We start from the raw sequence: 288,358 nt of genomic DNA, 5'->3' as shown, positions 1-288,358 counted from the left end.
ATCTGATTTCAAATAGGTACCCCACTCATACAATTATAGTCGGTGGTGACTTCAATCTACCACCGATATTCTGGAAAAATTATGCGTTTAAAAGTGTGGACAGGTTTACATCGGTACCACAAAGACAAGTGTGAACACCCGTCTTGTTGAACATAAGAGGAATTGCCGCCTGGGTCACACGGATAAATCGGCCGTAGCGGAATATGTTTACCAGGAAGGTGATCATGAAATAAAATTCAGCGAGACGAGCGTCATATCAAAAACCTCACATTATTATGCACGCTTGTATAGAGAGGCTATCGAGATTGATAAACATCGTAATAATTTTAACAGGAAAGACGAAGGTGTTAAACTGGATAAAATTTGGATGTCAGCTTTGCACCGCAAGCGTGACGATCGATTACTTTCAATCGAGAATGTTGGCATTACCAGAGACAATCTCATAGCCGACGCCACGTGATCGACTGTGGCGCCCTCTGTACTGCCTATATAATCAGCGCTTCGTCGAGTTCTCTTTGCAGTTCGCCGCTTTACCTCCGAGGATGTCTCCCGCAGTCGGAGACGAAACGTCAGGAGAGAGTTTTATACTTCGACCACGGCCTATCAGCCCAGAAGTTTTAAGTGCAGCTTAAATTACTTAACAAAGGCAAGACATCGGGTCCAGATTGTATACCAGTCAGGTTCCTTTCAGAGTATGCTGATAGAATAGCTTCACATTTAGCAATTATATACAACAGCTCGCTCACAGAAAGTTCCGTAATTAAATACTGGAAAATTGCTCAAGTTACACCATTACACAAAAAGGGACGTAGGAGTAATCCTCTGAACTACAGTCCCATATCACTAAATTCTATTGGTAGCAGCGTTTTAGAACATAAATGGTGTTCACACATTATGAAGTACCTTGAAGGAAACGATTTATTGACACATAGTCAGCACGGATTCAGAAAATATCGTTCTTGTGAAGCACAACTACCTCTTTATACTCATGAAGTAATGAGTGCTATCGACAGGGGATGTCAAATTGATTCCATATTTTTAGATTTCCAGAAGGCTGTCGACACCGTTCCTCACAAGCATCTTGTAAGCAAACTGCGTGCCTATGGAATATTGTCTCAGTTGTGTGACTGGATTCGTGATTTCCTGTCAGAAAGGTCACAGTTCGTAGTAATAGACGGAAAGTCATCGAGTGAAACAGAAGTAATATCCGGCGTTCCCCAAGAAAGTGTTATTAGGCCCTCTATTGTTCCTGATCTATACTAACGACATGGGAGACTATCTGAGTAGCCGTCTTATATTGTTTGTAGCTGAGATTGTCATTTACTGTCTTGTAAAGTCATCAGATGACCAAAACGAAGATATCTGCATGGCCCGAAAAGTGGCAATTGACCTTGAATAAAGAAAAGTGTGAAGTTATTAAAATTAGTACTAAAAGAAATCCGTTATATTTCGATTATGTGATAAGTCACACAAATCTGAAGGCTGTATATTCAACTAAATGCTCGGGGATTACAATTACAAATACCCTAAATTGGAACAATCACATAGATGATGTTGTGGGTACAGCCAACCAAAGACTGTGATTCATTGGCAGAACACTTAAAAGGTGCAACAGGTCTGCTGAGGACATTGCTTGCACCACACTTGTCCGCCCTATTCTGGAGTACTGCTGTGCGGTTTGGGATCCGCATCAGATGGGACTGAGATCGAAAAAGTACAAAGAAGGGCAGCTCGCTTTGTTTTATCACGAAGTAGGGGAGATAGTGTCACAGGCGTGATATGTGAATTGGAGTGTCAATCATTAAAACAAAGGCTTTTTCGTTGCGACGGGATCTTCTCATGCGTTTTCAATCACCAGTTTTATCCTCCGATTGCGAAAGCATTCAGTTGGCACCCACCTACGTAGGGAGAAATGATCATCACGATAAAATAAGGGAAATCAGGGCTCACACAGAAAAATTTAAGTGCTCGTTTTTCTCTCGCGCCCTTCGAGGGTGGAACGGTAGAGAGACAGCTCGAAAGTGGTTCATTGAAGGCACTTCTTTATGTATAGCAGAGTAATCACGTAGTCTGTGCAAACCAGAGGACCGCGACCAACCCTGGGTACGATGCTACAAATAGACAGCTTAGCCTGCACCCCATGTGCGTTCCTATTTGCCTTCACCAAATCAGCCAGCCGCCGAAAGGAGCCGTGAATGGCCTCAGAACCCAAGCGGCAGGCGTCATTTGTTCCGACACGTGCCACTACATGCAGCCTGTTGCACCCAGTCCGCTCGATAGCCGCCGTCAGGGCCTTCTTCACATCACGGATGAGACCTCCCGACAAACATATCGAATACAAACTGGAATTCTTTCTTGCCCTGCCTGCTATCTCCCTGAGGGGCTCCATCACCTGCCTAACATTGGAGCTCCCAAGCATGACAAGCATACCCACCCTCTGTACTTTACGGGCTGGGCAGGAAAATCGACGGCTGGCCCAACAGGAGAGACATGCCGTGCTGGCCGAGAATTATCGTCAACACTGATTAGCACATCGTACCCGTGCTAAGACGTAGGGAGCCAGCAGAACGGTCTGCTCCCTCTTTCGCCTTCTGCCCCATGACATGCGAACGCACCACTGTCTGCCACCCACTCTGGAGTGAGGACGGACCAATAAGATGTTGTGTATCCAAAGCCGCAGCCACGTCTGGGTTACCAGGGGATTCCAGTGGCACTAAAGGTGTCACAGGTCACGTCGCTGGCGCCCCGAAGTCACTGCAACTTTGAGCATTAGCTAGAAGCTTGTAGACGGTAGCCAACGCAGCTTCCAGCTGTTTACGGGCAGCAGCCAAATCTCCTTGTGCCCGCTCATACCAAGCACAGTCCCTAGCCTCATCGTACTGTATATAAAATAGTTATAAGGTCTCAAATGGCGCTATTGATTTGAAATGTAAACAAAATATACCAAAGCATAATAAAGTAACACTAAAAGTAGCTGTGAAGATTTCTCACTGTACTCTGAGATCGCAAGCTATTAAACAGAAATAAATTTATCTACTGAAGTTGATATAATTACAGATACCTGTTATTAGAAATCCTGTTTACCGAAAAGATATTGCACAAGATAAATATTTTAAATTGTATGCTGTCTATTAGCACAAAATAAAAACTTGGTGGCGTGACGGAGTTTCTGGCGACAGGAAAATTTACGCTAGGAAGCTGACCTACACAAGGATACTCACAAGACTTACGCGAAAACAAAAACTATGATTAATTTTCTGAGCACTAGCCTACACTGTTAAATACACATGTGTAGTTCACTGCTTTGCAGAAGCACGTGAGAAAAACAAAGACTAAATTAATTTACTGTTTATCAGACAAGTGCTGCTACTGCTGCGCGTCCTCTCAGGTCGGGGGCTTCCACTACACAGTTTTCACTATTTAAAAACATGTTTCACAGTGAGAACTGAGAAACTGTCTCATCGAACGACATAAAACTTACATCATCATTAGTTATATTACCAGTGTCATCATTTATTGATAGTGGGACACCAACCTCGTTGTTTTGGTTGCCAATGTCCGGTTCACTGTTGGCGTGTTTCCTTCAACTGTTGGCTAGCTCAGACTTCCGACATCTTGGCATACTGCATTTTAAAATGAATTTTCAACAATGGCCATTTCCTTTGACCCCATTGTGAATAGTTTTTAACAAAATTATAAAAAAAAATTTCAAAAACGAAAATTTTACTGTATTGGTACTTTTCAATTAAAATAGCTTTAGCTAGATATTCACTAATGAACTTTGTTATTACCTGACACAGGTATGCAAAAGACTTACTTTGCACTTTAATGTTGACTTTGTACAAATTTTCGTCTTTTCTGTGGTAATGCACTTTCCATAAAGGATATTAAGTGGAAGGAAAAGAGTTTGTCTACAGCCAGAGAGATGGCGCCAAGCAAGGCCATGTAAACGTAAAGCATAGCAGCTTCCTACTTTCACCACCGAAATCAGCATTCATGACTCTTCTCATTTGTAGGCAGAATTTAATTTTAATTTGCTTCTTCAATGGTTCTATCATTCCCAATCTCGTGGACATGTAGCAAACACAATGGAAGTTTCATTAGTTCCTTGTAACATTAATATGAATCATTTATCTCAAAAATTTTTATCTCAGATATTGAAAAGTCTGTTCATACTTCGTTCCGCCCCGTCCTCTAAACGGTCACCATTGAATATGGATGTGGGATTGATTAATAATTGCTTGAATAATTGGAAAAAATGATTGGAAAGAATAGTTGAGAAAATTTTGAGGGCAATTTATGAATCTGTGCACAATCTTGGGTGAACTTCAACTGATACCAGTATCAACAGACCTTGAATATCATTACATTCAAAGTCAATAAACATAATTTGCATCGCAAACTGCTGCTTCCACTAGTGTGTGGTACCAAATAATCACTACAACCATTGAAACTATCGATCTGTCTATGAGTTCTTAAACACACGAAGCACAATATTCTAGTATAAGTTCAATGCCTATCAAGTCTGAGTCATTACCTTCACATTAATTCCAATGTGTTTAGTTTTGAGTGTAACAACGTCGATGCAGAAATGCTCCTCCAGATACGGCGTTAATTATTCTTGTCTGCACTGAACATCTTGATGTGGGATATCAGTGGTGAGTGCAATGATGAACAGATAGGAGCTAGAAGTTGAACTTATCACTGTGCAAATAAATATTTCTTTTCTAATAACTTTTTATAATACTATGAATGAACGGTTAAAAATGGATCCAAGTATATGTTCATACACTACCACTTTCCGAAACAAAAGGGTGAATATACATGAATTAATAAACTGAAGAGTGTATTTCTTACTTTGTTTCATACAGATATTTAATTATGTATCAAAACATTATCCTTGCCACAAAACAAATCGTTAATTTACTTTTGGCGGTGTCTTTGGTTTACAACTCATTCAGTTTACATATAGCTTATATAAAAGAAAAGAAAGGAAAATAATATGATTCAATAGACAGTTCAGCATTTTTTAAATTACTCATCAATGCATAACAGGTGCTAATCATGTGTTCTTTGATCTGAACAATCTTTTCAAATCTCGTCTGATACCTCAGAAGACCAAAGTCCATCTCTATGTGACATTGGTGAGGCCAGTACTTTTATATGGCTGTGAAACTTGTGCGACATCAGCAAGTACAGAAGATTCAATATGCGCATTTGAAAAATCGAAAAAAAAGTGCTTGGGAAGATCTATGGAAGGTAAATGGGAAAGAAGAGAGAAAAAGACCTGTACCAGAGGTTTGGAAAGCCACACATTGGATGATTATTGGGACAGAGGGGACTACAATGGTTTAACTACAACTTAAGAGCAGACAGATCCCTTCCTAAGAGAGTCCTCCACTCTCAGCCCATTGGAAAACGCCCGAGAGGATGCTCAAGATCGCGATGGAAGGATAAAGTCACGAGAATCCTTCAAGAAGTAGAACCGGCGGCTGTGGAGGAAGATGCGAGAGACCGAAAAAGATGGAGTGCCATCTGCAGCAATACCTTCTCACTTGTGATTGACAGACATTCGTTTTATTGTGGTTTTTGTGTTTGTAATGTTTGTTTTCCTATTGTTCTTCTGCTGTAGGCCTCAAAAGCCTGTTAATGCAATAAATGATGATGATTATTCAACTGCATTTGGATTATAAAGGTTCCCTGTCTATGAGCCAACACGTTTACACCTCTTTTCAGCAACAGCGAATTCTGTATAAAACACCAAATATTATGTATTCATAGTGATGTGGTTTGTGGTACCACTGCTTCTTTTTTTTTTTTTTTTTTCTTGACACCCGTCTCACTATGATACTGAACGGGCGCTGAAGACCTTGTTGTCGTGCGCCCACAAAACCCCTCTACTACTACTACTACTGTCCAATTTGTTGCCTCGGATTTTAGGGAGAGGATTTTAATGTGGTGCTGGGTGACTGGTTCACCCAGGCTTAAGGTAAGAGGTCCGCCAGTCACGATTACCTACTTGTTTCACTTCGATTTCTGTTCTCTTTTCCTTGTGTTTCCTTTCCTTTTTTAGTGTGTTTCTTCTCCTCTTGTTTTGCCTCTGTATGTGAGGATTTGTAACTGCCTCAGGCCTGTACCTTTTAACCGTTCTCCTTGTTCGCTGTCCGTCTTCGTCCCGTCACCGCATGTGTTCCTGTTTCTATGCGTTTGGGCGCTGATGACCACGCTGTTTAGCGCCCGAAAACCTCAAACCACACACACACACACCTGCTGCAGTACCAGCTATCGACTTTAACACAGTTACTGACTGAGGCCCCAAAAAAAATGACAAAAAAGCAGCATTACTTTCAGATTGGTTGATGTGAATGTTATTACCTTTCTTTTTCATTCGACACTCTGCTGCTTACATTTATGACATTTCGCTGAACTTTCATCATAAGACCACTGCTTGCAAGAAATGTAGCTGATTGAATTGTAGGTTGATCACACTGTTCGGTGCACAATTTTTCAATCACAATGTCCACATTTTGATTTTCGGGCGGAATCGTGTCCTGCAAGTCTTTAAAATTGTCTTATACTTTGCCTATCATGTATAAAATTCTACCATTTAAAATTCTTTCAGATCAAACATTTTCCTTGTGCTTCCGCAATTCATTGTTCAATCCACGAAAAGTTTCTACAACTTCACAACATGACTGCTAATGACCTCTTTATTGTCCCACTGAAGACAAAAACAGTGCTTCGATCAGCATGTTCAGTCATTGCATACTGCTATGTTCTAATAGCGCAAGCAATTTGTCTCAAATTTCACTTGCATAGGTGGGTGTCTTCCACCAATTCAGGACACTTGTATGTATCATTCACAAACTCTTGATATGCATATGCTCGCAACGACATCAACACACGCCATTTCCATTTTGCCCAGTCTCTAAGTGCTTTGAGTTTTTCCCTTGTATTCTGCAGTCACCAACACTGGCTGCCACTTTCGTTGAGCATAATAAAAACTGGCAAATTCACGTTATTTCAGTAAACTTTATTCACAAACGAAAACAAAAAGCAAAAGAACTAGGGATTAATGGATATTATCAACTAAAAACAGAAAATCTATCACAATGATTAATAATGATTTTGATAATTTGTGTTTTCAGGAATTATATGAATTATATTTTACAACAACAGAAATAAAGCTCATGATTATATTAAAAATAGAAATGAATATGATACTGAATGGACATTTATAACAGGACTTTATGCGTTAAATGAAAAGTTATAAGAGAATATCAAGATAGATTAGACTGGAATCTTTTAATAATATACGACGAAATTTATCTGAAGATTTTACAAGAAAAATTCAAGATAAATGTGATTGGGATCTTTTATGAATTACACGAATATTGTCTGAAACTTTTATAAACAGATTTCAAGAAAAAGTAAACTAGAATACAATATCATATCCTAACATAACTAGTAATTTCACATGAGAATTTCAAGACAATTTAAATTGGGATATTGTATCAAAGAAGGAAAAATTATTTGTAATTAATACGAACATTTCAAGATAAATTAAACTGGAAAAACTTAACAGCAAAATCTACAATTATCAAAAGCTTCCGTAAGAGAATTTCCAGATAAATTAAATTGGTCACTTATATCAATTTGTGGAAAGAAACTAATCATGTTTTTCTGAAAAAGTGTATTGATGAACGGTTAAAAGAAAAAATGAATTTTCCATTGCGTAGAAAAGTTATCAAAAACATTGTTAGGTGTAATTAATTTTGGTAAAGAGTAGTTATATCACCAAACAATTGTTCTTTAGTGCAAGCATTTAAAATATTGAAATAACTGTGACAACAAATAACCATTAAAGTTTCTTTCATATGTTGACATAAATTTATTGAATTAAGATTGGAATTAAGTCTTAACATTTCTTCAAATTAGGATGTGTAGCTTCTATTCTATATAACTGTTTCTGTAAACTTCTTTTTTGTGTTCAAATTATGTAATAAGTATATCTAGAGTTATCATCAAATAATTTTAAAACAATAAAAGTTTGTCGTAAATTTCCATTACTTGTCTGAGGATAAACTATGTGTTTCTTCATTTCTTTCGTTTATTGTTTCTGAAGCAATATCAACTGTTTTGCTCATATTTTCTATTCATTCCCCCTCTAATTTGATGATTTCCTCTTTTTTGATATTTTTATTCCTGGTTGTTTTATATGATAATTTTTATCCTTTATTTGATCTTAATAAAAATTTGTTATTTCTTTTCTAATTTTAAGTTCTCTATGTTTTCTAATTTCTGGTAAAACTCCTTAATAAATCCAATGTTGGAAATTTTCAACAAAAGGCATTTTGGATCTCATATATAAGAATATAGACCAGCTTCAATGATAAATTTTGTTGAATTTTGTATGTATGTAGAGAGTCTCAAAATACGAATTACAAGATTTTCAAATGACTTTCAATATTATTGTTCAACAAAGTTTTGTATTGCTTTTCTAGTTCGAACACATCCATGAAGATCAGCAACTTAATATTCATAAAACCAAGGATTATTCTTTTCATCAATAATCATAAACACATCATTATAATCACATCTAAGTATGTTGTTGAAAACATCTATAACATCTATAACTAGTTCCATTAAAGAGACGAAGCTTTTGTTAGGTTTTTATTAATAAAAATTATATATATATATATATATATATATATATATACACAAAGATGCAGATTTTTTTAATAAATACCATTGATACTTTGGTTTAGATTAGTCTTACAATATAATGAAGTTACTTCTGCTATTGTTGTTTGTCAAAATAGTAATTAGTAATGATAAAAATTATACCATATATTATTTACATGATTTTGGTTATTTGAATAGTCACCAGAATGACATTTTCACTCTGCAGCGGAGTGTGCGCTGATATGAAACTTCCTGGCAGATCAAAACTGTGTGCCCGACCGAGCCTCGAAATCGGGACCTTTGCCTTTCGCGGGCAAGTGCTCTACCATCTGAGCTACCGAAGCACGACTCACACCTGGTCTCACAGCTTTACTTCTGCCAGTATCTCGTCTCCTACCTTCCAAGCTTTACAGAAGCACTCCTGCGAACTATTTATGAATTAATAATGTATTCATACAATAATGGTTCACATCTAGAATTATGACAAGAGAGCTTCTGTAAAGCTTGGAAGGTAGGAGACGAGGTACTGGCAGAAGTAAAGCTGTGAGACCGGGCGTGAGTCGTGCTTCGGTAGCTCAGATGGTAGAGCACTTGCCCGCGAAAGGCGAAGGTCCCGAGTTTGAGTCTCGGTCGGGCACACAGTTTTGATCTGCCAGGAAGTTTCATTTGAATAGTCCATTAACATTTGAAATAACTCAAGTGAGTGCTCATTTAATAAGAGAATCATGAAAGTTATTTCAATTAACAAACATTCGTGAGATAGCTGGTGAAGTAAGTAAAGAAACTTTTAATTTTACGAACAGACCTAGACCTGATGTACAAGATTAATTCGGTAGTTACGGAACTAGTATGTATAAATGGAATACTGAAATTTCAATTACAAGTAAAAGACAAGTATATACACATGAAATATATGATGATCTACGTTCAAAGGAAGTGGATGGAAAAGGAAATGTGTTAGGTTAAGCTTTTCTCCCAAACACAAATAATGTTCCTATAGAAATACATATGGATAAAGACAGGATATGGTACATGGAAATTGATAAAAACATGCCAAATTATAAAAATAAATTTATTTGAAGTTTCAGTTCATGAAATTGCTCACTCATTGGCTTTATAGCATTCAGATATTTGTTGTTGTGGTCTTCATTCCTGAGACTGGTTTGATGCAGCTCTCCATGCTACTCTATCCTGTGCAAGCTTTTTCATCTCCCAGTACCTACTGCAACCTACATCCTTCTGAATCTGCTTAGTGTATTCATCTCTTGGTCTCCCTCTACGATTTTTACCCTCCACGCTGCCCTCCAATACTAAATTGGTGATCCCTTGATGCCTCAGAACATGTCCTACCAACCGATCCCTTCTTCTGGTCAAGTTGTGCCACAAACTTCTCTTCTCCCCAATCCTATTCAATACCTCCTCATTAGTAACGTGATCTACCCACCTTATCTTCAGCATTCTTCTGTAGCACCACATTTCGAAAGCTTCTATTCTCTTCTTGTCCAAACTATTTATCGTCCATGTTTCACTTCCATACATGGCTACACTCCATACGAATACTTTCAGAAATGACTTCCTGACACTAAAATCAATACTGGATGTTAACAAATTTCTCTTCTTCAGAAACGCTTTCCTTGCCATTGCCAGCCTACATTTTATATCCTCTCTACTTCGACCATCATCAGTTATTTTGCTCCCCAAATAGCAAAACTCCTTTACTACTTTAAGTGCCTCATTTCCTAATCTAATTCCCTCAGCATCACCCGACTTAATTAGACTACATTCCATTATCCTTGTTTTGCTTTTGTTGATGTTCATCTTATATCCTCCTTTCCAGACACTGTCCATTCCATTCAACTGCTCTTCAAAGTCCTTTGCTGTCTCTGACAGAATTACAATGTCATCGGCGAACCTCAAAGTTTTTATTTCTTCTCCATGAATTTTAATACCTACTCCGAATTTTTCTTTTGTTTCCTTTACTGCTTGCTCAATATACAGATTGAACAACATCGGGGAGAGGCTACAACCCTGTCTTACTCCCTTCCCAACCACTGCTTCCCTTTCATGTCCCTCGACTCTTATAACTGCCATCTGGTTTCTGTATAAATTGTAAATAGCCTTTCGCTCCCTGTATTTTACCCCTGCCACCTTTAGAATTTGAAAGAGAGTATTCCAGTCAACATTGTCAAAAGCCTTCTCTAAGTCCACAAATGCCAGAAACGTAGGCTTGCCTTTCCTCAATCTTTCTTCTAAGATAAGTCGTAAGGTCAGTATTGCCTCACGTGTTCCAGTGTTTCTACGGAATCCAAACTGATCTTCCCCGAGGTTGGCTTCTACTAGTTTTTCCATTCGTCTGTAAAGAATTCGTGTTAGTATTTTGCAGCTGTGACTTATTAAACTGATAGTTCGGTAATTTTCACATCTGTCAACACCTGCTTTCTTTGGGGTTGGAATTATTATATTCTTCTTGAAGTCTGAGGGTATTTCGCCTGTTTCATACATCTTGCTCACCAGATGGTAGACTTTTGTCTGGACTGGCTCTCCCACGGCCGTCAGTAGTTCCAATGGAATATTGTCTACTCCGGGGGCCTTGTTTCGACTCAGGTCTTTCAGTGCTCTGTCAAACTCTTCACGCAGTATCGCATCTCCCATTTCATCTTCATCTACATCCTCTTCCATTTCCATAATATTGTCCTCAAGTACATCGCCCTTGTATAGACCCTCTATATACTCCTTCCACCTTTCTGATTTCCCTTCTTTGCTTAGAACTGGGTTTCCATCTGAGCTCTTGATATTCATACAAGTCGTTCTCTTATCTCCAAAGGTCTCTTTAATTTTCCTGTAGGCGGTATCTATCTTACCCCTAGTGAGATAGGCCTCTACATCCTTACATTTGTCCTCTAGCCATCCCTGCTTAGCCATTTTGCACTTCCTGTCGATCTCATTTTTGAGACGTTTGTATTCCTTTTTGCCTGTTTCACTTACTGCATTTTTATATTTTCTCCTTTCATCAATTAAATTCAATATTTCTTCTGTTACCCAAGGATTTCTACTAGCCCTCGTCTTTTTACCTACTTGATCCTCTGCTGCCTTCACTACTTCATCCCTCAAAGCTACCCATTCTTCTTCTACTGTATTTATTTCCCCAATTCCTGTCAATTGCTCCCTTATGCTCTCCCTGAATCTCTGTACAACCTCTGGTTCTTTTAGTTTATCCAGGTCCCATCTCCTTAAATTCCCACCATTTTGCAGTTTCTTCAGTTTTAATCTACAGGTCATAACCAATGGATTGTGGTCAGAGTCCACATCTGCCCCTGGAAATGTCTTACAATTTAAAACCTGGTTCCTAAATCTCTGTCTTACCATTATATAAACAATCTGATACCTTTTAGTATCTCCAGGGTTCTTCCATGTATACAACCTTCTTTCATGATTCTTAAACCAAGTGTTAGTTATGATTATGTTGTGCTCTGTGCAAAATTCTACCAGGCGGCTTCCTCTTTCATTTCTGTCCCCCAATCCATATTCACCTACTATGTTTCCTTCTCTCCCTTTTCCTACACTCGAATTCCAGTCACCCATGACTATTAAATTTTCGTCTCCCTTCACAATCTGAATAATTTCTTTTATTTCATCACACATTTCTTCAATTTCTTCGTCATCTGCAGAGCTAGTTGGCGTATAAACTTGTACTACTGTAGTAGGTGTGGGCTTCGTATCAATCTTGGCCACAATAATGCGTTCACTATGCTGTTTGTAGTAGCTTACCCGCATTCCTATTTTCCTATTCATTATTAAACCTACTCCTGCATTACCCCTATTTGATTTTGTGTTTATAACCCTGTAGCCACCTGACCAAAAGTCTTGTTCCTCCTGCCACCGAACTTCACTAATTGCCACTATATCTAACTTCAACCTATCCATTTCCCTTTTTAAATTTTCTAACCTACCTGCCCGATTAAGGGATCTGACATTCCACGCTCCGATCCGTAGAACGCCAGTTTTCTTTCTCCTGATAACGACATCCTCTTGAGTAGTCCCCGCCCGGAGATCCGAATGGGGGACTATTTTACCTCCGGAATATTTTATCCAAGAGGACGCCATCATCATGTAATCATACAGTAAAGCTGCATGCCCTCGGGGAAAAATTGCGGCTGTAGTTTCCCCTTGCTTTCAGCCGTTCGCAGTACCAGCACAGCAAGGCCGTTTTGGTTATTGTTACAAGGCCAGATCAGTCAATCATCCAGACTGTTGCCCTTGCAACTACTGAAAAGGCTGCTGCCCCTCTTCAGGAACCACACGTTTGTCTGGCCTTTCAACAGATACCCCTCCATTGTGGTTGCACCTACGGTACGGCTATCTGTATCGCTGAGGCACGCAAGCCTCCCCACCAACGGCAAGGTCCATGGTTCATGGGGGGAGGTTCAGATATTTATGAATTAATAATGTATTCATACAATAATGGTTCACATCTAGAATTATGACTAGATGATATTGATGCTATTCAAAGTTCATATGCTAAAAAATTCTCAACACTAGCGACTACACCAGTTGTAGCAACAGTTCATTTAAATAATCCGTCACAACACTGTGTGAAATTAATAATTTTAGTCACTTATTAATTATGAGTGGAATTTTATCTTTTTTATCATAGGTGGGTATGGATAGATGATGGTATGAATTCACAATTAATAACTCATTGGTTACAATTTTTACTGCAATATTTACAAGAAATAGATGGAGTATATCAAAGACCAGAGATGAACTTAAATTATCTGTTGACAGTATGTATACATGAGAAATTTACAAACATTTCAATTAATTTCGTTATATCCAGTCAACAACAGATACAGGATTATGTAATAATTTTATTAAATATTGTAGTCAACACTTATTCAGGTAGAACATTTTAATTCTTTAATGAACTTTTGTATGCAGATGGAGATGAATGTAATTTTTCATGTAAATCACGAGAATTTTTAACTAGTGAATTTATAGGATTAAATACCAGAATGAATTTTGCATTTATGATACATTAATGGAATGTGGTATTTGTTCAAAGATGATACTTTTTATGATTATAATGAATTCACAAAAAATGTTGTCAGACCTGCACCAGTGATTTATCTTTATTTCGTGTTAAATGTACATTTGTGGTTGATACAATAGACAAATTAGAAAATTTTACTTTTTCAATATCTAATATGTTTTTGTATATAATTGGAGCAGCTTCAACAACAGTCAGAGTAGCCTTCTGTCAAATACTAATTTCGTAAAGTTTGTAACACTCAGAAGTCAACCGATAATTTTGATCACTGAAATATACAAGAATGGATAAACAATGATGTATAGACAATGTGTAATTGAATATCATGTAATATCATGTAAATTACAGCAATACACAAATTCCTTATGCATGCAGAAAAATTCTAAATATTGTTAAAAAAATAATTTACAACGAATTCAAAGTGGCTAACATTCGAAAATATACTCAATCAATATTGATGAAAAACAAAAAATTCACCCAAATTCAAAAAATATAAAGAATATCAATAGATATTAAAAACTGAGATTGTTTCTATGTTAACCCATCATCTAAAGATAAATATAATAATAAATGTAAAATATCTACTTTAAAAAATGTGAAAACCAAGAAATAAGAATCATGTCATACTTAATATTTAAATATCTATTAAATAAGGATTTTTACTGCCAGAATTTTGAAAGTTATTTCTGTTATAAATCTAATAAATTTTATTTCCTTTAAATAGGAACTTTGTAGTTATTTTAAAGGAAATAATTTATAAGGTTATATTAAATTAAATAAAGCTGATCTTACTAGATTTATTAATAGAGATTATGTAATGCGATATGGATGTGTTTGGCACTGACTACTTTGTTGTACGATTGGAAGCATTGATGAAGTTTTTAAAAATAATGAAAATAATCGTTGAAACAAATATTTCCAGTTTCTACCTAAGTGTTTCCAAAAGAAAAAGACTAGAACTAATGATGAAATACTATTTCCTTTTTATACTGATATATTTGAGAAACCAAGAGAGGGAAGAACACTTCTTGAATACCTAGTTTATAATGCATTTCCAAACAGAGAACAAACAACAAATTTTGAAAATAATATATACTCATTTGAACATAATCATTTCTTGACTTCAGTAAAACCTAATTTATGGAAATTCTGAAAGCTGATTTAAAATTACATCATGTATTGAAAGTAACTTTTAAACTTTTTGTGGGTGGAAAATGCACACAAACAGAAACATTAAAAAATTTTATTTCCAAACAGAAAACTATAGGCATGCAAATGAAAGAGAATTTATTAACAATATTATGAGATGGAAAGTTTTTACTAACTATATAGCTGAGATGCCGAGTCACAGACATACAGAACAAAAAGGCTTTAGGGAACTAATTAAAATATTTAAGAAAGGTAAATGAGATATTTTATCAGCCATGTCTAACTATCAAGCATGAGGATCAGGATGCTCATTAAATACAATTATTGGTATACAAAATGGAATTAATAGATATGTTCCATTAAGGCCATCATCTAACATTGAATTATTGGATGAAATAAAACATAAAAAAGCATTTATAAATGTAAAAAATAAGGATCAAATTTGTTTTCTGTGGATTATAAAATTTTCATTATATCTTGTAGACAAAAGTTCAGATATAGTTACAATATATAAAACTGCTGGTCTTGATCTTGTACAGAAACTAGTTGATAATTTTTCCAAAAATGATGGTTGAATTAATGTAGCTAGTAATGTTTATTTATTTGATGAAAAATATTCATTGTATCCATTAAAAATTACGAAATAGAAGAAAGAGAAGCAGGTAAATATCCTTTATTTCAGAATGGAAGAATTCACATTATTGTTAAATAAAAATTTACCTAAGCTTGTTTCGAATCAAATTACTGAAGACAATAAAACAAAATTTATCTGTGAATTATAGAACTTCATTTCACTAGTAAAGAAAATTCAGATAATGATAAATCAAGTTGTTTAGTTAGTATTCCATTAAAAGTAGAAATGCTAACTGAAGGTTCATGTGTTCATTTTAATAATTGTCAACATACCAAAAACTTTCATTTGTTATGTTTTGTAGTTTACTATTGAAGATGGACGACTATCAACCGAATCTAGAAAATTTATATATAATGAAGGATCAAAAACATGACCAAGTGGATTCTGATATTGTATTAAATATATAAATGGACTAGATAAAGATCATGTTGTTTATAGAGGACCAAATTGTCATATGAAATATACTGAACGTATGAAATGGAGGTTGAAGATATTGGAATAATTTATTCTGAAATTGAAGAAATGAAACCATAAATTTTGATCTAAAATCAAGACATAATAAATATAGATTGTCCAATATGTAAATGCCATTACTCACAGAAAAAAAAAGATCGACATCATGCTCATTTAACTGGAACAAATATCAATTCCTTATGTAGTAAATGTGATTTACAGTTAAAACATCCATGTTTTGAACTAATTTAGTTACATAATTTATCAGGATATGGTACACAATTGTTTGTGAAAGAACTTGGTTATGATCAAAAAAACATAGACTCAATACTAAAAAATGAAGATAAATAGATATTAGCCTTGGTAAGAGCAGAAAGTCTGCAAACGAGATATTGTTCTTGACTAGAGCAGAAAGTTTAAAAACGAGATTTATTGACACATTTAAATTTATGGCTTTGTCACTTGACAAACTTTCATCAAATTTGAAGAGGGATCAAATGAAAAACATTACAAAATTTTTCCTGAAGAGTTATTTAATCTAGTGATCAGAAAAGTGTATACCAATATAATTAGAAGGATTCTTGAAAGAAATTTGAAGAGACACAATTACCAGCAAAAGAAGACTTTTATAATCAACTGAATGGTTGTGACATGAGTGATGAAGATTATAAAGATGCAAATTTAGTATAGAAGAAAATTAATATTAAAAATCTAGGTGAGTATCATGATCTATATCTTATTGTCTGAATGTTTGAAAAGTTTATAAGCACTTGTATAAAACTGTATTATTTAGTTCCACCTTGGTATTTCCCTACCCAAGGTTTATCTTAAGGCGTAATGTCGAAAATAACCAAACAACCACTTGTTTTATTACATGATTATGATATGATTTTAATGAAAAGGACATAAGGGGAGGAATATAACAGTGTTGTAAAAGATATGTTAAAGCAAATAATAAATATGTGAAGGATATCTGTAGTGAAAAGACACCAAATTATCTAACTTATTTAGAGGTCAATAATTTACACGGTTTTGCTATTAGTCAATATCTAGCATATGTTGGATTTCAATGGGAGGAACCAAATAATTTTGATTGTACAAAAACAAGTGAAATATCAGATACTGCAAAAATCGGTATATATTTGAGTTAAATTTAGAATATGCAAAAGAATTACATGATTTGCTCAAAGATTTACATTAGATCCAGAAAATAAAAATGTGCCTTGAACTAAAGGAAGTAAGTATTGACTACTCTGATTAATGAAAACAGTTACATCGTTTACTGTGCGAATTAAAACAGTATCTATAATGAATAATGAATTTAACAAAAATACATATGGTTTTAAAATTTAAACAATCCGATTGTTTGAAGAAGGATTTAAGTACAGAAATGAGAATTAAAGCCAAAAATGATTTTGAGAAAGTGATTACATTGCTGAATAATTCAGAATTTGGTGAGACAATGAGAAATATTAGAAATAGAGGGATAAAAAATTAGTGTCAGATGGAGATCTGTGTGCTAAACTTACAGCTAAACCAAATTTTAAAGGAAGAACTATATTTAATGAAAATCTTTTTGTTAGTCATATGAATAAAACAAAAATTATGTTCAATGAACGCTCCTATGTTGGCATGAGTACACTTGATTTATCTAAAGAACTGATGTATGACTTTTCACATTCAGAATAATGATACCAAATTATGGAGAAAATATTTAATTGTGTTATCAAGATATGGACAGTGACATTTAAAACATAAAAACTGAAGATTTTCGTAAATATACGAAATCGTCAATTGATTATTTCGATACAAATTATTGTCCAATAGATAATATTTATGTTATTGCACAAGTAAAGAATAATTTTTTACGAAAAATGAAAGACGAATGTAATGGAAAAGTAATGGAAGAATTTTGTTGTTTAAGGGCAAAAACGTGTGCTTATAAAGTTGCTGGTAAAATAGAAAAAAAAGAAACAAGGTAAAAATGTATTGTTAAAAATAGAATAAGCTTAGAAGATCACAAAGAATATTTGTTTAACAGTAGAGAATAGCATAGACATTTTAATATGATCTGAAGTGAAAAACACGATTAATACAGAATTGAAATAAACAAGAAAGCATTGAGTCCTCATGATGATTATTATTTTTCTCGTGTCAGAAACATACAGGTACATGTACATACATTTTACACAGTTATGATTAAACTACTTTTCACCAAAACTTGGCCATTTCCAGTGCATTTTCCGTTGCTTGCTGAATATCATCTTATCCGTAGGAGACTGGGCACAATCGACATCAAAGCATGTGAAAAACTGTCTGTTCTTCTCCACATTCACACTGAATATCATTAGGAACAGTGTATCCCTAGCTTGCCAAGTTAACTTTTGGTCTTCCAACTCCGGATGTCAGTCTATTCGGGTACTTCCGAGTTGTTCATTCCCCACCATGGTCTGAAGGTACAACTTCAACAACTCTTTTCCAACCAGAGGGAAGGTAGTTCTTAGCCCTCCATAGTTGTAACCTAGCTTTCTCAGCAGTAGTTCCTTTGATGTCCTAAGGAAATTCTTCCTTGACTTCTGTTGTTGCAGATGTGGCTCATGCCCATACAGAGGACAGGTAATTTCCTGTTCCACTACCTTTCTTTCCTTGTTTGCAGCTAGCTCTCCAGACAGGTGCTGATGCTGTTCCTGTGAGATGTAAAGCCATTCGACTGGAGTGGATTTCAAGCAACATGTTGTAATTCTGCAGGCTTCGTTGATAGCTACATCCACCTGTTTGGCATGACTTGAATTATACAAACAGGACAGGAATACTCTGCCGCAAAATAGCATAGTACCATTGCAGATGTTCGGATTGTTTTGGGTTAACTACCGCACTGTGATCCTGCCAGTTTCTGTAGGATATTGTTCCTGGTGGAAACTTTCTACTTGCATTTCATGCAGTGCTTTTTGAAAGTGAGAGATGTGTCGAGTATCACTCCTAGGTAATTTGGAGTATCATAGTGTCCCAGTTCCACCCCCGACCATATTATTTTCAACTTGCAAGTGGCTTCCTTGTTTCTCAAATGAAAAGCACACACCTGGATCTTTGGTTTAAGCTGATTTGTGTTGTAGTATCTGGTTAGATATTCATGGGCATTCGTGAGGTTGTTCTCCACTGATTCAAAATCTGTGCTCTGGGTGGCTGGAGTGTGGTTCTCAGCATATAAGAAGCTCCTGGTGTTTGGGGCTGCAGGTTGGTTGTGCATATATATATACACTCCTGGAAATGGAAAAAAGAACACATTGACACCGGTGTGTCAGACCCACCATACTTGCTCCAGACACTGCGAGAGGGCTGTACAAGCAATGACCACACGCACGGCACAGCGGACACACCAGGAACCGCGGTGTTGGCCGTCGAATGGCGCTAGCTGCGCAGCATTTGTGCACCGCCGCCGTCAGTGTCAGCCAGTTTGCCGTGGCATACGGAGCTCCATCGCAGTCTTTAACACTGGTAGCATGCCGCGACAGCGTGGACGTGAACCGTATGTGCAGTTGACGGACTTTGAGCGAGGGCGTATAGTGGGCATGCGGGAGGCCGGGTGGACGTACCGCCGAATTGCTCAACACGTGGGGCGTGAGGTCTCCACAGTACATCGATGTTGTCGCCAGTGGTCGGCGGAAGGTGCACGTGCCTGTCGACCTGGGACCGGACCGCAGCGACGCACGGATGCACGCCAAGACCGTAGGATCCTACGCAGTGCCGTAGGGGACCGCACCGCCACTTCCCAGCAAATTAGGGACACTGTTGCTCCTGGGGTATCGGCGAGGACCATTCGCAACTGTCTCCATGAAGCTGGGCTACGGTCCCGCACACCGTTAGGCCGTCTTCCGCTCACGCCCCAACATCGTGCAGCCCGCCTCCAGTGGTGTCGCGACAGGCGAGAATGGAGGGACGAATGGAGACGTGTCGTCTTCAGCGATGAGAGTCGCTTCTGCCTTGGTGCCAACGATGGTCGTATGCGTGTTTGGCGCCGTGCAGGTGAGCGCCACAATCAGGACTGCATACGACCGAGGCACACAGGGCCAACACCCGGCATCATGGTGTGGGGAGCAATCTCCTACACTGGCCGTACACCACTGGTGATCGTCGAGGGGACACTGAATAGTGCACGGTACATCCAAACCGTCATCGAACCCATCGTTCTACCATTCCTAGACCAGCAAGGGAACTTGCTGTTCCAACAGGACAATGCACGTCCGCATGTATCCCGTGCCACCCAACGTGCTCTAGAAGGTGTAAGTCAACTACCCTGGCCAGCAAGATCTCCGGATCTGTCCCCCATTGAGCATGTTTGGGACTGGATGAAGCGTCGTCTCACGCGGTCTGCACGTCCAGCACGAACGCTGGTCCAACTGAGGCGCCAGGTGGAAATGGCATGGCAAGCCGTTCCACAGGACTACATCCAGCATCTCTACGATCGTCTCCATGGGAGAATAGCAGCCTGCATTGCTGCGAAAGGTGGATATACACTGTACTAGTGCCGACATTGTGCATGCTCTGTTGCCTGTGTCTATGTGCCTGTGGTTCTGTCAGTGTGATCATGTGATGTATCTGACCCCAGGAATGTGTCAATAAAGTTTCCCCTTCCTGGGACAATGAATTCACGGTGTTCTTATTTCAATTTCCAGGAGTGTATATTAAACAGAATTGGACCAAAACACTTCCTTGCCCGAGGACATTCTTATGTAGTCTCCATCGTCTAAGCTGTCCTTGAAAGTTGATGAAGAACTTGCAATTCTGCAGCAGTGAGGAGATGAGTCTGGTTAGACCTAAATCTCTGGTCAGATTGTAGGCCTTAACTAGTAGTAGCTGGTGATTGACTGTATCGTACGCTACTGATAAGTCAGCTAATACCAATCCTGTCAGCTTCTAAACTTCAAACCCACCTTCTATAAACTGTTTGAGATGTAGCAACTGTCCAGTACGGCTGTTACCTGGACGAAATCCTGAAGTCAGGGGTCAATTGCAGGTGATAGACGATTCAAAATCAGTTTTTAACCATTTTGTAAATATGACGAAATAGTGCAACTGGTCTAAAATTCTTTGGACCATTTCCTTCTTTGCCAGGTATCAGCGAAGGAGACAAATTCTAACTGCCCAGTTAAATAATAAAAATGCGCTGAACTGGAGAGCCAGTAAAATTTTAATATGAATTGTTCTTTGTGAGAATTAATTAATTTTTTTGTATGTACACCTTTTGTAAAAAATATTAAATTTATATTCTTATGTTTACCTGTTGTATGAAAAAAATGATTATTTATTATACACTGATCATCCCCAGAAGAGTCTAGTAATACATCTCTAGCTTTTTAGTGCTAGCATAGGGGATGTATGGGAATGTGTATGTAGTGGGGATGACGAAATAAAATGCAATCTCTCTCATCAATTCGTCGAAAATGAAAGTTCTAAATTGTTCACAAATTTTGTATCAGTTTGGAGCCCCCATGTACTACTGCCCGAAAAGATTTACCCACATATTATGTGACATAAACTTTTCAGTGGGACCCCATAAATGTGATCTGACTTGAAAGTTTAGCTACATTTCATCTTTGCATCTTTGGGGCGCCTGCTCACATTCATCGCAATTTTTAACTGTCCGAAATCCACTTTTCAGTTTCTCATTTAAATATGTGAATAATTTCAGTAAATCTACTATCACATTCTGGTACGGTTCTACGAGATGTATCTATAGAAACCTTGTTTGCTGCAATCAGATAATGCATGCCGAGACATTCAGTTTTATAATTCAGGTCTTATTTATAATGCTTAACATAGAATTGCTTATAAACTAATGTGGATATCAAAACGCATCTTCACACTCGTAATCGTCCATCTTTTCTTCATCAAGTGAGTGTACTGGCTCTTCAATGACGCTTATGGATTAATATTTATTAACTTTAGGCTAAGCTTTAATTTCGCACTGGACGCGAAAAGCGGCCATGAGAAATGAGCAGCCATTGTGCTCCCCAACAGAAGGGTTTTCCCTGTCACACGGTTACCTTAGCGGCCGGTGGAAGTCCAGAGATAATCCCATCTGTGGAGCATATTGTGTAATTGGTCCTCCACATGCTCCTGTCAAGCTGATTTCAGATGCCAGTACGAAAATGATCCGATCTGTGCGCCCACTGTCGCGTGTTTGTGACAGAATAAAGTGCCTCTTCCCATTACAATAAGCTGTAGTGTTACACTGTGCATACCTCCAGCTTTGTGCATGATAGCTGAAATTTCTGATCCATGTACAAGATAATGTTCTGTCTAAATAAACCCATTCTCTTAGGTTGAGAGCAAGCCATGCGCGCGAATTTGTTGTCAGTGCAGCGCATACTGATGTTCTCACCTCCCTTACTAGGATACATATACAGAACCTCTTGAAACTTTCGCCTGTACCTACTGTCATTCAGTTTTCTTGTTTTATCAATAACGAGAAACCGTAATGTGAATGATTCCAGTAATCAGTATATATCTTCATAAAAGCATTGAACGACATGTTAGTTTCTACAAGTGCTTGGTAAATATATTTTAAATATAGATTTTCTTGTTTGAAGTCTAGAATACGGTATGCATCATCCCTAACCAACCGTTTTGGGGCTGTGGAGTATGTTTTGCATAGATAAAATAAATCAGCTTCCATATGACGACTGAAGCTGAAATATTTTAGAGTTTGGTTTTTGTTTTGGACAGCAACATTGTCAAATATGAAGACAGTGTTTGGCTGCATTTTTTCAGGTGAGTTGATATCACTGCTTTCACTGAATGTCGTGTATGTAACGCCTTTTACTCGAAGCGATATCTCCTGGAATAACTGATACTTGGATTGAAACGGTGTTTTTGAAAATACACAAACATGTTCAACTCAGACTCCGTGCAAGTATGTTAACAGCACCATGAGAATATTAGGGCTTGCCACAATTGGACAGACCTACAATAATTGCTTGTATATTATCAGGAAAGAGTATTCCACTCTTCTTCCTCTTCTTCTTCTACTTCTTCTTCAAGTCTTCTTTTACATCTTCACATGACCAGTCACGTGCAACAAAGTCCTTGTGATGAGGATGTTTCACCTACCCTGCCATGATACCGACTATATCACAAGCTGACAGCTAATGGGCATATACAGAAAGACACATACACACACTTGTAATGATAGTAATAATATGTGTAGCCACTGTAGCTCTGTCACGTAACCAATGGCTGCACAGAGGATTCAACTACACTATGCCCAAAATTAAAGCAACAAAGTGCTATTTCCCCTTGTTGTTTTTACTTCACAGTATAATGATTCAAAAGGTCAGCAGAAGTCCGTACAATCGTGTTCTTTACAGAAGATGGCATTCAGGTCAATGGGCAACTACCTTAACGATGGCCTCAGGGCTCCTATCAAACAGTGTAGTGTTTGCAGGGTAGTCCCACATCCACAATCGCTATGTATACAGTCACAGATGGCGCAATATGGCAGAAAGAAGACATGTACCAGACTCTCCACAGTGGAGGGCCATAAGAAGAATGTGACCCGAGGCTTAATGTGAATCGTTCTGTTGTTTCTCGGATGTGGCGACAATTTATAGAGACCAAGCAAGTATCCTGAAGACCAGCGCAAGGGCGACTACTTCTGATATCAAAGGAGACGACCATTATTTGGATGTAAGTGCATGACAGTACCGGCTTAGTACTGAATGGCAACTGGCGTCTGACCTCGCAGTATCCAATGGACGTGTTCTATCGAGACAAAAGGTGTGCAGAAGGCTTCAGCAGAGTAGCCTTTGTCAGAGACCTTCTGTATATGTATCTCTGAACCGCCTTCACACAAGGGACTGTCTAGAATGGAGTCATCAATACGCCAACTGAACTGTCGAACAGTGGGCCAATGTTCTTTTCGCAGATGAGTCCTGATTTTATCTGGAGAATGATTCTCAACGCATTCGCATCTGGAGGGAATGTGAAACTCGATTTTGGGATCCAAATGTTGTGGAAAGAGACCGATATTGAGGAGAATCCTCACTGGTTTGGGCAGGGATTATGTTGATCACTCGAACACTTCTTCATCAAATTGTATAGGTGGATCGGCAAGGTTTAACTGTTTCAGGTATCGCGACGATATCTTGGGACCTCATGTGCGGTTGTTGCGAGGTGTTGTGGGAACAGACTCCATACTGATGGACGATAATGGTCACAGAGCATTGGAGACAGAAGATACTGCGTGCAGTCTGAACCCCATAGCGCAAGTCTGGGCTGAGCTAGGGAGACAGGTTGTATGACGTCAGCATCCACCAACCATTCTCCAAGACTTGTGAGCAGCTCTGCAAGAAGGACAGGCAATATTGTCTCATCATGAGACTGATGTCACCACTCACAGTATGCCCTGTCGTTGTCAGCTCTGTATTGCAGCATGGTAACACCCCATGCTGAGCAAATTGACCACTTGTTGGAATGTGTGTGCAAATCTGTAAGGTGGAAAAAAGACAAACATTTTTGTCTACCATTATGCGTGTTACAGTTGTTTATGTTCTGTATTCTTTACATTGTTTTACCTTACTATCACCTGATTATACTGTTTTGTGGCACACACCATGTATATATATATATATATATGTATATATATATATATATATATATATATATATATATATATATATATATATATATAACTTCATCATTTAGTTTGACAGTGACTAGTGAAGAGGTGTTTGAGGCAATTGTCTGCTGCTGCATGATTACACAGGCAGCATTGAAAATAATGATATTAATAATTGTGATACATGGACTTCAGTGAGAGGGGTATGAAATGAAACACAAACATGGTTTGAGATTATATATACACATTATTTATTTAAATATATACATTGGCTGCAATATTTTAAAAAAAATCATCAGACTCTTTCTTCAACTTCATTGTACCTGTACAATATTTCACTAACAAAGCTTTTTTATATTCAATGGATTAAGTGCATACCTACTTCAAACCGTTGGGCACCTCACACTACTCTGGTTTTTCACATGTATATTTAACCTTTTTCTCTTTTGGCTTTACATTGATGCAGAAACAAAGGTAATGTTCCAAATCATCATCATGTACACTATGCCCATGTAGAAAGTTTGCAGCATCATTGTATGTGAATACCATGCTTGACAACTACCAACTTAGTCTCTCCAGTGCAAGGTGTAGGGCAGTAGCCACATTGTATTAGTTCATAATTGTGTTGTGACTTAGGTAAACAAACTTGCACCCTATTTCACACGTTGTGCAGGGACAACATGCACTGTGTAATAGATAGTGTCACACCAATAAGGTACATGTCCTGTGGGGTATGTGATGGATTATTCTCTGTGGTCAGCTGGTGATTGATGTAGTGATCTGTACAGCATATTTCATCCCAGTCGAACTTAGAAATAGGCACTTTAACACCATTTGACACATTTTCAATTTCTATCCTCTCATGCGAGTCCAGTCATAATGTGCTGCTATACCTACATTTACACATTTCGTTCCACTAGGAGTTAAATTGTATGTAGAACTGAAAAGCATGAACACAATTGGTAACTTCTTGTCCACAGCATCTGCACTCTGTCCCTGCATTACCACAGGAATGTGACAGGTTGTATATCAGTGGCCAGTACTGTCCTCTGTCTTGTTATTTGGGACCCCCAGCAGCACTTGAGGCTTTGGGAAGACATCGGGCGTCCATATCATACAAATCGATGAGTGGGACAGACAATAACAGCTCCTTATCCTGCTCCAGCAAGTGGGCTATGTGTGGAACCTTCTTATCCACAGCATCTGCACTCTACCACTGCTCTACCACAGGGATGTTCTGGTGGCACTGGTCGTATGTAAGTAAGCAGTACTGAACTTCATCTTGCTGTTTAGAACCACCAGCAGCATACGAGATGTCAGGAACATGACTGGCATCCTCATCATTGATGAGCGGGACAGACAATAACAGCTTCTTTCCCTGCTGCAGCATGTGGCCAATGTGCGTTACAGGATCCCATGTGATCGCAACCGGTTCACAAACGCTGGATGTTGCTGCTGTTGCAGGTCCATAGGTCTCAACAAGATGGTGGCTGAGGTTGCTGTTGGACTGGATTCGTTGGAGGTCGACATGTTGCTCATCACCCTGCAGGGCTCGACAGGTGAAAGGCTACTGCTGAACAAAGAGGAGGAAGTATCACATACAGACGAAGGAACAAAACACCAATAATAATGCTAACTACAGACAAAGATGTAATATGCAATACTACTTTACCACTTCTTCCTGCTCTGCAGGGCTGTGCTGGGTCTCAACTGCTGCTGCTGATGCTTCATTGTTCTTCCTCTGCTGCTACTGGGCGACTGAGTGAGACTGAGGCAGAAGATCTGTTGCACCTGCCTTATCTCTGCTACAGTGACATCACCAGATACTGTGATCCTACTGGCTGAAGCCTACCTTGTGACCAGATTCAGCATTCCTATTGGTTCCCGCCCTTTTATCTGGACCATCATCTTGGATTATTTCATGGGGGGTTGGGGAGGGAAAGGGAGAGGGGAGTGGTGCAGGGCCAACAGCGCTCTCCGGTGTGGTGGTCTCTGGTCTCTGAACCCCATGGTGAACGCACACAGAAATTGATATTCTCACCAATAAATTTGAATCTCCCACCAAAATATCGATTTCCTGCCAATTCCAGGGGTGGAGGGGGATTGGGAGTTCACTGAGGGCGCTCATGTGCCAGTTGGGGTAATTCCATGATGTGATCTGTGAGTGGGGGTGAGGGTAATTAATTTGCATAATTAATTTAATATCAGTTTGACATCAAAAGTGGGCCACAATCTGCATTTTCCTACTACTTACTCCATCCTATTCAAGTTTCTTTATCTCCGAATAACACCTACATCCTTCTGAATATGCCTACTGTATTCACCTCTTGGTCCCCCTCTACGATTTTTACCCTCCACACTTGATCTGTTGATGTCTCAGAATGTCCATCAACCAATCTTTTTCTTGTTGGACCCATTTCATTCAATACCTCCTCATTAGTCAAGTGACAGACCCATCTAATCTCCAACATTCTTCTGTAGCAGCACATTTCAAAAGATTCTATGCTCTTTTGGTCTAAACTGTTTATTGTCCATGCTTCACTTCCATACATGACTACACTCCTGAAAGATACCTTCAGAAAAGACTTCCTGACACTTAAAATCTATATTCGATGTTAACACATTTCTTCAGAAATGCTTTTTTTGCCATTCACAGTTTATATTTTATATCCTCTCTATTTCGCCCATCATCATTTATGTTGCTGCCCAAGTAGCAAAATTATCTACTACTTCAACTGTCTCATTTACTAATTTAATTCCCTTGGCATCAGCTGATTCCATTCGACTACATTGCATTATTCCTGTTTCGATTTTGTTGATGTTCATCTTATATCCTCCTTTCAAGACAATGTCCATTCCATTCAACTGTTTACGAAGTCCTTTGCTGTCTCTGAGATAATTACAATGTTATCAGCAAACCTCAAAGATTTTATTTCTTCTCCTTGAACTTAAATTCCTACACCATTTTTTTTTTTTTTTTACTTTACTGCTTATTCAATGTATAGATTGAACAACATCAGGGGGACGCTACAACCATGACTCACTCCCTTCTCAGCCTCTGTGTCCCTTTCATATACCTCAACACATATAACTGCCGTCTGGTTTCTGCTCAAGTTGTAAATAGCCTTTCGCTCCCTGTACTTTACCCCTGCTACCTTCAGAATTTCAGAGAGAGTATTTCACTCAACATTGTCAAAAGCTTGCACTAAATCTACAAATGGTGCAATTGTATGTTTATCTTTCTTTAACCTATCTTCGAAGATAAGTCGTAAGGCCAGTATTGCTTGCATGTTCCTACATTTCTCCAGAATCCAAATGATCTTCCCCAAGGACAGCTTCTACCAGTTTCTCGATTCTTCTGTAAAGAATTCGCGTTAATATTTTTCAGCCATGATGTATTAAACTGATAGTTCGGTAATATTTCTGTCTGTCAGCACCTCGCTTTTTTGGAATTTGTAACTATTACATTCTTTTTGCAGTCTGAGAGTGTTTCACCTGTCTCATACATCTTGCTCAGCAGATAGAAGAGTTTTGTCATGGCTGATTCTCCCAAGACTGTCAGTAGTTCTGACAGAATATTGTCTACCCCCAGGACATGGTTTAGACTTAGATCTTTCAAATCTTTACCAAATTCTTCTTATAGTATCATGTGTCCCCTCTCATCTTCATCAACGTTCACATCCCTTTCTACAATATTGCATTCACGTTCATCTCCCTTGTATAGATCCTCTATTATTTATTCTGCATTTTAGCCTTCTCTTCTTTGCTTGGGACTGGTTCCCCATCTGAGCATTTGATATTCACACAGCTGCTTCTCTTAGCCCCAAAGGCCTCTTTACTTTTCCTGTTAGCAACATCTATCTTTCCCCTGGTGAAATATGCTTCTAAATCTTTAGAGCTGTCCTCTAGCCATTCCTGATTACCAATTTCACACTTCCTTTCAATCTCATTTCTTAGATGTTTATATTCTCTTTCGTTTGCTGCATTTTTAAATTTTCTCCATTGCACAATTAAATTCAATATCTCTTGCGTTCCCCAAGAATTTCTAGTAGGCCTTGTCTCTTTACTTATTTGACCCTCTGCTGCTTTCACTGTTTCATCTCTTAAAGATACCCATTCATCTTCTACTGTATTCCTTTCCCCCATTCTAGCCAGCTGTTGCGTAATGCTCCCTCTCTGAAACTCTCGACAGCCTCTGGTTCTTTCAACGTATCCAGGTCCCATCTCTATAATTTCCTACCTTTGTGCAATTGCTTCCATTTTAATCTACAGTTCATAAGCAATAAATTATGGTTAGAGTCAACATCTGCTTATAGAAATGTCGTACAACTTAACATCTGGTTCCTAAATCTCTGTCTTACCATTATATGATCAGTCTGAAGCCTTCCCATGTCTCAAGGTTTCTTGCACATATGCAGTCTTCTTTTATGGTTCTTAAACCAAGAGTCAGCTATTATTAAATTATGTTCTGTGCAAAATTCTACCAGATGACGTCCTCTTTCATTCCTTTCCACCAGTCCATATTCACCTGCTATTCTTCCTTCTCTTCGTTTTCCTCCTATCGAATTCGAGTCCCCCATAACTATTCAATTTTGTCTTCCTTAAATAACTCAATAATTTGTTTTATCTTATTGTACATTTCTTCAATATGTTCATCAACTGCGGAGCTAGTTGGCATATAGACTTGTACTAGAGAAGCAGGCATGCGCTTGGTGTCTATCTTGACTATGATAATGTGTTCACTACGCTGTCCATGGTGGCTTACCTGCATCCTATTTTCTTATTCATTATTAAACTCACTCATGCATTATGTCTATATGACTTCGTTTTTATAACCCTCTATTCACCTGACCAGAAGTCCTGTTCCTCCGGCCACTGAACTTGACTGATTTTCTTCATATCTAACTTCAACCTATACATTTCCATTTTTAAATTTTCTAACCTAACTGCCTGGTTAAGGGATCTAGCATGCCATGCTCCTATCCATAGATTGTTAGTTTTGTTTCTCCTGATGATGATATCCTCATCAGTAGTCCCTGTCCATAGACCCAAATGGGGAACTATTTTACCTCCAGAATATTTTACCAAAGAGGACGCCATCCTCGTTTAACCATACAGGAGAGCTACATGCCCTCAGGAAAAATTATGGCTGTAGTTTCCCCTTGCTTTCCGCCATATGCAGTACCAGCACAGAAAGGCTGTTTTGGTTGATATTACAAGGGCAGATCACTTAATCATCCAGATTGTTGTACCTGCAACTACTGAAAAGGCTGCTGTTCCTCTGCAGGAATCAGGAATTTGTTTGGCCTCTCAACAGATACACGTCCATTGTGGTTGCACCTACAGTAAACCTATGTGTATCACTGAGGCATGCAAGCCACCCCACCGATGTCAAGGTCCATGCTCCATGGTTTCACTATGAAGCACAAGATGTAACGAAGTGACATGCACATAATGCACAAGTGCACATGTGGGCTGAAATGGACACTTGCAGGCCACCTACCCTCTAGCGCCTGCTCGCTGAGTGAGCCAGGGAGCTCCTGCACAGACCCATGTCCCATGGGACTGACTTGGAACAGCCTGGTGTAGACATCACGAAACCGCTAGGGATGATTAATTCAACTGATGGACTAGACTCTAAATGCAACAATTAATGAATTATTTAACAATGAAATTGTGGGATTAGTAGATCGTGGATAGCATACTGCACGTTGTTGTATTAACATGTGGTATATGCAAGTTTATTGTCCGTTAATGGCATACTACAAGGACACTAGTTTGTACTAACACCCTCTCCCATAACACCACTAATTAATAATTTTACAGAACTGATGAATATTTTAAGAAGCAATGTAAATTTCTTTCTTTGTGGTCAGTTTTGTTATGCTAGGATATATATTTACCTTACATATTCTGTGGTTTAAGACATACCCATATCATAAATATTTCTGTCACAGTAACTTTTGTTTTCTAAATTAAGAGGGCAACACATCTTGTAAAGTATATTTTGTCCATCATGTACATATAACTTTATCATTAGCATTTTATTATATGATGAGAATCTCTCTTTATTTGGTAAATATTACAATAATAAGTGCATATTTTCTCCATCCTTTTAACCACTGTAATTTGCGTCTGATGACATATTTGGAGGCACTGCTGAGAATGGAGACAGTGGAACAAATAATATTTCCTATTGTAACCATGTTACATACTAAGTCAGCATGGCATGGGAGATGAATGTCTGGCCTGAATTTCTGTCCAAACAGACATTAGGGATGTGGCATTGACATGGAGAACACAATGTCCATCTGAACTTCGGTGTTCAGTTGATGGTTTTAAGAAGGGCGTCAGCTGTCCTACTCTCCACCAGCATCCACAACACATTCTAATGTGATAACACACTGCCGGTAGTCTGGCTCACCTTAAGCCAAACCAAACCCTGTAGCGATGCATCCATGCTACTACAGAGCCACTGCCAAGTGACAGGCTCCTTTGGGGCCAACGCAACGAAAATTGTTCAGAGGAACTAACTGATTCCATCCTTTATCGTATCATGACAAAAGCAAGAGCTGCCACTTAATGGGGGATGATAGCAGTGGGCCATAACCAGTTTTTTAGATCCCTCCTACTTGACAAGTACCACAAGGGTGATAGCAATAGTTAGCGATTGTGCTTGTCACAGATCTGTTCTGAGTTAAAAAGGATATTAGCTTACATAACTTGTCTGTGAATGAACAGCCATATTATGGGACTGTACCGACACAATGCCACCACATGGAAGTGGTGACGGATATAATCCATTTCTTTGTTCAGTGGATACTGTAATATCTGAAATTTCCTAATCTTTAAATGGATACTTGCACACATTGAACAATTACTCACTTTGAGCGTTGTTATGTCGAATCTGATGAATAAGTTGCAAGATGAACATTTGATTCAACTGCCAACATTGGATGCATAAGAATGGATCCTCTCATAAGAACAGTTGAGTTGATGTTAAATAGACTGCATTGATAACCAATTTGATTTACTCTCTGGTACATGGACATGGGTTTACTTAATGCAGTCAGCATTTAGGACAAGGCAATATACTTACGATTCTTGAGTGAACAGGGCTGGACCTATAATACAGCGTGTATTTAAAGTCCAGGAACACTTTCAATTATTTATTGCACAAGGACGAAACATTGCACAGATCTCATACATAAGTCATTTTGAAGAGAAACCCTGAAAGCTTTTTTTCATGCATATCACCACAGTGTAATTTGCTAATTTGCCGATAGTCAGCGCTAGTCACAAACATGGCGAGTTCGGTGTGGAGCTACAGAAAAGGACACCTGTTTCACGAAATGGTCTCCCTGATCACTAGATCTCACTCCGTGTGACTTTTTTTCTGTGGGGACACATTAAAGAGCTGGTGTATGTGCCGCCTCTACCACATGATGTAGCAGAGCTCTGGGAGAGAATACGGGAAGCTACTGCAAGAGTTGACAATGCCATGCTGGGATGGGTAGGCAAGAATTCGATTACTGTATTGACGTATGCCGGGTCATTCATGGTTCGCATATTGAATGTTTGTAAAAAAAAAATGTTTCAGAGTTTCTGTTCAAAATGCAATATGTCTGACATCTGTACAATATTTAGTTCTCATGCAATAAATAATTGAAAGTGTTCTCAAACTTTATGTACATCCTGTATATCCTGTTGCAATGGACAATAATGTGACTTCAGTGCTATCACAGTTAGTTATAGCCACTTGGAAGAATGGTACAGAATCTATACTCACAGTACATTTTTGAACCCTTAAGTATTGATTGACAGTTGAAATTTTGAACGTTTTATTGTTAAAAAGTCACCATATGAATGACTACCTACCCTAGGACTGCCCACCAAGACATGCAATTATTAACACAGTGCCATCGTTATGAGTGTGTGCCACATCAGCAGTGTTTAATCCCGTGCAGTATGAGTGGATAATGTGGTGCTACAATAAAAGTGTAATTCTATACAGCTCTGGGCTGTAGTGTTTTTGTCATGTGGAAGCTAATCCAGATGAAAGTGGTTCTTTTGCTTTGAGTATATACATTTGATTTTCCTACGAGTCCCTTTTGATACTGAGATGATTATTCTATATGTGACTGTGTGGTTTTGTTTTCATTGACAATCGTTTTGTATATTTTTCAACCATATTGTCTTTAACGATTTGTCTGTAATAGTGTCTGTCTCTCAATCTGTGTTCCTCATCATTCTCTATGTGTGCCTGTCTCTTTTTCTGTCTTTTCCCTCATGTCTTATGAGTTAGTTTCAAGTAACTCTGTGTGTACTGTTTTACCTCACTTGTCCTTTTGTGATTAATCCTGGTTGTTAATAATAGGTATTTTAATACAAGACCTGATAGGCTATATCACTGTATAGTATCTTTGTTGTATCAGTCTATATATACATTCGTTTTAATCTTATCTTTGTACATTCCGCACAATCAGTTATTCTTCCTTATTTCAAAATAAGTTGACTTAATACATAGTGTTACACAATCTTTGTTATTGTAAGTTACTGTTTTGTTTATGATAATTTGTGTGTGCTAATTTCGCCTTTGTTCTACACATCACGATTTATCTACATTTGTTTCAACACAACTTAACTACACGTACTGTGGTATAAATCCTTGTTCAGATCTTTATACAGTTGTTATGACCACCTGCACTTGTTGAGTTCACTTTTTGTCAGACTCTTTGTTATTAATGTTACTTTCAACTTAATCTTTGCTAATTATATGTGATGGTCATGTTAACAGAGATAAAGACCTCATTTTAGATATATTTTCATCCTATGTGACGGTACTAGTGAGAAAACTCTCTGAAATTGTTTCTTATGATGAATATCGATGCTTGACTGAGTATCACATCTTTGATTTTAGCAATACTCTCTTATTATACCTTTTGTTTTCTTCATTGGTCATCCCTTTGGATGATATTTCAAGCTTCTTAACAGCCAGAGCATTGTTGCATCATTGTCACCGAAATTTTGTTATCCATGTTCCTGAGCAGCCATGTGATAATATTAAGAACTTATGCTCACAACTATTGTACAAACTCGTAGTAGGTTACTGCCTGCATCACTTGAAGCTTATTTGGTTTGGAGCTAGTGTCCCCTCCTTTGCCATTACTTACGTGATGTCCCCTGAGCCTAAATTTTCTGGTCCCACATCCTTTTATGAAAAAGATGAGTCCCTATGAAATTTGCTCTGTGCAATAGAGTTATACCCTGATTTTTGTACCTTTATCATTAACCCTAGAAGTCGTTAACGTCACTAGGTAACACATTGTTTTCCGTCTGTTTCTAATTCAACTGAGTATTTCTTATGCACTGCTCTTTATTTTACGAGGAACATTTTATAAATAATGCACACAATTATTTTTTTTAGTTACACATTTATGTTTTGTTTTCTATATATCTTTTCACTCCTTCAGTATAGTCTCCCTGATTCTCATGACTGAACCTCAACGTCTCTGAAGCTCTATTATTCTATCCATGACACCACTTCTGTTCAGCTGTCGAATGGCTCAGGTAACGATGGTAGTAGTAAGCTCTTCCAGAGGAAGATAACGACGTCCATATACAGGTTTTTTCAACTTCGGGAACAAGTCAAAGTTTGCTAGACTCATGTCAGGACTGCAGGGAGGATGTAGCAACATTTCCCATCTGTTTTTTGGCTACGGTATTGATGACGTGTGGGCGAGCATTGTCGTGGAGAATGAGTGGCCCAGCTTCAAACAATAGAGGTCGGGTTTTGAGCATTTTTCTGCGCAGGTTTTGCATGAAGTTACAATAACACACTGCTGTGACACTTGTTCCACATGGGACTCTATCTCTCATGATGGGTCTTTGGTGATACTAGGCAGAAATCGTCATTTGATTGAGCTTTGACTGAGATTTTCGATTTTTTTTTTTTTTTATGTGCGGAATCTGAAGCTCTCTGCTCACTGGAGAATATTCGACACAAGAATCCTTGATCTTCATGGTCGAATGGTTGTATGAGCAAGTTTGGAATGTCCAGGCCTTTCTGCTTCTTTTCGGCTGTCAAACAGTGTGGGGCCTATCTCACAGAAATTTTTCTCTTTTTCAAATCATTTGTCAGAATACGGAATACCGAGAATGGAGGAATTCCCGTGGCCTTAGAGAATTCCTCACAAGTCGCACTGCGAGGTTCAAGAGTATCTGCCACAAGTTTCACACTTCGTTCATCTGTTGACGTTTTCGCCTTTCCAGGTCTTGGATTATCGTCTATGCTCATACGACCAAAACAATTAACCCCACGTTAAATTGTATCACGGTCCACTGTAAGTTCACCGCAAGCTTCATTTAATGCACTGTGGATATCTGTCGGGTTTTTGTCGACTGAAGTTTCGATCTCAGCGGTCCATTTCTACCTCTCGGCTATTTTATGTTAGAGTATACAGCGGCAAAACAAAATACATACATGCTTATTCCCTATGCTCGCAATTACATCTTACGTAATTTTCGTTGTTATTTTATAAAAGAATCCACAGTAATACCAATTTGTGCATTATTTATGAAATGTTCCTCATATTTTTAAGCGCATTTTATGGTCAGCAGTCTCTACTCAGTGCTTGCTCACTGCCTTGCATGCTGTAAGTGAAGCTGGGAGTTGGGATGAACGTCTATCCTGTCTTGCTGGAGGAGACCAGGGAGAGTCCATTAGCTTCCGTGTCATAAAAGCAGTATGGATACACTAAAGAAACGGTCGGAGCACACATCGGCACATTCCTTAATAGCCTATGTGACTCGTGAGTCCCACACGGGTGGAGAAACGAGCCCTCCCGCCGTATTTTTAGGTGAGACGTTTCATTGGCTCCTCAGATCTATTAAGAGAAGCTTCCAGATAAATCTGGTAGTTATTTCTTTTCGCAATTGCATCAAAGAGATGTGTATTCCTACACGATTTCCTCGAGCCTGATTGGGTTAGTGCACCAGACAGAGCAACGTGACAGTGGATCGGTCAAAGTGGACTGCGATAAATGCTGGCGAAAAGTAGAGTCTTTCCCTGGACAACAGATTCATTAGGGTGATCCAACGTCCCATGATTCACGGAATCGTCCCGTTGTCCCTGTAAAATACATATGGGACCAGTATTGTCACTTTGCAGTTCCTTTCTTTACTTCTATGTAACGCTGTTACATGGCTAACATTTTGTCACTTCCGCTTTCTTTGTGCATTGCCTATTGCTTCAGGTCACCTCCTTTGGAGGTCTGGTCTCGTAAAGTTAGAGACACAGGTTACGCTACAGACAGAAATGTCAAAAAGAAAATTTGTATTTACTGATGAAATTAAACTGGAGATTCAAGTTCTGAAATTAGGAGATCAGAGCTAAAATTTTTTTTCGGACCATGGCGGTCAATCTGGTTTGTGCGACACATTAATGTGAAGAGGCACAAGCCAGCTGTTTCAAGCGAGTAAGGTGTTTCAAGCAACACTTCCTCACAAAGTATGATTTCTTTTGTAACGAACCGTGCAAATAGTGACATGGTAAACAATGAAGAAAAACGTCTTGCTACTGAGGAAGGTTTCCAAGCTTTCCGTGTAATGAAACATAAACATTTCTTCCGATCAGCGGACTGCACTGCTGCAACCATAAGGAAGCTGCCTGAGAAGAAATTTACCTGTCCCAGAACTTTTTGGGGAAGCGAATGATGTCAAAAATCAATGTGATGAGAAAAATTATAAATTAAGAACTGTTAAGTTTGTTGGTGAAAAACTGTCTATCATTTGCAATTTCCTTGCATCCCAAGACATCTGTTGAAAAAATTTGCAGCTTATTACCGCGTTTATGCTAGCTCTACCTGGCACAAATGCTGCTGCAGAAAGTGTGTTCTCCATCAAAAAAGCTTTATGTACCGATGAACAGATCAGGTTCAGTGTGGAAATTGTTAAGGAAATAACTATAACAAGACACATTTTCACGATACTTCATGTGCTGATGTTTATAAAATTCTTTTTGAAAATATCAAACTCCTAAGTGCATACATCGTTCTACAAAACATAAAAAAATGAATTTTTGAAACGACCCACAGCAAAATTTCCAGGGCGATTGTGAGTGAGAAAGAAGTAACCGATGTAAATAATAATCATTGTCTATTGTAGTTAAAGATGTCATTATATTAAAATGATATATTGTATTTGGATGTGACAACAATAAAACAATAATATTTTTATTCGATTAGTAGTGCAAGGTATTTTGATACATTTCAGTGCACGTTTCAACAAAAATGTACGATGACCTATGTAACCTTTGTAGTTGTAGTGTAAACCATTTTAACACTAATCTGCCATATGTACATAAGATTAACGTAAATTTCCAGAAAATGTTGATTTGTTTCAACACTTAATTTGTGTCTCATTTTGGATATTGGAACAATGGTAGTCCTAAGTCAGATAGCCATGGGGTGTGATAGAGGCCAGATGTGTGTGGGTTGCAAAGAGTGATTTTGATGTAGAGTGTACTCAGACAACCATGAGTTTTTGTAGAGTACAGTAGCCATGTGGAGTGATAGAGACCAGATGTGTGTGGGTTACAGAGAGTAATTTTGATTTCGTAGGGTACAGTCAGATAGCTGTGAAGTGATGTCGAAAAAGAGGCACATTGGGAGAGAAAAACAGACGAAATAAATTAAAATAGCTATTGACAAAGACCTACCGAAGTGGCAACAAGATGTTACTTCATAAATTGGTAGTACAGAAACGGTTCAAAGAGGCGGTTCAAAGAGAAGATCACTGACCTTTCACTCTCTACTTTAGAGTAAAATGTAATCACATTAATGCTATGGTATATGATGAAAGGTGTGACAGTGGTCTGAATAGCACAGGCGTGTCACCTAACCCTGCGCTGTATGGAGTGGGGACAGTGTTGCACTTGTGCTCTGTATGGTTAGACAAAAGTCTACTAAAGCACAGGCAGTTTCAGATGAACACACCTCAAGAGAGAAGTCATATCCTACTGTCTTCATAAAGTTTTTCAAGGGTGTCTTCCTTAGATCATGGACCAATAAACAATGCATACATTACATCACGGGCTTTGTGCAAGTGGCAAGGGGCTGCCCACTGTGCCACAGAGGCCACTGACAATTGTCAGCATTATGAACAATCAGAATGAGTGTATCTCACAAAGTATTGGGCTCGAGGTACTCAGGAGTGACTTCGGAAGGAGGTGCTCAACCCAAAGCCTTTCAACAGCTGACAGGGCAACTTCCACAAGTATATTGGAAAATACGCCTCCAAAGCAAGGTACTGGGGACAAGGCAATAGGCAATAGGAACATTCTCAGAATATTAAAAGCCAAATTACCATTAGACCTGACAGATAAGTTGGTCCACCCATCTGATGATGATCTCGAATGGTTTATGTTAAATTGTGCATTGGTAATTATAGCCACATTGAGCAATTCTCTCTGTTGTGTGCAACATGGTATCACTACAGCCGACCAACAGAACACAGCCAGGACCACCACCTTAACACAATGTGCGACAGGTTGATCTAGCTTTCACAATTTCCATAAGAAAAAATGGAGCGATAAAAGCTTTCATCCAGTACACAATGGAAAAGGTAATGGTTATTGGCTGAATCATAAAGCACGTGTCTACATATTGACATATTGGAATTTTCATATGGGAAATCAAAACCAGTCTCCCATGACGAACAATAAAAAAATAACAATAATATGCAAGGGATTCCCATACAGAGGTGCACAATTGAAGATGATTAGGGGATGCGACACCCAGTGTAAACAGTATCCAGGTGGCAGAAGAACCACAAGCCAATAATAAGAGGTCAACAAACTAATTCCATAAACATTAAACCCTCAGACGTTGGCTGATGGATGGGATGGGGGGCAATCAGGACGCTAAAGTGCACTTTTTACATTACAGTGATGATGTGAAAATCTGAGAGGAATACAAAACCTCTTGATCACCAGACTACTGTTGTGCAATTACAAAATGTCAATAAGCAGACACATGAGTGTGAAGTTAGGAACTGGAGTAATCAAATACCTATTCCTAATCATGAATAAATTAGTAGTTGGATGCATGTTAGGCATCGAATTCTTGCACGAGAAGATGCAAAGTCGACTTCTCTTTGGGTAAATGTATTGTGAACATCAATGGCCAAGAACCACTGTAAGTTTAATAAAAACCCAGTTACAGTATGATAAATACTCCCAGGCTTAACAGCGAGACTAATTATAACGAAAATACCATGCACAAGAAGTACACCTTTGCACTGTAGTCTAGTTGAAATAAAAAGTGCAGTAAAACATAAGATTACTGAATCCACTACCACTGAGACACCACAATAAGATATTTATCATTAAACTGTGTTCATGTATTTATGAGTAAACATGATGCTATTAAAATATGTCAGTATAATATGGAAGTCTGCCTCCATGAAGTTTACTGTTATGGAACATATTCAATCCCTTAGGCCAACATCGCAACCATTACTAGAAAACTTAAACAAATGTTTGAACTGAGAATATATTTTGTTGAGTACTGAGCCAAAGTCAGCTCTTCTTCAATGGAAAAACTGCAAATGGCAGCTGTTTGGGTCCATATAAACTTATAAGCATTCTGTACAGAGAGAGTTAGCCGGCCGGTGTGGCCGAGTTGTTCTAGGCACTTCAGTCTGGAACTGCGCGACCACTACGGTCGCAGGTTCGAATCCTGCCTCGGGCATGGATGTGTGTCATGTTCTTAGGTTAGTTAGGTTTAAGTAGTTCTAAGTTCTAGGGGACTGATGACCTCAGATGTTAAGTTCCATAGTGCTAAGAGCCATTTGAACACAGAGAGTTATCTACTGCCCTACACTAGAATCAATAAGATTAAGGGGTTGTACGCTCATCACGATCTGAAAAAAATATTTCCACAAGTAAAATATTTTATCTGTATTGTACTGATATTGTGTATTTAGTGTAATTACTAGTTATACATAAATGTGGACTAGCAAGTGCCAATTGTGAAAGAATGGACGATGGATGAGAAAAGGACTATATTGACTAGAGAAACTTTAATCATACAACTAAACCTGAAAATAAAGTTAGTGAAGTTAAAGTGAGCATTGATCATACTCGGAGACTTTATAAGTAAAATAAAGGACTTGCTAGGTATTGATCTGCCTAGAATATTCATGGTTTTAACAGACATATGTGACTATGTATGTAGCAGTTGTAGGATGATTTGAACACAAACACTGTATTGTTAACTTGGGTATACACCTTGGATCATATACCACAGAAGAAAGCACAAATGCTGCAATGATTAGGTGACATACCACAAACTTGATGAAAAGATTTACTGCTAGACGTAATACTTGACCAAAATGGTAACATACCTTTCCTCTAAAATATTGATGTGTGTAAAATATTGACAAAGATAAAAGAAGCATGACACTGTTATATTAATGTAAGTAATTTTTTATAATGTGAACAGTTTATTACAGAATCTATGGTATTTAATAGCTATGTTACATGGATAATAATCAACCATGTACTTTCAGTACTTCTGGAGTTAGTGAACAAGAGCCTTGGTAGTTAAAAGATGCTATATACACCTCTCTATGTACACATGCATAGATTTTGTGTTATCACAAACAGTGTTGTAGCGAACATAACTGGCGCCAGGATATGATACTTTATTGCTCTCTTCCCATCATTGGCGCCTGTGGCACAATACTTTATTGGCACCCCCTTCTTCATGGCTTTGGATACAACACTGCACTTTATCAGTGCAACTACCCTATCCAGAAACAAATACGATGATAAGGTAATAGAATATATAGAATTTACTCCAATAATAATATGTTTTCCAGAAAATGTTGTTTGTCTTCGTTGGAAATCATTTGGCACCCCTCTGCAAGTGGTATGATAGACTCCCCTACCCTCCCTCCCAGTCTTCATTACTGAGTCACATATCACAAAATAGCTTTAGTAAATGACAGGTTTACTACTCAGCGCAACTATGTAAATATTAGTTTTATGTAATACAAACAAGTTTTCTATGCATACAGATTTCCAGCTTCTCATGGTTAGAACTGTCTTTTGTACAGCTTTGAACCTCGATTTTCTCTTGTGTTTATTACTATTCCGTGTCCCATGTTCTGATTTGACCTGACACTCTGTGTGGCACTTAGACTTAGCATTCTACAAATAGACAACGTCGTCCTACTCTGTTCATCGTGTGGTCCTAATATAATGCAAGAATGATGGTCAGACCCGAACTGTAAATGAAATGAGAAACATGATTGTTACTCTCTCTATTGTAAGGTGTGGCAGCAATGTTTATGTCAGGAGATGGGCAAATTGCCCTGTAAATATGTTAATTAGGATAACTATGTTAAGGACACATGGATTCAGCGGGAGAGACAATAGCATAGACAGTAAAAAGTTAAACCATTGGACTATGGTAACGTAAACTCAGTTCCAAAAGGAGCAAGACTCTATGATTGTAACTAGGTGCTGTGATGTAGATAATGGTTAACACTTCCAAAGTAATAGTGGCACTGTAAGAAAAAGGTTGCACTGTGTCAAAGTATATAATTATGGACTGTAGAACAAAACTTCAAGTGCACACTTTCCAATGGGATATAGCACTTACGAGTGATGTACTCAGCAATGTGTCGTCTGCTACTGGTGTGGTGAACATTTATGACAAGGTTATGCAGGTGTGAAGTGCGATGCCTGTTCGCTTGGTTCACAAACATTCACACTGAGTATAAAACGCTCTCGCAGTTCTTGCCTAGTCGTTTCTGGGAAAAATCTCGAATTTCGATGATTGCTTCATCGTCTTCGTCAGGAGTAGTATGTGTGAGAACTACAAAGGGCGTCCAAAAAGTTTTGCACAGTCGTCTTTAATTTTTTTATATTTTGTAGGAGGAGAATGAAATGTTTTGTGAACATACTTGGAACATTTAGCTATACATTGAGCCTACTCAATGTAGCCTCTACCAGCTGTGACGCATCTGGCCCAACGTTGTTTCCTTTATGTAAATGCCCTTTGGTAAAATTCTGGGGGTTGACTTTTACACCATCGCTTGTCACAGGAAATAAGGTCTTTCTCATTATCAAGTGTTTTACCGCGCGGGTGGGCCTTCAGACGACGAAAGAGGCAAAAATCAGACGGAGCCAAGTCCGGACTGTAGGGAGAATGATAAGATCAATGGTCTCCTTATTCACATCACTCACTGCCGTCGATGGTATACCGCATGATGAATTGTCCAGTAGAGAGAAATCACCTTCTTTAAACCTCTGCAATCACAGCTGAATACTGCTGTGATCCACTGCGTCCTCCCCATAAACAGGGAGCAACTTCCTGTGAATCGACGTATCAGAGTCATCGCCGGTCTTGAAGAGGAACTCCACCATCGACCGTTGTCGCAATCTGACATCTACTTCGTAGTCCATTATGGCTCACCTGCAAATAAAAGAAAATTCTTTTATATACCGACTTATAGCTAAATGTTCCAAGTATGTTTTTCAAAAAAAATTCATTCTCCTCCTGAAAAAAATAAAAAAAATTAGAGACAGCTGTGCAAACATTTTTGAACGGCCTTTGTATAATCGTGACGGATGATATAATCTTAGTGCTGCATGTAAGTGAGAGCTCGATGCAGAGAAGAGGCATCGATATTCATCGCAATATTTACACTACTACAGGAGTGGCGGCTCCGCCAGTGCAGACTTTGATACCGTCTGCGATAGCAGTACGTAATTACTGACTAATTAGAAACCATCTATTGGCTATATAGGGACACCACAACAGTTGCTCCTGACGAAGAAGATGATGGAGGTGATCGTCGAAAGCTGAAATGACGTGGCAAGAAGGCCAAGTGCGTTTTTTGCAACATCACCATCGCGGACGACCTTGTTTTCGTTCACACTGAGGTCTGGACTGTTACAGTACACAGGAGTGTCCCTAACGGCCTCTGGAGCGTTGCGCCCATCCCGAGTGTTGCTAATAATACTCGTCACGCCTGAATTGTTAAATTGAAGTGCACGTTTTAAAAGACTTGATGAGATTTGCTGAGAGAGACACTAAAGATGTGCATGTTATAGGCATTAGTTGGAGTAATGACTTAACTTCAGGGAGTAGTTTATCACGGACTTTAGTAGCCGAATGCTGTATAAATGAAAGTGACACTTTAAAAATGCTGAGTATAAAAGGACTCTTCTTTCCCCATGCGAAAATCGAATCCATTCCATGTACCATGAACTTATACTGTTATTACATTTCGCTAAAGAAACGATCTTTCTCTATAACTTGTGAAAGTTTTCCTCTACATAGTAACAATTCAATTGCACAACTCTTTCATGTGATCTGCTGAGGCGATTTTGAATGAGGCAGATATGAAAGTATGAAACTCTGGATGAATTACTACCCCTACTGTCCGGCGATAAACCTTCCTACTAAAAATACCAAATCATTAACCTGGGTCCAATCTCATCTGATGATACTGCATCCACCAAATCCTTGATATGTTGCATTTGGTCATCCTCTGCTTCAACCTTCGACCACAACATAACCTTTTATGAACTGTTCCACCTAAAAATTTGTGAAGCAAGAATGAAATTCATACTTTGTAATCTCAAATTAATCACATAAAATTTAGGAGAACAGTTAAAAATGTTGAGATTTCCTTAAAACATAACTTGTTTGAAAAACTATAATTCTCTAACTGCTGTAAGAGCATGTTATTTAAATCACATTTCTCACAGTAAATAAATATTGCAATATCTGTAATCTGAATGGCTGAAGCCCACATCACAATCTTCTCCGGTATGCTATCGATTACACCCTGATGGAAGGCGGTGTTGGAGGGGGCGGGGGGAGGACTGTTTGTTTAAATTGTCCAGAGTTCACTGACAGAAACAGTTGTTTTGGACATTTTGGATTAATGCAAGGAAGGTAAAAGATAGTGTAATTTCTCACTTCATGAGAAGTAACAGTGTGACTATTACTAAAATTAATATGTACAATGTTGTGTGTGAGTCCACCTCAAAGGAATATAGTTGAATGGCAGCTCCAGTTACTAATAATGTTACCACTATTCTAGGAGGCAATGGAAGTAAACATTTCGATCTAAGGATTGTGAACCTAAGATGTTGTTACTACATTCCTACAGGAATCCCTGCTATGAATTACAACATTCCTTTGTAAATAAGAGAGGCATTGCCGGAGTGGCCTCGTGTCGGTGGCCGCCCGAATAGATTACTGCGTGTGTACTATTAACCATAGATAATAGCGAAAGAGACTCTTCACGTCAGAATCAGAAACACTTTATTGAAATGCACAGGAAGTTGCTTAATGAGGAATATAGATCGAGGCATTTTATATGGAAGTTGGTCGACGCAACAACTAGAACATCCAATAATCAAAAACAACTCCGTAACTAACAGTGGAATGAAAAACTATTCTAAGAGCAAGCACGCAAGGGTCATAGCATACAGCGCCTCTGGCGGTGGAATCGGAAGCACTTTGACAGCATTACAGAATTACGCGCGAAAACCACACGACTTGCAATGCACTTAGGGTCACTTCTCTCTGCTATATCAGCCCCGTCCAGGAAAGTACAGTAGTGTCCAAAAGCCTTGTAGGGAAATGGACTCGTCGACACGAACTTGTTGTGGGTCTGGCGGGCTTCTTCTCGTCAATGATTGTCGGAACAGACGGTGACGAAGCAGTTGGACCTGTGTCGGAATTTTTCTGTGTTGTCCACATTGGAACATGCAGACTTCACATGGTCCAGTGAGACAGTGATGGTTCTGCCATTAACGATAATGTCGAGCATGCAGTCTTCTCGTCGCACCAATTTTTGTGGTCCTGAGTAAGGTGGTTGTAAAGCGGGTTTGACGCTGTCAGAGCATAGCATTATGCATGTGCGCTTCTAAAGATGTTGGCGTTTATACGTAGGACTGATGCCATGTAGGACTGGTGCCATGTCTCGACAGTTGCCAGGGCTGGATATGGGAGATATGTTCTCTCAACTGACAAATAAAATGACCATCTGTGAAGTTGGGCAGCTGCAAACAGTTCTGACAGGTTTAACGTTTCATAGTACACAAGTTCGGCAGCTGAAGCATCCAAAGCCGGCTTTTAAGTGTTTCTAAGGCCGAGAAAAAGCATTGGTAGTGCCGTGGTCCAACTTGCATCATAACACAGCAAGGCTGCTTTCAGTTATCGGTACAGTGTTCTGTCATCTCATTGCTGGTGATGTGACAGCTCGTCGTTCTATAATGGATAGTGTCACAGAATTTAGTAAGTTGTGTGAACAGATCAGACTCAAATTGGCGTCTACGATCCATCACAAAAAGCGAAAGGCAGCCAAACTGTGACACCCAAGTGGAAACAAAGACGGAAGCTAAGGTCTCTACCGAGATATTGTCTACAGGCGTTCCTTTTGCCCAGTAGATAAAACGATCCATCATTCTCAATAAATAGTGTTGGCTGTTCAATGAAGGTAAGGGGGCAACCACTTCGATGTGAATGTGTGCTAATCGGGCTGATGTATCTGGAAAGTTGCCCACTGTTGTATGGATATGTCTGTTGACTTCGCTGTGTTGACATTTAATACATGTCCATGCCCAATGTCAGTAGTCTTTCTTGACTCCTGACCATACAAAATAATTAGAGACTAGTTGCGTATCGTACGAACTCTCAGATGGCACAGGTTATGTACGATATCAAAAACATACCGCCTGAGGCAATGGAGAGGGAAGAGCAAGGTTCGCCACTGGACACATCATAGTACAACTTGTCGTCAGTGCTTGGAATCTCTTCTATCTGAAGTTTGAGCAGTTCTTCGGAGTCTTCATGCAGGCCATGTAGTTCCCAGTCTCATTGTTGTACACCCATGAGTTCTCTGAAATCCATTGAACAATTAATGCTGCCAAACATGGGAAGGGCAGTCAGCCACTATATCGTCTATTCCAGAAATGCATTTTATGTGTGTGCTGAATAGAGAAATGTAGACGAAGTGGTTGTGCTGCTGAATTGAACAATTCATGCTGTTTTGTCAGAACCCATATGCAAGCAGCTTATGGTCAGTAAAGATTCTAAAATCTCTGGCATCCAGTTGAGATTAGAAATATTTAATGGCTTTGTAGACTGCTAAAAGCTCTCTGTTGTAGGCACTTCATTTCTGTTGAGACAGAGACAAGTTGTGCAAGAAGAATGCTAGTGGCTGCCATGGTCCATCACGAAACTGTTGCAATGCTATGCTGATTGCCATCTGACTCACGCCAACTACCAGTGCCAGTGGTGTGCTTGGTTTCTGGCGTGTGAGCATTGCCATGTCCATTGTACGCCGTTTGGTTGCTTCAAAAGCTGAGATCATTTCATTCTTCCATGAAATGGTGAGCTTTCGTTGCTCTTTAGGCCAGTGAGTGAGACTTTTAACAGCACCTGAAAGTTCATCATGCGAGATAGATGTTGGGGATAGAAATTGAGGATACTGATGAAACCACACAGTTCCTTGAAGGGCCTTTGGCAGGGTCATCTGCAGGCTGGCTTCAGCTTTCTCCAGCAAGGGTAGTGAGCCAAAGAACATGATCCTGTGGCCGAAAAAAACAACTTGTGCCTGGCTGAAGACACACTTGGCGGTATTTAGACTGACGCCATCATTGAACACTTTGGCAATATGCTGCTGATGTTGCTCTGGAGAGGCAGAGAAGACCAGAATGTCATCAAGATATGCAAAGCCAAAGTTTAACGTGGAGTCAAGGAGCCTTTGCCATGTTTTTCCTGCATTTCATTGGCCAAACATTATGAAATGACTCGCAAAAAGACCAAAAGGAGTGACAGTGGTTGCCTTTTGCCAAGCAATGAGGTCAGCAGGGGACTGGCAGGTCTTCTGCAGTCTGTATTTGATACGCCATTTCGTGAGGTATTTTCTTCGTTGGACCCGGAGGTCTTGCCAGTGGTGCGAACCTCTTCAATAAGCCAGCGTACTTGCCCCTGGTGTCTTGCAAGAGTTCATTCATTTGCACTGCTGCATCTCGACAGAAACTTACAGCTGTTAATCCAGTGACGCTGGCGGTAAGCTGGATATTCATCATGTGGGGAAGTAGCTGATAATGTGCCAAAAAATCAGCACCTGTAGTGCACGTAAAGTCGCGCTGTGAGTATTGGGGCAAAGTGATCACCACCCCACTCTCCATTATTTCCAGATGTATCCAAAATGGTTGCAATGACGTCATCCAAGAAGGCAGCGAGTAGACTTGCCAACAGCGCATGACATCATCCAAGATGGTGGCCATGACGTCAGCTGATGACGCAAGTAATGTTATCCAAGGTGGCGGCTTTTGACGGGACACACTCCCTCCCCCAGAAAAGTGACAGGAACATCAAATTCCAACAGAATAATGAATCACACCATGTTTATCTCTACTAACCTAAGAAAATCGCGGGAAGACAGGTCACTTGGGCTACCTCCACTAACCTAAGTCATAAGACTGCCACTTCTTCCTATGAGCTAGCGCCAAGTTTGAATTTTGGTGGTAAAGAAATGTCAGTTCGGGTATCTCCACTAACCTAAGAAAATGGTACGAAAGAAAGCTCACCTCCACTAACGTAAGTCACCCAACTGCCACCTCCTCCTATGGACTGGTGGGCATAGGACTCGACCAGTGCTGTACAGTCTTTATTTAAACAATTACATGCAGTACAGCCGTCCTGACTTAGTACACAGCGCCACCAACAGAGGGCGCTGTCGTCCAAATGCCGGCCATGACATCAGGTGATGACACAAGTACCGTTAGACTTGTGACATCACAGACACACTGATAGGGTTCCCATCCCAAATCCAAGATGGCGGTGATGGGAAATTCAAAAAGTGCCATGGCCCCCTCCCAGGCAAGAAATTCAAATTTTGTCAGATTTTCGCGAGTGCCACGACCACCCGGACTTGGAAGAAAATACTTAAAGTCTCCATCACGATCCTCAACCGACCACCAAGTCCCCTTAAAAACCTATGTTGGTGGGCTAATGTGTACTAATGTGCACAAACGTGTAGTAACGTGTAGTAAAGTGTACTAACGTGCACTAAAGTGTACTAACGTGCACTAATGTGTACAGTGCATGACGTCATCCAAGATGGCGGCCGTGACGTCAGTTACTGACGCAAATCCCACTACCCCCTGGCAGGAAGTCTGAATTTTGGTGAGAAGATAGGTCAATTGGGCTACCTCCACTAACTTAACACCTCAGCCCTCCCATCCCTTAGAGAAACGGCAGGAAGTTCAAATTCCAACAGCACATTACAACACACCACGGTTATCTCTACTAACCTAAGAAAATCGAGGGAAAATATGTCACTTGGGATGCCCCCACTAACCTAAGTGAGCCGACCGCCACCTCTTACTAGGAACTGGCGCCAAGTTTGAATTTTGCTGGTAAGGAAAGGTCAATTCGTGTATCTCTACTAAGCTAAGAAATTGGCGTGAAAGAAAGGACACTTGGATTACATCCACTAATCTGTCATCTGAGCGCCATCTCTTCCTACGAACTGGCGCCAAGTTTGAATTTTGGCGGGAAGATAGGTCAATTGGGCTACCTCTGCTACTCTAAGAAAATGGCACGAAAGGAAGGACACTTGGACTATCTCCACTAACCTAAGTCACCCGACTGGCACCTCCTCCCAGGGATTCGTGGGAGAAGGACTCAGCCTGCACTGGGCTGGTAGACAGAGGAAGGAGTGTACTTTATTTATTTTGGATCAGTTTATTTAGCGATGGAGTATATTTATTACACTGATACAAAACACACACTCTGACATGCTTGGGGTCACGTTACACAGCCTACAGACATGCGAACCACTAAAAGACTCTGCAAACATGCTTACTTATTGTCATCTGTTGGAATCATGCACCAGTCTTTATTTAACCAATCTGAGCCACTACAGCCATCCAGTGTGTTCGCCACGATGTCCATAGCCCAACTGGCCGACTGCACAGCACCACCACCAGAGCGCGCTATCATCTCTCTCATCTGCTCGACCACTTTCTCTCTATTGCTATTTTAACGGGACACCTCTGACGTGTAGATACCAATGTCACAGATCATGCTGTTTCACCGCTCATTACGTGTGTGTGACGCCCATAGTGACGTTACAGATCGTGCTGTTTCACTGCTCGTGACATGAGTGTGTGTGTGACGCGAATATGGACTTCACAGATCGTGCTATACAAAAACTTTTCCACTGCTCTTAAATAACGCGTAGCACAGACCTGCTCGCAAAATAATCCAACAGACAAGCGCAAGCACCGTCCTCAGCCCCCTGTCCACTGCACTGCACTGGAGGCCACCAGCGAAGTGACCCGACCGTCAGCTGCCAAGTCACGCACAACTGCCCACAATCATGAGGCAGCGACATCCCACTCATACTCCGTATCTCAGAAATTACTCTAGAAATACGTGTTCACCTGGGTACAGTTGCTGACGTGGCGGGAGGAGAGTGAAGACCAATTTTTTCAGAGTATGCTCACGCTGGGTCCGAACTGCACACTCGTGTGTTTTGTAACGTTGCTGGTGCAATCATGCTATAGCTGCGGTACGGGTCCAGTTCACCGTTCACCATTGTTTTCTTCAGAGGAAATTTTCAGCGCTAATATTATTTTCCACAGGTCGCTAAATTTCACTCACAGTTAAACCCACAAAACTTGTCTACTGATCATCAAATACATACGTACTAGACTCACAAGAATATTGGAAGCCAGGGACCTATTTACCAGTCTAACTATAATTAAATATTATTACAAATGCCGCAACAGTCTGATACCGATCGATGTGCACGTAATTTCTGCTCTTGACGCTTGTGGTTCAGGAACGAATATTCATAACCTGTGGCGCGCATAATTTTCCACGAAAAAAATCTCTGTCTTACCCTCATGGTTATCTATGAGCTGAATCTATACATTCCTCACGATAGGACGCCAGAGCTTATGGCTTGTCTGGCTCCAGATGTCGGTACATCAAATGGATGCGTGGCGAGCTGCGCAAGTGGTGTGGACGGCAACAAAGCACTTACCAGTTGGCTCGCTGCACTCGTACAGTTTGGTCTTGGTATTATTCTTTTTCTGTGTTGTGGACATAGGTTTTTCTTTTGAAATTGAGTGGAGCGACGATTTTTTCAATAAATTCATAAATATTTACGAACAATACCCTTTGCTCTGGGATGCAACAAACTCACAATATAAAATATAAAATAAAATTTAAAAAGGTGAAGTTTGGGATTCCATCGCGATAGAACTCGGCGTGGATGTGGCCAAATTAAAAAAAAATGACCAGCTTATTACTTACAGGAAAGTCCGCCAGAAGAAGACTGAGCCTGGGAAGTCTGGCGTTGGGTTTGAGGAAGTGAACGCTCCAAACTGGTTCGCTTTCAAAGCATTTGAATTTCTGCACTGCAAATATCAGGTGCGGAAGACAATCAACACAGTTGTAAGTAAAGTATATTTATTTTTCGAAAGGTATAAACAAACTATTAACAAACTTAATGGGGTTCAGTCCGTTTTTGGTTCTGTCTCCACACCTACCTAACTTTTTATCTTTCTCAGCTTACATTTCTGACCCTGCTCCTTTGTTAATTTTAAATTTTTTGGAGTGATTCCCTCATATCATTTCTTAAGATTTTTTTCATATTTATTTTAGCTTACTACTATTTCTATGAGGAATATACCTAGTAATTGCTTGTTGTTGTTGTTGTTGTGGTCTTCAGTCCAGAGACTGGTTTGATGCAGCTCTCCATGCTACTCTATTCTGTGCAAGCTTCTTAATATCCCAGTACCTACTGCAACCTACATCCTTCTGAATCTGTTTAGTGTATTCATCTCTTGGTCTACCTCTACGATTTTTACCCTCCACGCTGCCCTCCAATACTAAGTTGGTGATCCCTTGATGCCTTAGAATATGGTCTACCAAGCGATCCCTTCTTCTAGTCAAGTTGTGCCACAAATTTCTTTTCTCCCCAATTCTATTCAGTACCTCCTCATCAGTTGTGTGATCTACCGATCTAATCTTCAGCGTTCTTCTGTAGCACCACATTTGGAAAGCTTCTATTCTCTTCTTTTCTAAACTATTTATCGTCCCCGTTTCACTTCCATACATGGCTACACCCCATACAAATACTTTCAGAAACGACTTCCTGACACTTAAATCTATACTCAATGTTAACAAATTTCTTGTCTTCAGAAACGCTTTCCTTGCCATTGCCAGTCTACATTTTATATCCTCTCTACTTCGACCATCATGAGTTATTTTGCTCCCCAAATAGCAAAACTCATTTACTACTTTAAGTTTCTCATTTCCTAATCTAATTCCCTCAGCAAAACCCGATTTAATTCGACTATATTCCATTATCCTCGTTTGGCTTTTGTTGATAATCATCTTATATCCTCCTTTCAAGACTCTGTTCATTCCGTTCAGCTGCTCTTCCAGGTACTTTGCTGTCTCTGACAGAATTACAATGTCATCGGCGAACCTCAAAGTTTTTATTTCTTAGAACGCTAGTTTTCTTTCTCCTGATAACAACGTCCTCTTGAGTAGCCCCGCCCGGAGATCCGAATGGGGGACTATTTTAGCTCCAGAATATTTTACCCAAGAGGAAGCCATCATCATTTAACCATACAGTAAAGGTGCATGCCCTCAGGAAAAATTACGGATGTAGTTTCCCCTTGCTTTCAACCGTTCGCAGTACCAGAACAGAAAGGCCGTTTTGGTTAGTGTTACAAGGCCAGATCAGTCAATCATCCAGACTGTTGCCCCTGCAACTACTGAAAAGGCAGCTGCCCCTCTTCAGGAACCGCACATTTGTCTGGCCTCTCAATAGATACCCTTCCATTGTGGTTGCACCTACGGTACAGCTATCTGTATCGCTGAGGCATGCAAGCCTCCCCACAAAAGGCAAGGTCCATGGTTCATGGAAGGGGGGAGGGGAGTAATTGCTTATAGTTTTCAAATTTAAAAATTAAAAAAAGTTCTAATTGTGGTAAAATTAAAAGGCTTATGGCGAAATGAGTTCTGAACGTCACAGAGGGGAAAGCAGGAAATGGATTAACAGGACTGGAAAACATACTGGGGCAACGCTGGGTACTCATAAATAATAATGAATAACATTTATTTTTCTAACACAATATATTGAATCACACACACACACACACACACACAGATATATATATATATATATATATATATATATATATATAATGTTATTTGAGGAAATAAAAATAATAAAATAGGAATTAATAAAGGTAAAACTTCACATATATAGGTAGTTGAAATGAGTGCAGTCAGACAGTATCTAGTACTATCTAGTACGTACCTAGCCAGTAGCTGAAAATTCTTTAATAAGTTATTGGTAATCATCTTGCCATGGCAATCTTCCCTCTTCGGAAATGAAATAAGCAGCGAATTCATCTCTAATGTCTTGGGCAGTCTGCGTTGAACATCGTGGAATGTTCGTTAATCCTGTAAACGTTGTAGCAGGAGTGAACTCATTTCTCCAAGTTCCTGGCTTTAAATGCCCCTTCTCCTCATGATCCACTGCTCCTACAGGGATATAAATTTGTCTGGAAGCAGAACTTTCTCGCAAGAAATTATGGAAGTATATACAAGTCATAATAACACATTGGGCTTTTTCAGTCTGTAGTAATATTGGCTTTCTTAGTATCCGGAATATGGAAGAAAGTATTCCGACCGCATTTTTCACAATCCACCGTGCTCTTGAAAGTCTGCAGTTAAAAATTCTTTTCAGTGACCTCTGTGGTTGTTGTCCACTACACGGCTTCATGATATGATTGTTGAGGGGAAACACGTCGTCTGTGACAATAACACAGGGTACTTTTTTCTGTCTACCTGGGAGGGTACGATCGCCTGGAAAAAAGATGGTACCATTACTCATATTCTTAAAAAAAAAAAGATGTATTTCGAAAAACACCACCGAGTGAAATTCGACCTTGGCAGCCGACATCAGCATACAGTAAACAATAATCAGCATGCACTAGACCAAAAAGAACAATAGTGAAAAACATCTTATAATTGAAAAAATAGCTTCCAGATTTAACTGGGCTTTGGATTGCACAATGTTTGCCATCCATTGCACCGAGGCAGTGAGGAAAGTTCCATTTTCTCTCATATTCCTCTGCTACAAGGAAACACTTGTTGTGTCTGTGTCATCTGCAAAAAAGTAAATATAAACTGATAACTCTTAATAATATAAATAATTGTTAAATGCATAGACAGTAATGGACATTCTGATAATTATGAACATTAATAATAATTAAAATCAGTAATTTTGCGTAATAATAGGTAGTAATCATTATAACAAATATTCTGAATTTCACTTATCAACTTGACATTGTTCCAAATTTTTTACGATTATTCTTGTGTAACTCCCTATTCCTACATCCATCCTTTTATTTTTTATTTTACTTGTTTTGCTACTGTTTATATCAATCTTCTGTCGTCACTTTGTTTTAGGAGGAATTTAAGGAGGATTTGGAAGTACAGAGGGTTGCAGGCATGGATACAAACGAAGGTACAGCAAGCACTTGCGAAGATATTAGTAGTCAAGATGTCGATCATCAAACATCGCAAGGCAACAAACTACCACCCACACCAAACAAATGCACGAAGGTATTTGCTTCACCTAAAAAAAAAATTAGAGAAAAAGGGCCAAAGATCCTCTTGTAGGAGAAGCATATAATACACTACAAACCGCTATATTTAAAACTGGAGACGAATTTAACGCTTATGGAGAGTACATAGCGATCGTTCTACGATCCATGGACAACAGAACACGTGCTTTTGTTAAAAAAGAATTTTCCGACACAATTTTCAGAGCAGAAAGCGGCTGTTTCGAACATTCTAGACCAAGTTCAATCAACAGCGACTATAGATACTCGTCGCATCTACCAATTCCTTCAACTCAACATGTTCATGCCCATGAACAGATGCAAAGCAACTTCCAACAGACATCTACTTCTACTTCTGACAACACCAAACAAGGCTCTCCACATTTTCTGGATCTGCTTGATTTATAATAATTAAAAGTAACAATCTTTGCGTTTAATTGTTTCTCATTCTTTAAATCTAAATGTTTTTATTTCTTTTGCTTATTACCTGATGAATAAAAGTGCATTAATAACAAAATTTGTATAATTTATTAACTTACCTTTAGAAACTCCTTAAAGCTGCTAGTAAGAGCTGCACATACTTCAGGAACGATGTTTGATATCACTTGCTTGGAGACTTTAAATAAAAACCTGAGGGTGGTATAGGAATCTCCAGTTGCTAGGTATATGAGCGTAAGTGCCAACCGCTCAGCAACTGGTATAGCTTTCGGAAATTTGCTGTCACCCTTCGTTATTTTCGGTCCTTCCAAATTCATCAGATACTCAAAATTTGATGCGAACATACGAAAAAAGTCTTGAAATGTATGTTTTCAACATCCAAGTCATCCATCAAATCACTCCCACTATATCTTTTCTGCTTCTGAAAACTGTGGTCATCCACCACCTGCGTTTTCTTGGGACTTTGTAGCGTCATCTTCTATCCTCTTCCTCATTTAAAAGGCTTGTTATAACCACTTCATCCATTTTTAAATTAGGAAACTGGCACTGGTCACTGCTGCAAGTACGGTGCGGATCCTCACGAGCCAAAGCCTGGCAAACAACTGTAGTGCTGTGGACGAAGATAGAAGCAGCACGAGAGCAAGTCAGACAAGTTTGACAAGTCTCCTGGCAGACGAGTATGACGAGTACAAGTCTGGAGAGCACGAGTAGTGTGGGCGCACCCTAACAGTGCAGCTTAAATTCCTGTACAGTGTGTAAACTTTTAGATGACAGATCTCTCCCTAGTCCTGAATCGGTAGAAGTCGGTAAACGTCGGGAGGCTTCGGTAGGCACGCAGTTTCGACTGCTGTCAACATTACGTAGCTGACTGTGTTGTACAAGGTAGCCATTGTCGACTGCTTCGTTATTGTTTTGCGCTGTACTGTTCTGCGTGTTTTTGTTATGCAGTTGTGCTAAATATTATCAAAATGAGTGAAGAGGCAGTTGCTGGCCCATCTCGGGAGTCGCCAACAACCCCTACCGGTATGCCCACGGTTAGAAGGAAACCAGTATTACGTAGCGATGCTCGCAAAATTATATTGCGTGTAATTGAATGCTGCGAAAGGGAAAGGGAGCAGATAAAATTGCTTCACACTATTTACAAATCTTCAGTGAGAGCTGCTACATACTCAGGACAAAGCATGCGTAGCATTGGAAGATTCAAACAGTTTTCCAAGAATCATCCTGGCAAGAAAAGGTGAGTTTCCATTTCAGATATTTTGTTCGCGATCACTTTGAAGGAATCACCAAAATTTCATCGCAATCGGATGAATGGTTTGGGAACGCATAGAGGGCAGACATACATACATTTATTTTTATATATAGAAATTGACAGTTACGTTATACTATATGACCTGTTTAAGTATATTTAAATTTTATAATTAAAAGTTTAACATTGCGAGGAATGGAATAAAATGAAAAGAAAAAATTGCGAGCGGTGGGAATCGGACCCGCGTCCGCTGCATGACAAGCCTTTACCTAATCAATTGCTCTATGTATGCAACAGTGACCTACCTCTTGAAACTTTGTCTATTACTGTTTTCGGGCGTTCGGAGAACAACTCACCAAAGTTTCATTGCAATTGGATGAATGGTTTGTGAGCGCATAGTAGACAAACAAACTTACATTCATTTATATATATAATGTACATGACGATTTCAGTTTCGTTTACGAACAACATTTAAATCGAGTTTTACTTCCAACCCTTTCGTTTGCTTTCGTGTAAGCATGACGCGCAATTTGTAGTGCCAGCACTGCAACTGGTAGGCGTTCCTTGTCCCCCCTCCCCAACGGTACCCCTCGCCAGCCAATGCTTGCTTCCTCCTCTCCCCGCACACTCCACGAAACTTTGCCGTCTTACAGTTAACACACTATAGGTAATCGAGGGGCACTCTAGTTTTAGTATTACTCGTCACGAACATTCCGCTGTTTATTCGGAACATGTGATGTTGGGAATGTAGTTAGGTAGGACTCTAAGAGTACAACTGAAATTACTGCCAATGAAACGAGTAGCTGTCATATTTATAGTCTTGCTTGTCACAAAAATTTAACAGCGATCGAATCTTTAACAGTGCTTTCATAAATTTATTGGTCACGACAAACATCGCACCACATGAACAACGAACATCGTATGACAGCTTCCCGATTTCAGCCGAGGTCAGACAAAATTCCAGTTTTTAATAAATACTTGGAACAGCAGTCTACGGTAAAACTCAGGCAAATAAAGAAAAGTATTTTAAATGCTCACTGTGGACTTTTATCCTTTCATCGAGGACATTAAGTCTCCTAGCATTAAATCGCATATGGTCCACGAAATCTGCGACTTGTGGCAACCCTAGTTAAGTATGTTACATATCATCGACTACATTTTTTTATTCATCATTATCGGCAACAATGTGTAGATGGCGACTGTCTTGCTGCTATACGCTTTGACAGGGTCAACGTTTGAGAGTTCTCAGATGGTTATACGGTTTACCAGTAGCTTAAAATATATGAAAATGCAGTGTCCTTTTTCGGAACGCAAATGTAGAAGTTGGCACACAAACAGCTAAGTAAAAAATTCGTGCATTCGCACGTTTATTTATAGGTAAAAGCCGTCTTTAGAATTTTTCTTTGAAGGAGATCGTGTGAGCAAGAGTCGTGTGCTGATTTGAAAGTCTAGATTCGGGTATTTTACTGTTCGCGACAATTCTGCATAATCGTCCACTGACTGTATCAATCCCCGTTTGTATTTTAAAATTTGGAGCAATCGCGAGTGGTGCGATAACCTCGTACTATTACTGTATCGTCAGTTGTAGGCTTAAACTTATTTGTGCTCATTTACAATTTTTGAGAGCGGTAAACTTGTCCTCCTTCAAAAAAATTGTTCTCTAATTTCATTGCATAATTACGTGAGGAACTGGTTATTTTTGAGATTTTTCAGGCGCTAACAGAACAACATTTTCGAAGTTACCGGAACGGGTCTTTTGGATAGCTTTTTTCTTGCAAATCAGCGTTTGTTATTCACAGTTACTGCCGCAGAATAGATCACCCCGATTTTCACTGTGTATTAATCCAGCATTTTCGGAAGTTAACGTTGTCCTGTGCACAATCTACATCTACATCTACATCTACATCTACATTGATACTCCGCAAGCCACCCAACGGTGTGTGGCGGAGGGCACTTTACGTGCCACTGTCATTACCTCCCTTTCCTGTTCCAGTCGCGTATGGTTCGCGGGAAGAACGACTGTCTGAAAGCCTCCGTGCGCGCTCTAATCTCTCTAATTTTACATTCGTGATCTCCTCGGGAGGTATAAGTAGGAGGAAGCAATATATTCGATACCTCATCCAGAAACGCACCCTCTCGAAACCTGGCGAGCAAGTTACACCGCGATGCAGAGCGCCTCTCTTGCAGAGTCTGCCACTTGAGTTTATTAAACATCTCCGTAACGCTATCACGGTTACCAAATAACCCGGTAACGAAACGCGCCGCTCTTCTTTGGATCTTCTCTATCTCTTCCGTCAACCCGACCTGGTACGGATCCCACACTGATGAGCAGTACTCAAGTATAGGCCGAACGAGTGTTTTGTAAGCCACCTCCTTTGTTGATGGACTACATTTTCTAAGCACTCTCCCAATGAATCTCAACCTGGTACCCGCCTTACCAACAATTAATTTTATATGATCATTCCACTTCAAATCATTCCGCACGCATACTCCCAGATATTTTACAGACGTAACTGCTACCAGTGTTTGTTCCGCTATCATATAATCATACAATAAAGGATCCTTCTTTCTATGTATTCGCAATACATTACATTTGTCTATGTTAAGGGTCAGTTGCCACTCCCTGCACCAAGTGCCTATCCGCTGCAGATCTTCCTGCATTTCGCTACAATTTTCTAATGCTGCAACTTCTCTGTATACTACAGCATCATCCGCGAAAAGCCGCATGGAACTTCCGACACTATCTACTAAGTCATTTATATATATTGTGAAAAGCAATGGTCCCATAACACTCCCCTGTGGCACGCCAGAGGTTACTTTAACGTCTGTAGACGTCTCTCCATTGATAACAACATGCTGTGTTCTGTTTGCTAAAAACTCTTCAATCCAGCCACACAGCTGGTCTGATATTCCGTAGGCTCTTACTTTGTTTATCAGGCGACAGTGCGGAACTGTATCGAACGCCTTCCGGAAGTCAAGAAAAATAGCATCTACCTGGGAGCCTGTATCTAATATTTTCCGGGTCTCATGAACAAATAAGGCGAGTTGGGTCTCACACGATCGCTGTTTCCGGAATCCATGTTGATTCCTACATAGTAGATTCTGGGTTTCCAGAAATGACATGATATGCGAGCAAAAAACATGTTCTAAAATTCTACAAGAGATCGACGTAAGAGATATAGGTCTATAGTTTTGCGCATCTGCTCGACGACCCTTCTTGAAGACTGGGACTATCTGTGCTCTTTTCCAATCATTTGGAACCCTCCGTTCCTCTAGAGACTTGCGGTACACGGCTGTTAGAAGGGGGGCAAGTTCTTTCGCATACTCTGTGTAGAATCGAATTGGAATCCCGTCAGGTCCAGTGGACTTTCCTCTATTGAGTGATTCCAGTTGCTTTTCTATTCCTTGGACACTTATTTCGATGTCAGCCATTTTTTCGTTTGTGCGAGGATTTAGAGAAGGAACTGCAGTGCGGTCTTCCTCTGTGAAACAGCTTTGGAAAAAGGTGTTTAGTATTTCAGCTTTACGCGTGTCATCCTCTGTTTCAATGCCATCATCATCCCGTAGTGTCTGCATATGCTGTTTCGAGCCACTTACTGATTTAACGTAAGACCAGAACTGCCTAGGATTTTCTGTCAAGTCGGTACATAGAATTTTACTTTCGAATTCAATAAACGCTTCACGCATAGCCCTCCTTACGCTAACTTTGACATCGTTTAGCTTCTGTTTGTCTGAGAGGTTTTGGCTGCGTTTAAACTTGGAGTGGAGCTCTCTTTGCTTTCGCAGTAGTTTCCTAACTTTGTTGTTGTACCACGGTGGGTTTTTCCCGTCCCTCACAGTTTTACTCGGCACGTACCTGTCTAAAACGCATTTTACGATTGCTTTGAACTTTTTCCATAAACACTCAACATTGTCAGTGTCGGAACAGAAATTTTCGTTTTGATCTGTTAGGTAGTCTGAAATCTGCCTTCTATTACTCTTGCTAAACAGATAAACCTTCCTCCCTTTTTTTATATTCCTATTAACTTCCATATTCAGGGATGCTGCAACGGCCTTATGATCACTGATTCCCTGTTCTGTACATACAGAGTCGAAAAGTTCGGGTCTGTTTGTTATCAGTAGGTCCAAGATGTTATCTCCACGAGTAGTTGTAATAAATCGGCACTTGTGATTTTATTTGTATATGAGATATTATAAGTAATATATTGTGTTACATCTAACTTTTCCTTAAAGAGGAGTATATATTAACTACATTTATCATAAATTAACTTTGTTAGCGACTATAATTAACCTCAAAAAGTTTAAGGAAACTATAATTTTTTACTACAGGTTTTCCTGTTGCCTTATTAGAAATCTCCTTTTGTGTATTAGCTTCATTTTTATAGGGAATTAGGACTCTTCAGCTCAGTAGATCAAAAGATAATTAGAAGGTTCAGTTAAAAGTCATTTGTTCACTGACTTGTAATATATTACACCAGCCAAAATGCAGCTTTACTGTGAATGCTGTTCTTGAAGTGTGTTGGGTGAGCTCCCGAGAGTCATGTACCTGTGGCACCGGTTCCAAACGTATTTCAAGCACAATTCTCTCCTCTACAGAAAGTACATGATCTGTCATAATTCGGCCGGCCAGAGTGGCCGAGCGGTTCCAGGCGCTTCAGCCTGGAACCGCGCTACCGCTACGGTCGCAGGTTCGAATCCTGCCTCGGGCATGGATGTGTGTGATGTCCTTAGGTTAGTTAGGTTTAAGTAGTTCTAAGTTCTAGGGGACTGATGACCACAGATGTTAAGTCCCATAGTGCTCAGAGCCATTTGAACCATTTTTTTTCTTCTGTGGATTCTGTCTCCTCTACAGAAAGTATGTGATCTGTCATAATTCGGCCGGCCGGAGTGGCCGAGCGGTTCCAGGCGCTTCAGTCTGGAACCGCACTACCGCTACGGTCGCAGGTTCGAATCCTGCCTCGGGCATGGATGTGTGTGATGTCCTTAGGTTAGTTAGATTTAAGTAGTTTTAAGTTCTAGGGGACTGATGACCTCAGCTGTTAGAGTCTCATAGTACTCAGAGCCATTTGAACCATTTTGTCATAAATCTTCTGCTTGACTGCAAGTGGTGTTTTACTGGTAGATCTAGGCGTCCTGTACAGGGTGGATAGGGACCAGGAGGAATTCAGGGTGTCACACAGCTCCCCCTAATCAACTAATTCGAGGTGCTATCTTTCTGTATGACAACTTCTTCTGCTCAATAGATGAATTTTTAGACATGAAGTAGTAAATGTAAAAAGCATATTAATCATTTTGTGTAAAGAAACTTTTTAAAGTGACATGTTCCACATCATTATGAAATGTCATATTAATGATCTAGAAACAAGTATTAATGTATTTATGTATATTTACGTCACTCTGTGACAAGACGTAACAAATTTGAATACCAATTCCATTAAAAACTGCTGACATGGGGTGTTCCATTAATTGCAAGAAAGTATGAATAATGAATGTGAGCTAAAATAAAGCTGAATTCGAACAGTATGCTTAGAATTCTTTTAAATCAAGCAGCTCATACATGTATTTGTAGGTAGGAACAAATGACCATAGAACATTATGCAACAAAACCAATTTCTGTTTTATATGAAACATAGTGGGCAAGTGCTCTACCAACTGAGCTACCCAAGCACGACTCACGCTCCGTCCTCACAGTTTTACTTCTACCAGTACCTCGTCTCCTAGCAATGGTCCCGAGTTCGAGTCTCAGTCCGGCACACAGTTTTAATCTGCCACACACAAAGTCGTAATTTATATGTGGAAATGATGACTTAGCACACGGACTCCCTATTTCTGTTCAGTAACAGTCGACAGGAGTTGGGAGACTTTGTGACATAGTGATTTGCTAATGTTCGTCACCAATTGTGCAATGTACCATCAGTCAGTGTCGAGTGCATTATCGTCTGCTTTGTTGCTGTGCTGTACTGCCACTGTCTGTGTTTTGTTGCACTACTTTCATTGTGACTCTTTCAAAAATGAGAGATGGTGTAGTTGATGGCCCATGGCAGTGGTTACCTTCTACTCCAATTTGGAAAAGGAAGTCGGTAACCAGAGGCTCGTGGAGCTCATAACCTCGGTTTCTTTTGTTTTTACTGCTTACTTACAGTAAATGAAGGCGGAGTCCATTAGTCCCCCCCCCCCCCCCCTGCATCCCACCTCTTCCCACAACATGCCCTATTCCTCACTCGCCAAATGCCAATTTGCAGTTTGTAGAAGGAACAAAATGCTAAGAAACTAGCTTCTGTTTTGAACGAAACGAAAAAAATATGGAAGACTTTAAATCACCCAATAAGAAATCGACCAGTCTTGGTTGGGACTCTTGACACATTTTAGTGGATAACATACAGCTGGGGTCTATGTGTATTTCACTGGCTAATGTGTTGAAGTTAAGTTGTTGCGTAATTTATGTGCAATAATGTCTGTGACGACCAAGTAAGCACGCTTAAATTTTAGATGATTAAACACAAAGAAAAATCGTGGAGAAAGGTGATTCTACAGATTATTTAAAAATTTGAGATGTGATGCCCTGAGCATCAACTAATTGTTAAAAATCCTCTGATAATATTCCTGTAAAGAACGTAAGTTTCGAAGTAGGAAAATACAGAAGAATAAGGCAGGAATTCACGAAAAGTGTGTATGAGAGCTGCAGGGAAATATTCAAGGTATGGCGACGTTACAGTGCAACTGAGAAATATGGGGTACTCGTAGCTCCCCAACAAACTACGGTACCAGAAATACGTCGAAACGAAGAACACTGATGATATAAAAAGTACATTATTTTGAAAATGCAAACTCTGTCCTTGTGCATTCTGGCGTCTATGCAATTACCAGATTTTTCGAGACTGAAGATGTTTATCCGCATATAATATTTCATGATTAAAGTTGTGAAAACAACTTTTTTCATAAAACAAAATACTAGAGTGTCTAGTATCCTTATTGCGTAGATGACAAGTTTTGTTACACAGAGAACCAATTTCAGCCAGTTCAATGGCCATGTTCAGATCCATAATTAGAGAACTATTATGGATATGAAGATGATCATTGAACTAACTGAAACCGGTTGCCTATGTAACAATACTTGCGATGTAGCAATAAAGTGTTCTAAAAGGACACTAAACTTTCAAAGTAACAGATCGCCTCCTGCTTCCACTGACGATGTCAGGTAATCATAAAATAAAATACTAATTACTTATTGAAAGTTAGTTAACTTTCAGATGACCAAGAACCGCCCTTAAATGAATAATCCCTAAAATGCTTTGTTTTGAAATACGAAGCAAACAGTTTAAGCAGAAAATCTAGAATCTCTTTGTGACCTCCTTCTGAAATTTGCAAACAAAACATTGCCGTCACGTTGTGCTTCTTGTACCTCTGTTAGTTAGGTACTTCCTCATTTAAAGTCGTTTTTACGTTGTTTTTCTCTGTCACCTTTTCATCACATTGAACGCAGCAGAAGCTCCCAAGCAAAAGTAGGGGATCCAAAACAGACTGCTTGCGCAATGACACAACTTGTGGACACGAGAACGCCTGTGCGTACATGCATTCTTTCCGTAAATTTTTGTGCATGCCTTTGTATTCAGATACGTCTGTGATTGTACACGATGAAAGAGGCATTGTGGTGACAAACACATTCGACGTGTAGACGGTTTATGTAGATCTGTCAACATCAGAATGGAGAAGATTATATAACCGTCATTTCTTGACCTCACATCTTCAGTATATGTTGAGGATATGTTGAGGCCAATCGGTTCTGCTAGTCAGTATTCGTAGTATTGACAATGCGCAAACACACGCCTTCGGACTATCAGTATACAGACAGCTGACAATATTACTAAACGTACGAGGTGCCCTGTGTCATCGTTACCATTTACGAATTTCTTTATATTCTTTGTTGTATTCTCTAATGGTTGTGCGTAGTCACATCTATAGCCTTATGGTCTTTGTATACTTGTGTCAGCCAATGAGAGGTCTCCGCGGTAGGAAATGATCAATGAATGCGTTTATTTCGTGAAAAGACGTAGCCTGTGGTTGGTTCCCTAATTCCAAGTTGTGTGTTTACGCTCTCTACCGACCAATCACAACACCGATTACAAAAAAGTGTGTGTACGACGCCATTGCAGTAGTGCTGCATTTAAGATTTGTTGCGTTTATTCTAGGAAAAACTTGTGCGAAATTCCTTCGACCGTATTTGTTTTGAAGTGAAAATGAGTGAACTGATGGATCCTGGGAAAATGAAAGTGGTAGAACTGAGGGCAGAGTTGGCTGCCCGGGGGTTAGACACAAAGGGTGTGAAGGCAGTGCTAGTCGACAGGTTGAAAGACGCTTTGCGCCAAGAGACTGGACAAGGTATAGTATTGTTTTGAAGCAGCATTAATATCCATTTCTGCTTAGACAACGGTCATGAATATGTGTCATTTAGCAAAGTAACTAGTGTTAGTGTATTATTTATTTTCCATGCTTTGCAATAAGATACAATGTCAAATATTATGTGATAATTAGGAATGGTTGTTAATTGACGGTGTTAAATCATTAGTTGTAGCTTTTGTGGTATGTAAAGATTGTGTTCAGGTGGAGTGTGCTGGATTTACAAGGAATTGGGTTTAATGTCGTATGTGGGTACGGCACATGATGCCGGGAACTAATTTGATTTTATGATCGGCGACCATTTGTTGCAAAGCAGCAGTACTAGTATCGTTGGCATACGGTTTGCATATTTTTAAATTAGAGATCTGCATTTACTTAAGATATCTTTCTTTCTGGAGATTGTGTTGATTCCGAAACGAAGTTTTTCATTTGGTGTTAGTGTGGTGTGATTGGTATTTATGTTTTTTTGTGTGAAATCTCTCACGATATTGTAGCAGTGCGTACGGATTGGGCTATTTTAACACAATCGCATGGCAGTGTTGAGACTGAATGTTAGTCTGTTTCTTCATACAGGCATGTGGGAACATAGGTCCATCTTGCACCTTATTTACACATTTAATTCGTGGGGAATATTAATAACCCTAGTTGGCTTCCATGGATTCGCTGATGTTTACTGTTTTGCTTTGCATACAGTGACCCATAGCTTATACGTGGGAAATTTAGACCACGAAAATTTTGTTGCAGTTATTGCTTCTCTAGGCTGCGACAACCCATATTACCAACTTCGGGCAGATGCCGTAGTTGGAATTGCATTTTTGTATGTTGCATATATGTCATAAAATGTATAATCGTAGTAATTACCTTGTCGGCCTTTTGATAAATTTACATCTGCAGTTAAGTGGTTTATTTGCCCATTACATTGTGGAAGTCAGCAATGCAAAGTTTAATCATTATAGATGTTTTACACGAGTTACTCATGTGCATAAATGAGTTAGCATTTGAAAGGCAAATCAGTAGTTTGTATTCAGAATTGAATATTTTGTGTTTGTAGACTTGCTGGATTACTTACGAATTAGCATAGTCTAGCTCAGTGTGTGGTTGTGTATGATTGAAGCCAGTAATGGTAAAAGGCATCCCGATCTAGAAAGTGATTAATTTATTGGAAAAGAAGTATCTTCATGAATGCAGTGTGTCTCCAAAAGGACTATAATAACTGCATCTGTTCACAGAGATTCCAGACACATCAATTGCTGACACATCAACAGAAGACGCAGGTGACATTTCTTGCTCAGAAACACAAGAAGAAAAGCAAGAAAATGAAAATGAAGATGCTGAAATGCAAGAGGAATCTGTAAACACTGAACAGAATACAAAAAGTCAAGCAGAACCAGAGGTGGTAGAAGTCAAGGAAGAATTGCGAAGCAGTGCAGATAATATGGCAAACATTAAGACAGAGAAGAACCCTTTGGAGGCTGATGTTAAAGATACCAAAAATATTCCAAAGGTTAGTATGCTGTGGTTGCATAAAGTCACAGAGTTGGATTGACAGTTTTACATGAAGCTTAGCAATAGAATTCATCCTTGTATTGTGGTTATAAAATTATAAACATTACTGTGTGTATATCACACATTAGAATCGCATTTTATGATAGTTTTAAATGAATATCTAAGTATCCCACTTTTGTGGTTAGTTTAATTTTTCACTCTGTGAAAATTTAGTGTGAGTAAATGCAATATTATTGTTACTCATAAAACAATTTTCCCAGATCTAGTCGAGACAGGTATCAGGTTGCATCTGATGGTTTGCATATATCATCTTTGTTCTAGTTGAACTTGTCCTTGTGTACGATTGTATGAAGGAAAATATGATTTACTTTAGAGTTTATATCGGGGCCAATGCTGTACCTGTGAGGTGCTGTATCAGTTTTTACACGCAATAATAATTCCTAGGTGTCTCGGTGCTTTGTCAACCCATGGATAAAGTGGGAAACGAACTTCGTATAAACTCTAAACTTTATTGCATTTGAAACTGAACAGATAGTCATTGGCTAAGAATAGTGATTGGGTCTGCTACAGTTCTCAAAGTGATACAGACTTCATCTGCAGGAGTTCTCCCCTCTAGTGCAAATTCACGCCCCTTAGAGGTGCGTGTGACTAACAGAAGGTTAAGTGTGTAGCAGAACAGTTTCAGCGGCACTTATTATGAGAAGTGATTAAGAGTGCAAGGGGTGTTTCTGAAGCTTGTTGAAAGTGGTGAACACACACAGTGTTTTCCACAATAATGAATGGGAGCAATTGGGTCAGCTACTGAAGCCAGTATTAGAACAAAATGTGCAATTAGTTTGCAAAAATAAGTTATTAAGATTACGAAAATCGGCAGGATTGCAGTAACTGTAAAATTCAATTTATCGAATGATAAAAAGGCAATGTAGGTCATCAAAACTAGAAATATTTGTCATTTACTCATACAAAACTGTGCAGATTCACTCTGTCACTTTTCTTCATTTCCACAGGGTCAAAACAGGTTATACGGAAATAAAGTTAAGTGATATGGAGACTGAATTTGGCCAATTTTGTACAGTGTGGTGTGAGATGTATGTATTCTACAGTCACTGAGTGTTCCCTGGGTAGCTGCTCTAGCTTAGTTTCCTTTCATATCAACTAAACTAACAGTTCAGGGTCATTCCACGTCAAGTCACCCAGGCCTTGACACCGACCATGTCAGGTTTTGATGAAACTTGGTACAATTACTTCTTTTATCATCCTGAAAGCACTTGTAAAATTTTTTTGCTCTATCGCTTATAGTTTTTTTATAAATTTTTAAAGTTTTTAGATTTGGCGTTGTTTCAGCAGTCGGAAATCGTAACTTAAACGTGTCCTCACAACTAAAAAAATTTGTATATTAAAGAGTACTCACAATATCAGTATGAAATTTTGGAATAAGTTTGTGTATTATATGTAAATGTTAAAAAAATACCAGAGAGATATATTAAAATCTTCCAAATGAAAAAAAATGTACAAGTGTGGCTTTATTTTTTTAAAAAAAAAAAAGCTAATGGATGTTTAGTTTTACAAAAACTGCAATATCTAGAGTCTCAGACCTGATAGAAATCTCAAATTTGTTTTAAAATACTCTTAATTGTATAGGCTATTAGATAAAAGAAAAATTATGTTGGCTTTATAACCTGTTTAATAGTTATCTAATTTTTAAAATAATATTAATTATATTTTACAAATAAGAAGTACCAAGTGACTTAGACACTGAAAATAAGTTTTTGTCTTCTTGGAGTAACGATGTACGCTTCGATTTTGTTTTGTTACTCCTGTGTTTTGAAGTAAAAAATTTATTACAATGTTAAATAGTGCTTGGATAGTATTTTACTAAGTTTATTCGAACTTTCAGTAAGTACTGTTACTTAGTTTACAGAGATTCTTTTCCAATATCCTATAAAAGTAGCCAGAACAGTAATCAGACCAAAAGTGAAATCAGTATGTCAGATATTCAAACCTGTAGTGTAGAGCAATTTAAAAAATCTGACTGTTTCCAAACAACCTACACACCTTCAAAAAAGTTACAACCGGTGAGGAAGAAAAAGATTTGATCCACTTATGATCTGGAATTAATCTGTGTGAATTTAAGAATATATGTTCACACCACAGGTACTACTTTTTAAATGTTTTTTAAAAGTATCATACAACATGTGTAGATCCACTAAAAAAAACACTAAAAGCCCATCAAAAAATCGTTGAAGTGTAGGCTTGGATCTTTCTAAACAATTACTGACAAAAAATACTAGCATAAAACCTGGACAAAAGCTTTGCTCAACATGCTGTAACTTCTGTGAGGAAAAATTGAGTTGAAGTCAATGAAAGTGAAACAGATGATGAAGTCATGGTTGAATTAGAATCATTGGACTCCAGAAATGAATCCCTCGTACAAACAAACGTTGCTCTTGATAATTTAGGTTTAACACCGATAAAGCTTCATGGCTTGTCAGAACAAAATAAAGGGTCTTATTTTAAAAGGAAGGTTAGCAGTATTGAAAAGACTGCAAAAAAGGCGGTTTCAAAAGCATTAAAATGCACCAAGTTCTGATGATGACGAAGAAGATACAAGTGTGGTTGAGAAAGCAAAGGATTTTGATGTAATGATTTCTCTTATGAAAGAGAAGATTTCATCTGTTGGGAGGTCTAGAAAAATCCAGATTCTGACCTTGGCTCCAGATTCTTGGAGTCGAAATAAATTTGATGAGAGAATTTAGTGTGAGTGAGTACATGGTGCGACAAGCTAGAAAGCTAAATCTGAAAAGGGTATTTTGGAAACGCCTGGTCCAAAAAAAGGTAAAACTCTTTCTGAAAATACAGTAAGACTTGTAACAGATTTTTATGAAAAGGATGAAAGTTCGAGTGCTACCTGGAACAAAAGACAAAGTAAGTGTTCAAAAAAATGTGTACATGCAAAAAACTCATTTTGTGTAACTTGGGGGAACTCTATTATTCTTTCAAATTGGAGAATCCTGAGGTAGAAGTAGGATTTTCAAAATTTTGTTTCTTGAGACCTAAATGGTGTATCCTTGCTGGTGCTGCAGGCACACACACCTTATGTGTATGCAGTATCCACCAGAATGTTAAACTATTACTGGATGCTGTGAAAATTGAAGAATCTTATAAAGACCTAATGAAGATGCTTGTTGTGTGCGACACGGAAAACCAAAACTGTATGCTACATCATTGCGACAGCTGTCCTGCAAATACTGCACTAAGTGAAGATTATGATTTAGAAGAAGAAATTGTAATCAGTCAGTGGGTTAACACACACACACGGCAGAAATGATCAGTCTATCAGTGTTGAAGACTACATTTCTTTATTGGTTAGGTCATTGGAAAAGTTCACCCCGCACTCGTTTATAGCAAAATCCCAATCGGCAGCCTTTAAAAGATTGAAAGAAGACCCGCCACCCAAAACAGCAATTATTGTGATGGATTTCAGTGATAATTGTTCCTTTGTTATACAAAATGAGACCCCAAATTAGCAATGGAATAGAGGTGGTTGTACTCTACACCCAGTTGGAGTTTTTGTAAGAAATGAGGAAAACAATGTTTTTGTTTCCAACCACTGTTTTTAGTGATGACCAAGAACATGACACTGGTTTTGTTAACTTTGTACAAAAAGAAATTACAAAGTGGCTGTCATTACATCATACTGACATTGACTCAGTTCACTACTTTACAGATGGTTATGCTGGGCAGTACAAAAATAGAAAGTTTTAAAAATTTGACTGAACACTTGAGAGACTTTAATTTGAAGGCCCAACACTTTTTTTGCAACAAGTCATGGGAAGTCAATTTGTGATGGCCTAGGAGGAACTATTAAAAGAATTTAAAGGAAAGCCAGTCTACAGCTTTCAGACGAAGAACAAATAATGGCAACAATTGATGTGTAAAATTTTTGTTAAAAAATTTTGAAAACATTCATTTTCACTTTATTGACAAAAAAGAAGCTGGTTTGCTACGGTTAAAACTAGAAAAACGTTTTTCAGCAACCCGAACCATTCCTGGAACAAGAAGTTTTCATAACTTCAAACCACTTCCAATAAACAACCTTGAAATTAGGACTACAGATAGTGTAAAACCCTCCTTAGTCTTTTCTTTCAATTCTTCTTCTGATTGGGTTCATGTTGAACCATCCATAAATAGCTATGTGGCTGCAAATTAGGATGGTAACTGGTACTTTGGACTGGTAAAAACAATATTCAATGATGAAGAAGATGCAGAAATTCTATTTCTACATTCTTCAGGACCAGCTGCATCATTTTATTGGCCTGAAAGAGAATATTCTTGCGTAGTGCCTTTGGAGCACATAGTCTGTGTAGCAGACACACCTCAGTCAAGCGGCACTGGAAGAATGTATTACTTCAAAAAAGACTGTATCAAAAGAACTGAAAGCTCTTGGATGAAGTGGAAAAACAGTTTGAATCAGCATTAATGTATATTAAAAAGACAAAATTACTCAAAAAATTCAGTGTTTCAAGCAATCAGTTGGGTTATACATAAGTGTCGTAAGTACACTATCTTTGTATATAATTCTAATGTAATCTACTATAATTAATAAACATGTTAAAAAGCCACCATTATTTTTGTTTTATCAAGTAGCCTATATGTTTAAGAGTAAATTAAAACAAATTTGAGCATTCTATCAGGTCTGAGACTCTTGATATTGCAATTCTTATAAAACAAAACATCTGTTAAAAAAATATATATTTTTTTCATAGAAAATATTAATATATTTTAATAGTATCATTTTTATCTTCAAATATGTATAATAAATAAACTTGCTGCAAAAATTCATGATGTTATCTAAAAGAGTTTTTAAGATAAGCAATTTTAAAATTTTGAATACAAATTAAAATTACCATTTCCTAAGGTTCGGAAAATGCAAAACATAAAAACTTTAAAAATTTATAAAAGAAAACTATAAGAGATACAGCAAAAAAATTTGCAGGTGTTGTCAGGATGGTATTAGAACCATTTGAGCCAAATTTCATGAAAATCTAAGGAGGTGGGTGTAAAATTTATTTTTTATTGGGTGATTTGATATGGAATGACCCTTCAATGTAATCTGCACTTCCAGAAAGATTTATTTACTAATTACACATGCTTGCAGTATAGAGCTGCTGATGCCAATGTTTCTCAGGCTGGAGGTTGCCAGTGGGAGGATAGTATGTGGGTAGCCAATGAACACATGTTAATCAGATATATCTTTATGCTTCTGATATGAATGAAGTTATGTGGCTTGCCCTTCACACACTGGTTTTGTCATATGCCTGTTCCATTTCATTTTTGTTACTTTGTTTGCTTGCCTCCAGGGTCCAGCCATATTCTAGCAATGGCATGTTCTGCCTTCAATGTTGTTAAAATAATTAATTTGGTGACAGTTCTGAATTAATCGCTGTGTGGGTGGCACATCAGTCTGGCACCACAATGTAGATCTATATTTGAGTGATATCATTAACATTGTTTGACATAAGTACCAGAATGCTCTAAATATCCGTAACAGGAACACCTGTACACAGGAAGAGTAAAAGGTAAATGATTGGCAGGTCAGATGAGTCACCAGTACTAACACTACTTTTCTGAATGAATGCAAAGGTGTGACAAATCAGGAACCAAAATTTTGATGTTATATCAGGTAGACTAGGGAGCAACAAAACTGACAGTTGATGTAACACCCCTTTTCTGTAGCTGTTACTATAATGGCAAGTTAGTGTTACCATTTACAAGATTTATGACTGGTCATGTAATTTACTTAGGCATTGAATGATTTGCTATCTCTAAAGGACATATTATAGAGGCATATATAGATTCAAAAGCAGTCTGTAAATTTGAAATAAATGTTAATAAATTTAAACTTCAGGGATCCTGTAAATAATGGAGCCTTCTAGCATTTCTTTCACATGTGGAGAAATTTGCAAAGTTAGTTGCTGTCAGTGCCTGTTATGTATTTATCTACAATAAGATATTAACAGCCTAGCAAACCCCTTCCTCACAATGTTTCATAATGGATATTTCCAGCTTTGAATGAATGTCTCTTAAGATACCAACTCGATCAATGAGCAAACCTATCTGTAGAATATGAGGGCCTTCTCAGTACGATAACACATGGCAACACCTGTTAGAACAAGTGGGAAAGCATTACACGAAATCAATTATTTATTTAAGAATTGCTTCAAAACAGAATGGAATGATAGTTAATTTCTTCAAACAGCAAATTATTAGTTCAGATTATGCAATCTAAAAATAAGTTTATTTTTTAACTTGGCTAGTAAGTTTGCTCATACTTTCAACACTGCAGTTATTTGTTACAAATATTTAACATAAATTCAACAATATTAGGAACATAATCCATGGCAATGCATTTCGGGAGTAAAGTTCCCATTGTTAGGCTGTAGAATTTAATCCTGCATAAAACACACATCGAAAGCACTGTGTCAAAATATAAAAGAAAGAAAATTATTTGGGCATAGAAGTCCTCATCTTACTTTAAAAATAACAACACCGGATTCCCCACTCTGCTCGTCCATGTTACCGCACATCCTCCAAATCGTTGCTTCCGTAAGATGGTAAGCATCGGTCACATCAGCTGCTTCTCCATGCTATACTAGTTTGTAAATGTATTTACAGGTGGCATGTTTCCTTGACGTTGACCTCCACCTGTCCAATGGTCAACTTCACACGTCCGTCCACATCAAACCCACCAACAAGCAACAGTACCTCCATTATGACAGCTGCCACCCATTCCACATCAAACGGTCCCTTCTCTACAGCCTAGGTCTTCGTGGCAAACGAATCTGCTCCAGTCCGGAATCCCTGAATCATTACACCAACAACCTGAAAACAGCTTTCGCATCCCGCAACTACCCTCCCGACCTGGTACAGAAGCAAATAACCAGAGCCACTTCCTCGTCCCCTCAAACCCAGAATCCCCCACAGAAGAACCACAAAAGTGCCCCACTTGTGACAGGATACTTTCCGGGACTGGACCAGACTCTGAATGTGGCTCTCCAGCAGGGATACGACTTCCTCAAATCCTGCCCTGAAATGAGATCCGTCCTTCATGAAATCCTCCCCACTCCACCAAGAGTGTCTTTCCGCCGTCCACCTAACCTTCGTAACCTGTTAGTTCATCCTTATGAAATCCCCAAACCACCTTCCCTACCCTCTGGCTCCTATCCTTGTAACTGCCCCCGATGCAAAACCTGTCCCATGCACCCTCCCACCACCACCTACTCCAGTCCTGTAACCCGGAAGGTGTACACGATCAGAGGCAGGGCCACGTGTGAAAGCACCCACGTGATTTACCAACTGACCTGCCTACACTGTGATGCATTCTATGTGGGAATGACCAGCAACAAACTGTCCATTCGCATGAATGGACACAGGCAGACAGTGTTTGTTGGTAATGAGGATCACCCTGTGGCTAAACATGCCTTGGTGCACAGCCAGCACATCTTGGCACAGTGTTACACCGTCCGGGTTATCTGGATACTTCCAACCAACACCAACCTATCCGAACTCCGGAGATGGGAACTTGCCCTTCAGTATATCCTCTCTTCTCGTCATCCGCCAGGCCTCAATCTCCGCTAATTTCAAGTTGCCGCCACTCATACCTCACCTGTCTTTCAACAACTTCTTTGCCTCTACACTTCTGCCTCGACTGACATCTCTGCCCAAACTCTTTGTCTTTAAATATATCTGCTTGTGTCTGTATGTGTGGATGGATATGTGCGTGTGTGCTAGTGTATACCTGTCCTTTTTTCCCCCTAAGGTAAGTCTTTCCGCTCCCGGGATTGGAATGACTCCTTACCCTCTCCCTTAAAACCCACATCCTTTCGTCTTTCCCTCTCCTTCCCTCTTTCCTGATGAGGCAACAGTTTGTTGCGAAAGCTTGAATTTTGTGTGTATGTTTGTGTTTGTTTGTGTATCTATCGACCTGCCAGCGCTTTTGTTCGGTAAGTCACCTCATCTTTGTTTTTATATATAATTTTTCCCACGTGGAATGTTTCCTTCCATTATATTGATATCATTAATTTGAATCCAACAATTATCTAACTTAAGTTTGACAAGATGTAGGGTGCATTAAGACTGGACATCTACAGCGGATCAGATGTTGCAAAACATGAGACTAGTCACCCCGTGAAATATAGAAGAGAACTTAGTGATATATAAATGGATACTAAAAGAAAGAAACTCGACCCTCTTGGGAAACTTGAAATATTAATCGAATGGCCGATGTGGCTGGCGTTCACTGCCTTACGGGAGCAATACTTTGGAGGTTGTGCAGAAACATGGCTAAGCGGAGCAGGAATCTGGTGTTGACTTTTTAAAGTAAGACTAGGACTTCATATCCAAAAAAAGTTATTTGTGTATTTTGACCCTGGCTGCTTTTGAAGTGCATTTTACGTGGTATTAACTCAGACGACAGATGGTGGGAGCTTGACTCCTGCAATGTGTAGCTGTGGATTGTGTTACTAATATTAGTGCTTGTATGCTAAAATATTTACAATAATTATCTTAACAACCGTTACCTCCAGTCCTTAAGATGGAAATATTGGAAAACTTAAGTCATTATTATTATTATTATTATTATTACTACTATTATTATTAACAAGTCTTTTTGTTATTAGACTCAACATTGACACTTCTTTAAATTTCAAGATTAGTTGTAAGATCCAAACACAGGTTATGCGACTAAGGCCAATAACCTTCTTGTAACACGATTAAATTCCAAAGGAGATATTTATTCGTGCATTTTTACAAGTCTAATGAAACGGTGGGTTGGAGGCAATGATGCATTGAGCTGTGGTAGCAGTGGTGTTGATTAGTATCGTGCAAGTGAGGTTCAGCATATAAATTGCTCTAATAATTCTTCCTCTCATATCCAAACCCCATATAGCATTGCACACACATTCTACACTATAGTAAGCTGGATAGGCATTACTCCAATCTTTATTTGCAGTGAAATTGCAGATAATTTAGCCTCACTTCCTGTTGACAGTCTAAAGGTTAGTGATTGTCCTAGCCATTCTTCTCAGTGCACTCACTATGTGCCCTTAACCTTTCTTTTACGTGGTAACCTCCTCCTATACATAGAAGTACTTCTCAAGAGTTTTTCCTATTCTAACAAAATATTTCTATCGATCGATATGCACGAATCTGTTGTAGGACTAACAGTTTTCATATGTAAACCACTCATAAAGTATTCATAATGGCTCCATATTGAAAAATATATACACTTATGAATAGGCAGTAATAATGCAGCAATAGATGTACTAATGGCGCAAAGGGTTGGTGTTACATTGAAATGGTTAGTTTGATTCTCCTGTCCAACCTGTCGAAATTGCAGTAAGATTTCTGTAGTGTTGTGTGACTCGGTCAGTGACTTGTTAAGTGCACACTGTTGTTACAAGGATGTTTCTACCACAGGTGCTGCCCAGGCAGTATCTTAGGAAGTAACAGTTACTGAACTGATGCATATTTTGTTGTTTCTTGGATTACTAAGTAATTTAAATTATATTGAAACAATTTACTGCAAATGTGGTTTCTACAGGTCCCATGAGCACTTGGGGTTCAGTTAAGAGATATCTCTGGAACTATTTGTTCTATGAGAGTTGATTTAGGGTAAATGTTGTGCTGCATAGGTTGACTACATTGGCTTCTGTGATACCACTTCCTGTTTGTGGTATAATGCATGGTATCATCGAAACATTGTAAGGTGCATTATACCTTGAGTTGAGTTTCTCCCTTTAATATGACACCACGAAAGGGAATATTTAAGACGCGAAAAGATAACAGAAATAAATTCTACAGAACACGCCCAGTTATAAGTTAACAACCAGAGAACGAGGTTAGGGCAAGCAACACTGGACAAAATTCTTTGCTGCCAAGTGCTTCCAAGAAGCAGCTTCTGAACAGAAACGAAATATACAGAGAAACCAGTGCCAGTGATATCTGTTTAATATTATGTTTCAAGGTACTAAAAACATTTAGTCAAACTGCATGCTGTAATTTGTGTGGTGCAGAGATAATAATTTCTGAGAATGTCTTCAAAATAAATGGTTTAATTCTTAGTTCGAAAGTTTCTTGTTAAAGTTGTGAGACTAAGAAATAACTTTGCACATCTAGAAAATATATAAACAGTAACCTTTATGCGATGAGATGCATCATCAAGGCCCTTGGGCTGGAAAAGCTTTGTGTGGTCTTATGAATGTGTCATGCCCCCTACTTATGTTTCAGGATACACAGATGCTTTAGGGGAAACAGTAAAATTGCAGTATAAGCAGTGAAATCTCAAACTGTGGAAGCAATGGCAGGAAAGTGGCCTTCAGTCTAAAAATTCATGTGCAGCTGCTATAAGCATTGATATGTGGTAGGTGCTTGATGTTGAAGTATTATCAAAACATTGCTGTGGATGAACAAGAGTTAGTACCAATAACGAAAAGAAACAGATACATGAAGACTGTTGTCCGAAGACATATGATGGATCTTGTGGAGAAATGGAAAGTGCTCCAGCTTCGCAGATCTTTCAGTGCTCTCAAGTACAGTATGGGGTTCGCTGTGCTAAATTCATTGGTGATTGTGATTCCAGTCAATTATTGACAGCAGGTCCTATGACGACTTAAAATTGCAAAAGTTAGTATGTGTTTGCCATGTAGAAATAAATGGGTATCCAACTGTAAAATCGGGTAGAATTTTTATAGCAGAAAGCTTGAATTTGGAATTAGTTTGGCAAAACAATCAACCAGCTAAGTTATTACTGTGGCCAAGCTGCTAGAAGGAATACAAACAACCTCAAAGGAATAGGAAAGCAGTATGTGCATCATTTCTCCTAGCCACTACACAACTTGGGTTTAATTGACTAGTGTAAATACTGCATAGCTTAAGCAGAAGGAACCATATATACCCATAGAAACACCGTCCCGTAAAGTGTTGGAGCAGTAGTAAAGCTAGTATATAGAGGTCTAGCACATCCAAATCTTCTGAAAAAATTCCTCAAAGGAAAAAAAAAATGGAAATGAGTGTGTCTGTGATGATGTATGGATCAGGTTGCCCAAAAATGTATTTGTGGGCTGGAAAACACTGCAAGATTGGGGAGTCACTGATGCTGTAGTCTCCTTCAGTGATTGAAATAGAGGGAGAATAAAGATTCCGAAGAGACTTGGAATTAAGTGTGGTCATAGCACAGAAGCAATCCTACAAGAAATGGATAGGCAGAGTGTCTCCAAGGCAGAAATTAGTCAAAAAGACAAGAGCAGCAGCAAGATCAGAGAGAGAGATATGACTTCTGGTTGGTCCTCGTGAAGAAGAAGATTACAAAGCTGGAAAGTTTTAGGTTTTAGGCTCTTTCATTCAATAGTTAGTGTGATTTCTGAAAATTGAATTTTTGCAAATGTTCCCCATTATCACAGGAACTACATAAGCAACAGCTGTAAAATTTTTACCTATTACCATCACTGGTATTATGCTTATGTGGAGATAGCACTCATAATTTGATCATAATTTTTTTAAATTCTTCATGAAAAATTCATATTTTGATACCTAACAAAATTAGATTTTTGATAGATCATGAATGTATAAGATATATATCCTGGCAAAGTATTGTGTTAGTACCTTGTATAATTAGTCATAAAACTGAATATAAATATGTTAAATTTAAGATTATCAGTATAGGGCATTGATATTCCCCTTATTGTGGCACAGGTTTTGCAATAGTTTGCAGACTTTGGTTCAACAAGTTGTAGGATGAGAGTTAAAGGTGGAAACAATACCCATCTATACTTGCACTTCCCCTCCGCCCCCACCTTAACTACTGGTTTTATTACTTCCTAGTATCGTACATCATATTTGTGTATTTGCACTTGAAGTGAAAGATTTTTCCAAACGTTGTTTGATAGCATTCTGGGACCAAGTATGTTAAGGTTGTTACATTAAAATCAATACTGATTTCTCCTGTAATCAAACCTAAAACACATTAGGTTATTAACTATACAAATCAGCTGTAAAGACTTCTTAGTCTGCCAAGCTTGCATGTCACTGGTGTTACCAACATGCTCTTTCAGGTAAGATCGTGGACATCATAGCTGCTGTAGCTTCTGAAGAGACCCAGATTTTGCCACCCAGAATACATCTGTCATTGGTTATCTCAAACCACACACCTATCGGCTTCACAGAAGTGATTCATTACCTCTGCTTTTAGTTCATCCTACTTTGGCTGTGTATGGTTTTCAGATTCAGTGCCAGTTGAACAGAGTGGAGGAAGTTCTTTTATGTCACCGAGGGTGCATATACTACTGTTCAGATAATTTATTTACTTCTGTTCAGATAATTTTGAGTACCATCAGATTCTTTGGATGTCTTGTAGCAGTGGCTTCACGATTTAGTCGTGACCAGGATATATTGAGGCCATAGCTTGAGTGAGATTTGCTAGATTGTGGAGAGTGGTTTGGTTCAAGCAGCAGTCCGACAGTCTCACACATTGCACCTTAGAAGTGACATTTGAGCAGCAGCTAGGTCTACTCTCAGCTGTTTATAACAATTAAGTATTTGATTAATGACCCCTAACCTGTTGGCATGATTCATATTTAATTGTTGTGTGCCATAAAAAGGGGTGTACAAATACATCTGAATACTTCAGGTGAGAATCTAACAGTATTAATGTTATATAAACTGCTTAAATACTTGACAATAACTGGAGTGTGCCTGTAGTATGTCATTCTTGAAAATATCCCTTAATAGCGAGACAATATTTATTATGGAAGTGCAGTAGACGTAATTCACTCAGAATAAAAATACAAACCAAGCTGCAAACATGTAAACAAGGAAATTATTGCAAATTGTGAAAGCCACTTACTGTCAGATTTAAAGCAGTTGGCACCAGTTGTTTAAGGCCAAAAGTTGCAGCATCACGCCAAGTACTATCTGTAGGCAACTGCCCCAGTATATTGCCCTTTGGAATGGGGGTAGAAAATTGCTTCAAACCTATAGTTTCAACAAAAATCAAGTAATAGATCGCAAATTTGCATACAATTTAGCTCTCTAGTGTCAGCATGTCAAATATCTATCCGTGTTGATTAGGGCAATAGTTACGATAATTTTCTTGAAACAGAATAAATTTTCTTATTTGTAAACAGCTCCAAACTTACTGCAACACATACCAGAAACTTTTGATCTTGTAGCAATTCATATTATTGAGGAAAAAACCTTGTTTCATAAAGCGCCTAGCATCCACGCACGTTGGTCTATCGAGTATTCGTATGACTTTGAAACGTGTCCCTGTCAGTTTTTGAACATTGTTGAACACATTCTAAGTTGATTTCTGAATGAATCATAAGTTGACTTGTGAATGCGTGCATAGTGTACGTAATGTCTCTGTCAGTGGAATCCTCGTCACATCTAGAAATAAACTTTCCTGCAGACAAAAGGGGCTATACGAGCTGAGCAGAGTATAGCTGAACGAAAGAAAGCCAACCACTGTCTGATTATGTGGTTGATTGGGTTTGCGAATGATGAGTGTTAGGATTACCAGAGAAATCCATTGATTCAGACTACCAGAGACATGAATAAACGACTAACAGGAATAACAGGTAAGAGATATTATGTATTATCTTCTCGGTGTGTCCAAGAAAATGAAATTTTGACAGAAAATTTTTGGCCAGATCAATATACTAGCAAGGGCCAGTTGTACAGTCTCCGGCTAACAGCTGCTTTAAGGTCTATTCTGGAAGTAGCACGGAAAACGCATTGTACGAACACGTAATAACGCCTAACCTGAGAATAATCGCGGGATAACTAAACTGATGATTCTGGCAGAGTTAGTCAAGTTAACCGGCGAATAAGCTTTGACACTGGCAGGAATATATACAGAATTAGTGATGACAACATTGTTTGTAGAACGAGGAAGGAGAAGAAACGGTGACATCACTTAAGTTATGGAAGAATATGACGATTCCAAATTTATATAAAAACTTCACACTACTACTTTTCAATCTCATCCTTGAGAAACTGGAGCGTATGAATGAAGTTGAAGTGTAAAACTATTTCCTAACACAAAGCTTTTTGCTTGGAGTAGGCCTAATACGCATTTGATATTGGTACTTTGTGAATTATAGTCTACTGTGTTATAAAAATGACCATTTCTGCAAAAAGTCTCGTTTAGTTGGCGTGTGTTACAATTGCTGCAGTATTATAATGGCCTATTTTGTTTTATCTCGCAGACAGTGACAAAATATAGGTAATCGGGTCGAGAAACCACACCAGTCTTGGGCCTATTTGTAATTACAGCTTTTTCAGTATTAGACAGCGACATTTCAATTTTTCATGTAGCAAAACGTTTGACGAACTTTGAGGTAACAGATCCTTTCACTGAAAGGAAAGCATGCCATGTAAAGCTGTAGCAATAGCAAGATTAGAGAGGAAAAAAATCTAGGAGCTAAGGATTGAAGAAATGTGTATTGTCTTGCTTGTCTCATGTCTTTACTGGTTTTATGTATCCTATACTAAATTTTATGTCGCGCAAAGCAGCAAGTTGTTAGCTAATAGGGAATAAAGAGTGCAAATTTTCTGAAGAGTTTTTTTACCGGCAGACTGGAAGCAGGAGAGGCACCATAGGACATTTTAATTTCCACTGTCCTGAATATAGTTTGATGGCTTCCAGTACAAAATATACACGTTTAAATTTCACAGACCAAAATAGTGACGTGCGATAGAAGAATGCTGTGTGGAGAGGTGTGGTGCTGCACTTTGGCACACTTGAGGTCAAATAACATGTTTTACAATTCCTCGGACACGTATGTTTTATGTATCAGAGTCTTCAGAAAGATGTGCACTACAAAATGAACGTTAAATTTTTGACAGCCTATCTCAAACGCTCGAAGGACGCCATTATCTACTATTGCCCCGGTTCGGAAATATCGTAGATACGGGTCTGATGCGTAGAGCAGTCTGAGTTATAATAGGGAAGCGGATAGTGTCCACGTGACCCTTTTTTACATTTAGTGATTTTGCTGTTTCCTCTTTGTCTACTGCACTCACGTCAAATGAAAACAAAATTGATTTCTTTGGCCGGGAGCTATCATGTGAATTAAAATACATGTACATAATTATGGAAGGCTAAAATACGTTATTAGTTTTATATTTTATTTTATTTCCGCCTTTCTGACAGTCAAGCATTAATTGCCATGCAGAACAATGAAGTTATTTTTATCGGTTTGCTGAAGAAATTGTCCTTTATTAATATTTTTACGCTGAGGCAGTCAATATATTTGAAACAAAGGGTTTAATTTCAAACTATTGGCTAGTTTCAAGTGTTCACTGCATTTCAAGTGTACGTTTTCATCTTCTAGTACGTATGACATTATGCCATAACAAAGAACCAGACATGAGATGATAAAGAACTGGTACCCAAGGAAATTTACATCCCGAAAACACATTGAAAAGTTTAATATCAGGCTGATGCCTACTTCACTGGGTATCTGGGACTCATTTAAGAAGCAGCTCTTTGATGACGAGCCATGTAGAAGAATTTATAGCCCAGAAGATCACACTTTTATGTTATTAAAAATTTTACTGGCATATTTGTGATATATATCTTAAAATGTAATATGTGCATAAAAGACCGACATTATATGTGAAAGCTTAGCTCCTCTTGCAGCATATTGGCGTTAGACCAATATTATATGTGAAAGCTTTGTTTTTCTTGTAGCAACATCATATATATTAATTTAAACCATTAACTTTTCCTGTTCGTGTGTTCGCGCTACTTAACAGTGATGTTGCTATTGGCTGACTACACCACGTGTCCGAAGCTCTGAATATCCACTGTCATCATCGGCTGGCGAGATCACATGACATGAGCTATGACTGGCTTCCAAATACGCATCGCAATCTCAATTTCAATGCTTCAGAAAGTAACATTGTTTTATGGGATTCGAATTTATACTTTTGTAATACGAATATGTGCAGCGTACATGTTACTGAACATCAAACATCTTTCCAAAAGGTGTTTCGTTTTCTAAAGCACTGGGATATTCTACGCCCATGTATAAAACCATAACCATTCAAAGGATTGATAAGTTATACAGTTCCAAGAGAAAATATACTGTCAATTAACACGGTAAAACTATGTTTCCACCCAGGAGAAAGTATATTTTTAACTGGGAAATCTGGGAATTTTTTTCCTTGTCCACGTATACACCCTGGAAACATTGGTTTCAGATCCTAAAGCGGGCCTCTTTTTTCTTTGATGCTTAAAGAAATTTATCATCAGGCTTCTGAACCAGTTATATAGAAACCCACCAGTGGCTGCTGTTGCACAGGTATTAGGCTTGGTCCCTATGGCAATAGGGGTGCTGGTTTCCTCACTTTCAAAGAAACCAGCAGTGGTTATGCCACTACAGCAACACATTTACACTTTTTCACCAGTACACATAACTGCAAACTATGCGAACACAGAATATACTATGCTTCAAACTGGATTTAAATTGGCATGTCAGTAGCACTGCACAATGAGACATACTCAAATTTCTTCATAACATGAATTATTTCCAAAACATGTCAGGCAGACTGCTTTGAGCTTCCCCAGAACTTAAAGCAATGTGACATCAGTGTAAAAATTGACGGTGGTTTATACTGTGAGTTGCAGCTGTTATACAACAGTGTTAAGTCAGTGCCTTGCTTATGCACTGTTAAATTTGGAAGTTTATAACCAGTTTGATTCTGTAATTATCATAGCAGAAAACAAGCTAAAATGTGTCACCATGTGGCATGGACTCTACTAATGTCTGGAGTAGTGCTGGAGGAAATTGACACTATGAATCCTGCGGGGCTGTCCATAAATCCGTAAGAATACGAGGGGTGGAGATCTCTTCTGAACAGCACGTTGCAAGGCATCCCAGGTATGTTCATGTTGAGGGAGTTTGGTGCCAAGCAGAAGTGTTTAAACTCAGAAGTGTGTTTCTGGAGCCACTATGAAGCAATTCCGGACATCTGGAGTGTCGCATTGTCGTGCTGGAATTGCCCAAGTCCATTGGAATGTGCAATGGACATGAATGAATGCAGGTGATCACACAGGATGCGTACATATGTCACCTGTCAGTCTTATCTAGATGTATCAGGGGTCCCATATCACTCCAAATGCACCCACCTCCTTGAAACTAGACTCATCCGACCAGACAACATGTTTCCAGTCTTCAACTGTCTAATGTCGGTGTTGACGGGACCAGGCGAGGTGTCAAGCTTTGTGCCATGCAGTCATCCAGGGCACAAGAGTGGCCCTTCTGCTCTGAAAGCCCATATCGAGGATGTTTCATTGAATGGTTTGCATGCGGACACTTGTTGATTGCCCAGCATTGACATCGGCAGCAATTTGCAGTGGGTTGCACTTCAGTCACGTTGGACGATTCTCTTCAGTCATTGTTGGTCCTATATTGCAGGATCTTTTTCTGGCTGCAACGATGTCTGAGATTGAATGTTTTATCGGATTCCTGATATTCTTGATAAACTCGTGGATGAGTCGTATGGAAAAATCACCACTACATTGCTACATGCTGTGCCCCATCGCTCGTGCAGTCTGTAACACCATGTTCAAACTCACTTAACTCTTGATAACCTGCCACTGTAGCAGCAGTAATGGTCTAACAACTGCGCAGTAACTGTCTAACAACTGCACCAGACACTTGTATATACACGTTGCTGACCACAGTGCCGTATTCTGCCAGTTTATATATCTTTGTATTTGAATATTTGAATATGCATGCCTATACCAGTTTCTTTTGCATTTCAATGTATATTGTTTATTATGACAAACATAAGTTAATAAATAGTACAGAAAGCAGTAACCATGAATTGTGGAAAATGAGTAATGCAAGATCCTGATAAAAAAGACCAATCTGATGTACATTGTTGTTGCTGTAAATGAGGCACAGTCTTTTTTATGAAACTCTTATGAAACTCTTTATTCCTGCCCCCCCCCCCACCCCACCCCCCAAATGGCGAAAGAAATATTATATAACAACTGCAGTAAGCTGTTTGATAGAGCTCTGTTCTTGAACGTAATACACTAAACTGCTACATCACTTGAGATCTGGACAAGACTATATTCATAACATCATAGCAACAATCCTACATACAGATTTTAGTGATGTAACTGTCTTTCAACTGCGCTGTTCTTCGTAAATTCTTGTTGGCATATGGATAGTGCAAAAAGGGTATATGTTGGGTTACTCTTGGATTCATTTGTGGATCCATGAAAACAGTTAATACTATTTTCGTCGAGCCTCTTTGTTTCTTTTTGTCTATCCATCCGAATACTGCTCAGGGTTGGCATGTTTAAAATAGTATTTCTGATAACAGTGTTAAAAACACTGTTTAATATACTTTATAAATAAAATATGGTTTTATTAATTTGTTTCAACCAACAAATAAAACAATTTCATTTTTACCGAGTATGGGGTAAATTTCATACAAGGGGAAGGAGTGGGTCCCATCACATATCACATCTCAACGAGGGTGAAGGGAGTTCCAAATTTTAAAGAAAGTGCCTTATATCATACTGACGCAGGTGAGATTCTGTTAAAGGACACACATTCTGATTTAGGGTCCTCTTCAGGGGGGAAAATGTAAAGCAAGTGAAGAAGAATTGAAATCACCCTTTGCTAATACAGACTAGTTAATTGAAAAGATGTGGACCAGTTGTTCCACTTATCTGGCTTGGAAGCCAAATTAGTGTCCCCAGGTTATGTTTGTGTTTACAGCCATTGCTGAAACCTGCTTTTGTCCCAAAAATGTAAGTTTACCCTGTGGATCGGGTTACATATTAAAATACCGATTTACATAAGGGTTGTTAAGGTAAAACGGAGGTTGTCAAACTGCACTTGGGGAGAGAAGAGTTAAATTCGTTAGCCATATTGATTGGTGTTTCTGTTTCAAAATCAATTAAGGCAAATGCTGTGAAGGAGCCTATGACAAGGAAACAGACAATTTCTGGTGCTGTCCTTATATCAGTGCTTGTATTATCTTAATGATCTTGTAGGCAGAGTAAACCCTGATCTTCCTTCATTTTCAAGAGGAAAGTGAGTGTAGACCAACTGTAATTAACTCAGTAGGAGAGATCCCCAGGGATGGGGTCAACTTTTTTAATCACCCATTTGATTGTGTTTGTTAGGGTCTCAGGTAACAACCTGGAACCTGCCTGGCAGGCCCTTATTGAGAAGTGATGGACAAAAAAAACTTCAGAGGGCTGTGTGATCCAGAAGAGCAGTAAAAGTAGCATTAAATCCTGTCAACAATGGAAACTCCTTGTTGGAATATCAACAGTATTGGGAAGAGGATGAAAGATGAGCTCTTGAATTGCAGACAGCCACATTGAAAAGACAGTTACAAATTTTAGCTTTCCACCGGAGTGCCTTATTCAACAAAGAAAACACACACATTTATACAAACACAGCGCATGCACCCATGCGGCCGTGTGTGTGCTGCAATTCAATGTATCATCTTCATGGTGAGCAGCAATCTACCCCTTTCCTAAAACTGTTAACTCCCCACACCCCACCACTGCCCTCCACCTCACCTTCCACCTCACCCACCACCACTGCCCTCCACCTCACCCACCACCACTGCCCTCCATCCCCACCCCCTTATTACTGTATTTGGTTGTAAACTCGTCTCCACTTCTGAAAATAATTCCATGGATGGTTTTTGTGTCATTAATGGATTGTTGCTCATACCATTTGCAATGGGTGTAGTGGATTAATAGAACATTGGCTTAAGGCATTTTATTCTAAGTAATGACTAATCTTAAATGAATTCTTTCTCTATTTGTTTTTGCACTTCTTAATTTGACATTTACATGTCCTTCAAAAATTATGTGGAAGTATGCCACTACTGTTTCAGTATTCAGGATCAGAATTTTAAAGTTAGTGTCTGTTATTAGGTGGATGTGAAAGAGGAACACCCAGAAGTGAAGAAAGAAGATACTACCACAGATATTAAACCTGAGGTGAAGTCGCAAAATACTGATGATAAGAAAGTGGAGGAAAGGAGAGATTCTTATAACAATAAGGGCAGTGAAGACAAACGTGGTGAGAAGCGTAAACATTCTCCAAGTCCACACAGAAGGTAACTATGTTTCAAAAATGTGTGATACATATAAAATCTGTAGTTGCCCATTATTTGAGCCAAAACTGCACACCTTTTGTACAAATGAGAAGTATAGAAGCAAGGCCCTCCACAGGGTCTGCATTTATTGTGTTCGTGGTACCTCCTGTAGTTTTCTGCTTGGGCACTCAGATACTCCAGAAGCTCAACTAGCAACGGATTACCCAGTAACTCTTAGTGTTAATTGAGCATGTGACATGGTTCAGCTCTTTTTGCTGTAGGATACAGTTCAAATTTAGGTTTCGTGCAATTTCTGTAAATAACATAACTCAAATACTGACTGGGATGGTTTCTTTGAAAGAGAACAGGTTTCTTCGCTAATGGGAAGTTGTTCTGTATCTAATGACTAAGTACTTACTGTTATTCAATAACATCAAATAAGTTGTAACATTGCATGGTTTTCCTGGAAACTCAATGTGTTAGAATTGTTGCACTCAGTTCTGGTGTACATATTTACTTCATAAAGATAATTAAAAGCTGATTTTGATTCTATCAATTATTAATTGACCTCTTAAGGTACCACAATTTCTTCTAGAGGCAGCTCAAGAACAGTGATCTGAATTTGATTCCATTCTGTGTGTGGCTCTTTGATTGCCAGATCTTTATCTGGATGTTTGATAATATCTGAAAATTAGTGTGGAAAATATTACCATATGGTGCTCTTTAGTTAGTTTAATATTCCAGGCAAACTAAATCTCCTGCTGCTGCTGCTGCTGCTGCTGCTGCTGCTACTACTACTACTACTACTACTACTACTACTACTACTATGTTGCAAAAGTGCAGCTCTAGCAGTATGTTGTAGTGCACAAATTGCAGGAGTTCTACCTGTACAGCAGGTGCCTATGTTCTTTCGAAATCTGTTAAGCACGGATTGATGAGCTGTTCGCCACTTTTACAGATCCGAAATGGACACCCATCTTTATTGCTAATGAGATGTCGAGACTTCAGCTTTTCATTCATGGTTTTTGTGATAATAGATGCTTTTAGTCTTGTCTGGACTATTTGTGCTTGGATGGTGTAGTAGGTCATGCACTGCCTGTGGAGAGCAAGAAATACGGGTTTGAACTCTCTCTCTCTCTCTCTCTCTCTCTCTCTCTCTCTCTCTCTCTCTCTCTCTCTCTCTCTCCTCCCACTCCCTCCCCCACCCCATCCCTACTAAACAGTACTGGTCCCCTTCATTGTGTGCTTTGTTTCTCTGTGCAGCAAATTTATTTCATGCTGCAGGATGTCCAGCTTGTAGTAGAAATGTGCAGGAAAATGAGTGCTAAACAGAAAGTTCTGTGATATTCTCAGGTTTTGCATGGTCAGACATACCAAGTTTTGGGCTTGGTGCGAGAGTATTTAGAGGTGGTGAGAGATAATGTTGTGACAGTTGCCTCTGACGAAGGTAGTCTAAGGAACTGCATGCACTTTCAAGATATATAAAAACATTGTTGTTAAAGTTTGTAATGAAACATTCTGTGCCTAGAAGGAAGAACCTGAGTCGTATAAACTACGGACACCTGATAAAAAGAGAACAGAACCATGAGTAACAAACTTCAACTCATTCCAACCAGATGTTGCTCACCCCATCCTCCTCCTCCTCCTCCTCCTCCGTCCCCCTCCCCCCACAGGGCTCACCACTCTGAGTATGTGCTTGGCTACCATGGGGCCCCAGCCTTTGCAGCACTACTTCCCTTTCTATGCTGCATGTCTATCCTCCTCCTATTCTTTTCCTCTCTCTTGGGGACCAAGTTCTTCAGGAAACCGAAGTTCTTATTAGAATTGTGTTGGCTCATACATCCCCCAGGTAAGGGCTAGGCCCAAAAGGGGTGATTACCTGAGCTGGTACTTTCTCATATGTTGATTGGTCCCTGTGGACAATCATGTAAGGTGAGTGAGGCGTAGGAAAAGATTACTACTAACTACTCAGAAAATATTAGCTAGCTGCAAACCTCATATACCACCCTCTGACAATTATAGTACATTTCTTGCTACACTCCAACTTACAAAGGATATGTCGACGCACACTTGTGACTTACAGATTGGTCCCATAGTTGTGAAATCGTCCAGCTCCAAGGTCAGACTCTCATCTTCCCCCTTCCATGGGTGCACACCATGCCAACAAACGATCGCCTGCACCAGCTAAATTGCATGCCTTGCAAACGGAAATCCAAAACAGATTACTTCCATGAAGACCTTCTGTGCACATATAGCCAACCAACATCTGGGTCTGCACCTGACGAACGCCAAAGTTCTAAGCAGTCAAAACAAAAGCAAGCAAACTTCCCTTTCTTCAGCGGTGTCACTATGCCATATCCTCACCCACCCGACCTCTATTTCACCGGGACAGACCACCAAAAACCAGTCTGCTGGCTAACCCAAGGCTAATACCAACACCTCTGTCGAACTAATGGACAAGGAAGGATCCTCCAGTCTCTGAACCAGGTCATAGTGTACGTTCAAATTCTGGTACTTGTCAGCCACTGCAGTGATTGTCCCCTTATTTGATCCATCTCCTGTCTATCATCAGATATGAATATTCTCTAGTGGAGCATTCATAGCATTAAAGTCAATAGGGTTGAGTTACAACTCCTCTTGCAATCATACTGTCAAGTTCTTTTTTGCTCCCGAGAAACAAAATTATGCCTTTACGATTGCTTTCACCTCCAATACTTGTGTCCACTTTGACTTTCTCCCTGAGGTGGAGACTCCAGCTCATATGGGTGTCATGTTGCTGATTCAGTAAGTCATCTATAATCACACAATTTCCTTGCACACCCAGCTTCAAGCTATTGCTGTTTGTCTTCCCCTTCTTGGTTTAATCTTCTCTCTTTGCTATGTCTACACAACCTTGTCTTGTCGGGAGGACGACGGTTCAATCCCGCGTCTGGCCATCCTGATTTAGGTTTTCCGTGATTTCCCTAAATCGCTCCAGGCAAATGCCGGGATGGTTCCTTTCAAAGGGCACGGCAGACTTCCTTTCCTGTCCTTCCCTAATCCGATGAGACCGATGACCTCGTTGTCTGGTCTCCTTCCCCAAACAACCCAACCCTTGTCTTGTGCTGTCATGAGGGCAGACATTTTGCATCCTACTGCTAAATTCCCCCTCCCTTTTTGCTGCTCAGTGACTTCAGTGCCCACCATCCCCTTTGGGGTTCTCTACACCCGTCAGAGGGGCTCTCTTGTAGTAGGTATCTTCAGCTAGCTCAGTCTAATCTGTTTGAACAAGGGTACACCCACATTTCTTTCTGATTCCACGCACTTCTTTTCCCACTTGGACATTTCGATATGTACAGCTCAGCTTGTTCATCATCTTGAGTGTCTGTCCTCTCACACACACACTTGAGTGACCATATACCCTGTGTTGGTTTGCTAACATACGTGCCATCTGTGCGTCCGACCAGCTGGCAGCTTTCTGAAGCTGACAGGCAACTCTACTTCTCATTATCCATTTTAGATTAACACCATTTGCCCCCATTGATGACTAGGTAGAATACCTTACAAACACTATTCTCACTGTCGTGGAATGTTCCGTACCTCGCACCTCTTTCTCACTGAGACTCGCCCCCGTTCCCTGGTGGACTGAGGCATGCTGCGAAGCGATCTGCACGTGGAGACAAACCCTCCACATTTTTAAACGCCATCCCACGATAGTGAATTCTTTCCATAATAAACAACTACGTGTGCAGTGTTGCCGTGTTTTCAGGGATAACAAAAAATCTAGTTGGCTTTTTCCAAAGCTCTTTTTACAGTTTTACTCCCACTTCTGGTGGTTGGGGTAATCTGTCAGCTTTCGAGAACAGCGATTCATTCCCTGGTTCTTGGCTTGACCATAGCGTACAATGTCATTGTCTATCCTTTTGATATCTCCAAATCTTGGGCCGATATTTTACACAGGTTCCTCCCACTACCATCCTGCTTTCCTCCATCTGAAACGGGTGGCAGAGAAAAGGACGATATCCTTCTCTTCCCAAAATCATGAATGTTACTATACTGCTTTTACTATAAGGTAGATTAAACCTGCACTCTTTGTCCCTGTCATGCACTCCAGGATCAGATGGCGTTAATCCTGAGGACCTACGCTTCCTCCTCCATACATGTAACCCCATCTGGACAGATTACACATTTCCCTGTTGCTGGTGTGAGGCCATTGTCGTTCCCTTACCTAAGCCTGGTAAGGACAAACACAAACCAACCTTCCTTTCAGCTACCACCCAATTTCTCCCACCAGTAGCGTCTGCAAGGTGATGGAACTTATGATTAATGGTCGGCTGTTGTGGTGGCTTCAGTCTCCTCACTAAGCCCAATGTGGATTCTGTAGGCATTGCTCTGCAGTTGAGGATATTGTCACCTTCTCAACTCACATTATGAACAATTTTTTTCTGACAGTGTCAAACTGTGGCCATATTTTTTTTTAATTTGGAGAAGGCATACGACACCTGCTGAGTGACAGGTATCCTCTGTCTTATGTACACGTTGGATTTCTGGAGTTGCCTGTCCCTTTCTATCCAGGAATTTTTAAAAGATAGTGTTCTTAAGGTTTGTGTGGGCTCAGTTTAGCCAGACAGTGTTATTTAAGAGAATGGGGTGTGTCAGGGTTCTGTGCTCAGTGGTGTCTTAATAGCCATTAATCCCATTATGGATTGTCTCCTGCCAAGTATCTGAGCCTGTATCTCTGTTGATGACTTGGTGATATATTGCACCTCTCAACAAACCTGTCTACTTGAGCAGCATCTTCTGTGATGTGTTGATAGTCTTTACTCACAGAGCAACAACAATAGCTTCTGCTTTTGTGCTGACAAGACTGCCTGTATGAACTTCTGGCGACACTGGGTGTTTCTAACACCTGTTCCTACATCTCAGCCCATTCCTTCTTCCATTCGTTGGTGACAAAATTCTAGGGACTAACATTTGATAGGAAACTCTTATTTTTTACTATGGAGCTCTGCGCCAGGCTTCCAAATTGTCATCTGCTCAGATTTTCTCAGTGCTCTTCAGAGTCTTTGCGCACTTTGCTCAGGTGGACCCAGGAATGCCGCCACTCGCTTGCTGTGGGGAGAGCCAACGTGGTGTTCCTGTGGGTCCCTGGTCACGTCGGCATGCCAGGGAACAAGGCTGCTGATGCTGCAGCTCTCCTCTCTCGGCCTGTTAGTCATTCTGTTCCCTCGAATGGACTTTGTGTCCCTGCCTGTTAGCATATATCATCATTTTGGGGTGCACAATGGTCTTCTCTCCAGGAGAACCAACTCTGGGACTTTTGACCTCACCCGACTCCCTCTCGGCCTTCGCATCGCGAGGTGGTCATTTTAGCCTGGCAGCGTACAGGACACTTGTTCTGGCTACTGACATTAAGTGGCAACACTGAACCCTGCTGCACTCTGTGCCTACTGCTCTGTGCTTGATGGTGTTCATTCCTGATATGGTGCACATTTTTTAACTGTTTACATCTATGTGTGCCATCTAATTTGTCAGATGTTTCAGCAGATGACATGTTCTGTCGATTGCGTATTACTTTTTTGCTGCAGTGGTATGGCGAAGCAAATCCCCCCCCCCACAATCCCATAAAGCAACAACTAACAAAAAAGTATGATGTTCATCGCCACATGTGTAGATATTATGAGAGAAAAGAACATCCCTATTTAAAAAGACTGTGCGTTACTCTTTGTGAGGTAGAATTATTTGCTGGTAGCAAGTTTCAAGTAAAAAAAAATTGTGGATGAAAAATTTTAATGGAGAGGGGTGATATCGTATTGTGGCATGCTCAATTTCAAGAAACATCATTAAAGAGCCAACCGAAGACCTTGTCTGGCTTGGTGGAGCCTGGATAAATGCTGGCCATACCATCAGAAAAGACCGCACAGATGATAGTACATGTGGAAGTTCTGCTCTCATGGAAAAGGGCTCAAGAATTGTTGTCTTGCATGTAGGACTTTGTCTGGTTTCATACCTGTCTCCTGATTTAGAAATTCAGGAAAATGAGTGACTCCTTTGATTAGCTGAACCGCGATAAATTTCTGAAATGGTTTGAGAGGCAGCTGTTTTAAAACTTACAGGGTGTTTCAAAAATGATCGGTATATTTGAAACGGCAATAAAAACTAAACGAGCAGTGATAGAAATACACCGTTTGTTGCAATATGCTTGGGACAACAGTACATTTTCAGGCAGACAAACTTTCGAAATTACAGTAGTTACAATTTTCAACAACAGATGGCGCTGCAAGTGATGTGAAAGATATAGAAGACAACGCAGTCTGTGGGTGCGCCATTTTGTACATCGTCTTTCTGCTGTAAGTGTGTGCTGTTCACAACGTGCAAGTGTGCTGTAGACAACATGGTTTATTCCTTAGAACGGAGGATTTTTCTGGTGTTGGAATTCCACCGCCTAGAACACAGTGTTGTTGCAACAATACGAAGTTTTCAACAGAGGTTTAATGTAACCAAAGGACCGAAAAGCGATACAATAAAGGATCTGTTTGAAAAATTTCAACGGACTGGGAACGTGACGGATGAACGTGCTGGAAAGGTAGGGCGACCGCGTACGGCAACCACAGAGGGCAACGCACAGCTAGTGCAGCAGGTGATCCAACAGCGGCCTCGGGTTTCTGTTCGCCGTGTTGCAGCTGCGGTCCAAATGACGCCAACGTCCACGTATCGTCTCATGCGCCAGAGTTTACACCTCTATCCATACAAAATTCAAACGCGGCAACCCCTCAGCACCGCTACCATTGCTGCACGAGAGACATTTGCTAACGATATAGTGCACAGGATTGATGACGGCGATATGCATGTGGGCAGCATTTGGTTTACTGACGAAGCTTATTTTTACCTGGACGGCTTCATCAATAAACAGAACTGGCGCATATGGGGAACCGAAAAGCCCCATGTTGCAGTCCCATCGTCCCTGCATCCTCAAAAAGTACTGGTCCGGGCCGCCATTTCTTCCAAAGGAATCATTGGCCCATTTTTCAGATCCGAAACGATTACTGCATCACGCTATCTGGACATTCTTCGTGAATTTGTGGCGGTACAAACTGCCTGAGACGACACTGCGAACACCTCGTGGTTTATGCAAGATGGTGCCCGGCCACATCGCACGGCCGACGTCTTTAATTTCCTGAATGAATATTTCGATGATCGTGTGATTGCTTTGGGCTATCCGAAACATACAGGAGGGGGCGTGGATTGGCCTCCCTATTCGCCAGACATGAACCCCTGTGACTTTTTTCTGTGGGGACACTTGAAAGACCAGGTGTACCGCCAGAATCCAGAAAAAATTGAACAGCTGAAGCAGTACATCTCATCTGCATGTGAAGCCATTCCGCCAGACACATTGTCAAAGGTTTCGGGTGATTTCATTAAGAGACTACGCCATATTATTGCTACGCATGGTGGATATGTGGAAAATATCGTACTATAGAGTTTCCCAGACTGTAGCGCCATCTGTTGTTGAACGTTGTAACTACTGTAATTTCGAAAGTTTGTCTGCCTGAAAATGTACTGTTGTCCCAAGCATATTGCAACAAATGGTGTATTTCTATCGCTGCTCGTTTAGTTTTTGTTGCCGTTTCAAATATACCGGTCATTTTTGAAACACCCTGTAAGTTGGCTGTGTGGCTTTGTAATGGATAATTCCCCATACTATTCATACTGAAGATAAAGCTCAAATAATAGCAATGGAAAAAATTCTGCATTGTTGAATAGTCTGAACACCACTTTGTGAAAGTTCAGTACAATTTATATAAAGCAGAACTCTTGGAAATAGTGGAGGACAAAAAGCTCATAGTGTTGCAGATGAGTCTGCTGAAGAACGTAGAAACAGGGGTCTTAGACTTCCACCATGCCACTGTCAATACAATGCCATTGAAATGATTTGGGTGTAGATCAAAGATTCCATACCAACAAATAACAAAAGCTTTACTGTAGCAGAAATTCAAGAACTATAAGGGATGCAGTGCCACAAGTAATGCCAGAGAAGAGGAGTAACGTTGTATACCAGACAGAAATGTTTGTTAAGGAAGCATGGAAAAGTGGAGTGTACAAAGTAGTATTGGGAAGATAATATCCTTGGCAAATCCAGAGATTCTTCCACAGACCATAGCACAGAGAATGAGTGTGTTGAAGGACGAACGTTATTCTGAATTAAGTGGCTTTTACCATCTTTTTGTGTTGGTGTTTCATATTTTTGACTGAATGGCCTGTACCACATTTCCCCAATAAATCTCATGTTATTAAGGAATACCCATCCACACTAGTATAATGTACTATTTGCGCACTACAGTGATTTGTAAGTACTTCAGCAGCTAATATTATTTTTAATGTTGACTACTGTATTTAGATGAGCAAAAGAACACTGCAGATCCACTTCAGTGCTCCTTTCATAAAAATTACTTAAACTAAATGTGAATAATTCTGATTATTGTAAAAGACAGTGCAATTCCTGGTGCTTTTGTTGAGATATACAAATAATAGGAACATAGATTCACTGTACACACAGGAGTGCATGCATTAAGCCACAACTGCTTTATGATCCTGTAAATCGAACTCAATACCGTATGTTAAAAGGTGGTATGAAGAAGGTAGTCAGTACAGAATTTTAGTTTTTGATACCTACAGCCATACTGTGCACACATGCACTGGCAGCCATGCTGCATGCACACGCACCTGCGAACCATAAACATCGTCCCCTTCCACCCTCAACTCTGCTTCGCTGTTCATCACTTTGTTACTCTAATCCATTTATAGTTGACTGGAGTGAGACAGTAATAGCCTGTCTCTGATATTATTGAACCTGTATATTGAGCAAAGTGTAAGGGAAAACAAGGTGAAATTGGGAAAGGGAATTAAAATTTTGGGTGGAAAAAATAAAATTTTTGAGGTTTGCTAATGACATAGTAATTCTGTCAGACGATAAAGCACCAGAAATTGACTGTCTCTTGAAAAGATGTATTAAGGTGAACAACAACAAAGGTAAAACAAGGGTAATAGCGTGTATCTGAATTAAATCGGCAAAGAGTGAGGAACTGGATTCAGAAACAAGCAGGATACTAAAAGTAGTTGACTACATTCTCTTCGTTGTGTAAGAGTGTTAATATGCAAAGTACACAAGCTTGATTTAGTGAAAAATATATTTTCATTGTTGTCATAACTCCCCCCCTATAATAGCTGAAAATTAAATTTAGAAATTTGAGATAATGTTGTTGTTTATCTGTTCTCTTCTTTCAGGGGAGGGTTCACTGCAGGTGGTCCACAGCGTAGAGATGATGAACCGGAGTATGATGAAAATGCTGTGATCCTTAGTTGGTGTGAGTACATACTGTGTCTTATTTTGGCACAGGCAGTTGTTTTGTGAAGAGTGAAAATACATTAAGCCCATATTTTTAATACAAGCTTTGGTAAAAATGAATTGTTGAAGCCTTTAGTTATTCCTGCACGTATCGAGTGATAGTGTGCTTTTGTTAGTACAGGGAAGATTGCTGAATACATTAGTAAAGGAGTAGCTGGTCACAGTAATAGATGATGCTGAAAAGTGTTGTTCAAATTTGTAAATGCAGGTAGTCCTTGTGTGCATAAGATATCTGTGTATGGTCATATTAGGTGGTAGAGTTGTGCTGTTTTGATTTACTGAACTCAGTGAAGTGATAAATGAGTGACTCATTCCCAACACCAAGTCATTCACCATTAGTGCACTTATTTGTTTTGCACGTACTTTTGTCCTTACTAAGTTGCGCCGTTTGTTCTATTTTTTGTCATCCTCCTCCTGCATGTCTGTATACAAACTCCTTGTGTATTCTTATACCAGATACAGACGTGCCAACTCTCCCGATTTAAGCGAGAGACTCCCGATTTTTCCTTCTTCCTCCCGATCTCCTGACCGTGAAGATCGATCTCCAGATTATCAGAGCAGTTTCAATACTTTCCTTACTATTTGAAAATCCTGCGCCTTCGATATATTCGTGGATGACAAGGTATGGCTGCTACTTGTCTATGTTAACTTGGAAGATTTGTGCGGTGGCTATTGGGGGCGGCAGTAGGCGTAGCTCGCGCCTACAAGGAAGTAAGGAACTTATCGTTGTCAGCGTTTGGAGACAAATGAATATCTTTCAACTAGTGCCAATTTCCTTCACTTCTGGTACCACCAGCGCAATCGTAAAGTTATCGTGGACATGTAGTAGTCTATAGTTGTTCCAAGCGAAGTGATTAGCGTTGTTGTGTCTACAAGGCAGTGTTGCCAAGTTGGGGATTTCCTCCTAAATTTAGGGAGAATTAAGCTGCCTAGGGGGAAGTTAGAGGGATAAATGTTTCAGAGGGAAAATATTTAGGTTTACTACCCGCCCCTCCACTCGACAATTTCAACCTTGCCTCCCATTTACCCCCCCCCCCCCCCCTCCCTCCCCTCCCCTCCCCCCTCGCTTATAGTAAATAATAAAGCAAATGTAATTCAGTTGTTACAGCTATTGCATTATTGCAACTTTAATCGTCAGGGGTGTGTTGTAATTTACAATATTACACCGCTAAACTTCTCCTGATTTTTCACTTTTCGAAGTTGGCATGTCTGCAGATACTTTATATTGGATTTCCTGCTGTAGGGGTCCACAGCAAATTATTCTACTTTCTTGTTATGTGAGTTTCACTCTGTCCAGATTGTAGCCCAAATCACAACCACACTCCAGATATAACACTAAGATCTCTAAGTTCAGGCACTTGTTGAATGTCAATATTTCTATTTCTAGAAATTTTTTCTTACTGAGAAGCCAAAATTTTCTTAATTTCTTTTTCCGTTATATGTAATTGTGCTTTGTGTGTCCAAGTTTTAAAAAGCTTGTTAAACAGTAAATTCTTTTGTCACACCCAATATCTAGTAGATGCAGGTGGACAGGTTCTGTTTCCTTAAATTAAAAAAATAGTGTACCACGCCCTACCCTGATTATGACATTAAGGCTATCATGACTAATGCTGTCAGATACACACTGAGATTCCAAACGCCATGGATACCTCCTAAAATTTTCTTTAGTCCTGTTGCCTGGTGTAGTGTAGCAACCTGTCATGGCATGAAGTTACTAAATCTGTGACAGTCCCCTGCGGAATTATTGAGCCGTGTTGCATGTATATCAATCCATAATTCCAGAAGTGGTGTTGTTGCAGGATTTTGTGCACCAACTGACCTCTTGATTATTTTCTATAAATGTTCAGTGGGATTCACGTTGGGTGATCTGGGTGACCAAGTCAGTCACAAGAATTGCCCAGAATGTTTTTCATATCAATCACGAACAATTGTGGCCTGATGACGTAGTGCAGTGTCATCAATAAAAAGCCCACCATTAAATGGCTTCAAATGGTCTCCAAGTATCCAAACACAACCATTTCCAGTATGTGATTGGTTCATTTTGATAAGAGGACCCACTCCATTCCATGTAAAAACAGCCCACACCATTATGGAGCCATCACCAGCTTGCACAGTGCCACTTGGACCGTACTTGCAGCTTTTACCAACTGCGGTCGGGATTCATCTGACCAGATCGCTGTTTTCCAGTCGTGTAGAGTTAAACTGATATTGTCATGAGCCCAGGAGACGCACTGCACGTGATGATGTGCTGTTAGCAAAGGAACTCGCATCTGTCATCTGCTGCCATAACCAATTAATGCCAAATTTCACCACACTCGCCTAACAGATTTGTTTGTTGTATGTTCCACATCGTTTTCTGCAGTTGTTTTATGCGGTATTGCTTGTCTGTCAGCACTGACAATTCTACACGAAAGCTGCTGCTCTTGGTCGTTAAGAAAAGGCCATGGACCACTGCATTGTCAGTGGTGAGAGGTAATGCCTGAAATTTGGTATTCTCAGCACACTCCTGACACTGTGGCTCTCAGGATATTGAATTAAAATTTCTGAAATGGAATGTCCCATGTATCTATCTCTAACTAGGATTCCGAATTCAAAGTCAGCTAATTCCCATCGTGGAGCCATAGTCACCTAGGAAATCCTTTCATGGGAATCATCTGAGTACAAATGACAGCACTACCAATGCACTGCTGTTTTATACCTTGTGTAAACAATGCTATCACTATCTGTATATGCACATCTCCTTTCTCACGACTTACGTTACCTCAGTGTATGATTGACATGAAGATTAAAATGTTCTTGGAGCAATAGTCCACAACTCTCAAGTGGGGGGTGAGCTCAATCATTTGCTCTTTTGCACACAGCTTCATTTCAACGTTCAGTAATTCCCATTCACATTAATGTGCTGTACTCTTTACAAGAAGTGAAAATTTGTGTTTAGCTTTGAGTTGCGTGATCCATATTCTTTTCATACAGTATATATGATGGATTTAATGGAACAGAAAACTTAATTCTGAGCAACACTTTTACAATTCCAAAAAGTATTAGTCTTGTTTGTCCTCAAACATTCAGTCTAAATTGTACTACAGCAGTGTGAATTTTCCTAGGAGTGAAACAGTGGCAACTCTATGTAGAAATATCGAAAGTGTAGGAAAAGGTAGATTGCTGCTTACTGCAAACAAGACATGTTAAGTTGCAGAAACCTGCAATTAAGATATGTACATCAAGCTTTCTGCTACAGCGTTCATCGGCAAAACACACACACACACACACACACACACACACACACACACACACACACACTTTTCATATACCAAAGTAGTACCTTCATGCATGTATGACTGCCAACTCCAGTATCTTGGGCCAGAATGCAATTATCACATGGGATCTTAGCAGCAGTCTGGAGGAGGGAAGAGGAAGGTGTGATAGTGTACAGGTGGGGGGGGGGGGGGGGAGATGAACGTTGTCTGGCGGAGTGTGCAGGGTTTGGATGACAACAGGCACAGTGTCAGGGGATTGTAGGGCAGGGATGTGTGGGGGGGGAGTGGAACAGGGAAAGATGGGTAGGTGCATTGGCAAAGGGTGGGAAATGAGAATAGGGAGGTGGTGATATGACACACTTGCCCTTCTCATGTTTTGTAGATACAGGGTCAAACAAAATGTGACAAACATTAAATTCTGAAAGCAGGATTCATTAGCAGTGCATAAGAGAATGTTGGAACACGAGAGTATTCAAAGATCAAATTACCGACTGCATACCAAACAAGACCTGAAAACATGATGATAGGGAATCAACAATGAAATTCATCAGAAAGCAGTGAAGTGGTGAAGGTTACTGATTACAAAGAAGGGATAAAACATCCTGAAAGGACATACGCAAAAACAATTGCCAGTAATGATAAAAAAAAAACATTAATACAGACAAGAAAGAAGATGGAGGGGGGGGGGGGGGGGTGATGAAAATCTGAAAATCACGAGCACAACCATATATATTACTGTATTTGCATGAGTATAGGCCACACCTCAACTTTTGACACGAGATTATAGCAAAAAGTAAATCTCAAATATAAACCACACTACTAAATTTAGGAGAAAGTTAAATTAGACAGTACTCTGAGTTGCATCTCTCCCTCTCCAACTCCTGGGTTAACTGCTGGCAGAATAGAATCGTTACGCTAAAATCTTAAGCTTCACCTGCTCTGCCACTAGGTGGCAAACCATCTGCACCAGACTTGAGTGTCATGAAAGCAGCAGATTTATCGGGAGGTGTAAGGAAGTTGAGGGTGACAGAAAAGTTGATCTTTTGTTTGTGAGTGACTATGGAAAGGAATGTACTAGTGAAAGAGTGAAATTTGAACTTCAAGTTATCAGCTACAAAAAACAATACTGAAAGCTGAATGCAGATTTGATGTTAAGAACACAAACCTATTCATTGGTAGTGTATCTCAAAAAGTCAATATGCACTTCGAGAACAAAAGTGCTACTTTCCAGATGTGGAAAATGACTTGCTTGTTTTTGTAATTCAAAATAGGAAATGTTTCTATGCCGTTACAACAAAAATGATTCAAACTGAAGGCTGCAAGATAGCATGCAAAAAAGTTTTTGCCAACAGAGTTTAGTTTCATTTGGGTGAGTCTGGTAATTTATGCAATGAAATAATCTGTGCGTTGCAGAACTAAAACTGTGCAAAAACTGCCTCAGACTTAAGGAAACAGCCTGGTATCTTTTCAGCATTATGTAATCAAACTTTGATGCAAAAATTATGTACTTTCCCAGATACGGAATCCAGACAAAATTCAGGTCGATTTCAATATGCCGGAAGTATTGCAGTAAATAACTTACGGGAATGTAGTGTGCAAATACGTAAATGTGGTACTGAAAAGTATTTGTGCACAGTGATGTTAAACATTACAGCTGATTGACAAAAATTGGTGTCATACATGGCTTTTAATCTAAAAACCCTCCCTAAGGAAGAAACCTTCGCAGTTGATACCATTTTAAGAGCCCACAGCAGTGAGTGGAAGACAGAGGAACTGGTCCTAGACTGGATTTCAGCAGTGCGGAATAAACCCCCCGGAGCTCGTCTTCACTCAAAATCAGTGTTTGTGCTGGATAGTTTATGCTGGCACACAGGTGACTGAGTGAAATAAAACCTGACAGTAAAAAACTGTTATCTAATGATTATTCCTGGTGACATAAGTTTGTTGCAGCCTTTGGGTGTGATTATTAATCATTAATTCAATGCTAGTATAACACAGTTCTATGGAGGTAACATAATGAACGATGCAACTGTGATGCCAAGAGGTCATTCACAATATGCTTTCGTGTCAGACACGTGCCACTGGATTTTGGCTGCTTTGGGGTTGACATCAGTAGAACTTGTCATGAAAAGTTTTAAAAACCTGAAATTTCCAATAATCTTATGGATTTGAAGATGAGCTAGTTGGTGTTAGTGACTGAGTAGCGTTTTTGATTATCTAGTGAGGGTGAAGAATCAGATGCTGGTGAGGCTGAGAAATGATTATGCTTGAATTGGGTGAAACTTATAGTCTAGAGTAAATCTGCTCCATTGTGTGATGCTTCTGAATGTATTTTGTTGTAGCAAAGAGTAGCTTCACTTAATACTTACAGTTTAGGAAAAGGCAGATTGTTACTTACCGTAAAGACGACACGTTAAGTTGCAGACAGCCACAATAAAAGAAACTTACATAACCCTTTTGGCCATAGCCTCCTCCTGCAAAGAGAGAAACATTCCATTCGTAAACATAAGCCAGCACACCTCTTGCACACAACCACCAACTCCAGTATCTCACACTGGATGCAAGCAGCAGTCTGGTGGGGACGGGGAAGGGGACGGAATGATAGTGTATAGTTGCATTCTAGACCAAGGTGCTCATGTTGTGAGGTGTGCTTGCTTGTGTGTATGAATGGTGTGTGCTTCTCTTCTGCTGTTGAAGGCTATGGCCAAAACCTTTATGCATGTTTTTTAATCGTTTCTGTCTGCAATTTTACATGTCTTCTTTAAGGTAAGTAGCAATCTGTCTTTTCCTACATTGTTGATACTCCTACATACTGTTTCCATTGTTTTTTAAATACATCAAATTTAAACCATATAAAATTAAAATACATATAATGTTTCTGTGATTTGTAACTCATGTGTTATGTACATCAGCTTCTGTTTAGGAGCACAGAGATGTGTTAAACACATTGTTCTCTGCTAACAGGCTGGCTATGTTTGCAGTTCTGAAAGAGCTGTTGGTACCGACTGAGGCTATTCAGTTTATAACCACTAATTCACATCAGTCGCAGTACTGTGGCTCTTTAGAAAGTGAATAAGTTGTACGGACAAGCTGACATTTTTGAAAACCAAAGTCACTTTCCTGTTTTCAGAGCAGCTGCTTTATTAAATTTTTCTATCCAGAAGATGGGAGTACATGTCATTTTGAAATTGACGTCTTATGATCTGAGAGGGGGAAAATCTCAATTTTTGGCCGCACCATGACTTTTCGAGCCAAAATTCAGGAAAAGTACAGCCTAAACTTCTGCAAATACCATAGTGTACAGCTAAAATTCTGCAAAGTCCAAGTTGATGGTTGCCTTTCTAACAGCTTACAGCAGCAATAAGAATTTGATTTTCAACATTCCATATAATTATCAATCAAATTAACAATTTAAAATGTCGTATTAATTTAATCATCAAGAGGTATAAACTTACATTAAATGTTTAATACAAGTAATATACAGTTAGAAACTGTGTATATGTCTTGAGGCAGTATAACTCATGGCACACAAATTACCCAGGCTGTATTCATCCAGTATTTTTTAATGACAGCACTCATCCATCAGCACTCGATGCAAATCAAAGAGACAGGAGATAGTGTGGGGATCAGAGGCAGGGAAAAAAATAAGCAAAAAAGAGAGGAGTGGGGAAATATGGATGGGTGCACTGGCACAGTGTAGCAAACAGAGGATGGAAGACAAGAATGGGGAGATAAGAGAGGAGATGGAAACTGTTCGGAGAGGGTGTGGGGACAGTGTGTTACTGTAGGTTGAAGTCAAGATAATTATGGGAGCGGAGAATGTGTTATAAGGATAACTCCAATCTGGGCAGTTCAGAAAGCTGGTGGTGGTGGAGGGGAGGATCCAGACGTCCCAGGAAGTGAAGCAGCCATTAAAGGCAAGCATGTTACATTCAGCTGCATGTTGTGCCACAGGGTAGAGTACTTTGCTCTTGGCCACAGTTTGGCAGTGGTTGTTCACCATGGCAGACAACTGGTTGCAGTCACACCAATATAAAAAGCTGTTCAATGATTGCAGCACAGCTGTAAAGTAAAAGGCTGGTTTCACAGGTGCCACTGATAGGGTAAGATAAACCTGTGACAGAACTGGAATACAAAGTGCTGGATGGGTGGGTTGTGCAGATCTTGGACCTGGGTCTTCAACAGGGTTATGATCTTTGTGGCAAGGTGTTGGGACTGGGACTGGAAGTAGCATAGGGATGTACTAGGATGCTATGGGGGTTGGGTGGGTGACAGAACACAACTTAAGGAGGAATGGGAAGTATTTTGGGTAGAAGGTTCCACATTTCAGCGCATGATATGTAATCAAAGCCATGGGGAAGGACTTGGTTCAGCTGTTCCAGGCCGGGATGGTTATGGTTGATGAGAGGGACACTCCTTAGTGGGTGGTTCTGGGAGGGGGGTGAGAGGAATTGGCACAGCAGATCTGTTTGTGAACCAGGTGTGGGAGATAGTGTCATCTCTGAAGGCCTTGGTGAGACCCTCGACTTACAGAGCAAGGGAGTTTTTGATACTCCAGGTGGACAGGCTGTATGGGAGGGATTTTTAGTGTTAAACAGATGACAGCTGTTGCAATGCGGGTACTGTTGGATGACAGCTGTCGAAATGTGGGTACTGTTGGTGGGTTTAATGTGGACAGGATGCAGATGGATATGTCAGACAGAAGTTGGTCAACATCTAGGAAGGTGGCGCATTGGGTTGAGGAGGACCAAGTGAAACGGATGGGAGAGAAGGTCTTGAAGTTGTGAAGGAGTGAAGATAAGAGAGTCTTGGTTCTGAGTTCAGATCATGAAGGTATCAGTAAACCTGAACCAGACTAGGGGTTTGGTATTTTGGGAAACTAGGTGTGCTCTAGAAGGCCCATAAACAGGTTGGCATGGACAGGGTGCCCATGGCTGTGCCGCAGATTTCTTTGTATACCTTTAATTCAAAGGAGTAGTAGTTGTGGATTAGGATGAACTTGGTTAGGTGTATGAGGAATGAGGCAGTGGGTTTGGAGTCTGGAGAAGGTTGGGAAAGGTAGTGTTCAATATCGGCAATACAATGCGCAAGAGAAATGCTGGAGTATGAGGGGGTGGTATTAACAGTGAAGAGTAGGTGTCCAAGAGATAAAGGCATTGGGATGGCGGACAGTCGGTGCAGAAAGTGGTTGGTGTCTTCGACGTGAGAGTCTAGATTATGGGTAATTGGTTGGAGGTGCTGGTCAGTGAATTCTTTCTGTGGGGACATAATAATCAGCCACAATGTGACATGCAGGATTGATGGGTTTGTAGATTTTGGGGAGCATGCAGAAGGTGTGTGTGTGTGGGGGGGCATCTATCATAAGGGTGAAGAACAAAATGGATTCAGGAGAGAGGTTCTGGGAAGGCTCTATGGCTTTAAGCATGGATTGCAGATTCTGTTGGACTATCGGGATGGGATCACTCTGGTGGAGTCTATAGGTGGAGTAGTGAACTTAGCCTCATCATCCTTCCCCAGGTCTCTTCCTCAGAACTACTTTTCAGTAGAAAAAAAGAGTAGCCATACATAACCACAAAACAAATCCTGATATTATCCTGTCTGCAGATGAAGGTTCCACCACTTCTGTTACAAATCGCAGTGAGTACCTGGCAGAAGACCTCTGCCAATCATCTGACTACTACACCTGTGAACTCTGCCACAATGATCCCATCCCTCATGTCCAACACAATCTCCAGTCCCTGCTTAAAGCCTTAGGCCTTTCCCAGAAACTCTCCTCTGAAACCATTTCCCTCCCCATCCTACCCCACACCCCCACCTTCTACATGGTCCCCAAAATCACCAAGCCCAACAATCCTGGACACCACATTGTGGCTCGTTATTGTGCCCTCACTGTAAGAATTTCGGCTCTCGCTGACCAACACCTCCAACCTACTGCCCATAATCTAGCCTCCCACATAAAAGACACCGACTCTACATCATCCCCACACCCCTTTACCTCCTGAATCCCTAAAACCCGTAACTACTTCTCCTTCGATGGGAGGGTATACAAACAAATTTGCGGCACAGCCATGGGCACCCACATATCATCCTGTGCCAAACTGTTTATGGGCCATCTAGAGGAGACCTTCCTAGCAAAACTCAAGTCTGGTTCAGGTTCACTGATACCACCACCACCACCTGGACTTAAGGCCAAGACACCCTATCTCTGTTCCTTTGCAGCCTCAACACTTTCTCCCTCATCCACTTCACCTGGTTCTTCTCAAACCAGTGTGCCACATTCCTAGACTTTGACCATCACCTTTCTGGTGGCTCCATCCGCACCTCTCTCCACATGAAACCCAACAACAACAATACCAGCATTTTGACAGCTGCCATACATTTCACGCCAAAATATTCCTCCCTTACAGCCTGGCAACCCAGGGATGATGATTCTGCAGTGACAAGAACTCCCTTGCTAAGTATGCTGAAGGTCTCACCAATGGCTTCAGACAGGCACACTATCCCCCAGACCTAGTCTGCAAATGGATCTCCTGTGCAGTTTCCCCTCAAACCCCCAGTCCCTCCAATCTCCACCTCCCCCCCCTCCCCCCCCCCCCCCCCTCCAAGAACCAACTACAAAGGATTGTCCCATTCATCAACCAGTACCACCTCAGACAAACAACTGGACCACATCCTTCACCAGCGCTCTGATTACCTGTCATCATACCCTGAAATGAAGGACATCCTACCAACATACTTTCCACCCCTTCTGAAGTGGTGTTCCGTCACCCACCGAAATTCCACATCATGTTAGTCTATCCCTATGCCACTCCCAATCCCAGTACCAGCCCCTTGTCACAAGGATCATAACCTTGCAGAAGACCCAGGTGCAAGACATGACCAATACAGCACTTCCTATTCCAGTCCTGTCACACGTTTATCCCATCCCATCAGCAGCTGGGCCACCTGTGAAAGAAGCTGTGTAATTTACCAGCTCTGCTGCAGTCATTGAACAGCCTTTTATATTGGTGTGACTACCAACCAGCTGGGTGCCAGGAAAAATGGCCACTGCCAAAATGTGACCAAGAGTAAAGTTGGCCACCCTGTGGTAAAACATGCAGCTGAACATGACACCGTTTATTTCAACGGTTGCTTCAGTACCTGAGACGTCTGGATCCTCCCCTCCACCAATAGCTTTTCAGAACTGCCCAGATTGGAGCCTCTGTCATAGATAGCTGTGCCTAATAAACTGTTGCTATAACTGTTATGATTGCTGCTTGTGAAGTGGGTAGGTGTCGTTATGGCATTGTTGATATGGATATCGCTATAAATGTATGCATGTCCTGGATTGTTAGATGTTAGGAGTGAACAAAGCAGTAATTGTATGCCTGGCCATCAATGTAGATATTATCCCAAATTCACAACTGTAGCTCTCTTCTAATGTTAAATTATTTTTCCTTTAGGTAATAACATTCCTTGCCTCATTTGTTTAGCTTAGTAGAATGGTCTGGTTCTTTAGCTGAGAATGAACTTTGTGCCATATAAGCAGCTCATTACAAAGGAAATGTAAGGCCAGATAGTTTAACTTGCAGGAAATAGCTATAGAAAACCTTTCAATATTGATGAATTGGCAGTCCTGCAACTCTTGTTCCCCATCACTGAGCTTTAGGGCAAGTACTTAATTTTCATTAAGTTCTAGAAGGAATTGCTTTGTGAAACACTAAACATGCACTGTCAGTACCATGAAAAGGATAGATTGAATGTGTAACAGTCATTTTGTTGTCCTCGTCTGCCATGCAGCTCGACATGTCATCAGTATGGAGAGCAGCAATCTATCCTTTCCATAATAAATAATACATTTCACTGTTTAAAAGTGTACTGACATATTTGTTAAATATTAATTGTATATTGATTTAGAATTTTGTGCCCTTCAAACTGTTGGTTTGAGGTTAAGTGTATCTCATTTTTCTCCTCAAGATTACTGATCATAATCACGTATTTCAGGTAAGGTGGAAAGCTGTCGGAAAGAATTACTCTTCAGCACTATGTATCCCATAGTTATTAAACGTGGTTTAGAACTTGAATTTCGTACTAAGAGTAGAACCTGAACATCTCCTTCTGCAATGCCTTGTGACTATTGTAATAAAAGCATTTCCTTTAAGGATAAGTTTGAAGTCCATGCTAAGGCATAGTTTCCATACATCAGGAAGTTGGCACATTGCTGATAGTATCAATATGTCATTGTAATTTTTCACATATAAGGATGCCTGTTATTCATATGTATGCAGTATGAAGGAAAATAATACCCATGCAAGGGCATTTATACTTCTATTTCAGTAACTGATTTTAGCACAACCTTTCAGCTTCAATTATAGAACTTTTTCTATATTTTTCTATCTTTTAGTTACTTTCTGCATTCTTTAAAGTAAAGGAAGAATCACACTTTTTCACTTTCATTCAGTGCATAACAAATTATTTGGCATTGCCAAAATGGCTTGTGGAATTGGAAGAATTATTTTGTTGCAATATTTTTCTTTCAGATGATTCTGACTTGAATATTGTCATAGACAAGGAAAATTTCACAATTGCCACACCCATGCACGAACAAGGTTTTGGTTATATCTGGGCTGGAGCGAGAGCCTCATATGGCTTTACATCAGGGAAAGTGTGTTATGAAGTGAAGGTATGTGGAAATAAGTTTTTGCTGTTTGTTCTGTTATATATGCTTTTGTAGTGCCATTTAACTGTGCAACTGTTTTACAGTTGTAGAAACTTCCAGGATAACTTTGTACTGACCACTGCTTGCATTCCATCAGTTTGTATATTATAGCAGCAGCAATCTGTCATTTAGGTACATACTGACAGACATTAATTAATGTGGCATAGAGAAGATATTTGTGGATGTTTTAGAAACTGCAAAGTCGCTATAAACATTTTCTGTGGGTAGGTATTACCTAGATATCATTTTTGTGATGGTATAACTGTTGGTAACTGTAAGATCGGCTAAATTATTGATACCAGTGGCCAAGAGAGGTGACAATAAGTGACTCGCTTCTGAAGAAAGTTGCTAGTGTTAATTCAAAACAGCTGTGTTCCTCAGAGATCGTGGGAGACAGAAAAGATAGTTTGATAAAGGGGTGGGAAGGAAAGAGTGTAGGTTTGTCTGTGCCTAAACAATTTTGTTCTGCACCAGTTTTGCCCACCAGAATTGCTCACATAAAGGGTCAGTGTATCATTCAAATTGTGTGTGTGGAACATTGTCTTTGCATTGCTTTTTATTTAGCATTGACCACTACTAAACCGGTTGTACACATGGATATACAGAACTATTGCCTGCTTAGGAGACAAATAGACAATGATGAATGCACCACTGTCAAAACTGGTGGATGTGGTTAACCTGCAAGTAAGGTGGCTTCAGACCAGTGTGCTCCCTCCAGTTAGCTCTGGTGTTAATGTATAATGTAATGAGCAATCAGAGGTGGTTATTTGATGGGAACAATTGCAGAGGCAATGCACTGTTCCTGATCTGTGCACTACAAATGACTCTTTCTGGTGCTCTCAAAGGAGTCTATGAGGAAACAGGAGGCACTTGTTTGGTGAGAGAAGAGGGCAGAATTGCACATTTTGTGTTGTAATAGAATTGGATTGATGAAAATTCCTCACCAAGTGGCAGCAGAGGGGCACATACTTAAAAGTTAAATTAATGTGCACGCTTTAGAGACAGTAGCTCCTTCTGACGGAACAGTTGAAGGGGAAGGAAGAGGAATAAAGGAAGAGAACTGGCAAGGTTTAGGAAATGAAGTGAATTACAATAATGTTATCCACAAGTCATCATGGGAGACTTAAAACATGGAATGAGAAGGAAAGAGTGATTGGTGACTGCACTGGACAAGATTTGAAGACGTGAGTTTAAGGTTGGAAGGCAGGGCATCAAATGTTAAAGGGTTCATGTTGTTGGTTGTAAAAGAATCAAATATGTCGCCCTGTGATACTCTTCTCGCTAACTTTCAACTTGATTATTTTCAGACGGTTGCCTTTCCTTAGTTCTTTGAAGCAGGGGACCTGCTATGCTGTGCCACTTCTTGTACTGAGTTACCTTCTTCATCTGCAGAGTGTGAAAGGCTGTAATGGCTCACATCTACACTAACTCACTATGAAATGGTGCAACTACTTTTTAAAGAACTATTCTGTATTTGGTTGTTATCATATTTAACGTTTTCGTTTGGTGACAAATCATTTATTATTCAGAACATCAGAGAATGACATTTTCCTTAGCTTCTTTCAATTGTTTCTGCAGGCGGTAACATTGGCAGCAGACATACTTGTTCCGTGCTTTCAAAAACAACCAAGCTGTGATGCCAAACTGTAAATGCCACCTCCACAGCAGGTGGGGACTTTCCACAGCACCACTCTTTGCGGGTGGCCTGTGCTCATGCATCTCCCATTGTCCCTGCACAAATCGAAATCAAAGTGCACAACATGGAAAATTATCTAAGTATTAACTACACAAGCAGTGGTTTTACATAAACACCTTTAATTTGGTTGCAAGGCAGAAATGGAACAATGTGCTACACCTCAAGTAATAAATATGATGGAGATTACTGACAAAAAAAGTTGAGGGCAGTGTATGTTGTTGACTGGTGAGGTGGGGAGGGGGAAAGATAGACTTGTCAGAAAACTAAAAGGGACTGAAAACAGGAAGAATTAATGACACTAAATACTGAGACTGAAGAAATTACCATAGGGTAAGGTGAGGTAGTTGTCAGACCAGACATGTAATGCCAGTTCCCACCTGCAGATTGCTGATAAACTAGTGTTAGGGAGAAGAATCCAGATGGCACGTATGGTGAAACAATCACCATGGTCATGTTGTAAAGCATGCTCTGCAAGAGGATATTGTGTGCTGCTAGTTTACACCCCCTGTCTACATCCATTCATCCTGACTTATAACTAGGTGTAGTTGTACAGTGTAATAGACTGAAGCTGGTACACTGTGTCATTTCATTAGTGGCTCTTTCTTAGATAGTATGTTTTTCCACCTACAGGGCTGCAATAGATTGCGAAAGAGGGAGCATAGGACAAATCTAACAGTGAGGATGGTCACAGGGTAGGAGCCATAGGGCATGACATGGAAAGGATGGCAACTGTGAAAATTTAAATACTTTTGTTTGTTAGTAGTTTCAATGTGAACTGAGGATGTAGCAAACATCGAGGGAAGTGGCATGGTATTCGGAAAAGGACCATGTGAAATTTACGTGGGAGAATGTATTTGGAGATCCCAGGAATTTTGATGGGTTGGCCTCACCTGAGTACCTATGGCAAAGATGTCATCAAATGTATTTGAATCAAACCAGGGGCTGAAGGCTTGTGAATCCCTGGAGAACCAACTCCAAGCAACCCGTGAAAAGGATTGCATAGAAAGGAACTGTCATGGTTCCCAGGGCCTTACCCCTGATCTGTTGGTATGTCTGCCCCTCGAATATAAAGGGGGTGAAGGCAAGTATAAAGTCAACATGAGTAGGATGGATGTTGTAGGTCTGGAATCAGGCGGGCTATGGTTGAGGTAATGTTCAGCAGCAAAAAGACCATGTACACGGGTTGTGTTGTTATAGAGGGAGTTGGCAACCATGGTGGCAGGAAAGGTGTGTGATGGGAGTGGAACAGGTACAGATTCAAATTATCTGGTAAGTGGTTGGTATCTTTGATATAGAAGGGATATCTTTGCACTGTAGGTTGCAGGCAGATACATGTTTGGTGAGTGCTTTGAAGCCAGCGACTATGGCATGGCTAGGATGAACGGGTTTGCAGACCTTAGGAACAATGTTAATGGTGGAGATATGTGCTTTGGTTTGGATAAGAAGTTATATGGATTGAGGTGTTAATCCTTGAGAGGAGCCTGAGATTTGAAGGAGGGATTACAGGTCAGTTTGTATTACAGGGATGGGATCTTGATGGCAGATGCTGTACTTACAGCCAGATCAGAATAACAAAATGATCGACAACGAGGCACAGCTGAGTGTGGAAGAGGGTGTTGTGGGTTTGCCAGTGCGCTTGCCTTAGCACACACGCATGCGTTACCGCAGTATCAGAAACAGCTGTGTGGTTGCTTGCTGGACTGCTGTCTCACACCACCTTGTGATGTGCAGTATTGAGTTCACTTTACAGGATCATTGTATCCTTGTGGCTTAATGAATGCATTCCCATGTATAAAATGAAACAGTGTTACTATTACTTGTGTATCTCAGCAAAATCGACAGGAATCACACTGCTTTTACAGTAATCAGAATGTATCATGTTCAGTTTTCATGTTCGATGCCGTCAGATCTTGAAGACATTGCTCAAATTCTTCATTAAGGGAAACTAAAATATGTGAATAGCATTGAAAGTTTGTCAACAACAGCATCTTGCTGGAACAATAATTTTGGAAAATGAGCTGGATTTCCTTCCTCCAGAAGACTCGCCCAAAAGCTCATATTTGGTCTATGAAATGAGTAATCACCAGATCCTTATTCTGTAGTGAAATGTTCAAAGAAGCTTGTTAAATTTGCTGAGAATGAGATCACTTTTCGACAAGAGCTCTTGCTATCCAGAGCAAATTATTTAACTCATCTGACAGACAAGAAACAGATTTAATAATGTGCCATGACTAAGCCAGCAGACCTCACTGAAGTAAGGCAGGCTATCTTACTGGCTCTCAGTATCTTCAGGAAGTTCTTAAATTGCTAATGTTTTAGTCCATATTGCTTACATGACGCTTGTATGAACAACATTCCTCATATTTTATATTAGTGCTTCTTGGAGACAGTCTCTGGTGAATTGTACAGTGAGTGCTCCTGATTCATTCAGCTCAGGAAGTTTTTGCATTTTCTCCTCCAGCAGCATACCAAACCCTGATTTCTTCCCTCTCATCGCTGACACTTCATCTGTAATCACAGAAATTAAAAAATTCTACAGCTAATCCTATATTGTCAACACATTCTTCAATGTAGCTTAAAAAAGCACTTCCTGTTGTGTAATGTTCATGTGTATCACGTAGAGGGGCTCCACTCTCATATCAAGCTTCTTATTAATGCCTCTAATAAAAACGGCAAGTTGGGCTGTGCCCATGATAGAAAAGGTTCTGTCCAGAACTAGAGCCCATGCTGCAAAACCTTTACAAATATTTTGCCAACTGGCGCTGGACAGCACCATCAAAAACAGTTCTGTTTGAGAAGGGCAAAAATGATCATCTGCAGCTGCTGTAGGTTCTTTTATCAAATCACCAACCATGAAGGTGCACCAGTTTTGGAATTCACTTAATCCAGAAGACTCAGTTGACTTTCATTATCTTCAGATAGCTTCCTTTTAAGTTAATAACTTCCTTTGCATGATCAGGCCCACCGCAATTTCCACTTCCATATTCTTCTGCTTGGTAAGAGACAAAACATCACTGCAAGTTAAATTTCCTAAAAGAATTCAGTCTTCTGTGACATACTGAACATTTTGCAGATCCATCTTTTTCAGAAAACAGATAGAAATCCTCCCTTTGGGGATTGAACTGCAAAGTTAAGTTTGGAGTTGCATGATGATGAGTTAGTATGATTTAACCAGGCAAGATCACTGTTACAGCTGATTATGTTATGTTAAAAGTTACAGTCGGCTTGAATCCAGTGTTCACACAGAAAACCTAGTGTGCACACATCTCTCATCCCTTCCCAACCCTACCTACTACTATGATCTTGAATCTGTGCCTGAAAAGGCACAGTTATACTAACACTCAAAATCACTGAGTTGTTAAGCACTGACCCAGATTGTGTGACGTCTGTGCCTATCCCACTCCCATCACACACTTTGCTTCTCACCATTGATGCCACCTTCCTCTATACCAACATCCCCCACATACATGGTCTGTCTGTCTGTTGAATATTACTTCAACCAGTGCCTACCACATCACAAACCTATGACATCCTTCCTGGTCACTTTGATCAGTTTCATACTTCCCAACTACTACTTGACCTTCGAGGGGCAGATAAACAAATCAGGGGTACAGCCATGGGAACCAGGACATCTCCTTCTTACGCAAATCTTTCCATGGTTCACTTGGAGGGAACTTCCATGGGATTTACAAGCCTTCAGCCTATGCTTTATTTTAGATGCGTTGATGACATCTTTGCCATATGGACTCAGGTGAGACTTGACCTGTTAAAATTATTGGAATCTATAAATACATTCTCTCAATTAAATTTCACTTGCTCCTTTCATGAATCCTGTGACACTTTCCGTGATGTTGACCTCATCCTCACTGAGGGTCACATAATTCGGTTCACATTAAAACTACTAATGAACAACAATACCTACATTTTGCTAGTTGTCATCCTTTCCATGTCAAATGTTCCTCCCATACAGCCTTGGCATTAGAGTCAGATTTGTTCTGATGCAGACTGTTTACAGCAATACACCATCATTCTCACCTCTGCCATCACCGGTAAGAATTACCCCACCAGCCTAGTTCAGAAACGGATTTCCTGGGTCATAAGATCCTATCCTGGCACTGCTGCTGATCCCTTAAAAAGGCCTTAAGAGTTCACTTCTGTCATTACTATCCTGGGCTTGCACATGTTAACCGGAGACTTTGGATAGGCTAAGAGTTCCTAAAATGATGCCCTTAAATGAGATGCATCCTGTCTGATATGTTGCCATCACACTAAGAATAGCTTTCAGTCACTTCCCCAGTCCCTACAATGTCGCAGTGAAACCTTTGCTTCTTCAGCACCCATTTCCCTACGCTGTGGCTCCTACCCCTGTAACCACCTCGCTGCAAGGCTTGCTTTACAGTTACCAACCCTGTAACTGGTGTAACAAATACTGTAAAAGGAAGAGCCACATTTTGTGTACCGGCTGTAATGTGAACACTGTTCAGCTTTCTACATTGGTGCGACTACCACCAAGTTATCAGTTCTGATGAATGAATTGGCATAAACAGAAAAGTGTACATTGGAAACAATGCCCTGTTGCAGATCATGCTCTACAACGTAAGAGCAGTGACATTGGTGACTTTTTTCACATGTGCTATATGGATTCTTCCACAACACCAGTTTCTCAGAATTCTGTGGATGGGAACTGGCATTACATGTCCTTGGTTCCCGCTACCACTTGGTCTTAATTCTCATTAATTTCTTTGATCTCGACATTCTTTTCAGTAGCTATTTCTTTCTTCACTCCCTCATATTTTCTGAACTTTCTTATTTTCCCCACTCCCCACAATGCACTTAACATTCAGACATTAGTGCAGCTGTTATTCTGAAATTCCAATGCATGTAGGTGCTTTGGCTGAACCATTGTAGAGATATAGCCACAATATTCCATTGCTTGTTTTAGCTGTTGCAACAAGGGTTACAAGCATAGAACACAGACATTTTAGTGTGGTGGTATTGTGGATGTCTTGTCATTATGGCAACATTTCTGTTTGAAATTAAGAATAGTACCAGAGTGTTTGAAATTAAGAATAGTAGCAGAGTTAATGTGCTGATTCTGTATTTCTGGATTTCCAAAAGGCTTTTGACAATGTACCTCATAAGTGATTTGTAGTGAATTTGCATGCTTGTGGAGTATTGTCTGTTATATGACTGGACTCATGATTTCCTGTTGGAGAGGTCACAGTTCATAGTAATTGAGGAAAAGTCATCGAGTAGAACGTAAGTGATTTCTGACATTTCCCAAGGGGTCATTCTGTGTCAAGTGGCCTAAATTTAGACAAGCTCCCCATTCGATCATTTCCAATTTTGATGAAATTTTTACAGGATGTACATATAGACCATACATGAAGCACTGTCAAATTACAGCTTCATAAGTAGTATGGTGGGGCTACTAGCCACATTTTCATAAAGGCTCATATTTTGACATTGCGACCGAAATGAATAAACAATCAACTTTGTTTTACCATTGTTCAGGATGTAAGAGACCTGTTGTACTGAAAACTTTCTGATCCTGTTCAACTTTTTGGGTACAATAGTGTAGTTGTAGTACAAAAGGTCAAATTATGGTAAATTCATCATACTGTGCTATCCAAGTGGCCCGTAAATCTTGTTCTGCCAAATAAACTTACATTTATATTACATTAAAAAAATACATGCACCAGTCATACTCTTTATGGTTCCCAAGCCAAATATTTCAGTTCTTATTAATTCATTTGCTGAAATTTGTTACTAATAGCAATTACAGTTGATTCTAACTAGCTATAATGTCAACTGGTTCTTGTTGCTGATGGAACTGGAATGACAGAAATAATGTGTTGGTTTGGAATCCAACAAGCATCCAGCCTAGCTGGGCAATAGAATGAATGTGCAGGTCCATTGGGGTGCGTGAAACTGACTAAAACATCATTTTCTTCTTCTGAAACTTCAGACACATTATCAATCCACCATTTTCCATCATATATACTGGTGGTGGTGGTGGTGGTGGTGGTGGTGGTGTCCCATACTCCGAGGAGCATAGGGGATGATGCGGGAGACCCGCACCATTGTACTCTGACCGTAATGGGGATGAATGATGATGAAGACGACACAGCACCATCCAGTAATCTTGAGGCAGGAAAAATCCCTAACCCCGCCGGGAATTGAACCCAGCACCCCGTGCGCGGGAAGTGAGAATGCTACCGCAAGACCACGAGCAAAACAAGGATAGTGGAGTGTAGTCGAATTAAATCGGGTGATGCTGAGGGAATTAGATTAGGAAATGACCCTTAAAGTAGTAAATGAGTTTTGCTATTTGGGGAGCAAAATAACTGATGATGGTCGAAGTAGAGAGAATATAAAATGTAGACTGGCAATGGCAAGGAAAGCGTTTTTGAAGAAGAGAAATTTGTTAAAATCGGGTATAGATTTAAGTGTCAGGAAGTCGTTTCTGAAAGTATTTGTATGGAGTGTAGCCATGTATGGAAGTCAAACGTGGATGATAAATAGTTTAGACAAAAAGAGAATAGAAGCTTTTGAAATGTGGTGCTACAGAAGAATGCTGAAGATTTGATGAGTATATCACATAAATAATGAAGAGGTATTCAACAGAATTGGGGAGAAGAGGAGCTTGTGGCACAACTTGACTAGAAGAAAGGATTGGTTGGTAGGGCATATTATGAGACATCAAGGTATCACCAATTTAGTATTGGAGGGCAGTGCGGAGGGTAAAAATCATAGAGGGAGACCAAGAGATGAATACACTAAACAGATTCAGAAGGATGTAGGTTGCAGTAGGTACAGGGAAATGAAGCAGCTTGCACAGGATATAGTAGTATGGAGAGCTGCATTAAACCAGTCTCTGGACTGAAAACAACAACAACAAACTATACAGGCAATGCATTGGTCCAATTGTAAGGCTGTAATATTTCTGAATGAAACTGTTGCTTGACTTTGGTCAACATTTGCCACAAAAAAAAAAAAATTGTCATTGGATACTCTTCTAATACAAACTTGCTTTTCATTTAATGGCACAAAATGGTGATTCTCCCTTGTTCCTGATACTGTGCAGCAATTTTTGAACATTGCTTCCTGCTCAGTTTTTAATGTTTCAATGTCTTCTTTTGAAACAAAAATGAATTGGGTTCCTCTGATATTCTTTGTACAGTATGTAAACAAATCATTCGTCAAAATCTGGTCCTCAGTTGGTCATTGAAGGCTTGCTCTTGCTGCCAGGGTTTACAGTTCCTCCAATTCCATCACATGGAGATTTTCCATGGCTTGTAGCAAAAAAGTTCCAGTCAGCTGAGGTGCCAAAGTATTTCTATGGTGGCAGAGATTCAGAAAATTTTTGAAGTTTTTGTACTGCGCTGCTCACCTATCCAGCAGCAGCAATGTTATTCGCAGTTGCCTCTTGAGCTTCGCTTATTTTTTGTTTTGCGTAACCTTTCACATCCGTTTTTGATACTCTCTGAAATTTTAGAGGGGAGGCCCCAGAAGCAGTTAGACTTCAATCGATTGATACTTCTGGATATGCTTCAATTCGACTGGTTTGAAGTTGACTGTGATTTTTCTGCTTTCTTTGCTAAAAATTGTTTTCTGCAAGTTGGTCAGATCATCTGGCCAGGTTTCACATTGCTCTTAGTCACGGCTTGCAATTGTTTTGCTTTTTCCAAACTGACAATCCGTGAACCCTTTTTAACAGAATGGTTCTTTGCACCAACAGGATTACAAGATCATATCTGTAGAAAGTCATATTTGTCTACAAGTATTGCTTTGTGCATTTTTCAGTAAGACATATCTCACTTCTGTGGTTTATTAATTTCTGTTGCTCTATTGAAAATTCTTTGATTGGAATGATGCCTTGTCGATGTGTGTGTGTTTTCAGATGACATTCAGAATTATCTGCAAGGGCAATGACACGTGGTACCTGAAACCTCGTTCACATCCATTACACTACAATTAAATTTATGCTTCCAATTGCTGTTTGTTTCAATATTAGATAAAGTAGAAGTGGTGTATAGTTCCAACTGAAAAATATTACACAATCCTACATAATGGGAACTTCCTTGAGAATACAACAGAAAAAAATTAAATAACCGGATCAGTATTTCTAAAGAGTCACCCCCTACCTTGAAATAATTATTTACCGAAAAAAGATGTTTGTCCAGTAATGACAACACACTTTACATCATTCAAAAAGGCACACACGTCATATGAACACTCTTCACTACACAACAGTGTGCTTCAGACTGATTGTTGAAGCATGTTACCAAACTCCATTGTTGACACTAAATGGTCTGTCTCCAAAACAAAAACAGCATTTTCTGATTAGACAAGGTGAGCTCAGATAACTCAGTTATTATTTGAGCAACCTGGATGCCACCTGCAGAGCTTCATGACATGCTGACAGGTTGCAGACAACTAAAGTATCAGTTTCAGAAAGTTATTATTTCAGTAGATACAAGGCAATAAAGTATAGTCAAAATCTGGTACAACAAGATTTATGAGCCACTTTGATAGCACACTATGATGAACTTACCACAGTTTGACCTTTCGTGTTACAGCTAAGATTTTTTACCCAAAAAGTTGAACAGGATCACAAAGTTTCAGCAAAACAGGTCTCTTAGATCCTGAGTAATGGTAAATCAAAGTTGATCATTCATTCATTTAAGTCACCGTGTCAAAAAACGAGCCTATATGAAAAGGTGGCTAGTGGCCCCACCATACTACTTATGAAGCTGTAATTTGGCAGTGCGTCAGGTAAGGTCTATATGGACATCCTGTAAAAATTTCACCAAAAGTGGAGATGGTAGAGTGGGTACCCTTAGGTCACTTAACTTGGAATGACCCCAACGTAGTGTTATAGGTCCTCTGCTGTTTCGTGTCTATATAAACGATTTAGGAAACGATCTGAGCAGCCTTCTCTTAGGTTGTTTGCAGATGATACTGTCATTTATTGTCTAGTAAAGTTATCAGAAGATCAAAACAAATTGCAAAATGATTTAGAAAAGATATCAAAGAGTGCAAAAATTGGCAGTTGATTCTAAATAATGAAGTGTGGGGCCATCCATATGAGTGCTAGAAGGAATCCATTAAACTTCGGTTACATGTTAAATCAGTCTAATCTAAAGGCTGTAAATACCTAGGAATTACCATTATTAAAAATTTAAATTGAAAAGAACACACAGAAAATGCTGTTGGAAGGCAAACCAAAGACTGTTTTGTTGGTAGAACACTTACAAAATTTAACAGAACTACTAAATAGGCTGCCTACTCTATGCTTGTCCATTTTGTATTATTGCGGAATAGGGGAGAGATTGTCACAAAAGTGATACAGGATTTGGGATGGGCACCATTAAAATAAAGCTGTTTCTCGTTGCGACTGAATCTTCTCACAAAATATATTACCAACTTTCTCCCCCAAATGCGTAAATATTTTGTTGGCGCGTACATAGGGAGAAACGATCATCATAATAAAATTAGGAAAATCGGGTCTTGTGCTGTTAGAAAGTGGGACAATAGAGAATTATTGTGAAGGTGAACCCTCTGGCAGGCACTTAATTGTGATTAGCAGAGTATCCATGTAGATGTATGCTGGTTATGATATTCGCTTGGAAATAGCGGTCACACTGAGCAGTATGTTCAACAATTAGTAAAGGGTCTGGAACTTTCCCTCACCAACAACTGAAAACAGTTACTGTTCCATTGTCATCAGTGTACATTTTGCCAATGTGCCATGAAGGCAAGAGAAATTAGGACTCATTTGGAGGTATGTAAGCAGTTATTTTTCCTTCACTCAATTTGCAAGTGGAACTGGAAAGGTAATGACTAATAGTGGTACAAGGTGCCCTTCACAAAATACTATACGGTGCCTGGTGGAGTATGTAAGTGTAGGTTGTCGAGGAGAATGAGTAAACAAGTGAAAATTTGCCTATTAAACCGTGTCTGGTAGTAATGACATTGATTACGCTGGTCATCATTATTATTATTATTGTAAATTCCTTGTATTTATTGTGTACTCAGTTCTGTGGATAGTTAATATTTTAGTGTGACTTGCATTTGTGAGTAGAAAAGCAGATGCAAAAATTATAGCCTCATGTCATGTCTTACCTGTTGTTACCTGGAAGGTATGCAAAAGAAAAAATGGATTGAATATTCAAAACCAGCGTTATTATTATTATTATTATTATTATTATTATTATTAATAATAATAATTTCTTTGCAGTTACTGGAAAATTGTCCTGTGTCAAATTTGGAAGATGAGCCAAATCCGCATGTTTTAAGAGTTGGTTGGTCTGTTGAACAGTCATCTACTCAGCTTGGTAAGACTAGTCTCATTTTAGAAATAATTGCTGGTTGTTTTAAATAGTTTATATTTGGTCTATTAGATATTTCTTTCAAATTTGTATAATTTCTGAATAGTAATATTCCAATAAGCTTTCTGTTTTATGTAAAATAAATAGCATGTACACTTTGGTAAAATGGCTTTATTAAAACATTGAATATCCATCCAGACAGTATTTCATGATCTTGGAAGTCCATGTGTAAATGTTCATTTATTCCTTGAGTGAGTTACAGTCAAATATTAGGTTGGTTCCTTTGAATAGGACACAGCTAGTTTCCTTCCCCGTATTTGTTCTCTTCAACTTTGTTCTTGGTATTTAATGACCTCATTAGTGAAATGTTAAACAATAATCTATCTTCTTTCCTTCAGCATTTCAGTCTCCTCCCGCCATGATGATGATAAAGAAAACTGTAGTGTATCTGAACTGCTTAGCAAGTACATAACAAAACTGAACCATGCAATCACCTCAGTAACCCTGCCTGCCTTGTCATAAATTAAATTGGTATAACATACATTTTCTATTTTGTTGCAGGACTCATTAGTGTAAATCAGCATCTTGTAATGTCCTCTAACAAACTTCGCAAGGTTTACAATACAGGTTGGTCTATTGATAGTGACTTGGCCAAATATCTCATGAAATAAGCATCAAACGAAAAAACTGCAAAGAACGAAACTCATCTGGCTTCAAGGGGGAAACCAGATGGCACTATGGTTGGCCCGCTAGATGGCACTGCCATAGGTCAAATGGATATCAACTGTGTTTTCTTTAAAAAAAATAGGAACCCCCATTTTTATTACATTTTCGCGTAGTATGTAAAGAAATATGAATGTTGTGTTGGACCACTTTTTCGCTTTGTGATAGATGGCGCTGTAATAATCACAAACGCATTAGTACATGGTATCACGTAACATTCTGCCAGTGCAGACGGTATTTGCTTTGTGATAAATTACCCATGTTAAAAGGACCGTTTAACAATTGCGGTAATTGGATGTTTGGCTAGTGTGATGAAAATACCCAACAGGTGTGTGCTATGTATGCTGCTCAGTATCCTGGACCACATCATCCAAGTGTCTGGACCGTTCGCCGGATAGTTAAGTTATTTAAGGAAACAGGAAGTGTTCAGCCACATGTGAAACGTCAACTACGACCTGCAACAAATGATCATGCCCAAGTAGGTGTTTTAGCTGCTGTCGTTGCTAATCCGCACATGAGTAGCAGACAAATTGTGCGAGAATCGGGAATCTCAAAAAAAGTCGGTGTTGAGAATGTTAAATAAACATCGATTGCACCCGTACCATATTTCAATGTACTAGGAATTGCATGGCGACAACTTTGAACGTTGTGTACAGCTCTACCAATGGGCACAAGAGAAATTACGGGACGATGACAGATTTTTTGCACGTGTTCTATTTAGCTACAAAGCGTCATTCACCAACAGCGGTAACGTAAACCGGCATAATATGCACTATTGGACAACGGAAAATCTACGATGTCTGCGACAAGTGGGACATCAGCGACCTTGGCGGGTTAATGTATGGTGCGGCATTATGGGAGGAAGGATAATTAGCCCCCATTTTATCGATGGCAATCTAAATGGTGCAATGTATGCTGATTTCCTACGTAATGTTCTACCAATGTTACTACGAGATGTTTCACTGCATGACAGAATGGCGATGTACTTCCAACATGATGGATGTCCGGCAAGTGCGGTTGAAGTGGTATTGAATAGCATATTTCATGACAGGTGGATTGGTCGTCGAAGCACCATGCCATGGCCCGCATGTTCACCGGATCTGACGTCCCCGGATTTCTTTCTGTGGGGAAAGTTGAAGGATATTTGCTATCGTGATCCACCGACAACGCCTGACAATATGCGTCAGCGCATTGTGAATGCATGTGCGAACATTACGGAAGTCGAACTACTCGCTGTTGAGTAGAATGTCGTTACATGTATTGCGAAATGCATCAAGGTTTATGGACATCATTGTGAGCATTTATTGCATTATGTGGCATTTACAGGTAATCGCACTGTAACAGCATGCGTTCTCAGAAATGATAAGTTCACAAAGGTACATGCATCACATTGGAACAAGCAAAATAAAATGTTCAAACATACCTATGGTCTGTATTTTAATTTTAAAAACCAACCTGTTACCAACTGTTTGTCTATAATTGTGAGCCATATGTTTGTGACTATTACAGCGCCATCTATCACAAAGCGAAGAAAGTGGCCCAACTAAAACATTCATATTTCTTTACATATTACATTATTTCTTTACATATTACATGAATATGTAATAAAGAATGGGGATTCCTATTTTTAAAAATGCATTTGATATCCGTTTGACCTATGGCAGCACCATCTAGTGGGCCAACCATAGCGCCATCTGATTTCCCCCTTTAAGTTAGACAAGTTTCGTTCTTAGTAGTTTTTTCGTTTGACATTTATTTCATGAGATATTTGGCCCGGTCACTATCAATGGACCACCCTATATACTGTGTAGTCCCTGTAGTGACCTTGCAATTGTAATGATTTTGTCCACTATTCCTATCCATACTTCGTTTCCATTTTATTTTTTTCCAAAGTTAATAAATTGTTTTCTTCATGAAATGTTGACTAATTAAACATTAATTGTAGGATGATAATATCATTGTACGAAATATGTACAATGCTGTGAAATTTGCTAGTCTAGCTTCCACAATCTGATATGTCTGTTATATTTCAGTTTCTGATATTCACATTTGCTCTTCGACTGCTCTCACTTAAAGTGTGGATGCTCTTATATGACGATATGTATGCTACATGTCTCTCTTGATAGGACATCCACAGGTGTTGTATAGGTTATTCATGATTGACAACATCCACATGCACTCCTATTAAATTTAATTTTCCAATAGAAGGAGAGCACAACCAGGTTTTGAACAACAGTCTTGACTTTTGGTGCATAGAACAGTCACACCATGTTACACCACCCTCTTAGTTGATATGTATCTATATTCTGAGCACCTGAAGCTGGGCACTGTTGTCCTGTAATCTGATTGTGCTCTACTTCTATCAGAAAATAAAAAATTTAAGACAACTGCAAGTTGATGTTGTCAATGACGAATGTCCTGTATTACATTGTGATACACCATTTAATTAGCGCTCGCTCAAGTTGTGTGTTACTACCATCTGTCCAGAAACTCAACCAATAAAAAACACACACAGGGAGGGGGGGTTAGTTTTCACCCATTCTGTGTCATAAATTTTGCCTCTGAAGAATGTCTGACCTAACCCAATAACATGACAATTTTTATGCATAACAGTTTGCCAGTCGCTTACTTTTTGACTTCGTAGTATCGGTCCCTTACATGTGTGTATGGTGCATGAAGCAATGGACCTCATGCAAGCAGTTGCATTTCCCCATACTTAAATAAACTCTGTAACATTAATTTTTTTCTTCCTGTAAGAATCAAATTAAATGTCCAGGTAGTAAAGGGAAAGATGATTTCACACAAAAATGATTTTTGTTGTTGTAGTAATCAGTTTGAAGATACATTTTTGTTTAGGTCTCCATGCTAATTCATCTATTGCAAATTTGTTCATACCTGCATAAATATCTTGTCTACTGTTCCTCACAAATGCTTAACACCTATATGAGGCTACACTCCCAAACATACTTTCAGAGAAGTCGTCTTGACACATTTGTATTGAATGCTAACTTGTTTCTCTCTCTGATAAAACCTTTGCTTTTAATTGCCAGTTTATGTTTTAAATCTTTTTGTTTTTGCCAGTCACTCATCATTGGTTCACTTTCATTGGTGTTTTGTTCTTATAACCTCTTTTTCAAGACAAAATTCATTCTATTCGCTTGATATTCCAATTTCTCTTCTCGATATATTTTGAGTAAAGGGCAGAATAGGTCGTAAATATTGAAATCCAATATGCAGTAAAAGTGAGAGATCATAACCATACATGTTAGCTGTTGGAAAATGTTGTGCTGTTATGATATGGGCCTACAATGTTGGAATAATTTGCACTGAAGATGATCACACAGTGACTGAAATCTATCTGTAAAATATTTATGATTGATACTGCCGTTTATCTGAAACATATTGAGATGGTCGTGGTGCACATGGTTCCCAATGAAATTAGACATAAAGAACCTTACCTGTCTCGGAATTACAATGTCTGACAAACCCCAAGATTTTTTTAACTCTATAAACCCTTTTCCAAATTCATATGTAGTAACTTCAGTGTACAGACTGAATTATATGGGGGATAAATTACTGCCCTATCTCACCCCTTTCTGAATCGCACCTCTTTTTCATGTCTTTCAATTGTACAACTGCAGTTTTGTTTCTGTAAAAGCTGTAGATACATTTTTGGTCCTGTTTTTTATCCTTGGTAACATCATAATTCCAAAAAGTGTACTCTAGTCAACAAAAAAGGATTAGGTTCCAGTAATTTTTAGACCCCTCCCCATGTGTAAAGAAATTTGCTGAATTTTCAATTATTCTTTCACTTCTGACAAAACTAATTGATTTTGATGTTCTGCACACTATTAGTATCTTTAATGGAAATGTCCTACAATCATAGTAGTTGCATTGCACTGAGCCTTTACATTTTGCAGGTTAGCTTCCCCTGACTTTGCCGTTTATGGGAACACCTTACCGATCAAATATCTCCTTTTTTTTTTTTTTTTTTTTTTTTTTTTTTTTTTTTTTTTTTTTTTTTTTTTTTTTTACAGTCGCAATTTGGCAGAGTGGTTTCCTTCTACTGTACAATTTAAGAAGTTGTAAGCTTTTCAAGTTGAGAATGACAACTTTATGGGCTATTTAATTTTTAAAAATGGTTTGATAAGAATTGCAAACATTCTCTCTCTCTCTCTCTCTCTCTCTCTCTCTCTCTCTCTCTCTCTCTCTCTCTCTCTCCCCCCTCCCTCCCTCCCTCCCTCCCTCCCTCCCTCCGGGTGCTCTGTTATGTAGATAAACCCCACACACATGCAAACTATTGTTTGTTTAATAGTACAAAAAATACATATGTAAATACTGCGTCTGACAGCGAGAATAAATTCTCGAAAAAAATATGTATTTAGTGCTGTGTTTAAACCAAAAACATTTGCGCATCGCAAAGTGAGTGAAGGTGTCAACTAGTGCTACAAATGGCCAAACAATGAAAAACACTAAATATGATTCGACAAAGGTGTGACGAGGATCACAACACAAATTGCAGATGCATGGTAGAGACAGTTTGGAAATGGTTGTGATTTGTCATGATACCTTTATTCTAATGAGCCTTGACCATGCAAAAGGGGGAATTGGGAAATAGGTTTATGAAATTCAGTTTTGGGAGCATCATATAAATGGGGTGCTAGTTACTCCTATCAGCCATGATGCCGAGTTGGCAGCAACAGGAGATAAGGCACCAATTGTTCCAACTTTTACCGCTCCAAATCAGTTGAGCAGAGCATCATGTTGTCAAAAAACTTAAACCACGTAATACTTGTAAACACTACTTGATATGCAGCGTCGTTCCAGCATAATTTTACATCATTTTTTTTCTCCACAAACATTTTTTTATAAACTGTAAATCATGGAAAAATTATAAATGTGCTGATGCAACATCAGGTGCAAATCAATATTGTGGACATAGGAAACTTGACTGGAGTGATAAAAAAATACGTTGTACACAGCGGGAAAATGATAATTCCGGGAACATAAAAGCGGGTTCATACTGCATTATGTTATATTTTGTTAACAGCCAATAAGTATTCTGTTTCACTCTTCAGTGAGCTGCTTCAAAGACCAATCTCACTTTATAAGTGATGATGAGTTCAGTGCATTGTTGTTCCTAAATTGTTGGGTTTGCTGCTAGTAACCATAGCTCATGATATTAAGTGGCAAATAGCATAAGTGAAATGCATAAATTACAGAATAAAAATTGTCCTAAAGTGTGAAATCCAACAGTTCGTGTTGCATGGTCTCAAGGACACTGTGAAATCTGTGTGGAGGTTCCATAACGGTTAGCGAATTTAAATACCGCAGTTACTATAGCTCCTTGTCTTGGGGCTTTTGTTCATGAGATTGTCTAATCTGCTTTCTTTAAAAATATTTGCAGTTGCATGTGATCACACATTTTGAACAACTCTCATTCAAAAACTAAATGACTTGTCCTGGCATACTTTACAGGTTTATTAGCCAACATTTGCTTAGCCTATTTGTTCAAAAAAAGTTGCTGTCCTTGGCTCACACGGAATTGGTGATTTAGATTCTGTTACTTAGCTTCTATCACTATTTTATAAAACCCGTATGTAAGTACAAGTTGCATATATATCTCTATAATCAAATAGCCTTTGTGTGATGTATGAAGAGAGTGACAGTCACAATACACATTGCTATTCTTTGCTCATCATAAGAATAAACATGAAGAAGACAAACACGAGTGTGATGACTGGTCAGTATTTGTAGCTCTCGTACACTGGTGATGTTTCACTATTGAAAGTAGGTCCAACTTATGTATTAGATATCTTATTACTCTCTCATTTACAATGAAACTTTCAGACATTCTGATGTATTAACAGCCATCAACATTTTTCTTAATCACACTTTAAGTAAATAGTTTTAATTTCAAAAATCTCGTACATTCAGTCTCCGTAAACAGTACTTGTGTTCTGATTGCCTCCTTATTAATATGTACTGTGAAAGTGGATGACACTGCTCTGTGTTTTGTTGCGAAACATGCAAGTGGAAAATTGTTCATGACGAGAAACAAGTTGTTCTTAATGTTTTTCACAAGCTTACAGAGAAAAATGAGCCCTCCTGTTTTCGAGAGACATTACATAATAAAAAGTAGGTCACATTAAAGTTACATGCATGGTGTAATCAGTAGTGTCATAGAATGATAAACAATTGTGTTTTGAGGTGGCAGTTTGAATCTTCCTCCCTCTCTCTCTCTCTCTCTCTCTCTCTCTCTCTCTCGCACGCGCGCGCACTGGAATTCTTTAAATACAAGTTAATTAACTCATACTTAACAATCATTTTTCAAGAAAAATTGGTGTCCTCTAATTTCTAGTCACATATTGCATGCAACATTTTGTTTTCATTGCAAATATAAATTCTGAAGTATTGATGTCTTATAAAAGATTGCTGAAGTTGAGGAAACATTACGTGATATAATTTTTTTGAGGAACGTGAAAAATCAAAGACAGTGAAACCCCACTTTTACACTTTATAAGGGACTTCAAATTAGTGTAATACGCCAAATTAGTGTAATATGCGGGCAAATGTAAAATGTGGGAAATAATGTTTTAAGCTGTAAAAGTTACATATAGGATACCCCCTTGCATTTTTGTACTTTATGGACGGGCACATAATAGGCATCAAAATACTCTTGGCTGGGACTAGCTTATTATCAAAGAAAGGTTTATTATCTAATAAAAACTGCTGATGAAATGGGAACTGATAATTGGGAAGCAGAAAAGTTTGACTCAGTTTCACACATCATTACCAATGCCATGGAACACCTGCAGCTGCCATTCATTATTTAATTAATGAAACACTGCACCAGTTACATATTTTTTCATGCTTAGCACAGTGTGGTTTAAGAATTTTTATCTCTATATAAAGTGCAAATATTTATATAAGTATTTTGTGCGGTGGTTGTATATGTGTAGTTCTGCGTGTCTTGAACTATAGTCGTCTTTTTGAGGTTATCCGTTACTGTGCTTCCTCGGTTGTGTAGAAAACCCCACACTCAGACTATCACTCACAATATTTTGTGATGTAACATCACAAAAAATACATGTGTAAATATTGCACTTAACGAGAATAAATCCTTGTAACACGTTTTGCTCAGCATGATAATTACGAAATTCATGCTGTGTTTAAACCAAAAACATTTGAGCAGTGCAGACTGAATAAAGATGTCACCACCTAATGCTACAAGCAGACAAAAGACTAAACACACTAAATTGGTTCGACAGCAGTGTGACGATGATTACGACAATCGCAGAACTGTGCGTTTGTTGTAATAGACAATTTGGAAATGGTTGTGATTGGTCTTGCTATCTTTATTCGTATGAACCTAGTTACTTCTATCAGCCACCACACAGAATAGAGTTTGGCAGCAGCGGGAGATATGGCACACATTGTTCAAACTTTAACACATTTACCATTTCAAATCCACTGAGTAGAGCACCCTGGTGTCAAAAAACTTAACCACCTAATGTTTGTAAACACTGTTTAACATACACATTATTCCAGTGTCATTTTATGTCAGTTTTTTTCCACGAACATTTTTTCATAAAGCGTGAATTGTGGGAAAATTATAAATGGGTTGGTGCAAAATCGGGTGTGAATTGCCATTGTACATGTAGGAAATTTGACGAGAGTGATAAGAAACATTGTAAATGGTGGGAAAATGCTAATTCCAGGAATGTAAAAGTGGGGTTCTACTGTACTCATTATTCTAAGGTGCACATTGTTTTGTAGGACAGATGTGGTCTCTCACAAACCAGAGTGATAAGTGTCATAGAAACATGGAAAACAATAATTTCCTTGGTGTCAAGCACAATGTGCAAATGCTACTTTTTAAATTTGTCACCATAACATGGCTGTCTGAACTCATTAGAACTGATCTAGAGCAAAGTTGAGAGATTTGTCGCAAGAAATAACAAGATATTTAAACTGCCATATGTACCATAACTAATGCACGGTGATGAAGTACAGAACAGCATGTCATAAAGAGGAGGAGGAGGAAATGTGGACTTTCTGATGGCTTGAAGTTCTGTTGCTGATCGTCTCATTATCAACTGAGCTGTACTGAAATGTACAGAGATTACCAGACGCTCTGCAATACCTTCAGTTGCTTCAGTATTTAATTACATGGGAAATCAGCAGTGCACTTTTATGCCACACATAGCTCGTGCAGAACAATTACCCTTGTTAAAGTCAATAAATTTTCATCACTCTCTTTTTAATTACTGTACTATGTTAGCTAAGATCGAGGGCATGTTATGTTTTCTGTCAGGTCAACTAAAGAGCATATCGCCTGAGTTTTGCCTTATATAATTTCCTTCTTTTTAAAAATTGAATTATACTTAAACCCATATTGTTTCCTGCTCATCTCTTTTTATGTCTTTACTGCAGCTGGTCATATCCCTGTAGGTTAGTTGGATCACTTGCCTTGTTCACATCACTGTAGGTTAGTTGGATCACTTGCCTTGCCAGTGCTGTCAAAGTGAAATGCACCGGTAAAGCTGTTACTGTGTATCATCCCTGAGTCGATGTTTGTGTAACACACGTAATAAAACATATCCTCATTATTGTACTTACTGTCCTCGAGCCAGGTTGGCTTCCACACCACGTAAAACAAAATACGATGAGGTTCCAGCAAATGCAGATTATTACACAGTATAATGTTTACATGAGGTTTATTCTTATGACTAATGAGTATATCATACATTTACAGAGTTTTCCCTGTAGTTATTGTATTGTAGATAGCAGAAAGTATACAAACTACGTATGTACAGACTTATTAGTTCTGTACACTGATTTCAGTCTATACCGTATTTACTCGAATCTAAGCCGCACCTGAAAAATGACTCGAAATCAAGAAAAAAAAAATTTCCCGAATCTAAGCCGCACCTGAAATTTGAGACTCGAAATTCAAGGGGAGAGAAAAATTATTGGCCGCATCTCCAAATCGAAACAAAGTTGGTCCATTGTAATATGAGACACAATTTAGGTCGAATGAATGATGATACAGCTACAGTAGTTTGGTTTGAGTCATAAGCTTAGCAGTAAAGCTTTAGCAGGTAGCCATTGCTATGCGTCAGGCGTTCTGTCCGTATTTATACGGGTACCCTTTCTTTTCCACGTGCTTCGTCTGGTTTGAATTGATTGCTTATTTTTCTTTGATCTGATAAGCGCAGTTTTCTTTGTTATAGGTGTTTACGTCACTCTAAGCTGAAAATGCATTACTGTACTGTGTCGTGCATTGTTTGTTGCATTCTGATAGTGCGTGTTTACGGCCTGTCGCCGCTCGCGGCATGGCTTGCTTTTGTGCGCGCTACCGCCGCTTACAATTAAAGAAAAAAGAGAGAGAGAGAGAGAGAGAGAGAGAGAGAGAGAGAGAGAGAGAGGAATTGTCTCATTAGCGAAACAATGGCAAGAAACTGCTATTTATTGTTACTTACACTGCTGCTTTCTTTGATAATGATCAACAAGAACCAAATAATAGACTGCGTATGATAGATGATGTTCTGAACGAGAGTTTAGCGAAAAATTTTCTCCGTTTGAAAATCTTTGCAGGCGCCTCTTTAGTACATTACCGTCTACACAGAAATTAGTCATCTTAGATTTAAAAATCTAGTCAATTGCCGTACTTCATTTCTGACTGTATCACTATTAAGCATAAGAATAATATGAATATAAACATGACATGATATGTATATTCTTCCGCGTTTGCTGTTGTCTCACTCTAGTTTCGTAGTTTATTAGGCAGACAGGATTTAAATGATATAGCAGCAAACATGAAACAATACATGGCAAAATGTTAATATTCGTATTATTCTTATGGTGACGAGAATACTGCATGTGATTTCACAGTTTATAAAAGTTCCTGTTAGCAACCATCTCTTCTCACAGATAGGAAAAAATTCTGAACGTAGAGTTGGCCGTATTGACAAACATCCCAAACCGTCTTACCAGTCGGATTTTCGTAGTACATTGAAATGCTGATACATTCGAAGATGAACAATACGGAATTTGTATTTACTTCGTTGGATAATGTGTGAAAATGCAGTGGTCGAAAGTCGGGGCGGAGAAAATAGCTCGTCTTCCACCTTTTTTTTTTTTTTATATAATTTATTTACTGACGCAGAGGTTTTGGCGCCAGTATTTATCTTTGTGCCTACAAAGCATGCCTGTGTAGCACTACATATATTCGACGGCAGAAGTAAGTTGTGGCGGCACCCACCAACTTTTTTTCTGAATTTCCGCTTGCTTTGCACTCGATTCTAAGCCGCAGGTGGTTTTTTGGATTACAAAAACCGGAAAAAAAGTGCGGCTTAGATCGAGTAAATATGGTAGCTCGTAGGTTATCTGAAACGAACTTCTATTTTGCTGTATTGTTTTTCCTTGGCATTCCGTTGTTGATTGCATGGTACAAATCAGGAATGCGAGTAGATGCCACTACATAACATTTTCTTATTGACAGCATAAATTTGTGGTGTAAGTATCTTACACTGTGATTAGTTACATCCAGTAGCAGTAATTGTAGCGTGTGTTTCATGAGACTTTGCTAAGAGCCTGTGGTAACACAGACAGTAGATTAGATGTGGCTGCATCAGTACTCGATGGGCTTCTGGTCGACAGTTCCCCCGATTGCTAGTAGCTAAAGGTGCTCCTGCTTGGAGGGTTCAGCCCTCTAACAACACAACAATTGTGTGCTAGTGCCTGAAGTGGTGTGTGAAATTGGCGGTGTGTACCACCAAGGTGACAGTCAACAGACTGCATGACAATGCTTGTTTTGACTATTTAGATACAGACTTCAATGAATTAAGACTTCTGAAATGTTACTAATCTGTATGCTAAAATCTTTAGTTAAGAGTTGCTTCACTTTCAGAGACTTAGTCTTCATTCAGCTTTTAAATCTAGCAGTGTGTGCTGTCACAGGTGCCTCATTTACCATCTGTTAATGATGATTAAGAAATGGTGTTTATAACTTGAAATTATTCTTATTTTTGTCACAGGTGAGGAACCATTGTCATATGGATATGGAGGCACAGGGAAAGCATCTACTGATTGTAAATTCAAGGACTATGGAAGACCTTTTGTTGTTGGGGATGTTGTAGGAGCTTACCTGGTGAGAAGTGTTAAATATATGGTGCATGACTTAGTAAAGGTATTACTTTCTATTTCTAAATACTAAATATATTGAAATTTTGTTTGACAGGATTTGGACAGTGAACCAATAATCATGTCATTTACCCTGAATGGAGAATCTCAAGGAGTTGCATATGAGATTGCACGGTCAGAGTTGAAAGGCCAAGCACTTTTTCCACATGTTTTGACGAAAAATGTGAAGTTTGAATGTAATTTTGGACATAAAGACATGTGGTTTCCACCACTAAATGGTTATGTGCCTGTTGCTAAAATCCCTCTTCAAAAAAGAATAGCTGGTTCAAAACGTCCAGAGAGGAGAGAGGACTGTGAGGTAATGTTGGCCTTTTAGAAAACTGGTGTCACCAAAGAAACTTCTGATTTAGATTCTAGTGATACCTCCTATCTATAACTGCTAGAAAATAGTATATTATTTTTGTGCACATGTGGGGAAAATTGAGGTAAAATTGTTTACTAATATTAAGCAAATGTACTTGCAGAGCTTGCAAATTTATTTAGTTATTTGTTTGAAGGCAAATGCAATTTAAATAGATTGATTTTCTTAAATAAATTAATTTATTTTATTTTTTGAGTTATGCATAACAGTTTTTCAATAAAATTGCTAACGTGTGACATTTCTCTCTTCATTTGAAACTGTCAGTATTTGTTGCTTGAGAGTTTTTCCAGAGTACACAAGTTGCTTATAGTCTGTTGTCCTGAAAAGCAGACACAGAACTTTTTTCCTTCAGCTGGGTTATAAGTAATTGTTTATAGCAGTTGGTGGCCCACGGCACTGTTCCAACATTTAGATTTTGTTGTTAAAAGCTATGTACAGCATATCGCACTCAAAAAATTAACTTCGAATTATGGCACCTTTAGAAGTTGGTTATTATTGAAAGGTGACACTAAAAACTGGAATAAAGATGCAACTCCCATGAACATGTCAGATTTATGAAACCATTGGCTTGAGAGTAGTTTTTTATAGACAGAGAAGAAAGAAACGTGTGTTTTAAAAGTGGAAGTTAAATTACTTTGAACTATGTTTGTAGCACATTGGCCTCTTAATGACCGACTTCTCTGTAAGCGTTTGACAGTTTGTAAAGATATTGTAGTATAATATTGTAGTATAATATAAGGGAATAGATTCAATTACTATCTGAAATGCTAGGATGTATACAATCATTCAAATGTGGATGGACTAAGTCAATAAAGTGCACTCTACTCCGACAATGTGCTTTACCTGTACAATAAAACAATGAAAATTCCCAGTGGAATAGCAACAATATAGGAAAAGACAGATCGCAACTTACCTAAAGAAAACTGTAGACACACACAATTAAGACATACATAAAGCTTTCAGTCACAGTCTTCATCAGCAAAAGAGAAACAAACACAATCGTGCACACGTGACCAACTATAGCAGCTCGAGCCAGAATGCAACTATCAGGTTGTATGCAAGCAACAATCTGTAGAGGGCGGGTAAGGGAAAGGGATAGTAGTGTACGGGCGGGGGAGGAGACAAATGCTGTCGGGTGGAGTATGCAGGTACTAGAATGCCAACAGGTACAGCATCAGGAGGTTGTGGAGCTGGGTGGTGGGGAAAAAATGAGTGAAAACAGAGGATTGGGGAAAGAGGGACAGGTTCATCGGCAGTGTGTGGCAAACAGAGGGTGGGAGATCAAGAAAGGGGAGGAGATAAGATGGAGTGGAATCTGTTGGATGGAGGGTGTGGGGACAGGATGTTACCATTTGTTTGGGTGGGATAATTGCGGGAGCAGAGATTGTGTTAGCTTATAACTTCGATCTGGACAGTTCAGGAAAGCTGGTGGTGGAGGGGAGGATCCAGATGGCTTGGGTAGTGAAGCAGCTATTGAAATCAAGAACGGTATGTTCAGCTGCATGTTGTGCCACAGGGTGGTCTACTTTGCTCATGGTCACAGTTTGGCAGTGGCTGTTTGTCCTGGTGGACAGCTGATTGATAGTCATACCAATGTAAAAATCTGGTAAATGACATAGCTGCTTTCACATTTCGACTGGCCACTGATAGAGTGGGATAAACATTTGACAGGACTTGGCAAGTTTTGCATCTGGGTCTTCCACAAGGATACAATCTTTGTGGCAAGGGGTTGGCACTGGGATTGGGAGTAGTATGGGACTAGGATGTTGTGGAGGATGGTGGTCGACGGAACACCACTTCAGGAACGGTGGGAAGAAGCTCTGTTAGGGTGGCCCTCATTTTAGTGTGTGCTGATAATCAAAGCCCCTGGCAAAGGATGTGTTCCAGTACAGGGTGGTACTGGATGATGAAGGGGGCACTTCTTTGTGACTGGTTCTTGGAGTTGGTGGGAGGGTTGGGGGGTGTGGAGGGGGAAAAGGCAAGGGAAATTTGTTTGCGGACTAGTTATGGGGGGCAAGTGCCTGTCTGTGAAGACCTTGGCGTGACCCTCAGCTTACTGAGCAAGGGGGTTCTTGTCACTGCAGATACACCATCCCTGGGTGGGAAGGATAGTCTGGTGTGAAATATGATAGCTGTCGAAATGTAGGTATTGTTAGTGGTTGGTGGATTTAAGGGGAACCAGAACTATCCATCTCCTCTGTTGCAAGTAAAGGGAACATTTTTTCTAAAATCATTAAACATACTGCTTTGGAATTTGGATTACGTGTTCAGTGAATATTTCTCTACAAAGTTATAACACCATGTTAAGAAATATTTATTGGTTTTTGTTTTACAATTTTTTAAACAGATGCTTTTTTTTCTAAAATTTTGCACTTTTTCTTCTGTAACTCTTGAATTATACAATATTTTTTTACAGTTTGTTATAAAAATGAAGGAAAAGAAGTAAAAAATATTGTGTATAAATTTCGTTGATATACTGTTAGCAGTTTTTGAGAAAATGTTCCTCACAGATGAGCATTTTGAAGTTACGGGGAATGGCTTCCAAAGTTTGTAACACATTCCTGCCCCATATGATGGATTATCAGCATCCTCTTCTTTTTCCAATGTTAGTTTCCTTTTCACCGTTTTTTTCTTCCCTTTTGCTGCATGTTGTAAGCTTTTGTCTCTTCTTCCTGCACCTCTTAATCTTTCTTCATCAATTAAGCACATCATGGAAATGGTGGTGTGTCCTGGTTGGAAAACCTAAACGTTTCAGCACATCACATTTGATAATGTTTCCTTCATAGTATGTTGCCACTGCATCATACACTCCAAAATGCAATGTTTTTATCTGTACAAACTCTTTTGGGAATCCTAATCCAAATTAAATTATTTACACTTTCAGTTGGATTTTGTTTTCCCATGTAAACACTTTCCCAATAAACTTGATCGTGATAACTCTCTGAATATGGGCTTAATTACATCAATTACAGTATTTGGCAAACTGTTTTTATGGGCATATTCCTTTCCTGATTGGTAAATACACCATGAGTCATCACATGTAGGGCACATTGCAAACTTCTGCATTACATTTGTTACACTTCAATAACATTTTACATGCCAAACCAATGTGTGAAGTTATTTTCAATTCCAGTCCTCTTTCTTTGCAAACTTTGCATAATATGTTATGTTTCAAAATATTAGAGAGCAAGAAAATGTTAATTATTTCATTCACATCATTACTGTCACTTTCATAGTTTTCAAATTTTTCTTTACTGTCACAAAGTTTCTTGCTTTAAGAAGTTCTATCACATTCATTTGGAGCAGTCAGTGAAGCAGTCTGAGGAGCATCTCCCTTCGAAACAACAAAAGATTTCTTCTTCCACTCATTGTGCCTTTTCTTAAACACTTGATTGCTGAAACAGGGCATATTGGTATCCACAAATCAAATGCGTAAAACAGGTATGAGCGATATTCGTCAAATATGCAAAATTGAACAGCTAAACAACACAAAGCAAACTCCACAAGTCAACACACACGGTATAGCGTTTATGTTTACCGGTATGAACAGCCACTTGTCACAGAGATAAAGCCATACAACTTTGCAAAACAAAACTGTCTAATTCTGCAAAGATAGCGTGCTTCCAGGTAGCGAGCGGTGCCGTCAGAGGTGACACACCAAGTTGCTACAACTGTTTACGTGGCGCGTCAACTTTGCACCGATAAAAAACACACTGAGAATTCACTTAGAAGGGTAAAACTTGATTTGTTTCATTCAGAAAACTCCAAATAATTTTATAATGAAAAAACCAAAAAACATTGTCATTTTCATCGTTCCGACTCCCCTTAATGTGGACAGTTGTGGATGAGGCCATCAGAGAGGAGGTGGTCAATGTGTAGGAAGGTGGCATGCTGGGTTGAGGAGGAACAGATGAAGTGGATGGGAGAGAAGGTGTTGAGGTTGTGAAGGAATGGAGATACGGTGTGTTCGCCCCGAGTCCAGATCATGGAGATGTTATAGAGCCAAAGCATTCCTGTAATACTGTCAACCTTACCACCAAAATCTTCATCTCCACAGAAGTTTGTCCTATCAAAGGACTCGCCCTTAGCTCAACTCTCGAATTTAACTGAACTCTCAAATTTAACCATGATGAACTTGTCGAAGATCTACTCTTCTTCTTCCATTCCCTGCAATGGGAAAATTTCTTTGCCACCAGTCACTCCAGCCAAAACCAATATAATCCCAAAATTGAACCCTGCCTCTTCCAGTTCATACCACCATCCAACTGTGATCCTGCCCCCCTCCCACCTAACCACCCACGGGTCACCTTCCAGGAATTCCTTGCGTCTCCCCAAGCTCCTCCCTCAGAACACCAACGTTTCAGTAAAAGATAGAATAGCCATACATAACCTCTTTGTGCTAATCACCTCATCTGCAAACAAAAGTTCCGTCACTGTTGTTATGAATCACAGTGAGTACGTGGCAGACCTCTGCCAATTATCTGACTCCTCTGCCTATAAACTGCCAGAGTGATCCCATTGCAGAAGGCCAACGCAACCTCCAGACCCTGCTTAAAGCCACAGGCTCTCCCGCTCTCTCAGGTCCTCTCCCCTGAATTCATTCCCTCCTCACCACTATCTCACACACACACACACCTTCTACATGCTACTCGAAATCCAAAAATCCTAGCTGCCCCATTGTGGCCGGTTATTATTCCCCACTGAAAGAATTTCGACCCTCATTGACAAACACCTCCAACCAATTGCCCATAATCTAGCCCCCTAGGTCAAAGACACCAACCACTTCCTTCATTGACTGTCCACCACCCCACTCCTTTACCTCAAGGATCCCTACTCGTCACTGTTGACTCCACCTCCCTATACACCAACATCTATCATGCCCATGGTCTTGCTGATGTTGGACACTTAACTTTTTCTACATGCTTCAGACTCCAAACCCACTACCCCATTCCTCATACACTTTACTAACTTTATCCTAACCCACAACTACTTCCCCCTTTGAAGGGAAGGCATACAAATCTGTAGGAGAGCCATGGGCACCCACATGGCGCTCCCTCCACGATGCCAACTATATAATTGGCCATCTTTTCAGGTTCACTGGAATCATCTTTGTGCCCTGGACTCAGGGCCAAGACACACTATCTCCGTTCCTTCGCAGTTTCAAAACTTTCTCACTCATTAAGTTCACCTGGTCTTTCTCAACCCAGTGTGCCACCTTCCTAGACATTGACCACCTCCCCTCTGATGGCTCCATCCACACCTCTGTCCACATTGAACCCACCAACAGTACCAGCATTTAGACAGCTGTCATTCATTTGGCACTAAAATATCCCTCTCCTACAGCCTGGCCACCCAGGGATGATGTATCTGCAGTGACAAGAACACTCTCGCTGAGTATGCTGAAGGTCTCACCAGCATCTTCAGATAGACACGCTATCCCCCAGACCTAGTCTGCAAACAGCTCTCCTGTAACATTTCCCCTCAAACACCCAATCCTCCACCCAACCCCAAGAACCAGCCACAAAGGATTGTCCCATTCATCAACCAGTACCATCTCAGACGGGAACAACTGAACCAAATCCTTCCGCAGGGATTTGATTATCCTGCCCAACGCACTCCCCCCCCCCCCTCCCCCTCCTAAAGTGGTGTTCCATCAGCCATCCAGTCCCCACAACATCCTAGTACATTCCTATGCCAACCCCCATCCCAGTACCAACCCCTTGGCACAAGGAATGTATCCCTGTTGAAGACTCGAGTGCAAGACCTGCACAATCCATCCACCCAACACTTCCTATTCCAGCCCTGTCGTAGGTTTATCCTACCCGATTAGTGGCTGGGCCACCTGTGAAGGCAGTCGTGCCATTTACCATCTCTGCTGCAATCTTTGCACAGCTTTTTATATTGATATGACTACCACCCAGCTGTCCAACAGGATGAACAGCCATTTCGAAACTGTGGCCAAAAGCAAAGTAGACACCCTTGTGGCACAACATGCAGCTGGACATACTAAGCTTAATTTAAATGGTGGTTGCTTCACTACCTGAGCCATCTGGATCCTCCCCTCCACCACTTGCTTTCCTGAACTGCCCAGATGGGCTCCTGTAATTATCCTAGCTTCAACCTATGGTAACATACTGTCCCTACACACTCCACCCAACAGTTTGCAACCCATCCGTCTTATCTCTTCCCCATTTTCATTTCCCATCCTCTGTGTTTGCTGCCATTGCATCCTCTGTGTTTGCTGCCATTGCACCCATCTATCTTTTGCCGCTCCTCTCCTTTTTTACTTGTTTTTCCCCCACCTTTTGGCCTCACAACCTCCTGACGCAGCAACTATTGGAATTCTTGTCTGTGCACGCTGCACCTGACAGCGTTCATCTGTCCCCTGCTTGTACACTAATATCCCTTCCCCTTCACTGGCCCCTCCAGATTCCTTTTTGCATCCCATGTGATGTTACATTCTGGCTCGAGCTGCTGTGTGTGTGTGTGTGTGTGTGTGTGTGTGTGTGTGTGTGTGTGTGTGTGTGTTTCTCTGTTGCTGATGAAGGCTTTGGCCAAAAGCTTTGTGTGTGTCTTTTAATTGTGCCTGTGTGCAACTTAATGCCTTGTTTATGGTAAGTAGCACTCTATCTTTTCGTACATTATTACTATCTAATGTATAGTACAGTAGATATTTTCAGGTAAGTCTTTTCCAAACAGATCTCCGTAAAAAAGAAGAAAATGCGGTGATCACAAGTATAAAAAGATTTCATTGTTAACTTTGTTTTAAATTATCAGTCTACAATTTACATCCATCCAACAGTCATTGTTGGGTAAAGACAATCTTCATGCATTGCTGCCTTCAGAAATGCTAACAGCATTGTTCTTGCTTGTTTTTTAATGTCATCTACGCACCTTCTTTTAGGTCACGTTTTGTATTTTGTTAGAACCCTGCAAAGTGCTGTTGTGGTTCCTATGTCTCCCCAACTAAATGTCCTTCTACTCACAATTTAATTTTCATTTAGTTAAAATTCTGAATTCCACTCCAGCCTGTTTGCTAGCAATTCCCAATATGAGTGTTTCCGTTGCTCACTGAAAGTCTGTTTTTCAGTGGTTTCAGTACTAAATCAGTGTCACGTCTGTTGATCAAAGCTGGTTACTTACATCGACTGAACTTTCCTTTCTAGACATGTTAGTCTCTCTTAGTTTACCAGAAACTCTCCAGGGCATTTTACTACATTTTATGCATTCTGGTGTTCATCCAGTCATTGCTTTGTCACGCTAAATACACAATCGTAAACAGACTCCAAGAATTCATTAACACATTAACGGAAGGTAAAAGTAAGTGTACTCTTTCAGGAATCACACCAAATGATCATTCTGTTTGATATATGGAAACTTAACTAAAGGTTCTTAAGTGTTCGTACTTATATATCAAGAACGAGATCTGCATAAAGTGTTTGGCACCTAGCAAAAGTCACTGATCATTTGTTTGTAGGTTGAACCGTGTTGGTGCTAGCACAGCCCTTTGTGGTAAACAATTCTGCTTTTCCCATGTGCCTTTTCAGTCATCAAACAATACATAGAATTCATAGTGGAAGTAGAATTATTTGAACCAAATGGTAGTCTAGGAATGTTCTGTATAGCTTTACAGAGCAAAATGTTTTGGTCTATAGTGTGACAATTGGAAAAGAGATCTACCAATGTCACAACAGTGTTTAGATTCTTACCCAAGACTTCATCTGTGTTCCTAAGGTGAGAATAGGACTTCAACAAAGTTTGCCAGTTCTGAAAGCAGTTTGCTGTGGTGTTATTTGTGACTTACCTTGACACTTGATGAAGTTTAAATGACAGTGTGTTCAGCATTGAAGGAATATGTCAACATAAAGCACTTTTAAGACGTCCTGAACAACAACATTTTGACAATATAACGACACTTTCCCTTCAGTGTCTCTAAAATTATGAGGGCATGCTGAAAAGTAATGCCTCTGAATTTTTATGTGAAAACTTCTAAATTTTTTTAATAAAACAATCATCAACATTCTACATCTTTATTGTGCATGCATACATATTTGCAGTACTCTGCCACTAGAGGGCTTTGAATTGTACCTTGTAACATGGCGGTATAGAACGTGACTGTTGATGCCGCTGCTTGCTGTAATTTAGTTTTGAATTCGAAGAGTCCATCCACACACAGATCCTGACGGTGCCAGATCTCAAGAGTGCTACAACATTCATACATGTTGAGTTCCCCTGTTATCTATTGTAATCCATACAGTCCTTAATTGGCCCTCACCCAATTTTCATTTGTTTTCAGGACTTCTAGTACTTCACTTTGATAGTGACGAAGCAGAGCAAGTAGAGATCAGGTTGTGCCAATGTCAACAGAGTCAAACATTCTGCAGTGACTGTATCAACAAACTCTCTCAATGGGAGAAATATGTTGCTCGTCGCAGTGATTACGTTGAGAAATAGATACGTAGATACGAAGAACAAAAATATAATGTTAATAAAGATTGTTTGATTTAAAAAAGCTTTAAGAGATTGACATAAATTCGGAGGCATTACTTTTCAGCATGCCATCATATCTTATTCTATGCTAGAATTTATTGAACACTTCACTCAACTGCACATTTGATATATTTTTCTTTTTCATAAAGGCAGAAATTAAGAACAGAAGCGAAAAATAAACTGTCAGGAGAAAATGCCAGCATTAGCAAGAAAAACACTGAAATAGCCTTTAAAAATAATCTTTCCCTGTCCCTACTCATAAGTTTCTGGTGCAGTGTATTTCCCTGTTTTCCAAGAGTGCTAGTTCTGTAAAGTATGCTCTAGAATTGTGAAGATTGGAATTTAGAGGAGAGGTAGTGATGGAAGTGAAGCTGTGGGGGTGGGTGGTGAGTAATGCTGTGGTAGAGCACTTACCAACAAAAGCAGAAGTCCCAGGCTTGAGTCCCAATCTGACACTATGTTTTAATTTGCGTGGAAGTTTAAATACTGCAAGGTGTTTTGGGAAACGGGAGCCATTGAATATATTTTTGTGGCGCAACAAAGTTTGACTCTGTAAAATGTGATATATCGTCAAAATAAATTAAAAAAAAAAAAAATTGGTGATAGGGCAGTCCGTATGTATTATTTGAGCAATGGTAACAAGGTGGTCTTTTAACCGCCATATAACATAAAATGTACTAGCATCCAACTGCATTGCTGTAACAGTATTCCTCTGGCTTCCATACATGTTTCCTCTCCCTGATATACATTATCTTGCATTCTAATGAAGCAGAAAACTCTTTCTGAGCTATGCATCTAAGGAACAAAGAACTGAACACTGTAACAGATAAACTTCTGGACAGGAGCATCCAGATAAAATCAATAAAATAGTGTACATACAGGTTTTCACACAGAAGTCTATTCTTATTTATATCCAACTTTCATTTAATAGTTATAATTATTGAAGTAGAGGGCTCTTGGGGACTGAGTGTGGGTTGGAAGTCGTGCATATAATAATGATCTGTAGATTTATGTGTATAAATAGACCTGTGTCCCCTGCTGATGCATTCTTATTTAAGATTTGAAAAAAGAAATAATTATTATAATTATTGTATTGTAATTTCAGATAGAAAAATACTGACCCATTTGTTTCAAAACAGCCCTTTGTATTAAGAAAAAGCTTGGGTTTTCGAGGGGAGGCAGATATTTAAGTCGTATCTTTTTTATTGGCTCTGCACAAGTTTCATTTAATTGCTTAGGCTTTAATGTATGTTGTTCATTCTGTATAAATTGCTCAAATTTCATTTATGCTTATTTGATACAATTTTTTCAGATGATAATGATGTGTGGTCTTCCTGGCTGCGGTAAAACGACATGGGCAAATGAGTGGTATATGAAACACCCAGACAAGAAATACAATGTATTGGGCACCAACAACTTGATTGATAAGATGAAGGTACAAAATCTTGTGTTTTTCTTTCACATTTTGTGAATTGAGGCAATAGAAATTTTGTGTACTCATTATGTAACTGTTTAAAATCATTCCAATTTAATATATCACACTTACTTAATATCTTCCGAAGGGTCAGAGCTATAGAATTTTTCTCTTAACCCTAACTTTTTATAACACGTCGTTAGTAGAGATAAGTGACTTTATCAGGTCACATATTGTTGGTTTTGTGTTGTAAGAAGAAAATTGGATCTTCGGGTGCCCCACAATTTTGAGGAATTGCAAATCTGTAGTCAGTGAAGAAAAAGCTCCATATATGATAGTCAGTTTCAAAAGGACCTTACTCCGAAATCTTAATTTTTCAGGAATGAAGGAAAACATTATGAAAGAAGTATGTCCAGCCTCTTGTAGAAGGGTCCTTTTCTTGAGGAAGATATTCATACATTTGGTCAAGTTAAGTTTTTAGTAGTGTTTTGCATTGTTGCGCTACTATGACGCTAATCAGAATACGTACAGACTGATGACCATAGATGTTAAGTCCCATAGTGCTCAGAATACATACAAAATCATTTCATCAATATCAGCAGTACCAGCAGCGTTATGCACAGGCAATTTCATCAAGGCATCTTAGAAATACCGATATTCATGCAGAATATAAAAAAGGAAATGTTGAATGTTTTGCATCTTGTTCCTGTTAATAGCCACTGGTCCAATGTAAGCCGTTTCAAAATTAAAAACGCACACTTCTGGAAATAGTTCATAGGTGAATTTATGACTTTCGGAAGCATTGGCAATCATTTCATAATATAAACACTGTGTCAGCTCTTCTAGATACCTGTTTCATCATGGAAAGTTTTCTGTCAGATTCATTATACAAATTTCCGTGAATAGGAAAAAACTGTTCCACTTTATAAAACATTTAATGTCGACCAAAGATGCACACACTTGAATCTTTTAGTGATTCTTACTTTGCCGAACACTACCCTCCGAAAACAAACTGCTGTTTGACATCTTTCTACTACATCTTTTGTGCAATCCGAGGGGAAGGAGCACACTTAATGTGCTCCTTTCTTCTCATTGCCTTCATGATATACCTGCATTCCGTTTAGGCATTGTTGGTAGTGGCAAGTTTCATCTGGCTGATAAGAGACTGAAAACAGTACAAGCTTTTGGAATCAGTAATGAATTTCTTTGGCCAAAGAATAAAAAGGCTGGAGGATGTTGGGGAGGAAGCTAAAATTAAACTATATAATACAGAATTTAAGATTCTCAAGCAACTCTCTCATCCAGTTCCATGAAGTTTTGCCTGCACTTTTCAATAAAGTTGAGTATTTGCTCAAGCATTTTGTTCAGTCCACATCTTACACTACACAATGTTCTCCAATCCCAACCCCTCCAAATTGATAACAGACATTAGGTTTTACATTGAATGATGCTGTGAGATTGTGGCATTTCTGTTCATTTGGCAGTGCCAGGATTGTCAAAAATGATACTCTGTCTTACTACTGTATCATTAGCAATTGGGGGTGTAGTTACTGGAAGCTTAAGCATTTTGCATGGTAAGTAAAAAGACAAAAGTGATACATAATGTGGGAAATGACAACTATTAGTAATAGGTTTTACGTTTTTTCCTGTACTACATGAGCTTCTAATAATCATATAAACCTGACACAGTATTGCAAGGGGAAGGAGTTAAAGACCGAAGGTCATACATTGTCACATTTAGTTGGGTAGAAAGGAGTGAAAATGGCCTTTTTGTAGCAAATTGTCTTATGCTGTCATTCTTGTCCTCTTTTGTGTAACCTTTTAATACAACTTTGTGGTGAATATAGTGGTATTGACAACACACCTCACCTTAAATCTTAAATCTAGAATCATAGTCCGTTACGGAATTGCATTTTTTCCAGTTTTTGAGGTTTTTGCCCGCATTACAATGTTGAAACCAGTATTGTTGTTTATAGCTAGAGAACTGAGAAGGTAGTTCCCCTGTTTCCATAGTTTTTATTTTTGTCGTTGCCTCCTAGCATGTAAATATTTATCTTGAATATATGTCAACAATGAAGGGACAATTGCTATAACGTTAACTAATGGTGCAGTTTATATGATAAACTCTAATTCGCTTTCAAGCAGCACTAATGTAAACCGATTTGGAAATTAATTCATTGATCGATTACAGGCATATGGGACAGGAGTTTCCATTTGTTTGATAAGCCCATAAATGAATTGTCCAGGAAGGCACTACCATCTCACTGTGAGAATAAAGTTTGGCAGTATGGAAACAACAATCATTTGTGGGTAATCTCTCATCAGTGAGTCATTATTTAAACATTAGTGACACTCAAATTTATATTGCGTTTGTGAGAAGCAAATCACATCATGATCTTGCTATGTTTCTCGGATGACCATGTTTACACCGAAAGGTATACCACTCACAGCCATGTAACATAGTGGAAGAACAATGGTTGAAGAAAGCCCTGTGACTGAAGGAAGTAGTCATAATCTGTCAATGACAGTCACCGTCAAACCAATCGAGAATTGCTGCTGTTTGTGAATACTGGTTTATCTCAGCCAGTTTCCAAGCAACATTGCAAAAGTAGTTGCTTGCAATAATTTGGAGTTGGGTACTTCTCACAAAGCCATTGCTCACAGCGGCAAAAAGCTCTCTTCAGTAGGTCAGTCAACACAGAAACGGGACAATAGCTATCTGGAAGCATGTAGTGTGGACCAATAAGTTGAGATTTTGTCTTTCTTCAAATGACAAAAAATGTGAGAGTGAACCTATGGCCCAGTGAAATGTTTAACTAACTGTGCCAGTGGTGTGTAATTCAGACAGGAGTTGATTCTGTGGTGTTTTTGGGGTGTTTTTTTGTACCATGGTGTGGGCTGCTTCAGTTATATTACAAATTACCATATACCAGGCTATTTATGTCAACACTCCTAATGATCAAAGTATTACTTTTTTTCTACATCTTCCCAGATAACAGCCGTGTTCAGAGATGCACACAAAAGTTCCTGCCACGCCACATGTGGCCTGATAAACCACCCGATTATAATTCCACAGAAAGTACTAGAACTATTTGGAATTGTCGGTGTAACATAAATCAACATTCAGTTGGTAGCTCTACGAGGTAACGAGTGAGTGGCTGATTAGTTTCAGCTAGATATGGCATACCTGAGTAAACTTGTAGACTCTCTCCTTTGCAGGATTGAGACCACTATAAAGGGTATTGGCATGTTACAGTATTAGTGTGATGTCTCCTGTAAGTTAACTAATGATTGTTACAGTGGATGTACAAATTCATTAGAAACTTGAAAATATTCCAATATTAGGAAATTAATGCTTTAAATAAAAAATGAAATTTGAGAATTTGCAAAGAAGTACTGCAGAATAAACTGTTTTCATATGCCTAAAGAACTATACATTGTTTAGGTAATGGGTCTGCCGAGGAGGAGAAACTACGCTGGACGATGGGACGTTCTTATTGATAACAGCACAAAGTGTCTCAATAAACTACTGGAAGTTGCTTCAAGACGGAGGAGGAATTACATACTTGATCAGGTAGTTATTTGCTGCAATTAAAAACTTTTTATTAATGGGAGTATTGTCTGCTATTATTATTATTATTATTATTAACAGATACTAGCGATGCCAAATATTGTTAGTGTTCAGACATTTTTAGCTGAAGCTGTATGGTTTCCATGAAATTTAAGCAGTCTTCATATGGAACTGTGCATCTTCTGAAATCAAAACCTTATATAATCATAAATAACTACATTTAAGATAGTTTAATTATGTTGTAGCTGAATAGGAAAGATGATGAACACCAATTGGATATTGTTGAATATATGTACAAAATATGTAAACTTTCTTCCTAGCAAGTTGAATTCAGAAGCAATGATTTTATCGATATTCAGTTGCTTAAAATGGGAAGATCTAGCATCGTGTGTGAGACTTAGTCTGAAACCAAAATGTGTTGTTAACCTCTCCATAAGAACACATTCACAGCAGATATGAGCAACTCTCTCTTCTCTCCAGATGGTGCTTGCTTTGGGAGAAAATAAGTTACAGTTTATTAACGTACTTATTTGCAATAGTGGGTAAGCTGTGTGTCATAGATAAAGAGTAGGAGAATAAAAGTGTGTGCAGTTGGTAATGGCCATCAAACAGTTTATTTTCCCCCTCTTTTTCATATATTATTGCAGTTGGGTTTGTTACCATGCTCATTTGTCATTAAAATTCTTTGCCTCAGCATATATTTTCAGTAACATTTTTTGTTCCACACATCAGAGCTGTTAAATACAAGGGTTGGGCCTTTAATAGTGACAACTATTTACCTACAACTTAACAAAATAGATACATCTTTAAAACTTTCTGTCCTTCAAAGTAATCATCGGCATTGTGTGTAATCTACTGTCAGTGATGTCGAAGTCGTAAGGTACCCTTAGCAGTGCCAGTTACATCGATAGTTCAAGAGGAACGGTCTAGTGCCTGACGAATCTCTGTAACAATTCTGAAGTAAATACCATGAAGTGTTTCTTTAAAATTAGGAATAAAGTTGAAAGTCACAAGGGCTTAAGTTGAATTAGTGTGACAGGTGGTACTGGTACAGCACTTTCCGGCCTCATCAGTTGAACAAATCAGTCATATTCCTGCAAAATGATGGATGGACCCCGCAAAAAAAAGTTGCCAGTTCTGTCTCTAAGCTGTTCATTTTGAGAGCACGCCCTGCGATTAGCATAAAGGGAGAAGTGGCGCCACACTCTGCAGAACCCATCCATCATTTTACAGGACAATGCTTTGGTGCTTATGGCCCAAGTTGTGACAGATTTGTTCAGTCAGTGAAGCTGAGAAGTAATGCGCCACCCACCACTCTCCCCAGAGTGTAAGCCCTTGTAAAATCAGCTGAAGGAATAGACCGGTCCCTTGGAACTATAAACTCAAATGGCACTGCCAAAGGTATCCTAAAACTTCCACATCGCTAGCAACGGGTTATACACTATGCTGGCAACCACTTTAAAAGACATTATAATTTTTAAATGTATCTATGTTGTACAAGCTATAAATAAATAATTGCCACTATTAAAATTCCAACCATCATATAAAAAGTTTTCAAATGATCATCATATGTTAATGTAAACTGACATACTGCCGGGAGACTGGTGTGCTGACCACATGCCCCTCCATACCCGCTTTGTGATGCCTGTGGGGCCCTCAAGGCCTGTTTGGCTGGAGTTAAGTTAATCGTATGTTAATGATGCAAGATATTTACAGTCCAGCAGTCCCTATATTCTTGCTATGGAAATTTGTTTCTAACCATCTCTGAGCTAAGGTGCAGCTCATGCTTCTCTCTCTCTCTCTCTCTCTCTCTCTCTCTCTCTCTCTCTCTCTCTCTGCTAGGGTGACCATTGCAAAGACAATGCGCATCCTTAGACTGAACATTGAGAACCCGATTTTCTAGATACGTCTGATAACTGGAGCAGTATCACATTATTTGCTGTGCAATTTCATCTCTGATAATACAGGTCAAGAGTGAACGTCTTATATCGTGGTTGCAAAGTAGAGGGAAACATTCCATGTGGGAAAAATATATCTAAAAACAAAGATGATGTGACTTACCAAACGAAAGCACTGGCACGTCGATACACACACAAACATACACACAAAATTCAAGCTTTCGCAACAAACTGTTGCCTCATCAGGAAAGAGGGAAGTAGAGGGAAAGACGAAATGATGTGGGTTTTAAGGGAGAGGGTAAGGAGTCATTCCAATCCTGGGAGCGGAAAGACTTACCTTAGGGGGAAAAAAAGGACGGGTATACACTCGCACACATATACAGACACAAGCAGACATATTTAAAGACAATGTTGGGAGTTCCACAAGACACCTCTCAAAAACTAAAATGATGGGTAGATAAAATGTTATAGACCTTGCCAAATGTGAGAGTATTTGTGAAAATGATGTTGTGAAGGAGAAAGTAGAAAAACTACAACCAATGCACCATCTGACATCATTAACACATACACACTTCTGAGCTTTTTTCTATCTTTAATTTGGAAAAATAAATAATGGAAATTTGTAACTTTTAGCAGACTTCAGAATCAAGTTTTGAAAATGTCAGTAGTTACAGAATATTAACTGTCTTGAGAGATGATAAAAATGGAAGACTGCTAACTGTCAGCTACAATATTAATGCCTGAAATTCTTAAGCTGTCAAAATATTTCTACATAAAGGTGAGAAAATCTTAAATTTTGTGAATCTTTACAAATTATTTTCTCTAATAAACCCACCCTGAATATTCTAAAAATTGCATATGTTATTTGGTCGCCGTACTTTGTGGTGTGTACAGTCAGATTGGGCAATATTTTATGGTGCGAAGTTTGAGAAATTTTTGTTAACTCTAGCTACTCACAAGGTCAAAAAACACTGGACACTTAAAAAATTAAGTTGTTTGCTGGTATTGAGTAAATGTAATGGAAAAACTGGTACATGTTGTCAAAATAATTACTTTACAGAGTTATAAGTCAGTGGGAAGTAATTGTGCATTTTGTGCAAGAATTTTATTAAAAAATTAGGTATAGCAAAAGCTTTGTATATACTTTCTTTGGTTTCTGATATTATTTACAATAATTTTGTCATGATTTTACTTCTTAAAGACATTCTGGCCTGAGCTGCCAGAGTTAGCTGTTACGTGTGCATGAGGTGTGCTTGCTTGTGGGTGTGAATTGTGTGTTACTCTTATGCTGATGAAGGCTGAGGCCAAAAGCTTTTTTTAAGTGTGTCTTAATTGTGCCTTTCTGCAACTTATTGTGTCTTCTTTATAGTAAGTAGCAATCTATCTTTTCTTACATTGTTGATATTCCTACATGGGAGTTTCCATTGTTTGATTTCATGAATTAAAATTGTATGCACTCTAACCATCAGTACTGCACTGTTGGAAGTAGTTAATTTTTTCCATCTGCCCCTCATTTAATGCTTATAGCTTAGCGAGATTTGCAGATGGAGAATGATCCAGCAAGAGAAGTACTTGGGAAATCGGAACTGCACACTGATCTGTTGATGGCTATTTGGAATAATTTGCCAGGTCATGAGGTGTCATAAAGGAGATAGTTAAATCTTGCAGCTCATGAGGCACTAATTCTTTGTCCCACCCACCACTGATTTATCTACATGAGAAATGAAGTTGCTCACAACAAAGTGTTCTAAAGTATACTGAGGTGTGTGCATTACACACACACACACACACACACACACACACACACACACACACACAGTAACAGGCTGCATTTCACAGAGAATCGTTCTTGCGATGTATATGCCATTCCGGGATGCAACCCAGCAGTGACTTGATTGAATTCCTACCGCTGGCTTCGTCGCAGACACTCTTGTCGCTTATTTAAATGGACTTTCATTTAGAAATATAAATTTCGTGTTTTGCAATAATTTTGATATGGTCGGTACAAATTGAATAGCATCTCTTGTAGGACCAACAGCTTCATGCTGGACATTAAATCATGTTGCAAGATGTTTACAGAGACCTCTGACACCATCACATGCACTTTCTCGATGATCAGATGCTAAAAATATCCATTTTTTTGTCTTAATGTGTGTACTATGTTTACCAAGCATACAAAGCTGAAAGTGGTTTTTAAAATGAAATGCTGCATCATCAGTTACATAATGTGCATATTCCAAGAAAGTTAAAAGCATGTGCATGTTGACACTTGTGATGTATGCCAGTGGTAACTCTGAACTTCATTCTGCAAAGCAACGTGGTCTGAGATGTCACTGAATTTACTTCTGCTATGGCCTGTCTCTGAAACCTGCAGATACAATGATGATCTACTCCTTTCATGTGACCCAGTACCCAACCTTTGTAGCAAATTTCCCAATTCCACTGTCCTCTTCACCAACTCTCCTCTTTCCCACAATGCATAGGTTACATTATCATTACTATCCTGAAGGTGTAATGCTTAAATGGTCAGCCTCTTCAGTGCCAGGACACACTGCACACTCTTGCAACTAGCATTTATCTTGGGTCTCTTGGCATATTCTCAAAAACATCTGGTCCTTCTCTCTGTTAACTTGTTTCTTGTGGCACTGCTTATTCGGGAACAAATAAGTTTCAAGTACATGTGCATACTTCCTTCAATGGGTGGCATTTCACCCAATTTGATCATAAGGAGTAGAATTTGAGAGGCGAGTTTCTAAATTTAGGTTCTCCTTTTTCATTGGGAGATACGGTTTTCTTATTGATCTTATCATGTATCTTTTTATGTTTTCATCAATTTCACTAACAGAGATAACACCAGCCTGATTAGGACTTTGCCTGCTGCAGTCTTCGTCACCACTTAGGTAATACTCTAGAGCAACATATAGCATATCATGCTTTGGATGCCCACAGTATGAATCTGGACACCGCCAAACACTTTTTTTTAGGCTTTTGAAATTAAAATAATGCGTTCAGGTTTTGAAACTACACTTCATATTGGATGCACGACACTACCTTCAGGTTCTGCACAAAGTGCAGCAACTTTATACATCATAAATTTTTGAAGATGTTGCCTGTGTCTAGCTTTTTTCAAGTTCTTCCACTTTCCTTTGTACGTACCATTTTCTTCTTGTGCTTCTTATCGTGCCTGGGCATTTAAGGGGAGATATATTGGGGGCTACAACAGAAATGCTAATACTCAAGGTGTCAGCTACTTTACACAGGGGTATATAAATATCTGCACTACACAGGGGTATATAAATATCTGCACTGTCTTCTTCAATTTTACATTCTGATGATGGTGATCGTTCCAATGGGTTATCACTAAATTTCTTGTTATAGGGACTGTAGCAGATCCTGCACAATGGATCTGATGGTAACACAGTTCAGGACAAAGATGTTTCTGCAATACCTCTGACAATTTCCAACAATTGTAAAGTGTCCTCCATTTTTCTTAACCACCACCTTCTTGTGTGTGTGTGTGTGTGTGTGTGTGTGTGTGTGTGTGTGTGTGTGAGAGAGAGAGAGAGAGAGAGAGAGAGAGAGAGAGAGAGAGAGAGAGAGAGAGAACATCCATAGAGGGAGCTTTGAAACAAAACATCTGGCAGGGCTCCAGTACTTCAGGTTTATTTGTTATACGAGGGTTGTACCAAAAGTAAGGTTCCCATATTTATTACAAATAGAAAACATTGTTTATTGTTATTAATTTATACATTGTGGAAAAGCTTACACTTTCGTATATTTTTCAATATAGTTTCGATTTTTTCAACACACTTTTGAAGACGGTGCTCCAATTTTTGTATTCCTAAGTTGAAGTAGTCTCCCGCCAACCTGTTGAGGAAGCTTGTGACCTCTGCTGGGGCTTCATCATCCTTCTTGAAGGGTTTGCCACCTAAGTGTTCCTTTAGCTTGGGAAGAGGTAATAATCTCTAGGGGCTAAGACCGGGCTGTACGGGGGATGGGGCATAGCAGTCCACCCAAATTTGTTCAAAAGGTCCTGTGTTTGAAGAGTGACGTGGGGTCGAGCGTTGTCGTGAAGAAGTACTACTCCCTTCTTCAGTCGTCCTCTCCGGCGATTCTGAATTGCTCACTGGAGTTTTCGTCAGTGTTTCACAATATCTGTCAGTGTGTGTTGTTGTCCCATGTTGCACGAAATCGATGAGGAGTACCCCCTTCTGATCAAAAAACAAATTATTCGCCATAACCTTTCCTGCCAACTGTGTTAGTTTGAATTTGTTTGGTGGCGATGAACAGGAGTGATGCCACTGACAAGATTGTGGTTTTGTTTTGGGGGAGTAATGAAACACCCGTGTTTCACCTCCCGTGATGATCAGAGTCCAACAATTTCTCCTTGTTGCCTCCCCCTCACATTGTTGGAGAAGCTTGCGAGCGCAGTCAAGGCGTTGCACATTGTGTCAGCCACTCAGCCAGCATCTGGGGGACCCAGCGAGCACACACTTTGGGATAACCCATTGTTTCTGTTAAAGTTCTTTAAATTGTGCCGTATGAAGCTTCAGGAATGCATTCAGCAAGTTCACAAACAGTGACACTCCAATCTTTGAGCAGCTCACTGTTGATCTTCTGGACAATCGCATCCGAAACCAGTGGTCATTCACTCCGTTCATCATCGTGAACTTCCGTGCAACCCTCAGCAAAAACCCTGCTCCATTTGCGGATGCACTGAATGGACATGTACTCTCCACAGTAAACCTTAGTCAGTTACCGATGAATCTCCACGGGTGGTAACTTTCTTGCGTGGAGAAAACGGGATAACTGCTCGAACCTCGCACTTAGCGTGAGCGGTGATCAACACTTCCATCTCTGATGGCTGCCAAGCCTACATTGAGCGACGTAGCAAATCGTGGATGGGCGGGCTCGAGCGTGGGGGAACCACTGCGCATGGCACTGTTGTCGGATTTAGCCTAGCACCTTCCCTCGAGGCTGTAGCTTATTGGGAACCTTACTTTTGGTATAACACTCGTACATTTTTAGCTCTCTACCATTTTAAAAGTTACTTAGAAAAACATAATTTTTTCAAAGGACTGTATCATTTACGAAAACAAAGATAAATTTAAAATGTTTATTTTCTTAACGTGCGAGATATAGAAGTCTAAAGTATTTATTTTCCATGTCATGAATTGACATGTCCTGTATGTTCTGAGGTGAAATTGCACTACCATCAAATAATAAGAATTTCAGTCGTATCCCTGTTTAGTCCTTGTCAGATTGGACATGCTTCCAGCTGAAATGATTGGAAAAAATTATACTTCTGAAAATGGAATAAAATGGCTATGCAAGATTTTGAAAGTGTATCTTGCAACTTTTTGAAACCAACCAAATTTGAAAACTGTAAAACTCTTACCCTAAACTTCAAGAGATCATCATCTCATGTGTGTATTCTGTGTTGCAACAGTTCATCTACAGACTAACCTCGAAATGTTTCATGCTGTGCTTGCACCACACCATCCTCAGTAGTGCCACACAGCAGCAGTTAACATTTTCAAATATTGTCAAAATTGCATGTTAACAAAAAAAGCTGGAGATGATTGTGATTATGTGCATCATAGCTTTCTATTTGTTTTGGGATTATGTAAATAAGTTTAATATGTTAGTAAGTCAGAAATAAATATATAAAATTTATTGCTGTTTTCTGCGTTCTCCACCTTATTAGTTTTGGTTTTCATTTTCTTAGCCTTTTCCAGAAGTATGCATGTTGTGAAGTATTGCTGTATGGGGTGAAGTGCCTAAGATTTTTATCGAAATAGGGGCAGGTGGTCAGGGGACTGTACTACATGTGGATAATGGTCTTATAGTATTATCAAACTTAATCTTCAAAACATTCAATTGTTTGTGAAATTTGAACCTAATGTTATATAAGTTTTGACCTATATAATGCTGACAGTTTATGCGCTTGGCCGACAATTGAGTAATACAGAAAATTTTGATCAACCAAGTTTTTAGTTTGTAATATCCTTGTGTTAAGTCTTCTTGTCCCTTTAGTATTACACAGGTGAGTCATTCAGTTATTCCAGTGCCCGGACTTCAATATCACAAAGGTAAAAATTCTTTACTATTGGTACGTCGCAGTGGGGCAACAGCTAGCTTTGAAGGTGAGTGTAGCTCTAATATCCACTTTAAAGTTGGGGCTGATTAGGATGTTAAAGAAATGGCTAAAGGAAATGTCTTTCATATCCATTAAGAGTAGTCAGGAGTCATTTACATTGGTTTACAGTGAAGAATCAAAAAAATTTAAGGTAATTATTTTGTTTTTAAATACTTATTACTGATACCAAAATAGATCTCAACATCTGTTGAGGAAAAGGTAGTCTGTATTGGCTTGGGACAAAACAGTGTCTGCCATTAGCTACCGGAGCAGTTTCTTTGACAGGCAGGCATTGATATTCCATTTTTGAAATATTTTAATTACTATGCAGCACATTTTTATATTTACACTTAAGTTTAGATGTATTTTCTTTTGGATGTAAAAGTATCTTTATAATACTTCAAAATCAAAATATTGGTGCAACCAATACACAAGACTTTATTATTGAGGTAACCGATTCTTATTAGTGACAAGGTAGAATATTTCTGTCAACTGAAAATTAATATATGATGTAAGTCTGGGAAGTTTACTGTGCAACCATAGTTAAGGAATGTAGAAGGGAGAAACAGATTCCAAAAGATATTTGTGCCTATTGTTTTCACTGATTAGTGAAGATTATTTAATATGGCTTTTACAATTATCATAGTTTCTATTAGAGAAGATCAGGAATATGTGCAGAGTATTAGAGATCTCCAAAATGAGAACTGCTTTCAAGTGTATGTACTGCTGGAGGACTAGTAGTTTAAGAAACCATTTTTACAGGCTGCAAGTAGATATCTTCAGTAGAATAAGTATTTCTAAATCTGCAACGGGCCTCACGCTGTTCTTGGATGGACAACAGGAAATGCCAGGAGCAATGCATCAATTATTTGTCTTGTATTTAATCAGTAGGATTAAGTTTTGGCAATTGTCAGCAGCATGCAAAATCAGGAAGAATATCAAAATAATATTGATGTAATATAATTAGATATGTAAAAGTAGTATTTGAAAAGAAGCCGGTCATTTAGTTATTGATGTCAGTACTTTTGACAGTTCTGTCTGTGTCTTTAACAATGTGTGTGTGTGCGCATTCATTGAATATGTGTATGTATATATACATATGTTCCAGTTACTCCAGCTGTGTATTCCATAGAGAGCTCCAGCATATAGGATTAATCTTAAAATGGAAACTAATTAAAGCTAATCACCACTAACTTTTTTATTCTTCTTATAGATATAACTGGAAAGGGTTATAAATGTACATGAAATAATACAAGGTAGCATTTCAGTTGATTTTGCAAACTTGGGAAGATATTCATTGTACTGGCTTGATCTCAGTGACATTGAGAGTTACTCTGACAGTGCTACTGGTAGCAGTATATGTTATTGTCTACATATTTAAAAAGAAGAAAAGAAAACTTGAGTAAGACATAGTGATCTTAACATTTTGGTTGCACAGATGAGAAAATCCTCAATAATTTATACTGACAGTTATAATTTCGTGATGGAAACTAATGAATGTGGTTTAGTGTATGGTTAGATATTTAATTTCTTTGGTAATTTATATGTATGTAAATCTGCAAAGAAAGTGGAGTTTTACTTTTGTAGCAGCATTAAACCCACAGGAAGGATTAAGTCTGATTATGGAGTAAGAAATTAAGTTGAAGCTGTTCTCTCTTCCCTTCCATTATTATTTAAATTTATGAAAAATGTTAATGTAAAATTAAGTCTCTTTATGAATGTTGTCATTCAGTCAGTGTAGCCCTTAAATGATATGACATTAAGCCTCACTGTTTTCCATTGAAAAATATCTTGAACAATAGTTACTAAATGTAAGGTTCTCCAAAGCTCACAGCTTGGAGGTAAGTTGGGGAATATGTGGGGGGAATATCGATGAAGCAAGAGTTTGAAGGCTATGGCCAGTTATTAAACCAATGTATTTAGCACTTATTCCAGAAATGCTAGTAATATATATGTTGGAAGGAGATCCTGGGGTCCTGGTGGCCCCAGTGTCCTACAGTTGGGACTGTATTTATCATGACTACTACAACTCTATACATTACACAGACCAATGTATATCCATCAGCCCAAAGACGCAAAATGAGGGGTTTTGAGGGCTTCGTACGCCGAGCGGTAGTAATTGTACCAACAGATGAAGAGTTCAAGAGACGCATAGCTCAGCGTGAGAAGCTGGAAGGCAAAGATGTTCCTGATTCAGCTGTTCTTGAGATGAAAGGTAACTTATGTGGACTACTTTTTTTCACTATTTTACTAGGTCAAACAGTGGCCTAATGAATTCCTAAAATTTTAGTTACTTGCTTTCTTCTGCCCTGTTACGTTAATTTTTAACTTATCCTTTGTGGACTGTGAACAGGCCCGTTGATATAATCCTGCTTCCAAAATACCTTAGCTTCAGGTTTGCCATTCCCTCCCCTCATTGCCTTCTTCCCAGCTATCTTATTATGTTCTGATACTTTATTGTAGTTTTCAATCTCCTTGTTTCGGCTGTGCACTTACTACACACACACAGCTGTTTCAAGCCCATAAGCGTCTGATATATTGGGAAGTGTATTGAGGGTACAAAGGAGTGTCAGTTCTGCTAGTTTTTGTGACAGTCAAGTGTAACATTAGGGGAAAAAAAAACATTTCTTTTCATTATTATGTAATTGTATATTACTTATTACTTGCTGAATTTTTCTTTCCCCTTTTTTTTTTAAAAAAAAAAAAAAAGAAAACACTCCAAATTCCAGCCTTTGTCTTCTCAGAATATCAGATGATTTGGGCTCGAAAAGTGTGTGTGTGTGTGTGTGTGTGTGTGTGTGTGTGTGTGTGTGTGTGTGTGAGTGTGTGTGTGTGTGTGTGTGTGAGTGAGTGAGTGAGTGAGTGAGAGAGAGAGAGAGAGCGAGTAATTTGCATGTGGTTGTAATGACACAATTTTTTTCCAGCCAACTTTATGCTGCCGGAGGTTGGAGACATCTTCACTGAAGTGATTTACACTGAGCTTAATGAAGCAGAGTCTCGAACATTAGTAAGCCAGTATAACAGAGAAGGCAGAGATGCTGGATATGGCCAGCAAAATAAGCGACCACGATTTGATAATAGAGATAATCGTGATAACCGTGACAACCGGGATAATCGTGACAACAGAGATGGTGGTTATCATAGAGATAACAGGGAAAGGTCATCGTCCTATTCATCTTCATACTCATCGCAGTCATATCGTGGAGGATTCAGACCAAGAGGTTAGTAAATATTAAATTTCAGCTATTTTTCAATTTAAAAGTGTAGTGATACTTCAAAGCAATGATTAATATTTGTTATGGCTAGTGTTTAGTGCATTGGTATTATATATATCTTGCTCCCACATCCTCTTTTCAAGTGTGATCGTTAGTAAGCTTTCTTGAAAGTTTCTTCTGCTTGGGAATTGCACTTCGTGCGTTAAATTGTTCATCTACACATATTCTCTTGAATCTGGTTTCCTGAGAACCATAACAAACCTTCCCTTTCACTTTCTCTGCCAATTTTCTTAATGTTTGCTCTTGAGATGTGATGGTGATGTCCTTGTTTCCAGTTGGTGCCATTTGATATGCAATTATATCAGTTGTTTCTCATTTCACGTTAGTTAACTGCTTATTGTAACCAGAAAGACAATTGCCTAGACAATAGAAAATATGGTTTAACAACTACTTTTTAATAAACAGCTTTTTGATTCATCTGTCTGTTTTTGCAGAAACTTTAATTTTTCCGGGCATAGTCTTCGCTAGTTTTCTTCTTTTGTCTCTAAGCATTCAACAAATGATAGTGTTGAGAAGCAACAGCATTTTTTCAATGGTAATTCGTGCTTCTCTTATTTTTGATGTGTCTCGATGTTAACTTTCTTTTACACCCATTTTGATAATTACAAAATGTGCAGGACACTGATTTTGATTCTGTAGCGTGAAAGGCCTGATTAACATATTGCAGAGCTCTTTCAAGTAACAATATTATGAATAGCAAAGTTGCTACTCACCATATAGCGGAGGTGCTGAGTCGCAGATAGGCACAACAAAAAGACTTGTCACAAATAAAGCTTTCGGCCATTAAGGCCTTCATCAACAATGCGTGCGCACACACACACACACACACACACACACACACACACACACACACACACACACACAGCGCATGCACAAACCCAACTCTCACACACAACTGCATTCTCAGGGAACTGAAAGAGCTCTTTCGTGGGCATTCATAGTCCTGTAACCTGTGCTTGATAGCACTATACATAGAATTAATCAATTACTGATACTTAAAGGCAAAGACTCTCTTGGCATATTGTGCGGTCAAAATACTTTGACTGGTTCTGTTTTCCGCTCGCTACAGTACGGACACGAGAACTTCAACCACCTGGGTAGAGAGAAGTGGGCCACGGAAATAAACAATACCGTGTGTGCCCTATCGTAGGGATCATTCAACAGCTCACAATTGATATGGCATGAGAGCGTAACATAAGAACACACTGATACAAAATTATGTTCACTTGCCGGTGCTCTGTTTATTTTACAAAAGCATTCCTACACACGTTCGCTTTCCACATTGGGCTTTGCCAGGAGTTGTGCAGTACCAGTAACCAAAAATTTGTAAATTCATATGCAGAAAATAGCTATTTCTAAATATCTCTGATAAAGTAGGTAGTTGGGATACAGTTCTCAATGAAATGGGATTTACTAAGTAATTTTGCATGTTGAAGCAGAATTTGCACTTACCACAATTGAGTTTTTCAGGTCCCTAAGTTTTTAGTATTGTACCATAGTTCATCAGGCATGGATAAATTTTCTCATCCGAGAGCAAAAGCCATCTAAAACAGTAGATTTCGTCTTGCAAGAGTACTTCAGAGGGAGACAGGTGGAAAAACCATTTCCTCTGGTAGAGAAAGCTAACAAAGCTTTTTTAAGATTATGTATCCATTAATTGTCAACTACTTCAGGAGGGGAAGTAACTTTCTGGTTTGTACTCTATTTACTGGTGGTAATTCACAGAGGAAGAAAATCGTGGTTCCTGATATGGAACATTACAGCCAGTCACCTGAGCATTACTGTCAATAAAATTATGATGATGTGTTAAGAACTGTCACATCGTCATCCCCGTTTTCTTTATTTTGTGTGCATTACAATAATTTTTTTTTATTTACCGTAGAACGTTGATTGGAGAAGAAATTGGTATTGAATGATGATGTTGTGAATTTTGAGAATTTCCTCCACCGTCACTCCCTTTAACTTCTTGTGTCTCTTTCACACCAGATTTACTGGTTCAGCTTTCAGCCTCCTATGTTTTAGTTTTTCAGGTCTTTAGTATCTGTTTACCTTGCCATGAATTGTGGTGTGGATGTTGTATATGTTCTTGCGTTATAGCCCATTTTTGCAAAAGTTGCAATACAGTGTCATTAGATTATGTTGCAATTGAAAGTTGACATAATGAAATTGTTGAATATAAAGTGCCTTTGAAAGTGGAACATTAAGTGTTGTACTCAGTTTGGGCTCATTCTTCAAGTAAATTTAGCACATGACAATTAATTGCATTACTGACATGACTGGAGTAATTTGTCACTTATAATGTTGCATTTAGTTGCAGGTGAAGCTATTTTTTAGTTAATATAATGTACTCCATAGAATCTTTGCTTATGCTTCAAATTTATAAGGTGGCCCAGACAACAGGCAGCGTAGCAGTAGTTGGCAGCCAAGAGGTGGCGGCAGTGGTGGTGGTGGTGGTGGCGGCGGTGGTGGCGGCTGGAGAGACAGGTATTGTTTCTGTGATTTTCCTTGAAAAGTTGTACACAACTAGAGTAGTTTCATATATGTCCTCCCCTCTACCTGCCAAACTTCCTATTAATTAGTTAAACTAACCTTTTCCTTTCCCATTTCTATCAACATATTTTTTGGCATGTTGTTACTGTCATTATTACTTCTATTGAACTGTGTGAATCAGAGTACCAAGAAGTGTAGGAAGAAACATGAGAAAAAAGGGTATTCCATGGCCAGTTTTTGTTTTACTTTCTTAATAGATTATTATTAGTAGTAGTAGTATTGTGAAACATTATGCTACAAATCCATTAATATTTTTGCATGGCGTGAAAACAGTGCCGCAAAGTCAATGTTTAAACAAAGCACACACACACACACACACGCGCGCACACACTGCCTTCGGCACAACAGTAGATATTTGACAGTGTCCATATTTTCTGTTGGCATTTTGGACATTTCTCTCTTATGAATTTGAAGAACTTGTACAAACAAATTCCCAAATAATAATATTGTATTACTGTTTTGCTTGCTTCGACTGCATTGAGTGCACTTGCCATGAAGTAGGTAAACACCACACTTGTTCTGTTTCTACTATAACAGAACTGGCCTCTTTTAGGAAGGCCACAAATACATTACTGCCATTTTTTATGGGCTCTAATGGATACACCAATGTTTTTTCAGTAGTATAGACCAGCAAAATTTGCATTTTGTGATGGATGTGAATTCTGCACCAAAATGCAGATACACAAATATATTTCATAGCGAATTTTATCCACATGAGCTAGTTAATCAGTTCAAAATAGCTTCATTTTCCACTCATAAATATTGAAGATTTAACCAATTTTCAGTTACTAGTATTGTACGTAATCCAGCCAAGCCCAGTTTGGAAAAATCTGGTGCATAAGAACTTGTTTAAAAATAAAAGGGGTACAAACACAACATATCAGTGTGCTTGGTGCTCTGGTGTCACGTCAGTTGTGGGTGGTTGAACGTTCCACACTACTGGCCATTAAAATTGCTACACCACGAAGAAATGCAGATGATAAACGGGTATTCATTTTACAAATATATTACACTAGAACTGACATGTGATTACATTTTCACGCAATTTTGGTGCATAGATCCTGAGAAATCAGAACCCAGAACAACCATCTCCTGACCATAATAACGGCCCTGATATGCCTCGGCATTGAGTCAAACAGAGCTTGGATGGCGTGTACAGGTACAGCTGCTCACGCAGCTTCAACACGATACCATAGTTCATCAAGAGTAGTGACTGGCGTATTGTGACGAGCCAGTTGCTCGGCCACCATTGACCAGACATTTTCAATTGGTGAAAGATCTGGAGAATGTGCTGGCCAGGGCAGCAGTCGAACATTTTCTGTATCCAGAAAGGCCCGTACAAGACCTGCAACATGCAGTCGTGCATTATCCTGCTGAAATGTAGGGTTTCGCAGGGATTGAATGAAGGGTAGAGCCACGGGTCGTAACACATCTGAAATGTAATGTCCACCGTTCAAAGTGTCGTCAATACGAACAAGAGGTGACCGAGACGTGCAACCAATGGCACCCCATACCATCACGCCGGCTGATAGGCCAGTATGGCGATGGCGAATACACGCTTCCAATGAGCGTTCCCGGCGATGTTGCCAAACACGGATGCGACCATCATGATGCTGTAAACAGAACCTGGATTCATCTGAAAAAAATGACATTTTGCCATTTGTCGTTGAGTACACCATTGCAGGCGCTCCTGTCTGTGATGTAGCGTCAAGGGTAACTGCAGCAATGGTCTCTGAGCTGATAGTCCATGCTGCTGCAAACGTTGTCGAACTGTTTGTGCAGATGGTTGTCGTCTTGCAAACGTCCCCATCTGTTGACTCAGGGATTGAGGTGTGGCTGCACGATCCATTACAGCCATGCGGGTAAGATGCCTATCATCTCGACTGCTAGTGATAAGAGACCGTTGGGATCCAGCACGGTGTTCCGTATTACCCTCCTGAACCCACTGATTCCATGTTCTGCTAACAGTCATTGGATTTCGACCAACACGAGCAGCAGTGTCACGATACGATAAACCGCAATCACGATAGGCTACAATTCGACCTTTATCATAGTCGGAAACGTGAAGATACGTGTTTCTGCTCCTCACACGAGGCATAATGACAATGTTTCACCAGGCAATGCTGGTCAACTGCCGTTTGTGTATGAGAAATCGGTTGGAAACTTTCCTCATGGCAGCACGTTGTAGGTGTCGCCACCGGCGCAAACCTTGTGTGAATGTTCTGAAAAGCTAATCAGTTGCATATCACAGCATCTTCTTAGTGTCTGTTAAATTTCTCACCGGTAGCACGTCATATTCGTGGTGTAGCAATTTTAATGGCCAGTAATGTATTTAAGATACGCGTTGCATAATGCAACATAGTACTCAACCATGGGACCTAACTTTTTGTAACAAAGAAATGCTTATGTTTGTTTGTTAGTTCAAGTTCAGAAGGTAGTATAATGCTGATACTTTTAACAAGTCAGTTGTATTATTATTATTTATTTATTTTTTCCCAAAGAAGTGAAGCGACTAATCGTGGTCCATCATGGATTTGGATTATGACGTTTATGGCACCAAATTACACTCGCTAACGTCTGATGGAATAGCCAATAGTGCCCGCACCCTGTGCTATAGTGATTGGAAAAAAAAAATCTCCAACATTTTTTTCGCTGCGCGGAAATTCTTCTCCAGCGGAAAAAAAAGTTATCTGGTTCTATGTCTACACTAAGTGCGTTGTAGCGTTGTCATGCATGGGTCGTACAGGTATGAGTGCCCACAAAAGGGCGAAATTAATATTCTGCATAGTTTGTAAATATTAAATTAGGCAGGAAAAGACACATCATGTCCAGGAACATCTTCAATCCGAGACTCATTCAGTTCACCATTGGGAAGATGTTGCTGCCCTTCAGTAGTACCGCCATCTTTTGAAATCTTAAATACAGCCAAATGAAGAAAACAATGGCTATTTTGGGAGAAAAGGGTGTCTGCGAAACCAAACATATGTCAAAAAATTCTCAATCAGTCTTAAACAGTCAAAGAATTAAAGGCTTTTTTCACTTGTGTAGCATGACAGCCTTTTAAATTTGTGTGTCTAATCATTTGTAAAACAAATAGATGCGAATTATGCCAAAATGTACGTGAATTTTCCAGTCAGTAGTCATTAGTTATTACATTAAGTACTTCCTTGCTCGTGTGAAAGTAAACTTCTGTAGTATTTCTTGACAGAATTACGCTCAGCAAGCTTGCAGTGGTGATTCCCATGGTTGCAAATTTAAAGAACTAGGTTTTGTTTTCTGGTTCCCACAAAGTGTGCTGGGATGTTCCCTGCTGTATTTGACAAATTATTATGTAATGTAGCAATTCAGATGCTGTAGCGTACAGATATGAAATTATTGATGTGTTATCTGGAATATATCTTCCCCCATGATATCTTTCTTTCTTTCTATCCTGGGCTTCATGTCCTGTGTAGTCTGGCCTATGCTGAAAATGGAAATCACACTTATTTATGTCCAGCAAGCTACCAAATAACAGAAATCAATTTTTGGAGACATGAACCTGTTTCCCCAACTCATAAAACTTAGAACATCCCGTATACAGCTGTATGCAATGTTGATTTGTCAACTGCATTTAGTATTACAAATTTGTAGACAGTTTAGGGCCAGCTCTCTTTAAGACTTCAGACCAGACCCTATAGCTGAGCAGGTTCTTTCCTTTCATGACATAGTCCCTTATCTTGGTGTGTGCTATTCCATGCAACAAATGTGTCACAGAGGCAGGAGGCGCAGCTGCATGGAGTAATTGCCAAACCAGCAGGAGCTGCAAAGTGTGACCTTACTGCCAGCACTGCCCTTTCATGCAGAAATGCTACGTACATCATGCTCAACATGCACAGGCAATAGAAGTTCTCCACACAGTTTGGATACAAAAACTCCCTAAACCTACAAATACAAATTGACTCACTGTTCGGTGATCATCATTTGTTGGTACTATAAACATTGTGCAGCACATCATTTCGCTGCATTGGTATGTTAAACCTTGGTAGAACTAATTGGCTTGTTCCCTTACCACCATACAGCAAGACCTTCAGAGGTGGTGGTCCAGATTCCTGTTCACACCGGAACCTCTAATACCTAGTAGCACATCCTCTTGAATTAATGCATTCCTGTATTCGTCGTGGCATACTATCCACAAGTTCATCAAGGCACTGTTGGTCCAGATTGTCCCACTCCTCAACAGCGATTTGGCATAGATCCCTCAGAGTGGTTGATGGGTCACGTCATCCATAAACAGCCCTTTTCATTCAATCCCAGGCATGTTTGATAGTGCTCATGTCTGGAGAACATACTGACCACTCTAGTTGAGCAATGTCATTATTCTGAAGGAAGTCATTCACAAGATGTGCATGATGGGGTTGTGAATTGTTGTCCATGAAGATGACTGCCTCGCCAATATGCTGTCAATATAGTTGCACTATCGGTCGGAGAAAGGCATTCACGTATCATACAGCCATTACGGCCCCTTCCGTGACTACCAGCGGCGTATATCGGACCCGATGCCACCCCAAAACAGCAGCAAACCTCCACCTTGCTGGACAATGTGTGTCTGGCATTCAGCGTGACAGGGTTGCCTCCAAACACGTCACTGATGATTCTCGTTGAAGGCATATGCAACACTCATCAGTGAAGAAAACATGATGCCAATCCTGAGTGGTCCATTGGGCATGTTGTTGGGCCCATCTGTATCGCGCTGCATGGTGTCGTGGTTGCAAAGGTGGACCTCTCCATGGGCGTCAGGAATGAAGTTGCGCATCATGCAGCCTATTGTGCATGGTTTGAGTCGTAACACAGTGTCCTGTGACTGCACGAAAAGCATAATGTCAGGGTTCCTCTGAGCCATAATCCATAGGTAGCGGTCATCCACTGCATCCCTTGGACGGCCTGAGTGTGGCATGTCATCAACAGTTCCTGTCTCTCTTTATGTCCTCCATGTCCGAACAACATAGCTTTTTTTTCGCTCAGAGACGCCTGGACACTCCCCTTGTTGAGAGCTCTTGCTGGCACAAGTAACAATGCGGACATGATTGAACTGCGGTATTTACTGTTTAGGCATGGTTCAACTACAGACAACACATGCCATGTACCTCCTTCCTTGTGGAATGACTGGAACTGATCGGCTCTCGGATCCTCTCCATCTAATAGGTGCTGATCATGCATGGTTTTTTACATCTGTGGGCATGTTTAGTGACATCTTGGAACATTCAGAGGGACTGTGTGTGTGATACAATATCCACAGTGAACATCTATCTTCAGGCATTTTGGGAACTGGGGTGATGCAAAACTTATTTTCATGTGTGTATTTTAGACATTGGAGCCTCTGTTGCAGAAATGACACAACCATTGCAAAGACAAATTGACATCACAAAAATGGTCAAAATTGAGTTCATCTTCATTATTTCACTGTTGATGTACTAAACTTACTCAAAAGATAGTCACTGGCTTTCCAGTTCACATTGCTGGGCAATTCCATGTCAAATCAACAAGTGCCACAACCTGACCCTCTCCGATTTTTTTTGAAATTAAGTATGCGTATATTACTCATAAATCGTTACACAAATTAATTTTTTCACATTTTTCTGACGAAAAGTTACTGAGTAATGGACCTTCAAAAATTGAAAAGATGACAAATTTTTGACTCTCAGAACAATGTTGTTTTCTTTACAACTCGTGTTCTAATTAAGCTAGAACAACAAAATTTACTTCATTGGAAAGCTCTTTTAAAGAGCTTTTATATGATACCAAACATCATTAGTTTAATATATAGATACACATTGTTTATAAAAACAACATTGTTGAATTTATCGAATTTTGAAAAACTATATTTTTAAAATTCTCAAAAAAATATATGTGAAAGACATACTTCACATCTACATATTCTGAAAGTTTCAACTTGGGATGAGCATGGGATCACTATCAAAAGCAATTGTATGTTAAGGGTGGTCCTTGAAAAATTCCTAAAAACTAAATTATTTTAGATATTAGGCCTACTTCTCACCAGCTGTATGTTGTAAAATGTGGAAATTAAAAATAACTTATAATTGACAAAAGAACATATGTTTTATGCCTCTGTAATTAATAAATACTAAATGAAAACTTAAAAATATAAATAAATAAGTGCAGAAGAATGAATACCTGAGATCAGACCTAAATTCAGTTAGTAATTACTGTTATTTACAAATAGGCGTCCTATTAGTGCACTTCTTGATACTTTGAACTAATCAGTCTGTTGCACATCAACATTTCTGCACTGGATAACTTATATGTTCGCCCTGTAGCAGTTTCAGGGTTCACGATTGCCACTGCTTCCCTACTGATTATGGAAAGAATGTCTGGATGACCCGGAAATGTAAAAGATGGTGATGGTCCATGTGGATGTAAGAAACCAACTGTGATTTCAGGTTAACCAACAGTGTCCATTATAATCACAAGCAACATATCCTTTTATGTCTTTGAACAGTATTGTATCACTGTCAGAAACTGTCACCAGTTCAATTTTACTATCATCAGAGTTTGAATACACTTTTGCTATTATTTTGTCCTTGCTAAAAGTAATAAGTGTGAAGTTTTTGTGTCCCTACAATTTTGCAGCATTTCTCAAATGTCTCCACAAGCTTCATTTCTTCATTTTTGTGATCTTCTTTAGTATCATACTTGAAGTTCATTCCTTCTATGTTATCCTTGGCAAACATATAAAGTTATTTTGGTGTCATTATTTGATCACTGTAAGGCCTTTGCAGACTTGGTCGAGCCGCAAGTCGTTTAACTGTTCCACCAACACCAGCACTAGCTCCCTTCCCATGCGAGGTGGCTGGAAAATGCCATTCAGCTTCAGTTTGGAAATCTTCATGATGGCTCAGGTTGATAAAGTTCTTCCTATTTTTATAATGAGCTGCTGCTTTATCATAGAAATAATATATTTTTCTTGGTTTTCTACCGAATTTAACAGTCAGGGAGTCCATCAAGTACGATTGGAACAAATGCACAGCAACAGTGTCATGTGTTAGGCATTCTGATATGATTACAAGACTTGTGTGCTCGAGTTTGTTCCCATCCTTGTAATAAGCAACAATGGGATGAATCGTTGCTTGCATGTTTGTCCAGTGATAGCCTTGAACTTCGTCCTGGGTGACAAAGGAGTAATTCTCAGAAAAGTCACAGATCGCTAAGACCTTGCCTTCAAGTTCATTTCTCAGTCTCTTTTGGAAGGTTGATTGTTGACTAGCAACAAATGAATGTCGTGTAAGCGATTTTAATTTATCAAAAAAAAAGAAAAGAAAAGAAAACAATCAATAAAGTTTGTTTCTAGAGATGTGTGATCAACAGAAACCCATTTCTGATTAAGTTATATTATCAATATCGTTAGTATTCAACAAATCTTGTAAAAAATGTCTTAAATGTTTCTGGGCCAAGGCAGAATTTACATTCATCAAAATGACAAGCAGATAATGACGGATTACATACAACTCTTGCAATGCAGTCTTTGTAAGTTTTTATTGGATTATCTTCATCCTTTGTCAGCTGAGGAATGTTACATCCAGTCTGCATCAGTTTCGAGTTTTGATCGGTAGTACACACGCAGACACGATGTGTACCACTACTTCCAGCTAAAACACAATTTTTGGGACGTAGGTGCTCAAACTTCGAAAATCCAATGTGGAGCTCTGGATGGTTGTCTTTAAGGTTCGCATAAATTTCTTTCAAATTACTTAAAACTAGCCGTTTTTGTACTTGCTGTTTTTCTCCATTATCTCTCACAAGCACAAAATCTTGTTTCCCCAGCATTGCCCTGCTTATCTCATCAGAACAATAAAAGTTTCTAACAAAATCAGCAGTTGTTTGATCAAGAGTCGTGCCAGGTTTTGGGTTTAGTTAAGACAAGATTCCATTGGCCTTCACCAAATCTTTTACTCTTCGAGCCATGTAATTTGTTACATTAAATTCATCTTGAAGCATCTTAACACTCCAGCTTTTAGGTAAAATGGTAAGAATTTCCATCTGTTTACTTCGAGATGTACATTTACGAAATTTATCTTTTAGCTGACTGATCATCTCAGATTCTGCATGATCATGTACCTCTTCTTCTTTTTCGGAAGAAAGCAATACTACCTTTGTTTGAATTGTTGAAGTTAATTATTTTTTCCTTAGGATATTTTGCTTCACACAGTCGTTTCTTCTCAATTGGTGATTCACCAACGGACTGCAAAGAAGCATTCAACCTTTCTAAGGCCTCACTCGCTGCAATGTCTTATACGTCACTATCACATAAAACCCTTTCACTTTCTTGTTTCACTATGGAATACAGTAGATCATCATCATTTTCTGTGCTAGATGTATCACAGATTTCTACTTGTGCAATTTTTTTACGACAGTTGTCACACACTTTTTGATTAAAGTTGAGAAAGGTTTTCTTGCTATCATCCATTGTGAAACGGGCCGTAAGTTTTTCTTGTGGTTACTGTGGCCCTTTTCATTAAATTGATTGCAGCACAAAGCTGAAGTTTTAGGCATTTTATGTATTTTATGTTTCTCAAGTGAACACTCATTTAAAAAAATGTTCTTGAAGTTGACTGCCCCAGCTTTCTATATTAAATACTACACCATATTACTTCTCTATTCTTTCACTTCCTGCAAAAAAATATTTCATTATGTTAATAGCATGCAAACATTAACTGGTTGTAGGCATACAAACTTAAGACTCTTGTGAGGTTTGTACAAAAGTACATTCAAGCTAGATTCAAAACACATTTCAGAGTGATTAATTTCACTACAGCTGCCTCACAACAAAAGAATGTGTGGGTCACTTTCAACAATAGGTGAAAATTGCTGACAATATTAACCAGAGGTCAAATACTGAATAGATTGCAGATAGTAACACCAAAGAATCATTTTATATATAATCTTTAAAATGAGAGATAGCTTCCTTTTTTCCCCCTGTGGTTTTACAGCTATTAATAAATAGGTAGCACTAAAGTTTAATAAGCAGTTATTCATTTCAGAAGTACAATTTGTGGACCATGTAACAAAATCTAACACTAATATTTTCATGTGTAGCAAAATAATAGAAATTCACCTATCTGACTGTGATTTTGGAGAGTCGTGGTACACACAAAATTGCTTTTGATAGTGATCCCATGCTCATCCCAAGTTGAAACTTTCAGAATATGTAGATGTAAAGTGTATCTTTCACATTTATTTTTTTGAGAATTTTAAAAACACAGTTTTTCAAAATTCGATAAATTCAACAATATTGTTTTTATAAACAATGTTTATCTATATAGTGAACTAATGATGTTTAGTATCATATAAAGGCTCCTTTAAAGAGCTTTCCAATGAAGTAAATTTTATTGTTCTAGCTTAATTAGAACACGAGTTATAAAGAAAACAACATTGTTCCGCGAGTCAAATTTTGTCATCTTTTCAATTTTTGAAAGTCCATTACTCGGTAATTTTTTATCAGAAAAATATGAAAAAATTAATTTGTGGTACTATTTATGAGTACTATAGGCATACTTAATTTCATTTAAATCCAAGAGGGTAAGGTTGAAAACGATGGTTTCATTTGTTGATTTGACGTGGAATGATCCTGCATTTAAAATCGCAATTATGGATATCATGTAGCATACTTGATCCAGATGTAATGTAGTGTGACAAAATTTTTTGCATTTCATCATGTAGTTGGCAACCATGTATCAGGAACATGATGTAAGGATTTGACATGAATGCAGTATAAAACAGAATGTATCTGTAAGTAGGGATCTGAAAATACAGCATCTAATTTAGTAAAATTAGCATTTTTTTCTGACATTATTAGATATATAAATTTTTCAGGACCTGGTTACTTCCTCATTGCATTGTATGTCGTATGATTCAGTTGCCGTCTGCTTTATAAATTATTATTGTTTAATCACTCTATTTGATGAAAGAAAGAAAACTGATATTTTACAATATAATTTTTTAAACTTTGTATGATTCTTTCTTTTTACCAATAAAAATGCAAAGCTAAAGACTATGTACATTAAGATTGTTATATATGTGTGTGTAACTATTGTGTTGTAGTAAGAAAAAATCCACTCACTGTTGACATTGTTTGTTGGAGTAAACAACAAATCTAAATAATGTTTAGCAAACAGTTCATAGTCTTGTTCAGTGAGAATGGCACTCAAAACCTTCATAGTATCAACTTGTTCTTTTTCTGTTAGCTGTTTTTCAGTGTTTCAGTTTCAGCTGTTTCTTCTTTATTGTTTAAAATTAAAGTTCCCTGATAAAATGTCCGAGCAAAAGCCTCAAATCCTATAAGCTTTGGTTCTTTGTTTCTTGGCAGAGCCAGTTTGCTCTTTGTAGAATTAGTTGCCTTGCCAAACACATCTTTGCATACAGCTTGATGCAGTGTTTAAAGCAAACAGTACTTGGTGTGTAGCCTGTGAAAGCTGTCCTTCACATAAAAAATGCCCGATTTAATTCTTAGTTATTAAGTTTTTGGCAAAGCATTCAAATAATTGGATACTTTGAGTCTTCTACTAAAGTTAGAAGCACAAAAACCATATATGTGTAAATTCTATTCACATCTGTCAAATTTTGTATAAAATGTGCACCACAATTACTTCTTTTATTTGTGGCAGCTCAAAGAAGCCAGTAATACCTAAGAAGTAGCTTTGCAAATGGAACACTGATCAAACCGGCTGTTCCACCAAGAAACAGGAAGTAATGGAAAAAGATAAACTTACTTTGAAATTTCGTTCTTAGACTGCAGTAATTTACATTTGCACTTTCTGGTGTTTATGATCAGTGACTTTACTATTGCTGTAACTTTATTTAAATCGGACTTAACAGTTGTTCAACTTCCGATAATCAAACGGAGCGTACAAGCCCAACACTACACATTTGGCAATCAGGACCATCAGAGTTTCATAAAGTGTCATATAAAGAGCATTGTCACTAACAGATGCACATACAGCATCGTATTGCACCTTGTGGTCATAGTGTGTTTCTAGTATTGTTCGAGAACAGTTCGTTGCATTTGCCGATTCTGGGAATTTCACAGCAGCAGGAACAACTTCGATTTTTTTGCATCCGACTACTGAAGAAGAAAACAAAAATAGCATCCCATGCTATCTGTTGTTTCATAACGAAGGAAATTCATATTTCTGGCACGGATAACTTCACTACTGACTTCTTGCAGTCAGAAGCAATTCTAGGAGTAAACAAAAATCATACAACACACAGAACACAATCAATGGAAAATAATTGTAATTGTTTCATATGTTCTAGGAATTGCTTTCGGCACTGTTGTTGGAGTAGGTCTGATTTTATGATTTCATTTTATTCATTGAAAAACAAGCTTGCAGTGATAAAAATTAATGAATTTTTTATATAAAACAGTCGCAATTTTTATTTGTATGAGATTCACATTAAGGCAAGTACTCCTGTCATGTGTGTTTGTGACATTGTGTGTGATGCTTGCTGTATGTGAACTGCTGCAGTGTTATGACTGTAATGTAATGTAAACTCACAAATATTTCGTAGTTACTGATGTATCTTGTCAGTATAGCTGGTGCCAAATTTGAAACTAATTGCACTTGTGAAACTCTGAAGTAAACTGTGTAAGTGATGAGTAGCATAGCAATTTTAAAGACTTTCAAAATTTTGTAACTGCAGCTACTTTCCCATTTGCCTGTTTATAAAGGACAACATACTTCATAATAACAAAGGATCAAGCACGTTAGCATCCAGAGCACTTGACAGAAGGATGAAAGGTGTGTGTAAATGTGTCCAGAGCACACAGGGACAGTAGTAGTGGTACATGTTAACAATTCCACAGCAGTCAAAGGATTAATAATTGTAAAGGGAAAAAATAGATTCCACACAGCTGTTCTTAGATGACTGTTGGACATTGCCGATAATGGAATATTAACAGTGGATGAGTAAGTGGCATTAATGTTGCCCATGTTTCGTTTGACCAGGGAGAGAACAGGACTGCTGGCAGAATTTAAACAAAACCCTCCAGCTCTGTATTTTCTGGCCACCATCTAAGGTTAGTGCCCCCTCAAGGTCTATAGAGGATAATCGTGGTATTTTTGTTTAGGTTCCCCCCTCCACCCCCCACCATTCTCTGCCCTGTCCCTTAGAACAAGGCATCAAACACACTCTGAACAGCCAAACAAATCTCTGATTGCAGAACATGGATGTAGTACTGGCCATTACATGCAATACGAAAATGCCGAGATTGTGGTGTGCAGTTCCCGTTACTAAGTTATTATGGAAACTGTTCAAATTAAACTATTAAGTTACTATACTAATAGAAGCATAGGTGTCACTAGTCATTTACAGTGTGTTTTTTTTTTTTTTTTTCTGCAAAGGTGTCAGTTGCCGTGCAAAACAGTCTTTGCTCAGTTTGTGCCTTGAATATTATTGTGTGGTCAACAGTGCTACCTGGCTGAATTCTTGTAAGTTATTTGAATATTCCGTACATTGGGAGAAGATCAAGTTTCAAAATTTGATAATTGTTTGACACTCAGTTGTATTTGGCATTCCTTGTACCAACTTTGCTGGGTGGCATTGCAATTTTACTCCAAAGCAAAATCCCCTGTGATGCTGCCATGATGTCAGATACCCTTGTATTTGGACCACCATTTAAAAATTACAGTAGTTCAAAATAACACCTTTTGCATGCTGCACATCGTGTGTAGCATGAAGAGACTTCTTTTTTTTAACTACTGTAATTTATTTAGAGCTGCTGCAAAGTGGACAGCACCAGAAACTTGCATTTAAAAATTTTAATTAGTAGACATTGTTTTCATAAATCTTCCTATTATTATTATTATTATTATTGTAGGCAGCAACATTCTGGAGGCTACCGTAGTGGAGGTGGAGGAAGTACTGGTAGCAGTCATGGTGGTAGTAGCTGGAGAGGTGGTGGCGGCGGTGGCGGAAGCGGTGGTAGCAGTCATGGTGGTGGCAGAGGTGGTAGAAGTGATTCAGGACGTGGTGGCTATGATCGTAATCGTCCAAGTGGGAATCAGAACCGCAGCCAGAGTTCTGGTGGCAAAGTAAGTTCTTTTCTGCCTTATCTGTTAAGTTGGCAAATTTGTATGTGTGTAATTGTTAAATAGATTGGATGGGATTAAAGTTGTTTCAAAACTAAAACTTCTCAAAAGCTAAATACTTGGCATTATGACGTCACAGTTGTAAGTATTCTTTCCTTGCACTGTGGTTGTAAGTTAAAAGTATTTTCATGTAATGCCTCTGAGTTAATATTTATGGGCTATTATAAGTAGGTCAATGTTTATTGCACTGTATCAGAATTTAAAATTTCAAGAGCAAACATATATTGTGATTTCTCATTGCTGTTCAATATAAAGGCTCCACTGCTATTAAAACAAGCAGTAATGGATGATGATAATTTTTCCCCAAATAAATAGCATAATTATTGATTTTACAGTGGCGAGAAGTGGTGTAGCAGTGGCTGGAGTGTACAGTGCAGCTGTGACTAGAGTATATTTACAGTATGGACTCTACAATGAAGAGTAAACCAAGGAAGAACAGGAAACAGCCAGACATTAGTGCTAGTAATACAATAGTGAAATTTGATTGTTAGTTTATATTGTTTCCTGTACAGTGTCTACTTTCAGAATCATGATTTATTTTCTGACACCTCTCCATTCTGCCTGTGGTGTAACAGCTACTAGAAAGTATTTTTAACAAGTGCACGCTGCTCTAAAGAAATGCTGCCATGCAGGTACCCATGGCTGTGTTTTGTATTTGTATTTATATCTTTCCTCAGAGAAGTATTTGTACACTACCTTACAGTTATTAAGGTTTATAAGGAATGAGGTTGTAGGTTTGGAGTCTGTGAAGGATGTTGGGATGGGTAGTGTTAGTGGCAAGATCATGGGTGTGAGGGTTGTTATGCCAACCTGTTAAGGGAGTATCTAGAGGAAACCTTCAGAGCCTCCCAATCCCCTGGTCTGTATAATGTTCATTCATGGTATCTTCATGATGTGGACTCTGGACCACGACTCCCTCCTTCTTTCCTTCACAAGCTCAACACTTTCTCTCCCATCTGCTTCATCTGGTCCTCCTCAACCCACTCTGCCACCTACTCTCTGATTGCTTCATCCACACCTGTGTCCACATTAAACCCACCAACCACGAACAGTATGTGCATTTCGATAGCTGTCATTTGTTTTACACCAAAAGATCTCGCCCATACAACCTGGCCAGTAGGGAAAGGCTTATCTGAAGTGACAAGAACTCCCTTGCACAGTATACTGAAGGTCACACAAAGGCCTTCACAAGCAGGCCTTTCCACCAGTCCTAGTGCAGATTTCCCATGCAATATCCCTACACACATCCCCAATTCTCCCACCACCCCTAGAACCACCTGCAAAGGGAGTATCCCAGGCTATAACAACTGAACCACATACATTGTCAGAGCTTTGATTACCTGTCGCTATTCCCTGATATGAGGGGCAGCTTACCTGAGGTCCTTCCCATCCCTCCTAAAGTGGTGTTCTGTTGCCCACCCAGCCTCTACCCACCCAACCTCCACAGTGTCCTCTTCTGTCCCTGAGCCACTTCTAATGCCATTCCAATGCCACAGAGATAATATCTCTATGGAAGAACCAGGTGTAAGATCTACCCAGTCCCTGCACTCATCACATCAGATTCCAGTCTTGTCACAGGCTAACCTACCCTACCCCATCAAAGACTGGGCTGTCTGTGAAAGCAGCCATATCGTATACCAGATCTGCAGAAATTATTACACAATGTTTTATGTTGGTGCAAGCTGCAAACTCAGCATTGCCCGAGTATTCATATTGCCAGTTTTCTATTAGAAATACACAGTTTCTGTAGACTGGGTGCATCTGCTCCATGTATCTACAATTCGATTTTGTAAATGTCTCTGTGGCAACTAATCTTCATAGCTTCCCTACAGCCTCTCCCTTCTCCCCATTGTGCTTGGCAAGCTTGCCCTGCTGCTATCTAGTATCTGCACACATCAGACATGTACACTGTCCGATAGCATTCCTCCCCCCACCCTTACCTTCCTAGCTTCCCCCATCCCCACCCCACTCCAGATTGCTGCTTCCATTCTTCATGACAGTTGCATTCTAGCAACATTGGCTGGAGGTAGCAGTCATCTGTTCGTGAGGCATGCCTACTTGGGTGAATGTGCATGTGTGTGTTAATCACTTTAGGTTCCGAGCTCACACTGAGCAATTTGTTGCCAATTTGGCTGTCAAGCCCACAATAAAATTATAATGGATGTTTACTAGGCAGCTTCCAGGTGTTGTAGAACAGGGGTGCCTAATACAAATTACTTTCTAAGCAATGGGAAGTCCAGATTGGAAATCAACAATATTATGAAAACAATAGTTTCACTACTCACCGTGAAGATGAAACATTGAGTTTCAGCCAGACACAACAAAAAGATATTGGGTTTTCAGCCAAACCCTTTTTCAGAAAACAAAACAAGAGCATGCTTCATGTGCTCACTGTCTAAAGGCGGCTGGTTTTATATGAGGGTTGCCCAGAAAGTAATGCACCACATTTTTTTTTCTCAGGCAAAAGCAGTGCTACGAATGCGAAACAGTACATATGCATTATTTGAAGTCTTGTGAGTGAGTGCGTTAGGTTTCCATCACTTCTGACAGGTAGTGCAGCTGCAGGACAGTTTCCAAATAGTGTATGTAGGTGATGTACATTACAAGCAACTTGCAGTCATTGAATTTCTCACTGCAGAGAAAGAAAGTGTGGGGAATATTCACAAATGCTTGTGCAAAGTCTATGGAGCATCTGCTGTCAACAGAAGTTAAATTAGTTGTTGGGCACAGAGGGTGAGGTCATCAGAAGGCTGTTCGGTGGAGCTCCACAATCTGCGGCAATTGGGGAGACCATCCACAGCTGTCACACCTGACCCGTTGCAGCTAGCTGATGTCATTTGCCATTAAAGGAAGATATTTTGAGGACAATGACAGTGAAGCATTGGTCCACCTCCAGGACAAGGATTGGTAGCCAGAGGGCATACATGCCCTTGTTTTGCACTGGAGGAAGGCCATAGAATGGGGTGGAGATTACGTCGTAAAATAGTGTGTGTAGATAAAGCTCCATTCTTTCGTGTGTGTAATTCTCATTATGTTCAATAAAGAATTGTTGAAGAAAAGAATGTGGTGCATTACTTTCTGGGCAATCTCCCTTTACATATTATTTTACTGCTATCGGCCAATGTTCCGCTGTCAAAGTATAAAGCAGCATCCGTATTTCTTGCTTAGAGACTCGACAGTCGAACATTCGATATATATCACTCGCAGTGGGTCCGCAACTTCGATGTGCACCAATTCTTGAAAATTATAAAGGTCCTGTTAGCTGATGATGGACAACACCCACCCATACATTGACAAAGAATTGTTGCTGATGGCCTCTGATATGGTTGGCATGAGTATTGTCCTCAATCCAGACATGGCAGTTGAAAACACCATCATGGTTAAATGAGGCCTCCATAAAATTGCACAAAATATGGCATTTCAGCTCTGAGGTGGATAATCCATTGACAGAAGTGTACATGGGACCCAAAATTGTTGGTCCCAGTGCTTGCACACATTCTTTGATAGGGGTGTAATACCTTTCCCACCAGTATACTCCCCACACTGTATGTTTCAAAGTGTGCTTTTCACTGCAAGTTGATGAGTGCTTATTACTGGGTGGGCGGTGGTATCCATGTTAGAAAGAAGCCTGTTGGGAAAGCTTTCTCTGTATATTCGTGTCACTTTACAGGCACGACATCCTGGCGCACAGTACATTAAATTCATGTCTGCCAAATCCTGTGATGAGTAATGTTCCACCTTTGACTATGCACCACGCACTGTACACGGTAACACATCTCACCATGGACACAATTCAAGCTGCTTGAATGCAATGGACAACTGACACCAGGCACAGTGATTTGCATGTGCCACAGATTAATGTGTCAGTGCGATGCCAAATGACATCACATGAGACACGTTCTATGTGCTAAGCTGTATACAGTATGTCTGTCTGGTGGTCAGGACTGTACACTGTTTACCACCTACTATCTGTTGCATTGTAAAACTGACATCCAGTAGCTTTGTGAGAGTGCAGCAGAATTGCATGCACCGTTGCAGTACATGCATTGAGATCTTCTGTCGTCACTTTGAACAATTACTGCAAGCTGAGTTGTTACACAATCGACGTTGTGTATGATTTTGGACCTACCGTTTAAAGTTCATTTAAAGATTTGAAAAATCTTCATATCACCAGTAAAATTTTGTTCGGTTAAGATGTTGAAGCTGACTAAAACCATAATCTCACTACGAGTTATGGATTAACCTGTATCATGGCATGTGAATTCTTGTTTCAAATGTGTCGGAGGTTATAGTATTTTCAGGGAGTAATCATCACCCTTTGTAAATCTCGTCCAGCTGAAATTATTGTCACTTTAGCATGTGCACTGCAATATTATTACTTCAAAAGATTAGGCCTACAACAGATTCTTCAGTTCTTGTAGGCACAATGTACATAGCATATATTCATCACTCTGTAATAGTACCATGGCATATCTCCCTAAGGTTAACTCTTCAGTTCAATCAATAAAATACAACAAGAGCCTTGATGTGGCATGATACGGGATGTTTGGGAAATTGGCGTGCAGTCACCATATGTTGGGAGTCTGAACTGCATAAGTTTAGTGGAAAACACTTTCCGCAGATCTGATTGTGATATGCTTCTCGCGTACGCAGTTTAATCAGTTTTTAAGTCACATAACATTCATAGGCAATTGTGATATGTTACGTATTTTGCTACTCCCCAGAGCAAAATTGTGGTGGATGTGGTCTAGTGAAAGAGGGGCCATAGATTTTTCGAGATGTAGCAAAATACGTAACATATCACAATTGCCTATGAATGTTATGTGACCTAAAAACTGATTAAACTGCGTACGCGAGAAGCATATCACAATCAGATCTGCGGAAAGTGTTTTCCACTAAACTTATGCAGTTCAGACTCCCAACATATGGTGACTGCACGCCAATTTCCCAAACATCCCGTATCATGCCACGTCAAGGCTCTTGTTGTATTTTATTGATTGAACTGAAGAGTTAACCTTAGGGAGAAAGTTCTCACAATACTGTTTGGGACGAAGTGTAGTGTTAGCTGTGTGTGCAGGAACACCACTGTGTTGAAACTATCAGTAGTTGATTTGGTCTTAAGTTGAACAATGAAATCGAGGACCATGAAACAATAATATTCACTGTTTACATTTACTTTAAAAAATTAATATCCAATAATGGGCCATCTGAATATTGCTAACTACACTAGAAATTTTGTGATAATTCAAGCACAGCATGAGGATTCTTCTTTGACCATAATTGTTTTTGGTGTGTTAACACAACCAGAGGGTTGGAACCAGGCCTTGTCTGTCTAGAAGGTGACATCAAGAATATCAGTGGTGTTCTTCTCAATAAGAGTTAAACCATTTGCAGTAGGGTATTCACTTTTCAATTTCTGCGTTTTCTGTTCTTGCATTATTGTCATTTCATATGGAAGAAATTTCAGTGTTTGCCCAGTTGCTTTATGCATGGTTGCATGCCTGATAACTTTCGTGTGGCAACTTGCTCAGTGATTTTGCTGCTGAGTCAGAAATATCCAGCTACTTCTGTGCATAGGTTTGGGTGGTATTACATTGTGTTTAGCATGTAACCCTGAGCCTGTTTCTTGAAATTTCTCAAAAAGTCGACAAACTGCATCATGATTAGGTACAGCTTTTTCTGGGCATTTTTCATCAAATGCTTCCTTGTACTAAATTTCTGTATATATTGCGTTGTTGAAACACATGTTCAATGAGAAAAACATGCCACACAATTGAAAGCACCATAATTTAAAGCCAAATGGAACATCTAAACACACTGTACATCGCATTCAATAACTTTCATCAACTGAACCAAACAGCTAAATGTTACGCAGCTGTAGAACAATTAGAGAACAATCGCTGATCTATGAAAAACTGTTCTGCCAACTTCGATTTGCACTTCCGATGTAATCTGCATTCATAGTCCACTGCTATCTGGATCTTATAGTTACGTACTAAAATATATGTTGACTGTCACATTAAGTGAACTGTTGCACTCTTTGGCTTTGAAGTTATTGTACACAGTACATTATTGTAGAGTTAGACTAGTCCTGTATACCTGCTCTTCAGTGAAGTGTGGCTCTTAAGTCTTCGGTTTAGGCGATAACAACTCTTGGTCATTTTCACAATAACCATCGAACAATTGCCTAATCATCTGATATATCCTATTCTTTTTAATGCAAGGGCTGTTGACCGCTTGACACTCAATAGGGTGGGATTACCAGTTGAAATGTGCCTCAAGACCCTCTGCTAGGTCTATCGTCTACTCTCCTAGACCCTCTGCTAGGTCTATCGTCTACTCTCCTAGACCCTCTGCTAGGTCTATCGTCTACTCTCCTAGACCCTCTGCTAGGTCTATCGTCTACTCTCCTAGACCCTCTGCTAGGTCTATCGTCTACTCTCCTAGACCCTCTGCTAGGTCTATCGTCTACTCTCCTAGACCCTCTGCTAGGTCTATCGTCTACTCTCCTAGACCCTCTGCTAGGTCTATCGTCTACTCTCCTAGACCCTCTGCTAGGACTATCGTCTACTCTCCTAGACCCTCTGCTAGGACTATCGTCTACTCTCCTAGACCCTCTGCTAGGACTATCGTCTACTCTCCTAGACCCTCTGCTAGGACTATCGTCTACTCTCCTAGACCCTCTGCTAGGACTATCGTCTACTCTCCTAGACCCTCTGCTAGGACTATCGTCTACTCTCCTAGACCCTCTGCTAGGACTATCGTCTACTCTCCTAGACCCTCTGCTAGGACTATCGTCTACTCTCCTAGACCCTCTGCTAGGACTATCGTCTACTCTCCTAGACCCTCTGCTAGGACTATCGTCTACTCTCCTAGACCCTCTGCTAGGACTATCGTCTACTCTCCTAGACCCTCTGCTAGGACTATCGTCTACTCTCCTAGACCCTCTGCTAGGACTATCGTCTACCCTCCTTAGATTGTGTTGATTGTGCTTTCCCATGCACTCCTTCTTGGTGAGTACCCAGACAACGAATAGGACCACTCTTGTTTCAAGGATCTAAAGTTCATTGGCTCCAGCATGTTAAGGCATCTGTTCCACAGTTCTTAAGGAGTATCAGGGGCTACCATCATTTTCGTTGATGATGCTAAACCCAGGGACAGGAGATGTGCTTTCCATCCTCTGCTGGTCAGGAACAACATTCAACGCTGGGTTTGTGTAGGACTATCAGCTCTGCTAAAAAAACTACGTTTTATTAAACATGCCTTTCTCAATTATATTTTAATTTTTCAGTGACTCAACCAACAGTGTCCAGGCTATTGCTCACATTACTTGTACAGCATTTGCTTTGATGGTCTTGACACAGTTCTGCGGGTGTAAACTCACTTGGAGATAGATCATCTGGTTAGCTACTGCTTCCTCTAATGATCTCCATGCTTTTCGTCCCTGAAGGAAGAAGGAATCCACTGTCCTATGTTGCCTCTACATAAGTGATACCCATAAGTTATTTTATCTTCTAGTAAGCCACTCGCTATTGTCGTTGAGGAGTCTTAAGGAAAGTGGCACATATCCTGATGGAATTTACCCCTCCTACCTCTAGGCTTGCCCACCATGATCTTCCAGATTCTTTGACTGTTGGCAGGCAATTGAACTGCTTCTTAGTTAACTTGGAGAGCTGCTTTTATTTTCAGAGATAATGTTTTAAACTGCTCTGGAGGCGGTGTTTACCAATACATGATTTTTGTCATCTCAGTCTGATGCATTTTCCTGTATCTTTGCTGCCTTTCATACTCCTGTGTCACATGTAGCCCTTAACCTGGATTCAGAGTGGTCCATGGCAACGTTATCTGTCTTACCTCCCCTGATATTTCCCTTCCTCCTTCTTTACTTTTACAAAGGAACATGTTGCTTCAAAAGCTTGGAGTTGTGACAAAAAATTGTCTATGTAGCACATAATGAAGTGAAAACAATGGAGGGCTCCGTAAACTCTAATACAGTGGTAGGCCCTGTGACAGATGATGTCCATTTGTCAGTTAAACCTTTCATTTCTTTTCCAACTAGAAGTCACTGCACTTGTTAATTTGACTTGCATCACTTTTGTATAGTTGAATATGTTTCATAAAATATTTGTTACATGTAGAGTTCAGCAAAGTCAGAAATTCAGTATTTCACTGAATTAGACTTGTGAATATATCAAATAATCACTGTTCTGTTTTCACAGGGAGGTTGGGGGAATTACAACCAAGGAAGTGGGGCCACACCTAGTAATGTAAGCAGTAGTGGCAGCTCAGGTGGAGGCTGGGGCCAGAATTATAATCAGCAAAGCTGGGGACAACAAAACACCCAGCAGAGCTGGAAAGGTAAATAAAAATATTGTATATATTTATTGGAAATGTTCGTTACTTTGGCATTGTTTCATTGGTCTACTTCCCACCAGTATAGTACAATCATCAGTGCTGTGTCTAGTTTTGCAGTCCTATTTGTAGTCTTGACAAGCTATTACAGTCGGATGCTTTCAATTTTTGTTGGGGCTGAACATCAATTCAGGTAGTAAATGTGAGTAATCAGTGACAAAAAAGTGGGATTGATGGCTTCTTTTGGAAGAGCAAGCTAAAGATCCATGGTCCAAACAAAATTTTGACATTGTATTACCTTTGACACGTTTTTTCTCCCTGATAGAACTTCATGTATCTGGACAGTTTGATATCAATGATACCAAGAACCTGTCATCAGGTTAATTATGTCAGATTATTATGACTGACTTTGAAAATGATTTGTCAAGTGCTGCTAAGTTATGGTAAGAAGAGTTTCGTGCTGCACTTTTAATAAATCAGCAGAAGAGAAGAAGTTGTAAAATAGTGCATGCAAAGAAAAGATGCTTCCATGTCAACAATCTGGCTATGGATAAAGTGCATAATACAATATGGCAGAATACCTTGTAATTTTAGTAGTCTTGAACATAATTAGACCTAGGTGAAAAGTGACTTGGATAGAAACAAAATAGTTTAAACTCAGTAAATTGCAAATGCTAACAAAAGCAGCTATTGTTAACGTTACACCACGTGAAAGGTTTCTAGTTCTGTACAGTAGTCAGTCACACTGATGCTGCAAGGTTTTCCAGGAGAAGAAATGGAAGATTCTGTAATTCCTGTCAGCTCCAACGCCAGTTTTGTGTCGGAGGAAGATATGATCCTTCCCTTAGACTCAAATTACATGTCAGTGAATATTTTATTAATATGCGTGGTTAATGTAGAAGTTTCCTACTTGGTATTTTCATTTGTTATTTAACAATGCTTCACTGACAGCTAATTTGTGCACCAAAGTGGGCATGATATACTGCACACATGATGGTAACAACACTGACCTCCACTCACTCAGTGCATACCGTATTTACTCGAATCTAAGCCGCCCTCAAATGTAAGCTGCACCTGAAAAATGAGACTCGAAATAAAGGAATAAAAAAAATTCCCGAATCTAAACCGCACCTGAAATTTGAGACTCGAAATTCAAGGGGGGAGAAAAGTTTTAGGCCGCACCTCCAAATCGAAACAAAGTTGGTCCATTGTAATATGAGACACAATTTAGGTCGAATGTATGACGATACAGCTACAGTAGTTCGGTTCAAGTCGTAAGCTTAGCAGTTAAGCTATACCAGGTAGCCATTGCTATGAGTCAGGCGCTCCGTCCATATTTATACGGGTACCCTTCCTTTTTCACATGCTTCGTCTGGTTTGAATCGATTTGCTTATTTTGCTTTGATCTGATAAGTGCCGTTTTCTTTGTTATAGGTGTTTACGTCACTCTAAGCTGAAAATGCATTACTGTACTGTGTCATGCCTTGTTTGTCGCATTCTGATAGTGCGTGTTTACGGCCTGTTGCTGCTCGCGGCATGGCTTGCTTTTGTGCGCGCTACCGCCGCTTACAGTTAGAGAGAGAGAGAGAGAGAGAGAGAGAGAGAGAGAGAGGAATCGTCTCATTAGCGAAACAATGGCAAGAGACTGCTATTTGTTTATTTGTTGTTACTTACACTGCTGCTTTCTTTGATAATGATCAACAAGAACCAAATGATAGAGGATGTTCTGAATGAGAGTTTAGCGAAAATTTTTCTCTGTTCGAAAATCTTTGCGGCCGCTTCTTTAGTACATCAAATTCTGCACAGAAATTAGTCGTCTTAGATTTTTCAGTTGCCGTGCTTCATTTCTGACTGTATTACTATTACGCATAAGAATAATACGAATATAAACATGACACGATAAGTATATTCTTCCGCGTTTGCTGTTGTCTCACGCTAGTTTCGTAGTTTATTGGGCAGACAGGATTTAAATGAGATAGCAGCAAACACGAAAGGATACATGGCAAAATGTTTATATTCGTATTATTCTTATGGTGAAGAGAATACTGCATGTGATTCACATATCATCAAGTTCCTATTAGCAACCACCTCTTCTCACAGGTAGGGAAAAATTCAGAACGTAGAGTTGGCCATATTGACAAACATCCCAAACAGTCTTACCAGTCGGATTTTCGTAGTACATTGAAATGTTGCTACATTCGAAGATGAACAATACGAAATTTGTGTTTACTTCATTGGATAATGTATGAAAATGCAGTGGTCGTTACTCGGGGCGGAGGAAAAAAAAGCTCGTCTCCGCCTCTCTCTCTCTCTCTCTCTCTCTCTCTCTCTCTCTCTCTCTCTCTCTCTCTTTCTTTCTTTCTTTTTTTTAAAAAAAAAAACTGACGCAGAGGTTTTGGCGCCAGTATTTATCTTTGTGCCTACAAAGCATGCCTGTGTAGCGCTACATATATTCGACGGCAGAAGTTAGTTGTGGCGGCACCTACCAACATTTTTAAGAACTTCCGCTTGCTTTGCACTCGATTGTAAGCCGCAGCCGGTTTTTTGGATTACAAAAACCGGAAAAAAGGTGCGGCTTAAATTAGAGTAAATACGGTAACTGTCAAAAGTCGCACTTTATTTTAATTGTACTGCAAGGTGGAGAAACTGCTCTCCCTCTCCTCAAAAGATCCTGTGTTATTGACCTGCATTTCTTTACATTCTTCCACCAGTTTTCTTACCCATTTGCTCTTTGTCCCATTAAAAGTAGGGAAAACTCCAGGCAAGCTTTCCATAAAATACGTAAGTTTTGTTCCAGTTCTGTACTAGTGTTATACCCTTGTTAAGCTGACTTGTTTCACTGTAATCAAGAAATTATAGAGAGTAACTGCCCAATACCATAGTTTGTGGCATGTTAAGAAAATTTTCTGTGTTTATTATTAGGTTATGGGCAGCAGCAACAGCAACCACACCACCAGCAACAGCAGTCACAACAGCAGCATCAACAACAGCCTCCACAACAGCAGCAGTCAGGATACGGTCAACAAAGCTATTCACAGCAGGGTTATGGAAGCACTACACCATACAATTGGAATCAACAACAGTACTATAATCAAGGTTATGGTTCCAGCAATCAAGGATGGGGACAGGTAAAATTAAAGCTCTTATTTTCAACTTTAAAATTTTATACAAAAGCTGGCCAATATTTCAGGAAGCAAAATTTTTGTACTGCCTATACACATTTAAAAGAGGAAAAAAACTATTCCTAGTTTCCAGAACTTATTACTTCCTTTCTGATGTAGGAAACAAAACAAGATGGGTGAGTTTAAAAAGGAGGGAAGGTTGCTAAGACCCCAGGATGAGATAGCCATCTGTAGAGAAGACAGTTGAAAATAGAGAAAACCTACACTAAAGTCATGGGGTACCGCCTAACATCGTTTGGAGCCTCTGGCATAGTGCAGCAATTTCACATGGCATGGAATAAACAACTTGTCAGAAGTCCCCTGCAAACATATTGAATCATGCTGCCTGTATAGCTGTCCATAACTGAAAAAGTGTTACTGGTGCAGGATTTTGTGCACGAACTGGTCTCTTCATTATGTCCCATAAATGTTCTGTGAGATTTGTCACATGCTCTGGGTGGCCAGATCATTCACTTGAATTCTCCAGAATGTTCAAACCAACTGCGAACTATTGTGGCCCAGTGTCATGGCCCATTGTAGATAATAAAAATTCCACCGTTGATTGGCTGCATATAGTTTGAGTAGCTGAACATAACCATTTCCAGTTATGCAATGAGTTCAGTTGGTCCAGAGGACCCAGTTCATTCCACGTAAACACAGCCCCCACCATTATGGTGGCAGCACCAGCTTGCACAGTGCCTTTTTGACAATTTGGATCCATGGCATTGTAAGGTCTGTACCACACTTGAACCCTACTATCAGCTTTTACCAACTGCAATTGGGACTCATATTACCAAGCCATAGTTTTCCCAGTTATCTAGGTCCAACCGTTATACAGCCATGAGCCCAGGAGAGACGCTGCAGGTGATATCATGCTGTTAGCAAAGGCATCTGCATTGGTTATCTTCTGATACAGCCCATTAATGCCAAATTTTGACACACTGTCCAAACTGATACATTCATCATAGATGCCTGCGGTAATTTCACGCAATGTTGCTGGTCTGCTAGCACTGCCAACACTACTCAAATGCTGCTGCTGTCAGTCATAAGGGTTATCGGCCACTGGATTGTCTGTGGAGAAAGGTTATGCCTGAAATTTGGTGTTCTTGGCACACTCTCGACATTGTAGATCTTGGAAAATTGAATTCCCCAACGATTTCCGAAATGGAATGTCCCATGCGTGTAGCTCAAACTATCATTCCTTGAGGAAAGTCTTTTAATTTCTGTGATCTAGCCACAACAGAAATCTTTTCGCATGAATCACCTGAGTACAGATGGCAGTTGCAATGCCATTTTATACTTTGCGTACATGGTACTACTGTCATCTGTATATGTGCGTATCACTATCCGATGAGTTTTGTCACCTCATTATACAGTGTCTCCAAAGTCAATTGGCTTTGTGGTACAACAATGAAAAGTAACTCCTTTTACATATTTAGATTTGCATTGGTAACAGCAACAGTTACTTGTAATTGGTGTTACTAACAAAAGAAAGTGTGAATACAGAATAAATGTGTAATATTAAAGTTATTGTCTTGGCACAAAATGTAAACAGTTACAACGATGTCACTGGACAGTTGTGGTTTGGTGAGCTATCCTCACCCCATATATATTCTACACTATGCCTCAGTCCAAAGGTAATAGGATAGAATGAGATAAAAAGATAAGAGGAAATGAAATTAAATGTAAATTAATAGTACAGCTAAAAACAGAGAGAGAACTATAAATATAAGAGTAATAAAATAAAATAGGAGGATGAAAATACTGTGGTGGTGGTGGTGGTGGTGGTGGTGGTGGTGGTGGTGGTGGTGGTTGTTTGTTCAATCATTTTAGTGATGGTCATTCCTGTACACGAGATATGTTCAAAACGTATTCAACTTCTGCTTAGTAGAAACACATTTATTGATTTGAAGATACAGAATCCAATCACTTTCAAAGTAGTCTCCTTGAAAACGCGCACTCTTCTCCCATCACTCCTGCCATTGTTAATCCATCGTTTGGAATGTCGATCTGTCAGGCCATTGCATTCTGCATGATGTCTTTTTTTGACTGTAATCAAGTTCCTTTCAGGGGTATTTCAGCTTGGAAAATAGCCAAGTCACACAGAATGGGATTTACTGTCTACATTGTCTTTTCCAATTTTCTGATGTTGGTTCTGCTTCATTGTCAACAGTTTCGTTACGTACTTCAGAGAGACTCCTCATGCAGAAATGGTTGGTCAAATTTGAATGTAGTAATCAAGCGGTTTCCCACATCATTTGCAAGGCTTTTTACTGTGATACAACAGTCTTTCATGACCAAAAACATATGCTTGTTCAATGGCTCTGCTTTTTGTATGGTTTAGGGTCTGCCTCTACGTGGTTCAGTGGGTGGCCTTCTTTGAAATGTGTGTACCACTCCATTATCTGTGAATAGCTCACAGCATCGTCACTGCAAGTCTGTTTAATCTTGGAAATGATTTCTGCTGGGGTGAGGTGTCCCCCACCTTTTTTTAATTTGATGCAATATCGCTGTTCAATTTTATCTGTTATTTAATAAAATATTGAAATCCAATGAGTGCTCACTACTTATCCTCGCTCATCTACAGTACATATTATTCAGTAAGCCACCATATGGTGTGTGTTGGAGAGGATATCTTGGCCCATTACTAGTAGTCACATTTCCTGTTCTCCTCTCAACCGGATTGAGGGAAAGAAGACAGTCTGTCTGCCTCTGTACAGGTCCTAATTTCTCTTACCTCATCTTCACAGTCCTTGCACAAGATGTATGTTAGCAGCAGTAGAATCACTCTGCAGTCAGATGCAAATGCTGGTTCTCTAAATTTTGTTAATAGTGTTCTTTTAAAATAACATCTTCCCTCCAGGGATTCCAATTGTAGTTCACGAAACATTTCCGTAACACTTGTCAATCAAACCTACTAGTAACAAAAGTAGTGGCATGGCTCTGAATTGCTTCAGTGTCTTCCTTTAATCCAACCTGGTGTGGATTCCAAACACAGAGTAGTACTCGAGAAGGACTCACATAAGTGTTCTATGCATGATCATCTCTTACAGATGCGCTGCACTTTCCTATAATTCTCTCAGTAAGCCAAAGTCAACCATTTACCTTCACTATTACAGTTCTCATGTGCCTATTTCACTTTGTGTCACTTCATAGCATTGCGCCTAGATATTTAAGAAATGTGACTGTGGCAAGTATGACACCGAAAATGTGTGTTCGAACATCACAGAATTGTTTGCCAACTTGTCTGAATTAACTTAAGTTTCTCTACATTTAGAGAAAGCTATCATTCATCACACTGAATAGAAATACTGTCAAAGTCCTGCTGTATCTTGTTAAGTCACTCAGCAATAAAACTTCCCTGTACACTACAGTCTCATTGACACTTGATCGGATTGCTCTTCACCCTGTATGTCAGATTGTTTATGTATATAGAGAGAGTAATGGTCTTATCACACTTCCCTGGGGCACTCTTAATGACATCTCTAACTCTGATGAACACTTGCTACCCAGCAGTACATGCTTGTTTCTATTAGGTAAAAAACCTTACAGAGACATTTCTAAGAACTTTTCTATAAGCTTGGACCTCAATTAAGTCCACAGTGTGTCCCTGTATTGGTGCTTCCCAAAAATCTAGCAATATGGAATCTGAGTGTCAGACAAGTGCTTTAAAAATAGATGCTAATTCGTGGACAGGAGATTTTTCTGTCTGAAGGAAACTTGCCATAATCAAATGTAGAAAATGCTCACAGATTCTGCAACAAACTCGCGTTTGGGAGTCTGTAATTTTATGGATCCTAGCTGTGGAGCCTGCCAGGGAGGTCCCTTTGTTTGTAATCTGTGCAGCTCTGAAATGATGGTATGTCTCTATGGTCCTCTCGCATGAATTATTTTTTAAATGTGAAATTTAAAACATCAGCTTTCATGTTGCTGTTGTTTATCTTGCTGCACATGGGCCACTGCTAGTGACTGAGCTTTCTGCTGGCAGGGAAAAATTGACGGCTGAACATAAATGTCCCCCACATCTATAATAAAGTCAGTTTCCTGCACTTCATTGATTTACACAGGAAAGGAAGATGTTTGATTGAAAAGAAGTGCAGCGAACATGTGTAAGTTAGTAAACCATGTGTGGTTTCAGATGTTCTGCCTTTGTTGCAAGACTTATCAGTGGTGGTCCTGAAGTGGAAGTGGATGGGTACAGGGGATAGTCATTAAACAGTCTTGATAGACTTGTTCTTGTAAAAAGGCTGCAGCGGCCTTTAGTAAAGTGACTGGCAAAGCCATTTCTTCATATTTTCATGCAGAGTAATCACCAATAAACCTTCTGACTCGTATTTACCTTTGCCTACCTCTGTAATAAACAGCACTTTTAAGAAAAGGCTTTATTGCATAAATAATTGCTGTGATTGTTAGCAGGATTGTGTGGAGAGATGATTGTATGTACATGATAAAATTCTGCAAAAGTATTATGCTCCTGCAGCTGTAGTTTCTGCATGGCCACACTTAAAGACTTTAGGAAACAAAAGCTTTCCAGTGGTGTTTGTGCTAAAGAAAGGTGTGATACTTCATTAGTCTTTTAATTGAATAGATAAAAAATCTATTCGCCAAGCGACAGCAGAACACACACGCAAGAATTTTATATGCCACCGTTTCGTGAGTAGATTTTCTAACTATTTAATTAAATAATTTTATCAGTAATTGATTGTTTTTTTGTTTCATTAGTCTTTTGCAAGACTTTTTAGCATTGGTGTTGTCATCCAAATGGTGTATACTAATAGTATACTAGTAGACAATATCTTAAGCTCAAAATAAGTGGTCAACATTAAGAATTTATCAAAATGCAAATAATTCTTAACCCAATAACGGAGATGAAATCATAGTTTGGAAAGAGATTTGTTGTTCAGGAAAGCACTTCACCTTGTGGGTACTACACAATGCTGAAATGAGCCTGGTGAGCTGCCAAATTATCTATTTCAAATGATAGGGGGATCTGAGCTGATGTCATTAAAGATATTGTGTGTGTCCTGTTGTTGCTGCAGTGGAGTTAGTCTAGATGCAACATTTTGTGCATTCTGTGTAATAGCAAGGAGTATTGTATTCAAAGATTCTAGCTTTACGCAGACATTATTTAAAGTATGTGCTGTACTGCATGATGAATGGTTCAAAGATCTCTCTCAAAAATCAAAATGTAGTTCATCTCTTTAAATGCATTGTTTTGCAGATATGTTCTGTGTGCTTTGAAGTTGCTCTAATTGTTGAATTTGAAGTAATACCAACTTTTGAAATAGTGCATCCACATTTTGCCTGTTGGTTTTTAGAGATGCATGAACATAAAAACATTTTTTTGCCATAGGCATAATGTTACAATTTGAATTGTGATTAGTGTCTTAATTTTAAGATGATGTAATATTTCAGAATAAACAATTTCATTTTTGTTACATAATACTTAACGCATTCTTTTATTGTTTATGCAGACGAATACAGACTCCTATGGTGGTCCTGCTCAGCAGCAAGGGACATGGCAGGGATATGGACAGGGTTACAATTATGGATCCAGTCAGCATGTAGCACCTGGTGGGGGCTACCCTAAGTAAATGTCATATTCAAAATGAAATCAGTTTTTTAGATGTGAGCAGGAGACAAGTGTTACAAAGCAGACTTGACACTAGATACACAAGTACACAGTGTTAAAGCATTTTTGATTTTGAGGTATGACAGACAGTGCTTCATAGCTCAGTAGTTTTAAGAGTACATGTAAAACTGAAGAAAGTATTTTCTGACAGTAAGCTCTTGTAGTTCATTATTGTATTTTGTGTTACAATGAAATTACCAGATTTATGTGAATGTGAGAAAAGAATAAATGTACGTATAATTACCATGACCATTACGTATAGTGGTGTGCAATTCATTTTGAAAATTCAATTTTATTGGAACTCATTAAATATCATTTTAATTCGGATAAAGTACAATAAGATATGCATAGCTATTTCAGGCATCATCCATAGTGTAATATTAATTTTTCTACTCCAGTATTACCCAAGTAAAATACATCTGAAAACATCGCACTGCCGATTGTGAGAGTGTTTTTCAAAAATTTTCTAGTGGTGTTCTAGAGAAATTGGCAGTTGAATTCTGTTATGTGAAAATGTGTGATCTGAAAAGAGCATTGTCCTCCTCGTGTAACCTGATAATTTTGACATGTCAGTAGGGAAGGCTTACAAAAAGTAATCATTAACTATCTGCCACTCAAAAGAAACTGATTGATTTCAGTGGTGAAGGGAGAAGCACTTAGTGTGATACATGAGATATTTCATTGTTTCTTGTAACTTTAGTTTTAACAGCAGTGTAGTTTGTGAAGTTAAGTAACATCTATTCACTTGCAAAATGAAAATGTAATTTCCTACATTTCTTGCAATTCACGCTCCTTACTAACCATCGACTGTTCCATTGGAGAGGTCAACTCAGATTGGCTGTTGTGTGTGCAATGTAAACTAGTCAGTACTGTTGTTATTTCTGGTTAATTTATTCACTTCGCTGCCATCGCAGTAGTGTGTGTTTCAAGCATTTTGCTTTTTTGATCGTTTTTGAATTGCTGTTTTCAGTTTGGTGGCAATGATGCCAATATGGTGCCACACTCAATGAATTAAGTATAATTTTAAAAAGGTACATAAATTATAACTTTCTCATACACATACAAGCTGCGTGACACACAACACATTTCAATTTCGATAGGTAATAGAGATCAAGAATATTGCTGAATTTATTTCTTTGCACATTCCAAAAACATGCACTCAAAATTATTGTACTTTCCCATTAATGTTCTTGACGGTATCTTGAAAGTAATTTCAGTGAGAAATACTTGCCAGTACAAAAACAGTATTTCCTTCCTCTTGCTTTTTTCCTCTCCTTCTGAAAACAAGTTTTGTTTTCACATTACAAGGAATTAAATATTTTCTTTCACCCATATGACAGCAGTGCATCTGTTAACAAATCTTTGCTTCGTGTTTACTATAAATCATTACTAGTAAAAGGTCTTTCATGCTGGAGTAAAATTGGTCATACTTAATGCTTAAGAAGAAAAGGTGAAAGTTGCTGGGCAATTATTAATTGCCTAGTGTTCCAGTATTGTACATTATGCTCCGATCGTCAGTTTTGTTTGCATTCTCATTCCAGTTTTGTGTCTTGATTAATCAAAACTGTAGGCCTCAGAAGCTAAGGTAAACAACATTGGTGTTTGCCTTACTGCAGCCTGTGGCAGGCAACTGCTTTTTCTTTTTTTCTGCAAGAATTTTTGTGTTAAAGTTGTTGGACCTTCTCATGAAGTTGATTTAAAACATTGCCAAAACTGTTTCCTGCAATAACATTTTATATTACTGACTTTTCCACATTTCATGTTAATTTTGAATTTAATTGTTGCTGATGCCATAATTTAGTGATGTAATAATCTTGCAACTATTGTCACTACATATGAAGTTTTAAAATGTGATCTTAGTTTACACAGTATTGCAGCAGACACTTCATCCAACTACTGGTGATATGTTGGATGTTGAGAGAAGAAAAAAAAGGCATTCCTGGCACATCTATTTTCTCTTTCTTGTCATAGCTATTCTTAAAGTGATATCTGTATCGAAGCACTTAAAATTATTGTACATTGTACAAATCAATAAAAATCAAAATTCTCATAAATGTTCTGCTTTTGTGACATTAATTATTATTCTGCAAGAAATTTAAGTAGTTTTGTAATTGCTTTAGTCAAGTTTCAGCACATGAAAAATGCGTGACCTTGATTTTGAGTGATTGGTTATTGTGTGTGTGTGTGTGTGTGTGTGTGTGTGTGTGTGTGTGTGTGTGTGTGTGTGTTCACAGAGAGAGAGAGAGAGAACAGTGTGGCAGAAATTGTTAAAACTGAAAGTCTTACTTCAGTGTGTGCTCCTTATGTGGTAAGTGCTGATTTATGTAAGATACAGGAAAAGCAACCAGTCAAGTGTAGCAGATTGATGTGTGGAGTAGCAATAGTACACTAACACACAGGCACCCAAATGTACACTCTGGTGGCTACAGTAGTGATTTACTGAAGATAAACTGCTGTATACTAAGATGACCAGGAAGATATAAGAGTGGAAAACTGAAGTGTGACACCTTGACTACACCAATATTATTTGAGTGTGACAGTTCCAGCACAGATCATGAGTATCAAAACAGCATCTACACTGTTTAGATTTCAGTCATATAGTAGGAAAGTTGATGATATCAGAGATATTGTTTATTTTGATTCCTGATGTTGGGGTATATTGTGAATATTTTTAAAGCATAGATTTACTGCTAAAGTCAAGTTCGGTTTTCCATTACAAGATTTGTCCCTAACCCCAAAGTTTGGGTCTTCCAGGTTTTCAGCTTCTTGAAATGAAAGTAAAGTGAACTACTAAGTATTTTTCATCAATCAAATCCAGTGATTCTAACACGCTTAGTATAAGAAAATAAGTTAGGAAGTTGGAAGTGTTCTGTGGATGAAATTTACATATTAACTTGTAACAATGTATTTTATAGTGAATAAATTGTTGGCCAGTAGTTCTAAAACTTGGAATAACTTCTGCATATGAAGAGAATCCTTAAATATTATGTGAAATGAGCCAGAAATTGTCATCGCAATACGCCTAGGTTAGCACAGTGTCACATGACTGTTCAAACTGTGCAGCACTGTTGACATTTGCTGGAGAAATTCTGAATGAAAACAAACTCTCTCCCTAATGTTTAACTATAGGTAACCTATTAATATTGTTATAATGTATCGGATGTACTTGACCCACAGCATAAAAAAGAATAAAATATTCCATTGCTACACAGTAGGTACTTGAAACATTTATTTATTTATTCATTTTTAGTAGGAACATGATTTCAGTGATATTTTGACTCTTATTTCCAGATAACAGCTTTTGAAACAATGTCAGTAATCTAAAACAAAGTAATCTTTATCACATTACGCGAAATAAAATGTTCATCTTTGGTTGGTTTCTTCAGAGAATGTGCAGATGACATGTATTCAAGTAGTTTGTTCATACATGCTTGTAATTTGTTGCCATTTATATTTAGGGATGTGTGAGGTCGTCTGTGAGGCAGACTCTGATCTTAAAATGCTAATACTAGTACGTCTCCTTGCTGGGGAATGTAGCCGATTAGAAAGTCTGGAGTCGGCTACTCCAGAAACGTCTAAGAGTGGCTTAAGTGATCTTCCCTTGTGAAGATAAATGCAACAGGTCCTGATTTCGTTGGACCATATGTCGTGTTATTAAATCTTTCAAGACGTTGCACTATTTCTGACAGCTTATTTGTGTTATTGATGGACTACCTGGCTGTACGCTTATGTCATTTCTGAAGTTCATAGGATAAAGTATTCTTGAATCCACAAAAGCAAAGACCTTACTCACTTTACATGAGTACACGATGCAATGGTGTGATAAGTTCACACACAGCATACTGACATACTTGTCAGTCCCCCAGCACACAATATGTCTGCTGTTTCTATCATTGCAGCAAAATAAGCACAGAAGGCTATATATATCCCACCAACCACTGAAACAGAAATGGGAAGCTTGTAAGAACCTGCATACAGCCAGACACAAAATAGTATCCAATACACACAGTCATTATTCTCATTCGCTGCAGCAGGGGAAGCCAGACCCGCTTAGGAATTTTGAATACTTCCCTGAACAGACAGGCATGGTAATTCTCCCCCACAGTATGAACCAGTGTGTCAGTTAATTCTAGTATGTGGCCAGTGTCAAATGTATAGTATACAATGTTAGTCTCTCTCTCTCTCTCTCTCTCTCTCTCTCTCTCTCTCTCTCTCTCTCTCTGTGTGTGTGTGTGTGTGTGTGTGTGTGTGTGTGTGTGTGTGTGTGTAAATCTGTCCTCCACCTCTCTGTCCTGAACATCCCCCTCCCTTGGCTTGTAACTTCTTCCTCTCTTCACATCTGTTAGAATTCCAAACCACCAGCACCTCCTCCTCCTCATAGTATGATGATGATGTCCTGTACTCTGAGGAGCATAGGGGACGATGCGGGATACCCGCACTGCCATAATAGGCAAGGTCCTAGTGGAGGTGATTTGCCATTGCCTTCTTCTGACTGTAATGTGGACAGATGGATTGATGGGGGATGATGATGATGATGATGATGATGATGATGATGATGATGTAGATGGCACAACAACACTGTCATCTCGAGGCAGGGAAAATCCCTGACCCCGCCGGGAATCGAACCCGGGACTCCGTGTGCGAGAAGTGAGAACACTACCGCAAGACAAGCTGCAGTCCTTTATTGTATAAGTACATGATGAAAGACCCCCAGGATGCCGCAAAGTTAATATTTATTTTTAAAAAATTAAACACTGATTGAACGTAGTAGTTGGCAAAGACGTTAATTGTGAACTTGTGGTGGGGTGCAGACAAACAAAGAGACTTTCATTCAATTATTTGTACATGATTTTTTTTACTCACAGACTGTCTCGTATGTATAAGGAGGCTGAAGATGTGCGACTTAAAGATATGAAGTAATGTGAGCTTTATGTATCACATGGGAGTGTGAATAATATTATATGGAGAAACAGTATAATGTATTTTTTATTTATTGAAGTAAGTGAAGAGGGGAATTACAGGAAGAGGATTTTCGTGATAAGGGCAAGTGCCAGTGTTCCCGGAATCCTCAGCCGCACGCAGCTTCAACTAGATCAGCTAAGTCCGATTTGCCGAGAAGAATTTTAACAACGCAATAATATTCAATTATATCTATTTTAAAGCATTTTTTATATTACCTCATTCTTCTTTTTCCTTTTACTTTAGGCTTTCATTTTCCTTTGTAACACACAATTCCTAAACAACGTGTTGGATCAAACATATTTTCCTCTTCTGTATCATCCTTCGTAAAGTTCTTCTCCTCTCCTATCCAGCTCAGCACCTCATTTCTCATTCTGTTGATCCGTGTCACTTTCTCCAGTCTTCTCCATAACCACGTATGTATTTTACTGTTGTTAGAGCCTGACTGTCCATGTTTCAGAATCACAATACACCACACGCCACACTGAGCATTTGGCTAACCACTTTCTAAAAGTAATGGGGATGCTTTTGGCTGTCAACAAACCTTTCCACTGTAGAAAGCTTTCTTTCCCATGGAGGTTCCGTGTCTCATGTCCTCTGCACAACTTCGAATGGAAGTTATCAAGCTTACCAAATACTGAAATGATGGAGCCTGCTCTGGTACCATAGTGTGGAGTGATATATTAACCGTGTCATCACCTTTTCCGATTTTCGTCACTTTGGCAGTACAAATGCTCAGTTTCATTTCAAACAGTTTACCCACTCTTATTCTGTTTCAGCTAGCACAGTCATATCATCAGTGTACTTCATAGTTTTTATTCTTTATCCTCTTGTTGAACTAACACTTTGTCCCATAAAAAGTTGCTTTATCAACATCCTATCATCCCGATCTATACCCAGGGTCAGTGATGGGATGGCGAGGCGCGGCGACTCGAGCGCACCGAGAATTTCTCGAGCCTCTAGTTCTCAAGCAATTCTCGAGAAGCTCACGAGAAATGGCTCGGCGGAGTGTGTCGCTGCGCGCCGGTTGGCTGCGACAACATACGCCACGCCGCTGTTGTTTTATGTATTGAATTCCGCCGCTAGACAAACATGCTCGTAACTAGTATGTCTCAGGTTTCATTCAAGTAAAGTTGTTATTCAAATCAATATGGACACTCGAAAACGAAAGTCATGGTGCTGGCAATACTTTACGGAGGATGGAGATAACGTTACTTGCAACATTTGTCATGAAAATCTCCGTAGTGTATCAAAAAATACAACGGGCATGATTAGACATCTTAAACTGCACAATTTATCAAGCAATAAAACGGCGACGTCTGTGGATACAGAGGTTCATTCTTCCAATAGTGCTAGGCACACAAAATATCCAGGTACGTATGGTACAAAAGGTGAATTCCGTGCAAAAGTTCGGATATTGTCCAAAGTGGTCTGCCACGCTTAAACATTGATTTTTTTTAATCGTACTCAGATAACCTACAACATACCCCAAAACCAAACCTATACTATCCTAGCTTTTGCACAATGCGATATGTAATTTTATTGGACTAGTTGTGGAGCATAACGTATCCCTGTGCAGGAGCACTGATCTAAATCTTAAGTTCCTCTTCATAGAGGGACGGCAACAACAGCTAGATGAAGCACTAGTGGCCATGATAACAGACTATTTTCAATCGTCGAGGACACAGGTGGGCCCACAATACTCGATACCAAATCGAAAAAAGTTGCGCCTCATGATTGAGGACGATTACTATAAACAGAAAGAGGTTGTAAACTTGGCCGTGGAAGACTCGACTTGTGTTTCTTTAACAACCTATATTTGGACCTCCCTCAATAGTGACTGTCATTGCTGTAACTGGTCATTTCATTAACACTAATTGGTGCCTGAATGCTTTAGCTCTAGAGACATTGTTTCCCGGAAAAGCATATTGTGCTAAATATTAGTGAGGTGTTTGGAAACGTGATTTCAAAATGGAACATTGAAAACAAAGTTGAAAGCATCACAACTGACAAAGCGAGTAACATGACGGCAGCCGTACAACTTATTCACAGTGGCAACATAGGGTATGCAACATTTGCCGTGTTTAGCACACACCATCAATTTAGTTGTGAAAAGTTCTTTGAACAGCAACAGTGAGCTCTGCATAATGTGGGAAAAGGCCAGAAAAATTGTTAGCTATTTTAAAACGAGTTGCAATGCTAATGAAAAACTCCACGAGATCCAGGATCTAATGAAAAAACCTGTTCATTAATTGATTCAGGAAACCGAAACCCAATGGAACAGTAAGTTTTATATGCTACAACGTCTAGTGGAGCAAAAGGAATGCATTGCAGCCTGTTTTATCAACTTTGTATTCAGGTGTAGAGAACCTCACAGCTGACGAGTGGAGAATTTTGAGCGAATGTTTCTGTGTACTAGAACCATTTGAAGTGGTAACAAGTGAAATCTTAACTGAAAACTATACCTCTCTTTCGAAAGCTATTCAAATAATCAGACAGCTAATCATAACCGTATGTAATGGGAAGTGGGCTACCACGACAGCGCAAGAGCTACAGCAACATCTGCACAACTCACTAATAGCCCGGCTAGGATTAATAGAAACAAACAATGTACATGCCGTTGCCACAGTTCTCGACCCAAGATTCAAAACGTTACCATTTACGAATCCCATTCATTCAAAACATGCCGTTTCAAGCCTAATTGCAGAGTGCACAGACGTGGATGAGAACCTACGATCTACTCATTCGGCTGCTAACGACACTAGCCACGAGTACCATTTCGTACAAAACGCCAGTAGTTCCTTATGGGTTTCTTTGATGAAGAGGTTTCCAATAAAAATCTAATGAAACGCGGTTGTGATGGCATAGACCTGGAGGTACGATATTCGGAAGAACCGTACCTACAACGCACGGATAATCCTTCACACTACTGGAAAAAAATGAAAAGTTACCCAGGTCTAGCTGTCGTGGCAAAAAAATCTGCAACTTCTGTTCCCAGTGAAAGACTATTTTCGAAAACAGGACTACTTATAAACAAACAAAGAAGCAGACTAAAAGGACAGTTGGTTAATATCATATTTCTAAACAAAAATCGACGGCAGTGTAGCAATGGGATGTAAAAATGCCTTCTGCTGAACAATTTTTGTGCCCTTTCTTTTTTCAGTAAGTAAACGCATGTATGCAGTTTCTGTATATAAAAGGCTATAGCACTTCTTTTACGTTTAAGCATACATGCAGAATGTACAAGGTAATTCATATTGTAAGAATAAAGCTTCTGTTTTATGCGAATTCTGTTCTTTGTTTTAAACAACAATTCTATGATTTTTGTCTTACGAGACATATACTAATACTTCAGTACACATTAATAACGGTAGTACAGTTGATATCAATCGTAGAATTTCAAAGTTTTTCGAGCACGTACGTACGACGAGTACGATCGCTGTGACTCAGTGCTTCGTATACTGAAGGTTTGCGCAATTTCTCAGAGCGCAGCACTGTCAACTTCTCGAGCGTACCCGAGAAATTGCCTTCGCGTCGCGCGTTTCTCGAGCGCGACCATAGCCCAACCCTACCCAGGGTGTATACGTGGACGAGGAAAAAAAATTCCCCGATTTCCCGGTTAAAAATACACATTTTCCATGTTAAGTGAGAGTATACTCTTCCTCGGCACTGTAAAAATCATCAATTCTTTGAATGTTTGTTTTCATATACCGATGTTTTGAAAGACCTTTGATGTGCAGCAACATGTACGCTGCATATTTCCGTATTACGAAGGTATAAATTTGAATTCCACCAAACACCGCATGTCACTTTCTGAAGCATTGCAATCGAGATTGCGAGGCGCTTTTGTAAGTGTGATCTCGCCAGCTGATGACGGCACGGGCCAGCACCCCACGGGCACATGATATAGTAAGCCAATAGCAAGATCACTCTTCAGTAGCGCGAACACACAAATAAGAAAAGTTAATGGTTTACATTAATATACATAGCATTCACATATAATATTGGATCTCTAAGATTAATAAGCTGGAAGAGAAGCTAAGCTTCCACATATAATGTTGATCTTTTCGTGCGTGGTACACTTTAAGATACATCACATAAATGTGCCAGTAAAATTTTTAATAACGACGTAAATTTTTGATCTGGGCTCGAAATTCTTCTGAATGGTCGTCCTCAAAGAGCTGATTTTTAAATGAGTCAAACGTTTTGTGATTTAAGTAATTCATCGTACATTCTCGCACATAGTTCATCTTGCGTAAAAGGAAATTTGGTTTGAATGTAACGCTTTTCAAACCACCATTCGCAATATTTTCCTGCGACCTGTTGGAAACAGGTTCGTTTCAGCAGCTGGAAGAGAGCGCCAGGTAATAGGCGTCACCGCGCTTACGCAGCTTCGATGACGCAGGAAGCCCATATGTTCGTACGTGTAAAAGATTAAAAGATTTTACAGTATGTCATAAAAGAAACAAGACATCAGAGGATACTTCAAGAGCATCGGAATTTCTTGAATCATGCTAAAATGCATAATTTGGCTTAAAATGCTCATTCATATGTCCAGAATCGTATGTAAATTACCAGTACTGTATCATCTCATGTTTGGTTCTTTTCACACATTTCTGTGTTCACTTCCACAAAGTTTTAAAACTCTAATGTCAGCCCTTTTGATTTCGTATTTCACATTTTCTAGTTTACACTTTTCATTCATTGTTCTCACATTCCAAGTTCCATTCCTCAGTCCTGAAATTTCATTCTTGTGAAATCTCTCAACACAGTTTTCTTCCAATAGTGGCAACACAGAGATCTACTCCAGTCTGCCAGCAGCAATGTAGGGCATCTCTTTAACAATTCTAGCTGTTAATGTTTGAAAAAGTAATAAAAATGAACAAATTGGGTGGCCACTGAAAAGTGGCCACAAAAGCTTCTAAAATTTAATAAATAACAATGATTTTATTAAATTAATTTATTAAAATAAGGGGGAAAGAATTCTGTTGAATTATTTGGGATTTTAGCCATTCCTAAAGCACCAGACTTAAGGTAAATGCTGTTACGGACTTTTGGTCTTCTCCTTTGATTAACTGGTTTCATTTGCCCATCCTTACTCCAATAGCATTCACAAGCAACGAAGGTACTCCAAGATTTACCACTTGACCATGCAATCACAAGCAAGTACAAATCATCCTAACTTATTAAATATTGTCATCTCCAAGTCTTCATAAGTTTGTAACAGCTTGGTCGTAATTTTCTTGTCGGTGAAAAACTTGTAGTTGAGAATTTACTTAGATGTAGAAAAAGATAAAATGCAGCATAAAATCACAAGTAGTATATGCTTGTCAGGTATCTTCACTAAAATATGGACCAACACAGGTGTTGCATTGAGCGAAAACATATGTGAGAAGGTAGTTATGATCCCTAAATTTATTTCAAATACAGCACACAAGGCTGATAAATAACTTACACTGAATTTCTACACAGTGCAAAGAAACACTAAGGCTGGCAGTTGTTCCAAATATGAGACAGACTGATGACAAGATATTTACAAGGCCTTTAATACCTCTCTATGTGAAAGGTCAGCAACAGAAAAGATCATTTTGACCCAGACATGAGCAATTGAGGACAAATAAGTTCCATAAACTTTTTGTTTCGAGAAAATAATTATTGTTTTAATTAAGTAATCATTCACCCAAAATAAGATTTTCGATTGGTGGGTAAGCATTGTGAATGTGAAATGAAGCAACCATTAACCTGCAACAGGTTGTGCCTGCAATAACAGTATTTCAGTAAAACCGCCAGATTTAATGTTAATATAAAATTCAGAATTATGATAGCACACAATAAGAGGGTCATTCCATGTCGGTTCAACCAGGGGCTCCACCTCCAGCTCATAGTCTCAGATTTGACTGAAATTCAGTACACTAATTCTACCATGTGTGGAACACTCGTGTACAAAGTATTAGTTTCCCCTGCCAATTAGTTCCAGAATTATGACTTTTCAAAGAAGGTGGCGTGACCCAGAAATTGCAACCCGCATCTGGCAATCTATCTTCAGACCCAACTTCAGTTCTTAATAACTTTGAAACTATTCCACACAGTCCAGTGAAAATTTTACAACTCAGTAACATCCATTTAGAGAACACACCCCATGAATCAAAACACTAACAACATATTTCTCGGGGAAACTAAAAAATTCCAAAATGTGATTAAAAAATGCAATACATTAAAAGGTACATATTGTAGGTGCCCTCTATGCCAAATATAATTCAATCAAGGGTATAATTTTTTTGTGGTAAGCTTAATGTGGCCTAAACACACACAGAACTCATCATGCCCATATCAGTCACAAAAACTGAGTTACGTGCACACGAAAATACAAAAATTTGAAAAATTACCTGAAAAACAAGGATTTTCGAAGTGTGTTGGCACAAAAGGGCAAGTGGCATCCAAGCCAAATTTCACACACTGTATAAGTAGACCATAATATAATATGTGTCAAAATTTCCAACTTGTTATTGCAAGGCATTTGTGTACAATAAAAGTTGACAGAGATGTATTTGGTTACGGTTCTTTTAACACGATTTAGCAAGTAATAGTGATGATGCAGGTAGCTTGTTTCAGATAAAGCTGCAGCAATTGTTGGGAACCATTAGGCAACAGAAAGTTAAACAATGGTAATTTTCAGGGACAGAATGAGTCATTGTTAGGCAGGAACAACAAAGGAAACAAGCAACAATTACAGGCTACTCATGTTTTTAAGATTCTAGTTCAGACTGGTCAGTATTGTTGTGGAAAGTCAGTATGGAGGCAGAAGAGTGTATTAGTGGTGCTATTGTTCAAACAAGTTGCAGTATTGGTAGAGCACAAGCATCTGAATGTCATAAAACAACAACGTGGCATTCGCTTTGTACTCTATGATCTGGATGAATCGGACCAAGATTTGTTGCTATGGAGATCCAGGATACACCCTGTGGACACAAGAAGTACAATTCCAGGAAACTCTTAAGAAGAAACTATATCCTCTCAGACAGGTAAGTGTTAATTAGCGGCGGAACAGGAAATCGCGTATGTTAGAAATCAGTAATTGAGAAGTCACAGATATCACAATAAATTAACAGTATCTAATTGCGATTTCAGTCACAGTTAGCAGTCCCAAGTAGCATTTCACATTGTACGCCATGTGCCATCTGTTGACCAATTTTCGTACTGCTTTCTGTAAACCTGGTGTCATGCTATGGAATTAGCTGCGATTTCAGTGAGAAGTCGCGACTAGAAGTCGCAAGTAGCAACTAAAAAGGGCAGGTAACAGTGCCACCTGTTAGCGAAACTTCGGACTACGCTTTTCCTCTGCGATTCGCTATCGAGTGATATTGCGATTTCTGTGATAAATGGCAACTAGAAGTCGCAAGTAGCAACTAAAAAGTGCAGTTAACATTCTTTGCCTAATGCCACCTGTTGACTGAGTTCGTACTTAATTATAAGAACCTTGTGCCTCACGAGATCGATGTACTTCATGTGTACATATTATATGACGGCAAGCACATTCAGCATCAGTTATGGTTGCTCAAACACAGCTGTGACTCAATGTACTAAATGAATAAGAAGCAACATTGCCTTTTTCTCCTGAAAATATCATTTAGGGGCAAGTAACCTAAAAAATGTGTTTGATTCTGCTTCCAATATGACAGTTGCGGTTAGTACTTTACAAGCGTACAGGCCTTTTCAATGTTAACACAGCAAAACTCAGACATCTGTGTAAGTGTAATGAAATGAAAACAATATTATTGAGTCATATGAATGCTTCACTTTTGTTCCGACGCAGTTCAAGACACAGAAGAAAAATTTTACACCTGGTGTTCTACATGACAACTGTACACACAAGGACTTTTTGCCGACACTACAACCACCTACGCAAGTAATGTTTTCCTGTGTTACCTTCAAGTACCGCAATTAAACTACTCCTGATTTAACTGAAAGATCCGTACTTCCCACTTTCATATCAACAGCCTCAAAACACATACTCCAGACCTCGAGCCATGCTGCAGGTCAGCGTCACCGCATTGCGGGGAAAAGGGGAGGTTGTCACTCTCCAACAAGTCTTTACCAATAATTAAATGGCGGATAACTTACGGTTATATGACGGCTTAACGTCGGGAAAATGAGATTTTCATTATTCACTCATTGTATTTAACATTACTTATCATTCCTTTAAAATAGCATAATAACTTCAACACAGTTCAGTCACTCATTCTGCACACTTATTTCATAATTATGGCACTTTTAAACTGCAAATCCTCTAAGAGTTGTCTTGAATCTTCATGATTCTCTCTCAAGAGCCTTGATGCGGATAGGTAGGTACAGCAACCAGTAATCAGAGTCGGAACTGTGTGTGGAAAATCATAAGGATTATTAAACATTTTTGCTGTCACTAAGTACAAGCAACGTAATTGACAGAGTATATTGCTAATATTTCCTGTAATGAAAGCCACTCAACGGAGTATGTTTCACATTTGCAAGAGCGATTTCACTTAAATAATGAACTTCATCGAAACACTTAGAAACTAACCTCATGTCTGACGAAGACAGTCTAAAGCCGCAGTGGCAATTTCTCCAGATCTGGCGACAATGATATTTTGAATTATCGCCACACTGAGTGACAAATGTAGTTCGGGTACCTGTGAACATAATAATACGTTAGAATTCGTTTTCTAAACATGAACTATTACGGTACTGTACAGCTACTTACATATTAATTGCACCATTAATTTTTTCACTATTCTTTTTTTAATACAAAATTAAATCCAATGGAAAAACACATGTAAAGCATACTTACTAATGACTATTTTGTTGAGATGCAAATTTCTCTGTGGGCAAGTGTAACTTTTTATACAGTGATAAATCACAGGAGTTTCAGAAATAGCTGTGGTAGTGTGCATTCGTTAACTGTGATTCGTAACTGCGACAAATCGTAGTTAAGAATAACAGATACTGAAAAGTAGCATTCACAGATATCACTGATATCGGAAAATCGCAGTTTAGCCCATCGCTAGTGTTAATCATCAAAAGTCAGAGCATGGGCGTACCCAGCGAGGGGCATGGGGGCAGCTGCCCCCCCCCCCCCCCCCAGAAGATATTCGCAGTTTTTCACTAGTTTACTGTTTTATTTAATGAGAAATGCTGCATGTTTTCTCGGATTGTACAAGTGCATTCTTGTATTTTAAAAAAGCAGTTTTTTTTTTATTTAATAAGAAGTGCTGTATGTTGTCTCGAGTCCTTGTTTCCTGAGACTAGTATGACCTGCCCCCCCCCCCCCCCAGTTCATATCCTGGGTACGCCCTTGAGTCAGAATGCTCTCAGATTTTTCCCAGGAGGAGTCGATTCCACAAACACTTCAATACAAATGAACTTGGTCTACTAAATGAAGCATTAAACGTAACATAAAAACAGGACTCAACAAGAGTTTTTGCTCAGTCAAAATGGTAGCTGATCTTCCTAACTAAATAGTAATAATAGATCAGAGCTAATAATGACGACTACAAATATCCGATAGAGCTCCTAAGAGGAGAAGCGCTTGCTGAAAAACGTCAACACGATGGCAATGAGCTGGCACTGAAGGGTGATAAATGCCCTACGGTAGTGATTATAGAAAAATGAGAATATGTAAATAAGGCACTTTATTTCCCTCAGACCAAACACACACAGGAAATTACACGCATCCCTCACAGAAGTCCAGCAATAAGCCAAAGGAGTACTTGAAAAAACATGTTCCATAAGCCACATTCATGCAACAAAAGTGCCGCCACAGGTAGAGTCATACTGCAGTTGCAAGTGTGAACACCCTGATTTTAGTGGTGCAACTTAAGAGAAGCAACTTGCCAAAAAATTTTATCTTGGTTGTACTTTGTTACACCACTTTCTTTTCACCGCCGCCTGATGGCTGTATTCCGAAACAAACACATTTTGTCGCATTAATCGTAGAGTAGTTGCTGCTGTACTCCATTTGATTTCAGGCTGTTCTCCTTATATGAGTAATAAAAATGAAGACATTGGTCGGCAGGTACATTTTCGCAGCTACTGGAACGACAAGAACGTTTAGGGTGTATAAATAAATAAACTTAACGCGCAACGAAAAAAGCGAATCGTATGAGCTTCGTGATTTGCGAGACCAAGCACTGGATAAATTATATGCGGAAAATAGCATCCGATAGTGATGAGGCAGCCGTTAAGCTAGAAATAAGTTATTCGAAACGCCTACATCAACGAATACAATAAGATGCTAAAATCTTGAAAGAATGATGTGTCTGCAGATTATATTTACACATCAGCTGTTTGTTAGTCTGCCATAGCAGACAGCATTTTCGTCTCTGAAAGTTATTTCTTTCATAAATGTGTTTGTAGCCCTTGATATATCCCTGTGCAAAATCTGTTTCCGAATCCAATATTTGGGTTTCGTCGTCTTTGTACTTAACTCTTGTCACAGTTCTAATGTCATAATCTGCACTTAAAACGGGTGTGACTCGCAAGACATTCCCTCCACTAAGTACTTCCCCCTCCAACTCGACACTAGCGGTGGCGTCACGGCCACGCCAGACGACTGTCTGTCGTGCATCATGGGCTCTGTAATACCAACGCCCTATACATATATATGAAAAGATATACACTACTAAAACATTGTTGTTGATTTGATTACTTGCCTCCAACTCTTATATTACTGACATATATATGTGTTTAAGTTACATTTATTGAACTTGGTCTTGACAACTTGTAATTCAATTTCATTTTGTGTGGTAGAGAAACAAGGAATATGTTCCAATGAGGCATTGGAGATTCTATCACATTGATAAAATTTGATGTCCTTCATTCAAGAACATGTATTTTCACAAATAATGTTAACCAGAAAAGAGATTTTAGTTTATGAACGAAGTCTTTTTTGGGTACCGATCTTGTGGCATAATTCAAAAAATTTCCATCTGTTTCTATTCTGGATAGTATGAATGGATGAATTTTTAATCTACAGACCTCTGGTTGAGGTTCACTTGTAACACTCCCAAGACTAATTTTCATTGGATTATTAAACAAAATCTTATTCAGCCTTACACATTTAAAAGCTTTAAAACTGCTATGAAACTCACTGGAGACTTCACCAATATTGGTAGTAAATCCTGAAAACGTTACTTCCATGCATTTTTGCTTCAGTTCACATTAACTCGGAAAATAACATGAATTTTCCTTGTTTAGTTGCAATTTAAACAACACAAGTTTACACCAGAATCCATTAATATCTGCATCATAAATAGTGCATTCCTTTTCTTGCAAATGTAAATGTATATTACACTCCTGGAAATTGAGATAAGAACACCGTGAATTCATTGTCCCAGGAAGGGGAAACTTTATTGGCACATTCCTGGGGTCAGATACATCACATGATCACACTGACAGAACCACAGGCACATAGGCACAGGCAACAGAGCATGCACAATGTCGGCACTAGTATGGTGTATATCCACCTTTCGCAGCAATGCAGGCTGCTATTCTCCCATGGAGACGATCGTAGAGATGCTGGATGTAGTCCCGTGGAACGGCTTGCCATGCCATTTCCACCTGGCGCCTCAGTTGGACCAGCGTTCGTGCTGGACGTGCAGACCGCGTGAGACAACATGCTCAATGGGGGACAGATCCGGAGATCTTGCTGGCCAGGGTAGTTGACTTACACCTTCTAGAGCACGTTGGGTAGCACGGGATACATGCGGACGTACATTGTCCTGTTGGAACAGCAAGTTCCCTTGCCAGTCTAGGAATGGTAGAACGATGGGTTCGATGACGGTTTGGATGTACCGTGCACTATTCAGTGGCCCCTCGACGATCACCAGTGGTGTACGGCCAGTGTAGGAGATCGCTCCCCACACCATGATGCCGGGTGTTGGCCCTGTGTGCCTCGGTCGTATGCAGTCCTGATTGTGGCGCTCACCTGCACGGCGCCAAACACGCATACGACCATCATTGGCACCAAGGCAGAAGCGACTCTCATCGCTGAAGACGACACGTCTCCATTCGTCCCTCCATTCACGCCTGTCGCGACACCACTGGAGGCGGGCTGCACGATGTTGGGGCGTGAGCGGAAGACGGCCTAACGGTGTGCGGGACCGTAGCCCAGCTTAATGGAGACGGTTGCGAATGGTCCTCCCCGATACCCCAGGAGCAACAGTGTCCCTAATTTGCTGGGAAGTGGCGGTGTGGTCCCCTACGGCACTGCGTAGGATCCTACGGTCTTGGCGTGCATCCGTGCGTCGCTGCGGTCCGGTCCCAGGTCGACGGGCACGTGCACCTTCCGCCGACCACTGGCGACAACATCGATGTACTGTGGAGACCTCACGCCCCACGTGTTGAGCAATTTTGCGGTACGTCCACCCGGCCTCCCGCATGCCCACTATACGCCCTCGCTCAAAGTCCGTCAACTGCACATACGGTTCACGTCCACGCTGTCGCGGCATGCTACCAGTGTTAAAGACTGCGATGGAGCTCCGTATGCCACGGCAAACTGGCTGACACTGACGGCGGCGGTGCACAAATGCTGCGCAGCTATCGCCATTCGACGGCCAACACCGCGGTTCCTAGTGCGTCCGCTGTGCCGTGCGTGTGATCATTGCTTGTACAGCCCTCTCGCAGTGTCCGGAGCAAGTATGGTGGGTCTGACACACCGGTGTCAATGTGTTCTTTTTTCCATTTCCAGGAGTGTAGATTAGAAATGCTAGTTCTGATACAAGAAAACGAACCCTCCAACCTATTCTCAAATTCCACAGCAACCCGTTTTACTTCTCTATTCAAAAATTGAAAAGTTATATTGTAAGAAAAAAAGAGAGTTAAACATTTTCTTGCACACAGCCAATGAATTTGGGAATAAAGAGGTATATCTTCGTATTCTGTGTCAGTTTCTGCCAAAAATTGTTTACATTATGTGTAAAACACACATAACACTGGTGTAATATTCTACAATATTTATCATTTATTACACAAACCGGCTTTTAGTTGGTATATGATCATTAGGTACACTTATCTTTGTAACTGAGGATGGCATAACAGGTGAAAAGTGGTTAGTGTAACAAATGATACATAGTATATTACACCAGTGTTGTGTGTGTTTCATTCATAATGTATAAAATATTCTCCCAATAACCAATGGAATAGTTAATCAATACAGTTTTTTTAACTGTCAATGATATAATGATCGTTTTCCTTTACATATTATATTCATAATTTTCGTTACATCTTTCACTGTGAACAGCAATCTGTTATTTTTCTCACACCGTGTTTCCTTGTGGGTGACACAGTGAAAAATTAAACAATTTATTCCATTTTTTTAGTGACCAATGAAGCCATATTCGCTACCAAACACAGCTGGTGTGTCATCGGTACAATTTTCAGAGTATTTTTTAAAACGACCCATTTTGTAAAAAACTTTTACCTTTGTTAAAAATATCCAAGTGAGCATAGGAACTAAAGCACGTAAGTCTTCATGTACAGAAAAGTCGACGATTATACAAGGAAAAAAATTAGTTGATTAAGATCCGTTCAGTCAGTACTATTGTCCACACACAAAAAATAATACTGACTGTTTGCAATTAAATCACTGAGTTTCTATTATTATGCTGTGTCGCATATCAATTCACAGTGTTACATAACAAAGCAGCTGTTTTAATATGTACACCAGAAGCATTGTAACCAAACGCTTTTCCTATTGCAATTGCAAAGTGGTTAACTTTGCAAGATCAGGTACATTAATAATCAGTGTAACTGATAGAATGTTGAATGTGCTTGCATTGTTTTGTACATGTGCTGGACGCCAGTTTGTGGCTGGAGTTCCATGCCTGTTGCACTTGATCAGTCAGTACAGGGGTGTTTACTGCATGCTGGTTGTGAATGACACTGAATTTGTCATCCTATGATGTGCCACATATGCTCAGTTGGAGAGAGATCTGGTGATTAAGCAGGCTAAGGTGACATGTTGACACTCCATAGAACATGTTGAGTTGCTACAGTAGTATGTGAGAGAATGTTATCCTGTTGGAAAACACCACCTGGAATGCAATTTGTTCATCACGAATGCCAGCACAACAGGTCGAATCACGAGACTGACATACAAATGTGCAGTCAGGTGCATAAGATAACGACACAGAGTGCTCCCATTGTCATACATAATCGCTCCCCAAACCATAACTCCAGGTGTAAGTCCAGTGTGTCTAGCTCACAGACAGGATGGTTGCAGGCTCTCAAGAGGCCTCCTTCTAACCAACTCACAGCCATCAATGCACTGAGGCAGAACCAGAAACTCTACCTTGCCCTCCAATGAGTCACCAGTGAACATGCAAGTGTGATGCTTTGGGGTCAGTGGAATGCACCCTACAAGGTGTCTAACTAGGAGCTGTCCTTGAAGTTATCGATTTCTAACAGTTCATTGTGACACTGTGGGGCCAAGTGCTACTCAGACTGCTGCAGCAGATGTACATGAACACGACTGTCTTCCCTGTCTGTAATACTACGTGGCCATCCTGAGCCTAGTCTTCTTGCGGCCATTACTACCGCTGCTAGCAGTAGTGTTCAGTGACTACATTCCTGTCAAGTCCTGCAATATCGCAGAAAGAGCATCTAGCTTCTCATAGCCCTACTACGTGATCTCATTCAAACTCAGTGAGGTGTTGATAATGGCGTCTTAGTCTCTTTAAAGGCATTCTTGAGAAACGTCAACTCATCACATCCAATCTTGAAGGTAATGATCATGATCGTTACAGTGTGTATTTAAAGCAAACCTGATTTCCATGCTCATAGTGGCGCTTCAAGTGTGTGAAATTTAACAGACATAATCTTTCAGATGTAGAAAAACACCCACCAACTTTCGTTTATGTCACACAACTCCTTCTTGGTGTTGCGATTCTTTTTCCATTAATGTATTTTTGTTAGCCTTTTACTAACTAAGGGGGATAAGGCTTTACTGGCTGGTAGGTCAATAGGGTAATCAATTAGTAGTGTCATAAGTTAAGGGCGCAAAGAGTTGTAATGTGATGATGACATCGATTCATAGAGTAGAAGAAGAATAAAATGATGTATATATTTACTTATTCTTAGATGAATTTGGGTCTGACATTTATGAAATGTTTATGAAGACATGGATGTGAGGAGAACATATAACAATAATAATTATTATGAATAATACTGTGCATAATTTTTCATTTGAAATAAAGATAACTGAGAAGCGGCAGTTTTTTTAGAATATTATGTTATCATCAAATTACAGCTACTTCATATGTAGTGAGGAGGGATATCTATTAAGAATAAGTTTTAGAAGCAAAAAAAGTAACTATAACTATTTTACATTCACAAGGGAGGCGTATGAAATGAGGCATTCAGAATATGGCTTGTATCTGTATTGTAAAGGGAATGACGTTAAGGTTATGATAGTTTTTGAGCTGAAACACTTAATATTGGGAACCTTCAGACCAGGTGTCAGTTTCATGTTGAGACTTAACTGGATGCATATATAATTGTTGGGGTACGGTGGGAGTCAAAGCCGAGGTGGGTGTGTGTAGGTCGTGTTAGTCATCGTTGCTTGACTTCTGAAAGAAGTTCTCACTTAGGTACTTTTTTATCAGGAACTGCTGGGGAAAATCACTCTGAACCTGGCAGTAGAACACATGCTTCAGATAACGTAATACTTCAGACATGGTTCTTATAGCCCACGAAAATTCAGAGAGGAGAGTTTTTATAGAGCACCCAGGTACACCTGGAGAATTAGCTCTCTGGTCATATACACAATCAGTTGCTATTGTTGAATGGTGGAGTCTGAATATCATTGGTGGTCATCTGCACCTATAATACGGTTATTTAGAGTTACATACGCTGTAATTAGGCTCCTAGTGAGAGAGAAGCATGCTACAGGTCTATTCGTGATAAATACAGGGTGATCAAAAATTCAGTATAAATTTGAAAACTCAATAAACCACGGAATAATGTAGATAGAGAGGTAAAAATGGACAAACATGCTTGGAATGACATGGGGTTTTACTAGAACCAAAAAAAAATACACAGTTCACAAAATGTCCGACAGATGGCGCTGGACAGCAAAACTGCTACTGTGACGGGTGAGAGGTACGCCGATATGTTACAGAATTGCATCATCCCCAGCCATTCTGATAAACACCTGCTGGAACATGCGATGTCTACGCAGGATGGCGCTCCACCCCATATTGCTAGATGCATGGAAGATCTCTTGCACACGTCGTTTAGTGATGATCGTGTGCTCAGCCACCACTTTTGTCATGCTTGGCCTCCCAGGTCCCCAGACCTCAGTCCGTGTGATTATTGGCTTTGGGGTTACCTGAAGTCGCAAGTGTATTGTGATCGACCGACATCTCTAGGGATGCTGAAAGACAACATCCAACGCCAATGCCTCACCATAACTTCGGACATGCTTCACAGTGCTGTTCACAACATTATTCCTCGACTACAGCTATTGTTGAGGAATGAAGGTGGACATATTGAGCATTTCCTGTAAAGAACATCATCTTTGCTTTGTCTTACTTTGTTATGCTAATTATTGCTATTCTGATCAGATGAAGCGCCATTTGTCGGGCATTTATGAAAGTTTGTATTTCTTTGGTTCTAATAAAACCCCATGTCATTCCAAGCATGTGTGTCAATTTGTACCTCTCTATCTACATTGTTCCGTGATTTATTCAGTTTTCAAATTTATACTGACTTTTTGATCACCCTTTATATGTTTTCTTCTAACTAATGCACTGAATCCCTCCCAGTGTGAGTACTGCTGGAAGTGTGCATTGTAACTGGATTTTTTATTTAGATGGCGAAGTCTTATATGTTTTCCTCAGTGTAACGATTAAAGATTAAGTTATGCATGAATCATTGTTAAAGAGTGACATTTACAAGCTGATGAAGTCTGGCCTCTTTGTTGTTTTCTAATATATTTGCTACATCTGAAACTTGAGGAAATAAATGATTAAATAGTCCATAATTATTACTGGCATACAGTCGCTAGTTTAACAGAAGTGATAATTAAGTTACACAGGTACATGAAAATAACTTCCTGGTAACATGTAAAAAATGTATATTGATTATGTGTATTAACACAGTGAGTTAATAGTCCCATCCAAGAGGTATCTTGCATTGTAACGACGTTATGAAAAGGATAGTTCCTACTGACGATATAGTGGAGATGCTGAGTCACAGAAAGACACAACAAAAAGACACAGTGTGTGTGTGTGTGTGTGTGTGTGTGTGTGTGTGTGTGTATGTTATCTATTTTCAACAAAGGCCTTGTTGGCCGAAAGCTCATTTTCTGATAGCCTTTTGTTGTGCCTTTCTGCGACTCAGAATCTCTGCTATATGGTGAGTAGCAACTAACCTCTTCATAATACTGTAACATTACATTCCATTCTGGATTTTCCATTGTTTGGTTATCTTGCATCATTAGCTGTCCCAAGCACAAGATGAGCTTTGTTGGTGTTGCACAAGTTTCGCAAATTCGACAGAGACAAACTGACTCATCTTCGGCACACCAGTGAAGAAGTTTCCACAGTACCAACTATAAACAAAATTTGTGCAATTCACACGTTTAGTTACATACTGTATTGAAGTCGACGTCCGAATTTTCTTTTATGAGAGGCAGTGTGTGCCAGATCCGTGTACCCATTAGAAATTCTAGTTTCTAATATTTTACTGTTCACAACGGTTCTGCATAATCTTTCATTGATTGCGCCAGTACCCACGTGTATTATGACATATTGTGAAATTTCGAGTAATTCAGGTGCAACAATAATCTGACACTATTATCACCAGTTGTAGGCTTATACTTAAATTGTGCTCCTTCAAAGTTTGGACAACATTAGGCTTATATTCGTGTAAAAACAGTTGTTCCCTAGTATCGTTGTATACCAGAATGAGAAATAGGATTATTCTTGAGAATTTTCGGACTCTCACAAAATTAGATTTTTGAACACTTTTGTCAGTGATAAGTGTCTGGGATAACTTATTTTGTAACAAACCATTGTATGTGATTTACACTTACTGTCAAAGGATAGTTCACCTGGAATTTCAGTGTTCACCAACATTTGTTTTAGAGAATTTTAGAATGATACTTTTGTGGAGTGCGTTTATGGTATAGTTACTAACTAATGTGTAACATCTAGTTTTCCCTTTTCCCGAGAAATGGATATTATCTTCATTTATTGTAAATTAATGCTATTTTAGACTTTGTTAGCGACTATAAGCTCAAAAAAGTTCAGCGAACTAGAAATTTTTACCACAAACTTTCTATTGCCTTAATAAAAATATTGCTTTGTGTATCAACTGCTTCAGTTCTTAAAGGAAATAGCAATAATTTTAGCTCAGAAGATTAAAAGATAATCATCAGACTTAGTTTAAAGTTATTTGTTCACTGTTCTGCAGAAATTTGCATCAGCCACGATGAATCCCAACTGTGAGTGCTGTTCTCGAACACAGAATGAATTAGTTGACATTCTTAAGCAGATGGAAATTGTCACAACTACTGTCAAACGCTTGACAGCTACCACGAACAGATGTGCTGGGTTAGCAGTACTTCTGCAGAAAGGACAGGATCTGTCATTACTCATCCACTTGACTACGAGCAGTGTGCAGTGGTAGGTCTAGGCATCGTGTACAGGGTAGTTGGGGACTCATGGTGCTGGCTATTCTAACCAACCAGTTCGAGGCACTGCCTTTCACTGAAACTGAAGCTGAGCCATGGGGATCACTTCACCTGTTGGGAAACACTGGGTCAAGAGGAGGCAAACACAAAAGATTTAGGAGTCTGTTAATTGTCAGCAGGCCAAATGTATGGCAAAAAAGTGGTATCACTTACGGAAATGGCAAAATAGGATAGGAAGGAACTATAGGTGTACTCAGTGTGTATTCCTGGGAGCCACAGTCAACATTTTGAAGAAGGTTTTCCAGCAATCATTGAGGGAAAACGGTGTAGTCATTGCAGATTGTGGCACACATTGGAAAATATGATGCCTGTCATCTGGGCTCAGAGGTCTTAGTTAGATCATTCCGGCGACTGACAGACAAGGTTGAGAAGACCAGCCTTGCACATGGAATTTCAACAAATCTCACTATTTGCAGCATTATCCCCAGAACTGATCATGGCTGCCTGGTTCTGAGTCGAGTGGAAGGATTGAACCAAAGACTTTGAAAGTCTGTGGGAAACAAGGCTCAGACGTCCTTGAAACACGCTATGTTGTTGAGAACAAAAATGATTCAAATGGCTCTAAGCACTATGGGACTTAACAGCTGAGGTCATCAGTCCCCTAGACTTAGAAACTATTTAAACCTAACTAACCTAAGGACATCACACACATCCATGCCCAAGGCAGAATTCAAACGTGCGACCATAGAAGGCGTGCGGTTCTGGACTGAATCGCCTAGAACCGCTCTGCCACAGCGGCCGGCAGTTGGGAACTGCAGGCTCCCCCTAAATCAGGTAGGTGTCCACTACACATCAGAGGCTGTTACCCACATAACTGACTGTGTTTGAGTGGCACACTAGTGTTTTTTTTTAATTAGGCCACTCTCCATCCAGTCCAGACAATGACAGCTGTAGGAGGTCCAGAAATATTACATAGTATAACATCCAAAGGAATGCCCACCAGAGGAGAGAGTATTAAAATCCTAGTAGTTAACTGCAGAAGCAATGGCAACAAAGTGCCAGAGGTTGAAGCACTCCTGAAAAGCAGTGAAGCTCATATGACACTAGGTACAGAAAGCTGGTTAAAGCCTGAACTCAACAGCAGTGAAATTTTTGGGGAAAGTAAGTGTTAATCGAAAGGATAGGCTAATGGGAAATAGAGGTGGCGTATTTGTCATGGAAGACAAGACACTCAAACCCACCAAGATAGAAATTGAACCAGCTTTTGAGATTCTTCGGCCAAGAACCAGTATCCGGCAGGGCCATAAAATGGTGATTAGATCCTTCTGTGGACCAACATACTCACCTCCTGATGTAACTGAAAATTTTAGAGAAAACCTCAGTTTGTTATATGCAAGTTCCCCAATCATACTGTAACAGTTAGCAGAACCTTTAATCAGTTAACAATCAACCGAGAAAATTACAGTTTTGTTAGTGGTGGGTGTGACAAGACATGTTGTGACACTATTTAGAAGAGATAGTTTGAAATCCCACTCATGATGAAAATATATTGCTTGTAATGGCAACAAGTAGACCCAACTTATTTGAAGATGTCCTCATCAGAACTGGTATCACTGACAATGAGGCAGTTTTGGCAACAAAGATTACCAAAACATAAATAGCAACTAAAACAAGTAGAAAGCAATGTGTGTTCAGCAAATTACATAAAAATGCAGTAGTGTCATATCTCAAAAAGAAGCTTGAAACTTTTAGTACAGAACAGCAGTATGTAGAGCAACTAAAATTTAAAAGAATAGTACTCTATGTTCTGGACAGATATGAGTAGTAGGGCAACAGAGGTATCACCCCACATTGCAGGTTGCCTACATCAGGAACTAGCATACATGCAGGGGCAAACCTATTTCTCTTTTGAGTGACAAGCCTTGAACCTGCTTTTCTGCTAAGTGGATTATGACCCCCTGAGGATAATCCATCCTTAACCTATTCTTCAGTCAAGTGGTTTCCCATGTCACCCCTCCCTCTCCCTCCCCTTCCCCCTCATCCGTCCATCATACCCTTAGGGACTCCCCTCGCTGATGCAAGGGCACTTTTTATGTCAAATTAATTAACTAATTAATTGAATTGATTGAAAAAATTGGCAGGAAATAGCTCAGTTGTGCCACTTATCGGTTTTCACAAGGTGCTTCAGGTTGTTTGAACAGTTTCCCCCCTACCACTCTATCAAGTTGATTGACTAATTAATTAAATCGATATCCTTCAAAATCGTTTGCAGTGTATGAGATATTGTTTACACAATTGATACAATGTGTGAAATATTGTTTATTTAAACAATTTATTTGATACAAGGAGTTTTATTGAATATACTTACATCAAAAAACGTTTTGCATCACCTAGGTTCCGAGAGTTCCGGAACCTTTACAGAAAACTGGAATAGAGATTACCATAAACATCATTTCCGCCCTTTTTATTGCTCGTGAAAAACACACATTGTATGGTGTTCCACCATACAGCGAGACCTTCAGAGGTGGTGGTTCAGATTGCTGTACACACCATCACGTCGTCCATAAACTGCCCTTTTCAATCTATCCCAGGTATGTTCGGTAGGGTTCATGTCTGGAGAACATGCTGGTCACTCTAGTAGAGAGATTTCGTTATGCTGAAGGAAGTCATTCACAAGATATGCACGATGGAGGCGCAAATTGTCGTCCATGAAGACGAATGACTCACCAGTATGCTGCAGACATGGTTGCACTGTCAGTCAGAGAATGGGATTCGAGTATCATACAGCTGTTACGGCGCCTACCATGACCACCAGTGGCGAACGTCGGCCCCACATAATGCCACCCCAAAACAGCAGGGGAACTCCACCTTGCTGCACTCGCTGGACAGTGTGTCTAAGGCGTTCAGCGTGACCAGGTTGCCTCCAAACAGGTCTCCAACCATTGTCTCATTGAAGGCATATGTGACACTCCCGGTAAAGAGAACGTGACATCAATCATGAGCTGTCCATTCGGCATGTTGTTGGGCCCAACTGTACCGTGCTGCATGGTGTCGTGGTTGCAAAGATGGACCTCGCCATTGACGTCAGTAGTGAAGTTGCGCATCATGCAGCCTATTGCACACAGTTTGAATCGTAACACGACGTCCTGTGGCTGCACAAAAAGCATTATTCAACATTGTGGCGTTGCTGTCAGGGTGCCTCCAAGCCATAATCCGTAGGTAGCGGTCATCCCCTGCAGTAGTAGCCCCTGGGCGGCCTGAGCGAGGCATATCATCGACAGTTCCTGTCTCTCTGTATCTCCTCCATGTCCGAACAACGTCGCTTTGGTTCACTCTGAGACGCCTGGAGACTTCCCTTGCTGAGAGCCCTTCCTGGCATAAATTAACAATGCGGATGCGATAGAATCGCGGTACTGACCGTCTAGGCATGGTTGAACTACAGACAACACGGAGCATGTACCTTCCTCCTGGTGGAATGGCTGGAACTGATCGGTTGTCGGACCTCTTCCATCTAATAGGTGCTGCTCATGCATGGTTGTTTGCAGATTTGGGTGGGTTTAGTGACATCTCTGAACAGTCAAAGAGACTGTGTCTGTGATACAATATCCACAGTCAACGTCTGTCTTCAGGAATTCTGGGAACCAGGGTAATGCAAAACTTTTTTTGATGTGTGTAATTTATGTAAAGAATCTGTCAGGAAATCGATGGCAGTGTGTGGAATATTTAAACAATTGCGGCGCTTTTTCATTCCGATTGCATAGAGAAACACGTAAATACACTGTCACAGATCACCTAAACATATCTGAAAACTTGGGAATCGATCCATAAATATTGCTGAAGTCAATAAATAATTAATTTTCCGGTCCCATGATCGTGATTAGGGGATATAAGGCAGACGCGTTAGCTATTTTACACACACACGAATAGACGATGTCCCAGAACTACTAGCAGTTTGACTCGAAATACACTTTAAAAAAGATTGGAATTAAATGTTGTATACAAAGAGAGACAGAGAGAGAGAGCTGTAGTTTGATTTGCAGATGACCTAAGAACTAGCATGGGATATTTAAACAATTGCACTTTTTCATTCCGCCATGAACTCTAAATTGCGCCAGCCTTCTGGGCGCATTTCTTTGTGGTACACTTGCCGTTGAAACGAACTGCTCGAGGAGTTGTTAAATCTGGTGTTACGCAATGTGCGGAATATTGTCAAACACACAAATATCTTGAAGATGTAACAAAACACTGCAAACATTGCTTCTGAAGACGAGTCACAGGAAATATTAATTAAATCGTTAATATTTGCTTCGTACACATACACGCACACAGTTTAAAACTGCTCGAAATAAAAAAATTGGCACTGCACAGTAGTTTGTGTGCACGTACAATAGTTTGCTGTTTGTGTTGAGAAATTTTACCAAACAATCCATACCTATTATAATTTGACATCACAACTGGAAGCGGTGATGCGTAAAATGATAGTTGGAATTTCAGATTTCTACTTGAATTTATACCGCCACTGTTATGGAATTTCCGACCTTTACAGGTCTGCTAAGTGGATTTTTAAAAAAATGCTATAGAATTCCTAAGTCGACTGGTTTTCTCAGTTACACCAGGATGAAGAATGGAGGAGGAGGAAAGGTCTACTCACTGATAGGACAGAGACAACAACAACAAATACCTATGCAAGACAGTGTTCACTGCAAAGTATTGAGAAGCACTAATAGGTCACACTTAAACTGCGATCCAGTTTGTAGAAGTGCCAGATGTCGGAGATCGCTATCATTCGGGAATCTGAGGTGGCAATTAGGTTTTTAAAGCACTATAGATTTCCTAAATTGGTTTTCTCCACTGTGACTCCGAAGGCTTTGCCGGCGTAATAATTGATAATATTCTTCTCGGGCGTGCAGCCGGATCACGTCGTCTTGACACAATATATCAGGTGTCCAACTGGCCGCCATCTTCAGGTGAGAGTGCTGGTACACTATTTTCTCGCCGGCGCGATCGTGTACCAGCATTCTCACCTGAAGATGGCGGTCAGTTGGACCCCTGAAATATTGTCAAGATGACGTTATGATCCGGCTGCACACCCGAGAAGAATATTATCAGGTTTTCTCCATTATTTGGGAAGAAGGAGTAGGACGAGGAGGACATGTCTACCACGTGATACGATAGTAGTAACAACAAATCCCAGTATTAGACAGAGCGCAGTGCGATGTATTGAGAAGCACTAAATACGAAACACTTAAACCACGATCCAGTCCAAAGTAGTAGTTGTCGTGGCCAGATGTCAAGGATCGCTGAAACACTGTCACATGCTGCACTCTCATACCCCGATGTCCACACACAGCACGCCCATCTCCCCATGCACGGCCAGCGCCAACAATCAGAGGCCAGAGAAAACTGCTGCAGCTGTGGACGCGCGTTTATGCCAGAATGCACCACTCCCGTCCATGGAGGACGCCTGTGGATGATTGGAGTGGTAGGAATTCGGATGTACTCAATACATCCAACACCAACACTTGGCAGTGATAGATTTCGACTCGCTCAATTTTCCACAGAGAATACATACAAAGTACGCTATTGTGGAGACAGGCCAACACCTACTGAGTATTAGTTCGCTATTCACCTATACAATGAGCGCCGTCGCTGGGTCCTGACCCTGCAGCTGCAGACAAGAACCGACTAGTCGGCCGTCCGGAACTTTTCTTTGTACCTGCCGCTCGCGAAAGACTTAAGTCGGAAATACCCATTCGTTCTGATCACGGGTTACATCTGCTATGCACTCCCACACGCCTAACGGTCTCGTCCTAGGAAACCAGTCACATATTTATCGTTGTAACTGCAATTACATATTACGGTTGTACCCCAATCTGATTACATTCGACAACAAGCGAAGCATCAGAAATACCTCCTTCTGACGGCTGCGGCTCTGGAACTATCAATATCTATATCCTCCTCATGACTGGAAATAGTTTTGCATGCAAAATCCTTCTTCATCCCCCCGTATGGCTTCCGGTGCATTGAAATCACTATCTCCCATGTCAAATCTTTACTCATTTTGTTTGCACGTGTCAGAACAATGACCACAGTAACTTAAAAACCCAACACAAGCTTTATAAGCCTGCCAATCACAGCAAATCTATCACAAATCCCCTACTATGTGTAATACTTCGCCAATAACTGATTGTTGATGGCACCAAACAACAATGTTCAAAAACCCATGACGGATGGACGTGCCTCATCTGTTTTTCTTGCGAATAGTACCAGAGTCTCTTTTAGGATGAGAGACGTAATTGTCTTATAAGCGACCAGACGTTAAAAACATGACCACAACAACCATATTACTGTCAACCTGCATAAAAAGCGTTCTTGGTTCTAGAGGCATACACGTGTGTTGCTAACGATATCCATGTTAAAAACTATACATGGTTTATAAATTAATGTATTGTGTTGCTTCCAAATTAAGTGGTCTTCCACAAAAACACCATGACATTGAGTACGGACAGTGATCGCGGGGTGTATATTAATAGATCGAAAGTGGGCGTACAAGTCGCCAGCGGTGTAAGCTCGTAATAAAATCACCCATATCACCGAATTTAGAGTGTGATTCCGTTAAGGAACGTGGTATTAAGCCAATATCTGCACGTCTTACCGATGCTAGATATTTCCCACCCTCACAAACAGTATTTGTAGCACATTCTATATCGACACCGTGTAGACAGTCTAACAGAGGTTTTGCGATACATCCATGGGACTATAAGCCGGGGAGGATGATGGTTGACTGACAATGATCACATACCTTTAGCTGGTATGCTGTGTGAGGAATTACTTAAAAAACACAACACTAGATTGTAGTCGTAAGAAATGTATAAAATCCTATGACAAATACAATGGATTTTCTGATCTATAGTGTTACACTTTCTGGTAGAAACGCTGTCTGCGATTTGGAATCATGTCTACCCATTCAACCACATACTTGCATTGGATCTTATGAGGACGTCTATTAATGATTACAGCCATTGGTGAATCATATTGTCACATAGAAGAAGGTGTAATTAGATGAATGTCGAACACTAAGGTTTTTTCAGCACCCGCACATACAAGAGCGTGGAGCGAACTGCCTCCGACCAGATCACATACAATAGCTACAGAACATTCCAGTACAATGATTATTGACATTTGTGGATACTTCTAGAATGTACTCGAACCGAATACAGAAATTAAAACTGTACAGTCCAGGTGAGTTCTGAACTGACTAACCTCCATGTAACAGTTAAGTATCACAACAGCTACACCACGGAGATACTCAGCTTCTTCTGTGACACTATTTATAGCACTCTAATATCTGGAAACGAGTCATCTTTTTCAAAAGTATCTGCTAAGGACTCCATACAGAAAAACTTATGTGTGGTTTTGTAGACAGTCCATCTGCATCTCATAACTGTACCTCAATCTCTGGCCTGCCCTTCCTCCAACTTTGTCCATGTGATCGGCCCCGTGTCAGAATTGAACGGCGAGCACTATATCTAGGACCTTCTGCATCTATTTGGGAATGGGAACATGTTGTCATAGCTCTGCCAACCGTGTAAAATGTGTAAGGCCAGTGCCAAACAAAGCTTTCTCCTGCAACACAAGATAGTAGAAAAGACAGTACAAGCAGTTACGATGGCGCTTTTTATCCTGAAAATTAGGAAAACTTCACATCTATCTCTACATCTACATGCACACTGCGCAAATCACATTTAAGTGTCTGGCAGAGGGTTCATCGAACCACCTTTACAATTCTCCATGATTCTAATCTTGTATTGTGCGTGGAAAAAATGAATACCTATATCCTTTCTTATTTCCCTTATTTTATTACGGTGATCGTTTACCCTATGTACATCTGTGTCAACAAGATATTATCGCATTCGGAAGAAAAGTTAGTGATTGAAATTTCGTGAGAAGATTCCACTCCTAGGAGAAACACCTTTGTTTCAATTATATCCACCCCAAATCCTGTATCACTTCAGTGATACTCTCTCCACTGTTTCAAGATAATACAAAATGTGCTGCCCTTCTTTGAACTTTTTCGATGTACTCCATCAATCCTATCTGGTAAGGATCCCACACAGCACAGCAGTATTCTAAAAGAGGATGGACAAGCATAGTGTAGGCAGCCTCTTTAGTAGATCTGCTACATTTTCTAACTGTCCTGCAAATAAAACACAGTCTTTGGTTAGCCTACCCCACAACATGGTACAGTGGGGGCCGTTACTGAATGGATTTATTAGTATAAAAGTTTGATTTTTATTTTTCATTTGATGTTCGTCAGTGCCTTTGCCTGGCGGCTAGTTGCAGCGTCTGTCATGTTGCCCAGAACCGGATAGAACCACTCTGAAACTCACATGTTGAACCATCAGCAGCTAAATTCACGTGTTGCTGACGAGGTAATGCTATCAAACTTCGTGTCTTACAATCTGGCCGACCAATGGAGAGGCTTGGAAGCGGTCAAGTGGGGGTGAAACTGCAGGCAGCTGCTGGGAGCGGACACGCTGTCCACCCTCTTCTCCTGCTCTCTTGGGCGGCAGCCCATTCAGTCCTGGCGGCTTCTCTAGGCCTGCCTGTTTACGGCTTTAAACATTCATGCATACAAAAAATGTGTAATTCTTCACCTGCAGCTTTCCCCTCCTGGACAATCCTGACGCATTAATAACATTTTCTATGTATTCCTTCCAATTTGAGTTGTTTGTAATTGTAATTCCTAGGTATTTAGTTGGATTTACAGCCTTTAGATTTGAGTGATTTATCGTGTAACTGAAGTTTAACGGATTCCTTTTAGCACTCAAGTGGATGACCTCACACTTTTAGTTATTTAGGGCAATTGCCAATTTTCGCACCATACAGATATCTTTTCTAAACCGTTTTGCAATTTCTTTTGATCTTCTGATGACTTTACTAGTCGATAAACGACAGTGTCATCTGCAAACAACCTAAGATGACTTCTCAGGTTGTCTCCCAAATCGTTTATATAGATATGGAACAGCAAAGGGGCTACAACACTACCTTGGGGAACGCCAGAAGTCACTTCTGTTTTATTTGATGACTTTCCATCAGTTACTATAAACTGACAGGAAATCACGAATCCAGTCACATAACTGAGAAAATATTCCGTAAGCACGCAATTTCACAACAAGGCACTTGTGTGGTTGTGTCAAAAGCCTCCCAGAAATCCTGAAATAAGAATCAGTTTAAAATCCCTTGTCAATAGCACTCAACACTTCATGCGAGTAAAGCGCTAGTTGTGTTTCACAAGAACGATGTTTTCTAAATCTGCGTTAACTGTGTGTCAATAGATCATTTTCGTTGAGGTAATTCATAATGTTCAAACACAATATATGTTCCAAATTCCTGCTATGTATCGATGTTAATGATATGAGCCTGTAATATAGTGGACTACTCCTAGTACCTTTCTTGAATATTGGTGTGACCTGTGCAACTTTTCAGTCTTTGGGTTGGATCATTTGTTGAGTGAACAGTTGTATATGATTGTTAAGTATGGAGTTATTGTATCAGCACACTCTGAATGGAACCTAACTAGTATACAATCTGGACTGGAAGTCTTGCTTTTGTTAAGTTATTTATGCTGCTTCACCACTCCAAGGACATCTTCTTCTACATTACTATGTTGGCAGCTGGTCTAGCTTCGAATTCTGGAGTATTTACCTCGTCTTCTTTGGTGAAAGAATTTTGGAAGGCTACATTCAGTAGCTCTGCTTCGATATATTATATAGGAGCTGGAATGAACACAAGGATTTTGCTACTGGACTACACTGCATCGGGATGGTTCCTTTCAAAGGGCACGGCCGACTTCCTTCCCCATCCTTCCCTAACCCGATGAGACCGATGACCTCACTGTCTGGTCTCCTTCCCCAAAACAACCCAACACTGCATCTCCAAAATACCTACAGTTCCCTCAGGAGATCTGTGTTCCTCAGGGTGAGTTCATGTCTATCACCCAAACATTCTCTCCCTCCTAGTGATTTTGTCCCATCCAACAGAGATAAGCTATGAACTACAAAAATTCCGCTAACATCACCCAGTGGAAAACTCGGTAAGATATTACCGTGTCCCTGTCTTCTGATATATCACAAGCGAATACCGTCTGCAGGCTGGCATCGAGCATATGTGGCGATCCTATTAAATATACAGGGACTTGTCTATTGGAGCAGGTGCTCTGCGACTGAATTCGCTTCCAAAGACCAGTGTAACGTTTCGTCACTTGTGCTGTAGGTGGACCATATCCCATAGATTAACAGTTGCAAGAGAGCATCCTGTGTTGTTGTTTGATAGATATTTTTTCTGCTGTAACATATCCAAATTTTGTATGACTATGGCTTTGTACACCGCACATTTTATTTTTCTAACACGACTTTGAAGTCTGTGTCAGGCACTACACCAACATTAACACATTTTGGTCCATTGCCCCTCACACAAAACTGGACATCACGTGGTGTAAACTGTGCTGCTGCTCCCAGAACACACAGGATTATTTAAATAAAAGACAGAGATGTTGTTTCTTATTGACAAAAGAATGTGGAAGACGTCATGACATACAGAAACTGGAAGAGTTTGTGGCATTGTGGGACGTTTTCAAGCAGCTGCATGAAGGTGACTGATGATCCCTACATTTAAACACATTGTCCACAGTGATGAAGTAGCAGATATTTAGGTGTTCTGTTCCGAAGAGACCAAGAACATTGATTCCTCACACTGCATCCATGTACATGATCACTGTTTTGGTGCTGGCCATCCCCCTTAGGTGTTGCTCCCACCAAGACTCTCCCCATTTCAAACAAGTGGTGTCAGTCAGTCATTCAACAGCATGTCAGTAGACAGATGGGACGTAAAAGACACTGTTGATGTACTCTAGTGAGCATCACAGTTCAATCGATTTAAGCAGTTTTTCCATAATTTCAACACCAACCAATGACATGACAGTATGCTTTGCAATTTCTGTATCGTCACTAAACCAACCCTCCTCTACTTTGTGTTTACCATATACTAGGTTGCGTATATCCATTCATGGTTAATTCTCGAACATATTCACCAAAGTATACAAGACAACGCTCTATAACGATGCAGGTAGGTTATCTGCATACTTCTAGCACTTCGATCATAATGCGTAGTTTACATCACGTAAGAAGGCGGTCCAATTTTCAGCAGTTCTGCGCATCCCTCTTCACTAGCTATTGGCAGCCAGTAATATTCATTCTCTCTCCGAGCAGCTAGGAGAGAGTTCCAGCTAGAGAGCGAGAATATCGCTCCTACTTGCACCACTGTTGCCGTACTTCGCGACAACCGAATTATTCATTCAACTGTCAATTTTTTTGTTTCCTTTTTTTCTTGCAGCAATATAACTGTGAATGTGTATCTGTAAAAGTTTAAGTGGAATAAAAAGAAAAATCAGGTGACGGCAATAAATATGAAGTGCTTCACAAGCAGGCGAGGCGGATTATTAACGGCATTTATAACTTTTCAAACATGAATTTGAAAGCAGATCTCCTACTGTTGACATTTGAAAACACAGAAAGGACTCCAGAACTATGTGGTGTCGGCAAGAGAACTGTAAAGAGAATTGTGAACGAAAGTGTCAGAGCTGTAGGAAGCGTAGAATCGTGTCGCCTAGAAAGCATCGAAATCGCAAGGAACCTGTAACACAAAAGGATGGTTCTGATAATGATGTTTTACAAATGCTCCATGTGAATGATGAATGCCTCACATCACAAAAACGCGTTACAAGAGAAGGAGATAGTTCAACAGTGTATTACCTTGATGAAACACGGGTCAATTAGAATCATGCCAAGATGATCTGCTGGAAAATGAGTGATGGCACTGGCAATTTTAAAGTTCTCAAAGAAATAGGTTCTCTGATAATTTATTCTGAAAGCTGACTCTTCTTCTAGTTTTGTTTCTGAGAATAAACTTGCATTTAGGTGTAAAAAAAGCGGCAGTGATTACAATTCGGAAATGAGTGCTGTCCATTTCGTGGCATGATTCACAATTCTTGTCATACCTTTCTTCGAAGTCGGTTATTGCCAGTTATAATTCAACTGTTGTAGAGAAAACATCAAGTACAAACACCAGAAAAGCGGATATTTTTCCCCAGTTTAAAAATAAAAATATTAAGCGCTATATAAACCTGACTCGTGCCGATCTCCTGCAGTTCGTTAATTTATACAGTCACGTGACAGAACATACAAAATTGACTTCCTTGCACGTGAATGGGGTCACATAGTTTTGCGTTTACCCACGTGTCACTGTCAATGTAGCCCCATGAAATTAATTTTGGCAAAAGGTTTTAAGGCTACATGGGAGAAAAAACATTCAGGATAACATACACTGAATCGCTTGCACATGAGGTAATAGACAACATCTCACCTGTAGCTTGGGCAAAGTGTGCGGCATGCTGAAAAGCTTCAGAATGAAGTATTTGACAGGGAAGTGATGATGGATATAAGCCTTGAATGTATCATCGTAAATTTCGCAATCAGATTGTTTGGAAACAGGCCCAAATAGAAATGATGATGGTATTACGATGTAGACTTTGAAACAAAGTATTAATATTTCTTAGTTTTGTAGAGAGTTTCAGGAAGAGCATTAGTGAACGATTGACAAGAATGGGGGAAAGAAATACAGTAGAAGAAGAATGGGTAACTTTGAGAGATGAAATAGTGAAGGCAGCAGAGGATCAAGTAGGTAAAAAGATGAGGGTTAGTAGGAATCCTTGGGTAACAGAAGAGATACTGAATTTAACTGATGAAAGGAGAAAATATGAAAATGCAGTAAATGAAGCAGACAAAAAGGGATACAAATGTCTCAAAAATGAGATCGGCAGGAAGTGCTAAATGGCTAAGCAGGGATGGCTAGAAGACAAATGTAAAAATGTAGTGACATATATCATTATGGGGCAAGATACATACTGCCTACAGGAAAATTAAAGAGACCTTTGGATAAAAGAGGACGACTTGCATAAATATCAAGAGCACAGACGGAAACCCAGTACTAAGCAAAGAAGGGAAAGCAGAAAGGTGGAAGGAGTATATAGAGCGTCTGTACAGGGGCAATGTTCTGGAGGACAATATTATGGAAATGGAAGAGGATGTAGATGAAGATGAAATGGGAAATATGATACTGCATGAAGAGTTTGACAGAGCACTGAAAGACCTAAGTCGAAACAAGGCCCTTAGGAGGCGACAACATTCCATTAGAACTACTGACAATCTTGGGAGAGCCAGCCCTGACAAAACTCTACCATCTGGTCAGCAAGACGTATGAGACAGGTGAACTACCCCCAGACTTCAAGAAGAATATAATAATTCCAATCCCAAAGAAAGCAGGTGTTGACACACGTGAAAATTACTGAAGTACCAGTTTAATAAGTCATGGCTGCAAAATACTAACAGACAAATGAAAAAACTGGTAGAGTCCGACCTCGGGGAAGATCAGTTTGGACTCAATAGAAATGGTGGAAAACATGAGGCAATTCTGACCCTACGACTTACCTTATAAGATAGGTTAAGGAAAGGCAAACCTATGTGTCTAGCATTTGTAGACTTAGAGAAAGCTTTTGACAATGTTGACTGGAATACTCCTTTTCAAATTCTGAAGGTGGCAGGGGTAAAATACAGGGAACAAAAGGCAAAAACCAGATGGCAGGGAGCATGAAAGGAAAGCAGTGTTTGGGAAGGGAGTGAGACAGGGTTGTAGCCTATCCCCAATGTTATTCAATCTGTACATTGAGCAAGCAGCAAAGGGAACACAAGGAAAATTCGGAGTAGGAATTAAAATCCATGGAGAAGATATAAAAACTTTGTGTTTTACCGATGACATTGTAATTCTGTCAGAGACAGCAAAGGACCTGGAAGAGCAGCTGAACGCAATGGATAGTGTCTTGAAAGGAGGATATAAGATGAACATCTACAAATCAAAATGAAGATAATGGAATGTAGTCAAATTACGTCATTTGACGCTGAGGGAATTAGATTAGGAAATGAGACACTTAAAGCAGTAGATGAGGTTTGCTATTTGGGGAGCAAACTAACTGATGATAGTAGAAGGAGAGAGGATGTATAATGTAGACTGGCAATGGCAAGGAAAGCGTTTCTGAAGAAGAGAAATTTGTTAACATCGGGTACAGATTTAAGTGTCAGGAAGTCCTTACTGATAGTATTTGTATGGAGCATAGCCATGTATGGAAGTGAAACATGGACGATAAATAGTTTGGACAAGAAGAGAATAGAAGCTTTCGAAATGTGGCGCTACAGAAGAATGCTGAAGATTAGATGGGTAGATCGCATAATTAATGAGGAGGTACTGAATGGAATTGGGGAGGAGAGAAATTTGTGGAACAACTTGACTAGAAAAAGGGACCAGTTGGGAGGACATGTTCTGAGGCATCAAAGCATCACCAATTTAGTATTGGAGTGCAGCATGGAGGGTAAAAATCGCAGAGGGAGACCGAGAGATGAATACACTAAGGAGATTCAGAAGGATGTAGGTTGCAGTAGGTACTGGGAGATGAAGAAGCTTGCACAGGATAGAGTAGTATGGAGATCTGCATCAAACCAGTATCTGGACTGAAGACCACAACAACAACAACAGTTTTAAATAATCTTGGTTTAAAGAATGTGTTTGTCAACATATCAGTTGCATACATAATAATGAGAAATTCCTAGCCTTTTGGATTGGGACTTTGTATCCTTTTAATTATTCGGACTATAATGTTCAACATATTGACCAAGGAGAAGTTAAGCTTCTCTCACTATGTTGTATGCTCTAATAACACGTGAAAATGCAGCTGGATAAATTCATCAGAAGTCCGATATTTTCACATATAAACCTCTGTCATTTTCAAGGTACGAACTGGGTAAGGCCCTAAAATGACATTAACTGTTACTTGTCGAGATACCGGTGGTTTTCGATTTTATAGATCAGAATTCCTTGGAGTTATTCGCAGATTATGGTTAATTGTTTGCTTGTTCAATGGATTATAAATGCAGTCTCTCACTGTAATATCGAATGTATTAGTTTACACTCATAATGCCTGTTAACAACTTCCTGACCATTTTTTGATAATCTTTTACATTAGTTTTTTCTACCACCTATTTTTTTATACTCAGTGATTACACCTACCTATAGTCAAACACACACACACACGCACACACACACACACACACGCACACACACACACACACACCACACATGCACACACCACACACACACACACACATACACCTTACACATTTTTAAAAATTCTGTTGAGTAGAAGCAGTTGTCAAGCAAATATAATGATTTCGGTCTGTAGTTGAAGTTAATTTTGTTGTGTGTTAAATTTTTACTTATAGGCTAATGCAGCTCAGATCTCAATAAATGGTTATTATTGCAAGTAGTTTAATTACCTCGTCGTTAGATCGTTAGAAAATTGTCATTTTGAGAAAAACTGTACTTCACGTCTTCACAGAGCTGTGTCACCTGTTATCGCCCCCCGACGTCATGCGGCGTAATTCTGTAGAGCAGTGGATGCAACGTCGTCAACACATGAATTAATATTTCTCTCGTGAAGACTGATCGAAACTGATTTTAATATTTATTCTTCCCTCATAGAATTGAACGTATAATATGATGTACCGTAGGCAAAGGAACCCGACTGTTGTCCGCAGCAACGCAGTTCGGGAATGTGGGCTTGCCGCACATGCACATTTCTCACTCTCCGCCACGCTCACCGCCCCCCCCCCCCCCCTTGCCACTCTGCCTCTATGCGCGAAATCGCCTTCATAGGTGATGTGGGCAATAGTCATATGGAATGCTGTGCTGTTAATATTCCAGTGTATGACATGTCTTCTCCCTGCAAGTTTCTCTACAATAAACTATGGTCACAAACAGTAAAGTGATAAAACTACTACCTTCCACTACAGAGAAAACATTGATTCTTTGTAACAAAAACATTACTTATGTTTCCAGAGCTGTATGACGCCTACTGTTTACGAGTTCAAACACGATTACACTTCAAAGTTATGATACGTTCAAAACACTCCTACAAAATGATCATTGGCAGCCAAAAATGCATACGAAGAAACAGTGACATGTTACAAGGAGATAAACACCATGATCAGTAGCCATAGGAGAGTATAATAGTCTTATTGCAGTTTTCTACCTCCCCTGGTAACCTTCCTCTCACATGCAGAAGTCATGGTCTGAATATTGCAGTTCCACCTTGATTCCATGTCTCTAGAATGCCTCCTGTCTCCATTATTAAGGTGGATATATGTAGCATGAGTCTACTCTCCTTCTCCAAAACATGCAATTTTATTGATATTTCTCAGTACCCACTTCAGGGTATTTTCCTCTGATTTTATGTATTCTTAGTTAGTGTCTGTAATTTTACATATTTCACTGTATTTCTCTCAATTTTAAAGAATTTCACATCAATTTTTAGTCATTTTACTAGGTTTTCCTCGAATTGTACCGATTTTATGTCACTTTTCATTTTTTTCCTAGTTTGATGTATGTATATGGTCATATTTCCGACATACCCTTCTGCTGTTTGATTTTCTACGAGGATATTTGCACATCTTATACACCAACCTATTAGAAAGCCTGAGACTTGCCCTCTCCCTGATGATACACATGCGTGAATTTTCAACAGGGCGGAACACGGTCCTGTCGCCTTCAGCCAGCTCAGCCTGTTTCTCCTTGGAATGCAGAAGGTCTTAGATATGGTACTCTCCAACTTCCGTTCAGTTTCGACTTAAATTTGGCAGATCACACGCACAAAGCTGGAGGGAGGGCGGAGCAGAGATTAAGGAACAATTACGAGATGCAGAGGGACTGTCTACAAAACAACGCTGGAGTTTTGCTGTATGGATCCTTAGCAACTACGTTCGTAAGTGGTGACTCTTTTCAAGATACGAGAGTGCTTCGAATTTGGCTCACTAGTGGCAATGCAAGTATATAGTTGAATGGGTAGACACAATTCCAAATCGCAGAGAGCATTTCTATAATAAAGCATAACACAATAGATCGCAAAATCCAGCGTATTGGCCATAGGATGTTGTACATTTCTTACGACTTCAATCTAGTGTATCGTTTTTTAAGTGAATCCTCACACAGTACACCCTCTGTGGGAATGTGATCATTCTCAACCAATCATTTTCCTCCCTCGCTTATAGCCCCTTGGATGTGTCGCAGAAACTCTGCTACACTGTCTATATGGTGTCGATATAGAATGCACTACAAATACTGTTTGTAGTGTGGGAAATATCTAGCAGCGGCAAGAGGGAGTTGCAGATATTGGCTTAATACGACGTTCCTTAGCCGAATCACACTCTAAATTCTGTGATGTGGGTGATCTTATTACGAGTTTACACTGCTGGCCACGTGTATGCGCACTTTTGTTCTATTGATATACACCTGCGATATCCATCTTTATTCAATGTCACAGTATTTGTGTGGAGGACCACTTAATCCGGAAGCAATACCATACCTTGATTCATAAAGGACGTATAGCTTTTAACATGGATATCGTTAGCAATACTTGTGTGTGCATGTAGAACCAAGGCGCAGGCTGACAATAACATGGTTGTTATGATCATGTTTTTAACATCTGGCCATTTATAAGACAATTACGTCTCTCTTCCTAAATGAGACACTGGTATCATTCACAAGAAAAACAAAAGAGGCATGTCCATCCATCATGGATTTTTGTACAGTATTGTTTGGTGCCACCAACAGTCAGTTATTGACGAAGTATTATACTTAGAAGGGTATTTATGATAGATACGCTGTGATCAGTAGGTTTATAAAGTTTGTGTTGGAGTGTAAAGTTACTGTGGTCATTGATCCAACAAGTGCAAATAAAACGACTATGTACAGTCGTAAGGAAGGTGTGGATTTGACGTGGGAGATTGCGATTTCAGTGCACCAGTAGCCATAAGGGGGGATGGAAGATTTTACATCGAAAATTAAGACTAAAGGTGGAAACAAATACATATTGACAATGTTAGATCATTTCTCTAGATACCTTCTCATGATACCAATACCTGATGAGAGTGCTGAGACTATAACTTAAGTTTTTGTAAAAGAATGGATTCTTAAGTTTGGAGCACCATTAAGTACAATTAGTGATCAAGGAACGAATTTTATGAGTGAATTACTTAAACAGACTTGTAAGCTCATGCAAATAACTCAGTTAAGGACTACGCCAGCACAACCTGAAGGAAATGGAAGAGTCGAGCGAGTCCACAGGACAACTATTAAAATGGTTAGCCAGTATGTGAGCAGCAAACACGACAATTGGGATGTCTGCTTACCGTACTTGGTAAGTTATGAAAATGCCAAAATGCATAGCTCAACTGACCTAAGCCCATATGAAATCGTCTACAGAAGAAGAATGCATTCAGCCTTGGACTTTGCACGATTGACTGCCGGAATCAACAATGAACACGTAAGGGACCTAGTGCGCAAGCTAAAGGAAGCATGGAGGGAGTGAAACAGCAAAATCATCAATGTTTTCTCCAGCAGGCAAGACAACACGACCGCCAAGCAGTAGTGTCACAGTATCGAGTTGGAGATCTTGAGTATCTGAGCAACGTGGTGTTAAAGAAGAGTCAAGTCAAAAAGTTTAAGAAGTTTTGGAAAGGACCATATCCAATCTTGGAGGTGTTGCCGCCAGTCACTCTTAAGCTCTAACTGCTCTTTCGTTCGATTGTCGTTCATGTCAATCGTGTAAAGCCATTTCTGGGTAGATTTCCTGTAGTATCGCAAGACAACGAGGACTGACCGAGAGGCAGAAATGCTGTTCTCAAACCCAGGAAGCGAGAATCGCGAGGTCGCAGTCCAGACGTCGAGGCCAAGGCATCGCCACATTCCGAGTGATCCTGTTCCAGACACCCCTACCATCTGCGTAAACGTGTGCAGTGTGTGAGAGGGCAATGCGTGCGCTTATTTCAGCCATGTGCTTATGTGAATGTGTTGTGAAAATTTAGTATTGAATCTATTGGACCAGTACACAGTGAAACTAAACCTTTTATTCCTCACATTACTGCAAGAAACTAATTTATTTTATGTTCATTGTTAATTCTAGTATTTAGAACTAATTAACCATGTTCATTTTTATTCTAATGTTTGCTAAGATAGGGTATTCTACTAATGCTGTGGTAACAGAGTACAGGTGTTTTGTTTGAACCACGATCAGACATGGTAGTTTCAACAAGTACCATAATGCAAAACTTGTACTCAAGTACAATCTGAGTTAAAACGGCAACAGTTCAGTTCTGTAAAGAAGCAAATTGATCTAATTCGTTCCATTAAGGGTAATGATACAATTTTGGAAATGGGTACATCTTGGTATAATAACTGGATCACAGCCATAATGCAGGTAGAGTCTACATTTGCTAATTATGAACAAGAGATTTACTGTTTTTTAAAGCCTTTGCCACATAAAACTTTAATTAGGTGTAAACGTGCCTGGTTTGATTTTGGAGGTAGTATCCTTCGTACTGTATTTGGTACTTTAACTAGTTGAGATCTACTGGAAGTTAAAGACAAAATATTAGCTCTTGAACAACAGTTCAGTGCAGATTTAACTAACCTCTCTAATAAAATTATCACATTATAGAATATGTGAAAAACCTTACTTACCACACACTTTTCATTTAACAGATTGTAAAGCAATTTATCTCACACTTCCACGCAATTCGCAATGAAACGAATGCAAATATCCAAGAACTATTCCAAGGATTAAATGCTCTGAGTGAACACTTAGATTTAAACACTCTTTTGTTAAGGATTACTGATAGTTTATCAAATGCTAGAATTGATGTCCTTAGCTTAAGAACACCCTTAGAAAGTAGTTCAAATGATTGTTTGAGCAGCGTACTACTACATCCAGAACAATTTTTACAAATCCTACTATCAATTGAGTGAAAGCTAGATGCGACATTTACTATGATTTAAGATGTTAACTCTTACAATTGATATGCTTACTACAAGTTAACCAACACACACTCTTTAATGATTGAAGATGAATTAACTGTTATTGTTTCTATACCCATTGCTAGATCAAAGCATAATTTTGACATGCGTAAGATTCATACTTGATGTGTGACTCCATGGCGTGTTGTGTGCACCTCGACCAAATAGTGGATAGAATTGGAAGGAAAATCAGCATTGCCCGTAATTTGTTGTTTTATTGTCAGCAAAATCGATTTTTGGTGACTTAGTGACCATCCTGAGTGCTGTAATATACAATTAAAATTGGTAGAGCGATCACATTTATGTGATCGCTCTAAGCATGTGCTTATACCTTGATACCAGTGCCTACCAATTTTAATTGTATATTACAGCACTGAGGATGGTCACTAAGTGACTCAAAATCGATTTTGCTGACAAAAAAAACAACAAAATACGGCCAATGCTGATTTTCCTTCCAATTCTAGATTCATAATTACCCTGTGAAATGTAGACAGGCAGGTATTCATGTAAAATATCTACTGAATGATTATCTACTGATCAGTAAGGATCGAAGATATTTTGTGTCCCTAAATGAAAATGATTTGCATATGTGTAAACGTAGTCACAAGTTAATTTGCCCTGAATTGGCAATATACTTAGATAGTAGAGTATACAGCTCTGAGAAAGAATTGTTTATGAATCATCCCCCAAGAGATGGTTGCTCTAGAATTTTAACGCATCTTTATCATCCATTTCTTAAACGATGTTCTCCAGGTATAATTTCCTCATTTAACTCCACTCTTGATGTCACATTTACATGTAAAAACTATGATACACCTGAGCTACCCTTTACACTCAAATTGAGTAATAGTTGAGTAATCTTGAATGCCACACATTGTGATTTATCATGTGAATTTTTTTTTATTACAATGATTCATACATATGAACATATGGAAAGCATTCCTTATCAAGTCTTTCTGGAGACAATGATTTAATTAAGAACATCCACGAAAATTTGATTTCTTCCATTAATGAATTAAACTTCACTGAATCATCAGATAGAATTAAGGCCTTCGATTCATCCAGCAATGTTAATGAATACTTGATTGTCAGTATTGCGTGTTTATTGCTTTTGTTAATTTGTCTTTTGTCAACTGCATTTGTCACGTATGAAATTGTCATCTTGAAGGCACGCTTCTCAGTACCTAGCGTTACTGTATCTGCAAATGAAATACTTGTTGCAATGCCTTCTGATGCCACAAATGGCGAAATAGATTCATAACGCGCAGGAGGTCGTTTTGAGCCACCTATGGTTGTTCTTTTTCTCTGAGGGGCGTGATGTAAGGGTCTACAGGTTGCACGCAGCTGTATGGTACGTAACAAACGTTCGCCAGCCGACCTGTCTGGAATGCCGACAATTTGCTTGGTCAGAACACGTGTGTCCGACCGCAGAGCGATGCAGCAGTAAGCCACTAGCCGCCATCCGCAGCGCGCCGTATTAACTAGAGTGGCCTCGTGTGTTAATATGTCTCTTTTCTTAAGTCACCATAGAGCCTTTCGATACGACCGTAATTAGGATGTCAGACACAGCGATGATGGATACGCATAGCGTGCGTGTTGTATAATCAGCCTTTGTTAATAAAACTATTTAAACTTACTTCTCGTATTCGCGCATTGCCGTACCTCAAGGACCCACAGTTTACAAATCCTGACAAATATTTCGTCTAATTATCATCCGGGGCAATAACACAAACAACCACCTTATAGTACATGAATGTCACCTGTATTTTTTTCTATGTAGCGGAACAATTTGGCACCTTGCCTAGGTTTAACATGGCTGTTTGGGTATGAGCACATTTGGTTTTGCTACACGTTACTTAAAAACACGGTATTTCAAAATTCCGCTTACAGTGAACGAAAAACGAGAAAATATGTGTGCTGTATAATTTTGTCAGGACACATAAGCTAAATAAGGGACGATTCGTAAATATGGGACTTCTGGTAACCCTATTTCAAGTACAGCCGAGTTTTACTTTTTTATTTAGTGTCGTGCCAGAAAGTGCACCACTGCAGTGACGCCACCGAAAATATTGAGCTGGAGTGCCATTTGAAAATGCGTCATTTTTTTGCGTATGTGGAAGCGCCTTTACGTGAAATTCTGTACCGGAAATTGGTGGTCGCTTTATAGGTTGTCTAGCGTAGGAAGACTGCATGTGTTGCGCACTCTGGGAATCAAAGTGTTTGTTTTTATCACTGTGTGGTTTGTACGTGCCAGTTAGAGATGTATGTATATCTGAGTGGCGCCAACAGTAGTGTACTGCATTATTCTCGAAATAAAGATAATAATAGGAAGAAACTTCGGCGGAGCGGTTTAAAATGTCTTGTACGAAGAAACCTGAATTGAAAGACAAGACAGACATTCCGCCTACGAAAGTACGGAAGCTAGATGAAATAGATGATCGCTCGGAAGGTGTTTGTGATAAAAGCATTTCATTTGGGGATTTTAAACTCTCTAGGGTTATAAACGAAAACAGTCAGAGAAAGAGTGTGTGCGTTGAAGGTACATTCGCGGGAAAAGAGGGTATCGCAGTAGTGTTATTGGAGAAACGGCCATTTAATGAACAAAGTATTAATGGAATATTATCATCTCATAGTTCATTGAAACAGGAGTTCATAAATGACGTATACGCCAGTTACACGTGTTTGCCTAGTGTGCAGTTCAACGGTAAGTGAAGCGTATGAGTGATGTGCGTGCTGTGATTGCTCATATCGTGATCTGCTGCCTTTACTGTGAGCTTGTAATACAGCTTGTTAATATAAATGCTGTGAAAGTCCTTCAAAACATTAATTAATGTTGTGTTTGTAATGGAACTTCGAAAATGTTCCAGGTATAAAAACGACGATCATACATCCCGCAACAGAAAAACATATTAAAAAATATGAGCGACAGATATTGCATATTGTTGAAGAAACTCCGAGTTACTACCAAGAGATAACACTGCCTCATATAAAATCGGACCACTTCGGCATTCAGGTAAGTTGTAGATGGTTCCCTGTTGGGTGGTGCCCGATTCTTTCTTTATTGGTGAACGCCAGTAGAGAAGTAGGTGGGTTTGAAGTTGGGGTCCACACAAATTGGTATTCAATAGAACAGATACTGTTGAACGACTTGATGTGAATGCCCTGTAAACTTTTGTGACACCATATTGCTATTAACAAATTCTTTCATAATTTCAAGTCCATTATGTAAGCCTTTTTTGCTGATTGTAATAGTTTTGTGAACACCATATTTAGGAGTGTGCACAGGATAGTTTTGGTAACCACACTTAAGAAATTTTTCCACCCTACCCTCTATTTATTTCTTCTGTGTTGTGTAAGTTGTTGCATTCAATCTGAAGACTACAGTGGTGGAAATATTTATTGCTTCATCTCTCTTAAAATTAACAATTTTTGTTACAATCATTGAATAACTGAGCTAAATTTGCCTGATTTCTATCAGAAATGAATATACACAATAATATTTGTCAATTTGTTTTTATTCTTAATTTTTGTTTCTATTAAAATGTTTGTTGTTCATAGTTTAACACTTTCTTGAAAGATGAGTGTAAGTGGATATGTCAGCTATTCTGTTTGCTATTCTGAAAAATAAATACTAATGTTCAAAGAAACACTGCATATTAATGTTGTAACATAACACTGATGGATTTTAGTGTTTGTATTACATCATATGAACACACTGTTGCCTTTAATACATTGTTGCTCCACCAGGCGCCTTAATCACCACTTGGCATCATTACGGCATTGAAAGAATTAACTTTTTACTGTACTCCTCACTCAGTCCATGAAACCACACACGCTCAAGGGTCTCAAACAGCTCCCATTCATTCTGTGGCTTGTGTATTGTGGTGTAGTGTCCATTTGCAACAGGAACGTATAATAAAGGGACCGCGAAACGTACATACCTCCTATTTGTTCTATACAAGTACCACGTGTTATGCCCCTTGGGTTCTGTTTTGGAAGTTTTGACTCTTGAATGCCTTTGTTGTAACATAGTTCACACTCGTTTGTTGTTTTCATTTCTGTGAGAGATCGACATGACTCATATTCTACAGCCATTGTGTAGTATGACAATTGCTGAGACTACAGGAGGAGAACAGACATGTCAGTGACCTGATGGGCTGTTCATAAATCTGTGTGGGGGGAGGAAAGGGAGGGAACATGAGGGAGGTTTGAACACGGGTCTTCTGCTTTGCAATGCAACACCTTAACCACACAACCATGAGGCCATGGTTCTTAAGTTGCTCAATGTTGCACACCTTGAGCTTAGACCATTCTGTTTCTACTTCACTCCTTTTGTCACAGTTCAGTACACTTTCTTCTTGTTTTCACATTTGCAGTACACTTTCTTCTTGTTTTTGACGAGCTATCTACTGTGCTATTTTACCACTGAATCTGACGATTGTGAGCAAGGTGCCACAATGGTTAACACATTGTACATACATTTGGGAGAACAGTTGCTCCAATCCCAGTTAGGTCATACAGATTTAGGATTTCCTTGATTTTTGTATATTGCTCCAGGCAAATGCTGGATTGGTTCCTTCAAAACAAGTGTGGCCAATTTCCTTCCTCTCCTTTCATAATTTGGGCATGTGCTCCATCTTCAATGACTGTGTTGTCACCAAACCACTAAACTCTTTATTTAATTGCCCTTCCTTCCTTCTCCATTTGTTCTTTGACTCCTGTTTTCTCATATTCTTTGACAGGTGATTATTGTATCTTCATTGAGCAAGGTGGCACATTGTTAATGGACTGGATTCATATTTGGAGAATGCTTTTTCAGATCCCTATCTGGCCATCCATTTTTGTTTTCCATGATTTCCTTATAGTAGATTGTTTGAGGTGAATGCCAGAGTGGTTCCTTAGAAAATACAGAGCCGATTTCGTTCCTCATTCAAGGTTTATGCCCCAGCTCTTAAGTCATCATAACCAAACAAGGGAATTACTGAAAGTTGTGATATTGCCTATCGGCTTTGACCCATGACTTAGAGATGGCAGACACACATAGTAGGATGATTGCAACGTCACTTATTACACCTGTGAGCAAACATCAATAACACGTGAAATATTTAACTCCAGCAATAGACTGAAACCAAAGGAAGTATGGGGGTTTGGGCGCAACAAATTAAATGTATGACAATAACAGTCGTGGTGCCGTCCCAAACGAGTATTAACCGAAAAATGATACACACAAAATCCTCAACAAATACCCCCCCCTCCCAACCTCCCAAGAAGAAGAAGAAGACGACAGCAATACCAGAAATTAGCATACAACTCAAAAACTCATTGCAGCAAATTTCACTTGACCTGCATAGTTCGAACAAAGCCAATGATACCAATAACCTACAACTAGCAGAATTACCTGTTTTCAAAACCTTTCTGATTAAAAAACTCCACAATACCCATCACTATAAGCCCCAAAATATGAACTTCAGCTGACAACACAAACCAGAAAATCGTAAAACTCTATCCTGACATGAATTTTCGTATTCCCACATCTCAAAATAAAAATTACAAACGTAAAGAAACACACTACACTTCTTACAATAAAGACTAGAAGTACATAAGAAATGTACTTAGCACCCAACGTCAGCTGAACTGCACACCAGTATACCACAGTAACCTTTACTGAAACCTACCGAAAACACTTCTGAGTACTCTTGTCTCTAGTTTGAGACTCAGGCTTTGCTCAGCTTCATAAATTCTACACACTGACACTTCACATATTCTGTTATGAGGCCATATGATAGAGAAATTTAACTATAGATGCCATGCCATCACACATAGCAGCAATGAGTAATAAGAGCCATGCCTAGTACCAAACAAAACATCAAAAAAATTACTTTCAAATTATTAAAAACATGACAACCTAAGTTTTGAAACCGAAACAAATCAGTAAACAATAACTAATGAGGTTGAAATAATTTAGTGACAAATCGGAGCACCAAGTAACATGCAGTGCTATGTCCAATTCTGCATTAATATCACTTAGAAACTATTCATAAATGTTAGCGCTCCACACTAGAACACAGCCCTTCTTAACCAACATGCCCTCTGAAAACATGTTCCATTTCAATCCCACTGTGCCACAGTGGTGTCAAACAAAACAACAAAGTTAAGACGTGTCAGTGATGACAGATGATGTTCCAACTGTGTTTACACATGTGGACTTGGATTTCAGAGGACAGTGCTTCAGATCCATCTCTGGCCATCCAGATTTAGGTTTTCCACGATTTCCCTAGATCGCTCCAGGCAAATGACGGGATGGTTCCTTTGAAATGCCACAGTGGATTTCTTTCCCCATCATTGAAACAACCCTTTGATTGTGCTCCATCTCTAATGACTCATTGTCAACAGTATGTTAAGCCCTAATCTTCCTTCCCTCCTAATGACCTCATCACCAATAGGTTGCTAAACCTGAACTTTCATTTTTAGTTGCTCTTGCTGCTGCTGATGTTGCTTCTCATTCGATAACTAGAGTACAACTGTAGTTGAATCATGTTCACAGTCTTACGTAACCCAGAGGATGTATAAATTTGTAATATGATAGTTGCTTGTATCACTTGCAAAGCTAGGTTTGTTAATTATTTGCCAATCTTAATGATATTTCTGAAATTTCCCCTATAACTTTGCAATGATGTATTCTATAGTCTTATATAAGAGTTCACTGCATTGTAATAACTGCATACAATTCATTTCTCAAATAGTAGCACAAAGGCATTCGCTCCATTTATGATTTCTGCAAAGTAATAAAAGCTATTTCCAGGTAATTGTAGCTACAAACATGGGTTATGTAATATTGTGAGGAACATGTTTGTAATAAAACATTTTAAGCTACTGTTGTAATGTTTAAGATTTGGTGGAGGCATGTGTGAAGTAAATGATGTTAACCCTTTTCGTAATGTTAATAGTCGCGCAGGGTGTTGCTAACACACAAAATAAAAGTGGCTATAATGACATTGTTGTGCAGAATGTCACTTATATTAAAATATTTACTCCACAAATGGCTATTTAGAATGTTATCTCCCGGTACATTATCGTTTTATTTAATATTACTATAGTATTAGATTCGGTTATTTGAAACATATGCAATAATGCCCATTTTCTTACAATATTTTGTTTAATTATTTATTTGTTATTCTTCATGCTGTATTACAGGTATAAGACTTTATACGTATAATTAAACATTTGTTCAGTCAACTCATACAAACACTTTATGCAATCCGTCATTATCACTGGCTGCAAGGGATGCGTTATGGTAACACTTTTCACACACATTTGTCATGTGCTTTACACACAAAACTTTCAAACATCGAGCACAGTGCGATTTAACTTTTATATCTTTACTCATAGGACAAACTGTGGAGCACCTGGGTTTAAGTATTCTTTGTTCAGAAGGTGGTGCACTTTTGCTGTCTTCAGTTCCCGCCATTATAGTTGTATTCTGTCTAACTTGTTTAGGCAGGGAGTGAGTGGCTGCTCTCGCACACTATGGGATTTACTAATGACCTTACGACATCATGTAAAAACATTCTTTGGGAAATCCTCTCATTGTTGTTATTTGCGTACATGATGAAAGGATTAATACAAGCAATGTCAATTATTCAGAAAAATAGGGGAAGTGGCCAGTGCCTAGTTTTTTTTTTGAGGTTGAGTAAGTAGCGCACATTTCATCTATTGTGTCCACACCTGTTTTGGTCTTGTTGTACATTGTTATAATTTCTGGTTTATTTCCCTCCACTGTATTAGTGTCAATGGCACTGTCATGATGCAAAGATGAAAAGAGAATAATGTTTTTGCCTGTCTTTGGCACATATGAAACTATGGTGATATCCCTTCTGAATCCAAAAAGGCTGATTCTAAGTTCACAATCTCTCGTGCAAACAAAGTCTGGAGGGACCTCCCTCTAATTCTTTCTAAGAGTTCCTACTACTATAAGTTTCTTTTTACCAAGTGTACCTGTATGAAATGAGCGTTTTTTGTGAAAATGAAACACTAATTTTGAATTGAAAAGTAAAAATATTTTATTCAAAGTACTGACCATTGCTTTCTATACATTTTGACCACCTTTCTGGCAATTTGTGGACACCATGCCAATAGAAATGTTCGTCTTTTGAAGCAAACCAACCAGATACCCAATTTAGACTTATTCGTAGGAATCGAAGTGTTCCTCAGCCAATGCATGTCCCATTGATGAAAACAAATGATAGTCAGAAGGGGCCAAGTCTGGTGAATACAGCGGGTGGGGTAGCAGGTCCCAGCCAGTTTTGCTTTGTGTGCAGGTGCATTGTCGTGTAAAAAAATTACTTAGGCATGTCTTCTGGCCCATTCTGGTCTTTCCTTTTTTTTTCCGACCAATGCATAGTTCAGGTTGATCATTTGTTGTTGGTAGCGATTAGTATTCAGTTTCACCGGGTTTTAGAAGCTCATGATACACCACACCTTTGTGATCTCACCAAACGGTACACCTGGTAAGGAGCTCTTGAGCCAGTAGTATGGAACAGTACCAGTTGTCTAGTGCCACATTGCGCCCTGTACCTTCTATAGGCCATACAAGTCTATTTACTATCTCCTTAGGCGAGTTTGACAGTGCAAAGGGACCCTCTGGCTGTTTCCCAACATAGATTTCCATCCCCAAAGTATACCATGTTCTTGCGTCACATAAGGTGAAAATTTCGCAAAACCCCGAAGATGGACAAAGTTTTGCAGATGTTTGTAATATAGCACGTGCTTCAGTGCGAGATGCTTTTGATAATCTGCACAATGAAACTCTGTCTTAGAATCTGGCAGAAAACCCTAAGAGATTCTGGTCATATATAAAGCACACCAGTGGCAAGATGCAATCAATACCTTCACTGCGCGATAACAATGGTGAAGTCACTGATGACAGTGCCACCAAAGCAGAGTTATTAACACGCTTTTCCGAAACTCCTTCACCAAAGAAGACAAAGTAAATATTCCCGAATTCCAATCAAGAACAACCATGAAGATGAGAAACATAGACATAGATCTCCTCAGTGTACCAAAGCAGCTTAAATCACTTAATAAGGCTAGGCTTCTGGTCCAGATGGTATACTGGTCAGGTTCCTTTCAGAGTATGCAGATGCAATAGCTCCATATTTAGCAATTATATACAACCGCTCGCTTAAAGAAAGTTAGGCACACCAATACCCAAAAAGGGAAATAGGAGTAATCCGCTGAAGTACAGGCCCATATCAGTAACTTCGATTTGCAGTAGGGTTTTGGAACATATACTGTATTCGAACATTATGAAGTTCCTTGAAGAAAACGATTTACTGACACATAGCTCTCTATACTCGTGAAGTAATGAGTGCTATCGACAGGGGATGTCAAATTGGCTCCATATTTTTAGATTCTCAGAAGGCTTTCGACACAATTCCTCACATTTGTCTTCTAACCAAACTGAGTGCCTAAGGAATATTGCCTCAGTTGTGCGAGTGGATTTGTGATTTCCTGTCAGAAAGGTCGCAGTCCGTAGTAATAGATGGAAAGTCATTGAGTAAAACAGAAGTAATATCCGGCGTTCCCCAAGGAAGTGTTATAGGCCCTCTGTTGTTCCTGATCTATATTTATGACATAGCAGACAATCTGAGTAGCCCTCTTAGATTATTTGCAGATGATACTGTCATTTACTGTCTTGTAAAGTCACCAGATGACCAAGAAAATTCCAAAATGATCTAGATAAGATATCTGTGTGGTGTGAAAAGTGTGAAGTTATTCACATGACACTAAAAGAAATCCGCTAAATTTCAATTACGCAATAAGTCGCACAAATCTGAAGGCTGTAAATTCAACTAAATACTTAGGGATTACAATAACAAATAAGCTAAGTTGGAACGATCACATAGATAATGTTGTGGGTAGAGCAAATCAAAGACAGTGATTCATAGGCAGAACACTTAGAAGGTGCAACAGATCTACTAAAGAGACTGCTTACACTATACTTGTCCGCCCTATTCTGGAGTATTGCTGTGTGGTGTGGGATCTGTATCAGGTGGGACTGATGGATGATATTGAAAAATTGCAAAGGAGGTCGGCTCGTTTTTTATTATCGCGAATTAGGGGAGATAGTGCCACAGACATGATACGTGAATTGGAGTGACAATCATTAAAACAAAGGCGCTTTTCGTTGCAACAGGATCTTCTCATGAAATTTCAATCACCAGTTTTCTTCTCTGATTGCGAAAACATTCTGTTGGCACCCACCTACATAGGGAGAAATGATCATCACGATAAAATAAGAGAAATCGGGGCTCGCACTGAAAAATTTAAGTGCTTGTTTTTTTCCCACTCGACGCTCAAGAGTGGAATGGTAGACAGCCAGCTTGAAGGTGGTTCATTGAACCCTCTGCCAGGCACTTTATTGTGAATAGCAGAGTAATCACGTAGATGTAGATATTTATTTCGCAGGCTTGCTTGGTATATACTGTTGGAAACTGCATTTGCCTCTAAATGCAACCAGCTGTTAATCCACTGTTGTATATTCAGACACAGTACAATTACTGACACAGTTTGACATGAATAATTCAAACACTTCTCTGAATGCAACTAGGCGATCAAGTTCTCTCTGTTGTGGGTCTGTCTCGAATATCATTGAATCTCAAACAGTGCAACAAGAAACGAAATCACCGTAAACTCATTGTTGCATGAAATATTGCGGTTTCGAAACCATTTGTCCCCCATAAGTCTTCCAGACTTTGGTGTCCTGCCCTGTAATGCTCAGCCAATATCAACAGACCCGTAAGAGATTTGATTTCGTCCTCTTTTGTTGGTTTGGCATCACGTGGTTTGGCATCAGGGTCTCTTGTGAAATTTGATGTAATGTGTTGTATGTAAATATTTGTGCACGATGTAACCATTGTAATTATTGTGTCATTTATAAATATCAAAAAATAGTCCACAGCAATTTTCACAGATTTTGTAATAGCTTTTACACCACGGAGATGAATAATGGGGTCTACACTTCTAGTTCTTACTTTGTGACTAGGACAACTTTTCATCCACTTTGTAACCTTATCCATTCCAATAAAAAAAGCATGCTTGCTTTCATTATCTGCTACACTTACTTGCATTTCCAGTTCCAGTTTGTCTTCATCCCCCGTTTTCGTGTCACTATGATGTGTTTCCTCCTCTTCTCCTCCTACAAATGTTTCGTCTAAGACCTCATCCAGAAGCTTCTGCACTCTTTCTCGTTCTGTTTCGTAACGATCCGTAGCTGTTTTAATTGCACAGAGCAACAAAATACAAGCAGCTGCTATGGAACACAACTGTGCGCTTTCTCACAGCACTGCAACATAGCTGCGCAGGGTGTCAACTCCCCAGGGCACATTGTTGCATGTTTTCAAGGAACTTGCGCTTGCATTGTAGATTCTGTTGTTACTCAAAGCTTTCATATTACGTCCTATAAAGATACCAAAGAACATGACGTTATACTCCTATCCATTATGTAATAATCCATCGATAAGGGTGACTGGGGTGTTCTGAACACCCCATGTGACTGATAAAGAGTTAAAGAATGTTTGTTAAAATGTTTAAACAATCAAAATTCCACGTTAGAACACTAACAATATAAGGGAATGATAGCTTACTGCTCAATGAGATGATGATACATTAAGTAGCAGATGGGCCAATGCAAAGATGCACAATAGCTTTCGGCCAAGGTCTTCATCAGAAAGGGAAACACTCAAGCAAGCAAGCACCCATCACACAAAAGACCGCCATCTCTGACAGCTCGGCAGCTCGTACCGTAATTCTGGTCAGAGGCATGAAGGGTTTGTGTGGGAGTGTGAGTGAGGTTGTGTAACGATTTTTTAATTGTGCCTGTCTGCAACTCAGTGTCTCATTTGTACAGTGAGTAGCAATCTATCGTTTCCTTAAATTGTTGTTAAAATGTTTGTCCTGTTATTGTTTCATAACTTGTTGTATACTTTAAAAATTTGAGTGACGGCTGTTCACTAGGAATAATTTTTGATGTATTGTTGTATCAGAAACTTCCTGGCAGATTAAAACTGTGTGCCGGACAGAGACTCACTCGGGACCTTTGCCTTTCGCGGGCAAGTGCTCTACCAACTGAGCTACCCAAGCACGACTCATGCCCCGTCCTCACAGCTTTACTTCTGCCAGTATTCTATTGTTGTATCTGCTTACAAATTCATATTCCTAGAAAATATTTTTGATATGAAACTACTGACTTTTAATCATTGTATGATCATAGTTAATGTTCTTTGTTCTTTTTCATTTTCTAGTGGGTTTTTAATATTTTAGATCACAAATCTGAGACTGATCGTATAGTATTTGAAGATCCTGATCCTGAAACAGGATTCATTTTGCTTCCCGATTTAAAATGGGATACCAAGCAAATTGAAGACTTGTACCTAGTGGCAATTGTTAGAAAATCTGGCATTCTCTCATTACGTGATTTGACAAGTGAACATTTACCACTTCTGAAAAATATAAAGGAAAAGGGAACGGTAAGTTTCTGAAGAACAGTACGTAACAATGTAATTTACTCTCAACAGTAACGTCTTTTAAAAAGCTGCTTTCCCATCAATCTGTTTCAGAATGTCATAAAGGATAAATATAAAATTCCTGAGACGCAACTACGTATTTACCTTCACTATCAACCATCATTTTATCATCTTCACGTGCATTTTACAAATTTGCAATATGATGCCCCAGGTATGTGAAAATGGTAGTGAGAAATTGATAATTGTTGCTTATGTATATTTTGCACTTACTTTGTCTGTGCACTCTCAGTCCATCTTGGCATCTTGATAGTATGGGATGTAGTGCTTATAGTGGTTGGGAAGAGGAAATAATGTGAATCGTTCAGAGATGAAGTAATTATCATTTAGCCACATAAGAAATTTTGTGCCCAGAAACATGTGTGTGTTTTAAGAAACATTGTGGCAGTTCTGTAACATTAATTCACTGTTAATTCCATTTAGTTTTGGTGTGCAGCTAGGTATTTACCTTGCCTCCCCAACAATGTACAGCAATGCCGGCGTGGCTGCGGCGGCTATTCTCTCTTCGTGCTGACTCTGTCTCTGACAAGGTCCATTTAAAAATGCAAGTCCTCACCGCATCGGGATGTGGGGATTAGAACATAACTTGGTTGGAGAATGAAAACGTGCGACTTCTGCACATTATAACTTAATTAACAATATTGGGAGAGTGCAAGTACATATGTCTTTATCTCGCCAATTCAAAATGCTACGTGCCAAAATTAGTGAAAAAAACTTGAGATACAAAAAAATTGGTAGTATAGCTTTCAATTTTCTTTCAGCTTGCTCATCTAATCACACCTTCCTACGGTGTCTTTGCCGCATGGGGACGCCTGAATATTTATTTGTGTGTGTAGGCCATCTAAAGAACTTACACGTACTCTCACACAAGGCATGGAAACAGCTCCACATAACGTGGATCAGGTCATCCAACATAACTTGTGGTAGCACCTTTTATTGCTGGATAAATTCAGTCTGGTGGTTAGCAGAGCAAGTCATGCATTTAGTTAGGTCTCTCTCAATGCTTGCTCTTATGTACCTGGTACTTGTTGACAAGGCCAGCCCTATGTTGTCTTTATTCCCTATCAGATAAAACCCAGATCTATATGCACCATAGAAAAGGTATCACGTGCTGCTGCAAGTTGTCATCTCTACAGTCCGCTACCATTATCGCCCCCTTACAAAAAATGTGCTATAGCATATTTGCTCTTAAGTAAATACCATCCCAGACAAGAACACTGGTTTGTCCTTGATATTACAGCCTTGTTAATATTTCGAGATCATACCAGTTGAACAGTCAATGAAGTTTCTCAACAAAACTGAAGGTTGCAGTACATGGGTCAGCTGTGATCCATGATGTCATCAAGCTGGCAATCGTCCATATTCCAAATGTGTATAGGAATTAGGTGTTTTGGGCAGGAACAAACTAAGTATATAGTAATCAAAATATCCACAACTGTACTGCCGGTCTACAGTGTCCAAGGGGCACAATATTTCGGAGATCAGGTGAATTGACGGACTGAGCTCCTGTGAACGTGCCGGCACGTAGATCCGTACGCTATGGCTGCTCACAGGGAACTGGGTTCAGTCGCGGCGGTGGCCGATTTAAATACCCGCTGCCCGCGCCGCACTCCTTCCGCCGTCCGCGCCACGGTCGCGCAGTGGAACAGATTGAGATGCCGTCTCAGATGACATTGGTGTGATGGCTCTGTCCGCCGTGGTCGTCACAACTATACGTCTGCTCGATTTACTCTTGATTAATCCAATCGCTGGTTCCCAAGCCTTGCTAAGATTATAGCCAAAGTCATAGTTTATGAGGTCGTCATTGGTGCGAATTTCGATGGCCCCTCTAACAATGCTGTCCCAGTATCTCGACGTCTGTACCAGAATTCTTGTGCGTTCATTCTCCATAGTGTGATTTTCCGACAAACAATGTTCAGCGACCGCCGACTTGCTCGGATACATCAGTCGAGTGTGCCTCTGGTGTTCACGGCATCGATCCTCGACTGTACGCATCGTCTGACCAATTTAAGACTTGCCACATTGACACGGAATCTGGTACACGCCAGCCTTCCTCAAACCGAGGTCATCTTTGGCGCTCCCCACCTGTGCACGATTTTATTCTGGGGACAAAACACAGTTCCGACCTGGTGTTTCTTCAAAATGTGGATGATTTTCCCTGAGAGTGCGCCTGTATATGGAATAAACGCAGTGCCTACCTCCTCCCTGGTGATTTCATCCATCTCCACAGGTTGTGCTGAAGTGGTTGGGTGTAGAGCACGTTGAATCTGCCACTCTGAGCACCCATTTTTTCCAAATACAGTTCTCAGATGTTCCAATTCCTGGGGTAGATTCTCTGCGTCAGAGATAGTGTGCTCCCTATGTACTAGAGTTTTAAGTACCCTATTCCTCTGTGAAGGGTGGTGGCTGCCGTGATTGCAAAACCTTCTTCTAAAGCTCATAATAATTCTAAAACCTAGTGTTTAAATGCATTACTATTCACCTATCATAGCCACTAGATTTTGCAGGATGTAAATGCATTTTTGATGAAGACATGTTCAGATGATCCTGCTTGACAGACAATAAATCTGTTTCCTTTTCCAGTCAGCCCTTTCAAACCACTATCACCTTTTGAATCTTTGTAAAGTGATTTTGATTTGAGCCAGTTCTCTTAGAGATAAATAGTAGGGCAATGATTTTCTTTTCTTATGGTGAGCATTTATCTGAGAAATGGAGTCCTAGCTGCTAAAAATGTCAGAACTCTCAATCAGAATGCATTGTTGCATTTCCTGTTTGAGAGTCGTGAAGATTGCATAATTTTTCCACTCAACTGATTGCCCCTTGTGAAAGCAGTTTTGTCTTTTAAGACATCTGTTATGTATTTCCTTGTAGAATACTGGCCATCATAAAGTTCCTTTATAATATGATGAATGAAGTCTTTGTGGAAACTGTCAAAGTCAGTGGCAGTTGTTCTTTTACTGATATCTTTCCTCAGATATTCAAACTTCATTTCTTGGCCCCTTACCCATGCTTCTGCATGTATTCTCTGTACTGTTGTGAGTAAAAACCCACATGCCTTTGCTGTTGCAGTCAACGATCAGCTCTTCTGCTACTATCTTCAAGATTGCAAAGAAGTTTGTATATCTTGTGTGAGTCAGTGTATGTTGTAACTCATTCATCTTAATTCAAAAACAATAGTAATGGTACTACACAATGAATATTGCAGCTCTCTACACAGACATAAGACACTTCCATACACCAACACATAAGCAAATGATGCATAGCACCGAAGTTGCAGACCCGTGCTAGCATCTCCATAAATAAAGTCCAGTGTTGCCACATGACTCTGTTAACAGTTACCTGTTACACACTGTTATGATACTACTGGAACAACATCTGTGGCAAAAATGACACTGTGGCAACAGGGTATGCTTACAGTTAACAGAGCCCATGTGTCCGTTTCAGATGCACTCTATAACTGGACCGTATTTTCATCCTCGGTGATCTTTTCAAAAGATATTTGTATCATCTTTATTTTGTTGAAAGACTATTGTAAGGAACTTTCATGACTTGTTAGTAAACCCAATTTGGAAGAATCTGTTCTCTTCAGATTTGTTGATCAGGGTTCTTCTCTGTTATATAATTACCTTTGTTTTTCTGCACCACCTTGATACTTCCACATCACTTGTAGCTGTTCTCTTTGATTGTTATAAAAGTAGAGTCCAGAGTGTGTTCTTTAGATTTCCCATCACATGATCCTCTGGAAAAAGCAACATGACAGACCTCCTCAAGGAACATCCTCATTCATTTCTTGTAGTGGTTAACTTCAGCGCGCATAATACATTATGAGGCTCTGCTACTACCTGACCAGTCAGTCGACTGAGGCTCATTCATTTGCTAGCATATGCATCTGAAATCGAGCAGATGAAAAATTTGATTTGCAACAGCCACCCTTCGCAACTTATCTCTTCTTGTGCTCTAGTTTTCACTGGCACTACTCAAAATGGAAAATTCCCATGTGTAAATAAAAGATCATGACGGAATTTAGTGGGTATGTAAAGGGTTCAATGTAATGCAGTGCTTAGTTTTTTGTTTTTGCCCTATTTCACTTTAAAAGGGCAGAGCACACAGTGAAAGGTAATTTGGCATATTATGTTTAGAGGGAATATCTTTGAAATGACGATGTTTAAAAAAATTGTTTCATATAAAAATCGAAACATAATTAACATTCTTGAAAACAGCTTTTGTAATAATTTGAAATTTTCTGTAATACCAAACACTGTTTCATGATTTTGATAAATCAAAACTTTTCGTTTAATATGGCTGGTTCCTGAAATACCCTTTTTTTTTTTTTTTTTTTTTTTTTTTTTTTTTTTTTTTTTTTTTTTTTTTGAAAAATTGGCTGTACGCGATGTGCTGTTAGAGTATTTTAACATACGTAATTAAAATATCTAAATGTTCATTATTATTATGTTATTTGTTTCACTTATTTTTGTTTAATGTTTTGAGTTACTATTTTACGTTTTTCAATTTGTGTTTTTTGTTTCCTTTTTTAGTTTACCATTTCCGATACATGTTTTTTTGTTAACTAAAATAGTTAGTAACTCATTATGGTAGAAAATCATTAGAGTAATGATCATTTGTAAAGAAATGCTTAAAAATGTTTTCAACCAATGGAAACTCCAGGTAGCAATATCAACAATGTTGGAAAAGTTAGATTACTGCTTACCAAGATGATTACATGGCAAATTGCAGACAGGCACAGTTAAGACACTGACATACAAACCTTTCAGTCACATCTTTCATCAGTAGAAGAGAAACAAACACCATTCATTCACACAAGCAAGCAGACCTCAAGCACTCATGACTGCCACCTCCAGCAGCTCGGGCCAAAATGCAGCAATCGTGTGGGATGGAAGCAGCAATCTGGAAGGGTTGGGGAAGGGTTAGCAGTGTATGGGGGGGGGGGGGGGAGGGAATGTGCAGGGACTAGAATGTAGAGGCATAGGAGAGAGAGGAAGCTTTGGAGACCCACATCAAACCATTCAAATGACTGACGATCCAAAACAGCAACAAAAATGGTATCACAACAAAAAGGATAGGTTAAACTTCGGTTACACGATAAATCATTCAAATCTAAAGGCTGAAAATTCAATTAAATACCTACGAAAAACTATTACAAACAACTTAAATTGGAAGGAATGCATAAAAATTGTTGTGGTGAAGGCTAACCGAAGACTGCATTTTGGCTTGACCGTCCTCTGCAGCACAGTGTGGGATCCGTAGCAGATAGGATTGATGGAGTACGTTGAGAGAGTTCAAAAAAAGGGCAGCACATTTTGTATTACAGCTAAATAGGGGAGAGAGTGTCACTGACATGATGCTGGATTTGTGGTGGACATCATTAAAACAAAAGACTTTTTCGTTGCAGCGGAATCTTCGCACGAAATTTCAATCGCCAAGTTTCTCCTCCGAATGCGAAAATATTTTGTTGATGCAGACCTGCATATGGTGAAAAGATAACCATAAAATAAAGGAAATCAGAGCTCGCACCGAAAGATATGGGTGTTCATTTTTTCCACACTCTGTATGAGATTGGAATAATAGAGAATTATTGTGAAGGAGGTTCAATGAACACTCGGCCAGGCACTTAAATGGGATTTACAGTGTGTCCATATAGATGTAGATGTCTTGAAGGGTGGCCCTGTGGAGGAAATGTTTAGAGCAAAAAAAAAAATTATATATATATAGATGAGGTGACTTACAGAACAAAAGCGCTGGCAGGTCGATAGACACACAAACAAACACAAACATACACACAAAATTCAAGCTTTCGCAACAAACTGTTGCCTCATCAGGAAAGAGGGAAGGAGAGGGGAAGACGAAAGGAAGTGGGTTTTAAGGGAGAGGGTAAGGAGTCATTCCAATCCCGGGAGCGGAAAGACTTACCTTAGGGGGAAAAAAGGACAGGTACACACTCGCACACACGCACATATCCATTATTAAATATGTCTGCTTGTGTCTGTATGTGTGGATGGATGTGTGTGTGCGTGTGTGCGAGTGTATACCTGTCCTTTTTTCCCCCTAAGGTAAGTCTTTCCGCTCCCGGGATTGGAATGACTCCTTACCCTCTCCCTTAAAACCCACTTCCTTTCGTCTTCCCCTCTCCTTCCCTCTTTCCTGATGAGGCAACAGTTTGTTGGGAAAGCTTGAATTTTGTTTGTATGTTTGTGTTTGTTTGTGTGTCTATCGACCTGCCAGCGCTTTTGTTCGGTAAGTCACCTCATCTTTGTTTTTATATATAATTTTTCCCACGTGGAATGTTTCCTTCCATTATATATATATATATATATATATATATATATACTTCGCTTGATTGTTCCAATCGGTATGAGAACAATCAAATATTCAGTGTCGTGCCCTGCTGATACGGATAAACTACTTCGTCCGGAAGTTATTTAGTGAGCACAAAACATACCAACATATCAAATGGTGAAGGGTAATCTATGCTTCTAATGAAAGGACAAATTCTAGTCTTAACTATAAAGTTTATTTGAAAACAAACTCATCACTCAATATGAGCAATAAATGAGCTGCAAACTGTCCAGCAGATGTGCAGCATCAGTAGGTTGTGGGGCAGGGACAGTTGGTCAAGCGCATCAGCAGAGGGTGGGAGACAAGAATGGGGACTATGATACGATTGGGGGGGGGGGGTGGCAACTGTTGGGTGGAGGGCATGGGAGCGGCATGTTGCCATTGGTTGAGGCCGGGACAATTATGGGAGTGGAAAATGTGTTGTAAGAATAACTCCCAACTGCACAGTTCAGAAAAGCTGATGGTGAAGCGAAGGATCCAGATGGCTCGAGTAGTAAAACAGCCATTGAAATCGAGCTTGTTATTTTTGGCTGTGTGTTGTTGGTCTACTTTGCTCTTGGCCACAGTTTGATGGTGGCTGTTCTGGTGGACAGCTGATTGGTAGTCATAACAATATAACAAGCTTTGCAATGATTGCAGCAGGGCTGGTAAATGACGTGGCTGCTTTCACAGGTGGCCTGCCCCCTGATGGGGTAGGATAAACCTGTGACAGGACTGTAATAGGAAGTTCTGGGTGGGTGGATTGGGCAGGTTTTGCACCAGGGTCTTCCACAATACAATCTTCTCGGCAAGCAGTTGGCACTGGCACTGGGATTGGGAGTGGCATATGTACGGACCAGGATGTTATGGTGGTTGGTGGTTGACAGAACACCACTTGAGGAGCAGTGGAAAGAATCTCTGCTAGGATGTCCCTTATTTTAGAACATGGTGAAAGGTAATCAAAGCCCTGGCAAAGGATGTGTTCCAGTACAGGGTGATACTGGGTGATGAAGGGGGCACTCTTTTGTGGCTATTTCTTGGAGTGAAGGGAGGGTTGGTGGTGATGTGAAGGGGGAAAAGGCAAGGGAAATCTGTTTATGAACTAGTCCTGGGGTATAGTGCCTGTCTGTGAAAGCCTTGGTGAGACCCTCTGCAAACTGAGCAAGAGGGCTCTTGTCATTGTTGATACCACATCCTTGGGTGACCAGGCTGTATGGGAGGGATTTTTTGGTGTGAAAGGGATGCCAGCTGTCGAAATGCAGGTATTGTTGGCGGTTGGTGGGTTTAATGTGGACAGAGGTGCAGAAGGAGCCATCAGAGAGGAGATAGTTAATGTCTAGGAAGGTTGTGTGCCATGTTGAGGAGGGCCAGGTGAACCTGTTGGGAAAGAAGGTTGTGAAGGACTGAAGATATAGTGTTCTGATCCTGAGTCTAATCATGAGATATCATCTATGAACCTGAGCTAGACTAGGGGTCTGGTGTTTTGGGAGGTTAGGAAGGTCTCCTCTTGATGGCACATAAACAGGTTGGCATAAGAGGGTGCCATGCGGGTGCCTATGGCTGTGCCGCAAATTTGTTTGTATAACTTCCTTTCAAAGAATTGGAAGTTGTAGGTTAGGATAAAGTTAATAATGTGTATGAGGAATGAGGTAGTGAGTTTGGAGCCTGAAGGACCTTGGAAAAGGTAATGTTTAGTAGCAGTAAGATCATGGACATGAGGGATGTAGGTATATAGGGAGGTGGCGTAAACAGTAATCAGTAGGGATCCAGGAGGTTAAAGGGCGGGGATGATGGAGAGTCTGTGAAGGAAGTGATTAGTGTCTTCGACGTGGGAGGCTAGATACAGGCAATTGTCCAGAGGTGTTGGTGAATGAGGGCCAAAATTCTGTCAGTGGGGGCACAATAACCAACCACAGTGGGGCGTCCTGGATTGTTGGGTTTGTGGGTTTTGGGAGCATGTAGAAGGTGAGTGGTCATGGTGTCATAGAGGTGAGAAGGTAAACAGTTTATAGGTGGAGGAGTAGTATAATTGGCAGAGGTCTTCTGCCAGGTAGTCACTGCAATTCATAACAGTGGTCGAATCTTTGTCCCACGTACTATTTCTTAAATGCTGCCTAAACTTTGGAGTCCCTCGAAATGACCAAACCATTAATATATCTTCCTCTCGATCCCAATGCTCGTTTCATAATAACCTTCACCTTTTCTGATTCTGCCAGTCCCTGGCCCTCAAAAATCTGGTACTGCAAAATACATCTCTGTGGCTTGGGCATTCCCAGAACTGACTCTGTTCTCTCCGCAAAATACTGCCACTGTGCAGTCCCTGGTTCATGCATCACATATCTGAAACTGAATCATTTGCTCTTCAGCATTTGATGGAGCATTCCAGATGCAACCTCCACAAGTTATCCAACCTGCTGACATCCCATTGTCGCCTCAGGGCACAATTATCCAACACCAATCCTACCCCAGTGTTCCTCCTCGTCCACCCCTTGTAGCACTAAAAACCGTGTCTAGCTGACCTTTTCAACTTTCCACATCCCTCAAAACTCCCTATCAACATCCCACCACACCCAGAGCAAAAACATTCCCGTAATGCTGTTGTTAACCTTCAACTCTTCAGAAGTTTGTTCTATCCAAAGGCCTCGCCTTTAGCCCTACACCCAAATTTAACCATGCTGGACTTGTCAAAGACCTAACTCTTCTTCTCCCGATCCCTGCAATGGAGCACTTCTTTCACACCATCCCCCCCCCCCCCCCTCCCCAAGTGAAACCACCCTAATTCCACCGTTGAATCCTGCGTCTTCAAGTTCGTACCCTCATCCAACTGTGACCCTCCCACCAAACCACCTGCTAGTCACCTCAAACTTAGCTTCACCATCCTTTCCCAGGTCCCTTCCTCAGAACACCAATCTTTCAGTAGAAGAAAGAGTAGCCATACACAACCTCAAAACAAATCCAGACCTAATTGTCCTTTACCCGCAGACAAAGGTTCCATCAGTGTTGTTCCAAATCACAGTGACTACCTGGTAGAAGGCCTCTGCCAATTAACTAACTCCTCTACCTGCAAGTCCGCCGCTCGTGGTCTTGTGGTAGTGTTCTTGTTCCTGAGCATGGGGTCCTGGGTTCAATTCCTGCCGGGGTCAGGGATTTTCACCTACCTCGAGATGACTGGGTGTTATTGTGTCGTCTTCATCATCATTCATCCCCTTTACGGACAGAGGAAGGCATCGGCAAACCACCTCCATTAGGACCTTGCCGAGTAGGGCGGTGCGGGTCTCCCACATCGTTCCCCTATGCTCTGTCAAGAAGCATGAGACTTCATTTCCATTTTTTTCCACCTACAAACTGCTATAGTGGTCTCATCCCACAGGTAGAACACAACCAGCAATACCTGCTTAAAGCCCTTGGCCCTTCCCAGAACCTTTTCCCTGAATCAATGTCCCTCCTCAACACTATGACACCCAGCACACGCAGCTTCTGCATGCTCTCCAAAATCCACAAACCGAACAATCCTGGATGCCCCATTGTGGCTGGTTATTGTGCCCCCACTGAAAGAATTTTGGCCTTCATTGACCAACACCTCCCACCAATAGCCCATAATTAACCTCCCACATCAAAAATACCAACCACTTCCTTCACCAAATTTCCACCATACTCGTCATCATTGATCTCACCTCCCTGCACACTAACACCCCTTATGCCCAAGGTCTTATTGGTATTGAACACTACATTTCCCAACATGCTTGCTCACCAAACCCATTATGTCACTTCTCATACGCATAACTAACTTTGTTGTAACCCACAGCTACTTTGCCTTTGAAGGGAAGGCATACAAGCAAAACCATGACACAGCCGTGGGCACTCACATGGCACCCTCCTGTGCCAACCTGTTTATGGGCCATCTAGACGAGGGAGACCTTTCTAGAATCTAAAAATTCCGAACTCCTAGTCTGTATCAGGTTCATTGAAGATATCCTTATGATCTCGACCCAGGGCCTATATGCCCTATCTTTTTGCGCCTCAACACCTCTCCCAACATCTTCGTATGGTCCTCCTCAACCCAGCACGCCACCTTACTATACGCTGACCACCTGCTCTCTGGTGACTCCATCTGCACCTCTGTCCACATTAAACTTACCAATCACAAACAGTACCTGCATTTCGACAGCTGGCATTCCTTTCACACCAAAAAATCCCTCCCATACCGCCTGGCCTCCTTGTGATAATGTATCTGCAATGACAAAAAACCCTTGCTCAGTATTCTAAGGGTCTCATCAAGGCCTTCACAGTCATGTTCTATCCCCCATACCTTGTCAGCAAACAGATCTCCCATCCCATTTTCCCTAACACCCCTAGTCCTTCCGTCACCCCCAAGAACCAGCCACAAAGGATTGTCCTCTTAATCATCCAGTACAACACCATACTGGAACAGCCCTTTGCCAGGTCTTTGATTACCTGTCCTCATGCCCTGAAAGGAGGGATGTCCTAATGGAGATTCTTCCCACCACTCTTGAAGTGTTCAGTCACCCACCCAACCTTCACAACATCCTAGTCAATCCCTATGCTACTCCCAATCCCAGTACCAATCCCTTGTGACAAGGATTGTATCTCTGTTGAAGTCCCAGGTGCAGAATATGCCCAATCCAGTCACCCAGAGCTTCCTATTCCAGTCCTGTCACAGGTTTATACTACCCCATCAGGGCCCAGGTCACCTGCAAAAGCAGCTATATCATTTACCAGCTCTGCTGCAATCATTCCACAGCTTTTTATGTTGGTATGACAACCAATCAGCTGTCCACAGCCAAATCGTGGAAAAGAGTAAAGTAGACCACCATATAGCACAACATGCAGCTGAACATAACAATGACTGCTTCACTGCCTGAGCCATCTGGATCCTTCTCTCAACCAGCTGCTTTTCTGAACGGCACAGATGGGAGTTATCCTTGCATCACATTCTGTGTTCCCGTAATTATCGTGGCCTCGACCTATAGTAACACACTGTCCCCACAATCTCCATCCGACGGTTTACTTACACTCTGTGCTGATGCACCTGCCCACCTTTCCCCACTGCTCTCCTTTTTCATTCAATTTTTTCCACCTTCCTACCCCACAACCTACTAATGGTGTGCCTATTGGCATTATAGTCCCTGCACGCTCCGCCAGACTCTGCTCCTCTCCTGCCCCCACCCATACACTGCTATCCCTTCCCCTCCCCCACCCCCTCTAGATTGCTGCTTCCATCCCATGTGATAGTTGCTTTCTGGCCTGAGCTGCTGGAGTTGGTGAGAAACTACTCCAGGGCCTGATGAGATCCATTACGCCATGCGTCATCATCTGTGCCCTGAAGCGATTGGACAGCTCCCCTTGTTTCGCTCCCAGTACAGTTTCAGGCACTATCGTTCCATCCTTGAGAATTTCATTCTACAGGAGGTGGCAATACAGGAGTCATTCTTATGCCGAAACCATTTGGTTTCTGTGTTTTTTTACCTCGAAAAAGCATGACACTTCTTGGAGGTACAACATCCTTTGCCAACTTAATGAGTGGGGACTATGTGGACACCTGCCACTTCTAATCCAATCCTTTCTCGACGACAGACATTTTCGTTATCGCATTGGTGATGTCATGTCTGACTGCTATGTTCAGGAGAATGGTGTCCCCCCAGGGCAGTGTCCTCAGTGTCACAATGTTTGCCATCGCTATCAATGGCATTTCCTCAGCAATCAAATGCTCTTTGTTTCTGGGCTTACTTTGTAATCATCTACTCTTCCTCTGATCTTACATCGACGACGAAGCGGCTACAGCTGACCATTAGGAGGCTGGAAACCTGGGCATGGACAACTGGTTTTCGGTTCTCACCTGAGAAGACTGCGTGTGTCAATTTTAACCGTGCTTGATTGAGTTTTAACCAACCAGTTGCTACAATTGGGGACACTGTTTTATGTTTTCAATACACTGTGCGCTTTTTGGTTTTAATGCTTGGCTCAAAATTAACTTGGCTTCCACATCTGAAAGACCTACGGACAAGGGGCTTCCAGTCATTGAATATTTTGAAATGCCTTAGTGGAAAAACATGGGGAGCTGACAGATCCCACCTCCTGCAGTTGCATAGGGCATTTGTTCAATCACAGATTATGTCAGTGTGGTCTACGGATCGGCCGGTCCTTCCTACCTCTGGCTGTTAGACGCTGTCCACCATGATGGCATTAGGATATCGACTGGAGCCTTTTGGACCAGCCCAGTTAAGAGTCTGTGGGCAGAGGCTGATGAAGCACCACTGTGGATTTGGTAACATATCCTTTTGGCTCAACAGGCACTGAAAATCTCATTGTCCCCTCAGTCATTGACATTTAGGTCAGTGGTCCAACCCACCTGTGAATGTTCAGGAATCGGCCCCATGCGACCCAGCCTTTCGGTATACATGCTATTGACTATCTCAAGGATCTGGATCTCTCAGGCATCAAAATACACAGCCAGGGATGGAATGCATTGCCCCTTGGCCTCTTCAGAGGCCCACTGTGACTTTCAGCTCTACACAGTACAAGAAAACTGGTACTCCAGATTTTGTTTTTACGACTTTGTTTTCGTCTGTTTTAAGTACGTACCACAGTTTTATCATTATTTATACAGATGGATCCCAGCAGGAGAATGCCCCAGATTGTTCTGCTGTTTTCCCTGATAGGGTTTTTAAATTGCATCTTCCAGAACAATTTACAAATTATGATGTGGAGCTATATGGCATTCTGATGGCATCGGAGAGGGTTTACAGACATCACTGTACAAGGTTTCTTGTCTGTTCCGACACTCTTAGTGCACTGCAAGCATTTCACCAAATGTATCCAGTAGACCTGCTGATTCAGCTCATCCATGACTCCTTGCAGTGGCTCCAACACTGTGGCAAGAAAGTGATCTTTTGCTGGGTACCTGGTCACATAGGGATACAGGGCAAAGAAATATCCAACAAAGTCACCAAGGAATCATGTTGGGATAGTGCTGTCCATCAGTGTCCCATCCCATTGTGTACTACCATCTTATTTTCTGACAGATGCATCGTGCTTCAGTGGGAGACTGAATGGTTGCAGGTGATGGACAACAAACTGCGGCCGCTTAAATCGACCACAAAGGCTCGGTGGACTTCATATCAGCCTCACTGCTGGAAGGAGGTACTGCTTACCAGACTGTGCATTGGGTGTAGCCCTTTAACACATGGCTTCCTCCTCATATGGGGGGATCCACCACTCTTGTGAAGTTTGTGGCATGCCACTTTCAGTTCAGCTTATTGTGGCTACTTGTATCCTATATACTGATATTAGGGCAGCCCTCAGTCTCACGGGAGATCTACTCATCATCCTCGCAGATGCCAACACCAGTGTTACACGCGTGGTGAAATTTTGTGAACTGTCAGGTCTCATCTCTGAATTAGTGGGGAAAGGCGGCACACTTTAACACATTATAAACTCCTGCGCATGTGGGGACAGCCTTTGCCTCCATCCACAAGATTTTCATGCTGTCTTTTGTGTGTGTGTTTTTCTCTTTTTCTGATGATGCCCGACATCAAAAGGTTTGTGTGTCAGTGTCTCTTAATTGTGCCTGTCTGCAGCTTACCATGTAAGTACAAAGAAGGGCAGCTCGTAATGTATTATCGCGAAATAGGGGAGATAGTGTCACAGACATGATACGTGGCGTGGCAATCATTAAAACAAAGGCGTTTTTCATTGCGACAGGATCTTCTCATGAAATTTAAATTGCCAGTTTTCTCCTCTGATTGCGAAAACATTCTGTTGCCACCCACTTACATAGGGAGAAATGATCATCACGATAAAATAAGAGAAATCGGGGCTCACGCAGAAAAATTTAAGTGCTCGTTTTTCCCGTGTGCAGTTCGAGAGTGGAACGGTAAAGAGACAGCTTGAAGGTGGTTCATTGAACCCTCTGCCAGGCACTTACTGTGAATAACAGCATAACCACATAGATGTAGAATCTTTATGCTAAGTAGAAATCTCTCTCTTTCCTACATTGTTAAAATTGTTTTTGTTGTTTTACACCATGCACATGAAGTGTATGAAAGTTCTTCACTGGTTGAACACGACGGACGACACAATGTGAAACAACATTCAGCAGGATTTGCAAATTGGGGCGGATGATCCTCTAAATATCCCAATTTGTGTCAAGCTTGTTTCAGTTGCCTTGGGAATTGTTGACAAAGAAATTTGATTATACATTAGTGACCAGCAATTATATGGTTTTCAAGAACACTTATTACATTTCAACTTTTATATGAAACACATTTTTGTGTCTCATGGCTTCAAAACATAATATACCAAATTAGCTTTCAGGGTGTGTTTTATCCCTTAAAAGTGAAATTGGATACAAATGAAAAAAACTATATTGCATTTTTTTACCCATCTACATACCTACCACGTTTCATCAAGATTGGTTAATTTACACCTGGGAATGTGCCCTTGTCAGTGGGAAGTGCTCACAGATTGAGTAGGATTCATTCGAGCCACTGAAGGACCCATACCAATTACTAATACTACCTTCATTTGTAGATGGGCAGTAATTATTCCTGTCTTGAAATCTGGTGAAGATTGTGCAGTCCAATCAGTTAGCAGTGTGTAGCTCACACTCGGTGTATTGGAAAGTCTACTAGAATGGACGGTCAGACACGAGGTAGGACCAGCATGGACGGGTTTGGTGAAGTGTCTCCCATTGATAGTTACAAGGAAGCCTATGCATGGAACTCCATCTCTGCCATCTTTCAACTCCTGCACTCTTGCCTTTCTCCACACGTGCTGAGGGGGATAACTAATTCTTGCAGGAGGACGATTTCACCGACCCGGATTCTTCATTTGGGCATTTGATTTTGTGATACTTGCTCAAGAGCATGAGATAATCCTTAGTCAAATGCTTCCAGAAATCTTTTTCTGTTTTCTGATGGGGTCTGAAATATCTTGTCAAGTCTTTTAAGATACAAAATTGTTAAGGCTTTCATGGCCACTTGTTAACAAACTGCCTGTTGGCTCCTGACTCGTATTCTTCGGCTGACATTAGATGATATTTCTGACATTTTGCCTGCACAAGTGGCTGACATTTTTAGTTTCACCCTTCATTGCTGGTGATGGAATGGATCTGAGCTCACGGCCACAAATTATATGTACCTGGTGCGCTGATGTCAAAGGGCTTCTCCATGGTCATTTCCAGTACGGTTCTCTTTCTGCCTGCGACAGTCATTTGCTGCACCACAGGAAGCCAGGATCTGTTTACCTTGAGGCTTTCTTCTTTCCTGTTGAAGCTATTCTCGTGTTTGTGTACTTCTATAGCTTCTCTGAACAAGCATGTGTGATAGTTCTTCTCTATAGCCAGAACTTCTGTGTTCACGAATTTTACTATGTGGTTGGTCTCGCACAGCGTGTGCTCATCTGCAGCCCATTTCTCTACTTGCCCCAACCTGCAATGTCGCTTATGTTCTGTGTTCCTGGTGTTGGTGGATCGACCAGTCATTCCAACATAAACTTTTCCAAATGTGCATGGTATGCGGTGTATTCTGCAAAGCCTTAACAGTTTTGTATTACGCCTCAATGGGGAGGAGATGTGCACAATGACCGACGGAAGAAGAAAGCATGATTGATGTCCTTTCTTGCCTTTCTGTTGCAGTGCTGGGCTGCAGGTGAAATGTAAGTGGCTATTGGCCACTGCCCAAGCACATCGTATCCACGACAGAAAGGAACGACCTTTTCTTCATGATTGAATTCATACAACACGGAGAGACTTGGCAAAGACAGGTGAGGAACTTTTAGGCCTTTTCCATCAACCAAGCAGCAGAGACCATCAAGACGATGGACAAGATCGACAGCATCACCCACAAGAGCATGCAGAACGAACTCGTGGGCTGCACTGAGCGACAGAAGAAAAAGTTTGCAAGATTCTGGAAGCAGACTGACAAGGTGATTCTTGACATGTCACGCACAGTGGCCAACCTCACTGAACAGCAATTGACCAAAGAGGAAGTGTCTTTCCTTCAGAATGGAGATAATTTCTCTATCATCCTGAGAACTGTACCTATGGAGGACATTATTGCTAATACTGAAGCAACCATTTTGACCCTTCCTTGTGAAAGAGCAGAGGAAATACGCACCAAAACAGCCAGGGTACTGCGCTGAGCAAACCCACCAGCTTGCAGCCTGAAGAAAGAAGAGGTACAAGCTATTAAAGACGTTAATGTCGACAAGTGTGTTTTGGTACTGCCTGCCGATACAACCATCGTAATGAAGACCAAAGATTATTGGTAGATCTGGGACCTGTTAGATCCGACGATGTACCAAAAAGTAAGCGCAGATCCAACACAGCTTATCACACGAAATATGAATCAGCTAATCAAGGTGTCATCTCTGCCAGAGGACATACAGAGGAACCTGCGCAACACAGGAGCCCTACCACCTCGGCTTTATGAATTCCATAAGAATAATATTCCACTAAGACCAATTGTTAGCACTCCTCGGTTCACCAACATGTAAACTGATGAAACACTTGGCCTCCCTGCTCCAACCACATGTGGGGAAGACTGACACATACATAAAGGAATCAGGACATTTCATTGAGAAGTTGAAGAAACTAAAATTTGCACCAAATGACTTCCTGGTCAGCTCTGATGTTTCATTGTTTATGAAAGTGCCACTCAGCATGTCTCCGAGCACACCGTTTCCATTTTCCCCACAAGACATCACAAAGCTCTTTCATGCATGTCTCACCATGAACTATTTCATGCGAAACGGCAATTTCTACAAACAGCTGGAAGACATCACCATGGGTAGTCCTCCTAGTCCAGTGGTGGCCAACTTCATGGAACATATCGAAGCACAAGCACTGGACTTGGCACATTGTAAACCTAAGGTGTGGTACAGATACGTCAATGATAGCTTTGTTGTGTGGAGCCACATTGAAGAACAGCTCGGTGACTTCCTAACACCCTTGAACAGCTTCCATGTCAACATAAAATTTACCATGGAAGTAGATAAAGGACAAAAAAACTATCATTTCTAGATGTGCTAGTCACAAAGGACAGTGAAAACCTGGGACACAGCATGTATCAAAAGCTGACACACAAGGACCAATACCTGCACGTACTATCATATCACTACCTGAGCAAGAAAAGAGGCATGATTAATACGCTCATAACGTGAGCAAGATGAATATGTGAGCCACAGCACCTCAGGTGCAAAATACAACACTTGAAAATTGTTCTGAGGAGCAGTGGGTACTCCACAAGTTATATTAGAAGTAAAACAGAGCCAATCACTGGGCAAAGTGACAAATCAGAGAAAGAAATGTCAGGTACAGACTTTCTGCCATACATTCCTAGAGTGATGGACAGAATCAGACGTATATTGCGCAAACATGGCATAAAGACTATTTACAAACCGACAAAGGAGGTCAGTGTGTCTCAGATCAGCAAAGGAGAAAAGAGACCCACTTGCAATGTCGGGAATATACTGCATACTATGCACATGCGGAAAAGTTTGTTGGAATGACTGGACGCTCCATCAACACCAGGATCACAGAACATAAGTGGCTCTGCTGTGGCAGAGCACGCGCGTTGTGAGACTGACCATGTAGTCAAATTTGCCGACACGGGTGTTCTGGCTGTGGGGAAGAACTATCACACCTGCTTATTCAGAGAAGCTATAGAAATACATAAACATGAGAATAACATCAACAAGAAAGAAGAAAGCGTCAAGGTAAAAGGATCCTAGCTCCCTGTGCTGCAGTGAACGACTGTCGCAGGTAGAAAGAGAACTGCCCTTGTATGTTGGCACACCAGGTACATAGTTTGCGGCTGTGACCTCAGCACCAGTCCTCCACCAACAATGGAGGGTGAAACAGTGACAGTGCCAGCCATTCGTGCAAGCGAAACGTCAGAAAAATGATCAGACGAACATTGGCCGAAGAGTTCGAGGCAGAAGCCAACGGGCAGTTTGTCTTTTAAGACAGATAGCTCTGGTCTTTTTGGCATTATCATTAAGTCTCTCCTCCATGAGAAAGGATGTTGGAGTAAGTACTTCATTGTCAATTTTCAATTTAAGAGGTGGGCCTTGAGTTCATTGCAGCTTAGATATTAAAGAGCACAGTCTGTAGCCCTTCTTTGCCCATACTGGAGCACCTGATTGCTTTTTGGAGACATCTTTTGGTTGAGCCTACCACTCTCTCCAAACTCTCTCCCAGAATCCTCCCTCAAGCTGCACACAGAGCTATAAGCTTCCAATTTAAGCCTTATTGAGGATGATATTGGTGGATTTTATTACCATTCTGTTATTTCTTTATTGGCTGTGTGGAATGTTTGAGCATTGTCACTGTAGATAATGCCATATCTACCAATAAATCTACATAGTGCCAATGACATTTACTTGTTGATGTGTTGTTGACTAGATCTAGATGAACGGGTCTAGTCACAGCACAGGAAACAGTACAATATAGCATTCAGTTGCAATATTTCCTACTTTGGCATGCAGTGGCCATGCAAAATCAACACTAGTCATTTGAAAGGGTCTCTGCAGTGTTACTAAGTCAGCTGGGAGCTCCTGTTTCTGGACTGCTATTTTCGATGGAAGGCAGCAACGAATAACCTTCTTTATCATGCAGTGGGCATATAGTATTTAGGAGGAGGGACTAAGCTTTGAAAACACGATTCTGACTCCAAGATAATGTAAATGAATGTCAGTATGTAGTATTAAAAGCACTGTGACCTGATGGTTTTCATCTGGATAAGTGGATTTCATTGGTTTCTGGCAAAGCAATAGGTTCGAGATACTCATTTGGCCAGTGAGGCAGGGCTGTTGCGAAAGCCAAGATGGACCGTACCCCCATCTGTCCATTGTGTTTAAGGTATGAGGCATTCTTTCTATTAACAGATCATCCACAGGATTCTCTCTGCCTGGAAGATGGCTTCACTGGGATGTGGAGGTAATGCAGGAGTTTCAGATACAGCGGTTACCTGTTAACCAAGCAAGTTTCACCATGGAGTAAGTCCAAAGAGTTGCTTTACTTATGTCTGAGATGGTTGACTTCTGCAGTAGTAACAAGGATGTCATGTTCCCATAAATGCTACCAACAGTTCCAGTTGCGACAGCATAATCTTCTTCCCACCTGCTAGTCGGCTACACACCCACTATTTACAATACACCTGACGTAAAAGATCACACCGTATGTTTGTTCTGAGGCATCACAAAAACAAGGGTGCAAGCGCTTCCCTCTTTAAAGTTTGTGGTGCATCTTGGTACCTAAATGTGTATAGGCTTGGAAGGGCTTATATTTTGCTTCATATGCTCTGTGATTATGACCACTATACCAAAGAAATCTCATCAGGTCTCTGTCATCTAGATGCAGAACTAATTGCAAAAAAGGCCTGGGTAGTATCTGCTATGACAGCAAAATGTTGCATTCGAAAACGTAAGAGTGCTGCAGTTCCTTCAGGAAGGAGGTCAGTCCCTGTTTCCAAAATGTCACTGAGAGAAAGCCCTTCTCATTCAAAGATGCACTACTTGTGCTTTTCTCTCTCTCTCTCTCTCTCTCTCTCTCTCTCTCTCTTTGGTATTCGATGAGACAAAAGGTTTTGTGATGGAACTAGTTTTATGTATTTATTTTCTTTGAATGTAATGAAAGAATGGCTGCTGATTTTTGTGGAAGGCGGGCTAGTCGCCACTGACCTCAGTGGAATAGAAAGTGAGAAATTCCTCAAGAAGCACTGAGTCTCTCGCACTCATTGATTGATACTGATCGTCGCATATTTCCAATTTTTTTTAACCCCTAAAAGTTTCACAATGTTGTCAAGTGCTTCTGTGAACAGCAGATTGACGAGGTTCATGACAGCTTGATTTACAAAAATCCTTGGGAAGCTTCTGCTAGGAATCCATCTGAATTTTGAAGGCAATAAAGCCAATGATGGGGACACACACATCAGTGCAGTGTCCTTAACAATTTTGCAGTAGTGATCGGCTCCAGTTAGTAGCTCAGTGGGAAGATCATAGTATCCATCAGCTGGAGTGGCCAGATGTAAATTATTAATGTGTTGCCTTTCGAACTCTTTAGGTACTGACCAATGTCTCAAAAATGAAAGAAAACTCTCAAATCGAAATCTGTAAAATGAGCATTGTTGCGTGCGCTTTTCAGTATTGAGTGGAACAGATGGCGAGAATGTGACGTAGTGAATGAAGACTCAGACATGGGCTGTAAGTGGGTGATTCACAATTTCCAGTTGTGCTGTTGAAGCTAGATTGGCTGCCACTATCTAAAATGCAGCGTGTAAGTGTAGTTTAAGTTGTGGGCCTTGGAATCTCATTGACTGGATTAGAATTGTGCCGCGCGGGATTAGCCGAGTGGTCTAAGGTACTGCTGTCATTGACCGTGAGGCTGGTCCTGGCGGAGGTTCGAGTCCTCCCTCGGGCATGGATGTGTGTGTTTGTCCTTAGGGTAATTTAGGTTAAGTAGTGTCTAAGCTTAGGGACTGATGCCCTTAGCAGTTAAGTCCCATAAGATTTTTTTAAAAAAGTAGAATTGTCTTCAGTGATGAGGCCCTCTTTGAAGTGAGCCCAATGACCAATGAAGAAGTGCCTAGAGATGCCCCAGGCAGTTCTGGGAGACCATCCTGTGTGTGACCTGCCATATGGCCTGACAAACAGGAGTCTGGGGTGCCATTTCTTTTCATAACAACACCCATTCGGTTGTCATCCACAGCACTCTTGCAGCATAGCGGTACTTCAGCCACTTTGTTGCCCTCCAAAGCAAGCCATCCTGGGCTTACATTTCAGCAAGATAATGTCCAACCACACACAAAGAGAATTTCTGCTGATTGTCTTCACACTTGCCAAACCCTGTCTTGGCCAGCAATGTTGCAAATCTTTCCCCAGTTGAGAACACTTAAGAGCATTAGGTGAGGCTGTCCAGTTAGCTTGGAATTTTGATGTTCTAATAGGACAGTTGGACAGAATTTGTCAAGATATCCCTCAGGAGGACATCCGACAACTCTGTCAATCAGTGCCAAGCCAAGTAACTGCTTGCACAAGGTCCAGAGGTGAACCAACCTATTACTGACTTTCTGCTCAATTTGTGAAGTTTTTTGTCATTAATAAATTGTCCATTTTTTCTGAAATTAAAATCATCTGTGTGTCTGTGCAGGTATCACATCTACAGATTTCTGCCCCCTTCGATCTTTTGTGCTCTGTTGTTTTTATTCCCCTGTAAAGTGTGTTAATAAGCTGTGCACACACCAGTTGCACAAAATATATTAGCAAAGGATCTTTAATGGTCTGCACATATTTTTCTTTCTTGTAAGTAGAATAAATGAAGAAAGGAGATACAATAATGGTGGCGTAGCAGCAAGGATTCATCAAGACAGAAGGGCTTTCAATGAAGAGAAGTGTCTCTGAACTTTCAAAAGTACCATTATTGAGACAAAAAAAAGGATAATGAAATTATCAGTTTGAAGCATAGTTCTGTCGTGGTGCAGTAAGGGAGTGATTCCACAGAAGTGAAATCATTAAAGGCCTCTGAAATGTGGTGTTACATAAGATTGTTGAAGATAGATGGAATAAGTGAAGAATATGTCCTACAATGTATAAACAAGAAACAATGTGTAAGAAGTAATTTTATTAATCAGAGAGAAAGAATGGTTGAGCACAAATTAAGACATGTCATTGCTGAAACTCAGTGAGCATAATGATGATGAGAAAAAAGAGAGGAAGAAATCAGTTTTTCTGGAAGTGAACAGCTTCAGAGAAATCTTTGCTTACAGCATGTAATGTAGAAATGATTTACTGTTTGAACATTATAAAGTATGTGCTCAGCAGCAGTTGTAAGCTCAAACTTATCTTTAGAAGCCTCATCTGTAAATTATTTTATTTCTGTTGTTGGAAAATACAGGAAAAATTGAATTATTTCTGTTATTTTTTCTCCATAATTTGTGTTACGGTTATCTAAGAATTAATATCAAAATCTGGCTTTCCGTATATACTTTTCTTTATTTTTCAGGTATATATGCTGAGAAATCCCATCTTCTGGGTGAAGTTGTGAGTAATATAGAATTGATGTCAGACTACTATCAGAAGGCCACAATACCATTTGCCATAAAAGAAAGTGACAGCCTGTTTCAGAAGTATGAAGAGAAGAAACTGTTAAAGAGAACTGCTGAGTAACTCACTCACTCCCTTTGTGTTTGTGTGTGTGTGTGTGTGTGTGTGTGTGTGTGTGTGTGGAAATGTTAACAAGGTGCATTATTGTTGAGGTTAGGGACCATTTGAGAGCTTGTAATGTATATATTTTATTAAAAGAAAAAATTCAGAAGAGTGATATTTTCCAAGTTAGTGTGAAGGCATCACTAATATTATTGACAAAGATTGCTGATAAAACTACAGTTTCACAAAAAATAAAAGTAACCACATGTTCTCTCATTCCTTGCAGTCTGTCAAATTTAAATATGCACAGCAATTATGTTTGCTTTAGACTGCTAACTGAACCAAACAATGCTGTTTCAGGTTCATTTGCTTCAGAAGTGTTACCACTTGTAAATTTACATTGCAAAAATAATGAGTTTGTTTTCATTCCAATGTTGCAGAAAGGAAAGTCTTATGATATTCATTGCAAGTGTTGCTCTAATATGGTATCAGTGTCATCTGTAACTTTCCAAAGATTTCTGCCGTTGCCTAGTGGTTTCTTGGAATTTGAAGATTATTTTTGTCATGCTCATGGTCAGCAGAATAATCTCCAGTCCGCACCCTTGTGTAAATCGTGTGACTGCTTGTATGGTTCTTATTATTTCTTAATTAAGCCACATTTACTTAAAGTCAGTAGTGCAAGTGTAATTAAATGTGATCGTTGTCTGTCTTGGATAGGTACTCTTAACAAAGATTTTGCAAAACTCTGGAGTTGCACTGTGTCATTTGGTGCCGTGACAACGACATCACAACCCCTAGAAGACTTCCTTAATGTAATGAAAGAATCTCTTGAAGGCATGCCTGCCTCTGCTGGTAAAGTTTTAATTGAGTGTGTTGTGTCAGATAGTAATACACACTATATTCTCCTGTGGGCATTAGACAAATTCCTTAATGTACATTGTAATTTGAATGGAAAATGTTCTGCTGTTAGTGAATCAGTTACTAATAGTACTGTGACTATTGTAGCAGAAACAAGTCTGCAGACCATGCATACTATGAAAGTTTTGTATAAATATCAGGAGTGTGCTTCAGATTGTGTAGGGCTATGGCAGAATGACAAGAATGTACATACTGTTGATGTAGCAAAGCAAATGTTCATTGCTGGTTTACAGCATCTAATGAAACAAACAGAATACATTCCAGAACCTTACAAGATTGTTGAGGATTTCTTTGTTGCATATATTGAATTGTAGATACAGTTTACTTCCAACAGTGATGAAAATATAATTACTTTAAATGCTCTTTTAATTTCAGCATGACAGTGTTGTGTGATAACAGCCAGACTGTTTGTTGCGATCTTAATGTAATAAAACCGAATTTTTTGCTCATGTACTTGAAACAGCTACAGTAGTTGTTTATTCACATAATCCCTATTAATTTTTATGTAGTTATGAGTAGAATTAATAGTGCAGTTGAAATTGTAAACACTATGAATTTAGTATATTCAGTGTGTCCATATTTATGAATATCTGTCAATAGTATCTTATGATAGTTGTAGCCCCTAAGATCTGTCCTTTCTTATTTGATTGGATAAGCAGTAACACATTGCTGTAGAAGGACAAATTACATTTTATGGTGATGACCATACTTATGTCAGTAGTATTACTAACTGTGGACAGTAACTACATTAGGAGCTTGTTTTATACAAATCTTTCCTGTATACTTTGCTGTATACAGATGTGTACACACAACTCACACACACACACGACCACCAACTCTAGAATCTCAGGCCGGAAAGCAACATCATGTGGGATGCAAGTAGCAATCTGGAGGGGGGTGAGACTGGGGAAAGGATAGTAGTGATGGATAGGGAGAGAGACAAACACTGTCCGGTGGAGTGTGCCGGTACTAGACTGCCAATAGGCACAGCGTCAGGAGGTTGTGGGGCAGGGAGGTGGGGAAAAAAAGGAGCAAATAATGAAAGGAGTGGGGAAGGAGGGGCGGATGTGTTGGCAGAGGCTGCAAATAAACAGGGTAGGTGATGAGCATGGGGAGGAGATGATAGGACAGAGGGGGTGGAAACTTGTGTGGAAGGTGTGGGGACAGTATCTTACTGTTAGTATAAGGGGTATAATTATGGGGGCGTCAAATGTGTTGTAAGGATAACTCCCACCTGCACAGTTCAGAAGAGCTGATAGTGGAGGGAAGGATCCAGATGGCTTGGATAGTGAAACAGCTGCTGAAATAAAATGTGTTATGTTCAGCTGCATGTTGTGCCACAGGGAACCAGGTGATGTTTTCCTTTGTTACTCTTCCATATAGCATTACTCCTCAGTGTCCATTCTCTCTCTTCTTTCCTGTGTTCATTGACTATCTTCCAAACCGCATCTATTCCCAAGCCACACTGTTTCAACGATCGTCCGTTCACAACACATACTTCATGACTGTGCAGATTGTTGATGCAACTTTTGATGCCCCAGGTTCTTTCCTTCGATAGTTAAATTACATTCATTCCTATTGATCCCAATTCTTCCCTCATATTGACCTACTCAAGCATTTGTGTTTTTTTGACACCTGCCCATGCCACACAAACTTTTGATCCTCGGCTGAACCCATTCCCCCTCCCTCCCTCTCCGCTTATTCCAACGCACAAAACACACACACACACACACACACACACACACACACACACACACACACACCATCATCATCACCATCATCCCTTTTCACCCACATTTCTGTACGTTTTTAACATATTTGTGCATATTTTTATATGGTTTCATGTATTTATGGATATCTGTTCATGTTTCTGGGTGTCTTTTCACATATCCGGCCCCTCTCACAACCATCATCACCTATTTTGCCCATTTCTGCTTTATTCATTATTCCCATTTCCTTTACACCATTCCTGCCACAATGGGCTCCTGCTCCATCTTTGTGTGACAGTTCAGAAAAGTATCCCTTTCCCTGTCTAAAACCCAGCCACAAATCCTATTTCTCAAATGCTGCCTAAACCATGGAATCCCTCCAATGGCCTAACTATAAACATTCCTTTCTGTGCATCTCACCCTTTGTTTCACAGCGACCTATACCTTTTCAGATTCCGCCAACCCCAGGCCCTCACAAACCTTTTACTGCAAAAACAAATCTCCATGGCACAGGGATTCCAGAACCACTTCTGCTCCCTCCGCAAGGTACTACTGATCTGCAATCCCTACTCAGTACATCAAAGCTCTGAAATTGAATCCCTTGCTCTACAGCACCTGGAGGAGCATTCCAGACACTACCTCACTAAGTTATCCAACTTGCTGAAATCCTACTGCTGCTTGGGCACCACTATCCAACCCCCTATTGTACACAGTGTTCCTCCTCATTCACTCCTCGTAGCTGTTGAATGCTGCCTAGCTGACCTTTCAACTTGCCACATCACCCAAAACTTCCTGCCAACTCTCCACCAAATCCAGAGCCAAAACATTCCTGTAACATTGTTAACCTTTCTGCCAAAACCTTCAACTATACAGAGCTTTCTCCTATCCGAAGTCCTCGCCCTTAGACCTACACGCAAATTTAACCATACTGGACTTGTCAAAGATCTACTGTTCTTCTCCTGATCCTTGCAATGGAAGTACTTCTTTTACACTACCACCCCAGCCCTCCCGAGTGAAACCACCCTAATTCTAATTCCATGGTTGAACCCTGCATCTTCCAGTTTATACCCCCATTCAACTGCGATCCTGCCACTTAACCAACTGCTGGTCACCTCCAACTTATCTTCACCATCCTTCCCCAGGTCCCTTCATCAGAACGCCAACCTCTCAGTAGAAGAAAGAATAGCCACATACAACCCTCAAAACAAACCCTGACCTAATTGTCCTATATCTGCAGACAAAGGTTCCACCAGTGTTGTTATGAATCACAGTGACTACCTGGCAGAAGGCCTGTGCCAACTAACTCCTCCACCTGCAAACTGCCAGAGTGATCTCACCACACTAGTAGAACAGAACCTCAAATACCTGCTTAAAGCCCTTGGCCCTTCCCAGAACCTTTCCCCTGAATCCATTCCACTCGTCAACACTATGACAACCAGCACACGGACCTTCTACATGCTCCCCAAAATCCACAAACCAACAACCCTGGACGCCCCATTGTGGCTGGTTATTGTGCTCCCACTGAAAGAATTTTGGCTGTCATTGACCAACATCCCCAAACAATAGCCCACAGTCTAGCCACCCACATCAAAGATACCAACCACTTCCTTCACTGACACTCTGCCATCCCCACTGCCTAACACTACTCGTCATTGTTGATGCCACCTTCCTATACACCAACACCCCTATTGTTCGAGGTCTTATTGCTATTTAACACTAACTTTCCCAACATCCTTCATGCACCAAACCCACTATGTCATTCCTCATACTCTTTACTAACTTTGTACTAACCCACTGCTACTACTCATTTGAAGGGAAGGTGTATCAACAATTCCGTGGCACAGCCATGGGCATCCGCATGGCACCCTCGTATGCCAATCTTTTTATGGGCCATCTAGATGAGACGTTCCTAGCCGTCCAAAACACCAGTTTCAGGTTCATTGATATCTTCATGACCTGGACTCAAGGCCAGGACACAATATCTTCGTTCCTTCACAAACCCAACACCTTCTCTCCAACAGCTTCACGTAGTTCTCAGCCCAGCATGCCACCTTCCTAGATAATGACCTCTTCCTCTCTGATGACTCCATCTGCACCTCTGTCCACATTAAAACCACCAACAATACCTGCATTTTGACACCTCAGTATTCTTAGGGTCTCACAGAGGCATTCGGAGATATGCACTATCCCTGATACCTAGTCTGCAAACATATCTCCCATGCCATTTCCCGTCACACCGTCAATTCTCCTACCACAACCAAAAACCAGCCACAAAGGAATGTTTCCTTCATCACCCAGTACCATCCAGGACTGGAACAACTGAACCACCTCCTTTGCCAGGTCTTTGGTTAACTATCATTATGTTCTGAAATGAGGCCTATCGTATCCAAGATATTTCCCACCCCTCCTAAAGTGGTCTTTCTTCGCCCACCTGACCTCAATAATATCCTACTCCAACCCTATCCCAATCCAAAGCCCATGCCATGAGTACCATATCCCTGTCGAAGACCCCCGTACAAGACCTGGCAAGCCACCAACCTAGAACTTCCTTCCCCAGTCCTGTCACAGGATTATTCTACCCCATCAAGGGCCAGGTGATGTGTAAAAGTGGCCATGTCATTTACCAGCTCTGCTGCAATCATTGCACAGCTTTTTATATTGGTGTGATTACCAACCAGCTGCTCACCACAACCAGCTGTCCACCAGGATGAATGGCCACTGCCAAACTGTGGCCAAGAGCAAAGTAGACTACACTGTGACAATGTGACACAACACGTAGCTGAACATAACATACTTGATTTCAGTGACGGCTTCTCTACTTGAGCTATCTGCCTGCCTTTCCCCACTCCTCTCCTTCCTTGCACTTGCCTGTCCCATAACCTCCAGATGCTACACCTGTTGGGAGTATAGTCCCTGCATGCTCCACCAGAGGGTGTTTGTCTCACTCTCCACGCATACACTGGTATTCCTTCCCATTCCCCACCTTCCCCAAATCTGTGTGTGTGTGTGTGTGTGTGTGTGTGTGTTTTACTGACAAAGGCTTTGGCCGAAAACTTTATGTAAGTGCCTTTCTGCAGCTTGCCGTGTCTTCTTTATGGTAAGTAGCAGTCTGTAGTTTCCTATATGTTGATATTCCTGCCTGGAGTTTCCATTGTTTGACCCTGAGCTACCATGTTTTTATTATTTTGACAGAAACTTAAAATCCTGATTGTACTCAGGCATTTGGAAAATTGTACTAAAATGCAGGAGGATCGGCAACAAATTGACACATGGTGCAGGGAATGGCAATTGAATCTCAATGTAGACAAGTGTAATGTGCTGCGAATACATAGAAAGAAAGATTCCTTATCAGTTAGCTACAATATAGCAGGTCAGCAACTAGAAGCAGTTAATTCCATAAATTATCTGGGAGTACGCATCAGGAGTGATTTAAAATGGAATGATCATATAAAGTTGATTGTCGGTAAAGCAAATGCCAGACTGAGATTCATTGGAAGAATCCTATGGAAATGCAATCCGAAAACAAAGGAAGTAGGTTACAGTACGCTTGTTCGGCCACTGCTTGAATACTGCTCAGCAGTGTGGGATCTGTACCAGATAGAGTTGATAGAAGAGATAGAGAAGATCCAACAGAGAGCAGCGCGCTTCGTTACAGGATTATTTAGTAATCGCGAATGCTTTACGGAGATGATAGACAAACTCCAGTGGAAGACTTTGCAGGAGAGATGCTCAGTAGCTCGGTACGGGCTTTTGTTGAAGTTTCGAGACCATACCTTGACTGAGGAGTCTAAGCAGTATATTGCTCCCTCTTAAGTATATCTCGCAAAGAGACCGTGAGGATAAAATCAGAGAGATTAAAGCCCACACAGAGGCATACAGACAATACTTCTTTCCACGAACAATACAAGACTGGAATAGAAGGGAGAACCGATAGAGGTACTCAAGGTACCCTCCGCGACACTGTCAGGTGGCTTGCGGAGTATAGATGTAGATTTAAGGACCTACCTTTAAAAAATACAACACTCCTTACATTTATTTTAGCAGTGATAGTTAAGTGTTCAATTGCTGTAGAGGATCTGGTTGTGCATTTGTAGCTTTAGTGTTGTTTTGGCAGTGTTTTCAAAAAAGGATGGCTACAGTGATCCTGAGTTTGGCATTGAATTTAGCAGCTCAGAAATTGAAGAATGTGGTGTTTCTTCATTAGAACTCGGTGACAACAGTTAGTCGGTTGAGTGAAGCGCTCACCAATGGTGAGAGATAAATACCTCTACTGTGCCCCAGTCAACTCCTTCACCATATTTATTCACAATAAATCATTGTGAAATACATGGTTGGACAAGATAGTTACACGGAAACTAAAAAATGACTTCAAGTTTCTGGACGTTTTAGTGATGACCAGTGCACAAGTATACTCTGGATTTTATTACTGGCAGTCTTTAGAATATTGTAGCTCATTATTTTGAGCTTTAAAAGCTGTTTTTGTATATGTGGAATATAATTTTAAAAAATCAGAATGTTAAGGGGTTAAAATGAGTACAAGTAGGATATGAAACAGTGTAAGTTGCACAAATATGAAATCACAAGCAATTCACAGAAACAGATATAATTCATGCTTGAGAACATTGAAATTGAGAAACTAATTTTGGCGGAAATGTTTCACTTGCAGAAAGATTAAGAATTTTGAAAGAATAGCAACAGCATCTCAAAAGCGAGAGGTAAGCATTGAGGCAAGAGATGACACATTTGAAGAATTATGATGCAGGTCAGTATTTAGAGCGGAGCTATAAAATTATTTCAGAATAAGAGCGGCATCAAGATGGGATCAAATAGAGATTCCAGTTTTAGAATACCAAACTGACAAGGTTTTAAAAAAGTGTAATTCCACAAATTTCAGGGGTTTTGGGCTAAAAGTGCAAATTACACTTCTGTGTCTAATATTCGAGTATGAGGAGTGTAATATTCAAAGCAAGCTGTTGTTATTGTTGTTCTTGTGGTATTCAATGTAAATACTGGTTTAATGCAGCTGTCCATGCTACTCTACCCTTGCAACCCTCTTTATCTCTGAATAACTACTGCAACCTACATACTTTTGAACCTGCTTGGTTATACCTTGATGTCGCAGAACATGTCCTATCAACTGATCCCTTCTTGTAGGTAAGTTGTGCTACAAGTTTTTGGTCTCCTCGTTTCTTTTTGATACCTCATTAATTAAGTGATCTACCCATTTAATCTTCAGCATTCCTCTGTAGCACCAGATTTTATATCCCCTCTACTTCACTCACCATCAATTACTTTTCTGACCAAGTAGCAAAACTTGTCTACTGCTTTAAGTGTTTCATTTCTTAATATAATTCCTGGTTTAATTAAACTACATCCCATTGTCTTGCTTTTGTTGGTATTCATCTTGTATTTAGACATTGTCCATCCTGTTCAACTGCTCTTCCACATGGTTCGCAGTTTTTTGACAGAATTAGTGTTATCAGCAAACCTCAACGTTTATATTTCTTCTGCCCGAGCTTTAATTCCTACTCCAGATTGCTCAATGTACAGATACAATAACATTGAAGACAGGCTACAACCGTGTCTCACTCCCTTCTCAACCGCTGATTGCCTTTTGTGCCCATCGACTGTTACAGATGCAGTCTGGTTTCTGTATGAGTTGTAAATAGCCTTTTTGCTGCCTGTATTTTACCCCTGCTATCTTCAGAATTTTGAGGAATGCGTTTCACTCAGCATTGTCAAAAACTTTCTTCAAGCCGTTTTTTAAAACGTGTCTGACAGAGCAGACACTGTTTTGGTGCAGAAGCCATTATGAATTAAAACACAAAGGAATTACAGATATTGGCTGCAAAGGGACACTGAATGAAATCAATGGGGAAAGCTGAAAATTAAGGCAAAATGGCCAACAATCTTTTCAGTGCAGAGGCACACCAGGCTCGAACTCGTACTAGAATTGGCAAAATTTTATGAGTAATGAGGATAATGGGCAAGGGGCGTTACATTAGTTGTATGTGGAAGATTAAGAATTTATGTATGACTGGAGGCATGCTAAGGAGGTATGTGCAGTTGCAATGCGCATTGTGTTTGAATGGCTTAGTGGTCAGAGCATCTGCCTAGTAAGCAAGAGACCCGGATTTGAATCCTGGTCTGGCACAAATTTTCAACTTTCCCCATTGATATCATTCAGTGCCTGGTTGCAATCAATGTCTGTAATTTCTTTGCGTCTCACTTTGTAAATAATTTGAGTTAGTATTTTGCAGCCATTACGTTGAAATGATAGTTTGGTAATATTTACACCTGTTGGCTTGTGTTCTTTGGAATTAGAATTATTACATTCTTCTTGAAGTTGAGGGTATTCTGTCAGTCTTGTTCATCTTGTGCACTAGATGGAAGTTCTGTCATGGCTAGCTCTCCAAAGGATATCAGTAGTTCTGACAATGTCATTACCTCCAGGGACTTTGTTTTGAACCAAGCGAAGTGGCTCAGTGGTTAGCACACTGGACTCCCATTTGGGAGGACGACAGTTCAATCCCGTGTCCGGCCATCCTGATTTAGGTTTTCCGCGATTTCCCTAAATCGCTCCAGGCAAATACCAGGATGGTTTATTTGAAAGGGCACAGCCGACTTCCTTCCCTGCCCTTCCCTAATCCGATGACCTCGCTGTTTGGCTCTTCCTCCCAAACAATCCAATCCAATCCTTTGTTTTGACTTAGTTCTTTTAGTGCTCTGTCAAATTCTTCTCATAGTGTCACACCTCCCATTTCCTTTTGATCTGCATCCTCTTCCCTTCCTGTAATATTTATGTCAAGTCCATTTCCCTTGTACAGCCCTTCTGTGTACTCATCCATTTTTCAACTTTCCCTTCTTTGTTTTCCATGTGAGCTCTTGATATGACACAGTGCCCAAAGGCCTCTTTAATTTTCCTGTAGGCCATATCCATCTCTCCCCTAATGAAATATGCTTCTGTATCCTCAAATTTGTTCTCTAGCTATTTTGCACTTCCTCTCAATTTCATTTTCTTAGAAGTTTGTATTCCCTTCCATTTGCTGGATTTTTATATTTTCTCCTTTCTTCATTTAAATTTAATATCTCCTTTGTTATATCCAAGAATTTCTACAGGGCCTTGTGTTTTTACCTGTTTGATTCTCTGCTGTCTTAACTATTTAATCTCTCAAAGCTACCCATTTGTCTTCTACTGTATTTCTTTTCCCTATTCAAGTAATTGCCCAATGCTCCATCTGAAACTCTCACGAACCTCTGGTTCTTTCAACTTATCCATATCCCATCTCCTTAATTTCCTATGTTTTTGTAATTTCTTCAGTTTTAATCTACACTTCATAACCAATAAATTGTAGGCAGAGCCCAGTCTGTCACTGGGGATGTTTTAAAATTCAATATCTGTCTTACCATTAATTAATGAATTTTTGAAGCCTCCAGGCCTTCCACACATACATTCTTTCATGACTATAAAAACCAAGGAAACCAGCTCCAATAAGTGAAACAAGTAAGAACCAAGCCACAGTTTCGTATTAAGTGCCAATTAATATGTTAAAGTAAAGAACAGAAAAGTGTCTCAACACTTACATCACCAGTTTAGTCACATTCGGGCAGTACTCGGGAAATATTCTGAAGTTGGCATTTACTATTATTACGTATTATTGTAATTTAAGGCTTTCTATGCATGTAAAGTTACGAAAGTACAGACAGGAAAATGCTTGATGTGAAATGGCGCCTTAGCGAAATTTATTTGTAACCTCAAAACTGTGTAAAAACAAAATTTATATGTAACTAGATCATACTATTCTAATTCCTAATAACAAAAGGAGGGAATGGACTCGTCTTTGGGACATGTATGTTCGCAGTCGTGCAGATTCAAATACAAAACTTCAGAAATGGAATAAAATCGGTGCAGAAATAAATCACCACTGCTCTTTAAAAATTGTTGGCCACCATCATGTATCCATATACGCATGGCCTAGTTTCAGCTTTTAATAATAGGAAATGTGCTCGCATGGCTAAAATTTTTGATGCTAAGAGTCAAAACTTTAATGATGATACACCTTTTGGCCTGGTTCATGAAGTTTCTTTAAAGCCTGCTTAACTGTGCCAATAGGAGGTGACCAGCGTAATTCTGTTTCTTTGTAGAAATTTATTATTACTACACCTGTTCCTGAGCATAGTTTCAGGTGGAGCAACTAATGTTTCCAACTTGTGGTCGGAATGTACATTCTGTGACAAATCTCGCAAGAGGCCGCATTCCACATTTGCACCAATCGCGACATGGAACTAAACAGCAGATGATAGGTAGCTGGGTCCCATATGTGCTTAAGCCGCCTCCGCACTGACCCTCAAACTATTTTTCTAAAATAATGGAGTGGACAAGGCAGAAAATTGTTGATTTAATTGCCATGTACCAGGCGGAGGATTGCAAGAAATATAAAAAGGGTTAAAAAACATGATGCACATGCAAAAATTGCATCGGCTTTTGGCACGGAGAAGGAAAGTATGGAGAGAAAAAAAAATGATCGCTCGTGGTTGCTTACAGACGTGAGAAAAGAAAAACAGATTTTCAGCAGACCATCTGGTAGTGGTGCAGACAGGGCCGCATTCCTGCTGCAGTTCTTGGGCGAGGATATACCAAAACTACGAAAAATGAGGTACGAAAATTATGCTTGTTTGTTTTTATTGTATTTTGTAGTACACATTCACCCATAGTTATTTTTCCATGGTACACTTTCTTGTGAGCGTAAAAAAATAATTAGCAAACGCCTGGAATTTATTCGTGGAAGCAGCTTTCCGTGGTATGTTTAGTGCTGCAGTGAAAACGGATGCAGTGTCATCTCGTCTTCATGATACGTAGTGCTGCATTATTAATATTACTGGGTTTACACAAAATAAAAGGCATCCTCCTCGTCGGTGAAGAAAAACATTCTATAGAAGAACTGGCGGGAATAACTTGCTACTAGAGCTGAGTATGGAAGTTGGCTCTGCCTTCCGTAATTTCACTTGGATGTCATTTACCGATTTTGAAAACCTGGCGAACAGTAGTACCATTTGTTTCAGGAAAAGACACGAATTTCAGGAAAGCGATTTCAATCAACCAAAGGCTTATAGTTACTCTTAGTTTTCTGGCAACAGAGATTCATTTCAGAGGCTTGCGTATTTATTTCAAAGTTCGAAGCGAGACCAGCTTGAAACAGCATGTTTGGTTTCACAGTATCTTTAGTTCCCCCAATGTATTGGAGCAAGTGACGGGAAACATCTTGCTACAGTGCCCTGTTGGTAGTGGAAGTGAATATTACAATATTATAAAGGTTCATTCAGCATTGTGCTGCTTGCGGTTTTCGATGCCAGCTACATCTTTCTGTATGCAGATAACGGCTGCCAAGGCAGAATATCAGATGGTGGTGTGCTCAAAACACGAGCATAAGTGTTAATTAACAAAAAGAAACTAAACTTGCCACAAGCTGAATGCCTACCAGGCGGCACAAAAGCCCTACCATATGTTTTTATAACAGATGATGCTTTTCCTTTACAGGAAAATATTATAAAACCCTACCCAGGAGAACAAGTTAAACGTTCAAAAGAGAGATTTTTAATTACAGACTGTCTAGGACCAGAATGATTGTTGAGCGCACTTTCGGCAGTATGGCTGCAGTTTTTTGTGTGTTTAGAAAACCGAAAAGCTGTCACACTTACAGCTGTGTCTCCACAGTTTTTTAAGGCGAAATGCTGAGGCAAGGAACCAGTACACCCCACATGGAAACTTCAATTCCTACGATTTACAAACACGTGAGATGATTTCAGGCACATAGAGATGACACTGCATCCGTTTTCACTGCAGCACAGAACATACCAAGGAAAGCTGCTTCCATGAATAAATTCTAGACGAGTTTGCTAATTATTTTTTACGCCCACAAGAAAGTGTACCATGGCAAAATAACTATGGGTGAATGTGACTGTGTACTATAAAATACAATAAAGACAAATAAGCATAATTTTCGTACCTCATTTTCCATAGTTCTCATGAACATCGTCCAAGAACTGCAGCAGCTGATAGCCGAACCAGTTGGAGTCATATACCGTGTCTGCACCACTACCACATGGTCTGCTGGAAATCATTTTTCTTTCCTAACGCCTGTAAGCAACCAGGAACGATCGTATTATTTTCTCCACACTTTTCTTGTTCGTGCCAAAAGCTGATACAATTTTTGCATGTGCATGACGGTTTTTAACAGTTTTTATATTTTTTGATCCGGAAACACGTTTGAAAACATGTTTCAGGTTCAGTGTACGGAAATTTCCCAAGAAACTTTGATGTGACGTGACATTGCGTTGACGATGTGTGTGAATTCCACCATTTGAAATGTAGAGAAGAATCTTTTGCAGTGATGTGACAACCTATCAAGTGTGAATCCACCTTAAGAGGGCGGCTCGTTTGACCAAACAATTGCATGCAACATTTTCTCTCTTTAGAACCTTCCCTTGAACAGGGAAAATATAACATTTGAAGTATTAGCAAGTGACCTGATTTAAACCTTCACCTGACACAATTTGTTTACTATGATACCAAAATATGAGAATTTATACACAAATGTATATTTTTAAATATTTTGCTGCAATACATTGTTATGGAATAAAGTCAAAACAACATTCTTACCTTAATTGGCATGTAAACTAATTCCTTTCACCTCTCCTTCCCTTAAGCAAAGTGTCAATTAAAAGATCACTAAAATTAAGCACATTCAAGTGGTTTTTTTTTCTTCTATAGACCACATAGTTTTCGCAATCAGTCTTTCTTTCATTGTATTTTAGTGAAAGTCTTTATTCTTTCTATTGAGAAACATCTCTCTCCGCTGTTGTCATTGGTATTTTACAAATAATACGTGATGGTTCCACTGATTCTGCTAAAAAGCTTATAAATTATTCTCATAGATACAATACAGAAGTATTAAAGCCACGTTTGCAATTTGTAAATCATTTGTACTGCGTGTGACTATCAATTTCTGTTGCATTTCATTTTCGTTCATGTCAAATAATTTACATATTATCTAAAATTCTTTTTCAGGGAATAACAGCTTGTGTTTTGGAAACAAAGTGGGCTGGAATAATATAGCTGTTGACAAGTGATTGCGAAACGCCCGTCATTTAGCCATAACAAGGCTTCAGGCTTCCTCTGCAACCGTTCTACGGGAGCCTACAAAATGGAAACGTTTTGGGCCGGCGATCTCTTCATTTTCATTCCCGCTGCCCCACTGATGATCGACATAAAGAGAATTTCTCGTAAGTTGTATCGATGACTTGAAATGGGACGTTCTTAAGACATCGCGATCGACATCTCTACTTCGCGGATGATTAAACAAAATGTCACAGTGAGGCAGGACCTTATTGAAAAACTCAAGCCAAAAGAGAAATTCTTGGTCGTTGTTGAGAAGTTTCCCAAGTCCAGCTGCTTTCTGGTTGTTGGGTAATCATTGCTTTCATCATCCTCAATGATCGCAAGGCACTCAGCTGTTTCTTTCTTATACTTACGTACGATGTTCACAAAACGCGTTTTCAATTTACATTGCGTGTCAGCTCTTTTTGGAATACGTTTCCTCACAACATTATCCAGTATGGCAACTTTTTTTTCACTGACTTTGGGAGGAAGCAGAGAATGCCCGTAAATTGCCAAAGATATTAGTTCTTTGTGTTGCACAGTACTCTACAATGAGGTTGAGTTGGTGGCCATAACAGTGTACAAAATTTCCTCTTTCATAAATTGCTTTTACTCTTGCCTGCACCCCATTGTGCCTACCACTCGTAACTGCAGTTCCATCATAGCTCTGAGCTACCAGTTCTTGTGGAAAGTCAGCAATCTTTAATCTGTCGCTTTCGTTTAACGCTTCGTTACTCCGTTAACTGAGTTTTGGATGTTATGAAAACAATAAATACGAGTTGAGACAATGTTGCACAATTCGTCATTTCATCAATTTCAATCGAGAAGTCTCCATTTGTAATATTTCTTTATAAATAAACTCATGGCAAACAGCGTAAATAGTCCAGCAGCTCGTACTGAATTTTTTTTGACAGCACCAAAAATACATAATTACTGGTTTGTTCAATACGATCCTTCAATTTGAAATCCAGTTCTGCCACCAAATTGACTAAACCCCCAAAACATTCTCTGAAGTGTCCGTTTCCATATGTCCCTTAGTGCAGGTTCAGACTTCCCACAGAACTTGATGTAGTCGATCAACTTACTGAGGATGTAACAATTCTTCGAAACATCTTCATTAAACTTATTCCTGTAAGCTGTATCCAGCTGACATCTTAATATCGACTTTGCCAAGCATAGCAAAGTCGATGCTACTGTTTATGTGAAGTTAATTTGTTTTTAATCTTGTTAGCTATGTGTTCAATGTCCATTTCCTCTCTGTTGTCCAAGCAAGTTCTGCAACATTCATTACTGGATACGTGTAACAGAAGAAAGCATTTCTTATTTCACAACCACACAAATAGTCCGCATGTGTTAATCTTCTGCTAAAATACTTTTGCCTTTGCACGTATTTTGAGTCTGTATAAAGTTGAAATCAGGTCTTGGCGGTTCCTAACCTTTCAGTTCCAACTTTCCCTCAAAATTAAGATTTTGACTACCGGTAGTTAGAATACTGTTTACACTATTTACAGCATTCGTTTTAAACAGTAAACTAACACATCAGTTAGTCACTAGGTCGCACTTTCAAATCAGATTCAGAACGAAATAACAAATCTACTATCACAGACGCGGCGCTACTCGTTTGCTAATACTTCGTCTGCTTCGCGCGGACGCCATCCCAAGCAGTCCTACACAACTCACCGTCTCCAACCAACTCCCAGCACCCCCACTGTTACACACGCGTCCATTGCCTGGCTATAAACCACTGCGACGGTTGGCAGACAGTCCGGCAACCGGCCCATTCCAAAAACGTTGATCATTCGCCTACAGGGGCTGGTAGTCTAACCATTCTAAAAACATTTATAATTTGCGTATACGGGTCGTGGTATATGGAAATTAAGAGCCGATTTTTTATCCAAGATTCGTACATAGTGCAACCTTTCACGTGATGGATATTACTGGGAGGGCACCGCCCTGGTGCCATCAAGGAACAGCGCTACTGATAGGGTATGTGTAACTTCTCAACAGACTACTAAAAATAAAAATGGAGCTCCCTGATAAGGCGAAAAGATAAGAAAAATGCAATCTCTGTTCTAGTGGATTCTAGCATCTATGAAATTCCCAAATTTGTAGAGTCAGAGGATATTAATCTAAATATGATATTTTATGATTAAAGACGAATGACGCCGTAAAAGTAAAGTAAACTTCATATAACAACTAAGAACCTCCCATATGTATTTCTCAACTTCATAATAATGATTTTTATTTATTGATTCGTGTTGTGATGATCCAGTACACAAAAGCATTGCATGGATGTGTAAGGAGTCGTAATTATACAGAACAGTACGTACAGATGCAACTAGATACGTATTGCAGTATGTGCATAGCAACAAAATACGCCGGCCGGAGTGGCCGAGCGGTTCTAGGCGCTACAGTCTGGAACCGCGCGACCGCTACAGTCGCAGGTTCGAATCTTGCCTTGGGCATGGATATGTGGGACGTCCTTAGGTTAGTTAGGTTTAAGTAGTTCTAAGCTCTAGGGGACTCATGACCTCAGAAGTTAAGTCCTATAGTGCTCAGAGCCATTTGAACCATTTTGAACAAAATACGCTAATAACTATGAGCTTTGCCCTCAGGGGCTCAGCATTCGTTTGCTGAGTACAGGCTTGGCGACCACAGGGTTCCTGAGCTGTGGGCTGGTAAGCGCCGCAATCTGTTACTGTAAACTCCGGGCATGCTCCAACGACCATTGTGTAGTGTGGCAGTGGAATGTTGTGTGTCGCAGGGAGTGGGAATCTTTGCTTGATGGCCCTGATCGTGAGGATGGTAAAAACCCTTCAATCTCAAGGTGTGCTGCACACTGATGAGATGCATGGCTGTTGAGGTGGAGCAGTCGTTAGCAGGCAACCTCTGGGGAACCTGCAGACCTCAGTTGTCTAATCTGTGTATGTATATGGTGTCTGTTCTTTCGGACATGTCCAAAAGAACAGACACCATTGATGACCTGCAGCCATCTAGAACGTAATTAGAATTAACTTAATACCTTCAGCTGCTGACGGGCGTTGGTATACATCAACACCTGTCAGCAGCTACAGGTATTAAATTAATTCTAATTTCAGTTGTATAAGGCTTATGCAGGCATGTGGGGCTTCCCAGGCTGCTCGTGGGACCAAGATGGAATCCTCGAAATAATAATCTCCTCTCAATGGGAAGGGTATACTGCTTGGGAGTATTCACACCCAATCCAAATTATGAGGGAGGCTAGCCGTCCTGGCAACCTGCATCAGTTGAGTTTTAGTAACAGGGCTCAAGGAGTCATAAATCAAAATGTGTTTTTGGTCATTAACAGGAAGGAGGGGCCGTTTGAAAAAGTGTCACCCTTTAACATCCATAAAGGCTTGGAAGTACTTGTTTGAAGCATGAAGTCCATTAAGTGGCTGTGGAATAGTTCTCTACTGGTCGAGACTAACAGGGCAAAACAGGTGGAAATACGTATGAAGACCAAAAAAATGGGCGATATGATGTAACTGTTGAACTACATAACTCCATTGACGCTAGCAAGGGTGTAGTCACATGCCTTGACATTGTGGATACCGACATAGCCAAACTTGAACAGGAATGGGCATTACAGGGGATAGTGGATGTAGAGCAAATGATGTGTAAGAATAAGGGATAAATTAAGAGTACCACCTTCATTGTGACCTTTAATTCTCCATTGTTGCCAGACCACATTATGGCAGGTTTCCTCCGACTTAAAGTTTAGGCCTTACGTACCTAGCCCATGCGGTGCCACAAATTCCAGCGTTTTGGTCACACAATGCTGAGTTGTGGCAGTCAAGCGACCTGTGGGAAATATGGAAAGGCAGCCCATGATGCTGGGATTGACTGTCCATCTCCAGCAGTCTGCATCAACTGCTCTGGGAGCCACCCAGTGTGGAGCCAGGACTGCCCTGTTTTTGCAGAGGAACGAAAAATTAAAGAACTAAAAGTCACCAAGCAGATCCCCTATGCTGCAACCAAAACTAATATAAGGCGACGAAACCTCCATTCTTTACCACTTCTTGTGCTTCCATGGCACAGAAACCTATTCTTAAGGTCGATGTCTTGACGCAGACGTTTTCCAGAGTACAATTACCCACCACCAGCACTTGTACTTTCATGTTACATGCCAAGGAAAAATTAGTAAGCCTAAAGCAATCCAATCAGCTGCCACAGAAAAGACTAGTAACAGTTCTGTAGTGACTGTCAAAAAGGTACACAACAAGCAGAGTGGCTCTCAACGCCCCCTTTCCTCACATCCTCGAATGGACAGGGTGCAGAGAAAGGTTCACGACGTTCAGTTGAAAATCTGTCCTGAGTGCCGTCAGACATTGTTCTTTCACGTTCGACTGATTGAAGAGGACATCATGGAGTTAGATGCCTTGGATCCAGGCAGCCACTCCATTCCCCTAGCTCTACAAGTGCTTCATCTCTGCTGTGCAAAGACAGGGGTAAATTAAAACCACATTTATGAAATTCCTCCCATCCTACAGTGAAACTTGCATGGATTCGGGATGCATGTGGAAGAACTGTCTCTTATCTCAATGTAGACCATTGTGTCTGTGTCAGGAGACTCATTTCCGTCTATCATACACCCCTGAGGTAAGAGGCTGTGTACTCCACAAAAAGGGTGACCTAACTAGAGAGGGAGCTAGAAGTGGCGTAGGTATTTTCGTTAGTGCCAACTACCACTCCTCGCCTCTCTGTTATAACGACTTCACAAGCATTTGCTGTATCAGTGCATGTGCATCATCCATTGACAATATGTTCCCTTTACTTGCCCGCACATGATGCACTTAATGAAGAGTCCCTAACCCACCTTATTACACAGCTATCCTGCCCCTTCATCCACTGTGGGGATTTTAATTCACACAATGTGGTTTAGGGCTCTGCAACTACCTGCCCCAGGGGAGAGCATATATTACCAAAATGATCCACCATGCTGCTGCAGCATCCAGTCTACAGGACAACAAAAGAGGCAACCTGTCCCTTGGTGGAGTCCTGAATGCCGCTCTGCAATCAGGACCAGGTGTGGTGCTCTGCGTAGGTTCAAGGTCAGCCAACTGCACAGAATCTTGAAGCCTTTCGGGTGGCGAGGACAAAGTGTCGTCGAATTATTCGAGAGAGCCGCCACTGGATAAGCAGCTGCCAGCAGCAAGTCATATACTCTTAGCTCACTTATTTGTTACATAGTTTAATTCGTAATATCTTTGCATGTTTTTGGGTACTTGCATTGTTTAATTCATAAATTTCGGGCTTATTATAGTGTTTGAGTTGTAGCATCGCGTTTTAGTACCTAAATAGTATAAAATCGCGTAGTCTCCTTCTGCCGGCGAGCAGTGTGTCAGCAGCGCGCACGTAGCGCATTACTGCATTTATTAGGCAATCTTGTATTTTAATAACCGTTTAAATTTTGTGTCGAAGTGTTCGTGCTTTCTGTAGATTAGTTCAGACGTTCTTTGCACAACAGTATTTGGCATGGATAGGGACTGCGACTGCTGTGTTCGGATGCGGGCTGAGTTGGCATCCCTTCACTCCCAGCCTCAGGCAGTGTTGGCTTCAGTCACACAGCTTGAGGCTGTTGCCAGTGGGCATCACTGTGTGGGTCCAGATGGGGGTTTGTTGAGCACGACCAGCTCATGGCACGCATCTCGCGGTCGGACTACGGCAGTGGCTGCCCGGGATACTGCCCACATTGAGGCTGAACCCTCACCCGTGGTAGAGTGGGAGATCGTCTCGAGGTGTGGCAGGGGGCGAAAGACATTCTGGAGGGCTGAACGGAAGGCCTCTCCAGTTTGTCTGATGAACGGGTTTCAGGCTCTGTCTCCGGCTTATACTGATCTTCAGCCAGACATGGCTGCTTGTCCTGTTCCAGAGGTTGCTCCCCTCAGTCTGCAAGATCCGGGCGGTCACAGAGGGTGGGTTACTGGTAGTTGGGAGCTCCAATGTCAGGTGCATAATGGGGCCCCTTAGGGATATGGCAGCAAGAGAGGGGAAGAAAACCAATGTGCACTCCGTGTGCATACCGGGGGGAGTCATTCCAGATGTGGAAAGGGTCCTTCCGGATGCCATGAAGGGTACAGGATGCACCCACCTGCAGGTGGTCGCTCATGTTGGCACCAATGATGTGTGTCGCTATAGATCGGAGGAAATCCTCTCTGGCTTCCGGCGGCTATCTGATTTGGTGAATACTGCCAGTCTCGCTAGTGGGATGAAAGCAGAGCTCACCATCTGCAGCATCGCCGACAGGACTGACTGCGAACCTTTGGTACAGAGCTGAGTCCAGGGTCTGAATCAGAGGCTGAGATGGTTCTGCGACCATGTGGGCTGCAGATTCCTCGACTTGCGCCATAGGGTGGTGGGGTTTCGGGTTCCGCTGGATAGGTCAGGCGTCCACTACACACAGCAGGCGGCTACACGGGTAGCAGGGGTTGTGTGGCGTGGACTGGGCGGTTTTTTAGGTTATATGGCCTCGGGCAAGTACAGAAAAGGCAACAGCCTCAAAGGGTGCAGGGCAAAGTCAGGACATGTGGGGACCAAGCAGCAATCGGTATTGTAATTGTAAACTGTGGAAGCTGCATCGATAAAGCACCGGAACTTCAAGCGCTGATAGAAAGCACCGAAGCTGAAATCGTTATAGGTATGGAAAGCTGGCTGAAGCCAAAGATAAATTCTGCCGAAATTTTTACAAAGGCACAGACGTTGTTTAGAAAGGATAGATTGCATGCAACTGGTGGTGGCGTGTTTGTCGCTGTTAGTAGTAGTTTGTCCTGTAGTGAAGTAGAAGTGGATAGTTCCTGTGAATTATTATGGGTGGAGGTTACACTCAACAACCGAGCTAGGTTAATAATTGACTACTTTTACCGACCTCCCGACTCAGCAGCATTAGTGGCAGAACAACTGAGAGAAAATCTGGAATACATTTCACATAAATTTTCTCAGCATGTTACAGTCTTTGGTGGAGATTTCAATTTACCAGATATAGACTGGGACACTCAGATGTTTAGGACGGGTGGTAAGGACAGAGCATCGAGTGAAATTATACTGAGTGCACTATCCGAAAATTACCTCGAGCAATTAAACAGAGAACCGACTCGTGGAGGTAACATCTTGGACCTACTGATAACAAACAGACCCGAAATTTTCGACTCTGTAAGCGCAGAACAGAGAATCAGTGATCATAAGGCCGTTGCAGCATCCCTGAATATGGAAGTAAATAGGAATATAAAAAAAGGGAGGAAGGTTTATCTGTCTAGCAAGAGTAGTAGGAGGTAGATTTCAGACTACCTAACAGATCAAAACGAAAATTTCTGTTCTGACACTGACAATGTTGAGTGTTTATGGAAAAAGTTCAAGGCAATCGTAAAATGAGTTTTAGACGGGTACATGCCGAGTAAAACTGTGAGGGATGGGAAAAACCCACCGTGGTTCAACAACAAAGTTGGGAAACTACTGCGAAAACAGAGAGCTTCACTGCAAGTTTAAACGCAGCCAAAACTTCTCAGACAAACAGAAGCTAAACGATTTCAAAGTTAG

The 288,358-nt window shown here is 39.8% G+C and overlaps 3 protein-coding genes across 3 annotated transcripts; all 3 read left to right on the top strand.

The window, feature by feature from the left end:
• Positions 1-63,084: 63,084 nt before the first annotated feature.
• On the top strand, positions 63,085-190,353 carry LOC124776978 (heterogeneous nuclear ribonucleoprotein U-like protein 1). The gene is made up of 17 exons (XM_047252218.1): positions 63,085-63,347; positions 64,595-64,869; positions 84,850-85,034; positions 94,278-94,357; positions 106,175-106,317; positions 118,293-118,389; positions 130,149-130,261; positions 130,352-130,612; positions 140,478-140,600; positions 144,025-144,153; positions 154,234-154,402; positions 155,112-155,408; positions 157,847-157,946; positions 170,884-171,097; positions 179,374-179,512; positions 182,429-182,634; positions 188,142-190,353. Exons 1-17 carry the CDS (start codon positions 63,206-63,208, stop codon positions 188,259-188,261), a joined length of 2,793 nt encoding a protein of 930 aa, XP_047108174.1. The 5' UTR covers positions 63,085-63,205; the 3' UTR covers positions 188,262-190,353.
• Positions 190,354-234,183: 43,830 nt separating this feature from the next.
• Positions 234,184-272,679, top strand: LOC124776328 (m7GpppX diphosphatase). The gene is made up of 6 exons (XM_047251266.1): positions 234,184-234,645; positions 234,809-234,954; positions 244,244-244,468; positions 244,559-244,676; positions 266,877-267,099; positions 272,642-272,679. Exons 1-5 carry the CDS (start codon positions 234,297-234,299, stop codon positions 267,038-267,040), a joined length of 1,002 nt encoding a protein of 333 aa, XP_047107222.1. The 5' UTR covers positions 234,184-234,296; the 3' UTR covers positions 267,041-267,099; positions 272,642-272,679.
• On the top strand, positions 267,103-268,405 carry LOC124776327. The gene has a single exon (XM_047251265.1). It carries the CDS (start codon positions 267,103-267,105, stop codon positions 268,249-268,251), a length of 1,149 nt encoding a protein of 382 aa, XP_047107221.1. The 3' UTR covers positions 268,252-268,405.
• Positions 272,680-288,358: the final 15,679 nt, after the last annotated feature.

This window comes from Schistocerca piceifrons, chromosome 2 (assembly GCF_021461385.2).
Source record: "Schistocerca piceifrons isolate TAMUIC-IGC-003096 chromosome 2, iqSchPice1.1, whole genome shotgun sequence".
Classification (NCBI taxonomy): Eukaryota; Metazoa; Arthropoda; class Insecta; order Orthoptera; family Acrididae; genus Schistocerca; species Schistocerca piceifrons.
Note: the sequence above shows the minus strand (reverse complement) of the source record. Positions and strands in the feature narration are given on the sequence as shown.

Excerpts from the sequence above, each read along its gene's own strand:
- LOC124776978 (XM_047252218.1), top strand. The coding sequence starts at position 63,206 with ATGAGTGAACTGATGGATCCTGGGAAAATGAAAGTGGTAGAACTGAGG. Across the intron at positions 85,035-94,277 it reads TCTCCAAGTCCACACAGAAG|GGGAGGGTTCACTGCAGGTG; the intron begins GTAACTATGTTT and ends CTCTTCTTTCAG. Across the intron at positions 130,613-140,477 it reads AGAGGAGAGAGGACTGTGAG|ATGATAATGATGTGTGGTCT; the intron begins GTAATGTTGGCC and ends CAATTTTTTCAG.
- LOC124776328 (XM_047251266.1), top strand. The coding sequence starts at position 234,297 with ATGTCTTGTACGAAGAAACCTGAATTGAAAGACAAGACAGACATTCCG. Across the intron at positions 234,646-234,808 it reads GCCTAGTGTGCAGTTCAACG|GTATAAAAACGACGATCATA; the intron begins GTAAGTGAAGCG and ends AAAATGTTCCAG. Across the intron at positions 244,469-244,558 it reads ATATAAAGGAAAAGGGAACG|AATGTCATAAAGGATAAATA; the intron begins GTAAGTTTCTGA and ends AATCTGTTTCAG.
- LOC124776327 (XM_047251265.1), top strand. The coding sequence starts at position 267,103 with ATGTTAACAAGGTGCATTATTGTTGAGGTTAGGGACCATTTGAGAGCT.